We start from the raw sequence: 286,919 nt of genomic DNA, 5'->3' as shown, positions 1-286,919 counted from the left end.
AAACTGTTGCATGCTGTGCAAAGGATTTTTATATTGTTATATTAATCCTAAATTAATTTTAATAGTTTTATTAGATTTACTTAGGTATCTGCTTTGTTTGCTTCATTGGATTACTCATTATGAGGGCTAGATTTCCCTCAAACGTGGCTATATGCACGTTGCTATAGCTACCCTGGTTCTGGCTATTTTTTCCATAAAGCCAGAGTTCTGAACAGCCTTCCTGTTCTAGCATCTGAAATGGTTCATCCATAGTTTTGTATTCATGTGTATCTTGCATTTAAGACCACAGAAGCTTCTGTTTCATTCTCCTCTGGTGAAACAGTAAAGACCTTTATCTGAGGACAATTAAGCTTCACCTAGGTACAGGAGGGAACAAAAGGTTTTTGAAGAACACCTTTGAAATTAAGAATTTACAAAACGCACAGTGAGGAAAGTGTGGAGAAGGAGAGATAAAAGCCCTCCTCTGCAAGAAATAACTAGCAGGAAACTAAAGAGGAGAGACCAAAAACTAAAATGCAGCAGAGATCCATCCTGGAGATGGAGAAAACATGTAAAACTTTCTAGTGTGTGCTCTTCTGCTGATGGAGGACATCACTGGAAATTGCTTCGTAGCAGGGCCAGGGGAGAAGTCTGACCTGAGGCTCAGTTTCTCCATGCAAAGTCTCACAGGAAAGAGTACTTTTGAGAACAAATACCATCTGTGTAGAGTGCTCCAGAAGCACAGTGCTGTCAAAAGCAGTGCAGGCACAAACAACCTTCTGACACTTGTGCTCAGGTGAGACTTTAAGAGTGGAGGGATATGCAGGCAGGTGGGTGAAGTCAGATGTGAGAAAGATGTTTTGTTGTGCAGACAGGGCAGATGAAATTTTACTGCCTTGGCAACTACCATATACCCTATCTGACAAAAATTACATCTAAGCAATCCTTCTTACATGGTTCCTGATGTTGCTTCACCTAGGAGCAAACACAGTTTATAGCTCAGAGATTCTTATGCAATGTTCATACCAACAGGCTGACTGAGAAATAGTGTAGAGTTGGTGGCACGAATGCAGAGCATGAGGTCAGGGGGTGCACCAGAGTTTCCCTATTTGTGCTTGACAAGCTGTGTAGACATAGCCTAGAATTATCACCATCCTCTACTCCATTGACATCTCTGGTATTTCCTCCAAGCCCTGCAACTGGCAGCACTGGATTCTTATTTTACCTGGCATCTGTTGTTTCCTTCAGACCAAATGGTAGCCAGTGTGTCTCATACACTTTAATATCATATTAACAAAGTCCCAAAATATGTTCGAACACTGGGAATGTGGTTTCCTAAGGTTACACATTGTCAACTATTTTAAAGTGCAATTCAAGGTTTTTGAGTGAGGTAAACAAAATAGGGGAGAGAAATTTCTACCCAAGTGGGAGCGTTTAGCTTTTAGTCTGCCTGAAAATCCTTAAAGTTGGTTCAAAAAATAGGGAAGACATGGCTGGTTCTGTGAGGCGTCACTACGTCCTTGCACTGACTGATTGCCTCACCTCAACCAGCCCCAAGTGTTTGGACTGAATAACTGTCATTTAACCTCGATTTCACATTTCATTGGATGCCAAGTCCAAAGGCTTTTATTATTCAATAGTTCATCGAAGCAGAAGGGCGCGACTCTTTGCAGAAACTGAGATTTCATGCTTGATGAGTATCAAGCTACTCCTTTATCACATATTGAATTACTTTATGATTCCTAACAGCACAGGATAGACTGTCCAGGATGTACAGTAAAACCTTGCCATTCATCAGCAAATACTATAAATGTGACCTTATGTTCCTCGAATGAGCTGTAGATGCAGTTCACAATTCCCTGACCCCAGCTGTCGCCTATTTCGCCTCTCCTGAGACCTCTCCCGGCTCCCTAAGGGCACCTTTTCCAAGAAGTAGTCAGGTCCCTTCACTTCTTTCTTGGTGTAATGAACTAATGTCTCCTTACTTCAATCTGCAGGCCATACATTCATGCCAGCTGAGCACGATGCCCTTTAGATGCTGTGGGACCTCCTCTGAAATTAAATGCGTGCTTTGGGGGTGCATAATTCAAGCAGCCCTTCTCTGGTGAACTGAACCCTGGTTTCACTTCAGGCTCAGCTCCTCTGCATGCCAGTTTTTGCAAGTGAGAATTTCCTCTCTTCCCTGCTCCAGGAATCAGGCGCTGAGCAGATTGCTGTCTTTCGACTGCTCTCCTCTAATCTTTGGCAAACAACCCTGTTGCTGGGCTGAGGAGCACAGACTGAGGAGTCACCTTGAGACTGTAAATGTGTTTAAGGGGATGCTGCTTAATTAGAACACTGTTTTGATCTTTCCTGCACCTTTTTTTAGCCACCACTCATGATCTAATGTTAATCATTTAGATAAGGATAGTCTGCAACACAGACTCACTGAAGTTGTATGATATGCAGCTAAGTAATACATATTAAAGCTCAAACTTCGTGCTAAGAAGCTAATGATCCAGTTATCTACGTCAAGGACACCTTGACCTGGTAACCTGAACAGAGACAGCTTCCCTTTTACTGTGGGCAGATGCAAAGGGCTGTGCTTGTGTGATGGTGACTAATAACTTTAAAGCAGTGTTTTGCCCAGAGATTTCTATTTTTCCCTCATCTCCTGCAGCACAATCTTGGTTATTTCCCACTGCTCTATCAGTCAAATGCCTTCTGGATATCAAGATTCAAAGTATCCAGAATGTGCATAAAAAGTCAGTGTCCCAACAAAATGCAGCAGAGACTAACCTCTGTAATCGCTTCTATACAGAGGCATCAACATGTTCGAAAATCAAAGGTAAGAAGGAAGGGGTGCATTTCCCAGCCACTGATGACCTTTTGTCATGAGAGCTATTGCCTTCCCTTCTTTGCCCATGATAATTTCATGTTTGCTGCTCTCCCACTTTCATCCTTCACTGGCATCATTTTCTTTGAAACCAGTTGATCTTGCTGTTACTCTTTTTTTTTTTTTTTAATTTTTCTTGTACACACAGTCTTCTAGTACAGAGAAACTTACCTCTCTTTTATGTTCATGAGAGAATTTTTGAATAAGAAAGGATTAAAAAGCTTGACCTTCCATTTCTCCACCTCCATGGATTTTAATCTGTTTATACTCGTGGTCTGTCCAGCACAATATATCTGCTATCTGCTGACTTTGCTCATCTGGGTCTTTGCTTTGTAATCTGTATTTTGAGAACTAGCATTTTGCCACTATCAAGAAACTATGCTTAAGTAGGGAAATATGACTTATTTTGAACTCCAACAGTATGAGATATTCATCACTAAATCATGCAGGAGTAAATTTTTTTACCTGAAGTTTTAGAAACAAAGAAAGATATTCTTCATATTTTCTTGAAGTAGCCCATTCTGCAATTCAATGAATGGCACCAAAATAGCAGAGTAATAACATTAAATTACACTGGGATACCCTAAACTCCCAGCACATTTGTTTAATCAGAAGTAAATGTTGTAACTACAGAAAATTTTTAACAATGTGTTATGACTACAGCATGTCTTATAATACGTTATTAAACACAATAAAGAAAGTAATATAAAAACATCTGTTCTAAGGAACAGTGGTATTTTAATGCAAATATCTTTCTATATTACCAGGCTGCTACAGATAATAAAAACTGTACTAAATATGACTGAATTATCTAATGTTTTATCTCATTATTTTCAAATTTGGCTTGGGCATCTTTCAGTTTTCAACTACTGACTGCTCAGCATGGTATTTAAGTTACCCAAAGACATATTATATAATTTATTTATATAATTGGTTCCAGCAATATGCTGAGTGTTGTTTGAAGCACAGTGATAAAAACAGCTCTCACTGCAAATTATTTACAATCTAGAGAGAGAGGCATGGTCCAATTCCCTCACAGTTTAAAAACTCAGGACACAAACATCCTTTCAAAATGTGAAGGATCCCAATATTTTCCAGAAATTTCCTTCAATAGTAGCAAGCTGACTGTGCACGTTTTGCTCAAAGTGCTCTCTGTTGTGGCTGGCAGTGTTACACGGGGTTACCTTCCACTCTGTCTAGAATCCTCAGGCATCCTCAGCCTGTTGCTGATGGGCTCCAGATCTGGACAAAAGTGATTTTGGTTGTGATTTCACTTGTTTCCAGTTCTCACACCTTGGAGTGCTGGAGTTTGCCAGCTCAGGTAAAAGACAAGGGACTTTCTCTGCTCCTTACACCAGTGAGGAAAAACCTGGTAAATCATAAAGGGAAGGATTGGTCCCTGCCCCGGGAAAGGAGTCTTCTGTTAAGCACTGTGAATCACATTAAATGCAGTAATATGATGGTTGTTAATTAAATCATCATATAAAAAGGGGTTGCTTTAGCAATTTACTTGCATCAGGCATTTCTAAAATATATGCTGTCCCACCCAGATTTTTCATGAGCTGTGATCTCAGGACATGTCTCTATTCCCAGCTGTGCAAGGGAGATAGCATTTGTCATGCAGTGAATCAGGAGCAGATGAGACAGAGCTGATTCCTGCAAGGCAGCTTAAACAGGTTACAGCACCTCACACTGCACATAAGCAAGCCTAACCAGAAGCAGAGCTTTGCACAAAGCAAAGCTTCAGGATTGCTGGCTTTTTTTTTACATGACAAGTATCATCCAGCACTCACCAACTCTCTCTCTCTCTGCACCATGTTTAATTTATTGAATCATTTCATTTATCACACACACAGGGGTGCTTTAAAGCTTGAAATGTATTGCGTTGCTAAGGAATGCCTGCTCAAAGAGGGTGAACTGTCCTGCCATTACTGTCATTACTACAGTTGTTAAATAGAAGTTTTTCAGAGTTTTAATTGTTCTCTTAGTCATTGCATCATATCTTGTTTGTGTTAGGGCAAAATGTTTTACAGGCTGGTCACAGTTCCAAAAAGTGACAGAAATTAATCACCTGCTGTCTCATTGTGGTCCAGGGATGCTGACTCAAAGGAAAACAAACCCCAAATCACCTTTCCCTCAACAGAGGTGGCTGCTGAACTGTACAGCTCTGATTCCCCATATGCCGGTGGGAGAGGTGGACTTGGCACCCCGGCATTCCTAAGAAAAGACATACACAACTTAGACATACACAAAAGATAAACACACAATCCCTGCATATGCCCATTGTCCTCTGCCCACCAGGGAGTGGGGGTGCAATGGAAAGAAGAACCAAAAAGAAGCCTGGTTTTCTTGAGGGCACTGCCCAAGAGCTGAAGATAAGACCATATTGGTTTTAGATGGTAGCTTTCCAGGGGGCGTCGGCATGGCTTTTATCTGGCCAACTGCCTCAAAATGAGTCGCTCTAAATCAGTCGCCTGGAATCCAGGCAATGTAAACCTTTCCTGTCCCCAGCACATGCCAGCATTCACAGCTGCTGAGATGTGGGCATACTCCTGCATCCCAAAAATAAATCATGACCATAGCCGATATACCCAGCCCTACGCCTGAGGCTGCAACTGTCCTAGAGGCCAGCTGTGGAAAATGGAAGGCACTTGGATGATTAGGAAGTGCTGGCTATAGAAGGTAAGAGAACATGACAAAACGCTTTTCATAACTTGTGAGGAGCCAGAGAGACAAGAGATACAAAGCTAAGACAGGGCAAGGTCTGAGGTGGACAGAATGAAATGGCTTTAGAGGGCAGAAAGCACTGACGCATTGATTTATCTCAAAGCCATTGCCCGTGTCTTCTCTGGGTGGCTTTGACGGGACTATGCTGAAGTACACCACTCAGAAGCTCTGACCCATGGGGTCAGGTGGAAAGAGAGCTTATGTGTGATAATTTCTTAGTCCTTAAGAGAGCCGAGAGAAGAATGGGAGAGTGGCACCCTGCTGAAGCCAGGCAAAGGGCCAGATAAGATCCTCACTGGAGGGTCCCATCACCTCTAATATGGTGAACTTTGATTGCTGAGTCACTGGATCTTAGGAAAAATTAAGACCTGATGAACAGCAATGTCAGATTGACACCACTCAAACTATGAACTGATTTGTAACTTGAAGAATACTTCAACTGCAGGAAAAATAAATCTTGCCCAAAGCTCAGCATTCAGCCTTTTCTGCCCTTTGATCCCAAGAGATGAGATGATTGCCAGACTCCCATTTTATGCTGGTAAAGGGTGAGGCTGCTGAGCACCTTGCAGAGACAGATCCTGGAGCTATTTATGAGGAGCGTTTGCATGCAGTGACGATTTTAACCATTAGCTGAAAGAACGGTGCAGTCTGCCAAAGTCCCAAATGCATCAGCTAAAAGTGATAGTAAAAGGAGATTATTTGATGCTGTTGACTGTGTTTAAATTCTCGGTTCTCCAACAGAAAAGAAACCTGAAAAAAATAAAGTGTATAAAAAAAATTTTATCCTACAAGAATAGCCTAGACACCTTTTGTGAAAGACAAATGGTTTAATTATAAACTGATGCTGCTCATTCTTCTATCATTGCTACTGTGATTTTTGGAGCTGCAGTTTGTGGCTATTCTTTTTAATTTTCATTTTGGGTGGAAGACAGCTCTGTTTTGAGAGGAAACAGGAAAGAAATGAGGCCAGGATATTTAAGAGAAGACATCACACAGCAACTTCCCTCTTCCTATCAGTCATGAAATAATTAATAGCTCCACAATACTCAGCATTCACCTTTCAGAGCTGGGAGAGTTACACAGACAAGACCACAGGAAACTCCATCTCCCTATAAAGTAAAGAAAATCACAGGACAGACTTCAAAATGCTGACACAGGCAGTAACTTGCTGCTCATAAAAAAAAAGACATGGTCAAAATGTCGGATAGAGAACATCGAAGGCGTAATTAGTCAGATTACGAATTTCCTGAAATCTAAAGGCAGTGCCTGTTGATGTGCCCCCTTTCACATGTGTCCTTTTGTCTGACTTCTCCCAAGCCCATTATCAAACCACACAGAGTATGTGGTTGTTTTTTCCCCCCATACCTAGCCTGAATAATGAGCAATCAGTAAAAACTTCCTGAGAAGATAACACAAACCTGCATTTTCAAATGGCATAAAAACAATTAAGCATAACTGGGGATCCTGAGAGAAGAATTTAAGTTCACTGCATATATTTGATCCCATCGTTTAAAACATGACTTTTAACTGCAGAAGTAAAGTTTAAAATATTTTCAAGTGGGAAGCTACACATCCTAATATTCCATGTACCAAAGACCTGTGTCACTTAAGATGTAATGTTCAGACTTGCTGATATATTTGGGAATCAAATTTAGACCAGGAAAAATTGAGCCATTCAAAATAACAGCAGAGGGTGCTGAGACCTGGCTGCCTTCTCCACCGAGATAATCATCCTCAAGGATTCCTCAAAATAATAAGAAAATTACCCTGAGAAGGAAAGTTCTGGCAGAGCCATTGCCATTTTACCATCCCCTGATAAAGGACTGGTTGGCGCTCAGCCATGTTGCCTGTACTAGTGTGACTAAGTCAGTCTCCACATCCATAGTTTGTCTTTTTCTGCAGGCCTCATTTCAGATAGAACCAAGTGAACTTGCTGAAGTCTGGCTACTCATTTGGGTTTTTGTTGGAATGTTAAGAGTCTTAGACTTATCATGACCATCATCATAACAGGAAGATAGAAACCTACTTGGTGAAAGAAAGGATGACCACAAAAAAAGGCTGGCCTCTTGTACCTCTGGGTTTGCTTGGAGGATGCACAGCTTCTCCTGCTGATCTCACAAACAGGGCTTGTAATGAGGTTTCTCCGTGAGGGACTCATTCACTTACACATCTTAGCACCTGAGGGAAACAAGTCAGGCTGAACAGCTCTGTCTGACATGGAGGCAGAAACAAGAGGGTCCCATGGTGAGTGTATGACGTTCCATCTGGGCTGAAATGCACACAATAGGGAGGGCATGCTGTGAGTCTTATGTTTACATGTGACACAAGATCATATCACCATAAACTATGATGGCTTTTTTTTTATAGCTCTGACAGATATAGATATGAGCACCCAGGACAACAAGGGTAATTGAGTTTCTCTGCATTTGTATGTCATAGATGTTCAGCTCCAAAATGCCCGAAGATTATTCATTTTCTCTTAGACCATCTGCAAAATCCTAGAAAAAAGGCAAAAACCTTTGGGTTAAAATCTAAAATGAAAGCTCATATTCTGCAAGAGGCAGAACAAAGAAGACCCTGATCATGGGGTTGAATTTCTAGCACAGATGCTCCTTTTGGCTTCATTTCCGGAGGCTTTGAGTGCACCATGCAATTAGGCAAACTCTTACCCAACATATCCCAGCACTAGAGCTCTACTGACTTGTGTCAGATGCAGATGATGCTCTGACCCTGCAGTGCAGCAGCCTCCTTCACACTGAACAAAACTGCACACAACCTTTTTTTTCTCCCTGGTGTACTTTTAGGAAAGATAAATTTTGAAGTGGGAAAAAGTAAATAACACTATTTCATTCTCGCTCTAGATCTGGTAGCCACCCTTTGCTTATTTGCTAAGCAGCTGAAGTCCCATAGATAGTTTCTGAGACACAGAAGATGGTAGCTGATCACAGCAAACTGGATTGGCAGGCAGCTTGGGAGATGTTGTCCGTTCTTAAACTGGGACAACACTGGAGAATAGGAGAATACAGTAGACATTCTATTTCCCTTAGCAATAATCTCCTTCTCACATAGGGGCAAAACTATTCAGTCCTTCAGCATTCATCATTTATCCAGTCAGGAAACATATTATTGCCTCATAAAATGGGGCACCTGTCTCATTTTCCGTTAAATATTAACAGCAGCACTATAGAAATGAACTGTAATAGTGTTATTATAGTAATGCTCTGGGTAAATCTTATTAAAGTGTACTGTGGATGTCAACAAACAGCAAGAAAGTAAGAAAAATATATGAAAAAATGCAGATTGATGTGATTTAGACACCACAGCATCCTTTTGGCACAGGTAACAGTACCGAGTACTTCTTCATCCTTCAGTGCTGCACTATAGAACTGGTAACGCTTATCACTTGTGAAGTATCTTTGTTATCAGTAGATAGCAAAGCCTTTGCTCGGGACTGCAAATGGCCTTTGCAGGGTGCTTCTGTAGCAGAGGAAAGCCAGGTACAACCACCTGGAGCCAGTTGCATGAGCTGCAAGACAAGCACTGCAGAAACAGGGCTGGCACCCTGATGCTGCTCCCTGGCACCCTCTCTTATCCACTTAGCGGTGCTTGCTATATAAGGGACAGTCTGCCATGTTTACTAGCAACTTACATCCCACACAATCTCCTTAGCTCTGCTGCCTGGCTCCTGACCTTTGTGGGCAGAGTACACCAAACCAGGGCTCTGAGAACCCTGCTTAAAAAAGTCACGTACTTCACTCTTCCCCGCTTCAGCCCAGGCAGGAAGCTGCAGTACAGAAATACCACACCAAAGGCTGTTCCTGCTGCTTTCCAAGCCTGACTTCCCATTCCTGTTCCCTGTGGACAAGCGTCCTGAAGCCTCCGGGTTGTGCTGGGAGTCTCCAGGCTTTCTTGGGGGCATTCCTGTTGGTCCCAGGTTTAGCTGAGCTGGGAAATCTGCAAGAATGGCTTTTGTCCTGCCGCTGCTGTATTCGTGCTTCCCAGCCCTGCTGAAACAAAAGTGGCACAGGGAACATTTTCGGTGTTGCAGATGCATAAGATTTTCCTGGAACGAGTAAAAAGGTCAGATTTGACTCCCATCACAACTCCTGTGCTTTTCTAGCTCGTGGGCCTGTTCTGAGACTCAGCCACTTCATGCTCAAAAGCCAACCACTGCCTTTTTGCCCAGGTTTAGTCCTTTGTACAGCAATTTATTTAAAACACTCAAGCAAATAAATGGTTTATCATACTTTTGGGGACCCAAATCGGTAACTAGTGCTGTAGACATGAAAGGCAGAAAACCAATGAAGACTCATTTTTGATGTTTCTTCATGTTTTCCAAAATTCCCAAAAGCAAAGTTTTCAGATTAAATCATCCTTAATGTGCTTTGTTCTCACCAGTGGTATCCAAATGATGTGGCCTGGAACATAGTAAAGATGGAGCTGGGAAACTGAGATTTTGATTAAAATTTGTAAGGTCATAAGCCAGAAAAAAATTACGAATTAGGCCAATTATTAGCAATAGAATCTTAGCTATACAGTACCTCCACACATTCTCTGAGTGTTATTTTGAAAAAAAAAAAAAAAGGAAGGAAGGAAGGAAGGAAGGAAGGAAGGAAGGAAGGAAGGAAGGAAGGAAGGAAGGAAGGAAAGAAAGAGCGAGCTTATTTTTAGAAATAATTCAGAAATGTATATAAGTTATATTTGTCACATGAATGAGTTAGTCTGTGATAAATTCAGACTTTGTCATATCATACATCTACCATACAGGCCTTGAGACAGCCAAGAAAAATTGTGGTGGGTAAGTTCTGAATAGACAAAAGCTGCAGTAGGTTTTCCATACATTCTAACAATCCTTAAATGGAAGGAATATGAGAAAGAACATGTACCTGTCTAGTGTCTAATTTTTGCCTTGATTAAATTTATACCTGGGTATGGTCCCAGACAGTTTGTGGGAATAGACAGGAAAGAGGGACTTCCACTGTTGGAAAGTTTTGTACCAGTTTTGTAGAGATTTGGAGGGGGAAGTTAACAAGGCTTGGTGTCTGAAGCTGATCAGGGACTTGTTTGACTCAGTTCCAGGACAGACTCTCAGGGATTATTACAATTATAGGGACCTGATAAACACTGCTTTGGACTATCCCAGGAGCCAGGTGAATGATGACAAGAAGATTTACAAATGTAAGTGTGAATAAATTACCTTACAGCTGCTTATAGTGCAACAGTTTTTGTTATCTGAGCTGTTTGTAGCGTCACGGTATTTGTTCCTTTAAAATATCTATCTGATCTGAAATTGCAAGAGGTGGTTGGTTTGCTGGCTTTTGTTTCCTCTTTTTTTTTTCCTAACTGCTCTTCAACGTTATTCTGTTAAACATTTTCAGCCATCTAGTCCAGGTGCTACAGTTATGCAGTATAGCACAGCATGATAAAAAGCCAGAGCAAACAACTTGCAAAATAACTACAGGCAGACATACCACTTACCCAAACCAGCCAGCAAATTTTTTCAACAAATGATATTTACAGGCAAAAGTAGGAAGGATTTCATGACTGGTGAGCAGTCCAGAGAAAAGACAGAATGTCACAGAAATGTATGCAATGCTGGCTTCAGTGATCTTCAATGATACTTTTCTTCCAATGTATGTTATTTATACACTATTTATTGAACTTGGTTTTAAAGTAGAACAAGAACCCATCAAGTACATTCTTTACCCCTATCGAATTTATATTCTGTCACTAAAAAATATTATTAATGGATACAACAGTGTTTTAGATCATAAAGTTCAATTCTGGATTAATAAAGAGCATGTATCAATACTATTTTATACTGGAATAAACAAATTTTAAAGGATTTTCTTTCTATACAAGACCAGTGTTACATTTAATGCCACAAAGACCTCACACACTTGTCAAAAATGAACTTTAATTTCTGAAAAAGCTGTTGCTTAGAAAATTATTTATACATAGTTAGAAAGACAAAAAAGGGAGGCTATGGAGCTGAGTTCTGTGTAACGGCTCTGAGACTGAAAAATGTAAACAAATAGAAAAATAGAAGCAATAATACAGCTCAGTTGTGTCTAATGGCAGATAATGTTGGTGATAAGTACTGTAATATGTTCTGCCTTCTTATCTGGAAAGACCACAAATAATGACTAACTACTGATAAAAATAACAATTCCCTTTGCAGACTCTCTTTTTCCTCTCCAAATCTATGTGGACTCTGTGAACAAGAGCCCTGTGATGGTGATGACTTCTGAGTAACTTATGTGTTGTCTTGGAATAAATTTTTAATTTATGACTGTGTTGATTACCCTGGCTGCAGGGGAAAAAGCTTGAAGCTCCCAAACCCCCACCTCCTCTGCTTTTTCATCCTCCGATGTTTTATTTTCCCAGCAGTCCAGCTGTACTCTCCTCATACTGTGTGTATTGTTGGGATTATCTTCAGCCATGTGAACTATAAACATGGCTCACTGCAGCCCAGCTAACAGAGTGGCAAAGGGCCAAGAAGGAAAATCATCTTCTTCATCTGAGAGTCATCTGGAAAATGGACCCAGAGAGGGTCTTTCCCTCAGTCTGCTGGAAGTTCTCTGACACCACAACGACAAAGAAAAGCCCACAAAATAAGAGAGGTGTTATTGTTTCTAGGTGATGGAATACTCCTAGGTAATCATCAGGACCACAAGGATTTTGGTTCTAGATGGATTTTTTTCTTTTTTAAGCTATGAGGGAAGAAAGACTTGTCCCCATTTCCCACCAGAGTCAGGTATGTTGTCCAACAACACATTTTCAGAGATGAAAAAGCAAAACTCGAGGTACTCATTTTCCAACATTTTCCAATCATTATGAATTTAGGGAGCACAACTCCTCTGCATCTCAGGTCCATCACTTGTAAACAGAGAAAGTAAATCTGCACACTCATTTGTAATGTGTCCTTGTAGCTATAATGTCCAGTGTCAAGCTTACTGCTACAGAGAAGCATTTTATTTTACTGAAGTCTACCTGGGATAAGGATAAAAACAACAAAGGTTTGAAATCACTTAACACCTCTGGTGGAAAACTAATTCTTTTTAAAATTATTGTGTAGTAGAGGACAAAGTGGAAATTAAGAACATAGAGAGCTCTCTGTATCTGTGCCTGTGGTGGTACTGATATAACAAGGCGTACCAGGGCTAGTCCTTAATTAAAAGAGAATAGTTGTCTGATTAATGGGCAGCACCAGATGGTATCAAAGGAGCTGCCTTTTTTAGCTTTACTTATCCATTCTTCAAAAATGCTTATTTCAGGCTGTGATGAAATTTTTTTCCATAGGGCATCACCTATAAATTTATGTTCCCTCCGCAAATTCCTCAAGTGCCTTGGAAGCAGCGTTCAGAATAAAGCAGCTTATCAATCTTATTGGGAGTTGTCATTAATGCTCAAGCCATATTTTCACTTCCTAACATCAAATGCACTTTCTATTTTGGTGAAGGAGAAAGGAGGACTTCAGCCCTGGCTACTGATGTGCTGTGCAGCCACACTGATGCTGGAGACAGCAGTGCCAGAGCATGTGTGGAAGCCCTGTCTTCAGCAACCCTCAGCACGCATCTAAACTTTAGATTAAAGGTCAAACTGTGCTTCTGCCTTTTTCTTGACTCAGAAAGCCAATATCCTCAGGCAGGCAAGCCATTTTGTTGTATTTCATCAGTTAGAGGAAAGCAGCTGTACTGCTTAGCATAATTAACGAGGAGGTCAGACAGTAATGCTTTGTATACAGTAGTGTTATATGCAGCACTAAGGCAAGTAATTACCCATAAAAACAGTATCTTGTAAAAAGAGTGGGGAAAATCCCCCTCCCCTGAAAAGAAAAAATGGGAGCACAGTACTTCCTTTTAGTCACCACTAAAAACATTTCCCCTTCAGGTTCTTCAAGGCCAGAAAATCATTTACCAAAATATTCAGGAAGTAATCCACAGCATTACTGTTTATTGAAAATTTGCAACTGACTGTTGCAAATATACATGAAAAATATCCATGTAAAAGGAAGGCAGTTGCACACCAGGCTGTATTTACTACCCCACCTGGTGTATCCAAAGGTAGTTTTAAAGATATTACAAGATGAAATTCCCAATAGTTTCCTGTAAGTTCCATTGCAGACAACTTTTGTTCAGGTTTTTGACTACAAAATAATATATTTCTACAGGCAGGTGGGATAAAAGCCCCCAGTATATGCTCACTCATGAAAAAAATATTTCCTTCCCAACCAAGCCTCACGCAGGAGGCACATTTTCAGAAATACTGAGCAGGCTGACTCATTCTTCAGGAAACAGAGAGTACTGGAGGAAATGGCAGGGTGAATGGCATCCCTCTTAAGCTAAGATTTTATAGAATAGAATAGAATAGAATAGAATAGAATAGAATAGAATAGAATAGAATAGAACAGACTATTCGGAAGGGATCTGCAGCACCCATCCAGTCCAATTGCCTGACCAATCCAGGGCTGACCAAGTTAAAGCTCATTGTTAAGGGCCCTGTCCAAACAATTCTAAAACACTGACAGGCTTTGAACATCAACCACCTCTCTAGGAAGCCTGTTCCAGTGTTTGACTACTCTCTCAGTAAAGAAATGTTTCCTGATGTCCAGACTGAATGTTCCCTGGTGGAGCTTTGAACAGTTATCTAATTTGGGTTTGATCTTTTCTGACAGAAATGCGGACTGGATTTTGAAGAACCCAAAGGTGGTCAACGTGAGGATTCATGAACAGCCATCTGATTCATTCCACTGAGGAGATGATATTCAGGTCCAGTGAAAGGCATCTGGCTCTGCCCAGAGCATCTTCTCTTTTTACAACTTTTTACAACAGATGATAACACAAAGTGTTTCTCACATGTTCCTTTGCTTAAGAAAGCTCTTTCAGTCCTTGCTGTAAATATGACACCTGGAGAGTGTGCTGCCAGACTTTCTCACGCTGACTGTGTACAAAGATACCCAACAGGACTGGAGGATGCCAGGATCACAATATATATTACAGAAGTTACAGCAAGTGCTCAAACCCTCAGTATGGGGCTTTATTCTGTGCCAACACTGTGGACCAATGCCAGGCAGCACCTTACTCCATTTACAAGTATCACTAATTTTGGTGAGGATGTACAGTACAATATAGATCAGTGCAGCTGACCTGAAAAGATCTGGTCCTGTATAAAAATTTTAGGACCCTATGTGAGAAGGTACATTAACCTATGAATTCCTCTGGAATCTTCTATTTTATACATTTTGTTTGAGCTTATCAAATAGTGCTACTTGAACATGCACCATGCTGTCTAAAAGTAATCTATTCCTGTCTAGTCTATTGGGGAGGTCACCCAGGCTCATCGACTATAGAGGCAATTTAGGCAATAATTTTGAATTAGATGCCTAATGTTTGGGTGGCCAAAGCTGGTATATGCATATGTATATATATATAAATATATAAATATATATATATATATATGTATGTGTAGGTATACATATATATTTCTAGTGGTTTTATTTATATATACATATATATATATATATATGTCTCATATTACGTAAGTATTAACGAACTTATATTATATAAATCTTATATACATATGTTTCAGCATTTACTGAAATCCATATAACAAGCCATTTTCCCTGTAGCTTATTACTGCAAATACAACATACCTGGCAAAACTTTTAACACACATTTAATGGCGTTCCACATTTTTTTTCCTGACTCTTCTTTTGATCTGAAGAAAGTTCCCTGGTAACTAGAATTAAAAGAAGAAATAAAGGGTAACTGGTGCTAACTGGCTTTGCAAAGGGCTGCAGAGACCTTAAGCATGTTTCCCAGGCAGGGCAGTCACTGTCTCCCACTCCCCAGTGTGGGGAAGGTGGCACTTTAACCTCTGTTACGCAGACTTCTGCTCACCATGGCTGGGACATCAGCTCCAAGGGAAAGAGCATCTGGGAGTAAACACTCTTGTCGTGATGTGCTCTGTGAATATTTTACCTCAGAAACATTTTCACGTCATGATGGCTTTGTCATGTCAGTGATTGCTTTGGGCACTGTAGAATCAAGCTGGAACCTGGGTTGTGGGGTATTTTTGCTGTTGGAGACTGGAATATTAGGCAAAATCCTCAGGCACGTTTTTCAGTGCACTGAAGAGACATGTTAATATTTCAACCTAAGACACAAAGTTAATAATATCCTAGTGGCTGGCTCTTGGACTCCCTCCTCACAGAGACAAATGCTACCCACACATTCCTTTGCCCGACACACAGACAGTCATAACTTGGCGATTAGCATGGTTCCAAGGTCTGCTGAGATAAATCACAGAAAAGCACTGCATTGCTTTATATAGACTAATATCCTGAACCAAGTTAGGAATGCAAAGAAAGCTGTAGGAAAGGATGTTTCTAATGAAAAGTTCTCTGTCAAAGATAACAGTAAGGAGCACGAGTGACAGATAGCACCAGCAAAATATGCAACATAGGAGAACCAGGGAGGAATCTGGAGCCCAAACAGTCAAAGATATAAAGGCAGTTTATAAATTCTCAGCTGATTCTGCCATCTCTGAGACGTGACTAATATGGAGACAATGACAGTATGTGGATGTCTCAGGGAGAAATAAAATGGTGCTGGGAAGGGAAGCAGTGTTTGTAATTTCTAAACTGAAAAATAGTAGTGTCTGTTTCCTTTTTTTTTAATTAAGAATCATTATCATAGGGACATTGCAGATTTTAAGAAGAAAATACTCTCCTGGGAATGGTAAAAATTGGTGTTATATGTGAGCAGCGTCCCTACAAAAAGAGCACAACTAACACATAGCAGAAAAGGAAAAATCGGGGCATTCCTTTGTCCCTTGCAGAATATCTGAACTCATGAAAAGGATAGTTAACTGTCCTTAAGTGTAGAATAAAACAGGGTTGTATCTTGGCTTGTCTGCAATAATGCAAGGGTAACAAAAAGAGGGAAATAAAAGGTCTCATTTTATACAAAGGTTGCATCCATATTTTGCATGCATCCATACTGACTCGAGATGTTTTCTACTAGATTTTCCCTTCTCAGAAGCAAGGACATATAAAATATTGCCTGTAGATTTATTCTGGTTGCTGCTTCTTTGATTGTAAAGCTGAAATAATGTACCCTCCAAACCCACTAATATTTCTATTGTGACCAGACTTGTCCAGAGTTTTACAATCCTAATTAGTTTCACAGTTGTCTTGTTGTTTTCCTGTACTCTCCCTCTGTCTGCTCATCACCATCTGCTGTTGTCCACGGTAAGATCTTAAAGGAAGTACCATCTCTTTGTTCTGCCTCTATACAGCACTTCATAGAAATAGCTCATTATGGGAATCCAAGGCTGAAATTCCTAAACACCATGGCAATAAATGTAGTGTACAGAAAGAATAATGAGTCACAGAAACAGTAGAGAAATGCCCAACTCCTGGCTTTTGGGTAGTTTCTCCTGCTTTTTGACTCTGTCTTTTGTTCCTGTGCCATTTCTGCTCAGCCCATTACTAGAATTGCTAGAAGGAGTTAGATGAGCACACAGAGCTTGGTCACAATGCAGCCTTCATTTGGGAAAAAAAGGCAATGATGGATGTGGGAACAGGAAAAGTGAACATCAGAACAAATCCTCTTTCAAACTCACACATATGCAAATAAGGAAACATCACCTCTGTCAGTACCTGTACTTCAGACTGTCTGCTTGAGGCTTTTGTTCTGTTTTTATCAAGCTAGAAATATTTAAATGGAGACACATTAGGTGCTAGTCTGTCCCAACAGGGAATGTATGTGGATGTGATCAGTGACAGTGTACTAAAATGCAGTATTAGCTCTAAGGATCAGCTCCCCTCATTCTTCAGCAGATCTTTCTCTCGCCAAGATCAGTCAGTAGCTGGGCATAATATTCAATGTATGCTTCCTTCTTACTGCGCTTCTGTCCCCTATTTCTCACAAGATCTTTATGTTTGTTATTTGTACGTACTAAGAACAGAAGATCTGGTTCATTCAGTAACTGAAAGAACTGATGACATAGGAACAACAAAACATAAATATAATTTCATCTGGTAAGGTATGGGTGGCCAGAACTGGGACCTCTGCAAATGAACTCTATTATAAATTCTTGGGGTTTAGGGGTCAGGGGGTTGCTTAGATATGTGATGAAGGATATGGAAGATCTGAATGAAATGGGTATTTTTCACTATTACTTAATAGAAAAGGGTAACATTGCTGAGGCAGGTTAGTTCACAGGCCTTGCTTGGATGGAATGTGAAATGTGATCAAATTGACTCCAAAATCTGAGGTTTGTGGCTATTAGAAATACAGGAGTTTGGGAGGCAGTCTATTGAACCTCACTGAATGGGTTTTGGCACTTGAACAAGTCAACATCAAATGATTAAATATTCAGGAGGACTGGTCTTTCAGAATTCCTGAAGAGACATTCATTTTTATAGATTTTCATTTTACATTGTGGTCTGTGGTATTCAGTTACTCATAAAAATCTTCTAAGTAAAATTGCATTTTCAAATAAGGCTGAACTTGTTATTTGTGAAGGTTTATTAATACTTAATCAATTGTTACAAAGTTCATCAAGTCAGTATGTTGCTTATTCCCACAGTTCATGACCAATTTTAGCATTCTCTCATAAAGTACTTATACCGCACATTTATAGGACCATCATGTCAAGCCTGTAACATTATTTTAACCCTGTAAAATTTATAAATGCATCATTACTATAAAATATAAACTTGCTGAGTATTTATTTTTAATGTTTAGCACATCCACTTTTTAAATGAATGTCCAGACTTGTGCTATAGTTTTAAAATTATATGACCACTTACGTAAGCTACAGCCCTGTTCTAAAGAACTGGATGTCTCTGCAACACATGCAGCCTGTCTAAGCCTAGGAAATTGCTGGGAGATGAGCAAATGCTAAGGTCACACTAGTTAGTTATTTAAGGTGACTTTAAAAGACTGAAATGACTACTCAAAAGATGACAGTGTTCCCAGGGAAGCCCCTAGCAGGGGTAACACAGCAACCCATTGTGCAGGGCAGCAATTAGGAGTGCCAGTGCTGACTGGAATCCTGGGATTCATTGTTCTTACTGATTTTCAGGTCATTCCACCCAATGGGCAGATGCTGGGGAAGTCATAATAGAGATTACCAGTTTGGGGATGCCACTTCAGCAGAGGACCGTGGGGTAGTGTGGGATTTTCACTTGTCTGGACTCTGCTAGAGGAAATAACTGCTTTCAAGAGGAAAAGCTAACTACAGTGAACACAAGAATTTGGTGTTTGGGGAGATAATTGCCATGTGCCTCTGGCACCTTCAGGGAGCCATTCGGGCTCACATTCCTTTCTCTCCTAACACCCTGTGATCACTGGGGTAAAGACCATCATTACCTGTTCCCTGCAGAAGTGCTCCCAGGAGGTACTGCCAGTTGCACCTAAAGCCTGTGGACACTTGAAAAACTTCAGAGCAGCAGTAAATGGCCCAGAAAATGCTTGCAAGCAGTTTGGCAAGCCAGCTTCAGGCACATTCCCGGGAGCTGAACACTTTCGGTACCGTCCTGTCTGTGCTGGCCATTCTCAAAGGTCAGCACGGGGCTCCCGGCAGGGTGTGAGAAAGGAGGAATTAGAAGTGAAAGGCCTCCAAGTTCTGCCACGGAAAGACCGGTCGGTAAAAATGATCTTTCTCATGAAGTAGGGCCCCAGTGCAAGAGAGGTCAGCGTACCCTATTGACATGCTCCTCAGGGAGCTGGTTTTGTTGAGCAATATCAGCACATTCAGACCATCTTCCTCCACCTGAGATGTTTCTCTCTTCCCCTTCCTTCTGTCTTGGACCAGACCAAATTAGGGGCACCTGTGTGTTCTCCTTTCCTTCCTTTGTCTTATTTTTTCAGCCCATTTGAGCTGCCATGAGGTTTTCCTGGCAGCAGCACAATGACCATTGCAAATGGGGTCAGGGCAAGGTGCATTTATGCAGGGGAACACCCTGGGGGCTGCCTTAGTCTTAGCCTTCACCCTGCAACAGGCTCCTCACTGGGTAAGGCAACCAGGATAGCAGGGTCTGCCCCCACTGCTGAGGGATTACTCATGTAGATCATGGGAATAAAGCAGGCAGATGGCGTGGAGGCAGTGCTCAGGAGCATAGTGACCTGAATGAAACCCAGGAGTAGTGGCACACAGTTACCCTAAGTGGGTCTCCAAGTGTGGAGAAGGCACGTGAGAGTCAATAAGGGGACGAACAAGCTGGGGGGCACTGAGAAGGGAGATTCCTGTGGCTGCCTGAGGCAATACAAAGACTTCAGCTGAAAGATGGAAGACTTACACTAGAAAAAGGGCGCGAAAAGTTGGAAAAGGTCAAAAAAGGGCAAAAAGAAAGGCTGGAAGGCTTTGCCTTATAGTAAATGACATAAGGATGCTGATCTAACCACTTAACAGTGAATGTAAGCAATTGTTAGCACAATTTACTGCAGAACATGGTCAAACCTAAATCACCTGAAGCCTTTAAATCAAACTAGCTATGAAAAAGTACAAGGCAGATGAAAAAGACTTGAAACCATAAAACAACAAAATGATGTCCCATGCCCTGAGTGTTGGGTAATCCAAAGATGTTCATACTGGCATCTCAGAGGCTAAACATGCTCTATATCTTCATTATGAGCAACATATCATTCTTAGCTAAACTAATACCTGCGAGCTGAGCAAATTCCTTATGCTTGTAAGAAAACATCTCTAATTTCAAGCCAAAACTTATTTTTTGTGCCTATGTTTTGCAAAATTTTTCACTTGCTGTACAATAGGTCATGAGGAGACAGGAAAATTTGTGATCATGATCTTATATGGGTGTATAACTCTGCAGTGGTAAAGTATTTACTTGTAGCAGATGGAATGAATATGGGAGAACATCTAATGTGGTAATTGACGCTAAAACCTAAGGCATTAATTAAATGTGTGTTCTACTTAAGGAGTTGAATAAATGATGAGTGACAATTAAAAATGATGTCTTTATAATTATTCCAATTCCTATTTATGAAAGTGGAGTGTGACTGCATATTAAAATATGATTGAAGGTTTGATGACTCCCTATTCTTTCACAGTTAAAACGTTTGCAATTATTTCTCCCTCGGATTAGAGCAATGCATAGTGATGTAAAGTAAAACAGCGTAGGCTTGATTCTCCAGTCACTTAACACAGGTTTTATATTGGCATATGGTGACTCCCTTAAGCAGAGCACTCCTCAGTTAGGGTGATTTGAATGGACGATTAAGCTCAGTATGCTAAATACTGCAAATTCAATATGAACATCTGGGGATGCATTTAAGGGTCAATGATTCATTTTTTAAAATAATATTTGGTTAGGTTTGGAAAGTCTGCTGCCACTGTAAGAGTGGAGATTTGTCCTTCCTGATGAAGCAGTGGGAAAAATCCCTTTCCTTCACAGGGCACAAGATTAGCCTATTCATAGAAGTCAGGGTCCTTTCCCTCAATCTGCATGTGTCTAACATATCTCTTTGAAAAGACTTAATTAGTATAGCAGATTTAAACTTTGCCAAGGGGCTGCATATCACTGCCTTTGGATTACGTTCACTAGAAGTCATAATTGGTTGCAGTACCAAGAGATGTTCTGAACCCAGTTCTCATACACTTCCACAATGACTCTCTAAGATTTCAGACAGTGGAAAACTCCCTTCTCTCACCAAGTTTTCAAAACTCCTCACAATCGCAGCCAGAGTTGTTTGGGTTTTTTCCTTGCCTATTATGTAGCCATTAACAGCCTTCATTTTCATTTATTCTTCAGAAGTTGTACTGCAAATATTTTTATTCAGGAACAGAAGTTTGATTTCATATTACACCCAAGAATTACAAGGTAGAAAAGATGAGTCGTTCCTTTATTCGAATTTTATTTTTCTTTATTTCTATTGTGCATATTCTTTTGCCTTTCTTTCACCCTCTGTAGTTGTTGTGGATATGCTGTGGAACCAGCGGTTCATATCTTTGAGAAGGCAATAAGCTCAAGGCTACCTGGCAATGCTGTTGATTATTTTCACTGCAGCTCTGAAAAGAAAGAAACCAAAATGTGTGTGTATGTGTACATATATCTACAGTTTTATTTACACACTAAAGATAAACATTCACTGAAGCTTTAAACCCAAAGCCAATCTTGAGAAGCTGGTTTTTGCACTGCAGTCTTTCCTAGCACCCAAGGCAAAGGACTCTACCCTTGTCTGCAGAGCAGCAGCATCCTTGCAGCCTCTTCACTTGCGTCTCTCTGGAGTGGACAGAAGGGCGGCCAAAAGCCTGCTTCATCTCTCTGCTTTTCATCCTCTGGTAGTATTACCAAGCCTCTCTTTTCAGCCTCCATGGCTCACTTCTCTTCTCCTATTTATATTTCCTCAGCATTTTGCAATAAAACTGCTACCATCTCCCACCTTGAGCCTCTTTGCTGCTGCCCCACTCTGATAGGCACCCGTCTGCTCCTGAGTGCTGCTGCTATACACCCTCCCTGCCTGCCCCAAGTCTTACACCCTGCACAGCTCTCCTTACTCTTTCCAGCTGCTATACAAGCATTTCTACATTTTCATTTTGTGTTTCTGTCTGGAAAACTTCTTCTCCTTCCCAGTCCATTAGCAGGTCTCAGACATCTCTTTCTTTTGTGTTGATTCCCCCACTTGCCTGGTGCATTGCAATACATTAGGTCTCTGTTTACCTCGCTCAATTAGCTTTTATTCTGCTCTGAATTGGATTTTAGCCACCCGTAATTTGTGAGTATTTAGAATTAGATATATTTTGTAAGCCATTTGAAAAACAAGGATATCAAGCTTCCAGATGGCATAAAATACTGACTTCTGGATTTAGTACTTCTCAAGATAGAACCTGTTAAAATCATGCCTGACTGGAAGGGTGGAAAAAAAGCAAGAGGGCAGTCCAAGTACTGTGCTTCTGGGTTTTGTTTTTCCTCTTTTTGTTTTCTTTCCAAGAGGGCCTGTTCCAAGGAGACAGTTACATGGAAATAGGCAGAGAAGATCAGGCCAATCAGTTCCAGTATGCATAAGATGCATCTAAGACATGGTCAGGATGTGCACAAAAAACTAACCAGAAGCTCAGAGATTTCTTCCTCCTCTTCATGTTAAACAAGATGAAACAAGATGGTGGAAGTGCTGACATTGTAATTGGCCATACTAGTTTTATTCATATCATAATATAAATTTACCATTATAATCTTATTAAAAATAAACAGCTGCATAATTTGGGATTTATTTTTGTTCAATATATGTTAATGCTATGAATTAGACGTAAATCACAAAATAAGGGTTTTTTTAAGATCAGCTCTTCATAGCTCATTCAACCCTTAAAAAAAACCACTTTGCTTTTTGCTGGTGCCACTACATTTTGATCTTTCTTCATTTCTAGATTCCATTTTACTTTATAAAGCTACTGCTCATCACCTTATCTCCCCTGCAAAGCTCCCCAGACCTTTAATCTGTTTAGTCCACGTGTAATGGACTTTCTCCTTTTTTAATAGGTGGAATTAAAATATTCTCACTTTCTTTCTCTGGGAATCTAGATCCCCATTGCAGCTTTCTCTTGATGTGAACACTTTCCATGTGCTGCTCTCTAAAATGTCTTTGCCCCAAAGCAAAGGCCTCAGTATCATGCCTGGCTTTCCTTCAGCAGAACACAACTAATGAAACAATGTGTAAAAGAAAAATCAAAGTGGTAAGTTCCTACCTAGGGAGGGGAAAAATACTTCTATCACATATGGAAGACATCCAGAGGAAGTCAGGGTATGCTAAGTATCAAAGAGAGTAATGCTGCAGGATTTTGGACACTGCAGAGAGTAAACGCCAGAAGTCCATCCCCTGGCTGACCACAATATGACTGTGCATGGAGGAGAGAAAGCCACCGACTGGCAATCCCACTGAGCAGATGTCCTACAAGAGAAAGTCTTTTATCTCATCACCTACTGCGTCAAAAACTCCTCTGACGGCTCAACACTGAATGACCATGAGAAGAATCTCAATTACACTAATGCCCATGTTTCCTTCACAGTTAGGCCTGCCCAGGAACTATGATATACCAGGCTACATTCAGTCCCTTCCCAGAAGCCCCATACTATTCTACATGAGCCATCCAACCCCAGAAGCACGTGCTTCAGCACAGCTGGCAAAACAAGGCATACACACGGCGGTCTTTCATTCAGCGATCCTGTTTTACAATGTTGACAGAGGAATGTCTCCATGTTCATTTGCCAGTCTGCTGTCAGTATTGTGGTATTTATATTACAGATGCATTTACATAATATTTATGTATTGGTGCTGCTTTCACTAACCGGCTTTCCCACCCAGCAGTTGGCAGTGAGGCTGGCACCCGGCAATCGCAGATTTAAATGATACTGTTATGCTCTTTGAGGCAACAGGTACATACAGTTTTGGTGGATGCAAAGGCCAGGCAATAAGGTAGGCATCTGCTAGTTAAGCCTATTTATCGATGCAGACATACTAGGCTAAGGGAATCTTAAGAAGTTTAAAAATGCATAACGCCTGATGGCAAGTCAGAGGATCACTAACGTTGAGTAGAGCATTATCCCTTCCAAAAATTAGACGTGCTGACAAATTACTGCTCTAAACTAATAGCAGTGTTGAAGACCTCCCTGCTAACACTATCAGATAAATACATCTACAATCTCTGCTTCCCACATTTGACACTTCTTAAGGGCTTGCCTACACAACAAAGTTGTTCTTACATTGATTTTTAAAAATGTCATTTGGTTTATAAGTGATTTAGATTAACATAGTTTAAATAGATTCTTTCGAAAAACATGTGTTTATATAAAACTTTGGATGTATGCATGAATAAAAATTCTACAGAAAACAACACCATCCAGCTTCTGACTTGGACAGAAATTGGATTGCTGCACAATTTCCATTCTTGGACGCAGATGAAGGTCTGCGCTTTGTTTTGGGTTTTTTTTAAATAAATGAAAATGTCTCTAGGCATTTTAAATTAATGCTAATTTTTAAAAAATGATATATATGTGTGTGTGTATATACATATATAGGTTTATATACACACATATATATAGATATATTCTACTTCTGTTGACATAGCTAATGCTTTTATTAGATGTCTTTATCTGCTTAGAGACACTTTCACTGAATAAAATGAAGAGAAGTGCTATCGGAGACACTAATATAATCCTAGTATTTCTAGACCGAAGTGCTTTCCTCTGTGAATACAGAATGTTTAACAATTCCTTATCACTGATATGGTTGTAACTGATGTGACATATCCGTTCTCTGTTGTCCATCTGCTTTCTACCACCAACGTTAAATCAGAATTGACACAAGTGGGATTTCTCCTGTTCTGTGATGTAGAAAGAATAGCCAGTCATGGTTTGTATAAATTACTTCATAGTCACAGTTATATACAATACAGTTTCCTAATGAGGCCAATTCCCTAGGCAACAGCCCAAATCTGTAAATGTCTAAGCACAGAAATACAGCCAGCAGGATGTCTAATTCAGTTGAACTCAATGGAGATGATTTGGTACTCATAATCACCTCACCTCCATGAGCTGTATGCCTGTTTTAAGCAACGTATTGAGAAAGAAAAAAGTATTCAAATACTCATTCTTCAGGGAATTTGTTTAAAACCTCCTTATTTGCCCTGAGTATTTTACTGTCCATGTTTTGAAAAATTGTTTCTCTCCTGAAATTCAAAACAACCTTCAAGAAAAACAACTAAGAAATTAAACTGAAGAAGCCTTACGAATATTTAATACAATGCCTTGTGTTATGAGTAACCAAAGAAGTCTGCTTTCGACCATTTTATGGTTCCTGAAATAAAAAGAAGTATCAGTCTTTCAGATCACGTCATGAGCTGATTTACTTTTCCTTTGGCTTGTCTCTTCATCATTCCACCTCTTCTCTCCCACATCTCTATTCATCTGTGTGAAAAGGTTTCCATTATAAATCAGTAGGATATTTTGTCTTGTCAGTCCTTTCAGACAACATCTTATGCACTTTTGCATGTGCAGCAACAGATGCATGTACTGTACCTTGAACAAAGTGAGGCCTAATTTACTTCTACAAGAAGACCAAACAGCAGTGAGATAACTACACGAGGATGATTCAGCTTGCTGCGTGTCTGGGGCACCACAAATTTTGGCTATGTCCTGACAATACTCATAAGTCTGAAACGCACCATTCATTGGACCTGATAATTGCTGATGTAAGTCACCACAGCATTACTGGGAAACCTCTGTGAAATGGCCCCAAGATAGAAGGAAAATAGGCTTCGAAGTTATCCCTGTACCACTGCCTCCCAGCCATGCCAAGTGCTGCTCGGCCCGTCCTTGTCCAGGAATGGGTGCCGCAGCACCTTTGCAAGGGCAATAAAAAGAGCAATCAATTTTTACTCCTCCTAAAGGACAATGCAAAGCATACATGCCTCAAACCCGAGCTTGAAAATAGACAGTGAGAAGGTTTTACTAGGTCATAAATGTGTGATTCATTACAACCTGTGTTACGCGATAGGACAGAGCTCACCTATGTGTTGGTTGCACTTTCGTTCCCTGTGAACCCACAGCAGGTAATATTAACCTGCTAGACATGAAAACAAAAAGAAGCTTGAGGAACTTGCAGGTACATTGCTCCCTATCTGTCAGAAAACTGCCTAGGGAAATGAGGTCAGCTATCTACTCAGAAACGTTCATGCTTGAACACGAGGGAGCCTAGATTTATTTCTCTAAATTGCAGGGGGTTTGGCCTTCCTTAAAGTGAAAGTGAAGGAAAATTCCTTGTGCACTTTTATCAAGATAGGGTCAGAAGCTTTACAAAGCACAAGGATATATGAAGCAGAGGGACTTGCTATTTGAGCTGAATGATAAAATTACTTTTAAGTGTATGCAGTGTTTATTTGTGTAGTGGTAAATGAAGGACTAAAATACGGACCTGTTTGGGTTTGCCTGAACTATCCTTCCACTGCCTGTCATTTAGCTTTGACTATCCTACTGCCAAGACCATGATCCAGTGGAGACACATTATCTGATACAAATGTATGTTATCAGGAATAAAAGGAAATTACTTTTCTTTAGCTGTATAGAGGGACTGGTAAGGATTTATGCTCATAGTATGATCTTGAATCTCAAATTGTGAACATTTTCTTTGCTGTTCAAGTAGATTTGAACTGCCACTTAGTAGGGGAGGAAATTCTCCTAGATCTGACTGGTGTCTCTGCTGTACTGTCAGTTTGCACATGAACTCCTTTTAGCTAATTGTGAGCAAGGGATAAAAATAAATAGCTATCGAAAGAAAGCCTCTACAATTATGTCTCTTTGGAACCAGAATATCCTGGACCTGTTCTCTCCTATGCAACATGTGAAAAAAGCCCTCTAATTTTCTCCCCTTTCTAACTCCTATAAAGATAGGAAGGAAGAAAATCTGTTCTTTTATATAAAATTAATAGGGGAGGTTAGGGAGAGTTCTCCAGCAGATACAAATGGAAGAGGCTTTTGAGGGAAAGCCCTTCCACCTTAAAGGCCTCTAGCAGGAAGATCCTAAAAATTGCAACAGAATCTAGATGACTAACTACTGAGGTTGTTTGAGGACTTAGCCACAACACAAATATGTAAAGACTGCAAGGTCTAAGAACTAATCATCACACAAGGAAGAAACAGTTTTTTGTTTTCCCTGTTTAGCTTTTATGGGTCGTCTGTCACTGAACTGTGAACAAGTCTGGGAAAGCTGGGACTCTTCCATCTCTCATATTTAAAGTCATGGTGTCCAGCTCTGGATTTTGGTGGAGAATGAAGCATTTCATTGTGGGGCAACTCACTGATGGCTGGAAGACATTAGAGTTGTTGACATCTGTAAAGTATTTCAGAAGTTATGAGGATATATAGTGATGAGCAACACAGAGGCCACATCAGACCGGAGCTTCATAGCCACCCAGGAGTTGCGTAATTGAGGAAGAAACGTGGATTCTTTCCAGAGGATGTCAAATCAAGTCCATCTGTACCAAAGCAAGACTGAAAAATGTGCATTGTATTCAAGCATCAATTCAAGCAAAAGCTCAGTCAGAATTTCCCTTTTACACCTCTGTCTGATGTGTAGTTCTGCCTGTACTCTGATAGGCTCCTTTACACTTCTGTAGCATACATTTCTCATTGTTATCTTTAACAAGGACAGATTTAAATCCACATATCAAATTCCACTTTCCTTCTGCTAATTCTTTTACTGTTGCATTTGCATTTCTCCCTCTTTTTTCTTTGTTGCCTTTCCTAGGGAGGTGGGAGAGCTAATTAATTAATACTCTTATTATTGGGAGGTAGGAAAGTGTAGCTGAAAAGCAGGAGCGTGACAAGTACTTAGCAGAGGTATTGTAGGGTCTGGGTGGGAAATGCCACTCCATCAGAAGTCTGGGACCTCATAGGTTTCGGGCAACAATGGTTTTATCTTCGGGTCCTGCTGTTGCATCCACTGTAGGGATTCCCCACTGGATGTCTGGTCCCTCACGGCTGACGACAGAGTGATTCTCTATTGTGGGTTTGCAGGAGCCTGTGCTGTTTTGCAGCATAAGGGAATGTTTTTTGTATGCCAAGCTGCTACCCTTCATACTGTATTTTGATTGCATCTCACTTCTTTTCTGCCCCTGCCCCATTCACCGAAGTGGTGATTGCAAAGTTGCCATTGTAGATTTCCTGGCTTGCGTCCGTGTACGTAAGGTGTAAATTCCCAGCAAACAGGGCTGCCATAAATTTAGCCACGTCTGATGAACACATTGATGAGCCTGGGTAACCAAGACTGAGGAAACCAGTGAAGGAGCCTGGAAGAGCATACAGGAACCAGTGTTGGAAAAGTGTCACTTAGGATGTCAGGCTTTGATTGAACAGCAAATTAGGATTTCTATATTACTATAGCAAATAGTTTCCACCTCTCCCACCATGGTTCTTTTATTTTTGTTAAGGTTTTTCTTTGCCACGGATCCACTTTCTCACATAAAAGCCATCAACTAGAAATTAAATTCCCTTTTCTCTTCAAAGAGAAGAGACAGACAGCCCACCCATTCTGGGGGGGAAAGGGGGTTACAACCAGAGATTTTCCTCTCTTACTAAAGTTTTTTCCTTTACACACTGTCATGCAGGACCTGCACAAACAAGGAGAACTGTCTAGCTAACAAGTAAAGACACTAAAACTTAAAATATCAAGAGAGCTGTCAAACACATTGAGTAAGTGGGGAGGAGTAGAAATTTTCTTCTAATCTCTTTCAGCTATTGTAAACACATCTCACTTGCAGCAGCACATCTTATCAACAGATGTTGGTTCTTGTTTTTAATTGCTGCTGTCACTTTAGCTTCTAGCAGTTCCTGCTGCTACAGCTCAGTTGTACAAAAGGACACTTCTCCTCTAACCTCTTTTTGCTCTGCTATCCTGCCCTCTGTGTGTGTGTGTGTGTGTGTGTGTGGGGTGGGTGCACTTTCTTCACAGCTTCACTTTCCGACTGCCATGCTTGCACTACAGTGTCGGTGTGTGGAGGTTGGCGCTGTAATCCCTCTGTGCTCAGTGTGTACCACCAATTCAAAGAATGAAAAGTGTTCTCTCCCATCTGGTCCCAGTCCTGGGAAGCTGCAGGAAAACTGTATGGCAGGTGCTGCTTAAAGAAAGCTCTTCTCATGCTCAGACAGGATACCCTTTTTATCCTGCATAAAAAGTGGCAAAGTATTTTTCTCCACATAATCCTCTCAATTCCTGTCTATTTGCTGCTATTCTCTTCCTACCCCCACCACTGCCTTTTCTTTCTCCCATGGGACTGGCAGAATCTCAGAGGAAATAAGTAAAGCTTTCCTAATATAGAAGCTCATCTTCTCTGAAAACACTTCTCATTCTGTTAATGGAGTTCTGGAAATGTTTCAGTTCTCTCCCTACACGAATACTTTATTCTTTTCCTCTGATAGCTGTCCAAGCACAAGTGTCATCAGTTTTCCTAGCTTTATTAGCTCATTTTGCAAAGGAATGCTCAGGCAGTCTAACAAAATAATAATAAAAAATTGGCTGGAGAGTTTTATAGCAACGTACTCTCCTTAAAAAAATAAATATGCATCTGGAGACATCTTTCTGAGACCATTTCTTTACAGGGGTTTTACACTTCACAAATATATGTGCTCTACATAAAAATTTCAATGAAAGATAACACAGGTTAGCAGATTTACATATGTTCCTTCCCCCTTCCTCTCTTGCCCTGATATATGTCTGGCCCAGGGCCCTTCTTCCAGAGAAGACATGGACAACTATGATATCTGTGCTCAATATTTGCAAATCCACTTGTAAAATTTTATATAACAAAAGCATGAAATGCCTGCAAATCCTCTGCGTAGAAGGGAGTGCTTTTTCTGTGCCTCCCTCCCCCACAGTTGCACTAGTTCTGGGGAGAAGCATGGGAAGTGCAGAGCAGCAGACATGGAAACGCTCTTATTCTTCAACGAGAGTAGGGTTTTCCACCAGGGAGAAGGTGTGGCTTAATACCAGGGACAGGTGGATTCGCTGTGCCCAACGCTGTTCTTACAGGCTGCAGCAGAGAGGGAAGGAAGCTCAGGTACCCTCTTGCCCCCTCAAAACCCCAGCATGAAGATGGGGGTGGGGCAGGGTGAGCAGGGAGCCTTCCATTCTCAAAATAGAAATTGTGGGGAGCAAGGACATGCTAAGCATGAATGCATGTAAGGGTGGGAAGTTGGTGGGAAGTCAGTGGGAGGAGGAAGAGTTCTTCAGAATGGTGGCATCTGAGGAGACTATGGCTGAATGCAGAAGTATGGGCAGCACATAGGAGAGAAATGCCTGCAGTTGCCCTGGGAGAGAACTACTTAACGCAGAGAGTATGAAGCAGGCTCAGTAAGTACCTGCTTAAAATACTCCACCTGTATTTTGGAGACATTCATTAACACAGGCTACCTTCCTTGTGCTTTCCTCTAGCTGCCCAGGGTTGTGCTTTCTTGCCTACCCTTTTCCAGACACAGCAGGTGCAGAAATAGGAACTGTCTGAGATAAGCACCACACAAGACATGGGAAACTGCTGGCAGGCAGTGCCCTGTCTTAATGGCTTGTCCCAAATGCACAGGATGGGGGGTAGGGGGATAGTTGTCTGGGATGGGCTTTCATTTCACACAACCTCATCCAGAGAAGACTAATGGGTGTCCCAGTCAGAAACAGCTCCAGACCAGCACATGCAAAATTTCCAGGCAGGTTGCAACATCTGGTCTGTCTGGTACCCTTTCTATTTGCGGCCCATGAGGATGCCAGCAGGGCAGTTCCTTATCTGTGATCCACCCAAAGATAAAAGTGAGGGCAAGAAAAAGAAACTGGATACCTTCTAGAGTAACTTGGTTGCACGAAGTGTAGTTTGGGAAATGAACTGGTCTTGATGAAGGATGGCTGTGCTGTTATCATCATTTGGAGTGCAGATTTGGTGATAGCTATGTGCACAGAGTGCAGAGACAGGAAAAAACCTGAGCCAAAAAAGTGTGTTCTCCAGCAGGAACACAGAATTAAGGTGCTACTTTTATGCTGCATTTTTATTAGTGGTATCTCAAAAATATCACTTTCAGCATGCCTTTTTCACTTCTCCCACAGAAGCATGAAAATTAACATCAGCTAACAAAATTTTCTATTACTCTGGAGGAAATGTTGTTGAGAGCTGTTTGTACATTATTTTTCTCTCTTTTTTTTTTTTTACTTTATCAAGGTCCAGTCATAATTAAATGCCTGATTATTTTCATTTTTTAAAAATCAATGCATTATTTAATTTTTTTCCCCCTCCCAGAGCTTAAGACACACAGAGACACACCTGAACAAGCAAAACACAAGACCCTTCATGCAGAGTCATTTCCCATCAAATTTCACACTGGGCATGATATGCCAGCTCAGATAGAATTCAGAAGTGAAAGCCACATGGTCCCAGCACACATCTCCCAGGCACAGGCAGCAAGCTTGCCCCGTGGATGGCTGGAGAACATCTTCACCAGTTGGATTCTGCAATGTATGAGAGAATAGCTGTGCTGCTCATGGAGGTGAGGTGAGGTCACATTTGGGGGTTAAAATTCATTATTCCCTACCCGTCCTTTATTCCAAGGGAAAGGTGTTTGAGCTCACATCTTCTTTTGGCAGTTGCTGTGCCACCTGGAGTGGTCAGAAAGGTCCTGTTTCCACCATCTTTCACCTTATCTCTTGGTGTCAGCACCATTCCTTCCAAACCAAATGGGCTAAGGAGATATCACGACCGCACGTCCAGGAACACACACTTCCTCAGTGCATAGGAGGAGAAATCCTAAGCTTTCTGCAGCCCTTTTCCTGCGTACCAAAATCCCAGGGCATCACACCTACCTGTCTTTACCCGTTCCATGGCTGCAGAGGAGTGACAACTAGGTTTATTTCCCCCAGGCTGAAGTTCTACCACTTACAGGTAGCTTGTGCAATCCAGCAGATGAGTTAACTCTACCCCAAACAGGAACCTAAACAGGGTGAAGGTCAATTCCTGTGAAAATATCCTATGCTGCTGCTTGGTCATTCGTTCAAATTACTCAAGGTCAGCTTTTATTTAATTTTGCTTTCTTCCACGATTTTTTCCTTCCAATATTAAAAAAAAAAAAAAAGCAATTGGATAACTAAGCATATGTAGCTTGTTTTCTTGGATTGTTTCTCAGCTTTTTCCTAAATTGTCACTGCCCCTTTGGACTTCAGCAGTGGGATAGCTGCCAGGTTTCCACAGAGATGCAAACAAATTCTATGCAATAAAATATCATCTCTACATAATTTAAGCCCCAAATGTACATGGTGACAGTTTTATGTTTGAGTAATATGAAAATCCGAGATATTGGATGTGAGTATAATTTAGTATCGAGAGCTGCAAATATTTCTGTGCCCTGGAATCCAGTTAAAATGCACCATTGCACATGCCATGTTTTGGTGGTGAAGTATTGCTTGCCTCTGATTGCTGCAGGGTAAGAACTTTATTTTCCTAACCCATGATTTAGTGCTTTCCACCCCCTGTAAAGTGTAACTAACAATGTCCTCTATGTGAGCTCTGGTAGCTGAGGAGATAGGGAGAGATGGCTGCAGCAGGGAAAGGGAAAGGGAAAGGGAAAGGGAAAGGGAAAGGGAAAGGGAAAGGGAAAGGGAAAAGGAAAGGGGGAGAAAAGGGCAAAAAAAAGGAACATCTGCAATGGGTTAAAAAACTTTCACAACTTGCCTTCTTAAAGAACTGAAAGCTGAATATTGGGCCAAAACCCCACTTAGATGGTGGCAGTGGAACTCCACTGATTTTGAAGGAGCTGAGCCAGTCTAAACCAGCTGAGAAGCTGGTCTACAGTTTCGCATTTAGTGCCCAAAGTGGATGAAGCAGGGGAGGTTTGAAACTGTACTCCTCACGTAGCACAGAGGGGCCTGCGGGAATAATGTTTGCTTTGGCATGCAGGTGGGTTAGTGTAGACCCAGCAGGTCTTGCAGTGAAAGGCTCCTTTCTGCTCTGAGTGATGGGCACTTCCATAAAGACAGCAAATTCATCCAGAGATATGCCTTAACCCACATCCTTCTTTAATTTCTAAGTCCTTGCGCAGTGCAGACCTCAAGGTGAATCTGTGTGGATGCTCTTGCCCGTGTTTTCATCCTCTGTTTCTCTGCATGGCACAGATCTTGTGGTGTTTTCCCTGGACACCTATTCCAGACTCCCTCTTTAGTACAGCAGCAGTTGGAGTCTGTGTCAGGACCTGATAAACTCTAATGGTTTTGAAATGCCTCTTTCTACAGCTGTGGGTCTCAGTTAGAGAAAAGGAGCTGCTACATTTGCTCCATCTTCCCTTTGCCATATAGAAAGCCCCTAAGAGGAATTCTGTGCTAAGATTTTCCCATTTCTGGCATGATTTCTGAAATTTTCTTCCTTCTTATCCTCTTCTTTTTTCCCAGGATGCTTGCTCCGGCTCTGTCTCGTTAGAAAGATTATCTTCTCACAGCATGTGAAATTAAGAAGTAGCTGTGAGGAAAAAGTGGAGATAGATAAGAGGTTCCTCTCATCACAGGCAGCCTGGTGCAAAATGTTTCCACAGTGCAGGAAGGTCTGAATGAAGCAGGGATGAACAGAGCTAACATCCACCCCATGAAGGCCACCTTCTTTCCAAGAGATGAGTAACAAAGCAGAAGACAGGTGGACAGGGAATAGTGCCTGATTTCTTTTATGATATAATAATCAGAGGATATCAAAAAAGAACAGCAGGCAACAGGTTTAAAATAGACAGAGATACCACATTATGCAACTTATAGCAAGTAGCTCCTCAGTTTAATCACAGGATTTTGTGAAGACTTAAAAATTGTATGGGTGCAAAATCTGATTGGCAAATACATTAAATTAAAAGAAGATAGCTCTCATGCAGGGAATCCCTGAGGCACAAAACATTAAGAACAGGGAACTACTGAAGGAAATACCACTTTGTGTTTGATATGCTGCTATATTCTCCCACGTGCATCTACGTATTGGCCATCCCTCCAGGCAGGGCACCGGGCTGATGACCTTGGTCTGACCCAGTACCACCACTGTTATGTTCACAGGCCCAACTGGTCAGGAGCTGAGTGCCACCAGTTCTGAAGCACCGCTCTCTTCAAGAACTTTGAAAATAATAGGCTAGATCAACTTTCTATCAAGACCAAATGCTACCAAAGAATTGGTAATTCCAGATACTCTGTCCGGGAATTCTGAAGATATTTTCCTTCCAAGTAGAGGAAAATCAATGCCCCTGACAGATACTGACTGCTCGTATCTCTAAAAATTCATCTAGCTGATGCATATCTAGCCTTCATACCTGAGTCAATGGTAAGATGGATATTCCACCAGTCCCAGAGAGATACATCAGTCATTCTTTCTTCACATCCTCTGGTCTCACTGTGTGCTGATATTCCTCACCTGACTGCAGCCATGGAAATGCACCTCAGGTGAGAAAAAGAAGGCATTTTTGAAAACCAGCGCTGAATGTGTTTTGTGTGGCAAAACTCCAGAGACATCTTTTCCCCCTTAGCAATTTAGAAGGGTGGTGGTGCTGTGGACAAAGAACATACACATGCCATGTTCAGGAATGGATGCCAACCCCTGAATGACTGCACTGTTTACTTCTGATGCCACATTATCTTTCTTCCAACATTATTTCAACTGACACCAGAAATCCTGACCCAGAATATGTGTCTGTTTTCTTGTGGGGGTATCTGCAGTACCATGGGTTTGTTACAAGCTGGTAACTGGTAGTCCTGTAACAGCTGAGATTTGGTGGTATATTATATGTGGCAACTTGAGCAAGATGCTGGGCTCTCAGATATAAATGCTTTATCACCAAAGGAGGTCTTGATTTGGATAAGCTCTTATGTCACAGCACACCACACCGCAATACTGACATTTTGCTGTTGAGGCTTCTCAGGATCTTAGGTACGAGTGAGTAATATTTACCATTTGAAAGCCATGTTAGTAGCATGTCCATTTTTCAATAGATGGGAAAAGCTTCACAGTTCTGCCTTCCAAGTATCTAGGATTTCTTTTTAAGAAATACGAAGCAGACGCCACAGTTTAATAATCACAGTTTCTTCTAAATCATAGAATATATGTCATGATGTCAAGTCTCCTTGTCAGGAATTATCGGAAACATTTCACTGCTATCTGTCTGGAATAAATGTCTCCTTCTCTGAGTGCCCTGGTGTCAGCTAACGGGTATATTAATATTGAGCATGGGATCTTACTAATTCCCTGCTGAATGAGGACTTACAGCCTGAGACCATTTAGCAGTGGAACAGATCAATCATCACAACAAACTGATTATAAGCATTTCTAGGAAAATATAACAGCATATGCAAATTCTAGATTCTGTCACCCTTCCTCACATCAAATCCTACCTCAGCAAACACCTCCTGCTTTCCAGAGCTACTCCAAGAGCAGGATTCCTCAGTGAAACAGCAGTAGGGTATTTACAAATAGGAGACCAACGATGTGTTTCTTCCATTCCCCAAATTCTCTTGCTTCAGCTGCCTGAACTGGACACATAACACAAAACAGAGGACATATTAGTCCTGGTTCAAAATTGTGTGATAACTGAACTATGAGATGGTGCTTTAGGATTTCTGGGGGACCTACCTGGTAGTTCCTGAAGCAAATGAGGACAAGGAAGGAAAACCATTTTCTTTCGATGGATTATATGTGATTGATTTCAGTGGGATTGTCAGAGATTCACTTCACACTACTTGTAAATTCACACTACTTCATGAAGAAACATCAGACTCTTAAGAAAAATGTATGCCTGAGTTAACATGCTTAATTAGTGGGTGTCAGTTCAATGTTGAGGCCTCTTTAATTTAACTACGTATTTGCTCCCCTCATCCTTTTTTTCCTATTTATTACTGTTTGTCACATACCCTTTCAAGAAGATGATATCAGGTTCTAGGACCTTATTCAACTTGATGTAGACATCTATACAGCTGGCTAACCTGGTAATGTGGTCATTGCTCAATCAGACCTGACATTAAACCTTCAGAAATAATCTGACCAGACTTATCTTGCTAAATATTTAATTTCTCCACTATAAATTATACACCTAGCTGTCACAGTAATTTCTGGAAATTTCGTAACTACAGCTAACCCGGCGAGCTTTGATGCTGTATATAAAAGAATTGGGGCCTACCTCTGAGAATGAAGTACTTAAGAAGACAGATGAAGATATTTTACAGATAAACTCTCAAGTGTCAGGAAGATGTCCTAATGTACAGTTTGTTATGCAAATTAATTTACCCCATTCTGGGATTTCAGTAATTCTTCTGATCTTGCTAAGTGTGAAGTGTGAGACTGCCACTTAAATTCTTCTGTACAAATTCAGAATTTGGTTTGTTTTTGTTCTCATTCAAGTTTTGCTCCTCTGTAACTATTGGAAAAAAAGTGCTGGAATGTGGTTTCAGCATGAGGATTGTTAGATTGAGCGACTAGATGGGTCTAAAGGTGAAAAGATTTTGAATACTTACCTTCTTTTTGCATGAAATCCATCCAATCTCTTTAAATTTGGTCAATTATAGATCTAATCTCATTTCCACTTACACTAACTGGAGTTTTATCCACTGCTTCAGTTGGCAGAATCCTCTACTGCAGTAAGAAGTACTGTAGCCAAGATTGTATCAGAGTTCCCATTTCAAGTTGATCTTGAAATCTTTTCTTTTTAATAGTGTCTCTAACATCATGATGTGATATACCAAAGACCTGACTCCCTGCAGGTAATGAAAGCTTCAAGGAGTTTTATTTGGAGGGAGAAATGAGACACGACTTGAAGAGTAGCTGTCAAAGAAAATAGGAATTTAACTCTGGGATGAAGGTAGATTTAATTGGGAGACATGAGGGAAGAGGAAGGCATGAGAAAAGAGAGAGGGCATCTGTGTATATTATGAAACAAAAAAATATGTTTATAGGCCAACACTGCTGTGAGAGACGGAGGATAATGAAGAAGTCAGCATTACCTTAATCCTCCTGGTCTTTTCTTAAATAAATCATCATTTCATATGGCGAGTCTCACTTTCTTCATACCCGTTTCCATCACAGAGATTTAACAAATTGTTTGTCTTGAAATGTGCCAAAGAACATGCTAAATCCATGAGTAAAACTATGAGACACCAGTCTTCTGCTTACTTCAATCTAGATATCCTTTAGTTTTTAAATTTTAACCTTGCTGTAGTTGCCTACATGGTATTGGTTTCTGGAAGAGCCTGGAGTTGTGAACATCACAAGATGTACTAAGCTAAATTCTGTTTTCCTCAGGTGTGTTTTATTTCACTCAGATTTGCAGCTATCTCAAGGTAGTATCTCCAAAATGTTTAAAAGACAAGCAGAAAGCATGTATACTAGATCGATATCCTATAGCTATCTTACCCTTTGAGCTTTTCTTTCCACCTGAGTTCACATCCTTTCTCTTGTTCATTTCTTTATGAATGTGTGAAAACCCAAAGAAGGGCAGCAGAAAAGTGCCTGTGGTAGTTCTGTGGCACCTCTTCTGTTTGATCTCCTCATGGCTGGTCACTCATCACAACTGCTCACACTGCACCACACATCTGTCCTTCAGCCCCTTCTTGTCCCAGTCTACTGTTTTTCCCAATGGCAGAATGCCTTCTTCTCCACAGACCATCTCTTCCACCTTTCCAGCTCATTCTGGCTCCATTCCTTTTTTTTCCGATGTAGTTTTGCGGCTTGACAAGGCACATGTTATTTCCCCTAGAAACACAAATTGATGGGTATGGTCTACCACGTGTTTACGTTGACTTTAGAGATTTTTGGATGTAATTCTCTCCCTCAAAAATATGGACTGTAAAGCAATATGTTATTTCTTCCTTGTTGGTTCTAGAGTGTTCCATGTAATACTGCAAACTCAGTCCTCGCCTTGCACGCAGCATTCCGAAAGTTGCTGAATGTTGCTTCTGTGCTGTACATTTATTGACTGAAACATTTGAGTTGTTGCTTTTCACACTGGTAATTTTAGAGCGCAGATGCTTAGCATGTTTACTCACATACCAAGGCTCACATTTAATGAGCAAAATGTCAAGTATATTGTTATCCACCATAAAAACTGTGAAAAATATCCTTGCCATCTGCAGTGTGCCTTCTGCTTCAGCCTAAAAGACTTTTACAAGCAACTACATGAAATTAGCATTAAAGTCAATATTTATAAATGGAACCACCTCTAAAGGGCCGGATCTTCTCCCCTCCCACACCCCCTGTTCCTCTGGGATCTAATGAGCTGGGGAGGCTGGGTGCAGGAAGGGAGCCGAGTTGCGCCTGGCTCCTGGTTGCAGTCAGCCAGAATAATCTCCTTGCACTGAGGAAGAAGCAGAAAGAGAAGAGTAGTACTAACGGCATTGACAGCATCCGAGGGCTAGATCCTGCGCTGGTGTCAGTTGGTGTAATGTCACTGTCCTTGCTGAAGTGCCGCAGCGAGCATAAATCAGCATGGTTTGGGTGACTGACACAGCAGCGTATTTGATCTGTGCTACCTGAGGATGGACTCTGTAATAACACTCATGGAATAGACGGTGGGTAGCAGAGCTGAAACTGGGATTTGATAGACTGCCATCAGAAAAAACCAGCCTCCTCCAAGAAAATGTTTGCTAATACTCCACCAAATACAGAAAAATATTGGCCATTTGTTCTGGCTTTTTATGGTGCTGAGGACAATGAAGATCTTGTCTGTTGCTAAAGTCTGTAGATCGTACTTCAAGAATAATAAAATGAACAATTACTAGTAAAGGATAACTGCTCCTGGGCCTTCTCTGGGCAGCCTATATGAACTTTTAATTTTGCTCTTGCAAAATCTTCAATCCAACCACGATTAGTGTGTTGCAGAACTGAGATCAAAGCACATTTTGAAAAATGTTGCTGTCCACTGCTGTCGTCCCAACACCCATAAGCAGCTGAAATTCCAGCCAGATCTTTATGGGGCAGAGCTGATGAACTAAAGCCAGAACATGCTCCCTCAGATGGGTGACCAAGTTAACTTTTGCCATTTGTTCCAGCTATTCTGCCAAGACGCCCACATACCGTCGGCTCAACCAAGCTCACGTGAACCACAACCTAGCACAGACATCATGAAAGCTGGTCACTCCCACAACTGGACACTAATGAAACAGAGAAAGGTAGAATCATCATATAATCCATGCCACCTTGCCTTTTTCCTTGTACACATGTTAAACAAGAGGCTCAGGAAGAAAATTGCTGCGGTGATTAGCAAACACAGCATAAATATTTATCCAGAAAATTCCACATCAAATATATTTAAAAATTTTTATTTACAGCTCTTTAGATGTAAATATATTTCCTTAATTGGACTTTAAGAGGGAACTTGCATGTTCCCTTAGTGTATTTCTAATATAATCATTGCTTGGGCAATTAGGCCACTCACTAAGCCATAAATCTTTATCTTTCACACCAGTGAGTCATAAATAAGGACTGAGTCACAAATAGGCCAGACAGACAAATGGTGTCAGGAAGGAAATAAGATTGGCTGTGAATATATTTAGGTTGGAAATTAGAAGATGGCTGCAGACTACCTGAGCAATGCAATTCTGATATAGTTTTCTAATTAGGAAGAACTGAGCTAAGAGAAGTAACTAAAATTGCTTTATCATTTAGCTTCGTAAGCTCATGAAAGGGATTGTACACCAACTAGGAGAATTTCTTAAGACTGAATTTGATGATAGAAATCCTCAAGTACTCAGAGTCTTCGCCTGCCATGACTACCTGCAATTAGAGGGTTAGTGGCCTGCTTACCCAAGTCATCCCAGCCAGTCCTGTTGTTACCAGTAGTCCTTAGGACTCATATGCAGCAGGGACAGATTGGACAGATATAACTATGCCAGTGTCATCATACAGTCAAGGTTCTGTGCAATACAGACTCTAGTGTTCACACTGTGAGTGTGAAGCTGTGTTGCTGTGTCTGTTGCAAAATCCTCCTGTTAGAGAAAGTGAGAACACCTTGACTTCCTATGATTGTATTCAAGGACAAGTTCAGTTATGGGGTATTCCATGATGGGGTGCACCTAGTAAAACGGAGATCAACTAATAGCTCTATAAGCTAATTAAATGTTTTCCAATGTTTGACCAGTGCAATGACTTTCTGTCATGCAATCAGAGTTCCTGGGAACTCTTGTAATACAAATAATGGGATTTATGGTGTTGGCTTACCTTTACTGGCTTCTGTATTTCTCAAGGAGAAAGGGAGACTGGGATTTTTGCTATTCATGGAAGACAATTTACTTACTTCCTTTGTGTAAATAGCACTGAATATGCTGGTGCAGCAAATAACATAGACTGGAAGGATGTCTGTATGTGAATGCTATCTACTAAATGAAAAGAGTCCTTTGTCTGTCACAGCATGGATTTAACTGTGCCTTCCAGTTCCACATCAGCTCTGTTCTGCACCAGCAGACTTATCTTTAAATGTGATCCTTGCTTTGCTATGACACATTATGACTCAAAAATATTGTTCTTTTAATCAGTCTCTAGAGCATGGATACACATGCCATAACATATTGGCCACATCAAGTCTTTTTACCATTTGTATAAAGGGCACAGTCTTCTCCCTCTTGTTCCCTTTCCTGCATGCCCTTTGGTCTCTGTCCTATCATATGATACAGGCACTGGTGTTTCCCAGAGATATTCATGCTTAGTTAGGCAGCAGGAGTTCATATGACATGATGTTGAAATTATATAGCCATGTATGATTCCCATGTGATACTGGGTGCCTGCATTTTGCTATAATGAGGGCCACGTTCTCCTGTGCACCTGAGTGAAAGGACCCTTCCACTGCAGATACAAAGGCTATCTGACCACAAGGTTCAGTATGGGTATTGTACAGAACCCCAGAATGAGCTAAGTTGGAAAAGAGCTCTGAGATCATCGAGTCCAACCTATGGCCTAACACCACTGTGTCAACTAGACCATGATACCAAATGCCACATCCAGTCTTTCCTTAAATACCTCCAGGGACAGTGACTCCACCACCTCCCTGGGCAGTTCCTTCTAATGTCTAATCACCCTTTCTATGAAGAAATTCCTCCTAATGTCCAACCTGAACCTTAGGGTCAGTTGCTGCTTGCTTTCTGAAAACTTACCATCAGGTAATGTTTCACTGTCCTGGAGAAATACTTCTATTTCCTGCTGTTTCTTAACATTTGGTCTATCCTCACATGACAATAGAATGATGCCCTACCTCATTGCCTCAAAGTATGGGAAGGTGAGTTGACAAAAAAATATACAGACCTCAACATACCTCCCTTCAGTATCCCAGAAATAAAGACAAATTAAAATATTAGTGTGTAAGCAATCAAAAGAAAAAGTGACTTTTAACTATACAACATGCTGCAAAGTTTAGAGATGAAGAAATCAAGTCTGACTCCAACTCGCACTTTGACCTCACTGGAACCAGAACTGGATCCTAGTTTATAATGCAGCCTGTTTTCTTGAAAAGTAGCTTGGCAGGGTGTGAGTGTCAGCACTGAAATACACCCAGAGCAATACACTAATTAAATTCTATAAAGCAAAACACCTTTTTATAAAAGTAGCTTGCTCTTTGCAACACTACAAAATTTTCTAAACTGCTAGTAGAAAAATGGAATCTGACTCTTCAGAAATTTGTATTTTTTGTCTCCTATGTAGTTTGCCACTGGTTCAGCTTTCTTTTTCTCCTTTGCTAACTTACATGGTGAAGATCATTATAAAGTATCTATGTTATGAAAAAGTCTACTTTTGAGTACCCATGAGAAACCACCCTTCCATAAGCATGAAATAAAATCCTTATGAGGAGAAACCCCACTTCAAATCATGCCAAAGTTTCACATCTACCTAAGTGTTACTGAAAACTTTGCAAACCATGCCATGTATTCCACAATCATTCAACGTACATCTGAAGATAATGTTTGGCTGATACAAGTTTTTCTAGCTTCACTTGCATAGAGAGTTTAGACCCAGTAAAGATCTGCTGTTTGGGATACGCACTGTAATTTACAGCCAAGTTGTTTGCTGTGTGCCCAATGTTGTTCGTGCTTGAGGGTTTTGTTTTTGACCTCACTACATATTAGAATAAGTTCTGAGAAGTATGCAAGCTTTCTCCCTCTCTCAAGATAACTTATTTATACCATCCCCCAACATTTGGGCTGAAATTCTTCACATTTCAATATCATTACTGTATTGGTTACTATATCAGTGCAAGAAGTAGGAAAATCTTTCTGCTTCTTCCATTTAAAAAATGTCTCTGTCATTATCCAGGTTTGCTCAGCCCTGACTAGGGAAACATACTGATGCCTATTTATGGAGAGTTTCACCATCTCAGCAGGTTCCCTGGATCCAGCTGTGCTGCAAGGTATAACAACTAGCAGGTATTCACATTCAGAAATTCAGTTCCACTTTAAACAAGTGCTTAATTTGTACAAGAGATGCTTTTTATGGGCAAGTTGTTTCAGGAGTAGCTGAATACTCCCCATGGGCTCACAGGGAGAGTCTACAAAGCACAGCCCAGAACTGAGCTGCTCTGAGTCCTGGTCCTGCTACCTGCTTTCCTGTGGGGCTTGGGAAAGTCTCCTTTTTCCAATGGCTTTGTCTCTGCCTCTAATTAGCATCCCTTAATTTCATGTGCTTGATGTTTGGGTGCCACGCTTGTGGCAGAATGCTGGGGTTTTAGAGATGCTGATTCTTCTTCAGATGGAGAATGGAATCTCTTGGAAAACTGTGGGCATAGGAATGCTGCAAACCTGGCCTGCATCAGTTTCCCCATGTGCTAAAGCAGAAAAATCCTACTAACTCTGCTACCAGGGCACTATAAAATTACGTTCATTACTGTTTGTAAAAGGCATCAGGTATCTGAGATCAATACTGCCATTGAAGTACAAAGTAATAGTGCTTCTCGAGGAGGAAGAGGATTGCCTTTTGAGCTGCCATCTGCTCCTGGCCTGACTCCAATTGCTTCCTAGTGAGTAAAATGAAGGCAATTTTTTAGAATCAATTTTGTATCACATTTTCACAATATGACATATGTAGCTCTAGGTCTTAAAGAGGGAGGAACAATCCACCAGCAGTCTGCCTCCCACTGTAGAAGCAAATGATCTAAATTAGAGCATAGTAATTAGGCAGATTCATTGATTTGCTGTAAATATCCTAGCTCTATCGTCACTCCATTGTGGTTCACAGAATGAAGTTTGTTTGGTTGTTTCTTAATATGGCATTTTCTACATTATCTCATCCCTGAGGCATGGATGAAATAATGGTCTGCTCAAACGCTTGCCAGACAATAACTAGGATAAGATGATCATCAAATCTTTGGGAGGAGGAGGGAGAACCTACAAAGCAATCAATGTAAGACCAGAAATGTCATCTGTCATCTTAGAACAAGGGCTGTTTGGAACAGAACCCACGCCCTTGAGGTGGGCACATGGTCACAGAGGAGCCACATTCCTGCTTCAAGGGAGCCTCAGTGCTGGAGTCCCAGTCCAGCTGAGGCCTTTTTGCCGTGCAGCAGCCTGGCTAAATCTTCACGGAGTAGTTAGTGTGTGTTAAAAAGGCTCTTGGTCAAGGAGAAAGAACTGATCTTATGTGGTGAGTGCAACTGTTCTGAAAGTCTTTTCTGCAAAGATATTCTCTGTTCACTTTCACTAAATATTTTGAGGTCCAATTAGCATATGAGATTAGACAGATGTGCACCTTTACATGAGTAAGTTTAGAAAAACAGAATAAATCAGAGCTAAACCTTAGGCTATTGGTGACAAGCTTGTTTGTCCCAAACTTCCAGCTAGAGGTGGTGAGAACTTCCTGAGGAGCACTAGTGGATTTCCTCTCAGCTGCTGTAGAGACTCCCTGAGACTTCTCACTGCCTGTGGACGTAGAGTGCTGCTGAAGATGAAGTGTCTGGACTACTGTGTTGTACCACATCTTTGTTTTCCTATTTCACATCTGCTAAAGCATCAGAGGAAAACAGTCAGGGTAATTTGACCTTAGTAACTTTAATTACACAATTTGATAGCAAAATGAAGAATCCTCAAAAATTTCCTTCTCAAGAAAGTTACAAATTGCTCTAAGAATATATGCAGACTATTTGTATACATCTGACAATCATGGAAAAGAGGTCCTTTGATAAAGAACAGCCATCACAGTTTTGAGAGGCGAGGAATCATAGAATCAATGTTGGAATGACCACCAAGAAATCTTCATTTTGTCAGAATAGCAATCACAGGACAGTCCTTTCTGTTGAAAGACTGCTCTCTTATCAAAGGATGTATATCACTTTGTGTATATCATATAATTTGTCCTCCAAGTTTTTCCCTTTAATAAAGATATGCTAAATGCCTACTTCTGGCCAGACAGTATGAAGTGCAAGTCCCATCAGTCTCCTTGGATGACTATTTTTCCAAACAAAAGGAAATAATTTAAACCAGAGAACGACTCCTTACTCCTTTAGTATAGCTAAATAAATAGACAAGACTTGTAAAAAATAGACTTTTAAATCACTGTGGACACAACTTCTATTTTAACACAAGTTCTCAACACTCTCTTTAAGCAGCCAATCCACTGCTTGCTGTGGATGGAGCAAGGGAATCTTCTCCTACCAGATAGTTTCTAAGAAAGTTTTGGCTTAATTGGGTAAGAAGAGTTAGTGAGAGATTAAAACTTTGTGACAAGGGATTAATTTCAATTATAATGCAGTGTACATTGGTTTTGGTTTGGCAATTTTTTTAGTGGTTCTTGCACCAAGAAAGCAAAATATGACTTCCTTTGGAAACAGCAGTTCAAACACAAAGCATGTAGTTCAGACTTGAACTGACTATTAGACATCTGCATTTTGCTTATTTAAAGTCACAGGATGGGAATGCTCTCAAAACTCCATACCAGCTGCTCTGGAGAATGGCTTGAGACATGACCTGGCTGCTATGGAGAGTGTTGGTGCCTACAGCACATGGGGAGAACCTGCCTGAAACACATCTCAGCTCTGCATCCATACCCTGAAAGCCAACAAAAGGCACAGACTCCTTGCAAGGCTGTGTTGTACAGAGGTGCGTTTTAATTTAGAGGGTGCTGGGATCTGCACACAGCTCAGTGCACTCACTGAGCAAAGATCTGTTTTGTTTCCAGTACAGCTGGATTGCTGTGCCTCTTCTCTCAGCTTGGTAAAACCTACTTCTATGTAATCTATTTTTGTTTACACCATTTAAATGTTTCTGGTTTTCAGATGGCAGTAGCCTGATGATCCTGCTTCAGCTGTTGTGAAAATATGCTCTAAAAGCTACAGCCTGCAGGCAAGTTATGGCATTGAAGATTTTCTCTTTGTCTTTATTATTTTAATTACCCCTCCCTCAGGAACCAAGAAAATACTTGAGACAAAATCACAGTCACGCTAAGCTCCCTAAGAGTTTTGCCACTGACTGCAGTGTGGCTGGATTTCATTTTGAGTCACAATTCTTGTTGCCTTCTCTCCTTATCTGTGGCAAAGCTGTGAATGAGCACTACATTTTGAATAAATCCTGATTTCTCATGTCATAAATGAGAATATAAAGTATAGTTTGAACTGAATCTCCTCCTATTGCAGTATAATTTTGAATTTTTCTTCTAGTGTTATTTGGCATCCTAGTTGAAAACTTATTATGCATCAGGAAAGTAGCTGACTTTGATTTGGGGAAAGTAAATTCTTTTAAGGTGTCATTTCATTTAACACCTTTGATGTCCAAAAGTACCTATTTTCTTCATCACTTCATTGGAACTGAGAGAATACAGCAATTTATAATTCTTAGTGTTGAATCAGTCTATGTGTTAATTGTGGAGCTAGCAGTGGGAACAGATGTGTTTTTGTAGAAGGGTGGGCTGAATGTATTCATCTTTTTAATGTAGTTTCTGTTTGAATGATCAGTATCGCTTAAAATTCCCCTCTCCTCTACACCACCTTGTGTAACTGCTCTATTTTGTACAGTCCAGGAAGAACACATCTCTCTCACTGGAGCTTAGGACTCCATCTCAAATTACAAAATGTCTCTGACTATTCAGCCTTTTGAAAAAGCTGCAAATAGAGATATAACTTACCTAGCAACAAAAAGTAGATCTCCACAATGTGGTCTATGAACACAGTGAGTTTATTCAGTTATGGTCATGCCATAGCTTTTCTTTTTCTGTCGCTAGTCTTTAGACATAGACTACAGAAAAGGTCTTTTCTATACTCAACTGATATTAGGAAATCCTCTTGATAACAACTGGGCAGAAGATGAAGTCTCTAAACATCTAAAACTAATGTATTTGATGAAGTTCTTGCTGAATCAGTTAAAAACCAGAATCGAGTGAATACTTGGTAGAAAACATGTAAAGTTTTGAAAATTTCAGTCTTTTCAGTCTTTTGGTGAATACTGAAAATCAATTTGTATCCTTTAGCTCATAGAGCTATATTTAGTGAGTCTTTTTACAAACGTTAGGTTTTTTTCTTAGTGCTTTCATTTCCCCTTTCAGCTTACAATCTCCACCATATATTGAGTGATAGAATAAACACAATGGAAAAGAAGTATGTAGACAGAAAGGAAGGAAAATGTTTTCCCCCCTTCCATCTTGATGTTAAAAAGACTTATTTTTTTTCTGGACAGCTTTTAAAAATATTTTAAGCCTTTGCTTCATTTATAGTAAAAGAAACAGAAATAATTTTGAGTTGGTTTTGTTCCAGATTAAGCTTTATTAAAATTCTACTGTGTTAGAAGACTTCCTGTCTATTTAAGGTGAAAAGCTTTGTCCATGACAAAAGAAACTTATTATCATTTCAAAGGTTGGTCAGCACTTTTGCCTATATACCTACTAGGCAATAATGACCAAGTTGACCCTTTTTAGATCGCTGGATTCTTTTATCAGTGCATTCTACTAGTTAAAGATCATGCTTAATGCCGACTTTCATATAATGCTTTCATGAAAGTTCCTTTGAGAGTGAAAGCAGTGGCCAGATTCTGATCTCTCCTCTTCAGATCTTCTGCTACTGGATTTTCATTTCCTAAATCAACGTAATAGAAAAGAAAATTATGCCTGTTCTCAGTATATATATGAAATATAATAATGTTTCTAAAGAAAACTTCATATCTACTAGACAGTTTTCATTAGTCTATTTAATAAAACTTTTAAATGACCTTTTTCTCTCTTGGAACTAACTGAATTGTAGAGCTTAGTGTCCTTTGGCTAAGTTCCAAAATGAAAAGTCACCCTGCAGAGTTCAAGTCTTTGCAGAAAGAAAACCAAGTCCACAGTATTCGAACTCCAACAGCCATTTATTATTAGGTATTGAGTCTTAAATGTAGTGCTGAATAGGCAGAGAATGCCTATATTCTGCTTATATTTTGGACCTGGCTTTGAACCCTTAACACATGAGACACTTACGTTAATGCAAGTCTCTGAGGAGTACAGATGGCAAAAAAGAGTATTTTCTGGGCTTTCTGGATATCTTGAGGAAGTACATTAGAGAATAAACTGATACCCTAAGTCCAAGTGTACCACAGGCTCTGAGCTTGGAAGCTGCAGAGCAGCAAGACCCTCTCCATCTAGGAGGGGACTGCATGTTCTGTCCTCTTCACCCCCAGTGGCCTGGATACCCTTGAGCACAGCCAGGCAGTCTCATTAGTTCTTCCATCTTCTTCTTCTGTCATGGGTCAGAGGAATTTATCTTCTCTAGCCCAAACCTTAACCACTACAAAGAAGAAGAAAACAGGGAGCTGGGACAAACTTCTCCTGGGCACAAAGTCCTGAAGGCATCAAGGCTTTTGCACCAATGTTTGCCTTTACTTTTTAGACTGTCCTTGAGCAGGAATAATGTTTACATAGTCAGAGTACATTATTGCCAACATTATTTCTTGTGTGCTTTTTCTTGCAGAAAATGACAATCTTTTATTCTTAGAGAAAATATCAGCATTTTAGGTTGTTATTTTCATGGTACAGCATCGTGTAGGGTGTTACCAGAGATAAGTTATTTAAGGGAAAAGATAAGCAGGTACTTCACTGCCACTGAAAAGATGCATTGCTACTTCTCCACTTAACCATTTTAGTGGTGCTATTTTGGATAAAAAACCTTATGACAGTACAGTTTTGTCTTGAATGATACAGCTGTAGTCTAGGAAACTAAACATATCTTTCCTGGTGTTTTTATTTGTCAGATGAGTATTTTCAATACTCATGTGTATCTATTTTTTTTAACCCACCACAAAATGAAAAATATTATACTAATAAGACTTGAGCAGCCATTTATTTTTGTATGTATTAGAAAGAAATTTAAGTATAGACACATGCTTAGTAATAATTCAATTGAACATTTTATCATTGTCAAAGGCATCTTTAGAGGAATCCATCAACTCTTCTGATTTCCATACAAGTCAATTTACTGTCTTCAAAATGTAATGTTAATGGCACTCAGTGTACACACTGTAATCCTTTAAAATAATGTACATGGCAAACGGATATGTTCTCATGCATTAATAATTTAAAAGTTAATTTTAGGTACTTACTCAATATGATTAACTGATGGATCAGCAGTCTTATATATGAGAAACAGTGAGCACACTCAAAGGAAGAGCAAACTGGAAGGCAGCCAGGTGGCTGCCTGCGTGATGCTTCCAAAATACCTGAGCTTTATCCCTCCAGTTTCCCTCCAGCGGTGGATGCAGAGCACCACAGTCATAAAGGTGGTCTGGTTTTAAGACAAAGCGTGTAAATTGCCTTAGAGGTTGAGGTAGCAGGACTTTTGGGGAAGAAGGGGATGTTTTGGAAGGCGGGAATCCCTGCAATGCAATCCTGCTGGTGGCTGGCTGGCTCTGCAGCACCAGACCAGTTATATAACTTCTCTCCTTTCACTTCTTGCTTTTTGAGGACAGGCTGTAATGCAGGGCTGTAAATTGATATTCTAGGGTGGAAATACTACAGATGACAAAGTATAACTGTTGCATTGCACAGCTAAGGAATGTGCCGGGGGCAAATAACATTCAACAGTGTGTAGAAGAGGCGTGTGTCAAAGTCCTTGGCCGTGCCCACAGCAGCGGGTTCTGCGAAAGCAGCAAGAATTGGACACCTATTGCCCAAACCCTGGTCAAATCATACAGGTACATGTACGGCTGCAAAAAAGATGGAGATTCTCTCTTCACAGGGAGACATAGGGAGCAGGCAAGCAGCAACAGGTACAAGTTGCACAAAGAGAGGTTTCATCTTAATTTTGATTCACTGAAAAAAAAGAAATTGTTTTACAGTTAGAACAATTACCCACTGGAAAATCATCCCCAGGGATGGGGTGGAGTCCCCACAACTGGAGGCATTCAAGATCTGATTGGACAGGGTGACAACCTCATCCCTTTCCCATAAAAAGTTGGACCAGGTGATTTTTGGAGTTCCCTTCCAATCTGGGCTGGATCTTCATGTGCAGAAAGTTTCTTAGATAAGCATGTGGGACTGTGATGCCAGCAATGCTAGTCCATCCACCTGGGGTCTAGCAGGGAGTAGGTGCCTCCTTGCCTCTGGAGTAATCCCAAGCAGGAATCTGGTACCACCTGCATTCGCTTTTTCACTAAATAATCTGGACAGGAGACAGGTTCTCCTTTGGTAAGGCACCAGCACTCTGAGGCTGGACCCACAAAACGCAAGGTCAGGGTGGATAGCGGCTCACAGCAAGTCAGGGCAGACCAGCCCGGGGGTAGGAAGAGAGGGCTGAACGGGGCTGAGAAGTGACGGCCCACAAAGCAAGGTCCCTATGGACTGGGTCAGGACAGGACAGGACGGGAGGCAGCGGTGCTGACAGACTGAAGAGCAGCGCTCAGCCACTGCATCAAGTGGAGACGGCCGAGGGAAGCGCAGTGCCGAGGAGAGGCCGGGGGGCTGGTGGCGAGAGCAGGGTGAGCAGCGAGCAGGCAGCAGAGTGGCATGTGTGTTCAAGAGGCTGAGGTGACACACACAAGGAAGCTGGAGAGATTATTTGAGGACTTGTACAGGGAGAGCGAGTGGTGAGAACAGAGAGAGACCAGAGCATGGCTGGAAACACGGGGACAGGAGGGGCGGGCTGATAAGAAAAACATTCCTTTAAATACAGTAAAGAAGAGCCACGGAAAAAGAAAGAGCAAGAGCAGAGAAGGTATCCTGTTACATTTCAAAATATATTCAGCTCGGCCGCTTAGCCACAATACTCCCATTAGTGTACATGCATCTGTCTTAGGAGGAGAAGCCCAGAGATTTCTCTCACTTCTCTTTGGGCTCAATTTCCTTTTCCAGGGCTGACCACTTTCTTATGAGAAGTGTTTTTGCGTCTAGCGAAGTGAATTTTCCTCTCTTCACGGAGTGTGACAGCTCTTGTTGGAAGTCTGTAAGCTTTAAACAGTAGCTCTTAGGGAAGCGTGCAGCTTCGCTTCCCTTAAAAGAGCTTGTCCACAGTCCGAGTTATTTGCAAGGTACTTGCAGATAGGATGGCTCGGAGCTACCGGGGTGAGATACCAAAGGTCCCAATGCACACAAGTTCGCAGCAGCCGTCTGTAGGAGTGCTAGTGGCAGCCTGAGGATCCCGGGAGAGCAGGGCGCTTGGCAGTACGGAGGAGCTCTAAACAGCCCACTGTTGGCCCACGCCGGGAGCCTGCTCCGTGCTGTCTGGAGAGCAGGAAGGGGAGCTAGGGCACTTTCCCTGCGCAGTTTCGCGGGGAAAAATGTGAAAACAGGACCGATAAGGTTAAAGAAAAAAATCCAAGGACAAATGCCTCGCGTGTGCAGATGCTCTGTTGGTTTTATTTTAAAGAAAAAACAGCCCTTCCCAAGACAAGCACGCGCCGGTGCTACCTGCGGGTGAACTTTTGTTAGAGGGCAGGAGACCCGCCACAGCTCAGAGATCTGCCGCCTCCAGCCCCGCTCGCCCCGGGACGCGGGAGGGCGGGCAGAGGCACCGCGCCCGCAGCGCCCGCGGCCGCCTGCACTGCCGGCCACCCCCCGCCCTCGGCGAGGCGCGGGCCGGGGCTGCGGCTGCGTGCGGCGGGGGCGGGAGCGGGGCGGGGCCGAGGCGGGAGCGGGGCGGGGCCGCCGGGAGTCAGCTGGGCGCGAGGGGAGAGCGCGGCGGGCGCCGTTAGCACCGGAGCCGGCGGCAGCAGCGCGGACAGGCGGGCAGAAGTTTTCTCCGCAGATCCGTCCCGCAGCCCGGGGACGCCTTGCAGAGGCGCGAACGTCCCCGTTCGTGTTGGGTGTGTTTTGCCTGTTTTTTCTTTTTTTTTTAAAACTTGTTTAATTGCCTTTTTTTTTTTTTTAATATATATTTGATTTTTAATTTAATTTTTTTCAGTTTAATTTTTTTCTTTTGTTATTGTTGGTTTTGAGGCGCGTGGCTCCGAGAGCTCGCTCTCCCCCGCCCACGCCCCACTCCGCCCCGCCGCCCGGAGGATCCCCCTCCCCGCCCGCGCTCCTGTCCCCGCCACCGCCGCGCACGACCCTTCCCCCGACCCCCTGCGCCCGCCCCAAACTTGGCGGGTGCGTGGCGCCCGGCGGGGACGGTGCCGCCCGCCCGCCCGCCCAGCAGGTAAGGGGCCGGGGGACGGCGCGGGGTGCGCAGGGGGGCGGCGGCTGCTGCTGCCTCTGGGGAGCTGCAGCGGGGGGAGGCCGGGCCGGGGTGGGTGAGGGCTCGCCGGCTCCTCGGTGGCGGAGGCCGGTGGGAGGAGGAGGAGGAGAGCAAACTTCCTTTTCCTGGGGCCGCCGGCGAGCCCCCCCCAGTGCCCGCGGGGAGCGCCCCCCGCGCACCGCCCGCCGCCCGGCGCGGAGCCCCCGGGGTCGGACGGCGTTCGGCCCGCGGCCGCGGGGCTCCGGGGATCGGCCCTTTTCCCCGTCTCGGGGCTTCCTTGCCGCGTTTTGTTTGCTCGCCTGCTGCGCGCCTCGCCCCGGCGGTGCCGGGCTTTCCCGTCGCCCCGCGCTGGAGGAGAGCGAAGACCTGCCCCGCCAGCTGCTGGTGGTGCTGCTGCCGCCCAAACTCCCCGGTGTTCCCCGCGCTGCGTTCATCGTTGCGGGAGAGCTGGCGGATGGGTAGTTCGCAGAAATGCCACCCCGGAGTGCTGCCACCTTCCTGCTCATCCGCGGCGGGGATGTGCGGCGGCAGCCGGGCGGCCGTGTGCCCGCGAAGAGCGGCCCTGCCGCGCCCCCGCCGTGCCGAGAGCCTGTGGATAGCCCGGGAGACCCTCCCTGGGGGAAGTGCGGGGCTTCTCCTGCCGCAGCTCCCCGCCGGGGAGAGCCGCGCACGCATGGCTCTCATTGTATAACTGTGGTACTGCAAACCGGGGCTGAAACCGTGGCATCTTTATAAGAACAGTTTGCAGTTAATTGGTTTGGCAGATGAACTCCTGCACAATCCTCTTGCCCGCTTCTGTTGCTTAAGTGCCAGCGCCCCCTCCCACCCGTTTCCCCCTTTTCCCCGCTTTCCTTTGAAGCGTCACATAACTCTGTATTGCCAGCAGGATGGAAAGTGCTGATTCAGCAGCCAGGAGCCCCACTCCATCTGAAGTGGTGGTCTGCCTGAAATACTCCCATTTGTTGAAATGGGAACATGTGTTGCTGGTATGTCAAAGCAGCATTGATCAGGTTTTCTAAAACAGACCCAAAGAAGGTGGTTTGCTTTTCCCTTCACTAAGGCAGAATGAATTTGGGTTTGGGGTGAAGCAAGAGAGGGCAGGATAGAAGGGATGTGAGCGTCTGCCACCTTAAGTTGTGCTTCTAAGGGACAGCTGAAATTGTTTTGCCTTGTAAAGGTGCTTATGTGTTTTAACGGAGATGTTGCGGGATGCGTAGCAAGGATGCATTAATACTCCAGCTCCATCTATTCCTGTGTTTTGAGGCTAGTAGTTGTACTTACAGCTCTAGAAAAGGTACAGAGAAGGGCAACAAGGCTAATCCTGGGATTAAAGGGAGTGAGTTATGAGGACAGGTTAAAAAAAACCACCACAAACACATGGAGATTAGAACACCTGCTTGGAAAAGGGGAAATACGCTTGAAACTTTAAATGAGAGCTCTGACTGTGCTTGACGATTGTTTTGGGGCTGAGGCAGGGTGCAGGAGGTAAGCAGGATGCTCTTCCCATGCTGTTAGTCTTCCTGCAGGGCTTAACCTCTCAGTGCAGCATAAGAAGGAGAGCTACTCCAGAGCCATATTCCTCTGGCTACCTTTGTACGGGTATATGTTAATATCAGAGCTGCTTGGGTTTTCTTTCTCCAACACCGGACTCTTGTTAGAATCCTGCACAGTGTAGAGCAAACAGCAGAGCCTGAAGAGTGCTCTTTGGTAGCCTTACTGCGAACAGTAAACGGATAGAGCAGCAGACCCTGATGCTTGCCTCCGGTGATCATTTTACCATGTTAGTCTGATCTATTTTCTTCACGTGGAGGTTATTTGTTTTTAAAGTAGGTCTTGTTTGCCCTGGCTACATATTAAAGATCTTGTGGTGCTTCCATGGTTTTCCTTTGTTTTGTTAATCAAACTATCCTCTCTCCTAACACTGTGTGAGTTGGCTTTTATCCTCACATACAGCCACACCTGGATTTCAGTAGCTCATTCCTGTGTTTTTTACTACGTAGTCCAAAAGTATTGCCTAAATGCAAAATGGATCTCTGCATCTCAGTTCTGCTGAAGTGTATAGTGTGCACTCTGTGAATAAAACAAGTGTTTGCAGCCCTCTGTCTTGCGAGAGCTTAAATGACTCCAGCAAGAATTGTCACAAAGATTTTTTAGAAATCTTTGGTCATGTTCTCATCTGTGCTTTGGATGTAAATGGGCAAAAAGTATCTGGATCTTTCTGGCAAAGGTATCCTTCCAAGGCAGGGAGTTCCCAGCTGGCAGAGGAGAGGCATAGCTGGGTCATGCACTGCTTCTGCCAGCAGCACCAGAGTGTTGCGCTGGGAATTTATTTTCTGACAGCCCCAAACTAGCAGATGTCCCTCTAGACTATGAGGCACTGTCAGCTTCCCTGGGCGTGCGTAGCAGTGGCAGCAGGCAAACTGAGGGGTTCCCGGGTAGTGTCACTCTGGGTGGGAACCTGCTGTCGCTCCCTTTTGCTATGCCTCTCTACGTGTGGTTAGGGAGGTGACCGTGCTATATGAGGCCAGATTTCTAGGTATAACTTCTGCTTAGACCAGCTCAGATCTGTCTTGGGAAGTGTGTGTGTATGTTTGTGTGTGAAATGCACTCAGGTGCTTCTTCAGACCACTGAAATGGGGGGTGGGGGAGTAGCTGGAGGGGCACCTTTTGATGTCCAGTGGTATGCATTTTTAGGATGCATTTAAGTATTTGCTCAATTAAAAATTCCACTGGTTGCAGAAAACACTGTGGTGAAACCCACTACTATTTTCTGCTGGCCTTTTTATTCTAAACCTCTGTGTGAACTTTATTAATGGGGTCAGGGGAAAAGCTTTTCTTCGCTTTAAGCCAACATTTTTGTCCAAACTAAGACTAAGGAAGCCTGCTTTTCTTTGGATTTATCTCAGCTATGAGAACGTTGATGCCAGTTCATAGTGCAGTGTTTCTTAAGTGTGCCCACCTGGCCCAGTGTTTTCACAAACAAGGAAGATAACTCCTGAGACCTCTGCCTCTGTCAGGCTTGCATGCAGCTTGCCAACTGGCTTGGCTACAGTGTGATTGCATAAGCCTCCTTCTGTAGGAAAGCAGGCTAAGAAGTTGGGATTGTTTTTCTTGGAAACTGGACCTGCTCCTGGCCATGTCCAAAATACACCAGTTGCAACTGTTCACCCAGGGAAATCTAGGAATGGAGATCCTTTACCAAAAAGTTGAAACCCCACAATCTTTTTTAGGAATTACAAGGAACGAGGTTACCAAGGAACCCTTTATTGTCATTGAGCTTTATTTACAGGTCTGCTGTCCTTGCACTGCCTGCTGGTCAGGAGAGCATGTTGCAGTCTAAACTTGGATGTGGCAAAGTAGTCTTGATTCCCTTTTTCTCCCAAACCAGTGGTTGTTTTGAAACATAATGTTATGAAGTAAACAGATGTCACCTCACTGACTTCTCTTTCTTTATACATGTTGAACTGTGCACTTCTGAACTAGTGCTGTGCCAGGTCTTTCCTATTCTCATGCCATCTGTTGAATTGGACAGCAGTTCTCCCTTTAGCTCAATATGGCTCCTCTGTCTCATTGTGGATTTGGAGAGTACTATCCTAGAAAGCCAGATTCCACTATGGGTGCATCATTAAAGAAAACTGTTGATCAGTATGAGGCATCCTGTCTACAAACAGTCTCTTAATGTCTTCAGTGATGAAACAACCGAAATAGCCTGACTTTATAAGATTTGGTTGGATGTATTTGACATTCCCTTTTCTTACATGCTTTATTTCCCTGGATACCATCTTGTCAGCAGGTACCTGGTGTAGAGAGACAGACACTACATTTTTCGTACAGGTACATTCATCTGAAAATGGTGGTGTTTATGGTTTCTAGCAGCTTTTGGACTTCAGATGTACATAGGAGCACTGAATCAGTGCCAAGGTATCCTGAAACTCTTTAAAAAAAGAGATTCACATTCACACTAATATGCATCCATTGACTGAAAACTTCTTTCCCTCCTTGCCTTCCTAGGGTCCTTCATAAGTCGTAGATGGACCAGTTCATGCAGAGCAGATGGACATGGGTCTCAGGACTCAAGGCATTGCAAGTTCATCCCCTGCTTTAGAGTAGTGCCCTTGTGAACAGTTCTGTTTTTCCTGGTCTCTGTAACAGAAAAGACCAGAGATTTCTGATTGATGGTGAGGAGTCACTCACAAAAGTAGGAGATTTTGAGCGCTGGGTGAGTCACCTTCTGTTAGAAGGTGGCAACAGCTTTATGGCTGCTGCTTGGGTTTTTACAGGCAAGCAACCTGTAGTGGCATTGACCAGAGACTCAGGTGTAGATTGAACAAAAGATATAGTCAGGACGAATTAAGGATGTGTTCTTCGAAGCCCAACACTAATGCTCGTTTACAAGTCAAGAGAGCTTTTAATGAAATCTGCTAATTGCATCCCAGTTAGTTAACCCATGGGGAATGCAGATTACCACTCCTGAATGGGTGCAGCAAAAGCTGTCTGTCATGAAGATCAGTTGTTTTAAAGTGGATGATCTTTTTAGCAGAGTAGGACACCTTCTTCAGTATCATGGATTATACAACATGTAAGTACTGCTGTAAATTAGTGTGAGGGACCTTCTTCCTGAATCCTTTCAGAAATCTTTGGTAAGTTGTTATATCCCTGGGTATCAAATGATAACTTTGGAGAGAGTAAAATGGTTGAGGAAAATGTGTAGTTCTCTGACATATGATATGAAGTAAAATTACAGGTTATATCAAGCTTGTAGATTGCCAAACTAGATCTAGAATAATCTAGGTGCATGGCATGAAAGTCTACCTGATTGACACTGAGAGAGGTGAAATGTGTCTTTCCTGGAAATCTTTGCAGCTTTCAAGACTGCTGTCTTTGAGTTTATGCTGTTTCAGGTATGATGGGATAAGGCATATTTGCTGGAATAGTTTGACCTGTTGGAGAAAGGATCAGCAGTGAGAAACTCCCCCTTTACCACATGATGATGGAACAGACTGTTTATTCTTCCCTTAAGTAATAACTGGGGAGAGGGTGAGTGGGGTTGCAAGTCTTAATTATACTGTGCAGTGTATTTATGAAAAAGCTTTGGGACGATGGGGATAGTCACAGTCCTTGGATGTGGAGGTGGTGAGTGCCCCAGACAAACTTACTGGGAGCACCACTACCATCTCTGCATTCTCTTCTTGTGCGCAGATGCTGTAGAATATTTGGGAAAGAAATACGGTGCCTTATTTCTGTTGTATTCTTTTGCTGGACTCCAGGGGAAGACTGCAAGAGGTTTTCCCATTATCTTACCCTCCTGCTGTTGAGCTGTCATCCTTAGGCCGACAGCAACAAGTTGAGCAGCTATGTTTATCTTAGTGCTCAACAATTGCATTAATGATTGCAATATTAACCATTGGACGGTTTTGTTGCTCTAGCTGTAATATTCAAACAATGCATTTCTTAGTGAGTCTGTTTTAGCTTTTTTGGAGGCCAAACCCAAGGACCATGGGGACGTTCCAAAAAAGACAGTTTTGCACAGACAGGGCATGATGAATGGGGTAATTGTAAACATATGTTTGGTTAAACCACAAGCAAATCAACCTCTCATTCTTCCCAGCCTCCATCAATGCCAGCTTCTACTAGCTCACAACAGGACAAAAATAGGAAATTACTTTCCTGGCAGACAAACCATAGAGGAAATACCATACCATCCTGTTGGAATAAGCCTATAGCCCAGTAGGAAGGAGCTCTCCTGCTGAGCAGGAGTGGGGATTTCTACATTTGTTCACACAGTAAACATCGGAGTGTGGTCCTTGCACTCCCTTGATGCTCTTGCTGCAGAATTTTGTGTCAGCAGAGAAATCTGAGAAACTGAGCGTCCGCAATCAAGCTGAGCCTATGGTTGCTGAAGGCAGCTAAGAAAGGGTGGATAATACTCCACGAGACCAGTATCATTCTTCCATTATGCATCCCTGGTGAGAAAATCAATAAGCAGGAAGAATCTGTAAGTCTGTAGACTCTTTTCATGGTAGAGATTAGCATGTGATGAACACTTAGAAACTTCTTTCAGTGCTCAGCGTCCAAATTCTGCTTTATTGATGACTTGATTGAGTGGCTATAGCTCTGTCCAAACTTACGTTGTTAGTTTGTAGCATGAACTAAGTTTTCATGAGTTACTTTTTTTACTTTGCTTGACTTTATTTCTAGGTCATCTTCAGGTGTTAATTTAAATTTTGAAACTATGAGGAAGGGAATCCGTAAAATGTCACTCAGATCTTTCACTGCTGATGTTGCTGTTAGTGAATGATCTGTGGTTCTGTGATTCTGATTTGACACTTAAATGTAGTTTTGGTCGGGGAGTTGCAACTGGGCTCTGTGTGCATGCTTCATATATTTGTAGATATCAAAACTAACTGGCAGCAAGGATTTGAATCCTTTACTAGAGAAAAAACTGCTAGAAAAATTTTCCCAGATAGTGATTCTAATGGAGGATAGTAGGACAAGAAAGTTGTATATTAGAAAGGATTAGAGCAGGAGTTTTCAAGTCTGAAATAAAAATGGGGTGGTGATTTTATTTTTTTCCTCCCTGCTTTCTTCTTTTCTTCTTTTCCGTGATGTTCATCTCTGTCAAACTACTAGGTATGGATTCAGATAGGAGAATGTTCTCTCTCCTTAAATGGGAATTGAGAGAGGGGGTGAGAAGGACTGGGGGAAGGTAAAATCTGTAGGTTGGTCTTGCTTAGTGTACTGTTAAAGCTCTGAGCATCCTTGGAAAGGAATGAGGAGCTTTTATTATATCAAAGCACAAGTGTGGAATTAAACTTCAAGGAGTTGGAAAAGCTAAAAATTCAGAAGGCACAAGACAGAAATATCACAAGCTTTCTTAAAAGGCCTGCTTCCCCTTCTGGCTCGAATGTATTAAAGTCCATTTAGGAGAATGTTAAGGGAGAAATATGTATTGCAAGGCTATCGATTCTTTCTGAATTAATGTCTTGTGGGGGATCATTCTTTGTTCTAATAGCTACTCCTGCTGACATCACCCGAGATGTCAGGGGATTATGTCAGAATTCAAGCCTTGATATTGTGCAGAACAATGGCTCAAGTGCTGGCAGATGCTTTCTTGATGGCTCAGGTTGCTTTTGTTTATCCTGTCCATCTCTAACTGTGATGTTCCAGTTACTGTACATGGTCACAGCAAGAGATGTAGTAAACAATATCCAAGAGAAGCGTATCTGTGCAGCATGATTGTGAGGACAAAATGCTTCTTGCCTCTGCATCTTATGCTAGAGGCAGATTTGCCATAATCTACATGCAGAACGCATGCATTTTTAACACTTTATGAAAAAGCTCACCAGCTGTAACATTGTCATCTTTTGTTTTGTTCTGTTATTTGTTGTATTATTTTGTTTGTCATTCCAGGAATTCTGAAGTCCGAAAAGTTGAGGCCAAAAGGGGGTGGGTTTTGTGGTGGAGGCTTTTTTTCCCCCTGGTCTGTTGGTTGGTTTGTTGTTGTTTGTTGGTTTGCTTTTTTTCCCTCCCTGGCTGTTGGGCACCTAGTTTTAGTTTTTAAATGATGATTATAATGAAGGCCCTTGTGGTTTAACCTGCCAGGCAGCTAAGTGCTGCACAGTTGTTCACTCACTTTCCTCCACATCACTGGGACAGTGAGGAGAATTGGAAAGAAGGCAAAACTAGTGGCTTGAGATAAAGACAGTGTAGTAGAACAGAAAAGGAAGGTAAAATAATAACTAAAAAAGAGTATACAAGCAAGTGGTAAACAGTGTAATTGCTCAGCACCTGCTGATTGATGCCCACCCGGTCTCCAAGCAACAGGCCACTGCCTCCCAGCCAACTCTCCCCAGTTTTTTTGTTCAGCATGATGCCATATAGTATGGAATATTCCTTTGGCCAGTTTGGGTCAGCTGTCCCGGCTGTATCCCTTCCCAGCCTGTTGTTCACCCCAAGCCTCCTCACTGGTGGGGTGAGAAGCTGAAGAGCTGTTGACTTGGTGCGAGCACTGCACAGCAATGACTACAACATCAGTGTGTTATCAGTATTATTCTCATCCTAAATCCAAAACACAGTGCTGTACCAGCTTCTAGAAAGAAAATAATTGCACCTCAGTTGAAACCAGGACAACCCTGTGAGGGGAAAGCAATCAAAATAGCCCTTTACGATGCTCTAGAAATGACTAGACTGGAATGTCACAGTCTATACTGACTTTCATGAACTGATTCTTTTGATGCACTTTACTGGTAGGCTATTATAACATTACACATAGTCATCACATTTAGCAGTTGAAAGGGTTTCCAAGAGGCATTGGGTTTACTTTCCAAAAGGCTTCAGGAGAACTGAGCAGTGGGACTGAGATGAGCTGTAGGAGTGGAGAGCAAATGCTGTTCAAGTTGCTGACATCTCTAATGTGTACTCAGACTTATTTCACATTCGGCATGCATTTTTTTGTTCTAGAGCTGATGCTAAAAAAGGTCAGGAAAAATCTCTGTGGAGCTCCTTGCTAGCAGAGGTGGATTACACTGTTAACACACGGGAAGCCAGAGGAGCATTGCAAAGGCTGCTGCAGCTGCTGCAGTTTAAGTGTGTGGTAACAGTTGTAACACCTGGTTGAGTTGTTGGAAAACTTTCCTCCTCAGTGGTCTTTGAAAAACAGTATTGATACCAGCCTTCAGTAGAAGAATGGCATTGCAAGATGTCTTGCTAATCTTAACCTTAACTAATTTTGGTAAATGTGTAATTTGTCTTCATTTACTTGTTAATGGTTCAACTCTTCTTCCCAGGAGCAGAAGTAGTTCTCACAGGTGTTTGGAAAATGGATTATTTTAAAAAATTCAGTGAAAGAGTTCTGTGCTGTAACAGCCTGACTTCGTTTTGCATGTGTTCATCTCTGAGAACTTCTTGGGTCCCTCATGTCCAACAGTCCAGCTCTTCCTTAACAAGATTTATTCCCCAGGGGTCTCATTTAAGTTCATGTGAGCTAAGGTGACATATCTGTGGGTGATGTGAAGTTGCCTTCCAGCTCAATTTGACAGTGCTCAACTGTGGTAGAGTTTCAGGGAGACAGCACACCTGCAGCTGTCAGAGAGGCAGATCACTTTTACCTCTTTGAGTGTTGAAATACTAATTTTTTGTGTGTGTCTACAATTTGAAGAGGTGAAGAAACTTCTCCCCTAGAAGAGAGGCAGATCTTCATTTCTCAAGGGATGTGGGCCATGTTAAGAGCTCACTGTTACCAAAAGATGATGATGTTTTTGTTGGAGTGTTTGGGTGTCTTACCTTGGGCCAGCTTGGTGGTTTGCTACGTGTGTGCATGGCTGACACTCTAACCGGGTAGAAAAGCTATACTGTGTACTTGTTTTTCCTGAGGTTGGTTTTCTTCTGGGTTAAAGGATAGGATCAGTTCTTGGAAGCATGTGGTGGGGCAGCTGAGGTGAGGTGCCCTTCCAGGGAAAGGAAGAGGAACAAGAAAGAGAAGAATAGGTCCCATCTCTTTTCAGTGGCAGCAAACTGCTGGGCCAGCTTGGCAACCCAGCAAATTTTTTTTTTTTCTTTGTGCATTTCAACAGATCTTATGGTGCTACACAAGCAAGCAAGCTAAAGACTAGACCTGGCTTTGTAGAGGGTTTCCAGAGCCTGCTTGTGTTTGCAAGCTTTACCTGTTGAAGGGAGTTTTCTGCAATGTGTGGGGGTTAACCTTGTGTTTGATCTCTTTGCTGCCCTGGAATGTGGATGAAAGCGATGTTCGCCTTAATTTAACTTATTTTTTTGATAAAATGGACCTGTGTTGCTGGGCTGTTTTCTTAAAATGAATATGAAATATGTCAGTGCTAGGTGGGGTTTTTTATTGAGCAACTCAGCTGTAACAAAAATGTTACTATTGCTGTTGTACGTTTAAAGAAGATAAAAATATCACCTTCACAGTTTCAGAAGATTATGTAAGGTATGTGTAGCTGTATCTTATTATATGATCGTCATAAAACAGAGCAACTGAGGAAGTAACTGGTAATAAATCCATCATTATTCATATTACGAGAAATAGCAAGCATAATAGCTGTTCAAACACCAGAGATTTGGTTGACTTGCTCTGAAACGCAGTGGTAAAACATACTTGTTTCAGACCAGTTACCAGCTGAAATGTTTTTTTTTCCTGGAATGTCTCATCTGTTCCCAGTCTCAGAATCCTAGAACTGCCTGTGAGCTGGTTTAGCCGTTCTGCTCTGATCAAGAAGGATTTCTGTAGCCAAAGTCAAATAAAGGCATTTGAGGTGAGTGCTCTGGAGTCTGATAGGAAGTGGTCTTGATGGCTGTGGGGCAGATCTTGCCCGTGAACTCCTGTGACTCTTGAGGGGCTGCCTTAGAGCTGCAATTTCTCATCCCTGCTAAGGCTGGCCTGCTTTAGCCTGAAAAAAAACCAACCAACCAACCAATAACCCTGCAGACTGAAAACCAAAATAAGTTCTTCAGTAATTATTATTCTTGTCTGTGGTAAATGTGGAATGATTTTGGGAGCAAGGTGACATGTCATGGATTTTCTTCATTTTACCAGAGTTTGGGAAGGCCTGGAGTTCAGGTTCTTGGGTTCAGGATTGCACAGCAGTGGCTGGGGTTTCTCTTCAGAAACATTTCTGAGTAGTGTTTTCCATAATTTTAGCACAAAAATGATTGAGTTTTGACTAGCTTAGTCTTTCTGGCTGGATACCAATTCCATTATATTGTGGACTCTTAGATGGATGGAGGAAGGGATCTTTTCTCAGCCTTTATTACAGGGGCTTGCCTCATCTAGAAACAGTTTCTGTCTCTTGCAAGGTCATTTGGAGAATGACAAAATGTGTATTAAATGTTCTCCCCATGCCCTGTGTTTTACTTTGAGCATTCTCTATCAGCTGCTGAATGAACTTCAGGTTTTATAACAAATGCTACTCATAATGCTTCAGTTGCTTTGCGTAGCTGTGTTAGATTTTGGGGCTGTTGAGGTGAAGGAAGTAATGAACGAGCAGTAATTTCATGGGCACACTAATGTGGTTGCATACAAATAGCAAGTTTGTTCCTCTTCTCAGGATATCTGGCCAACTTGTATGCTTTCCTTCAGCCATGTCACATCTGTACTGACTTTGGCAGTGGTTCAGAGAAGACTCATCCAGCCAGAGAAGCATTCATGGGATGAGTACTTTTTAAAATTAATTGTTTTATTTATTTTTTTTTAAAGTGTGTGGGGACTGAAGCTTTCTTCCTGTGTGCAACTGCGGCTTGTCTAAAGTCAGTGTTTGACTACAGATCAAGCGGTGTGGTCAGAGTGAATTTTTGCCTAAACCTGTGTTAGAGCCATAAATTGTTGCGTTGTGTGGGCAATGATCTTCCAGTACCTGGTCTTAGTCACCTCTTCCTGCCAATATCCTCTACTTCTGCAGCTGTAACTGTGAAACCAAGCAAGGAAGTGTGTGTATTGTGTGAGGAGCTCAAGAACTCTTTAAATTCTGACTTACCATTTTGAAAGCCTGGAGGTTTCTGAGGTGGAACACATATATGTATAGCCCTTGTTTGGTTTCTGAGAGAGGTGTATCTCCTCTGCAGTTCAATGCATGCTACATCCAACACTTCTTTGCAATCCCTGAGACGTTAGGATGAAGCGTTTCAGCAACGTGGTGTATGCAGGGCTGGTTTGTGTTGAAGTTCTGAGTGGGGCTGGGGGCTGCTGGGCTTGGTGGTAGTGTGGAAGCTTTGCAGGGCTGTGGCTGTGTGTGGAGCTGAGAGGCTTGGAGCAGGGAGCTTCGGGTTAAGTCTTTGTATGGTCTTCTGGGATCCTTTTAAAAGTAGTGCTGTAACGGGGTAACTCAGGATACCTGATACCTTAGCCTCAAGTGAGGTCCCCAGAAAACCAAGGGACTGCAAGGTTTTAATAAAAGTGATTTTCACCCAAGGTGCTGTCTCTGAAATCCATTAGCAGTTTAAAATTAACCAAATATTCTGGGTAGCTTAAATTAATTTTTATGACTTTCTGCCACTTTTATTAGATGAGTCTCTTTACAACCTTGTTGCTTTAAGTGCAGCCTGGATCGTGAATGTTTTATTTAATCAATGGAGATGATTTTGTAGCATGGCAGTAATCTTCCTAAAGATTTGCCTGGTCAATGAAGAAGTAACAGCATTTGTAAAAACTAAAGCAGAGTAGCTTTATCCTGAAGTAGCTGTATCCTAACACTGACCTAACCTATAAAGCTTTGAATTATCATGTCATCTTCCACTGGGAAACACCACAAGATCTCCTGCCCTTTTGCATCCTGTAAGAAAGAATCGAGCCATCTCATTATTAGGGAGGAAAAGCTGAATACAGACTAGAGATGTAAAATTTATCTAAGAATATAAATGAAGGCCAACTAAAAATGGTTGGATCTTTTTTTTATTGTGATACATACCAAAAAAGAAATATTAGAAACCATTTCAGTCTGGTTTTCAGCATTTGATTAACAGTTTGTAAGTGACCTCTCTGCTCATATGTGTGTTTTGTAGCATTGGGAGGGGAGAGGGAAAGCTGCCTTAAAAGGAGAGAGTTTAGGAGCCATGCTGAGAACCTAGAAGAGGAGGCACAAAGAAGGGCAGTATTGATACAACTCAACTTTTTCATCCTCTTGATCTTTTGGAGTTTCCCTTCTCATAGTGCATCCACTTCTTAGCAGTGTGAGAGGAGAAGGAATCAAATTGACTTCCACAGTCATATGTGTCTTTCTAGTGTGATATGGAGAAAAGGCAAAGTAGGCTGCACCCCCACCCTCCTCTGGTGAAGATGATGTGATGGGTGGGGGAATGTCTTAACTCACAGCATGGCTAAATCATGGCTCTGAAAAAGATTACTGATATGATTGTCTTTTTGGAGTAATGCTAACACTTTCTTGGAGCTGCTGTGAGGCATCTGTATGAGAGAAGCCTGCAGGTTTTGGTGGATGTGTTTTGCCTGTGTGATGGTTGTATCACTCTGTTTGCTCCCACGTCCCAGCTCGTGGAAGTTAAATTCTCTCAGAGATGATGGCGTCTCCAAAGGTGGAGGAAGTGTTAGGAAAAAAATGGGGAGAGAAGGAGTATTTATACCACAGTGCATAGTAAACATCCTGCTTGTGATACAGGTAGCTAAGTCATGTCTAAAACTTGGCCTGGCTTCTGTCCTGGTCTAAACCACAAGTGTTACTTTTGAGTGGATGTTTATGTGCTGGGTGTCTTGTGGCCTGGTGGCCGTTTGGACAGCCAGGGATTCCAGGGATAACCACATGGTGAGGCACCTGAGCAAAAGTGCTTCTGCTGAATGCAAACAGTGGCACAGTGGAACTCCATGAAATGGCAGTGTGTGCTTACCTTTCTTGACTTAAAGTGTTTACACCGATTGATTTTATTTTTTAAAATAATTTTATTTTTCCTTCTTCTATTTTCCAGCCCTGTCACTCTTTAGGAGTGACTTGTGCTTTGCCTTTGTGGACTGTCAGCCTCATGCTCCAAGATCCCAGTATCTGCAGTTGTAAATGTGCAAAGTGGAGAGCAGAGGGTCATTCCTGATGGAGAGGGATGGGCACTGCCACTAATCCTGTAAATCCACAGTGGGTCCCTCCCATGCACAGAAACCTGATCTTAACTCCTACATCTTCCTTTGCTGTGATATTTACATATAATTCCTTCTTCTTAAAACGAGAGGGAGTTGGATCTAGTCAGATTTGAGGAAAACTGCATGAGCTAGCCTTATGAATATTTATCTCTGCATCAGCATCTTACTCAGGGATACTCAAGAAAAGATGACAAATGACTGTCTTTTTGACATGCACAGTATAAAGCAAATGCAATTTCAAAGCCTCCCTTAAGCCTCTGTGGCATGCTTAAATATCTTCCAGTTGCATGGTTAAAGGCTGAAATAGGTCTTGTACCCAGGAGTGCTGGATTTGGGAGATTTGTGAAATGCCTATCCCCAGCTACTTCCATTGATGCAAATGGTGGAGGTCGAAGTGGTGTATGTGGAGAGGGGCTGGAGAGAGAAAATTGGCTGAATAAGATGATAGTGCTTGCAGTTATGTCTAATCAGAGTTCATTTCCTGTAGATATTCCCAGAGGTTTTGCATAGTGAGAACAAATGCAAATGCAGTTTGGAATACACTGGTGCTCACGGTCCATGAGCTAAAAAAAAAAAAATTGAAGGGATTGAGGTTTTGTTGGTTACCCTTGCCACCCCCAAACTTCCAGATATGCTTGCTACTGAGTAAGTGTTAGTGCCAAGCTGCAGAGTGATAGGATTGCATCTTTCAGTACTGACTGAGTTAGCTGTCCTGGGGTAGCCATGTATAGATTATTATCTTCCACCCTCTTCTGCAAGAAGAAATTTCTCTGTTCCATGTATTCTTCAAAAACCTGATGGGCAGTGGAACCATAAGATTTTGATCCACAGCTTGTAGATTGAGGCTAAGCATTAAAAAATGCACATAGACATTACAGTCAAAGTGGTGTTTCTGCTATTTGTCCTCCAGAATAAGACTGAACAGTAAAATTCGTAGGGCTTGAGGGTATGGCCCACGTGCCTCTCTCCTGTCAGGTTCTGGTTTGTTTGTAGTGTTAGGACATAGCTGGATCCGTGTATCAACAGAGGCAAGTGCCTGTGTTAGACTTTAAAAGATACTTTAACACCTAAGGTTTTAACTTGGTTGGGATTTTCTTTTTTTTCTTTTTTTTTTGGGTCATTTGAGCCCTGAAGGTTACAGTGGGTATGCAGCTTGTTGGTATTCTCATTTTGGGTACTGTGCTTTGAAGAAAGAGAGGAGACAATGAGTCTGTTAAGCTTATTTTTCTTGTAGCACAGTGCTGGATCTGGAGAGGAGACTTTACACAGGTCAACTAGTCAAGGAAAAGCTGGAGTTGTAGGTGTGTTTCTGACGGCAGCTTGGTGGCAGCGGTTGGGAAAACTGCTTATTCCTCACAGATCTTGGCTGTCGACTCTCTGGGGTTTTTTTGCCCCTTTATCAGTTTTGACTTGGTGCTTCTCTTTTATCTTTTCCCTATGCCCTCACTCCACCCAGTACAGTAATGTTTTCCTAAATCTTTGCTTTTTAAAACCTTTCTGTTTCTTCTCAAAGTTGTGGGCATGGAGAACATAGTATTCCCTCTTTTCTTTGCAGCATGCTTTCATAGATTTGAAAGATTTCATCATGACCCTTACTTTTGCTTCTTTTGGCTGAGCTCCAGTTAATTCTGTTTTTTCTTTTTTCCTCTCAGATGTCATGTTTTTCTAATTCTGTGATGTTCCTATTGCTTTTGCTTGGATTCTTTCCAGTTGATCTTTTCCGAAATTTGCTGAAGATCGGGTGCAGCTTTGTGCTGGAAGCTTTATCAGCCACAAGTAGAGCAGAACTGTTGCTTCATGATTCTCACATATGTTCCTCTATACATTCCTCTATGGTATTTGCCTCTTTCTCAACAAAGAATTTTCTAGTTTCTAAAACTTGCTTTGAATTAAGTCTTCCAGCAAGCTGACTGCTTAAAGTTAGCAGCTTCCCCAAGTTTAATGAGTGTCATTTTCTCCTTCATTATCTAGATCATTAGAGTTAGAATAGTGTGGGACCAGGGCAGATCTCTGCAAAGGTTATTCAGTATGTCAGGCTATTTTGTGAGTATTTCAGGTTTTTTTGACGTTCCAAGCAGATACAAGTCAGTGCAGTTGCCCAGTCACTTTCAAATCTGCCATAAGATGACTGTTTGCATTGATAACAGTATGACAAAGTTTTCTTGTCTTTTGGTAAGAATGCAGTTTGAATCTTTTGATGTGGTTTCACTAATGTCAAGATTCAGATTCAGTGTCTGCTGCTTCTGTGTTCCTAAAATACATTATTCTGACGTAGCAGGATGTTGAGTTGGTTTGACTTGGCTTATACATGAACAACCAGTTTTTGTTGAGTTTAATCTTCTATTTTCTTTTTGGCCCTAGAAATGGGTTTAATGGCAAACGTGTGAATTAAGCAACAAGTATCATTCTTAATGTTTTTCTTTCCACTCCTTTCCCCTCCCACTTCTGTAGGAAATCACTGTTTGCCATTCTCCAGCCTCTGCTACCTTCTCAATCCACTATGAACTTTCAAAAATGACTGCTAATGATGTGAAGCATTAAAAAAACAAAATCCAAACTGTTCAATTCATTACTGAGTTTCATGAAAACCAGCTAATTTGAGAGAAAGCTGATTCATCTCTTTATTTTTTCTTCTCTCTCCTATCATCACTAGTAATAGTTTGAGTTTGTTGTTGTTGGGGGCTTTTTCTTGTTGTGGTTCTTTTGTTTTTTAGTGGGTTTTTTTTTGGTTGGTTGGTTTTTGTGGGTTTTTTGGTGTTTTTTTCTTTTGTTTTGGGTCTTTTTTTGAGGTTTTTTTTTTTTTTTTTTTTTGGGGGGGGTTTTTTGTTTTGGTTTTTGTTTTGGTCTTGTTACCTGTAGCTTTTTTGAGAAGGTGTTGAGTTAGCTGACCTTTCCCTTAATTATTATTTTATTGCTGTGGAATTGCAGAATGAGTTTTTGATCTGTCTTGTTTCACTTTCACTTATTTTGATATTGCAATAATTGTCTGCAGGCTGTTGCTCTTTTAGTGGAGTGCAGATGGATGGACTTTGCTTGACCTCTCTACCTAACGAGGCAGACAGACTAACTGTTGCTTGCTTTTTGTCTTGTGTGGGCAACCGTAAAACTTAAATATCTTGGGTCTGAGGATTAACTAAAATCTGGAGATGAGAGAGAATGAACACTCAGTGGCAGAAGGCTCTCTTCAAATACAAAGCAAATTCTTTCATCCAGAATGAATATACTGAAATGGTTAAAGGGCAAATGCCAACAGGCTGAATTTTTGCCTCAGCTTTTTTGTCAGACTTGGGTTTGAGAACAACATTTAGTTTGTGCTCCTGGTCAGCCCAGCCGTAATTCAGAAGCCATGAAACGTTTTATATATGTTGCTTCTGCTACTGTCTGAGATTAGAATAATTGAAAATAGAAAGTACTGAAATATACTGATGAACCCAAAATGACTAGATAATGATATGATAAACTACAGGCTTAGTCTTGTGTCACCACCAGATCTAGAAGCGTGTTGGATAAGGGGATGTTGACAGAGTGGAGAGAGTGAACAATGCTAATGCTGTTCACAAAATAAGAACCCTTCTGAAAAGGAACGTACAGTTTCAAGAACAGATGGTCTAGTGGTAATAGAGACTAACAAATTTTTGTTGGCTGGCAGCCGTCTTTCAGGTTAGGATTTTGTCTTTAAAGCTCTTTCATAGAGTTGACTTCCTTGCTGCAAAGTACTTGATAAAAGGACAGAGTAAATTCCTCCTGGGAACTTGTTCTTCCTGGTCTAACAAAAACGAGATTACAGTGGAAACACAAGGTGAGGGACAGTCAGCTCACGGTGACAGGTAGGCTTTGTTGAAGCAGCCTATGGATATTTTGGATTTTGTTCTGCTCCCTGCACTTCAGAATTAGCATGCTGCAGGACGGTTGTCACCCCTGTGATGGAAGGTGGGAAGACTGACTTGGGAGCATGCACAGGTCTTGCTTTGATCAATTTCTTCTGCAGAAGAAGCATATTGTTTGTGAGACAGAGCTTACATAATCCTCCTTCTGTGGTGTGTGTAAACATATTTAACACAGGCCTTTTGTTTCTTGACTAGTTTAAATTTAATAGTGTATGTGCAGTGTGGAAGGGGACAGAAGAGGGGTGAGTTAGAATGCATTTTGGATTTATCCTCTCCTCCAGTAGCCCAGAACTTGTATGGACTCAAACCAAGCAAAATGGAGATTTAATAATCCCATTCTTATCTTCTATCTGTGCCCTAAAAGCAAACTGACTGTCTCTAACTAATCAGTGGTATTGCAATCCTCAGTCTTCCTTTGCTGGGTTTATTCTCTTGTTGCATAGTAGCTGGGAGAAAGGCTTTAAATGCAGAATTAGCATATAAGCCTGTGCCATTTTTGGCTGGCTGTTAATGTTTAAAGTCTTTAAAGTTGCCCACTAAAGACAAGGCAGAAGAACAAACGTCGTCCTGGGTATGTGGCATGTGTGTTCTTGTTTAATATCGGAATTTGTGGTATGGCCAGGGATGCTTGCCAGCTTTGGCAGTACAGGGCACAGTTCAGACACTTAAGTACTGTACTAAAAATAACAGGACTATTTTAGACTGGGACCCAATTAGGGAGAGAATAACTTGTTGCTCTGCAATCAGTAATCTGAAGTAGCAGGCAGGCTGCAATGCGCACGTAAACTTGGCTGTTTTGCTTGTGGAGTTGCCAGTTTTGACACTGCTTCCTCGCTGTTTTCCTTAGATGCTTTTCCAGAGGTTAAAAAAACCCTCAAAAAACCCCCAAATACCCTTCCTCTTAAGGCAGACTTTATGTGCTTTAGTTCACATTTTGATATTGCAGTGTTTAATAGCATTACAGCTCCTAATCTGCCAGTGTTGGTGTGTGAAATTCCTAGAAGGCAGGGAGCGGGAGGTGAGGAGCGGTGCTCTCCCTGACACAGCGAGTGAGCTTCACTCTGCCCCACAGAAGGGCAGCAAGGGTGAATCTGGGCAGTCAAGGAGCAGAGGGGCTCTTTGAACACAGTTGCTTTTCCCTTGGTTTGCCTCCTGGGAATGGAGAAGCAGGGAGTATGGTTCCCGAAATTTGTTGCTGCTGCTACTTAGTTTTCTGTGTCAAGAAATACAGTGAAAATGACTTGCACATTTAACCTCCTGAAACAAAGCATTACTTTACACTTCACTAGTTTCTCTCTGACGGTTTTATTTTTGGTGATGCTGCTGGCTGCCACCTTCTATTAGACCGCTTGGATTTCAGTGAAGCAAGTTAGAGGAATCTGAATTTCTCAGTGTACAGTGTGTGTGGGGCGATGGGGAAGGGACAAGCATGCTCCAGCATCCAAATCCCCTGGTCTTGGAGGGCTTTCAGGTGATTGGCTGCATCTGATCACAGTTTTCTGCCACTGCTCAGAGTGGGGTTGTGGATGAGGGAATGCTTTATGGAGCCTTACGCAAACGCTGCATTGGATAGACTTGAGCTGATGCTCGAGATGAAAGCAAAATGCACCTAAAATTTCTGTTTTTGTAGATGTCTTTCTAGCATGCTATTTTGAGAACATGAAAAAGCCAGGATCTTTCTGGTGTTGTGACTCTCATGCTGTTTTGAAAGTAGCTCTACATTTTTTTTCAAAATAAAAAGCTGATAAGAGGTGTTCAAGGCTTTTTTCAGCTGTGGTCTCTTAGCAGCTTTCAATATGGTGTTGGCCTTAAGTTGTGATTTTGGGAGGACTTAATCAGGTTTCCTTAATCATGCAGAAATCATGTACTTTAAAACCTTAGATTTCAATTTGCTCTTGTCCTGGCCTGAAATGAAAAGGAGGGGTCTTCCTAGATGCCCATTATGAAAACAGCACCTTTGTATTCAGTGCTAAAACGTATTGCATCATGGATGTAGTAGACTCCCAGGGAAACAGTGGGAGAGGCACTTTGGCAAAGCGGATCACGTTGTGTGTTGCGGAGAGCCAGCATTTAGGCATGTGCTTGTCAACTTGCGGGCTACATGTATTCTACCTTCTGCATACTGCAGCAGCCTGCAGGACTTGCTGTTTAAAGTAAATGTTACATGGAGGATGCCTAGCAACTGTAGTTTTTAGGTCTGTGCCAAATAGTTAAAGGTGCAAATCTGTTAGATTGGTGCAGTGTTTTCTGGAGGATGCAGTGTGGCAGTGCTGAGGTGGTGCTTCGGCACCGCGGTGATGTAGCTGTTCCTCCAGCTCTCCTTCACCACCATCCCCATTAGGTTAATGTCTAGTGCCCACAGTTCTCAGCCAGGAATATTAATTAAAAAAGAAAAATGTTGGTTTGAATTGCAGTTGCTTAGGTAGAAAGACTGCAAGGAGTTTTTCTCTGCTTTTAGACCCTTCTGCTTCATGGTGAGCTGTGCTGCAGTTATCTGGAGTGTGCACATCTATTACTATCATTGCTATCCCTTACGAGCTGTCTCCAGTGCTTGCCTATATTATTATTATTTTAACACCTTCATTAATCCAGTCACCCCTCGGAAAAGATTTTCATGTTTCCTATTGATTTCAGATTTTCTGAATTTTTCTTTTGAGGGGGAATGCTTATTCTCTGGGCACTTTTTCCATATCCTCTATAACTGACTTGATGTCTGCCTTCTTTTCCCTCAGCTGTCTCTTTTCTGTGCCAAATGATCCAGGACTGTTAGTTTCTGCTCTAGGAATTCCTCTTCTCTGTACTCTTTCTAATTCTGTTTTACCCTTTCAATGTCATAACAGCCCACAGTTTTCAAGAAGTGGGTGTGCCCTGGATTTAATGACTTGTCATGATTCTGCTTTGCTTGTGGCAGTTCCTTGATTCTTAATACTGTATTTCCTTGTGAGGTATTGTCTGTTTTCTTTTCCTCCCCTCCCTTTCTCCTCCAAGATGATACTTCAAACAAGACTTCAGACTCCTGACACTTACTTCAGTGGTACACACAGGCAGGGTTATTTTTCTAGCACATTGGCTTGAGTTTGTGAAAATTAAATCAGAGTTGCCCTTTTGGCTACCCATTTGCCTGTGATCATGAGATCGTTCTGCTGTGCTTTGCATGAAGCTCCAGCTCTGACTGAACACACCATACTGCTGGCAAACCTCATGTCACCTCCCTGGTTGTCACATTTGAGAGAGCTTAAGGATGTGTTGAAAAGAATGGCCACTATGGTAATTCTGAAGACTCCTTGTATGGAAAAAAGCTCCATGTTTTCCTACCATTAACTGTTATCCTTTGGCTCGATATTAAGGGAGGAACCACTCCTGCAAGGTGCAGCAGCTCAGGTCCTTTTAAGAGTCACTAGGGTTAATACTGAGTATTGTGTCTCATTTATACAGTGTCATAATAAACCTTGGGTAGATTTGAGTAATAACTTCTGCAGAAGGTGTACTGACTCTTGCTCATGCTACCTAACTGATTATTCATGTCTGTGTTACCTAGTTTTAGCTAGTTCTTTCAGAAAAGAAGTTTTTTCCTGATTTTTAAGTTCCCTGGATTTACCTTGAACTCATTTCTAAAAACTGACATAACTTAGCATCTTTCATGCTATGTCCAAGTCCCTTTAGGTATGACAGGGTATGTATAGCAATTAACAGCTTGGTAGTTTGATGTTTTCCTTTAGAAATCTTAACTGAATTCCTTCCATTGTGCAATTTATAACAACGTTTTAATGCTGCTCTTAAAATGTGATCTGAGTGGTTATTTAGTATACATGGTGCCTGGTTGGCTTCTTTATTTTGACTTTTTTTAATGAATAAATGTAGTATCTCTTAAGGAACTAAAACCAAAACAGTCCTTAACTTTTCTTTCTGTCACGAGTCCTTGAAGGTGTTTGCAGTTAAGGTGAGTTTTGACGTGAGAGGTGGGCGAAAGACTTGATTTCCTGTATGTTGCAGCAGAGCTGGTAGCTGATGCCATTTTAGTCTGGTTTTGGGTTAAATCTTGTGCACCAAGTTCACTCCAGGCATTTACTTGAAGGCAACTGTAAACATGAAATTGATCTTCACTCTCCTGAGTTCTGGGCCTCCTGCCTTAGGTTGTAGGGCATGCCTGTTACAGCATCAGTACATCCTGTGTTGCATTTCTGAACTTGTGTCCCTCCTCTGCCTTGCCTGGTCTCAAATTACTGGGACAGCAAGTTAACATCTTCGAGTACACTTGGCAGAACAAAGTCAGAGGAATGTACTTCTTGGTTAGAAAACTTAAATCTCCAAGTTCTGCAGCAAAAAGATGGATATAAAATTTCCACACCTGAGTAAGAAGTCAGGCAAGCTTCCCACTAGCAGAGGAAAAGACTTGGGAAGCTCTCATGTATCTTTTGCAATGTTTCTAGCACATAATTAAATGCTGCTTTTTTGTCCAGTCTGAGAGCTTGTTTATGAAACCTAATATTGCCCTATGAAACTCAACACTCTGCTTCTTAATACTACAGCTTTAGTGATGCTCAATGAGGTGGACGGGGTCCTTTGTGTATCAGCTGTTTCAGGCGTCGTGAAGGCTAAATGCAGCACTTCCTTAGTTGGCACTTGGAAGCTTCACCCGTTCCCGGGGAGGGGGAAGAAATGTCAGTGTCAAGGCTCAACCCTGTAGCAGATGCATCCCTCAAAAAAATAAATAAAACAGCTGAGTCATTCGTTCATTCTTTTTCTTCCATGCTGCTGGCCAATCCCAGTACCCTTGTATTTCACACTGGAGGGAGAAGGCAGACAATACTGTCTTTTATTATTCATACCCTGCAGCTCACTATCTTCTTCACAAAATACGGGCGGCGTCTGTCTGTCTCCACTTCATGGGAAAGATTAACAACAATTAAGGTCAGCAATTAAGGTTGTGAAAACCTTTGAATAACTGCAACATCTGTTCTTATACTAGAATAAATAAAATAAAGCTGGAGCTCTAATTGCCAACAGAGTACTTGCTCATATCTGTTTTGTAATTGTGGGCTTGTGAAATTCATGTTGTTAACTGGTCCCTCGATGGCCAGCATCACTGGTCAGCAGTCAGTGCAAACTGGCCCACTTTAGCCAAGAGCCACATGCTGAAAGTGAGGGTGCAGGATGAGAAGTGGGAATTGTGTGTAAAATGTGAGGCACTGTGGCAGTGGGGGTCAGATGGTTCCTGAGGTGGCTGTGGGATGTTGTCAGCCCCTTACCTTGATCCCCTAAACTTCCCAGTCCATTTCAGTGTCAAATAAAACTGTTTTTCCTAAACTGCTCTTGACTCTGACTGGTTTTACTCTTACTTTGAGACAGAATAGGGTTGTTGAGGGGAGGGTTACCATTTATCAGCTGACTGATGTTTTTTCCATAAACTCAAATTTGATGGCAAGAGAGCACCTGAGTGCTCTGAGAAGGACATTTCTAGGAGTGGTTATTTGCAGTGCTGCCTCAGTGCCTGACTTGTATCAGAAAAAAAAAATTACACATTAAAGAAAGAGAATTTTCTGAACTTCAGTTAAGACCATTCACTCACGTAATGCCATTTTGGTATAAAAGAATGTTCCTTGAATGGAACATTGAATGTCTGATAAGTGGAATTAGAGTATTCCGAGTGGAAGGTACCTATAGTTATCATTCAGTCCAACTGTCTGACCATTTCAGGGCTGACCAAAGGTCAAAGTATGTTGTTAAGGGCATTGTCCAAGGGCTTCTTAAATACTGACAGGCTTGGGACATTGACCGCCTCTCTAGGAAGCCACTTCCAGTGTTTGACTACCCTCTTGGTAGTGTTTCTGTGTATCTAGTCTGAACCTCCCCTGACTCAGCTGTGAACCATTCCCACACATCTGTCACTGGATGTCAGGGAGGAGGTTTCTGGTAGCGAATTACTTAATTTTGTCTGACTGTACGGGGTGATTTCTTAACTTGTCTGCAGAGCAAATGATCAGCAGTGTTGTACTTTCCATCCAGAGAATGAAAACTTCAGTGCTGCTCAAGTGCCAGGAGCTGGAGCCTAGTCCTTCTTGGCACATGTGGCCTCCACAGAAGGAGCTGTTTGCGTTCCGACTTGGCGCAAAAGCAGAGGGATTCTGCGCTTTCCAGTTGTCTTTTTTGGTGTGTTTAAAAGTGGATCTCATTAGAGATTTAAGTCTTAAAAGGTTTAACCTGCCTAAGACAGAGATCTGTATAAAGACTTAGGGATCTATCATCACAGTCTGGTAGAAAACCAGCCCTATCTTCCTGTCCCTTAGATCATGGGAGCAGTTCAGGTGCTTGTTTCCTGGTGTGCTTAATATTTCTCCCTCCCCATGCATTGGTAGTGGGTTTCTATAATCCTGCATTTCTTTACTTGAGCTGCAATATCTTTTCTGACCAAGTGCTGCTACTTGCTGTCATGGGAAAAGTTGTATCTGTGTCATTCCTGCGGCTTGCTTGTCCCACTGACACTGACTGGGGTGCTGCATTAGGCAATGTGTTGTTGCACTTCTGCAGGGTCAGAGTATGAGGGTATGCCTGTAGCTTAGGAGACAACACTAGGAAGTTCTGCAGCTGGGAACAGTGGCTATCATCACCTGCCACAGAGAGAAGAGCACTTCTGTATGGAGCAGCCTTCTCAAACCTGACTCTTGGGAGGCATCCAGCTTCAATGAACTTCTGTTTCTGTCTTGTGTTTTGGAGAGAAGCTTTTTGGTTTTGTATAATGAGGAGGTTGTCATTTAGTTAAATGGGAGAGTCCTCATGAAAATTGTGCTGCTCATTTTGGGCTATTGACTTATACGAGTTATTTGACTGGAAAAGATGCGTAGGCAAAGATGTTGCAGGAAACAAATGTGATAGTTTCCAAGCCATAGCGTAATTTATCTAAGACCAATAATGCCATAAAGAGGAGGCAATATCGGGCATTGGTGGCAAATTCTGTGGTACTGCTGTCCATTTGAAGGAGATGGGGAATATTACTCGCTAGTGATTGCTGAGATCTGTAAGCATCAGAGCATTAGGTGAAGGGAATTTTCTCTTTCTTCCAGTGGTAGAAAGTAGCATGAAAGCCTGTGGGAGGTATTTGTGTAAAACAGGCAGTTGTGTGAAGCCATCTCTTCATGCAGAGCTGGTTTTTAATAAAATAGAACTGCTAATTAGTGAGGCTGAAATGAAAATCGAGACTTTTCTGGTGCATCTGTCAAATTGATTGTATTAATGATGAGCAAATGCTTTTATAGATCAAAATACAAAGTAGCAAGAAACCATTTTTGAATTGTTATTTCATCAATTAACAGCAGCAATTAGAAATTCAAATTTTTGATATTCACAGAGGCTTTTGCAAGAGAGCTCATCTGCTCCTTTGATAAATGTTTTGTTTTATTACACTGCAGTGTGTTTTGAAGGGGGAGAACTTTTTGGAAGAGCAAAGTGTGAACAAAATTTCTGCCTCAAACCGCAAAAGAAATTCAGGGAAGAGAACTGAGACTTTATTTTTCATTTTTCATGAGGTTGACTGAGTTCTGCCGGGTCATCTTGCATTCTATGTTGCTGCTAAAGAATCTCTTCATCTGTTTATAGAGTTCACACTCACATGTAAGTGCGTGTGTGTAATATATGTGTATAATATATGTATTATAAAGACACACACACTGAGTGAAATTAAACCCTTAAAGCTACTGGGAGAAACTGAAGTTTTGTCAGGATTGACTTCTGCAGTACAGAGACCAAAAGTCTGGGGATAGTGCGTGACTGGTCTGGCATAATTGTCAGTCTTTTCCAGAGGTGCTAAGAGTTTGAAGTTCAGGTGCTGTACATTGGGGAGGGATTCCTCTGGCTGGTTTTGTGTCTCCAGATTATGGATGGCTACATCTGAACCAGTTTTCTAAATTCCTGTTGTTGTCAATGGAAAGAACCAGGTGCTCCAGTAGTGTGCTTCATTGAATTGTATAGGGTGCAAGTGGCTTCTTGAGCTCAGCTCAGGCAAGCCCCAGCTTTCTCTGACATCCAGATAGCTGCTGTGGAATGAGATGGACTGCACATAAGGATAGCCTGTTTCTCCTCCCTGATATGGCAGTGCAGGCGTGTACACTTCTCCTGTACACATACCACCACCAGGGGTGTGTGACTGCCTTCATATCCAGTAATAGTGTTGTGGTCAGCTCCATGCGCAGCCTGGATGTTGGTTTGCTTCTGTGGGCAAACTCCAGGCCTATAAAACGATGTTGTGTCTGGGGATACTTATGCTCTGTCCTCTCTCTCCCTCCTTTCCACTGCTGCTAGTACCAGTTGGACAACCTTGGAGGTGGGAGAATGCAGATGAGACCTGTGTGTGGGTTCCAGGCTTGGAGTGTTTTGTGGGTTAAAGCACATCGGTACACAGGGAAGGCACTACATCTGGAGCCTGCACCCTTGGAGAACAAGTGTTCCCCTTTGGTAGCTCCGGAGTCTGAAGGTTAACTAGGGATGTTCCTTGTTTAACTCATATCTAGTTAACCTTCAGTGCTGGGGATATTCAACACTTCATACCTCTGTTAAACAGCCTCATAAGGCCTGAAACAACAGATTTCCTTCATGGCACCCTGCAAGTCCAGGGAAGTAGCTCTTAATGTAGGTGGCTTGGCAAAATATTCTAGTCATTTGGCCTACTACCCAGCCTTCGATATGTAATCTTTTGGTACTGCCAAAATACCATTCTAATTAAGTTGACATAGTCTATGAAGCCTGGGTGGTATTACTTCAGTTTTCTTCCCTGTGCTTTCCAACACTGCGTTTTGAAAGGGTTGGTGGAAGCTGTGACACTTGCAACCTCACCACAGCCTTCATTAAGTTGGGATTTTGGTCACCTCGTGACCTTCAGAATCAAAGCAAGAGTATTCTCTTCCTTCGTCTCTGCAGGTACAGGTTAATAGCAATAAATAAGTGTTCAGTAATGCACATGAAACATGTGATCAGTTGGCCAGATTTCAGCTTTGTTGAACATTAGCCCTTCTACAAAATATTAACCTGTTATGTAGGTTTGTTTTCTGTTTTGTTTACACTTATTTGAAAAAGCTATGCCCTGTTTGTCCCAGGGTGGTATATTTGCAAGTAGGTCAGCATACTTGCTTTTGAGATGTCAGCTTGAAACTGTTTTTCAAGGGCTAAAAGACATAAGAGGGTAAGAAAGACTTTTGCATTGCTGATATCCTTTATTTATTTATTTATAGAAATTCTTAGCCTGTATTCAAGAATAGAGCACCAGTAACATTTTAGTTGTGTTCTGAAAGCTGGCACTGATTGCCTGCTGCTAACCATAAGCCACCCGTGGATTTGAAGCTTGTGTGTTGCATAATGCCAGGAAATGCATTTGAGATTACAAAATGGTCTCTTTGCTCTAAGAAGAGATTGCTGTGATTCGTTAGTGAGGCAGCGTTAAAGTACACGTGGGGTATCTGTGACATCAGTATCTCAAAAAGCAGGTTTTTTGCAGCTGAGCGAGCTTTGCCCTGCTTTGCTTCATTGCATGGGAGTGAATGAGTGCAGTCTCCAAACTGGGTACAGTTTTTTTATGTTCCAGTCAATCAAGGGTGTATGCATTGCTTTAATTTGTGTGTTATCCCTTGCACTTTTTTATTGTAGCCCTCTTGAAGAGACAGGACTTTCTGTTCATCTCAAGGGCCAGCACAGTATTTGTTGGAGTTGCCTCCTTGCTCTCTTTGCAACTAGCAGCAGAGTTGGTCATTGCCTGCTTGCTTGGGGTTGGTGTAGTCCTGGGCTCTCCTGGCTCTGTTATCACTTAAAAGTCATTCTGTGGTAACCCTTACCCTGCTGTGCATGAGAGTTAAAAGGGGCTTGCTTTTTTATTTTTGCTACTTGCTACTGTTACTTACTACGGTGTCTTTGTCAGAATTGTTTCAACAGTTGAATTCTTTAGAATAAATCATGTTTGGGAATAGTTACCATGAAATTATTTGGAGGGTGAATTAACATGCTGTTGATGGCTGGGGAATGCATTTCTGCTCACAGAATGTGATTTTTTTTTTTAGAGGCTGAGCAGAAAGTCTTTTTTTGAGTGTTCCAACCATACAAATGAGGTATACTGAGAATAACCTGCTGACTTAAGTGTACCTCTTATGGTATCTCAGAAAGATACCATCTCAGTGAGTAGCTTGCAGTTTGAATTGAAATGTCTAAACTTGCCTTCTAGCTTCAACCATTTATATGGGATGAGACTATTTAAATAAACCAGTGCTTATTCATGAACATAAATCATAGATAACTGTAGAAGCCTCTGTCAATTGATTTTCTTCAAAAACATGGACTTGATGTCTAAATAAAAGCTTCTGATAATCCTAGTTAATAACTCTTCCAAAAAAAAAATCTTGTACCAAGGGAACAGTGATACATGTACAATTACTGTGTTAACTATCAGTATTAAACCCTGTAAATTGTCTAAGTAAAAACCCTAATGTCTGATGTCATTGGTCCACAATAATGAAGTTTTAAATCCAGGAAAAGAATTTTAACCCACCTGAAAACCCTGGAGAGCAGGAGAGACCCTAAGGAGGGATGTGAATGTTATTGATAAATATGTGCTTGTAGCTTCTGTGCACAAGTGTGAGTGTTGGTTTTGAAGTCAGCCTTATGGTCAGCCCTCTGTAGCCAGTATGGTGCAACAAAAACTAGCAAGTTCTTCTTCAAGCTACAGAGTCCCCTGCATAAAGATCCAAGTAAAGAAAAATAGGCTGTGAAGAATTGTAATGATTGATGAATGCATCATTTGGATGAAATGAAATGGCTTAAAATGCTTGAAAAACTGATCAGTAGGTCATGTGATCGGAGATTGCCTTTTGTTCTTTGTTTTTCTTTTTATTTTTCAATATCTATGTCTTTTGCATCAGACAGGAGAGGAAAAAAGGTTTCTGCCTGCTTTGGAATATTCTCCAAAATGAAGGAGTGTTGTAGAGAAATAAGGGAACATAACCTGGGAACAGGGCATCCTTGCTGCAGATTGCTACTCTATGAATTTAAAAGTCTCTCTATCAAACCATTGTATATGTATTTCAACTATTATCTCTCCTAACTTTTGTCAGGAGTCTGTAAAAGTAAGAGCTGAGGAGTGCATGCTACCATCTTATCACCTTAGTAAAGGCTAGTTGAGTCTGGTAGATTTTCCAATGGATGTTTATGGATAGGCATGTAGATTAAACTATGGTTTCAGACAGAATCTGTAATGATCTGACTTTCTTAAAAAAAAAGCACTGTGCGAGGCTGATGAACTCACTTCAAATTGTTTAGAAAAATGTCTTGTGTGTAGTTTAGTCTCTGGGCTGGGGGGTCTAGAGCCCTTGGCTTTCAAATCCCACTGCAGAGCAGGGGGCAGGACCATTCACACCAGTTGCAGGTTGGAAACACAAAGGCTCATTAGAGTGTTGAATGCAAAAAGCAATGTTTGGGTAAGTAGGCAACAAAAGCAGACTTCAGCTGAGTTGGGGCCACAAGGTGAACGTGCCTGTGAGAAAAACTTCATATTTTATTTAGAGATCTATCCAAATGTTTAACTTCTGTGAGATGCCTGGAATGCAGTAATTCTCACGGATGTGCAGTAGGAAAGGTTTGCCAGCTCCTAATGGCAGTAAACAAAGAAAATGGAAGTTCACAGGTTGCCTTGGCCAATGTAATAGTTTACTGCCACTAGAGAGGGGTGATCCTGTTTCCTTCCCTTCTTGCTCATGGTCTCCTGCCGTTCACATTGTGCCAGCTGAACTGCCTGTCAGATCTAAGTTTATTGCATTTGCTTCCTTAGCAGAACACTAACCCAGCAAAACAAATGCGTTAATTAACACAAGCTGAACTCATTAAGGACCATACATGACACAAAAGGGGGAGAAGGAGGGGGTGCCATGAAGCTTCTGGGAGGAAGTGGGGGAAGAAGGCAGAACAAGGGCTGATGAAGAGAGTGGGATGTCTGTCCTGTTCTTGGCAGTAACAAGCTATTAAATCATCTTGACTGTTGTATAACTTCACTCTAAGTCTTCAGGTTGGATAATAAAAGCTTAAAATAACACAAGGAAATAATTATTTAGACTGCTTCCCAAAATTATAAAATTTTGGATTCTGTTTTATGAGAAATGTGACTAGATTGGAGTGGGGAAGAAAGGCAAGACAGTGACAACACAGTGAATAGAGACAGTGTTTTTTCAGTTCTCTGGAGGCAAAGGATGTAGTGAGGAACTGTATATGCAAAATTAGAGACCATTAGTCATGGCATTGTCAGATGAAGTTAACTTTCGGCTGCCTCCCTGTGCATCTCATGTCCCAGTCATGCATCCTTGTACCTGCTCTACCTCTGCATATGGCTTGCTGATGGGTTTTGTCTCCTCTATATGATGTAGTTTTTTATTTCAGTTTCTGTCTAATTAACATTTCACTTAGACTTGGGTAAAAGTCTGTTTAGTTGCCAAAGTTCCTGCTTCAAAGCTATGGATTTGAAGCTATTAGGAGACAGAAGAGGATTTTCAGTGATCAAGGAAAACAGTAAACTGCAGAGTTTTGTAAGTATTTCTGAAGTTTGTTATAGGTTTGGGATTTGTTGTTCGGTTTTTTGATTTTGTTTGGTGGCTTGTTCTGGTTGGTGGTTCGTTTTTTTTTTTGTTGGTTGGTTGATTTTTTGTTGGTGTTGTTGGGCTAAATACTGTTTTTCTCCCAGGACTTTATCTTTGCTGTCAGTGAAACTGTTCTGTCAGGAGGTGAACATGAATTCATGGGCTATGAGTCTTGAGCCCTTTCAAAATTTTAGGCCAATTCAGGAAACCAAAAAATGCTGAACTGCATAGATTTTATTTAATTTTATTTGGCAAGGCTCGAAGTGGGATGGCATCAGCTCTTCTGTGCTTCTTCTGAAGTATGTATCTGTTTTGGCTTTCAAAAGCCTGTATTGCCGTTGCCAAGATTCTTCACTTTCTGGCAAAAGTACTATGGCAAATGGCTTCCTTTACAAGGTGTAATATTTAGACTAACAGCTTTGCAATTAAGAATGGCAAAAGAGAATTATATTCCCTTTTTTTATAAGACCAGATTTTTTAGTAGGGTTTCGTGGGAGTGTTTGGACGTAACTGAAGTGCTTTTGATTGATGATTTATATTTTGAACAGTGCTTTTCATTTTAGTGCGCAACACTCCCTTGAAATTTTAGCTAGAACAATGCTTTGTTTTCAAAGATGTTCAAAGTATTCCTCTAGTTAGGCATTTGCTCCATATCATAGACTTGCAAATGCCTTTTGGGTACATATGTGTAACAAAATGCATGTGAAGATACCAACTCGTGCAAGGGAAATGGGGAGAAATTGGGAAAGCTGCAGCTATTCTTAAATATTGCCTGCTGCTAATCTCAGTAGGCCATCAGGGTGTTGACGATCATGTCATTAAGTCTTTTGTGGTTGCAGGGTGATTCCATTCCGGAGTGTTTGGGGAGATGTTTCGGAAGAAAAAACTTGTTTGAAGGGAAAGTGGCCGAGTATTGTTTTTCAGCATGGGCAAAATGAAGACTTAGGGTGTGAGGAGAGACATTCAGAGCTGGGGAGAGAAGCAAGTGTGTGTTTGAATTGAGTAAGCGAAGAACGTGGTCAGTAACACGTTTGAGGTGATGAATCCAGACCTGCTTGCTAAGTGATCCCTTGGGGAGGGAGAAGGGCGTTCTCAGTGTTGCAAATTGACACAGTCTCCACCTGAAGCTATGTCTAAAAGAGGGCAAGATGCTTTACAAATCCTTGCGTGTACTGATTGCTGAAGCTATGGTGAAACCTGATGGCAAACTTGTGAGCTGCCAAGGATGCTTTAGTCTTCTTGGTCCAGCCAGCTAAGGAATCTGATGGCACTTTTTCAGCCCACATAGTCATTCAGGCTTCATTTTTGTGAGAAGCTGTGTGGGTCTTGCATGCAAAAGCACATCTGGGTCCCGCAGTTTCAGTGCAGCTGGGGACATTGCTAGCTGTCAGGTCTTTCAACTACAGAAAATTCATTGGCATGCCTCATGCTGCTTGTATCCAACTTTATTTCCATTGTAACTATGGCAATAGGAGTAGACTGGTAAGGAAGTGTCGGAGTATGGGTACTCATGCCTGTGTTGCAGAGGGTTGCTCGGTGTGTCCATGTAACTGCTGCGTCTTGTAAACCTGTTTCAGTGATACAGATACATACATACATACATATATATATATATATATATGTACATGTTTGCAGAAAAAACCAGAACACTTTCCTAGATGATATGAAGTAGTGGGGAGCCTACGGCCAGGAGAACAGTTGAAGTCTTGGAGACTGCTCCTTGTGTAGGCTGAGGAGAGGGTGTTTTTCTCCCTGGGTCTTCAAGATGTTAAATTTTAAGACCAGTAGACTTAACCCACACAGTCCTGAAGGAAACTTAGGGGAGAATATTGGATTGATTCAGTTTTAAGACTTTGTTCTAGTTTCTTAGGAAAATCCAGGTTTGGTCTGCTAAGCCTCATTCTGCATTGTGGGGAGAAATGGAATAGTGATACTTAGTGTCTGAGAGAATAAAAGGCATACATAAAAATGAGGGAAAGATTTCTAACTTGTATGTAAAACCTGAGATCTTAGATAAAGGTCTTCAGGTCAAAATTAAGGCTATGTTGAAGCTTGCTCACCTTCCCTCTTTCACAGTAGTTCAGTTGTAGAAAGCAGAACATTATGAAGAAAAATGTTGAAATACTTAAAAGGGTATAGCATTCAACAAATTTGTTAAGTCACCTTTCATAAAAGAGCATAAATCCAGTTTTCAAGAGCTCTGGAGCTTGTCTTGCAACTCTGCCAGGTTAAAATCCTTTTTTTTTTTTTTTTTTCCTTCCTCCTGTTCCTAACTAATCTGCAAGCAATTGCGTTTTAAAAATTATTTTTCTCTGGAATTTAAAGACTTTGACAGATGGCACATGTAGAACCTGGAAAACTTCCTGAATTGGCAGAGTGACCATACCCCTGCCATTTTCCTACCACAGTATCCGTAGGTGCGTAGGCTGTGTCTGCTTCCAGAGTGCTGGGCGAGATACTGTTTCCTCTGCTGGGAATGTGCAGAGAACAAGAGATAAATCAGAAAAACATACCTGGCAATGGGCAGAATTTGCAGTTAACCAACAACTTAATCTGCTGGTTAGTTAAATAATTTGATTGTGACTTAAACAACCCATTCAGAGCAGTGACAGTCTCCAGGGTGCATACCTGCAGTGTTTTCCATGCAGGATTGATCGCAATCTTTTGGATGGTGTGAGTTCATTTAACACTTTTTAGAGACTGAGACATCAAAGCTGTGCCTTACAGTAGTCCATTCTTTATTCTAGAGAATGTCATACCAAAAATTAGTCTCATGACCTTTGAAACTTGGTTTATCATGACTGTCCTTTCAGGGCCTCTGTCCAAGGCAGAGCTCTGAAGCCAATAAAAGCAGATGAAATCGCTTGGTTCCGAATGTGCACAGGCTGTCTCGCTCAATGTTGCATGACAGTTATTCTCTCAGCTGAACGTCCCGAGTTTTGTAACCGTGATCGACTACATAGCTGGTTGTCTGTTTACAATCCTTTGGAATTTCCCTCCCCCATGTAAGGCATTTTAGGAGAAGGGCAGTAACTTGGCACTTGAATACTACTTTGCGATTTGTGCTGTGTAAATTGTGTGGCAAGAACATGTATATCTGTATGCAGCTACAGTCTCTGAAGAGAAGTGACATGCTAAAAATCATATTTAAAGACAACAGCACAGGAAAAATTGATCTATTTTTTCTTTTTAAGTCCTAATATTTATCTACTGAACATGTGAATTGGTGTAGAGTTCTGTCCCTATGAAATTTATTACTTGTTGGTGTGGCACAAAGGACCTTAGACCAAAGGTGAGCAAAGGCTTTTTGTATTCCTGGGGTAGGACTAGGGTGATAAACTGTTTTTAGACAGACAAAAGAGATGAGATCTTAAATCAGTGTTAATATGTGACTGACCAGGAATGATATCATCTAGAGATTATTGCTTTCCTCTGTTTCTGCAGTGTTAACAAATGAATACTCAAGAATGTAGCAGTGAAGCAAATGGTTCTTGATAAATTATGCAGTCTTGACTCCAACTATTGTTTGAGGTAATTTATGATCTTCCATTGGTGTAATGGGGCTGTGGCGTAAACTGCAGCACACCCTAGAGTAGACAAATTGGTCTGGTATTGTTTAGGAACATATTTAATCTATCTTGCTGTAAGTGAATTGGAGCCTTTTGCTGAAACATCAAAAGCCCGGTGTGTTGATACTCAGTCCTAAATAACCTACCATTAAATTTGCAGCAGTTGTGCCTTTTCTTGATGGCTAAATACTGAGGTGGTAATAAACAAAACTGTTGCCGTGTAAAGCTCAATTCTTTTCCCTTATTCCCTTTATGTAAACTTTAGTCTTGGTGGGTTTAGAGGCCAATAATACAGTTCTCTTTATTCTTAAAGCATTTTACCAACTTCATAACAGCTACTCCAGTGGCTTGCTTAATTTCTCTGTAGATGTGCTTACAAAAAAGAAAAGAAAATGCTACTCCCCCAAGTGAAAAGGTTTTAAAGAGCTTTTCTTAAATCTGTGCTTAATTCTCCCGGAACAAACTGGGTGATTAAGGTGGAATCTTCAGATCAATCTTAAAAACTGACTGCAAACTTTTAGGTGTGGAGAAGTAGTTAGATAGCTGTAGACCACTGTTTATATGTTTAGCAATAGTGCAAGTTGACTAACGTGCCTACAGTTAGATGTTTGGTGTTGCCTACCCCACTTTGGATCCTGTAAGATTTTGGGTTTAATTTTTTTTTCCATTTACTTACCTAGAATGAACAACTGGATTTATGCATATTTGGTTAAATGGATTTTCAGACTTGCTGTTGCCAAAACCAGTTTCCTCCTGAGGTAATTGGCTGTATGAATTGATCACAGAAAACAGCAGAAGCCCAGTAACTACTTCCTGGAAAGTTCCCAGGAGTTTGCCTGCTTTACTGATAGAGGAGGAGGCTACCATACCTCAGCCAAACTCATCCTGGGACCAGGTAAAATAAAGCTTCCTTGATGAGCGCATGGTTTGTGGACCATAGGCTGGAAGTCCTCTGGGAACACTTTGTCCAAGATGTTTTTTAACCCTTGTCCCTGACTTAACTGTCCCATAAATTTTGGTGGCAGCTTTGGTTTGATGATAGTTCATGCTTACCAGAGAGCAGTGGGTAGCCTGTTTAAAACTTGGGCTTTTGTTTTGAGTACATAATCAATAATTAATAGTGAACGGGAGACACAACACAGGAGCTCGCTTGTGGTAGAAGTAAAAGTTCTGACTGTGCTTTGCAGCCTGCTTTCTCTTCCCCCAGTCATGCTTTTTTCATCTACTTGGAGGTGGTATCACTTGTCTTACACTGCAGGGATGTCTTCACCACTGGTTGGAAGAAATGCTGGAGCAGAAAATAGTGCTTTATTTATTTATTGTGGTTTATTTTTGTTTCCTTTAGGAGGCAGTTATAATAACTTTCTTGACATTGTCTTGCCTTTTTATTTTTAGTTCTTTAGCCATATGTTCCTCTAAATGTTTGCAGATTTCTTTTCAAGCTCTATCTGATCACAAAGTTGATGCTTTAAAGAAACACAACTCACCTTGCAAAGTTGCTGCTAATAATCACTCAGAAGAGCAAGTGCACGACTTGAATTAATTTGTATGTGACACTGATATATTGTGTGAGAATAAAACCATGAGAGAAAAGGCAGGCAGGAAAGGGTAAAGGTTAGAAGTTGTGTAGCCAGGCATTGAAGGCTAATGCTGCATAATGATCTTGGTGATCTTGTGGGTCTTTTCCAACTCAAATGATGCTGTGATAAGTGACAGTCATCTTAATTAACTCGCAGATTTCAGTGTTTTCTTTCCACAATTGAAAACATAGCCTCAGGTGGTGAGAGCCAGTTTTCAAATGGCTAGGGTTTTGCTGTGAAGGGAGGCTTTCATTTTTGCCTGAACAGTGGGAATAAAGTAGAAGCCACATGTCCTGAGAATAGTTATGTTGGGCTTTGAAATGAAATACCAAATTGAACGTGTTTGCTAGGCTACAGGCAGCAAATGTGCACAGTTTCTGCTTCAAGTTGATGCAAATCCTCATCACCTCATCTTGATCTTCTTGGTCTTCCTCCTCCAACTGTTTTCAATAATAAGTTGATGAAATGTCTTCAGTATGGTTTCTGACAGTTTGTTTGTACTCTGCAGGTCCTGGGAAGCAGTAGATGTAATTTGAAGAAAATTTGAAGGAACAAATGGCTTTAGCTGGCTGCCCAGACTCCTTTTTACATCTTCCTTATCGGATAGTAAGTTGTGAAACTGCATGTTCGTGTCAGCTTGTAGCATCATATTGCTGTGTGCCGGTGATTGGTGGTGCATTCAAACTTTTCATCAAACTGCTAATAGCTGTCTGGCAATTCTCTGGGTTTTGCTAACATTTGGAAACAGAGCCTCTGTTACCATCCTGTATTCAAGTTCTGCTGCTGAAAAAAATTGGGTTATTAATATATATGGATTAAGATTTGAAATTTGCCTTAAAAATAGCCATTTCCTATTTGGGAGAAGGCAAAGAAAAGGTGGCAAGCTACAATACCAGCGAAGTGCCTTGCATCAAAATGTATCAGTTTGCTGAATGCTATATTTGTAGGAACAAAGGCAGAGATTTTTACACTTGGTTAGATCCTATGCTTTTTGAGTCATTGTGCTGTATCTAAGCAGCCAATATGGCATATTACAAAGAGTATATTTTAAAAAACCCTCAGCTAAATTCAAAGATACTTGACAAAAATGCATGTGAAAGTTCTCTTTTTTCCCCTGGGCAGTTTTAATTGGCATAATGCTTGCTTTGTATTTTCTATGAAACTGCAAATTGCTAGTTTGGATATAATCTTTTCTTTGCACTTTTTATCATCTGTTTTCATAATATGATTACCACACAGAGGATTCAGTTATGATTTTGGACCCTGTAGATACACAAATAATTAAACAGTGTCATGTGACATTAAAACCTTTTCCCTCTGTCCCAAGAGAGACATTGCTAGTAGTGATTACTACAGTCATGCTACTCATTTGGAAGACAAGCAAAAAACCAGACCAAAACAACAACAAAATTTCCAAAAAATCTCTTTAGGATTTATACATGTTGTGTAATATGTCAGCTTACAATTTTTTCTTCCCCAACAGGAAACCTCAAATTAGTTAAAAGTCTAATGTTAGTATATGCTGAGTTGTCAGCTGAATGTACCTGAATGCTTCTCTGGATAACAGGAAAAAACATAAGAGTTCTTTTATAGCTTCTTTTGCAGCTATAAAAATAGACTGGACTTTGAGAAATTGAATGTTCTGAAAACCTGTTACTATACTTGGATCTATGATTTTAAAGGAATATGTGAATAGATGTGCCTGGACTTCATAATTTGGATGCACTGTGAAATTATGCTTCCAATTCCAATAAATTTGGAGCATCATTTGAGTCATGATGCAAAGCTGAGGGAAAGGAGAGCTATGTAAGAGAAACTTGACATTCTAGGCAGTCGTTTTTGGGCTGCAAGTGTCAATCTTTCCTGTGAAAATAGTGCCTTTAGTGGTTCATAGGAAGTAAGAATGTGAATTTTCATTGGTACTTCCCTTGCTCTGACGAACCTGGTAGATAACCTGCTTTAGTCTGGGGCAGTCAGCAGACTGGAAGTGTCAGAGCAACATGGGGTGACTTAAGATGGTGGGAAAGCCACTCAGTTATTTTTGGTCTAAGCTTACTGTGTATTAACTACCCTAAGTGCTTATAACCAGTTTGAAGACTAACTGTGGAAGCCCATTCACAACTACTGTGCCTTCTGTCAGAACTGAAGTTTGCATTAAAAAAACCCTGAACATCTGTTTTTCCACCCCTACTAAATCTGACTTAGGAGCTTTCATCAACTTGTCTTTCAAATTTGGCTGCAGTGAAAGCATTTTGTTGGTAAAGGGCTGAAAGAAGGTTAAACTAAATTTGCTCTAGATTAGAGTGTAAAGAAGTATTCTCTTTTTTCAGCACATTTTCTTACTTAATATGAATGAAAGGCTATGAAGGCCACTGCTCCAGAGATCCCAAGGTTGGGACCTTAATGCTGTAAATTCAGTATTAGAATAAATTGACACATTGGAGGTTGGGATTATATTCAAGGCAAGAAAAATGAGAACCTGGATAAGTGAGTATGCACTACAGAATGTGCTTTAGGATGTCTTGCTGCCAGTCCACCTTTTCTCAGGTTTTTTATGTTTTTGGAGAGATGGGCAAAGTATAGATCTCTGACTTTGTTACTGAGTTCTTTGTTTGCTAGGTTTGCTTCTTTCAGAATCTTTCAGGTCTTGTTTAAGAGTCTTTTTCTTCTTTTTCTTTAAATTTCTCAGGAGTTAGCACATGAACCGGTCACACTGAGTGCATTCTCCTAGAAACAATCTCTAGGTCTGTAAAAAAAAAAAAAAAAAAAAAAAAAAAAATCAATACTATCTTTCAGTGGCTTTCAGGAGTCATTTCCAAATTCTTGAACTCGTCAATAAAAATCCGGCAGTGAGAATTGGCAGTGTTTGTCTTCTGTTCCTGGAAATTCAGAACATAGTCCCAGAATTTCTCAGAAAAAACGGGATGATTTACTGTGTTTCCCTTCTTTTGCAATCTGTAGTCACAACAGTATTTATGTGCAGTGACTTGAACTCTTGGGGAATATTTAGTTCTTTAACCCTTTGCATTAATTGTACAAGTCTCAGTGACATAAATAACAAAAAGATGGGGTGTTTTTCTCGGTTTATAAAGATAAAATTTTGGGCATCTGGGAATGTTCTGTTTATCTTCCACTTTCTGCCTTCTGTTTGTTTTCTCATGACCAAGATGCAGGTATGACTTCAATAATAAGTAATATATTTTGGTTTTAGTGAGCTGAATTCTTATTTGAGAAAGGACTTGTAACTTGGTACAAAATGGACTACAAGCACTTGGCCACAAAGTAGGGAGAAGATGGAAGTTGCTTTTTCTTCGATTCTTTGGAGATGTTTCTTGCCAGTTGTGGTAAGAAAGATGCCAGGCCAAGGTGGTGCTGGTCACTCCTCTCCTCAGCTGAGCGGGGGGAGAAAATATCATAAAAGGCTTATGGGATGAGATAAAGGCAGGGAGAAGCGCTCACCAGGTACCGTCACAGGCAAAACAGACTTTACTAGGGGAAATTAGTTTGATTTATTACCAATCAAATCAGAATAGGGTAATGAGAAAGCTAAATCTTAAAACCAGATTCCCCCAACTCTGTCCTTCTTCCCAGTTTCAACTTCACTCCCGATTTGCTCCCTCTCCTCCCCTCCAGTGATGCCGGGGAATGGGGAATGGAGATTGCCGTCAGTTGTCTCTGACGATCTTTCCTCCTCAGGGGGAGGACTCCTCATACTCTTCCTTTGCTCCAGCATGGCCCCTTCCCAGGGAGACAGATCTCCATGAACTTGTCCAGTGTGGGTCCTTCCCACATGAGCATAGTCCCTCCCACGGGGTGAAGTCCTTCTGGAACAGGCAGCTGTGCCTTGGGAGGGTTACAAGGCAGAAACAGGGCCAGCAAACCTGCTCCAGTGTGAGCTCCTCTCTCCGTGGGTGCACAGGTCCCACCAGGAGCCTGCTCCAGTGTGGGCTTCCCACAGTGTCACAGCCTCATTTTTGTATCTACATGCTCCGGCATAGAGCCCTGGATGGGCTGCAGGTGGATCTCTGTGGGACTCCATGGTCCCTGCAGGGACACAGCTGCTTCACCATGGTCATCACCATGTGCTGCAGGAGAATCTCACCTCCAGCTCCTGGAGCACCTCCTCCCTCTCCTTCACCGACCCTGGTTTCTGCAGAGCTATTTCTCTCACATATTCCCACTCCTCTCTTCATCTGCTATTTGTCGTGGTTTAGGAATGATGCTCCCTGATTTAGTTCTCCCACTGAGCCTCTCCAAACCCCACTGTCCCTAGGTCACTTGGGGGTGACCAGAGAGGAGAATTTTAGGCACAAAGGCAAAGATAACAGATTAAAATAAGAACAATGTACTGCAAACAGCTATGAGATAAGAAAAGGAACAGTAACAGCAACAATATTGACAACAAAAGTATTTCTTAGAGAGTGATTTCACACGCAAAATGCTCCTGGAACCTGACTAGTACCAGGCTTGCTCATCAGGAAGGAACCCCTTCTCCTCAGACTCCCCTTTTTTTCCACCCCTGGCAATAAGGTGAGGTGGCATAGAATAACTTCAGTGTCCTCGCCATGCTGCCTCCCAGCTACTACAAAAATTAACCCAGTCTTGGTCAGAACCAGGACATAATTGAACAGAGGTGATTTTTTTTTTCCTCACAGAAGCCACCCCTGTTCCTCCCCCCACTTCCAAAGCCTTCACATGCAAACCCAATACATGATTTTCAAGATTCAAAATAAACAGTAGCTTAATTTACTCTTGTAAGGCTTAAATGTACAAGGATTCTGCTTGCATAAAATTAGTCCCAGGGTTTGGGTTTTTCATGCTAAGAGGACAGTATGGAAGGACCGGAGTGCACAAGCAGGCTTTCAAAGTCCTTGGGCGTAGCTGAGTGAAAAACCACCAGATGCATTATTACATTGCATCATTCTTCTACATATTGCATAAAGAAAAGCTGAAATGTTGCTACTGCCAATGCAGAAAGTCATCAGATTTGTGAAATATGGTGTCAGTCAACGGATCTTTTATTGACGATACTCTTGTTTTAACAGTTTACATGTATGTGGTGTAGAGGGTTGACGGACTGGAGCAGACACAAAGCACAAAGCAGCGTGAACATTAGTGAATGTTTTTACAAGACATGTTGCCTCCAATATGAAGTTATGAAATCTGTCTCCCTGAGTGGAGACTGCAAATGTTTTTTACAGATAGAGTTGATGCTGCTTGTTAGTTTTCATTGAAGACCAACTGAAGCTAGATTTCTAGCCTCTATTTTTCCTGGAAAAAAATCTGTTTAAAAAATTGTCCCAAAGCAAGTTGTTTTCATTAACATTGAAATAAAAGTGTGGGGCTTACTTCCTAAAGATGCCACTGGAAGTGTACTTGCCAGCACTATGGTGTATCATCAGAATACTTAAATGAAGCAAAATAACATCAAAGAAATTTGTATCTTACACTAAGCTTATATGCAATTGATTACAGTTTCCCTTCTTACAAGAAATGCTCATCAATTTTGTTTTTTGTTTTTTGCTGTACCAGTTTACCTTTCTACATTTCCAATCGCAGGCATGTACCTTTTTGCACTTCTGCTTTTGTATTCTAATTTATAGAAGTTGGTTGGCAAAACATGAAGTCTTTTTTCGAAGGTGAATGTGAGCAAGAAATTTCAAGTGGCTCAGTCCACATTTTTCAATTATATGAATTTTTTCAACCCATCAAGAAAAAAGACTCAAAGCACTCTAGTTGTCAATCATATTATTTGCTACTTGCATTACTACTAACACTGGTTAGTAAACAACACAGATGTTGCAAATCAAGTGAAGAAATAAAGTAAAGAAGTTTAATTTTGCATCTTCCTGTTAATGATTTCATGCTTAAACACTAGACTGAACCTGTTGTTAAATGCAAACAGTCTCTTGGTTTACCTCTGGTTTTCATACATGTTTAAGCCTACAGTTTGCTACTTTTATACTTGAGAGAAAGCTGAGAGGGGATGGGATGTTAGGAATATATATAAATATATAAATACCTGAAATGTTGCAAAGAGAATGGAGCCCAGGCTCTTTTCCCTGGTGACCAGAGCCAATGGACACAATCTGAAACACAGGAGATTCCCTCTAAATATTGGGTAGCGCTCTTTCACTGTGAGGGTGACTGAGCACTGGCAGAGGTTGCCTAGGAGAGGTGGTGAAATCTCCACCCTTGGGGGTAGTCCAAAGCCATCCACACAGAGTCTCAGGCAACTGGCTGTAGGTGGCCCTGAGCAGGGGATTGGAGCAGGTGACAGCCAGAGATCTCTTCCAACCCCAATCATTCAGTGATACTGTGAAAATCAAAAGCAGTGGGTCTCTTTAGGTTCTGACTTCTATGCAACTTTTAATATGATAATTTCAGACTGAAAAAATACCCACATTGATAAGAACAGACTATTTTCTGTTCTCTCACAAAGCTTCTGAAGCAATGGTAACAATCAGTTTAGCAGACTATAGCACCAAAAAAATTCCTGTATATTTTTTAATGAGTTGGATCTTTTCCAAATGAGTAAATATTTAACAAGCTGTTTACCAACTGGTTATTTGGAGACTTACCGGTATGAGTTTTTTCATGTTGGTAACAGCTCTAGTTTAACAGAATAGAGTTGATGTACCAGTCCTAACACAGCTTCACACTTCAAACACCTGCATAAATATAAGACAATAGAAACCTAAAATACAAAGGAATGGAAGCATTGTTTTTAAAATTGCATTTGTTATAGCCAACTGGAATTATGTTAGTGATAGTTTGGAGGGGTGTGCTTTTAATGAACCTTCCTCCTACAGATGTTCTGTGCTCTACATATGAGTAAACAGTAACCAGCGGAGAAGATTATTTTGTTTTTTTAAGAGGAAGATAATATTGCTGTGTATTTGGAGCTGTCAGTTTTCAAGAAAGCACTGTGGCTTGGATAATTTTTAATGTTGTTGTCCATGCCAGTTGGCTCAGAGAGGTCTTTTCTATCCTTGGAAAAGACCAATGATATAATGCTGCCTTATATTTAAGTATTTCCAAGAAATGTATCTAGATACAGGCCTTGTGCAAAGTTATGCCCAGTATTTTCTTGCCTTACATAGTCTAAAGAGAATGTGTTTGATCAAAGGAAGGACAATATTTCATAAGCACTTATTTAAATTTTTTTTTTAAGTTAAAATTGGAGGGAGGAAAGAACTCTTCCAAACTACCACCCCAAATCCTGTGATTCTGCATCAAGCTGTTCATGTGATCAGATCTGAGAGGAGAATTTTCCTGTTCCTAAAAAGAAACTGAGGGTACAATTTCCAAACTTTATGTGATGCCTCAGAGATCTCCATTTCTACACCTGCAGACTTTCTACTCCAAACTGAAGGTGCTGATTCAAAGAAGAAGGGAGAGCCCGAACTCACTGTGGCCTTGGTGTAGTGAAGGTGCCGCTTACTTGGTAAAGCCTAGGGGTAAATATATCAAGTCCACCTAGCACTAGCTATGACTGAAAACAGTCTTTACCTGCTCTTTTTCCATCCCCTAAGAATTTTTCTTTCAGTTCCTAATGTAATGTAATCTGAAATGGTCTTTCTAAAAAGTTATTCCTAGGTTCCCACAAAACCATGCCTCTTTTCGAGGTGTATCCCTTATTCCTAGTGTTGCAGGTATGTTCCTGTCGTGGAGAGGTGGGATGGAGCAAGGACTTTGTTCTTGTATGGCTGACTTTGCTTTTTCGGGATGGAATTTTACCAAATTGATCAGCTTTCGGGAATCCTTCATGAACAAAGGGCCAGATTATTGGTATTAATGGCCTTTTATGCTAGATAGTATTGATATTTTAATCTGAGGCATTAAGATACAGTGTTTTTATTTCTGGTTTTGAAAGAACAGTGAGCAATCAAAGGTAGAACACAAACTCCCAGCAAAGCTCTCAGGCTTTACTGCTATTTTAAGATAGCTTTGGCCTGTGTGCTGGTACAACCAGTGTGCATATTTGAAATTCTAGCCTCTACAATGAAAAGGCAAGCCCTCGGAAACAGCCAGTGGTTCTGGAGCATGCTGGTCCTTTGCAAGCTGAATGTTAAACAATGACTTAAGACTCTACTACACACTGGCTGTAGCTCTTGATGTCTTACACACTGGCTCCATTTTTTGACATAACTTTGGCAAGTGGGGGAACCTGGCAGTCCTTCATGCTGGAGGCCTTAGCTCTAATAAAGTGCTTTAGTTATTAGCACAAGTAAATAGTTGTCCATTTGTGCTTCATTAATGCATATTAGTCATACAGTAAATACTGTCATGCTGGCAAGTTCCCCAGAAGAGTGAATACTTCTGCACAGTTCAGGAGGGGGTTTCTGACAAAGTGGTGTTGGCACCTTTCTTGAAGAAGTTCTTGAAGCTATTAGTGTAGGAGAGTGACAGGCTGTTATTTCAGCTCACGTGAGTTTTGTAGAATTGATACTTCAGTGGAGGCAAAGAGGTATCTTTGACTAATATTACACTGTTGCAGTAGGTTCTTCTCAAATATTCAGTTGACTTTTCTACAGCCTTTAGCTATATTGAGGCAGGTTGCTTTGGGCTGTGGGGAGTACAAATGAGGTGCCTACTCTTCTAATGAAAATAGATGTTCCAAAAATCCCATATGATTGTCCAGCATTGTAAAATTTCAACTATATGTTTGAAGAAACCTAGTATGTGCAGCTAGATGAAATCAGAATCTTTGGTTTCTTGAGAGATAAGACCCTTAGTACAAATGGTATAAATTGCAAACGAGTATGACTTGTTCTTTGGAACAGCCAGTGTAGATTTACCAGTTGCTTGTTTTTGTCCTTTGCGTTCCTGGCAGTGACTTCCAGGGGGACTTGCTCCTTACTCTTGCCAACTTGTCAAGGCTGACCAGCTTCTGGTTCTTCATATTGTCATCCTCACCTGTTTTGAAGAGGAATGTGTTTTCTGCCTCTGCAGTCACCAGAATCATCCTCTGATTAGTGACTTACTCTTTTGAAGATAATAGGGAGTAGCCTTGCAGTGGTATTGGCGAGCTTCCTTAGCACCTTCTAACGCATCCTATCTTCTCCTATTTAGCTTGTCTGATCCATAACTTTGCTGTGAGTAATAGTTCAATCCTCCAGATGCTGACACTGTGCTCAAAGAACTGGGAGACATGAGGAGGAACTAGGGAAAACTGAGGCAAAAAAGTCATTGGTCTTTTGCATCATTAGCTGCTGGGTCCTGTGCACAATTGAGAATGAAGTAAACTAATATTAGCCATCCTTTTGTCCTTACTTGCCTGTATACCAATTCCTTGTTTTTTCTTGGCATCCTTTGCTTGCTCTAACTCTTCAGCATGTGTACAATCTCCATATTCTTTCTGTGTAACCTCCTCCTGCTTCAACCTTCTTTGTGTTTCAGCATTTAAGCTGAGGCAGGAGTTGCCTGTCCATTCAGCTTGCTTTCTGCCATTCCCCTGTGACTTTCTGCATGCCACAGTGGGCCATTTTTGAGGTTTGAGGAGGCTGTCCTGCAAGATCAGATTGTTGCCCTGTACACCTTGGTTATTCAGAGAAGTCTGCCATGGGAACCTTGCACGCAGATCCTTGAATAGGCCAAAAATCTGCTTTCCCACAGTCCAAGACTGTACTTCTGCTGCTAGTCTTGCTCTCTTTGCTTACTCATTACTGTCATCTTTGCATCATCTCCACTGCCGTCAACCTCTTCCTCGCCAACTGGCTCTTCTTTGTCCACCAGCTGGCTTTGCCAGCTTGTTGGTCAAGCAGGAAAATGCTTCCCCAGTTGGCTCACTGATCACTTGTGATGTGAAGTTATCTTCAACCCACTCCAGAAATCTCTGTAATGTTCAGTGCTGCCTGCAGCTGGAATGGCACTGTTTGCTCGTGAGTGGGTCAGAAATGTGATTTAGCTGATTTGTGTCCAGTTTCTCCCCATCCCATGCACCTGGCTGCAAAAATGGATTTGTTTGGTTGGAGCAAGACAGGTATTCTGAACATTAATCTTCTTAAAGATGGTGGGTGCCTCTTTTGGGAAGAAGTATTGCGGTGAAAAATGAGGGACTTGGCAGCGTGACAGAAGCAAAGGAGAACCTAGAGGTGCTAGATAATTGTTCAGGTGCTTCCTGTCCCAGCACTGTCCTTTGTGGCTTCCCAGACAGGCTTTTGGTACTCAGTCTCCTGTCATGGCACTCTCCTGGCTTCCCTGTTGTTTACTCTCTCTCACAAGGCTTACATCCAAGTGGACCATCTCCTGTGCTGCTTTCTCTGAGGACCTACTGCCAGCTGTATCTCCCCAGGACCGCCCTTGGGGCGATGTAGGGTAGCTCCCCCTTACTGAGTGGCTTATGAGCTTCCACCCTCATGATGCTGCTGTCCTTTGGTCATGACTGCCCCTGACTCTGAGTCATTTGGTGGGGAGGCAGGAGAGTCCTGGCGACATGTTCCCCTTTTCTTTCCACTGTGGGCCCATTGTAGAAGAGGTGCTATCCATGTGCCAGGAGAGCAAGGAGGCAGCACAGGTCAGGGAGGGAGGGCTGACAAAAGCCTTCAAATGCATGAACTGTCTTATTGGTTGTAAAGAGTTCGTGCCTAGCCTGGCAAGGCTCACATCTCCCTTTCCTGCCTGTGGGTTTTCTACCTCTTCCATCTCTCTGGCAGACACCTGGACTCCCAGGATTTCTTTGAGTGGTTATGTTCAGGCTGATGGAGAGTAGTGCATGGATGAGCTTGGGAGAAGATGTTCTGGCCGTCCTGGAAGGAGATCATGGGCTCTTTCTGGAACACATCTTGGCAATGATGATGTCAGGTGACAGTTAACTGTGGCTAGTATTTGTGGCTAGTCCACTTCCATGGCCTTTCTTTCCTAGTCACCCTCTACAGGCTCTGGGTCTCCTGCCACCTGCTTGAGAGAAGCCCTTTTATCCTGCACATCCTTCTGTGTGCTCCTACCCTGTTCCCCCTCTGCATATCCTCCTTCTTCCAGAGCTCTTTCTTCTTGGCCACACCACCATGACCTCTTGGAAAGATTTCTGCAGAAGGTAACTCCAGGATCATATGTAACACATGTTACATACATACATAAATAATCCATTTATTAAAGCAACTTAGCATGTTTACTCACCCATACATGCCCTCTCAAGTTAGGTGAATTTTTTTTCCTTTTCAAATTCAGGACAGACTCAAGGAATTTTTCAACCCAAATATAAATGCCAATATTTGAGGTAGTCACCTCAAGTGTTTCGCAGCTGGAAGTGTTTGTAGAGCCTGTTTTCTAAGGTGTATGTGAATTAAGCCTTCAGAGGGCCTGTTTTTCTGCTTCTGGCCATACAGAAGTATAAGGCAGTGTGTTGCAAATTTGATGGAAAAAATTCCTTTCTCTGTGTTTGCTGGTGAAATTTCTGCATGAAATATATTTTTTTTGCCATGGCCTGAGGAAAAGGTCTAACTGAAGTGTGCTAAAGATGTTCTGAACAAGGCATCTCTTGCAATCTTGTTTTTTCTGGAGTCCTCTATGTCCTCAGAATTATGACAAGCTGCTGGCTGTTGAACATGAACTGCCTGTATGGTTAAGTCATAAACCATAACTGCTATGCTGGATGAGAGCAAGTTGGAAAAATAGTTTTCTGACAATGTATCTTTTAGAGTATGACTTGCCCTAAAGATTAAAATAAACCCAAACCCACAAGACCAGAAACTTCTCATCCATTGACTGTCCCAGTAGCATCTTTTGAAACAGGGATATTGACACAGTAGCATGTATTATTATGACGTAAGATTATACACATGCTGTCAGCATTGTGGTGTGCTAATGAGCTTCTAGGTAATCTGTCACAGCTAATTTTCTTGTTTTAGCTAAATAAGTAGTCTTCTGTTTATCTGTATCCAGAAGGTGGCCCATTCCTCTCATCCACAGCTTGCTTCTGAAGCCTAGTTCAAAGTTTTCCCTGTTCTCCTTCTCATCCTACGATTCCTTTTTTTTTTTTTTTGTCGTTAATCTCAGCAGGAATCTTTTCCACTACCTTTATTTCATAGACCTGCATTTGTGGGTTAGAAAGAATAGCTCAAAACTAGAGGAAGCAGTACAATAGATACTGGTTGTGCTGTAAAATATACCACCTTGAATTAATCACCATTCAGCTGAAGCGTGGTAGCTGCTCGTGTGCAAACTGCCAGCCCCTTGAACTGCAAGGTAAACAAGTTACTTCCCCTACCTAGTCTTCAGCAGTGGTTTCACAGAAGAGAAAGAAAAGCCACTTCAATACTGATTGAACAGCAGCTCATCCAATTGCATCCCATCTTTTCTTGGAGCAAACAGTAGAAATCCATTTGCCGAGATGTTCTCGCGGTTGATGGCAGTAGTGTTTCAGTGTTGCTAAAGCCAGCATGATCAAACATTCCACATGTGGATTTATTACAACTGTGGGATTTCTTGAACTTTTCTTCTGGCTGACCAGTTTTGCAATCTCCCTTCAAATCTCTCCTTGTTTGGAGACCCTTTACCTGGGCAGGTCTTGTTCTGAGGTGGTTTTCTTGTTTTGTTTCATGTGCTGCCTTGGCACTGTTTGGCACACCAGACCTTCCTCCAGTAGCATACTGGAAGTTATGAAACTCTTTTGATCTGTTGAGGCTTTAATGTAGCCTCAGAGGCTTTGTGTGGAATTAAAGCAGCTGCTGCTAACCACGTAGAAGCACCTCAGTGTATGTTCTGATGTGCTGTGGATAACTGCCTTGGATGTGTCCAGTAGGTATTGAAAGAAGTGGGGAGGAGCTGTATTAAATAAGTGGTCACTTGACACACTTACACTGTGAACAACTTTAAAACAGAGCAAAACAAAAAGAAAACCTTCCAAGCATGAAGAGGTGATTGACGTGCTTGCTTTTAGTGTGCCAGCTTCTGCAAAAACTGAAGATTTATACTTTGTATTGTGTTTTCCTGGGACAGCATGCAATTTTACATGTAATTTGTTACTATTTAAATGCAAATTGCTGATCTTTTGTAAATTTTCTTCCTTCAGAGAATGTTAAGTCAATAAAGATTTTCTGATAAAGCCACCTTCTTAATGCAGGATAACTGGTAGAGCTACTTGCAATTAACTCCCTTTCCTCAAGGAGAGGAAAACATGGCAGCTGCCACCTTGAGATGGATAGATACAAATATGTATTTTTATTGATACTGGAACAAGTGTAACAATGAAGCATATCTCATATGGTACCTAGATTTTTGAAAATTAGACAGAGATAGGTAAACTAGGCCAAGCACTGAGAGAAGTTCTCAGGCTAAAAAGTACCTTTGAGGTGCTTGGATTTTACTACAGTCAAACTTAGTTACTTCTTTTTCTAAGGACAATGAAGATCAAGAAAATCAGAATCATTTACGTTGGAAAAGACCTCTAAGATCATTGAATTCAACCTATGACAGATCACCACCCTGTCAACTAGACTATGGCATTAAGCTCCCTATCCAGTTGTGAACACCTCCAGGGATGGTGATTCCATCACCTTCTTGTGCAGTTGGTCCCAATGTTTAACAGTCCTTTTCATGAAGAAACTCCTCTTGAATTCAGGTCCAACCTGAATCTCCTCTGGTGCAGCTTGATGCTGTGTACTCCCATCCTGTCGCTGGTTGTCTGGGAAAAAGGGCCGACCCCCACCTGGCTACAGCATCCTTTCAGGTAGTTGTGGAGAGTGATAAGGTCCCCCTGAGCCTCCTTTTCTCCAGGCCAAACAACCTCAGCTCCCTCAGCCACTCATCATAGGACTCATTCTCTGGACCCTTCACGGTTCTGTTGCCCTTCTCTGGACTTGCTCCAGCACCTCAGTGTCTTTCTTGTAGCGAGGACCCCAGAACTGGACACAGAGATTCAAAGCGTGGCTTCACCAGTGGCTGAGTACAGGGTGACCATCACTGCCCTGGCACTGCTGGCCTATTTTTGGTACAACCACGATGCCCTTGGCCTTCTTGGCCACCTGGGCATGCGCTGGCTCAAGTTCAGCTGCTGTTGACCAGTGCCTCCAGGTTTTTTTTTCTGGAAAACTTTCCAGACACTCTTCCCCAGCCTGGAGTGTTGTATGGGGTTATTGTGACCCAAGTACAGGAGCTGGCGCTTGGACTTGTTGAACCTCATATAACTGTCCCTTCGATCCAGATCCCTCTGCAGAGTCTTCCTGCCCTCCAGCAGATCAGGACTCCCACCCAACTTAGTGTTGCCCATGAACTCCCTGAGGGCGCCCGTGATACCCTCATCCAGATCATCACTAAAGATACTGAAGAGGACTGGGCCCAATATTGAGCCCTGCAAGTTTCTTTCATTTTGAGAAATGGGAATGAGACAGTGATGCACCAAAATAGTCAGGATGGCTCCTGTTGTTAGTCTTATCTTAATTTTTGTTTTCTTTCCAGCTGTTATGAATTGACAATTTCTATGTAGGTATTTCTGTCATGCAGACTGCAGCATCATTTATATTAGAATTTTTGTCTAACCATTGTGTGCTAACACTTGGGGGTGACAACTTTATGAAGTCTAATAGATCGTCACTGTGAGGATTTTTCTTTTTTTCAGGAAAACTGAGAACATCGCTGTGAAAGGCACAGTTATGTATGTGACTTCCTTAAAGCTGCACAGTTTAAGTGAGATTCATACATGATTAAGGAAAGAAATGCAGACATTCAGGCATCATGTTCTGTTGGTAAACATGTGGGGTTTGGTTTATTTTTTTTTTTTTTCTATTCTAAAGGCTTGCAAAGTAATCTGTTTCTGCAGTGTAAGCAGTACAAAAGAACTATTTATTTTTAAGTACCCGTATATTGCAGACTGTTTCTTAGACTCCAACATTTTTTTTCATAAATTACATTACTGATTTGCTCTGACTGTAACCCTGACATTTGATTAGGGGAGAGCACAGCAGTCTGTTCCAATACAAGATCTGATGCTGGGTGATTAATCATGAATAATTATTGTGCCTTAGGGGGCTATGATTTCTGTGGGGTTTAAGTAGGGTATAGAGCAATCAACTGAAGTGTAAAAACATTTACCTCATATCTGAGATTCTGAAATGTCTTTTTTTTTGGGTAAGGCTTGCTGATGTGGAGATGTGTAAAGAGTTAATTCTGTATCTAATTGAGAGCAAGTCACCTGGACTACAAATCCCCTTGTCTGAAGTGAGCAATGAGTTCTGGGGCAGATGGGACCATGTAACAGGAGAATGGATCTTTATCTGAGCAGGAAGGTGTGTGGTCCAGGTAATTAGGATCACAGGTGTGCTCAGATGGGACAGACACTTCTAGTTAACTATGTATCTAGTGCCAAAGAACACTGTTGGGAAGGAGGGGAGGGACACCAAGCACACCCTAAATTTCAGCAATTGAGCAAATTGGCTAGAACGTAGAGTCATGAGGTCCACATTGCTGATAGTTGAAGCAAGGAAGGATAGTAAGGTAGTCTTGTATGAATTTGTTCAACATGACACCTAGCATTGGTCAGATTTTCAGTTTGAAGACCTGAAGAGCAATTTCATTAGTAGGTGAGAGTTACTTTGCTTGCTGACTTCCAGTAAATTTTAATGGTCTGTGTGGGCACAGTGGCTCCTGTCCCACAGGAGGTTTATAATTTTGTAACTTCCATTGAGGCATGTAAAGAACCATCTTCACTTGTTGGCCTGTTCAGATTCTCAGTTTGAAGCTGAATCCTCACAAAGACAAAAGGGGGGATAGCACTATTGCCTGTAAGAGAGCAGACCCACATTCAGTTGGTATAAATTCTTTTGTATTTCATGCTACTTCCATTCCTTTGTTAAAAGTTTCATCTGTCTGGATGTCTAGAGCTTCCTAGCTAAAAGCTTACATTAATGTAATTTACATGTAATTTAGGTTATCTGGCTGTGGGTGCCACTTCCCAAAGCATACAGATTTTAATATAAATTCCTGAAGAGAATGCACTTGTATGGAAATAGCGGTTCCTTCAACCCGGTGGCGTCTTCCCTTCTGTCCTCCCTCCCCTGGCCTGAGACACACAAATGTGTTGCTGCAGTGCCAGATCCGGAGTCCATCAGCTCATCCTTTCAAGCACTGAGCCTTCCAAGGTTATTTCAGGGCATCATTAGCCTGTGCTGGGACAGACTGTCCAAGACATTTTGCGGAACGTCTCCTGTCCATGTGGTGGAAGGATGCTGTCAAAACCTGACTCCCAAAGCCGGTGTTCTTGGAAGCAGCTGGCCAGCAGTGCTGCTATAACCAAAGCTGTAGTAGGTTTGATGCCAAGTAGAACAGATGAGCTACCTTGTATTTCACAGGTCTGAGCATGGGGAGGCCAGTGTGTTGGAAAGGATTAAATATCCCGTACCTTCTTTCTGTGTTACAGCTTCCCCCAAAAGAATTTATGGAGGGTTTTTTTTGGTTTGTGGTTGGTTTTTGTTTTTTGGTTTTTTTTTTTTTAAATACAAGCTAAAAGGAAATAATTTTGAAGATGCTTTCTCAGATTGGACAGGTGTGTTAGCAAGTGTGTGACATGCTGAATTTTTCCATTGCACCCGGGTACAGATATTAATTCCCATTATGTTTCTTTTTGTCCTTCTGATGAAGAAGGAATATAGTCTGACCATGCACTTCAGAAACTTGGATAAAACATGAAAAGTGACCCTGGTAAGGATTCTTGAATAGGCTAAAGGTTTTATGAGCAGCAACACATTGTTGTGGGTTGCATTACTCCCTTAGATTGCGAGAGCACCATCTGACATAGTAGTTAAATCGTATGGATTTGTGCTTTTGGCTCCATTTAAGTAGTGTAGTCTGTTAAGTGTCAGTTCTTTGATACAAGATCTCACTGAAAAGCCTATTTAAAAAGAAGAGGAATATGACATACTGCTTTAGGTTATACCTTCTCATGGTAACAAAACTCAATTTTTAAATTACCGTGGATAATTACGGTTCACTCTCACAAAACCCAGCTTTTTCAGGGACTTTAATGCTTGAGTCAGTATTGACCAAAACCAAAGAGCTTAGAACATGCAGCAAAGGATGTAGCTTTGAACATATAACTTTGTCAGTGGCAGTCCCTTGCCAGTGAAAGTGACTTGCTCTGGAGGTAAGGTTAACTTACAATTAAATACAAGCTAAAGATACTTTACCAGGTTCTGTGGGCACCAGCAGAAGAAACAAAATTTCCATGTAAGCATGCGACTTTTCTACTGTGATGAATTTCCTAATATAAACTTCATTTATTCAGTGGTGTTTTGTTCGACATGAAAAGAAACATAGTTTATTTTAAAAACATAAGTAAAAGGATGCTTTATCAGTAAGCAAATGCTTCATTTTTCTAAGTACTTTATAGGTGAACACACCTCTAAGGAGTGATTGCTGTCGCTGAGCACTTTGTGCACTTGTTTCTTTTCTGTATTTCAAGACTTTATTTAAGCTGTAAACTATGTAAACTGTCTCTAGCAGCCACAGTGGTTTCAGTCTCTTTAAAAATAGAACAAAACTTTTAGCATTTCTAAGCCTGTTGGTTGGATTCCCTCCTTGCTAACTGATTAAAAGACAGCAACCATGATGCCCAGAATTTTCTTCTACCATAATAAATGGCAGTTTGGCCCGAAAAGTGCACACTGTGGAATATACTATCCAATTTCCCTGTGCAGAGTATGGGGAGACAGCTCAATTCTTGCAGAAGTGATTGGTTCCTACTAAGAGAGGACTGTATCTAATGAGAGAGTTCTTGCCAAACTTTGGGTTCAGGAGTGCTGAAAGCCCTGTTAATGCCAGTTTTGCAAAAATCAGGCTAGAGAAGCTGAGTCTGTAATGTTAGCCTGTATGCATGCTGTAAAAGTGCATTGCTGCAGCTGTCAGCTAAAATGGTGTGCTCACTCCTGCCTTGCTGGAGAAAAGCCTTTTAGGAGTAAACTGCTGCTACCAGATACTGATGGAGCTTGCTAGTTGTGGTCCAGCTCTTGACAGACTACATTAATTAATTAATTAATTAATTAATTTCCTGGATGCCAAAGAGACACTGGGAGTCGGGGCAGGGGTGACAGGAAGAAGCTGGCTGGTAGATGACAGCGGTTTTTGGTTTGCCTTGATATCAGTTGCAATGCAGGTAGTGATAAGTCACATAACTAGACTCCTAAAAATAAATCTGAAGCACCTTCAGAAAAATAACTTTCTGGCTCAGCTATAGCAGTGGCTTCTATAACTGTGTCAGGCCACAGCTTTTAGGAAGAAACACTTCACTGGCTTGGGGCATGCACACTATGGGGTTTCAGTGTTGACAACAGGGTCCAAACCCCCAATTTTTTTCAGACTTCAAGGATTTCTGATCAGTGGGTTGTTGAAGCCCAGAGAGGGTCGGGAGAGAAGTTCCTCCAAGGTCAGACTGACAAGCCTTTCTGCCTTCCCCTGTATCATGGGACGTAATATAATTCCTGTGATTCATTTAACAAATTCTCTGCCACTGCAGAGACATGGACCACGGGCGCAGATCTGTCTTGTCTGTCAGCCTCATTTTCCTTCTCTCTTTGCTAGTTCCCGGTCTGTTGTAGCTATCATATACGTTGTGTGGTGGGCTGGTAAGTCTCCTGAGGGTTGTAGGAACGTGTGGATCACAACAGGTCTGTGTGCCCTGCCAGGTTATTGAATGTTTTCAGTGATTTGTGGCAGTGAGGATCGGAGGTGCTGTGGTGTGTCGGGAGGAATGTGCTGCTGCCTTTGCTGCTCCTGTAATCCTGAGCTGGCTTGTTTGCTCTTGGTCTCTAGGGTTATTGCTCTCTGTCTTGACAGCCAGTACTGTAAAATCAGAAGGATTCCTGCAGTTAGTGGCTTTGCTACTTCAGGAGAGAGAGCCCAACTTTTGACAAAGCTAAGTGGCTTTATTTTAAGCTCTTGTTTGTACAAGCTCTCTTAGCAATGGGAATGCTAAAATTCTAGGTTCACAGTTACTCTGTTGACTTACTGAGCCTTTCACTTGGCTCTTACCTAGTCAAATGGCTATAGTTAAGAGGCAGGAAACCAGGTTACAGGTCTTTAATTATGTAATATGTGGGTTGTCTGAGAATGCGCTTTAAAGTTTTTTGCCTAGTGTGCAAAGCTTGTGTTTTCTTTATTTGTATGACATGTTAAGCACTCTGGCAGAAAACAGTAAAACATACACGCTGTGTTTGAGTAAACTTGAAATCGTTTGCAAAGCAGTGACTTTGGACAAATCCAAGAGCCTTGCACTTCCCTCAGGACTCTTACTTGGGACAAATTTCCTCAAACTCTGGAGTGCCAGCTTGCTGAAAATATGTTGTACTAAACAGCTGTCTGGTAGGGGACTGTGCTGCTGTATTTCTAGGAAAGGAGCATCACATGAATTACTAACTGATCTGGACTGCGGAGTTTGGATTAGAACTTGAACGCTGGTCTGGATCCTTCAGTCGGATTTGTTCTTGTAATAGCCTGTGTGTTTGCCTTCACAGGGCTAAGAGTAAAATTGAGTGAGCAGAAACTCTGGATGGCTGTAGATACCAGTAAGCTGTAGGAAAGTTTACTTAGATGACTAGCTGGCTACTCGGCACTTAGCATAATTGATTATCCTCCTCCTATTATCCTCCTCCTACACTTGATGCTTGAAGTAAACCAAAGCTGCAAAATCATGGTATAAAGAATCAGCGTAGCTTAAAAAGCAGTGCAGGAAGCTACTTTACATAAATGCAAACAGTCTTTTGTTTGGAAAGTGAGGAATCTTACGAAGCATCCTCAGAAGAAATGATGTCTAATCTGTTCATTGACTAAGGAAACTCCAGGGGCATATTAAGAATGACAGTACCGGGTCAGATAAAGAAATGTTTGTCTATCTGTGTCCTTCATCTAAGAGCAACTAGTTGCAGATATAAAGAGAGTGTAATTTCTCAAAGTATCCCCTTTCTGCTCCTGAAGCCTGGAGCTGTGTCCACTTTTCCACAGACCCTGGTGTTCACCTCTTCAGTGAATTTGTGTAATTGTTTTTTTTTCTGGGAACCACTTACGCTTGAGCACTCTGCAATAGCTTCCTCGGTCTGTGGTAATATAAGGTACTTTATTTTGCTGTGCACAAGTTGCCTGAACAGAGTAAAGCTGTGGTGGTTCAAATAATGACTTCGCTAATTTTCTATTTATGCTCAGCTGGTTTTAAGACCTGTACCTTGGTGTGATGAAGGAGTACCGCCAGGTTGGCAGGGAGCTCCTGCTTGGCAGGAGTGCCCTCTCTGCAAACTGAGGCATATCTGCCTTGATAATCTCCTAAATTGCGGTGAGACCCATCAGCACGTCTGACTTTGCTTTCTGTTGTGCTGGACGGTGTACAAACATCAGAAGTATGTCATGATCTTAATTTGTTGCTGTGGGCCTGCTGGCATGAGTACGCGTGGCTCTTGCTCAATTGAACCTTTTGTTCAGGGGCACGGCACTGTGGGTTTGCAGACAGCTACAGTAAATCCAAAAACAGGGGCTGTTGTCTTGGTGGTCTGGACATCCTCAGTCTGGCCGTGCTCCCAGGTCCTTCCGAGAAGCTGTGCTGCCACTTGTAGCCTTTCTTCATCTCGTAAACTTCCAGTGACTACTGAAATTAGAAGAAGCAGAAGCCTTCAGGGGATTTCCAGACCTCTCCAGAAAGCTGCTCTGTCTCTGCTAATGCTAGACTCCTTTCTTCGCAAAGAATGAGGGAGAAGGGAAGTATAAATGATACTTCATTATTTGTGCTTTCAAATCTGCCTCCTCCCTTCTCTATTTGCCTGTGAGATTACCCTGAATGACTGACTAGATAACCTTTGCTGAAAAAACTAGGATGAGAGAAGCAGCAGTAGAGTAGTAGCAACACACTGGTCTGTCTAATAATGCTATCTCATACTCCCCTGAGCTAAAGTGCAGGTGGGAACAGTGGCACTTGGAGCCAAAGAGGTGATTAAAGAGCACCTGTGCAGACAGCAGAGCTGCTGTAGTATATGTCTGGCTGATTCTCTGATTAAAAGATGAGATTTAGTATTTTCTTAGATAACTGAAATGCTTATTGTGCTAGCACAAACAGCAGCAAACATTGTATGTCATAGTTGAAGGAGTGCAACTTGAAAGGCTGGGTTATAGATTGAAAAATAAATCTAGATTGTCCTGGTTACTGATACGTAGAGATAACACTGTCTATGAGTGGACTTTGGCTCTTAAGGCGATGCAAGCATGTCGCATTTTGTGTCGTGCAACATGGGTTTGCAAAAGGACACTGTAATCTGACCTGTAATGATGGTGTGTTTGGCTTTATGAAATGCTAATGCTTTAAAGGACCCTGCTTCAAGTCCTTCTAGCACTCTTGCTAGTCACTCAATTAAATCATCCTTGGTTGCGGATGCTGACTGACAGAGAAAACAGCACATGCAAAAAGTCAGTGAGGGCTAATGCTCAGCTAGCTTCTAAAAATACTACGATAGCTGGATGGTACAGTAAGTTAGGTAACATGCTTTAATTTCATATTGAGACCATTTATTGGAGGACGAGGGAGAGCTGGGGATTAAACCATGAAGCAAACAAATTACTTACTTGGAGGCTGCTTTCAGCTGCAGCACGGGGATGGTGATGGACCAAAGCAGGTGCCCACCTTGCTGAAGGCCATGGCCTCAGCCCCGAGCTGGGGCCCGACAATAAGGCTGCTGGCATGGAGCAATTATATAACTTTATTTCCTGCCCCCCTCCCCTCTCTTCTTTTACCCTTGTTCCAGTGTGTGATCTCCACTGCAGCTGGCCAAGTGCCAGTGTTTGTCTGTGCACAACGGACACAAACAGATTCTGGAGGGTCATGTGAAACTACCCCTGGCTCTTTAAACCTCACCGCCCTTACCTTTTCCCCTCCACTGCCTGCATTGCTGTAACAGGTGTGGCTTTGTTTATGCACGGCCTGTCGCTTTGCTTTAGCACCTGGGTTTTGCTGGCCCGCAGTGTCCGGAGGAAACCTTTGCCTCCCTGTTTTGCTCAAGCTGCAGGAGAACTCTCTGGATCTTGTGGGCAGGTGTTTGCACTGAACAAAGCAGGCAGGGGCATCAGCTTTATACGGGCAGCACCAGCAGTCATTAGTCACTGTAACCTCTGCTTCTGAAAACTTTGATCTGCCTTACCATGGCTTTGGCTCAACTTTGTGAGTAAGGCCTGTGGTTCTCAGCATCTTCTGGTACAGATGTAAGGTGATTCCAGAGAGGGCGTATCCTATTCCTGTAGATTTTTGGCAATTGCTAGTTAAAAAAAAAGAAAAGTCTGGTTTAATTGAAGAGTTACGGGCCTGGAGCCCAGTGAAAGCCTGAAATAAGGTCTCTCAGTTAAGTGTTTGTGTGTTACTGCTGTGGGAAACCCAAATGTAAAATGATGCATCTTGGCCCCATTTCACCTTTGTTACTACATAGTACTTCATGAATCCTGCCTTCCAGAAGGGACTTGTATATGTTGGGGCAACTGACAACACATTTAGGTGTGTGACAAATAACTTATAACTGGTTTTCTTGTTCCAACTTTTATTTCTCTTGGGATGCCCTGTTGCTCTTCCCAGCTAAGAGGCAATACGTCACTGCATCCATGTGTTAGACATTGGGACTTCTTCCTGGGAAGTGGAACTAATGCTGCTAAAATGCATCTATGGGGTTTTAGCTACCCCATAAAAATTGGTCATGTTGAATTTCATGAAGGGAAATGCACAGAGAAAAGCTCTGGGCTGGGGAGGGACATTCTGCTGAGTTCTCCATGCCTGTGATGCTTACCTCTTAGCCTTTGTACTGAGAGAAGTCAGCTTCAGCTTTTAAGTTTTGACTGAAACTTTTCCTAGATAAGCATCTCCTCCTGCTGTTGCCCCTGGCACCTTGGAAAAATCACAACTGAACTTTCTGGGGAACAGACACATAATTTTGTATGTCCTTTCTGCAGTTGCCTTGTGCTGCAAGTCCCAGATTTTCTGCCCCAAATTTAAAGTGGAGATGATGTGGGCCAGGTCAGTGATGGCGGTGTGGTGTCCCAAAGAAAATGAGATAAATACAGTGAGAATGACTAGTGCTCCAAAAGTGAAAATAATGTTAGAATGTGATACCCTGTAGTTGCGAGGGATTTGATGAAAACAGGAGCTCCTGAGTTGCTTGTTCCTACTGAGTGTTCAGTTAGCTCCAGTGAAAGAGCCAGCAAATACTGCTGTGTTTCAAGAAAGTAAGAACAAAGGCAGTTGTGCTGATGGAAGGTCTGATGTGGTTTGGGGTTTTTTTTGATTCCTGAGAAGCAATAACAAAAACTCATGAGATAAGCGAGATGTGGTGCATGAAATAACAGCCAGTGTTGTGAAAACCAGTGCAAAGAATGTAAAGAGCTATAAGGGGAGATAGCCAGTATGGAGGCAGAAGTTTGAGTGGTCCCAGTTGTATCTGGCATAGATAGATAGATGCCATTTGTATCTTATCATACAGTGTTTACTCATAAAAACCTTTCTTAGTCATACCACTGTTGTCAGTTTCTGTCTTATAAATGCCTTTGGGCTCCTGAACTGATGCCTGATGGTGACGACACTCAAGAGCAGTGCTTGAGTGCTTGATTCAAAGCTCAAGCATTTGCTGAGACAGTCTCTGATGAAGAGATACTGGTATAACTATATACAGTTCTAGTCCCCAAACACTACATCCATTATGTTTTTGAGCATTAGCTTATATTTTTTCAATGCTGGGCTGAGGGCTCATGGTTGCGCATAGTTGAATTGCCGCTCGCTGTGTGTGTTACTGCTCTGCCTTAATTACAATGTCATTTGCTGTGAAGGTGGTTCCTGTGTTTTAACATAAAAGCAGGTCATGCCACTGTGTATTTAGCCCACATTTTGGGCAGAGTAGGGTCATGTATATAGTCACGTATATCGCTGCAGCAGTTTATGCTTGGTGATATATCAGTGCAGTCGACTTTATGCGCTTTTCCACACCCACCCTTAACTGGTATATGCAAAGGTATGCCACTTTTTTAAAACCATGTACCTGCTCTAAGTCTCCTTATACTTCTAGAATGTGTCTTATCTTACTTTTCCTATTTTCTTGTTTGTATTTCAATTTTCCTGCTTTCTCCTAGTTGTCTTCTTTGGCAAGATCTGTGAGAAACCCTGGTATTTTAGACTTAGCCAAATTCAGTTTGTGTTAAAACTTCATGAAACTTGATCTTGTGAGAGTTCCAGTATGAAAAAAACAACAGGTTGGCATCCAGAGCCATGGATGTTTATCTAAACTGAACTTCTGATTTCTCTTGAGGTTTAGTAGTTCACTACTGAATCTGTTTCAGTCCAGTTAATTAGTTACAAAGCCCTAAGCCACAGACTTGGAATTAAAGAAAACAAAGCCCCAAGCCTCTGCATAATTTGATGCAAGAAGAAACTTTTGTTAAACTAGGAAGTGCATTTACATTTCACTGTTTCTCAGTTTGAAATGCAAACTGGTGTACAGATGAGCCAACAGCACAGTCATTGATTCTGGATCCATGCCACGCGTATTAATGTGGCAGCCTAGTGTCCCCCTGTGATCTGCTCCCCCACCTTCTCTGACATTGGTTTCTCCTTTCAGAGGCATGGCAGGGCTCTTCTGTTTTGTCTTGGTGGTTTGACTCCGTGTAATGTAGCTTGCAGGGAGTACAGAATGCCTGGTTTTGGTAAGATATTCTACTCTTCTGTTTTTAGGACAATGTAGATCAGACTTCAGCTCATGGTCGGCGGGATCTGGTGGAACCGGGTTTCCAAGAACCGTCTAACCGCATCTCCCTGAACCACCAAGGTAAGGAATAGCGCGTGGAAGTCCAGGCTTCTTGGGGGAATGCAGACATGGTTTTGCCTCCATGTTGCCATTTCTCCTTCTCATTGGGGGGAAAAAAAAGTGTTCTGGATGGTTGGAGAAGGAGAGCTGAAGAAATCGGTTTTTGTCACAACTGTCCTGGGAGCTGTGAGTGAAGACGATGAAGGACTTGTATGCATCTCAAACCTTGTAGCCCAAGATAGGATTACTAGCCTGGGTGACAGTGATATTCTCCTATTTTTAGGAGTGGGGAGGAGGGAAGTACTGACATTGCATTCAACATTTATAATGTTAAGGTTGCATTTTAAAAAAATCTTTGACTGCCATAAGAATGGCTCTGGCTCAATGTCTGCAGTAGGAGAAGAAAAAAAAAAAACATGTTTACTTGCTTTTCATGAGAGAAGTCAGCTCATTTGGGAAAAGATAGCCCTGAACTAGATGTTGTAATGTGGGTGTAATAGTTTAGCTTCTGTTATTCAACAGGACTGTTCATAAAAAGCTAAAACAAATCTTAAAACTCTGTCTTCCCTGATTTCTGTCTGTTCAGAGACCTAAAAGACAACAGTTACTATTATTATTTCTTTAAGTTTGAAATAATTGATAATTGATAATAGTGCTTTCTTAAGCACTGAACCCTCTTATCCTAAGAACCTAAGGGTTCCTGATGGTTTAATTTGAAGCCAAGTCCTTGAAGGTCATCTTCAAATGTTGTTTCATCAGTGCAACAACTAATAGTAATGCAGACAGAACAAGACTATTGAAACAAAAAAGTTTACAAGCACATTATTAAAATATTTGCCAAACGTGACATGTTTAACTTGTCCTTTAAAAATCCAGCTTTTTTTAATTTGTCAAGGGCAGCAAGACTTAAATTTCATGACTTGTAGATTATCAAGACAATTAAAGTTTCATAAACAAGTCCCAGAATGTAAGGAGGATTGTATTTTAACTTGCTCCCCTTTCCATGCTCCAAGTTTTCTGGTGTTTTTAAAGCTTTGCTTTCAATTGAAAAGAGAAGGCAACAGGCTGCAATGTAATCCAGTCTAAAACTTGCAGTAGCAGAGGCAATGTTTTGTGTCATGTTTGCACGCATAGAACACATTTTATAAGTTCAATTTTTCATTTGTTTTAGAATTAATAATGGTTGTTATATTACTTTCACCTATCTTAGGATGTGCAAATTTTGGAACAGATTTATGCAGACTTCTGAAGCTATTTGTAAATATCCCCCTTTAATCAAGGGATTTTTTGGGGTGGGGGGGGAAGACATCCTGTGTGGTCTGGGTTCGTGTGCTACAGTGCATGCGGCTGCTGCTTTTGAAGTCTGAACATCTATAGAAGAAATAGGTAATACTGTGTTTTGATGGCAGAACAGCAGCTTTGCAGCCTGACATTTTCCCACTTCCTTTTCAGATCTTTCTTTTCCCCTATCCATATTGTTGTACAGCAAAAGGATCCATACGGAGTCACCTGACATGTGGCTCTTTCTCAGACACTTTGAGACAAATGTCTGTATGTGGTGGTCCAAATTAATTTAGGAAACAGAGGAGGTACTGGCAGTTCAATGCCTGCTTCTCAAGCAAGACGCAGTTAATGTTTTTCCCCAATACTTTTTGAAGTAAAGATCACTTATGCATCCACAATTTGTTTGGGATTTTTCTTCTATATCAGCTGACTGGCAGCAATCAAATCCAGTATTTCTAACATCTTTTTGATTTTGTTGCCGAAGTAAGTACATAGTACAGTATTAATCTTGACGCTGTTATGTTAGTGGTGTGGATTAAGAACTGAAACCCAAGTGCCCAAAGGTGGCCTTTAATGCTGAGCTGGGCTGTAGGACTTCTGCCTTTTTGCAGTGTTGGAGGGAAGCAAGGTACCTGCTGCTTTGGTACTGTCTTGGAAGTGGAAGCAGCCATAGGTGTGATGTTACGTCATGTCTTATGTGTTTGTTCTGTCCAAGTAGGAGCATCTACACTCTTTTCATAGCATATGAAATAAATACTCTTGTCCAAGAACTTGAAAGTACAAGTATTTTTAGAGCTGGCATATATTGTAGGATTCCAGATTAATGAATAGTACATAGAAAAATACAGCACAAAGAGCTTCAGCTCAGAGAATTGTGACATAGTCTGAACTAGCTCTCATGCAGTCATATTATTCACATCATACATAGGAAGATTAGATTATTGACATGAAATGGATTTTTATGTTCTGTGGCCTGGCCAGTGTTTGCTTTGGTTGTTCTTACTCTTCCACTAAACTTAATTATCCATTACTTTCTATTAAAGCCTTGCTGGCACTGACACTGGTTTAAAACTTAGAAGAATAAACCTATATCCAGAAACAACTTGCAGAACCACTGCAAATGAATGTTTGGTGTTATGCTTTGATCATGTTGATGATAAAGGTGTTTGCAACAGACTATGGCAATTTTTGCTTCCAGTTATATGCAACATTACTTGCTGAATTAAGCACATACCTAATAGGAGGCCTAAAGCTTCCTGTGATTGGCGTGAGCAGAAATTGTGGAAGGATTAGAATTGGCTAAAATAATTCCTGTGTTAGGTGTTCTCTGCCTTTTTCTCTTTAGCGTATTGTGCGTTAAGTGCTTTGAGCAGCCGTAGTTGTTACGTTGTTTTCTGTGTGCACTTGCAGTTCACACCTGACCACATTGCTCAGTGAGCGCAGCAGATTTGCCAGTTTCTGTTGAACATTAACTTGTGGTCCTCTGCTTTTCACTGGGAGGGCTTTTGGTACAAGCACCTGCAATTCTGAACCAAGACTGCTTTCCACAGCCTATAAAAATGGTGATTAGCTTCTTCCCAGGCATCTGAATCCCTTTAACACAAACTGGAAAAAGCATTCAAGTGGAGACTGAGATAGCCCTGCCAACTGTCCCCGCGTGAATAAGCCCTTTCTTGTGAAGGGTATTTCAAGTACGTGTTTCCTGCTGAATCACTGTTTTTACACAAGCAGATGCTTTATAACTCTTCAGCTTCTTCTTTCAAAAGAATGTCTTGTAAAGATTGGGGAGCAGAAGATACTTCTGTAATGTGAGGAGTCTTTAGAATAGGAAGGTTTCATGTGAAACTAATGTGCAAAATTGAGTGCAGATGGAATAGTGTTTTTTCCTAGAAATAGTTTAATAACTGCTTATGTGTAGGTATGCTAATAGGCTTGCTTACTTTAACAGTAAGTGTTTTTGTATCTAAGCCATTATTTAGTACTCACTTTTCAATGATTCTTCTAATTGGGCAACTTTTGTAAAGGTAGTAAATGCAAAGAGAGGGGACTATGATTTCTTTCCTATATTCCCCATTAGCAAATGTAATAGGAAAGAACAAGCTGTCTAGCTGAACAATACTAATATCCACTAATGCAAAGGAACAGATATGCTTCAGATACCTAAAAGTTAGAGAAAGTTAAGAACAGCCTGCTAGGATTTGGCATTTAATAACCAGCAAGTCTAAGTATTTCTGGAACAGTCTTTCCAGAAGCTGTGGCAAAGCCTCTAGGCTTGGAGAAGAAAAATATTTCTAAACTATGTGGCTTTTCTGAAGAGGAAAAGGTAGTAGGTGAAGAAACAAGCAAAACAATTATTCACCATCTTCAAAAAAACCAAGAGGAAGTGAGAGCATGCTTAGGAGGTGACGACAAGTATTGGTTTTTTAAAAATTTTTTTCCTTCTCACTTTGCAAAAGATTCAGCAGTCACAAATGTTTAAAATTTTGCAATGACAGATTTTCTGCAGTGTGTAGCCTATAGTATTTGTACTCTGTCCATCAGTGAGAGGCAGAGCTGGGGACCATAGTAGTGATTTTAGTTCTGATCCTTGCATTCACACAGGGATGCCATTTAAAGGTCTTCCAAAGAGGTGATAAACTCCAGCATTTGTTCTCCCTTGTCCCTTCCCAAAGGGTGCTGCTGGTTCTCCTCTCTCTCCAAGTACCCTGGCAGTGCAGCCCTCTGTTCCTCTAGGCTGCTCTGTGATGCTGCTGTGTAATGCTGCCAAATCTAACCTTGAGTGTGTCTCATTAGCAAGACAAAGCTATCATATAGATTTCCCTGTGCTACCGTGGAAGAGCTTTGCTATATGAATTATGATGGCAAAATACACTATGCTACAGAAAAGTGTAAGCCCAACAGAATTTGTTGGCTCTTGGACTTTGGGGGGTTCAACCTGCCTGCCATGCCACTGCTGTTTCTCTTCTTGCTCTGTACTTCTGGGATCTTCTTTGCTGATGCATATTTTGGAGCTCATTTTTTCTGTTTGTTTTTCTAGCAGGCAGCAAATACTGCCAACTCCAGTCCCAGATGTGAAGTTTATGGGTAATACTTTTTATTGGTACTTGACATGTACTTTTTGAGATTGGGTAGCTACTTCTTATTCAGAATTTTAAAGCCAGGCATAAATAAGGCACATTTTGTCACCTTGCCTTTAGTGGAAGTATTAGACACACAGTTCTGGCACTTTCTGTATGTATGTACTTGTGGAATGATTGTCAGTTTCTGTACAAATGTGTTTTGCCATGGGTCTGTGATGAAAGATTTATCTTCCTTTTATTAGTGCACTCACATGAAGGCTTCCTTTCCCAAGGTGCTCTCAGCTCTTGTTGGACGTGATGCTTTTTGTCACTGCAGTTTGCAGACAGAGCTGAGCTGAACCTTACGGCACCTCTGGCTCCGTAGCCAGGTGGCTCCAGCAGCAGAAAGGAAATGGTGATGACAGCCGTTTTAGCCAACAGCTGTCCTTTGCCAACAGCCTTTGGTCTTTCTTGGTTGGTTGTGGTAGGAAGCCTTGCCTGTAGTGAGACGATGAACCTGCTTTGGTTGCGGATTGGGTGGGCATTAAGATTTCCTGCCTGTGTGTACAGACCACTTGGCTCCCAGTGAAACTGGAGGGATCCGGGGCATCTGCCAGCTTGCACCATACTGCAGCCGGCTCTTGAGGTGGATGCTGTCCTGTACCTCGCTGGCTAGTCACTAAAATATTAATTTTTATAGAGACATGGTGGAAACTTCCCTTCTAGCACACTGGAACAGTCCTGGGTCCAAACAATACAAGCCCATGTACATACAGTCAGACTTTTGAATAAGCATGGGTGTAGGTGAAGTATTACAATGCCTAAGATTTAGCCCAGAAAAATAATACTGTGTAGCACTCTTTTTCTCCACCATTGTTGTTATTACTTGATTTGAATATATTTTCTTTTGTATTTGCCTGAGGATAGGCATGAGAAGTTGAGGTGATGTTGTTATTCATTCTGTAGCTAAGGAGGAGTGTGTTTAGTAACAGCCGGTGCTGCTTCTGAAATGCCTCAGTTGTGTGATCTGACTGGGATGAGTTGGTTATCTGGTGTATCAGAACTGACCCATGTTTTTTGCAGAATCCAGCTGGTACTGAACTGAAAGTGTAGAATGAAAAACAAACATTGTTTGTATTTCGGAGACAATACTGCCAGACATTCATGAATTCTCGTGCTTTGTATAAATGTTGTTGTCATTGTCCAGCCTTAGAAAAAAACCACCATTAGTGCCAAAATGATTTACACTGACTAATCTTACGCAGAGAGCGGAGGCCCTGCTTCCTGCCTAGCTCATTACAGTACCTTTGTCTTCTTTTGGAGAATGCTTCCATTTATATTTGGTGATGAATCTTGTTAGCACAGCTACTAGGAGGGCACCCATAATAGCTGTGTAGAAGTTTAACTTCCCTCATTAGATTAGTTTCCAAACCCTTGGGCTGACAGAACTCTGAAAAAAAAAAGTTATGAAAAGAGAAGACAGAGTAGATTGGTGTTTAGTACAGATTGTTTCAGAGATTTGCAGTGAGCTATGGAACACAGATGAACTGAACTGTATGAGTTTAGCTGGAAGACTCTGTACATAATATAGTGAAGATTGAGTGAAAACAGTGAAATGAGAAGAAACAGACCAAAAATTATTTAAAATGTTGCATATTCAAAGAAAAGCATTTTTAGGTAGCTGATGTATTTTCTTTCATTTTTATTGTATCTTTTAATTTTATTTTTTATTTTATTTTTCATATATCAACTTTTTAGTATCAGCTTGCAAATCTTTGGTTTTGGACATATATAAAATTAAATGTGTTCAGCTGAAGCCACCTGATATGAATAAAAAAGCACTGTAGTATCTCATAGTTGACAAGCATGGTATTTTAAGCCTGTTTATAATCTCAGGATTCAGTGTATCAGTCTTTTGAATTTCTCTGACAAAGTAGGATTCAATGCAGGGAAGGAGCCCACTGTCTTGTTTAGGGTTTGCCTTGGGGCCTTTATTCACTGGAAGTTTTACAAATTGAGATGTAGAAAAAATGAAGAATTTTAAGTAAGCCAAACCAAGAAGTACTACAATATTAAAAATTAATTTTAAGCCTGGTTTTTTGGTTTTTTTTCCCCTGTGGAATGGTAAAGCTATTACCAGATGTGCAATGACCTTTTTGCTGTGCTGAAGGGGAAGATGGCTGCTGGGGCAGAGCAGTTGCATTGGAAAAGCCAGTGGAGCTGGACTGGGAAATAGGGTTCCTTGTTCCAGACAGTCCATGGCACACCATACTCATCCCTCAGGGACTGAGGCTGTATGGGTGTATGACATCTGAAAGAGTGCTTTGGGGTTTTTTATACTGCAGATAGGTGTTCCTCCACCTTCTCTTTCAAGATTTGTATTTGCAGTTACCATGGCACAGAGGGGAGTAGATTCACAAAGTGTGAATTGAGGGTAGTTAGAAGCTCCTTTCTTGTTATTGTTAAATTCTTGTCTAAGGCTTTGGGAGAGGAAGGTGTAGATTGGGCATCTGGGTGATGAGCTTTTCTTGCTTCTTTACAGATCCATCTCAGAAAAAGAGGGCATTTACCTCCCTCACCCTGTGCATTACCTCCTTGAAAACAAGTTAGCTTAGTGCTAGCATAAGCCTACAGCGGTGGCTCTTTAAGAAACTCATCACAAATCAAATAGGGTGAGACTGCAAAATCAATTGTAAAATCAAATGTCCTTTTTAATTCACTTTTGTCTTTAATATTAAAGTATGTGCATTTCCTGCTGCCGCTGAAGCAGAGCAAATCTATCTGTTCTTTTTACATCCCTTGGCTGGGTAACGCAAGAGGCAGCATGGGACACCCTCTCTCTTTGCTGGTGGGTGCGCACTCGGGGGCATCCCGTGGAGAACTTCCTCTCTCTGCTGCAGCTATTGCACAAGGGTGGCTCAGGGGAGCGGCACGATTCGGGGCGAGGGGCTGGGGTGCTGGGGCTGGGTGCCTAAACACACTGGTCTGTTGGGAGGGAGTGTCCGCTCCGTTCGCAGGAGGCTGACGCTCACATCACGTTTCCATCCATGAGGCGATGGCACGGGCAGCACAAACACTTCTGTGCCGCTGCTGCCGCTCCAGCTGTGTTGGGTCACCCGTGCCCTTGCTGAGCGGGCACTGTGTGTGGGCTGCCTGGTGCCACAGCCTGGCTGGTGACTCCTCGGGAGGGAGAGCACCTTGCACGGGCTGAGAGAGGGCTCCTGGAGGGAAGCAGCCTGCAGGCCCTTCATGGGAAGGATGTTATTCCAGGCATTCTGTTTATCGGCCTTGAGCTCGTGGGTCTGACGCTTCTGTTTGAAATGGTGTGCTTGGGGAAATTCATGTATCTGAGGGAAACCAGTGATTCAATATCTACCTCCTGATGAGGTGTTTCTCCCCATGTACCGGACCTGAGCTCATTTCTTGTATGTTTGTCTCATGTTTTTTGTGAGGGGAAAAAAAAGTCTATTATCCCATGGATGGTGCACTCCCTCCTCTGTAAGTGTATTTGCTTAGCAAATTGCACCATTCCATTGCTAAAGCAGCCAAATGTGATAGATTTCACTATTTTTTAAACCATTTTATATTCTTATTTATACTATCCAACAGGTATTGGGGCACTTCTGGTCTCAGGTCTTCCTCTGCCTCCTAGGCAGCTTATTTCTTCCATTTGAGTTAGTGGTCCAAAATTGAGCTTAGTGATCTGAAATATTCTCTCCTAGTTTAATCAATGCAAGTTAACTGTAAAATCTTGGGACCAGCTCAAATGTTCTCTGGCATAACTGTATTGCTTCTATGTTTTCTTTCGTAATCTGACTAAATTTCTACTGTCAATATGTTAGAGCAAAAGGATGGAAATTCATAATATCAACACAGGCTCTTTTGATAGCTTCTGGATGACATTTTTAACGTGGCTGAGTTGAATTCTTGCCTGTGCCACTACACCCTCTTCCTTCACGTTCTTGGGTTTTGCATATTCCCTGTTAGGGGGAATGTTTTAAGTATATTTAGCTTTATGTAAGAAGCTTTTGAACCTTTCAGTGAAGGTGTTACAGGCAAATGTCAAAACATGGCTTTGGGCACTTAAAATAATCTCAGTACTAATGAGCTTCCCAGCTAAGAAAGTTGATTTATTATGTAGCCTGGCTTTTAATCATGCCGTAACAATGGCAGTTGTTCAGTAAAAACAGTGTCTCTGCAACATCAGAATATTAACTTTGGATTCTGACACCTTAACCAAAATCAAATTCTATGTTTCAAAGGCAGTTTGACGTGTAAAGGGGAAGGGTGTATTTAGAGATGGAAACAATCCATACTCACTGCAGCTGTACTGTCTGTTATATATTTCAAAAATAATCTTTTAAGAAGGATCTCTAATTTTTGAGATAAAAATACAATGTCACTATGCAAGGTCAGCTTTAATGGAGAGAGAACTGACTTTCAGTATCTGATTACATGGAAAGCTCTAGGGCTTTAATCTGGTTTCATGACTGTGTCTTCAAGTCCGAAATAAATCTATTCTGCTTATTCGGACTTTTAAGAGTATCATCTGTTAGAAACTGATTGCCATTTATCTGCAGCACATGGAATGTTTGAAATCACTGTGACTGTTCAGGGCAGGCTATTTTATTTTTTAAATCTCTCAGTTTTGGTAAAAGCAGACAGATTTCTCGAGAGCACAGTGTTAACTGTGTCTCTGTGCTTTCTGAAGGTAATAGGGGGAAAATAGACCCCGTTTTCTATGAAATGGATTTCCGAGAGTGTGGTAGCAGTGGTGTGGTGAGGTAGGGGCAGATGTAATGTCAGAAACTGCTCCCTGAATTGAGATTGGCTAGACTTCATCCTTGCAAGAAACCTTTCAACAGCCTACATTTAACAATTTTGGAATCAGATTTTTTTTTTTTTTCAAAATGAAATGCATTTAACCAGATAAAGTCCTGATTTACTCCCACCCCTGTTTAAAGCACACTGAATTGATTTTTGTTCTGTCTCTGACCAGCCATGCACCTTTGATCTCTCTTGTGATGCAGGTAATTTTTAATAGCTGACACAGTGCAGCCCTCTTGTCCACAAACAGTTCTGAGAGACGTGTCTGAGAGACATTTTGGATTTTTGTTTTCCCCTGACCTTCAAAGTTATATTTTTGGTCTCTGTCAAAGTAGTGAGAGGATGGAAAGCAGGCAGTACAGCTCTTAGTTTCCTTCCATTGTTTGTCCTAATAAGTGTCCTAACCTTTGGTTTCTGTCTCTTCTTTCCAGTGCCTCAGGTGAAGAAAAGTATAAGTTAATTTACTTTTTTGTGAGCTTCATTTTTAAAGCAGAGCTTTTATCATCTTAGAAATGAATAGAGAACTTCACTTTGCTTCTCTTTTAAAAACTAAAAATTATTAAATGAAAAAATAACCAAGCAATGTCTATCTCTGTAACATGTCCAGGGGTAAGAAATAGAACAAGGGTGAGGTAAGACTTGTTTGCAATAGTGAAATGGGGCATATTTCTGATACCACAGTACTCCTGGCAAAGGCTTCTGTTGCTTTAGGGTTCCTTATGAATCAACCGCTTCGTGCTCCTCCTTTTCACTTGTTAGTTGGTCTTAATTAGAGGAAGAATTATAAATGCTAAACAAAAGTTGGCCTTGTGCTTAAAAATTGAATGGATTTTAAAAGTGGGCTGGCAGTATTGTAGCAAATTTAGGTTAAACAGTCTGAAGAAGTATAGAATTAGTTTAAGGTTTCAGTATCCTTTTCTGCATATTAAAATAAATTTCAGGAGCAAACGTACTAGAAAAATGGGACTGTCACATAAACACATAACACATTGTACAGCTGGCAGGAAAATGCCCAGTTCAAGTTACAGCTTAAACATGATCTTTCTTAGAAACATCTTTTCTAATCTGTGTATAAAATAAAGACTGGTTCTGCCAGATGACTGGGAAGTTGAGGACTGCAGATTTTAAGAGTTTTCCAGCATGGGACACATATCTGTTTTAGCTGAGACAAATAAATTACACTGGAATGCATTCATGGTCTGTATCAGCAAGTGTACCTTAACTTAGTTATGTCAAAAAGAACATACACTGTGGTATATCAAAAAAAAAAAAGGATGTCACTAAAAATACTTTGCTAATAAATTTCTGGGGTTTTGGGTGAATGTGAAAGTAGGCTTTCTTAGTGGCAGAGTTATGTTTATTTAAGTCTCAACATGATTTTTTTTCTATGTTTAAAAAATGATTAAAGATTCATGAATGAAGTCAGACTTCAGATAGCAAGAAGAGTGTAAAATGGCACAGGCTTTGATTACAGGAACTTTCTGGTTCATTCTGTAAGCTCTGCATCTTTGAGGAGTATCCTGCCTGTATTTACAGTCAGTCCTTGCTAAAAGAATGTGATTGACCTTGGGCTGGCTGGCAGCTTTATAGGTAGCAGTGGGATGGGGGGATGGTTATTTTTCACTCCTTTTGGAAGTCGCATGGAGTAACAATCGTCCATAGCCTGCACTGTGGGGTTGTGCGGACTCTTAGGCACAGATGGGAACGAGTGGCTGCAAACTGTAGCAGTTAATGATGGCAGCAGCAGACCTGGCTCCCGTGTGGTGGTAGCTAACCAGCTATGACTCAGGCATCCATCCGCTGCCCAGAGTAACTGGACTGCAGAATTCATGGCAGGATGATGACAAGTCTGTGTTTCTTTACATGAGAATGCAGAAGCAGCCATGGGCTCTCCACTCCACAGCCCACAACCCCCTCTGTGTAGAAGCTGGAAACACTTGTTGGGCTTGGCCACTGTGCCTGTGTGGGGCAGGGCAAAGAGTTAGAAGCACTCGTTCAACGAATCAGCTCCTACATGGGATGAAACAAATCACTATAGATGTCTATGTACATTTTCCCCATCAGCAAAATGAGAATATTGCTATTGCAGAACTTCTGTCAAATGTGTGGTTGAGATCTGCTTAGTAGTGTGGGTGCTCTTTTTGAAGGTGAAGTCTCACTTCAGCTTTGTTCATGGTACTAAGTCAAGAGCTAGTTCTGAAGAGATGAAGTCAAGACTGAAATGCGAACATATGTGAGATGGTGTCCTAATACATTGGGTAAACCACAGGGTATTACTTTGGTATGACAGGTAGCCTTTCTGTAAATTGACTTGTTTGTATGCAGCCTATGACATGGAAGTGATGAGAGATGAGGCAGCCTCTAAGTACTACAAATGTGCTTTGATTGATGGTGCATAATTCTTGACTCACAGTAGGGAGGAGGTCAGTGAATTGAGCTGAAGGGTACTTGAAGCTTTGTGCATGTGGGGGTTGAAATTAAAGTTGGGAGCAGTGACCAGACTTGCCAGATGACATTGGAACATTTACTGAAAAGAAAAAAAAAGCAATTAATGTGGGATAAAGAGATAAGTTAAAAACACTTGAGGCATAAAGCATAGTGAAAAGCCATGGAGTTTCTTTAAGATGGTTTTAGTATGTAGCTGAAATGAAACTATTGAAAGAGATCTAATTTGTTTTCATTCCTGTAGGAGCCAAAATGTCTACTAATACAGTATTTATGTTTGTGGTAATATCTTTCTACCATTGTGTATCTCTATAAACTTTCTGTTTAATAAAATGACTAAACAAAGCAAAACAAAAAACCTCTCAACCCTTCCTCCGTATGGCAGTAGCGCAGAGCTTTGTGGGCCAGGATACATGTCTCCTGCTGTGTTATGCTGGTGAAGTACAAAACAGAGAGATCTCTTTCTGAAGAGCAAGTTTAGAGATGAATCTGGCAGACTGTTGGCTCCAAGGCAAACTGAGAGGATCAGAGAAATTTGCTGAAGGCATGTCTGGGGTGAATGCCTCCTTTCTTACAGCGAGGGTGTTTGAGCAAGAAGACTTGGTGATCTCCGTGCTGATGACTTTGCCCTGAAAAGAGATGTTCTCAGACCATTTGCTTTCCCCAGGGTCTGGTGTCTCCCAGGGGTTTGGTGGTACAGCTGCACTGGCACACTTCCTAATGCACTTGTAATAGCAAAAAACCACTTTCTCTGAAGGAAGTTTATTCTGGTTTGACAAGTGAAATGAAATGCAGCAATAAAAGCATTCTTAGACACTTATACTGGGCTAGAAATACAGCTATTTTAACAGGAAAAACAGTAGAAATGTGGAGTCATTTCTATTTAACTGGTTGTTTGCAACCTTTCCTTGTATTGCAAGAAAATGTGCAGAACCTATACAAAATGCATTTTATTGAAAGCTTGTGGGAAGGCAGAGTCTTCTAGTGCATCCTCAGTTTTAAGGGGCCAACAGACAGACTTGCTAATGAGGGCAGAATTGGGGGGTGTTGTTGACAGAGTGGACACTAGAGAGGTTAATAGAGTAGCAAAGAACATAAGTAGCTCTCAGTGAAATGGTACCCTACTGTGGTGAAAGAGGAAGACAGTAAGAATGTGAAATCCGTTTGAGTAACTTATAAAAGAAAGTGTTGCTCTTCAGCAAGATAACTCTTAAAATTAGTTCACTGCAAGTTGAAAGGAAGCCCACGTGGACTGTCCACTTTGGAGGACTGTTGGAGATGGAGGAAACTTTGAAGTGGTTTCTAGTGCTTTACGTGGTGCAGAAGCTCTTAGTGCAGGTCTTTCCTGTTCTGAGACCGTATGTTAGTGTTTTATTCATTTTATGGTTAGAGTTAAGTACATTCAGGTGCATAAACACATCAGAAAAGAGAAAGAACCTTCATTTATTTTTTACTACTAAAGATTAAAAATATTTTTAGGTAACTATACATTCTGATGTTATGCTGCAGCTGCCTTGGCTTGTGCTTTAAGTTGTAAATTTGTCAAATAAGGAAACAAAGTCTGTGCTTGTTTGTTTGTTTTTCTAGTCAGATGGTCTTCAGGTCCATCTAAGAGAAGATTAAGGAACATCAGTGAAAATATGTTGTCATACCAAAGAAAATGCTTTTGAATTTTTTAAAGGGGAGTGACATAGCAAAAGATAATATTGTAGTCTTGCATTATTTATGGTGCCTGTAGCTTTGAAAAAAATCGTGTGATGTTAAAGTTGTCCCAAAATGAACTGGAATAGTACATTTCTGTAACTCTGATTTCTTACTTTGTCTATAAAGTAGGTATAACAAGCTTGAGACTTGTTTTAAGCTCACGTAATAAGAGGAGGGGAGAAAACCCCTCAAATTCCATAGCTCAATAAAATAAGGAAAATCTGTAGAAAAACAACTCTGTTGTAATTTGCTGTCAGTTCTGCACTAAAATCTTTTACCACAGCACAGCATTGTAGCAATAAGCTTCAGTCATCACTGTCTTTCAGCTTACCTGAGATAAGCAGCGCAGTATTTATTTCTGCCTTTATGTAAACATTATGCCGCAAGTGGTTCATGACAGCACTTCAGCAAGCTGTGTCATGTGAGGATACTTGAGAAATGCATCAAAGGAGCTGACATTCTTGCATTGAGGTTGAAAAAGGTTGCAGCACTTTTCTTAAAGCCAAGAAGCTTCAAGGGGAAGATCAATCTGAATTTGTTACATTTTCTAAGTCTCTTTGTGCCTATTAAAAAGGACAAGATTCTGTCAAGATAGCTGCATTTTCAGCTAAAAAAAAAGCCAGATTTAAATGGGGCAAACCAGCTAAACAAAAAAAACCCCTTTCAAAATATAGCATGAGATGTAGCTAAATTTGGAGTTCTTAACAGCAAGCAGCTGCTTAAGTAATTAAAGTATATAAGGTGCTACTGACCAAAGCAATTAGTATGTAGTTTCATTAATGGTGTTAGGATTGCAGTAACAATATTTAAGTCTTTCTGTCCAAATCAAATTGCAGGCAATTTGTGCCATGTCCAAGATGAGGTTGGGAGCAGTGTGGTGTTCGAGTGTTCTACAGCACCACTGTCTGAGTGGATCTGTAACTGCGCGGGAGCGTCTTGTACTGCCTGTGCCTTGTTAACCCTCCTAATTAACATACCTTGCTCGAGAATTTACATGTGCATGCACTTCTAAATTTTTTCAAGCTAGGATGGTAATAAGTTTATATCTAAAACAAGGCTTCATGAGTACTGCTAATTTTTTTGTTTATCTTTGCAATAATTTGTGAGCTTGCTGTTGTTCAAGAACAAAAGGAATTACTGTTTTTGTGTATGTTTTGTGGTTTGTCCTTAAGTGGTTGAAAAATCTTGGAGAGCTCAGGCATAGTAGAGTCTTCCAGGTCCCTCTGAGATCTGAAGTACTGCAGATGATGGGTTTTTAAGTTGCAAGGTCTGCAACTCACAGACAAGTGGGTGATGAGCACAGTGACTACAGCTAGGTAGCTTCTAGGCTCCAGAATAACCATAAGTATTCTTCAGAAGATGACAATGAGTTTTAGAGCCTAGGTAGAAAAAGTACTCATCGGAGACAGAATGTGGAATATACTAAAGTCCTAATACAGGTCACCTCTGAGGCAAGGGCAGCATCACTGATGAGTCGTTCGGTTGGGGAACCCAAGCTGGGAAAGCTTGCTGCTGGGACACCTGTGGGTAATACTCCCGTGGTGGCTAACCTGGAGGTGCTGACTTTGTTAAAAAGCCGCTGAGAGAAGTCCTTCAGAGCCTTCGGGCTTTACAGCAACACTTCTGGCCTACCTTGAGCTCTGTCCTGTTGACGCATTGCCTCTTTCTAGGTCTAAGGCTTTCTAGGTCTGTAAATACGTGGGCGTGCTTTTGGCGGAGCAAACCAGTCTTCTCTGCTTTTCTGGGCTGTATTTCAGATGTGAAACAGAGTGAGGTGAGCAGGTTGTCTCACCTCTTGAGAACACTGACCCTGTGTCCACAGGTTTTTTGGGGTGTCTCTCCTAAGAGGAGTGGTGGGAGTGAGTTAAAGCAGCGCAGTGCAGGACATTGGCGCCTTGCAAGCTCATTTGAGCATGCTGGTGACATCCTTGTCATGTGAGGTAAAGGAAGTGGAGACAGCCTCATAGGAAGCGATGGTCTGTTAACAGAGTACCCTTGAGGGAAAATATCTTGTGTCCTGCTTCCAGCCTTGTTCTGTGGGTGTGCAAGGAGGTGAGTCTAGGCAGGGGATTGGGCTCCATGAACACCGACGCGATGGAGAAGAGCAGCAGGCTGGTTTCCCAAAATCACGGGGTATGCCCTGCGTACCTGAACCAGGAATGCACACAGCTTGTGAAATCAGCCACATGGATCTCAGAAGGAAAACAGGCCTAAATGGACAAGTTTGTTTTGATTCACACTGAGCTGCGATGAGTCTTCTGCATAGCACACCTGCAGCTTTTGCCTGAGTGAGCCTGATCTTGACTGATTTTCACCAGCGCAGCTTATCTCTGGGATTTAAATCGTGAAGGACCAGGCTTTGCCTAGCTGAAAAAAAAAAGAAACTGGATTTGGTGAGTTCAGAAGAAACATTAACACATTTCTGGATTTCTTAGGCCTAAATACAGTTAGGCTGACGTTATTGATTTTCAGTGAAGTTTTGAATGGTAAATGTAGATTACTTGTTCTTTTGTATTGTTGCTGGTCTCAGGGTTGTTGTTGGTGGCGTATTCCTTGATTGGGGTTGGGGTTTTTTTAGTTGTTATTTTATGCTAAAAAAAACCAAAACAGGTTGACTAACGGGAGTTCTTGGAACCAATGTAGTCATGGTAGAGGGAGGTATCACAGAGCTTTTATAAATGACTGTTTTCCTCCTGAGCGGAGTGGGGCACAGACACCTTCAGCGATGGCTCCACACCGCCATTTGGGATGAGACTGCAGCAATATGCTTTGCCATCTGGGGATCCGTGCGGCAGGACTGTGGCGTTCCCTTCTCACGCAGTGGAGGTTCACGCTTCGTTACAGCAGTAATTCCTCACAAATTATCCACCCTTTGCTGGCAAGGCCAGGGGAGATCTCCTTGTTCTGCACCCCTAAGGACGAGCTTTTTCAGAAGCAACTGCTCGGGTTGCCTGAAAGGAGAGCCTAAAATAGATGCCTGATTCAGGGACAGCGTATCTGTGTGTAGATGAAATTAAATGCATGCCCCAAAATGCTGCTCCTTTAGTAGGGCAAAGAAATGTGGGCAAAGCTTCTATCGAGGTGCTGCCTAGGCAATAAGAGGACATCTGGATGGCAGCTGCCTTCATCTCTGAAATGGAGCTAAGGTAGGCAGGCTTGCTCATCATTATTTGTCAGGCACTGGGTTTAAAAGTCAAGTCAGAGGCAATTTCTAACGTTCTACAAGTAGATTCATTTTAATCCCCAACAGGCTCTTAAAGGAGGCTTTTTTTATGCAGTGTTGCAATTCCAAACAACTCTCTCCCAGTTTAGTCTCTTGTAGATAATTTACCAAAATGACAATTGTAGTTAATACTAAACTATTAAAGCAACTGATAAAAAGAAACCAAAATTACCCTGGCATTTAAGCATTTTACTTTTTCATATGACTTTGGTCCTGTTAAGTCTGACAAGAAGTACCTTAAATAAGAAATATTCCTGTTGTCTGCTTTGTAAGTCCATTGGTCATAGCTAGGTAACTATTATATGCTGAAGATGCAATATTTAATTAACTTGGAGGAATAGCTGATTCATTAATTTCTGTGTGCAACTTTTGGAACTTATATTACATCCTCAAACGTGCTTTCTAAGCCAGCAACAAACCTGTTTGAAGCAAAATTTAAAACTCATGGTTTAACCTTAGTAGGAGCAAAGGTTAGCTCAGGTATCAGGTGATGAGGGACACGCCTAATTTAATAATAATAATAACAATAATAGTAGTAATGCTTCAATGCCAGCTCTGCAGACCCATCACTTCCCGAAGAGAAATGCTAATGGACTTTCTGGTTTCATCCAGACACTTTTTACTTGAAAGCTTTGTTGAAGTTGTTGAGGAGTGGCTTTGAAATGGAACCCCCTATGCAAGAAGCCTGGGGTTTGCAGGCTGCTGGGCAGGGACTTCCCCAGGTAGTCGGGCGCTGCTGTCTTGGAGCAGCCGCCGGCACTGGTGCTGGAGCAGGCAGGGCATTGCGGGCTTTGGCTGCAGCTCCGGCAGCACGTTAGGAGGTTACGCACGATGTTTCCCGGAGCAGGGATAAAGCTTGGGCTTTCTTGGCACGATGGGAGGGACTAATCCCTGCAGTGGTACTTATATTGATTTGTAAGGATTGTTCAGCTGGGATTACTCAACTGGGTATTATGGTATTTAATCAGGGAGGGAGAACATAGGTTCCCTAAAGTAAAGCAAGAGATGCTTTGACTGTTTTTAACTTTGCCTTTAATAGCTTTAAATTTGCAAGACACATGTAGCTCTTCTCATCTATGTCAATTTTCCTTTTAAACTGTGACTTGTGTAGTAGTGTTATTTGTCTGTATTTGGTTTGCACCTTCTCTTTTTTTCTTCTTTTTCTCTGGCACGGACAATAAGAAGAAAATATCCAAGTAAAAGTTTAGAGAAGCACTCTGAGTAGAAATCTGTATATGGGAAATGGTAGAATAAATTAGAAAAATAAATAATTTTTATGCATGTAAACATAAGAAAAAAATTAATTATTAGATATTTTAAAGCCTTTTGTTCTGTTTCTAATGTAGGACCACGTAATCTTAATAAAAATGCAACTAAACCTGATCTTTTCTGTGTCAAATTGCAGCTCTTACTGATGCATGATATCTTCTTAAAGCCATTCTCTCATAAATATGACTATATATATAGTCATACACAGTCTAATATAATATGCAGTCATGCATTTGCCATGTGGTCAGCTGACAGTATTTCAATTCACCTCTTCATTGCCACCTGACGTTGTGCTTCCTGAGCTCTGACTTGTAAGTTCCTTATGGCTCAGTAGGTTAACATGGGCTTGCCTGTTGTCTGAAAAGCTCCAGTGGATTTTCTGTTTGTTTTGTATGGGCTGCATGGGCCAGGAGCCCTTCTGCTGCCCAGGTGTTCCCCCACCCCTGTCCTCTGGAAGGACAAGTGACAGTCTATGATCATCATTTCGGGATGTACTGACAGGGCTTGCTTTCTCAGTTTTGCTGTTGAGGTAACGCATTGAGAGTGAGGCATCGGGTTAATCTCACCAGGAAGGTAAGACTTGAATGGAGAATCCCTGGGTCAGCTGATGTCTGTGTCTCCTGTTCACTCCTTCTTTTCTTTTTTGTCCTGATTTAAGGGTGGGCCACAATAAGGCTATAGGTTCATGACTGCCCCTCACACAGTTATGACTTCATCTTTAGCTTTCCTTCTGTTCACATCTCCTTTTGGGCTGGGAAAATCCATCTGACCTATGCACCCTATGATGTGTTGCTTCCTTTGCCAATGTAACCGCTCTGTCCTTAAGGATTTTTTGAGGATTAGTCTACTCCAGCCCCAGGTTTGGCCTCTGAAAGAATATGCCATTCTGCCTTCTATGGTGCTGCTTCTGTCTGGGTAACTGAGGCTGGTTTGGGTTTTCCTTGTCCTGATAAACTCAAACAAAGAAATGCTTTCTTTTTAAAGGTCTTTATCAGTCTTTTTTTTAAATTAATGAACTAAAAGCAGGTGACATGACAGAATGGTACAGGAAAACCACTGAACCTCATGTTCATGGAAGAAAACTGCAGATGTTACCAGTTACTTGAAAATTAATCTTTTCACTGGATTTTGTAATCTGTGCAAGAACTATGGTTTCCCAGAGGTCTACTTAATCTGGTATTCTGCTTTAAGTGATGCATTTACTCAGTATTTACCATAGAGCAGTGGTTATACAGGCATTGGCCTGCAAAGAGGGTTTTGAAAGGTCACCAGCTGATTGCTGTCATCAGCGATAGCTGGACGAGGGTGTGCTCCCCCAACAGGAGGTGGGCAGTCCCATTGTGCAGTCACACAGGATCATCTGGTGTCCTGTTTGACTTTGGGTTCAAACTTTGACCTGATGTTTTTTTTAGGAAGGAAGGTATTCTTTCTTTTCCCCCACCCCACTCCCGCCAAAGCTGCAAATTTCCTTTGAGAAAACAGGTATCAGGAATTCTGTTTTCTAAATGGTCTGTGTGAGTCTGGAAAAGGGACTGACCATGACTTACATATTTTAGACTGGCCATGACTTACATATTTTAATCGTATCTCCTATAGTTGGAATGTGCATAATCAGAATTCTAGATGGTTTAGATGTTCTCCTTGGATTTCAAGCCCTTCTCTCATACTGGTGCCATTAGTGCTTCAACACTTGTGTGTGCCGTACAGTCAAGCAAGAGTTCAGCAGTGGCGATGGTGATACCCCCTACATCAATTGTCTGTTGAGGCAACCAACATCCATCCACTCCACAAAGGGACCAACCTGACTCTACGATCCTTGGGTTTGAAATGGGAGCATGTACATTGGGAGGTCCTTGTGAATGTTGTCTGTGAATAGTTGCAGCATCATCAAAGGGCAAAACCATTAAAATCTCCATCAGAGACATGCTTTGCCTTAGTTTGTCCCCGTAATTAAACAAATAATCCCTCCTTGTCCACCCTCCCATTCCCCAAATGCCTAGCTTTCATCTTCTCTGCTCTTTAGGATGTCAAGTGTTAAGTATGTGAACTGGATGAGAACTGAATTTTTCATTTGTTAACTTTCTATCTTTTTCTGTCAGAATTCCTAAAACTCAATTTATGCACTAATCCACGTGTACAACTTCGTTCCTTCCTGCTGTAGGGCACCTATAGCCAGTTGCTCCTGTTACTCATTGAAGCTTTGGGTTTTTTTATGAGCACCTTTCATATGTAGCTTATTCCTATAGTTGTTACCTAGCAACATTAATTTTGTTCAATTTAGTTTGCCTTCTATTTCAAGAAATCTATCAGGTGTGTTTTAAGAACGTGTCTGGAGTCCAACCATGAGCCTTTAGAAAAGAGGTGTGAAATAATAAAGAGAATTCTCTCCAGCACCTATAATTAATGTACGTATACTTGGTGTTAGCCATCACAGCCTTACTGGCAGAAATGGCAATAGATGTGTGTGGCATTTAAAAATTACCTGGAGAATACTGGAGCAGTTACAAGTTTGCTGTTGATTTCTCTGTGTGCTGTTTCAGTGTGCTCAAAGAGCACAGGTGCCTATCTCAATTTCATGCTCTTTTACCAAGGAGCATCTCTGTTTCTTGCCCTTCTCTCCACGGCATGGTCCATTTAGCATTTTGCAAGCTGCACATGCACTGATGTGACATTTTGTAGGCCAGCAACCATAGTTACAGTGCAAAATAGAGCATTTCACTTAAGCTGAAGAACATTACAATGCAATAAAGGAAAGGAGTCTTCAGTGCAGAAGCCCATAAGGAGACTCACAGGGTATATAAAGTTTTGGAGTTCAGGCTTGTAATTTTTAATTCAAACTGTGGCCACTGTGGAGATGGTGATGCCTCTAGGACACAAAGTTGTCTTTGTGTCTTCTGCTTTCACTTGAAATGAACAAAAAAAACCCCTCTAAGCTTCTAATGTTCAACTGAGGCAGTCTTGATATTTTTATAATTGTGTCTGACAGCCTTCTCTGATCTGGAGAGCAGTGTGAAAGCGTAGGGTTTGCAAATGTTTTTTTTATATTGCCTTTTGTTTCTTGCACAAAACTTCCCATCCATATGGAGCTTTCAAGAAATCAGGAGGGGAGAGATTGCATAGAATTGGAGCGGCTATTGGGAATGGAGGGCGTCATTCAGCTGTAGCATCACTGTAGAGGACACTGGGGTTTTAAAAAAATTTTAAGAGATCTGCTTATTTTCATCTACCTTCTGTTGCATGTGTCTCTCAGAGGTGTGGAAGCTGCCAAGTACTAAATACATGCATCCATAGGGGGCTGTGGATACCAGTTGTACAAAAATTGCAGATCAACTGGTGCCTGTGGCATGAGTGGAAGCTGAAACCAGAGTACGGAGGGATATGAGACATTTGTGTAAACATAGCGAGTGTAGTGACATGCTCAGAGGGAGAAAGCAATAGAGCAGTGTGAGTGTTACCTAGAATGGACTTCTTTTTGCATCTTTACAACTGTGTGTGGTCAGTAATAGTATGCTTTCAAAAAGTTGTAGTCATTGAGATTTCTGACAAGTCTTTTGAAAATGGCATTTGGCCATGGTACTGGAGGGATGTGCTGCAGTCCTCCTGTGCAAGGGGTCCCCTTAATATGAGGGGTCGTCTTATAAAAGGAGTTTGTATACAGATCTCGCTGTGGTAATCCTTACCTGCATTTTTGATCATAAGACATGAGATTTCCACAGTGCCAAAACCCTTGCAAAACATAATTGCATCACCAGTGTGAATCAGAATAACTTACATGCGGTTTTGGAGGATTTGAAACAGGATGTTGAGGTAGATACCACAAGTATTTTATGTCTTTTTTTTTCCTTGTCCAAATCTGGTTAAGTTCTTCTGTTCATTTTACTATAAATGTATTTTCCTTGTGTCACCTGTGATTTACATAGTGTTTCACTGCATCATCAATGCAGGATGGTAGGGTATATGCAACTGTGTGTTCCTTTTCTTGCACTGTTTCCATCCGTCTCCTTGAGGGTTAATTCATGTGTGCTGGAGGGACTACTAACCACTTGGATGCCATCCTCTACTCAGCTAACTTCAATAAATCTTATATTAGTTATATCTTAGCTTTTTTGTTTTGTCAAGATGGCTCTTGAATGTGCTGCTCTGAAACTCATTTTGGGGAACTGATTGCTCATGTTAGCTTGTCAAATAGGAATAGGAGATCAATCAACAGCTGCCTTACTGTATCAAACCTTTGTTTATATATGTGCTGTTAGGCTTCATATAGTATCAGACTTAATTCCATGGTGACAAAAAAGTGCTATAATCTTTTTATAAATCTTCTACTGAATTCTTAGTAGCTCTTGCATCAATTATCTCTCAGACCTGATGCGAGGGATAATGCTGGGTGATTAAATTCAAAAATGAGTAAATGAGAAGGAAATTATTTATTTTTTAAACCAAAAAGTTTTTACAAGCCTCTTAAATCACAACTAATTTAGGTCCTGTGATGTTTTTCATAGTGTTCCCACATACGAACCATATGTAAAAGGAAAGGGTATTTGCTGAACTGTCATTTAGAGACATGAAATGCATCCTGGTCTGTAGTCCAAAGCTGAGATTCTTTCCATGTTCATCTTTTTTCAGTAAATAGAATTTCTGCAATGCAATGAGCCCTTTGACAGCTGTGAAAATACCTGCTTTCTTTGGGAGGCTGGCACAGAAGATGAGCAGGGATCATTTCAGCTTTATGTTGCTTCAGAATAAGTGGGATCCTGCTTAGTCTTGTTAGCTGAGCTTAGCATGTCAAGGCCAACAACTACCAAAATAAGTAAATAAATGAGGATCTAGGGGATTGAGAAGGGCTAGAAGCAGAAAGGCAAGTGGGACATGGTTATGCACAGATTAAAGTTTGCTTAGGCCTAATTTAGGGGTTATCATCCCTCCTATGTTATGCTCAAAAACATTAAAAATGTATTCAAGGTGCTTTGTTCTAGTGGAACGTGATAGCTTAGCTCACTAGTTTAGTACAGTTTTGTAACAAAGTTTTCCTCTTTCCTTGAACTGAACTTTTAAATCTTTTCTTGTAATTGAAATCATGATTTCCTTTACCAAACATATTACTTGCAACATCCAGTGGAGCTGGTTTCTGAACAAAGCCAAAGTTTAACAAGTTGTGGGCAAAGAAACAAAGTGAAGTTCAGACAACTGCCAGTGTGTGCACTTTGGTTCTTGTTTGGGAAAGAACACTGCTCGCAGAAGAGTCTACAAATCTGCCAGTACCCTGTCCACCACCAGAAGTATGTCAGAGCTAGGTTTTGCAAGTGTTCTCCTTTAAAAATGTCAGTCAAAAGCTAAGGGCTGTTTGCATGTTTGTGCATTAAAGTGATAAGCAGCCTCTGTGCTGTTCAGTTGAAGTGCAAGAATAGACCTTGAATGTCCACTTTCATACTCCTTGATCTTATGGCAGAATTCAATACAGATTAAGGAAAATACCCTTTTGTATCCCTGGAAGTGCATGTATGCAAGATGGTTGGGGAGCTAGAGGCTCCTCAGCTACCGGCAACTCTGCCTGCTAGATTCTTTCAGATTAGTTACAAAATTTGTGTGTGCATACTTAGAGGACCAGCATGGTGCTGTGCTGACTCAAAGTCCAGCAAAATTTGCGAATTTTGCTGTTAACCAGCTAGCCTTCTCAAAGTCAGCTTTGTCAACATTTTTTTTTCTGATTAGGATTGTCTTGATGGAGGCTGGATCTCACTGGTTGGTAGAGAAAGATACTTTGAAGGATCGCACTATATATGAAATACCCTTCTGAGCAGTGTACCTGCAGATGGCTGGAACAGTTAGAAATCCTGTGGAGGGCTTATTTGACTTTAATTAAGCTCTGTGGAGAGCCATCACAGTAACATAGTGGATTACTTGGCAGGCTGAGACATCTGCTGGCACTTCCGAGGTGTAGGCTACAGCAGCGAGGTTTCCTATTGCATCATGCTGAAATCTCCAAAACATAATGGTATTTAGTAGTAAATGCCATTGTATAGAGATGAAACTGTATGAAATTCAAGATTGCAGGCTTTGTCTTCAAAAAGCTTAAGGATCTTAGGAATCTTTTGCTCCTGCAAGAGGTTTATGGCAAGACTGAGGGTTACTATTAACAGTGCTGCACCTGCAGAGAAAAGGAGCTGACAGAGGAGTGAAGCCAGATTCTGGACTTCAGTGCAGCATATTATTAGGAGAACTCTTTATGCACCTTGCCAGTGCCTGCCCTGTTAGAAATTGAGTTTAGGTGTGTAATTGATATACTTAAAAGCCTGCTAATGGTAATTCAATGCTTTCAACTATGTACTTGTTTTGCTTAGTGTTTTGCATTAAGTGCCTCATTTTATGCATATTAGGGTACATAGGACACCTTTGCAACTATTTGATTATTCAGGGATAGCTTGAGATGACTCTTAATCATTCCTCCTGTGTTACAATCACCTAAAAACTTAATGATCTTGCACGCTAATAGCTTTGTCTAAATTGTTAATAAATTAGCACCCTCAGGGACCAAGCCATATGGACTTCCACTGAATATATGCCTCAACTTTCTTCCCTTTCTGCTTTTCACCATGCTAAACAATTGCTGTTAGTTGCTGTAATTGACTCCCTGACTCTGTGGTCAGGGTCTGTCCTTTATGTCTTCTACATCCACCCCCTAAGCTTTTACTTGACAGCCATCTGACACCCTACAGCTCAGTCTTCTAGTACTTTAGATTAATGATAAAATTTAAAAGCCTTGTAATTTGGCCTCTCCCTCTTTATACTCCTACTCCTGTGGTTCCCTTGTGATTGCTCAAGAAGTGTTTTCGATACGTCCTCTCCAAATAGGATAAGAATCTGGAGGATGGAATGAAATTTAAATTGCAGCTCTGTCTCAAGATCACTAAAAATAGCAGGAAAATTATTGTAGACTTTGTCCAAGCAAAGCAAAGCTTAGATTGTTGAAAATGCATGAACTAGCTGACATACAGAGGAGATGGTGTAGCCTAGTGAAGGTGAGTCTTAGCAGTAGTGTATTAGCTGTTAAATACAAAAATGAAGGGAACTTACCGTAAAGAAATGAAAGGAAGAAACCTGTTTGTGGGGTGATGTGGGTTTTTTTTCTTTCTTTTTTTTTTTGACACGTGTTCAAACCTTGAAATCCTCTTGAGTACATTTTAAGTGAAGGTTAAGTGGCTGTTGCTTTATAGTAAGGAGCCTACTGACTTTCAGAGAGAAACATGGTATTTCAGGTCACTAAACAGAGCTCAGGTGTAGGGGCATGACCAGCACCTGTTTAATTCTGAGCAGATCTTTTGTTCACCCAACGCCAAGAACTGAGGTCATCAGCATCCCAATGCAATTGCCACGTGAATGCCATGTTCAGATCTCATTATGGTTATCAAGGCACATTGTTGGTGGACAGAAATTGAGTGATGCTGTTTTAGATTATATCCTCAAGAAACATGATATTTGTACAAAATCATTTATGGTATCTAAAAAAAAATAGTGCAGTTGGTTGCAAGCTGGATAACTGCTTCTGATGGTTCATTTACCTAGAAAACATGGCAAAAGAATGGATATTGGAAAATAGTGTGTTTAAGCTGCATAGCACTGTGTGTTTGCCAGCTCTATCACTTTGCTCTACTTTCCATCCCTGTCATGAAGAGTTTTGTGAGACAGAAAGTTTGCAGGCAGCAATGGTATATTTTGCCAGGCCAGTCGATACAGATGGAAAATAAGGGCACATTTTTGGCTGCACAAAGCTCTGTTTGGTCAGGAGTAGCTGTTCAGGCAGTGGCTGTGCTGTAACCAGAGGCAGATATCGATGTGTGTGTTCATCAGCCCACTGAACTCCTGATAGGGAGTGATGTAACTTGTGGCTAGGGAGTAATTACAGTGCTCTGCAAGAGGAGTTCAGAGCGTGGTTAGTGCAAAGGGCTCGCAGAGTTCTCTTGTCTTGCAAAGTATTTATGATTGTTAAGGAGGAATGACTGAGCACAAGTTACTTATTTACAGTGAGGTAAGGTGGCATATATAGCAAGGTTGGTGCCCTTTTTAGGGACTGCTGTTCCTTCAGCCAGCCACACCACGTCCCTGGTTGATTTACTTTGTACTCTTCAAGGTAGAGGTCTATCACACTGCAAGAGCAAGGATACAAATAGATCTTTTTATATTAAAGTCCTTGGACTGCCCTTCAAAATACCATATCACAAAAATATGGTAGGATTTTTAGCAACATATAATGATCACTTGTATAATGATGTCTTCCAGCACGGCAGCACTGTCTTAGGTTTTTTTCCTTCTAAATTATTTGGGCTTGCAAAGTGTTTATTACAGTGTTGGGACATCTGAACTTGATACACTGACAAGGCAAACTGAAGTATTTGTAAGTGATATGCTTTGGAAATGGGTGTCAGTTTATCAGTAAGTGAAGTGCTGCTTCACATTAACATTGCCATTATTAAAAATCCCACCAAATTCTGGTTCAATGCAGACATACACACATATATAAAGTAAATACTGTAACATTTATTCCGTGTCCATAGCTTTTCACCAAGGAAGACGAAATAAATGTCCATTGCTGGCTCTTACTAGCTGTGGTTTTCTGCTCTGAAATAAATAAATAATTTCTGCAATAATAATTTGCACTGTAAAAACAGAGTTAAATAATGTGATAATTTTACTGAAACTTAGTCTTTGCTCTTGCCACATTTCCTTTGCCTGGGACTTCCAGGTGTGTTACACTGCCTTTATTTTGTCTTTCAGATGACGATGTGGACCTGGAAGCTTTGGTGAATGACATGAATTCCTCGTTTGAAAGTTTATACTCTACGTGCAGCATGCAGTCGGAAACCACTCCGCTCCTCCAGAATGGTCAGCTGAACCGCAGCCAGCTGCCAGCCTCGGGGTCCAGCACCCTGCAGCCCACGTCCCCGAGGCAGAAGGTGCAGCGCTCGCAGCCAGTGCGCATCATGGCAGTCAGGTAGGGACAAGGCACTCGCCTCCTTTTCCGTACGGTGTCATGAGCTGGCTTCAAAAGATCTACATTTTCAAATAGGAGATGCACTTTGGTAAGGAACTTAGTAGTGTCAGACTAGACTTTTGCATAGAAAAATGTACTAAGTAGGTGAAGGACATAATATTTCCCCGTATTATCTCTTTTAGTCGAGGTTTGATGTATCTGCAGTAGCTGATTTGTAGAAGTGTATCATTGATAGCAAGTGGCAGAAACTATATCCATATTTGGATTTTTTTCCAAACTGTCAAAACCAGTGCTCTCAAATCTGGTGTCTACTGACAGCTTATAGGTTTTATTAAACATTAGAGATTGTGTAGGTAGATGAGGGTGCACTCAGCTGCTTTTGATATACAGAAAGTACCTCTCTCTTTGTGGAGGTTTCCTGAATGGTTTAAGACCAACAAAAAAAAGGAGTACATCTTAGTTATATGTGTTCTTCCCAGAGCACTTTCAGCTCTCTCACTTGAGTGCGCTAAATCATTACCAAAAAAAAAGAATTGTTGAAGTTGTCTCCGTGTTGTAAGGCTCAGGACTGGAATTCAGGCTTCAAGTGGAAAACTCCTGATGGTGATGGGAGAGTATGTAGGTGATGTAGAGGTTCTTAAAACCTTTTTAGGCAGCAAAAGGAAAGGACCTCCTGTCAGCATGAGTAGGTAAATAATTTCTTTCCTGCTAGTTAACAATGTCTTCTCTAAAATAAGTGAAAAGTAATAATATAAGAAAAATCCCAGATGCGGAAGGGGTGGCTTTTAATTCTTTACACTGATGTATTACCTATAGAAATGGTATACTTAAGACAGGCAGCTTTTCTATTTAAATGGGAAGTATGCAGTGCAACGAAGCTGATAATGCCATCAGTTCTACAGGTGTTTCATAGTTCACCTCGAATAGGGCTGTACTAGAAAATGTACTCTCTGGAGTACTATAGCTGTTGATGTTTTGTAAATATCTCAGTCAAAACACTTAAATTATTTTTGGTACTTAAAAACTTAGCAACTCTTATTTTGAGAACACTCTGCCTTTCTGAAATCTGTGCTTCCATGCACACAAGAGCATCCTGAGTTTATCATCAAAGAAGATAATGGTGAAACTTCTTTTCACAGTTATCTGGACCCATCTTGTTTGCCACCAGAACAGAGTGATTGACTGTGGTCTCCTAGGAGCATAAAGGTTTATGTGTGTATCAGTTATGAAGTCAATGATGCACTGGCAGCAGTACAGGTGCAGCAGAGCACAGCACAGAGAATTCCCAGCTTCGGGAAACCACACCTTTCTAATTGTAGTGAGTCTGTGGTTCCACTTACAGTGGAGGTCAGTCAAAAACTTGCAGTACAGTGCACTATTGCACAGATATGACATGTCTACTGATCTGAAGAAATCTTATACTGTCCTCTTACCGTGTTCTGTAGGGAACTGCACACATGGGGACCACAAAAAAAAAAAAAAAAAAAATGAAGCAGGTCAAGTAGTTGTTGGCATAGTTCATAGTTATGGGTGGAACCTGTTATTTATTGCACCCCCCCAGATCTGTAAGACTCATTCATGGAACGCCAAGGCAAGTAAATTGCAGGACAAAGTTACCTGTGGAGCAGATTTCACAGCTGGTAAATTTTGTCATCCCCCAGGTTCTGGTAGAGGCAAAGACAGTGAGAGTACCCAGAGTGGGACGTACTGCCGGGGGGCTGTCTTCCAGGCAGCTCTGTTAAGGAGGCTCTGCTTGTTGAAGGTGTGCAGAAAAATGAGAGCAAACTGAGTTTTTAATGATTTGCCTTCCAAATCCAAGAGTTAGTTGATTTGGAAACTTTGGTCATTGCCACTAGATGGTGCCTTCTGCTTAGGCATTGAAGGGCAGCTTGCTGCAGTCAGCTGGTGCATCTTCAGTGGTGATGCCCTGGCATCAGGGAAACCAAAAGCTATCTGTGCGGTCATGAATAGGTCTTACAGCTTTTCTGGTAGGTTTTGGTTTTTCTTTTGTTGGTGTGGGCAGTGCAGGTGTATTATAAACTGGAACTTGAAACTCTGTTGTCTGTAGACTCATGAGTCGTATTTTGGCAGACGCAAACTCGTCTGAACAGTAACTGTACAATGGGTGTGAGGTGGGAGGGTGTAATTCCAGCTTATTGCTGAGGCCGCGTCTTTGCATTTTCATTTCTCCAGGAAATGCCGAGTTGCTTGGAGATAGAATCTGGTATTATAATGAGGTGACAATATTGGTTTAAGTCTCAGCTTAGAGAACTTTACAGTGGGGTACACATTTGTTTTCAAATCCACCTGGAATTTGGCTCTGAGTGACTGCCATTGTTTTCTCCTCTTTCACATTGGTTTGGAAGAGCTTTACTGACTTTCTGGCATACAGAGCTTAAGCTTGTAATCTAGTGCTTACAACAGTGAGTGCAGATAGATATTTCTGTTTATTTTATTTGCACAGTTACCTCAGTTACTCACCCAAGTAATCAAATTATGAGCAACAAAACAAGGAAAGATGCCTGACTGGTCATTTTTCACATGCAATTACCTACTTTGTGCTAGCAGTTGCTGTAACTGTATAGTAGTTGCCTAGAAAAAGAGTGGGTTTGATTCCTTGTCTTTAGTGTCATTATCAAAATGCTGGGGCAGGAGATCCAGGTCTAGTGATGCCAGTTTGCTCCTCTTAATGCGTAGTGCTTCTGTGTTTATAGGCGTCTTCAAGAAGAAGAACAGCAATTCAGAACATCATCTTTGCCGGCCATCCCAAATCCCTTCCCAGAACTTTGTAGCCCTGCGAGCTCTCCAGTGCTGGCCCCTGGATCTTTACCTCAGAGTCAACCTGCTAGTAAGCATGTGAGTATGGGATGAAGCTTTGGGTCATCCATTCGCGTGCAAACCAGCAGCAGACTACTTCATTTTGAAGGCAGAAAGAAAGCTTCCAGATAAGTAAAAACTCTTGTAGACTTTGTCCGTGAGTAGGGCAGCACTGGCCGAGAGAGTATCTTCAAATAGGCTTCAGACTTTTTTAAAAGGTTTGTAAGAAAGAGGTGTAAAAATGAAGTAAGCCTCTTTCAGATAAATGCATGTTGTGAATGAAGCAGTAATGCTTAATATCCTTCAGATTTTGTTATTCCACATAAAGACTTACTAATTCAGAAGTCAAGTTAAGTAGAGTTGGATGAGGATCTGTGCCTTTTATACTGCACATTCTAGGTGCCACAAAAACGCTGAGCAGCTGAGTTCTTTAGAGACATGGTGGTGCTTTATTTGCTGTTTTTCATGAAGTTGTTCAAGAAGCAAAGGTGTTGTTAGAGCTTGTAACTAGGTACAGCTCTAGGTAACGGGATTTAAGAGGAGGGTTAAGCTGGTGGAGTCATTGTCTGTGTTCTTGGCAGCTAAGATAGGACAGACTGAGTTCTCATGTGGTGCAGAGCAGTAACCTCAGTGACACGGCAGATTTTCTTCTCTGTCCTACTCCACTCTATAAGAAACAATCATCTTGTTTTGTATCATTCCTCAAGCACACTTGAAGACTAAAGCTGGGCTCAAAAACCTTTTTTTTGTAAACTGTGCTGACTTGCATGGGAATGAAAAGATGGGTTACTGTAACTGACTGTTGGCTTACAACAATTCTGTTCTTGAGTACCCAAAAATATTGAGAAGTTTTGTGTCACTGCTCAATTAGTTTGTAATTAGCTCCTACATCCTCTCTGAGAGATAAAGGGCTTGGGTGGGCCCATTCAGCTATAAGCAGTAGACCCAAATGTGTGCCCTTGCATGTTCTGTGTTGTGTTACAGTGCCATAAACAGCTGCCTGCTTTCCTGAAAGACACAGTGCATCTCCACTGGTTTTACTGTATTTCTTACACAGGCAAGACAGACAGGTAACCAAATAATGCCCTGGGAAAAAATTGAGCCATCCTGTTGGGAATTTAGCACAGGGCCCTGTCAGAGACCCAGGTACTGGCTAAGCAGAGAGGCTGTTTTGCCAAGGCAGTGTTGATGTGACTCTGGGGAGATAAAACCAGGGGCAATTTTGCCTCCTGGCACTTGCCAGCAGGACAGCAGCATAGCTGTCTTTCTGAAACAAACTTTAGTTTCTGATGAGCCTGTGTTTACCTCTTCAAATATTCCCTGGGTTCAGGGTTTCTTTGCCTTTTAGCTCTATGTTTTACTAAAATTAACCAAGCCACCTTAAACTTAGCTCTGTAAAACCTTAAGGAGCCCTAAATGATCTGTGAGTCAATTTTTGATGGAATTTAGAAACTTGGGGTTTAACAGCAGATGAATATAAAAATAACCAGTCTTTTAATGGACGTAAGAAGATGTCTAAAAAGGCAGAATAGAAGATCTTTTCCCAAATTTTACCTTACAATTTAAAAAAAAAAAAATTCTACCTTACTTTAAAATGAAAAATTTTGACAAATGTTTTGAAAGCCTAAAATGAAATTGTTTTTATTGTATAGAAATGCTTGCTGCTGAGTTTTTTAATCAAAGACAATCCATTATAGTGGCAAAACCTTTTAGGGTACAAGCTGAGGGGGTAAAGCATGTTGGGCAATAGGAGTTTGTTTTGTAGATGAAAATACACTGTTCATTTCAGCATATCAATTCATTGGAGGCAGTTGAGAAACACTGGCTTGGGGTGAGGGAAGGACAGGAAAGTGTTCTTTTCCTCTCCAACAAAGTATTTTCTCCTCTTTAATGAAGGATTAGAGGAACAGAACTGAAAAAAAACCTTCTAGTTTTAAAGTATTACTGGGCAAAAGTAAAAGAGAGTAGGTTTGGTTTCTTCATGAAGGAAGAAAACTACCTCAATTTTAAACATGGAGTGTCGTTGGATAACAAAATAATCTCTCTGTTCAGCCTCCACATAATTTTTGTTTAACCCAATTTTAGTTCCCTTCACTGGAGTCTGCTAAATATCATGAGTAAAAAAAATTAGTAACTTAAGAAATGTTATACATCTTTCCAACTTCAACCCATAAAAAAATGTAGATTTTGGGAATTTGAGTAAATTATTTTAGGACATGCTCTGGCTGAGATAAATGTCTGTCTATACGATACAAACTGCTGATTAATAAAACGAGTGATGAGCTTAGTTAAAGGACTGCAATAGCAAGCTTTAATACCTGGCAGTTAATGAAAATAGTGTGCTTTAAGACAAATATAAATACAATGTTAAATGCTAACCGAGGTAAAACACCAAGGTGCCTAATTTCAGGTTCTCTGCTTGCAAATTGTAAACAAAGATTTAAATTGGATATGGGAATGAGCCATTCTGATTACATGGGATATCTGAGGTGTTAGTGAATTCCTTTGGTGCTTCTTGAGCATTTACAGGTAAATAAGCAAATAGCAGTTCTAGCCAGCAGTGCTGCAGCTCTGGTCACACAGGGCATCACGGCACACGCATGGTGTGGAGGAAGTGTTGCCTTTGGTCAGCTCGTATTTGTGGCGCTTGACAGGGTCTCAGGGTAATGTAGCCTTTGGGGATTTCAGAAAGAAGTGAGTATTTTGTTTGCTGACCATGTGAAACAGTGGAGGGGTCACTGGCAAGCTGGAGTGTCTGATGCCTTCATAAGAAAGGAAATGTTAGTATTATTCCTCCGGGAACGCCTCAGTGTTATTTTTTAATAATTGTAAAATACAACTCTGCAATGATAAAACCTAGTAGTGGTTATGCAAGAGGAATTTAAAGATCCAGTCTTGTTAAACATAGAAAAGTCTCATGTCATATTGCCAAGCCTTGGGCCTAAAGAAATGCCAGCTCTATTCAAGTTTTAGTAAAAGTTTTACTTTTCCCCCATAGGAAATGTACATTGTTCCCCATAGGAAAAGGATGCAGGTGTGAATGAAAGAGTGAGTACAGGAGCTTTCCGGTCAGAAAGCTTGAATTATATCTGTGGCTGAAATAATGGATATTGTCTTTTCTCATAGGCAAAGTTTGATTCTGTAGCTGGAGCCTGAGATACAGTTTTCTTGTTGCTTCTGAGTCTCTTCCCTATTTTTTTCATGCAGTTGCCACTGCTTTTTTTAACAAGCAGTTCACAGCATTGCTTTATGCGCTGCTCTGCATTTGTTTCATACTCTTGGCTCAGCAAAGAAAGGTAAAAACAGTAAAACAGTGAAAAATAACTGTAATAAACCTTTCTTACTTTTTTGTGGTGGGTTCTTTTTTTCTGTCTTCTTATGGTGATGAATCTTTATTTTACTCAGAAAAGTGCAATAATTTCATTTTTTAAAAAAAATAATTTTACAAGATCTGTTGGGTAATGGTACTAATTTCACCACAGCAGGAAGCAGTATACACCTCTAACTCTGCTGCCAGTCAGGCACTGAATACTGCTTTTAAAGCTGATGGCTGCAGCAGCGTACTGCAGCTGCTCCCCAGAAGACAGAGAACAGTGAGAAATAACAGGTCTGCAGTACTAGCACAAAACTAAAATTGTGTGTAGGCAAATGGGATAGTCATTTAATGGGAGAAGCAATCTGGAAGGTAAAACTGGAGTGTTAGGCTTATTGAAATAATTTCAGATTTGTTATGGGTTGGGTTTTTTTTAACATTGGGTAATCTTTGCTTTAGAAAACGAACCTAATCTTGTGGGTTACTTGTGAGTCACTTGTGGGTCTTGTGGGTAATTTTTTTCTGAGCACACGTAGGTTGAGAAACTGGCACATAATTTAGTAGTAAAAGATTTAGAAGAGAAGTAACTGTGAACCTTTAGGTTACATTTCAAAGGCTATCCTGCACTGAACTACCTCCACAGTGGCAGCATCTGTGCTAATATGGTTGTGTGACCAAAGAAACCTGGTGATAGACATTCCAAAATTATTTGTAATTAAAGAGATGCATGCCTCTTTGGGGTTCAACGCTATGATCCTTTATCACAGGTCTGCAGGTGGAAATGGCCCACTTTGAGCTTAGTTTTACAGTGAAGAATGTTAGATGCTGACCTGTTGATAGTGAACAGCAGTAAAAATTGGCAGAGATCAAGTTTTAGTAATGTAGCCAACCAGCTGGTGAGCACCTGGATGAAAAGCACCAGCTGGTTGTGCTGTTGAGTCAGTAGCTCCTTTAACTGCTGGTGTGATGAGTGAGACAGTGCACATGTCTTGTGCTTGGAGAAAGCATGACCCTTGAAGGGGAAGCTGACAAAGAGCTCTTAAGTCCTTGAGCTGAGAGCAGCATTGTCTGTGAGCTTGGACAGGAGGCTGACAGGAGAGGAGCTCCCTGATCAGTACGTCCCAAACATTCCCCTCTTCATCATGTGCCTCATTGTCCTCTAAGTATCACCCATCTGCTCCTCACCACAGAGCCCAGAATTCCAGCACACCTCTGAGAGTGCTCCCACTTTCCGTGCTTAGGGAGGGCAGGAAAAGGCAGGAGCAGGAAGGACATGGTCTGGGTGACACCCAGTGGCATTGCAAGACCACTTGATATCTGTCTCCCTTTTCCTGCATTTTTGTGTGCAAGGGTCATGCACACCTGCAAACACAAGATCACCCCATGTCTGAGGGGGGACAGTGGTTGCAGGCCAGAAGGGACAGCTGAAAGTTTTTATAACATTGTTTACTTAACAGGATAAATATGTTTGTCTACGAAAAATGGAAGCCAGAAAATTACACCAAACCGAGACCAAACATTTGTCCAAAAGATTGCTAAAAACATCAGACAGCTACCTTACTGCCAATTGAAGTCCATCTTTGTGTTGCTGGTATAAACTAAGAACTAGTTGGTAACTTAGGTTATAATTTCTGGTTGTGTACAAATATTTTGGAAAAAGCATGCAATAATTACATGTAGGTCACTGCAATGCCACAGGATATTAGGCTTAAGTATCTTGTGTGAGTCAATGAAGCTTTCAACTGTAAAAATAGGGCAAATTTCTCACATCCCCCCTCTATACAGCCCAGGCAAGCTTCCAAAAAGCAGTTTGATGTACCCAAATTATTTACTCTTTTCTAGCAAATTAAATTCACAAATGGGTATGAATTAATGTCATTCTTTTTTCCAGATTTAGTTACCCTTCAAGGGAACTTGTGTAAACAGACTTTTTAGTTTTTGTTGTTCTAATTACATGTTATGATGCACATTTTTTTTATTTTTCTTCCCATAAAACTTTTATATTGGCTCTTTTGAAGATGAGGATGTTGATTTTCTAAAGAGAAGCTGTATAAAAATATGAACTTCTGTATAATGCAGGCATTATGTACTAAGTCAGATTTTGCAATGTGTGACAGCAAATCTTGTACTTGATCCTTCAGTGGAACAATCTTTAGCAAGAAGACATTTTGAAAATAAATACTGACATCTGAGTGAGTCAACAGGGTATTACTTTCTCTAAACAGGCCAAATCTATAGCTGGATATAATCTGGTCATTTCCTTAGGTCCAAGTCCAGGCACTCCCTTTGGCCCAACTTTAAAACAAGGGTTTTTGTGAGTATCTGCCATGACACATCATGTTGTTTCTCTCAAATCTTTATTTGAAGCAAGGCTCTTACACTAAGTAAATCATACATAAATTGCTCTGCAGCATGTTTAACTCAGACGCTTTTTTTGAAGGCAGTTGCAATTGTGTTTGGAAAAAATAGGGAAAGAGCGGGCCTCTGCTGCAGGGCTGTGATCTAACTGCATAAAAGCAGGCCTTTGGGTGCCCCTCTCTTGTTTGGAGAAATAACACTTCTCTGAACTAAACGAGCTAAATTTGATGGGCAGTGTAGGAAAGATGTTGCATTACTTGCCATCTTATCTCCTCTCTCATGAAAACATGTTGTCCTGTTTCTCCTGAAGAAACCAGGGTGGGGGGTGAGTTCACATCATTCTGAAAGTCTCATTTTCTCATTGCTGAAGAAGAGAGTGATGAATATCTGAGGACAAATGAGTCTTCTGCACTAAGCTAAGGAGCGGCAGCCCTCGGTGCTGTTAGTGCTGGTCACCCGGTGGGTCTGCAGGCTCTCCAGCTGGAGCCCTGCACGTGGCCTGCTGAGGACTGGGATCAGCACCGAGGTAAAGCTGCTGTTTCTCCTTCCTCACGCCTCTTACAGCAAGAAGCTTTGTGGTAGAAAGAAATGAATCTCTTTGTTCTTGCTTTTGGAAAGTGCCAGAACAGTAGTTACAGTCCCAACATGAATTACTGGAAATATGAAGGGCATCTCATGCTCAAACCCAAGACTGTGTTATTTGTTGGGATTTTTTTGTTTCTACTGACACAAACCTGGCCCAGCTCCCAGGAGCGTTTTGGCTCCCTACCCGGAAGCGGTGCAGGAGCGTGCTGGGAGGAGGGCTGCGTGGTCAGGACCAGCGGGGGAACACACTGTCCAGCTGACGCTGGTCTGGCTCACAGGGCAGGATGGAACCGACCTGACCCAAGCTTGCCTTGCTCCATGTGTGCTGGTACCCCCACTGGGTCTCCAGCCACACAGAAATGCTTGCAGTTGATTTAAAAAGCTGTTGCACAGTAATAGTACTGAGCAGCCTGTAGTATTTGCTGCAGTAACTGCATTAGCGTGTTCACTCTACATTTTGGTGTGTGCATCTTAATTACGTGTGCCCTTGCACATTTTGTTGCACAATGTTACTCTTGCTATGTTTTATTAATGGCAGAGTAAGAATATAACTTAGCTGTTCTATGCTTTGATCAGGAATTGACAGAGCTGAGGAGCGATCAGGCTGAGAATGCAGTGAAAAATGGGAAAGCATAACATGAGAGGAATTCTAATTCTCTCTGTGCCTAGTGAGGCAGGCAGGAATGGGTTTGGATGTAAACATAAGTGCAGTAGGGAATTAAAAAGAACCCAGAACTATATTGAGTAACTGTAATTATACCATAAACGAATGGTTGAGGTGAATCAGAGATGTCATAACTTTAGGCTGATAGCCTTTAAGGAGTCATTCAACAAAGTAGGAATAGCTGCACTGAATCTGTGTGACCTCTGTGCTGTCTGGACTCGAGGTGTGAGTTCAGGTCAATTTTAGACATTTTGGATAGAAGCGTTTTTGGACCTCTGCTACCCTAGTGGGGCAGGTGAAAGAAAACACCCAAGTCGTAATTAAGAGGCTCTGCTGTGTATCCTATGTGAACTTGTGGCACCAGGTTGTTGCCAGCAGCTGGTAGGTGAGCTGACCACGAGGTCCTTCCTGAGGTGAGCTGTGCTGGCACCTGCGGCTGAGCTGCTGGTGATCCCTGGTGGATGCTGTGGCTGTATGGAGTGCAGGACTGGGAAGACACCCTAGCACCAAGATGCTTGCTGGCATCTACTTCTGGAGATGGAAGGCAAAGCCAGTGTTTAGTTTGTTCCTTTCCAACCCATAAGCACAGTCATTGCTTAAGTATGAGGAGTGATGCTGTTCATTCACAGCAGGTAAAAGGCTTCTTTGGACTTGTTTTAATGTCCTGGACAGTGACCTGTGCCCACAATTAAAGTGGAAATCTGTTTGAAATGTCCATCTTCACTTAGGTGGTGTTTGTGTGTGGATGCATGGGGAAGAAGGAATTTGGAAGTTGGTTCATTGTCTTGGTAGTGGAATGCTCTTGCATTGTGCCAGAGCTTGCAGATACAGTTTTGTTCCATTTCTTAACAGGGGGAGATGTTAGTTGGAATTTAATAGCATTTTTGTATTGGAAGAATACCGCTGAGTTAATTAAATCATTGTGGGATGAGTTTCAGTTCTCTTTGCTCTTGATTTATAGTCTCCTATTGCTATCAAATTCTTATTATATTATTCTTCCTCCTAATAGGAGTGCAGAATTACTGTACTAAAAAGTGATTTTGTTTAATTAATGTAAGTACCTTCACTCTTTGCTGCAGCCTGGCTATAATCTGAACATCATTTACAAAATTTACATAAGAGTGAGTTTAGTCTGGACTTGCAGAAGCACAAGCCATCAATGGTTCATAGAAGCTGCATGTCGTGTTTCTCCATTGGCATTAGGATTGCTTGTTCTCTCCAGCGGTAGACCCTGCTGCTGCTGGGGTTACTGGAGCTGGTTTTGCCTGCTGCATTTCAGGAAGCAACAGAATTGGAAATACCATTGTGCTTCATGCCTGGAGTGTTTGGGTTTTTCTGGTGTTGCTGAGGGAGAAATGAATAGCGCTCAGAAACAAAATGGATTGACTATCAGCTGGAAGTCGGGATCCAAGATCCCATGTTGAGCATGGGATGTTTCTGGGGAACGTGAATAAAGCAACTTTGTCACAGCAGACTTACTTCCAGTGAGATTTCATTAACAGTAAAGAAAACACTGTTCTCTAAGTTTTTAGGGGAGAAGGGGATGAAAGTGGGAGAGACCTTTAAAAGCTGCTTCTGTGTCTTACCAAACAGGTGCCACTTTGTAGCACCCAGATCTTTTCAGCCACCCCGTTCATCTGCCTAGATCTGTCTGGCCAGAGTGAGGAACTGCTCTGTTTTTTGGGGTTATTTAGAGATGGACTATGAGGACACTGCTTCACCCTGCACACACACAAAGTTTACGGTGTGCACTGTCCATCCAGACATTTCATAGGAGCATTATCTCCTGCTCTGTGCCACATGCCTGCCAGATGTCCTGCGCTGCTGCAGGAGGCATTGGGCTCGCTGGATCGCGCTCAGGAGCTGCAGAGGAAGCAGCTCTGATTGCTGGGACTGATGTCTGTGCCCGACTCACTGGGGAAGGCTGGCTGCCTCACCGTGTGCTGACCGTGCTCGTGTTCCTCCTCTCGCCTTTTATGTTCATCTTTAAAAATCGTATTTCCCTATCATCCTTGCCAGAATAGGTAGTAAGAATAGGAAAAAGCCATTCATAAGGAACAAACATTACTTAAAAAAAACTGCAGAGAAAAAAGGGGTGCAAAACATTAATGAAAAGAGTATTCTAAGCTAAATAACAGTGTCTGCACAGTAAAACACCTGGATTTAATTTTACAGACAAGTTGCCCTCAGGCTGCGGTGAGTCATTTGTGAGCACGTCCTCATCTGCAAACTTTAAGAGCAGCTAATTACTCTGAAGTAACTTGCTTGTCACATTGTTGCCGGTTGCACTTATTTTTCCTTTTGGTTGCTAAAACCCACTGAAAGCAAGACAACCACAGTGTCTCTAGAGCTTGTAAGTAGCTTTACAGATGTTTTCCGCAATTCCCTTTCACCAAGTACTCGGTTCTGTTGAACAATCTGTAGATGGGATCTTTGATAAGCATCAGGTATCAAGTACACAGTTTTAGCATTGAAAAATGCCTGTTGTGCTTCAATTTATGGATGCTTTTTACTAAGTTGTCACAAACTCCAGAGTAGTGTTACGTTAAATGTTTGAAGCATATATATACACTCACACACACACACACACACACACACATATATATATATGTGATTGTGTGTAGGTGAAAATCAAAAGATTGCTTGCAGTACTGTCACACACCTTATAATGGATTTATGGGACAGTTTGAAAAGAAATAGACAATAAATATATAAGGATCATTCTCCTCTTCATGAGGCAAAGAAAAGAAAGCTAATGTTACAGAAATAACATCATCTAGTCATGCAGGTAAAACCTTGTATTTGATATTCTCCATGTGTTTTTCTGTGTTATATGCCTGTTTGTTCTATGTATTTTTTTCCATGGCTGACCTTTTGTCCTGGGGTGATGTTATGAAGCCGCTTTATTCCTGAACCATCCGCTCAATGCCCAAGGATTCTGTGCCTTTGTGCTGGTTTGGGCAAGTTTGGAAATATATCCTCTGAGAGAGGATATACAACCAGCCCTCCCCCACCAGGTTCGGGACAAAATAAATTTTCCTTGAAGGAAAGTGAATAAAACCTCTTTATTTAACAAACACACAGAAAAAGAATAATAATGCTAAATAAGAAAACCTCTTGCTCTGCTGAGAAAAACCTGGGAAAATTTCAGAGTCCTTCCATAGGTAGCCTCTCTCCTCCTCCTTGGAGCTGGGACAGGGTGGGCCCTCCTCCAGGGCCTCCACCTCGATGGAAAAAGTCCTGATGTGTTCTGATGTTGAAAACAGTCCAGAAGAGAAAAAGGGAAAAAAAATCGAAGTCCCAGGAAAACAAAAGTTCAACTCTCTGTCTCTCTCTGGAGAAAAAGTAGCCGAAAGCTGGCTGGGAAGCAAGCAGTGCTTCCTCCCACTCCTCTCTCTCGCTGCAGCAGAACGCAGAGAGGTTTTATCTGTGTCCTTGAAAACAAACTGCAAATTGCTTTGAGAGTTCTCTCAGTTTTTTTTTTCTCCCCTCCCCTCAGGCTCAGTTTAAAGGCATAGAAAGGCACAAAGTTAATTTCTGGGCATAGAACAGTGATAATGGGATACATCATAAAGTCACCCCAAGACAGCCTTTAAGAGGGACCGGGGGCGGGGCCAGAGCCACGGACAGGAGGGGGCAGTTGAGCGGTTCAGCCCAAGGGCTCCAGGGTCTGGGCAGGGCTCGGGAGGGAGTGTGCTGGGAGCGCTGTGCTGCTTTTTGGGTTTCTTTTGTGTTCCAGATAGCTGGGAAAAGGTTCTGGTGGGGTTCTTTTTCTTGTTCTTTTTTCCCTTTCCTTCCCCTTACCTCACTGCCTCCCTTCCCTCCTCGCCAGTCCAGGGAGCCTGTGGGGTGGCCCCAGCTGGTGCAAGCCCGGGGGTCTGTTCCCTCTCTGGGCATTTGTTGTATTTTGAGTTTTGTTTTTTTTATCCTGTTCTACCCTGTTTTGTTCCTATGTTAATAAACAGTTTGGTTTCTTTTTCCCACTTCCACTCCTTGTGACCCATTTGTCTCATTGATGGAGGAAAAGGGAGGAACGCTCATTCCAGGGTGGTTCCTCCTGAAGTTTTGTCTCAAAAACCAAGACACGTTTGAACTTTTTTCTTTAACAAACTAGCTTGTTAAAGCTTTGTAAAGCTCATCCAAGTGAGGCTGAGCCCTGCCTCTTGTGTTACAGCTTTGTCAAATGAGCATCCTCTAAAAGGCAGACTCAAATAATGTTTTGCTGAAAAATTGCTATGCTTGAGCTAATGTCATTCCATTTCTAGCATTTAAAAGGTCCTAAGTGTATTTGAGAACACTTATTTCTTTTTTTCTCTTTATGAGCGGTGCTGAGACTGGGTTTTACTCCTGAACATGGATCCAGTCAGTGCTTTGGGTGAAAGTTTTGGTTTTGCTTTTTGTTTTTCTTTGAGCATACTTACCCACCATGATTTGCATCCTAGTGTATTGGGGCCTTTGGTTGTTTTTTTGGTGTTGGGTTGTTGGGTTTGTTTTTGTTTTGCCTGCACAGTTGGAAAAGGTAATCTTAATCCTGGGCTTTTCATCTTCTGCAGAGAGAGGCTGTCATTCCAAGGGAAGTGAAGTGCTTATCAGCTGTGAGCCCACAAGAGCACCACATTCAGTCACAGGGATAAAGATTGTCTATTTCTAACCATTTGTACAATGTAACACATTTTTTAGTATTTTCTAGGATATTAGTAAGAAGGGGAAAATCAGGAGGCTCCCAGCTATATTTGTGCAAATGTACCTTCAGTGTAATTTCCCGTTGCTCCCAGTGAACATTCAGTTCTGCGTTACACTGCATGCAAGTTACAAATGAGCATTTGCTTACAGGCTAATTAAGCATAGCTTAGAGCAGTACTTAATTGCAACACTTCAAGTAATACAGAGGAACTTCAAGCCAATCTGGCTAACAAGAAATTAACTTTGTGCTCTGCCCAAGGTTGTGCTAGCTGCTGTGTCTAAGGTTTCATTGTGTCTTGCCCTCTGTGTCCATGGAATAGCACTTGGATGATCTTCAGAGGTCACAGAAAAACCTTTTAGGATTTCAGTTCTTTGCAGGAAATCCTGCAAGAAGTGAGACAGAGCATGATGGAATCTTTCAGGGAGTAGAGAAATTGCCTGTGCAGCAGGTGCTGGCTTTGGGTGTCTCCAGCAGTTCATCCATCGATGTCCAAATGGCTTTGAGGTGAAAGACTTGCTTCGACAGCACATAATCATTAAAATGAAAGAGCTGAATGAACTTCATAGGAAGCTTTCTATATGTTACCTTTATCCCTCAAATAAATAAATAATCTAGTAGCTCTGAAGATGGTGAAATAACTTTTACAGCACTGTAAACATGGTCACATCAACTTCTCTGCTTTGCCTGTTTCCCAAGCCCTCCAACATGCAGCTGTAAAGCTGTGATGTTTAACTTGTCTATCAAAATCCTCAAGCATGATGTGCATGCAAAGGGCTTGTTTCATCCCCATGCCAGGGGCCTGGAAGTACTAATAGCCCTCCATTCAAATACTAGCCATTAAGAAAGGGGAGACCCTAATAAAATTTCCAGCGAAAATTATATAAAAAACATGTACAGTGTCAGACATGATTCGTAATGACTGCATTTTTGAGTTTGGAGCAGTCTCTGCTTTCTGCATAATTGAGTTCATCTCTACTACAGCTGTGTCTTTTCTGCACATATTAGGTGCAACTTAGTGGCAATATCTAGGTATGAGGACTGATGGATTGTAGGGAAATTAGTTAAATATCTTCATTTTTTAATTTTAAAATATGTAAATGTAGAGAAGTAGAAAGTAATTTTTTCCTCCTAAATTATGTCACAATATTTATATAAAATTTCAAACCAGTAAGGTCTCACTGAGTGCAAGAAATACATTAGAAATGTTTGAAGAGAAGGTATTTAAAGTTTGATTGGATAGTAGCTCAGATTGCTTGGCTTAGACTTGCAGTCAATGCACAACTCTGACCCTGGTTTGGAAGGACTTCTTCCATGATTTTTTGTACAAACCCAATTGTGTTGGTGCAAAACTTTTGCAACGCAAGTTTTCTTAGAGTCACTTAATAGATCTTTTGAATGGTTGTTGAAGAGTATTTCTTTGTGCTGGGCAATTCTGCTTTTTCACTACAACCATAATAAAGTATTTTTGGAGGACGTATTTGATTTTGCATAACATGGTTACAAATTAGGTTTGTATGCTGTAGCTGAGCTACCAGTATCTGGAATTAAATACCTGTATTGATTATCGATTCCATATTGAATTATAAAGGGTATTCATTACTGTCAGACAAACTTGGAGATCTTTACTACAACAAAGAAGTAGTAGGAGTGGCCGTGCTTTTGATATTATTTGATGTGTATGTTTTTTTCTGCTGGAAAGTGGCATGTAGACTAATGAACATATCCAGCATAGTTGTTTTCCCACCTACAGGGAGCCCTTTTTTGAATCTCAGCTTGGGAGAAGTGGAGATAAAAAACTTTAACTTCAAAGGAAGATACTGGGATTTCTTGGTGAAGGTAATCTTCACATTTTTGTGTCCAACTTCATATCATGAGTGGTCAAATCAGCAGTTGGCTCAAACTCAGTACAAAAGTTTCATAAAAGCTCTGTAAGAGAGTTGTGTTTAATCACCCTTAGGCTGCCAGATCCCTGCTGTCAGATCCCTGCTGTCAGATGCAGACATGGTAGTCCCAGCCTTTTACTGTCCTTCTGTTCACAGACCTCTTCAGGTGGCTGCTTGCTTCCTGTCAAAAACAACTTAACAGCAAGTGCTATTTTGGGAAGTTGTTGCATTCCGTATTTTGCTTAATGAGCCTTATGGTCTGGCCAAGGGACCTTCATGTGTGCTCTATTCCTCCTCACCTTGTATTTGGGTTGCTTGTCTCCAGTTAATGGTGAGATAGGGAAGAACCTGTCAAGTGCTTTCATGCTGTCCTAGGGTAGCAAAGCTATAAAAGATGATAAATTGCACAAAGCGCCTCTTCCTCCTTCTGTTGAGCGCAGTGGGAACCTGAATGACAGTGAAGAGGAGATGTGCTTTGACTGAGGTGGCTAGTGACAGCTGAGGTGACTGCCACCTCTGTGTAGTTCAGGTGGAATGCAAACCAGGTAGTGATCTGTGATCATGAAGATCCTTTCCTTCCCCTAAGTTACCGAGCGATTTTACTGGGACTGAATCGGGCCTTGTTTGACTGTGTGCCTGAACGGCCAATGTCTTCTTCAGTTCTCAGACATTTGAGGTAGCCTTTTCAGTAGAGGACTATAGATAAGATTTAGGGAGGGAATACAGACTCTCATAGACAGATAGTTTTAGCCATTGGCACTTGATACACAGTAGTGATTCCAATTCTTGAGAAAAAAAAAATTAGTAACAAATGGGAATCTGGGCTGGGGGAATATCTCTTCTTCAAGAGCCAGTAAGACCACAGGGGAGGGCAATAGCCAATAAGAGGGTTGTGGAACTGGACTGCCATTTCAGAAAGTAACTTACCTCTGATTTTCTTTCTGATTTTGTACTAGGGAAAGCTACCCTTAGCTCTTGTTTTGTTTAGAAAACCAAATGCAACAAACTCGAGTTGGTTTGTGAAGAAGGAAGGAGGATTAATTTCCCCAATTGATCATCTTTGTAATGGACAATCAAAGTCATTAAGATCTCTTTCTGATGTTTTAGCTAACTAAAAAAGCTGAATTTGTCATCTCAAGATGCTTTCCATGTTGAACCCCAGAATGAGGCTACCTGGTAATTTGCCTAATCCAGTCTGTACACATGGAAAATAATGGTCTCTGCAGAGAGGATTAAAACATTTGGTCTAATGAGGCACTGTCTGTGGAAGGGAAGTGTGCTATATCATGCTCAAAGAGGATGTACCTTTTCACTTATTCTTTAAACAGGGTTTTCATGGCATAGCTGAAGAAAGTTCATGCACCAGCTATTTTGTTACACTTTGAAAAGTGAAATTCATCGGGTGCACAGGTTGGCAAAGCCTCAGTTAATGTGAGCCAAGCAAACTTGGGTTGTTTTGTGTACAGATGGGTTCACCGAAAGAAGAACTTGCAGAACTCTGGAAACAAATTCACAAACCCACTTATTTCTTACAAGTTACACTTTGGGTCTGATCACTATCTGTTATGTTGAAGAGTGTATAAGCAACAGTTGAACCAAAAATAGTTTCAGTACTGAAGATTTTTTGTTAATCCTCTGCAAGTAGCCAAAATGTTTTACTTTTACCATGTGTAATCTCGTGCAGGAAGATGGGGGGATTGTGGAAGAAGCAAGTGTTGTGACACTCTTCTATGCTGTAGAAAAGGCTAGATAGATTTTTCTCCAGTAAGAAACCATCAGTCACCATCCAAAGCCACCAACCTTCTGAAGCTTGAAAAGGCAATAAAGTTTTTCTTATGTGTAGAATTGTCTCTACATGAATGGAGAGTGGTAACTAGTGAGATTTGCTGAAGTTGGCAGATTTGGTTTGACACAGTTAGAAGTGAAGTAATAATTAATAGCTAATATTAATCATTATTGCCAGTTATTAATACAATATGTTTTTAAAAGACACTTCAAAATAAATTAATTTTCTCATGTACAACCATGTATTTAGCCTATGAAATTCTACATGGCAATTGAATGGAAGAATTAGATACTGAAATTTGAAATGTATAGGAGATATTTAAGTGTTTCTAGTTTACATAAATACAAGCCTGCAATAAGCATAGAGACTAAGGGAAGCAGTTCTTTAGTATTCAGATTCATATCAAACCCAAGCTACTGTTTGGGGCAGGAAGGGAAGGGAGAAACACTGTTTGCATTCAAATGTATTTATTCAGGTTTTGTCTAGAAGGGACTATTAAATTATTATGTTGCTCAGGACCCTAAGATCTTGAGAAGTTTACATGTCCTCTGTTACATGTTGATCTAAGTTGTACTTTTGCCCTTTAAGCCTAGCTTTCTTAAACTTGTACTTAGGTAGCTGGGTCTGTGAGCCAAGTGCACAACATTTAAAAAAATGTTTTATTTTTAAAGGGAATGGAATTTTGCACTCATGGAAATAGAAACTTCAGAATAAGAAAGATGTCCAAAGGTTGATCTACCTTCTGCCAGTCAATCTGGGGGGAAAAATGAGCTTGGGAATAGGCATTTTCCTTTAATAAACCTGACATCAGTGCCTTTATATTCTCTGTCATTTTCTCTGTGGTTCAGTTCAAGAAGGTTTCAATGACCCAGATTTTTCTCAGCATAATCCTAAAGAAGATCCATGATATAGATACAGAGCCATCAAAATCCTTTGAGAAAAAAATTATCATTTGTGCCAGGACAGAGATAAAGTTACTGGTATCTCTGCATGGTGGATTTCTTTAACCTCGTGACAATAATTTAGGGAGGGGAGAAAGGGGCAGAAGGAAGCATGCTTGTAGGTAATGAGTTTTATCTATAGCACATAAAAATACAGTCAGCTCCCTTGTCATTGCCTTTCTGAGTCTTGGAAATGGTTGGTTTCTCTATGATCAGCTACAGTAGAAAGGCCACTGTTAAAAGATTTCCCACTTAATATCATGCAGAATTGTTTTCTAGGGAGTGTCTCTTCTCTTAAAAGATTTGCCCAATGTTTGGTCTTTTCCTCTGAGGAGTTTTTTCATACCCATTTGCCTACACTAAACAAAGAAACTAGGCACGTGAGCTATTTGAATATAATTGTCTTTTTGATGCAGGTAATTATTTTAAATGATTAATGGGATCCTCATGAAAATTGTTGCATAAACTTTTCAATTAGAGAGAAGGCTCTTTGATTGCATTTGTGTAAAATATTTAATTGGGTGGACAGCACAGAATACATACGTTAGGAAATTATCTCAGATTACCTGCTTTTAGGGGGATGCCTATAGGGAGGAGAAAGCTTTGCTTCCAATCAACTTCAAAGATAAGATAGCTTAATTGGAAGCTGACTGTGCCTTGACAGCTTCAGAGCAGCAGTGACTTCCATGTAAAATAATCTGAAGCAGATGCTGAATGAAGAAGTATCATTTTCTTTCGTGCAGGCTTTGGCATCAGATCTCTAGCATTATGTTATCTAGTTCTATATGAGGAAGCATTTTTTTATCGTGACATTGATTTTGGCACACTACTTCACTCAGTGCCATGGTTTAGTTGAGGTGGTGTTAGGGCATGGGTTGGACTCGGTGATCTTGAAAGTCTCTTCCAACCTGGTGATTCTGTGTGATTCTTTGTGATTTATACCTCCACTGTTAAGTTCATCAGCCTTTGACAAACAGACTGTAACACTAACTTAAAAGGAATTTTTGAACCACTTTGGCTTGGCTTGGGAAAATAGTGATGAAGAATCCTACGAAAAGACCTATTTAGGGTTCCTGAAGTATGATCAAACTAGAACTTTTTTATGCTTTTAGTTAATGTCATGGTGGTTACATAACTTTTCACTATCTGTATAAGAGATTAGAGGCTAGAGAACTGGGCTGCAAGAAAGCTCATGGAGTTTAACAAGGGCAAGTGTAAAGTCCTGCACCTTTGGAGGAGCAACCTCAGGCACCACTACATGTTGGGAGTCACCCAGCTGGAAAACAGCTTGGCAAAGAAAGACCTGGGGATCCTGGTGGACTCCCAAGTTGAATGTGAACCAACAATATGCCCTTGCTGCCAAGAAGGCTGATGATAGCCTGGGCTGCCAAAGGCAAAGCATCGCCCGTGGGTTAAGGGAGGTTTATTCAGCACTGGTGAGGCCACGTGTTGAGTACTGGGTCCAGTTCTGGCCTCCCCAGCACAAGAGAGACAGGGACATACTGGAGAATATCCAACAAAGGCCTAGAGAGGTGATTAAAGGACCGGAGCATCTGTGCTGTGAGGAAAGGCAGACAGAGCTAGGACTGTTCAGCCTGGAGAAGAGAAAGCTCAGGAGCATCTTCTGAATGTGTATAATTACCTTGAGGGAGGGTGCCAAGAGGAAAGACCCAGGCTCTTTCCAGTGGTGCCCGGTGGTAGGACCAGAGGTAATGGGCACAAATGGCAATACAGGATGTTCCCTCAGAGTATGAGGCAATACAGGATGTTCCCTCAGAGTATGAGGCAACACTTTTAACTGTGAGGGTGACTGCCTGCTCTCAGTCACAGCCCAGGAGGTTGAGAATCTCTGTTCTTGGAGATACTCCAAGGTACCTGGACGCTGTCCCGGAAAAAGGGCTCTAGGTGACCCTGCTTGAGTTACAGGGTGGATCAGATGACCTCCAGATATCCCTTCCATCCCTTAACCTCATATGAGCCTTTTCTTCTTCTTAAACTTTTATAATGAAAAGAAAAAACCCAAACCAAAGAACGGTTAAAGGTGTGTTGATCTTGAAACATTTCGTCTCAGTGTTATGTCTTTAATAATAAAGTTTGGAGTTATGAGGGTAAAGCTCCCTATTAATTCATTTATAACTACGAGTTTCTAAGAGTAATGTTTGTGCTTGCCTGGCATGTGCCAGCATTACCAACACAATCCACTTGAATATCTTGTAAGAATTCTATTAAAATTTACTTTAGGGGAGGGATTTCTATGTTGAACGTTGGGATCTTATTTGATTATGAATAGTACTGAAACTGAGCAATGGCAATCAAAGTACACCTAAATATCTGTTCTATGTCATATATCAGTAAAAATAGAAGAGCCAGTCGTCTGATTTATAAATGATGAGAACCTGGACTAGAGCATTTAGAAGATGATCTGTTCTCATGGGAAGTCCTCAGCCTTGGAGGCACTAAAAATAACATCACTCAAATGCTTATCCAACTAGTCACAAGGGATAGAATGAAAGATTACCAGTTGGCAAAGATGATGGAAAACATGTAAGGGCTGTGAAAAGAGGTTTATATGGTTCCGTGCAGCTTTGCACTGAAATCTGTTTGATAAGCGGCAGTGGAATACTGATAACGATGTGCCTGCAAAGGAGAAAGATGTGTAGTACGATGGGAAGGACTGGGTGGGGAGGGTGTCTTGGTGTCAGGGTAAGAGGAGCTGCTCTGGAATAGGTGTTGGTACAAAGCAGTGCTCACATCTCTGCACTGCAACCTGCAGCAGGAGGTGCAGAGAGCTGACATACTAACCTTCAGGAATGGGCTGAAGAGAGGAGCTGCAAGAGAGGAAGGATGGAGTAGTTTGTGATACTTCAAATCAGGCCACTGAGAACTGGGGAGAACATGAGAGAAGAGAGGAGAGGCTATTACTGTTCGTCTGCTATGTGGCCACAGGTCCTTTAAAGCAACTTGTGTGTATGCCTGGTGAATGTCTTTACTCATTGTAGCTTTAGCAAAGTAACCTTCTTTTTAAAAGTTGGCATAAATGCTGCAGACTTCAATCCATATAATACAATCTATAATGAGCTAACTACTTCACTTTTGAGCCACTGCTGCTCCAGGAATTAATGCCTGGAAACCTCAGTACATGTAGATGATAGGGAAAAGCTGGAGGACATTGTTGTGAGTAGGATTGTATAGAGGACCATTTAGTTGCCTTTGTTTCTCAGCTTTTGGTAAAAACTGGTTGATTCCTTTCAGTTCATAATAGGCTGAATACTAAGCTGTTTCTATAATGTCATGGATTGCTTGTTCGGCATCTTTTTAATTAGTGACATTTCATTTAGTCCAAATTAAATATGCCAGATGTAGCTGATTTAGTGGCTAACAATGATGAGTGAGGGGAGGGAGAGCTAACATATAGCCGTCTGTTCTCAGGGAAGTTTTTTTTTTATTATTTTTTTTATTTCCAGTTCCACAGGAGAAGTTGGAGTGGTAACCATGGCAGCAGGGAATTTGTCCCTGTAAGCTAAGCAAAGGGTTGGGTTGTGTGGGGTTTTTTTGTGTTTGTTTTTTTGTTTGTGGTGCCCCTACTTAGAGGAAGGGGTATGCAAAGTGGTCTCGAGCAAGCCCTGGAGAGGGGACTTGGAAATAGATAAGTTAGAGATGCTTGCTGTGGACTTAAACTCAAGAGTTGATCTTCCTGTAGTGTGCACGGATGGATGGGTGCAGCAGTGAAGCAGAGTAGTGAGAGATGTGAAAAATTTCTTGGTACCTTGGATCTCTACATTAGGTGTTTTGGGGTGGGGTAGTTAGACACTGTATGCTAATAAACTCCTTGCATTGTTGGTTTTGGATTTATGCCAATATTTTTCTCACTTTTTTTCCACTGAAAATGAAAAATTCTTAGCAGGTTGGAAGAGAGTGAGATTTGCATGGGGCTAGCTGCATTCAAGAAAGAATATCCAGCTTAATTGTGGTGCCATAATCCTAGATCTTACATCAGCCCTGGAAACTTTTGCTATATCACACCACTGTTCTCCTCTGATACTTAAATCTACCAAAAATTAAACAGCAGAGCAGTGTCATGGAACAGTTTTCTTCCCATTAAAGAAATTGCTGAAAATGAGAATTTCACATGCTTTGGGGAGAGGATAACATAAGCTCTCTTCTTCCACTGACATAACTTTTCCTGGGTAAAGATCTGCAGGGGGTTAATTCTGGCCACACAATTGATGCTTACACAGTTGCACAGAAATACCCCCCCGCCACCACCCCCCGCCCAATGTGAGCAGCTCTCTTAAAAGCATTTACTATGTGCATGTGACAAACTGTCCCATAAAACATCCTGGACGTTGCAGGCAGCAACAATTAGCTGATACTCGCTGCTTGGAATCGCCGCCTTCCAGAGCTGGTAGCTTGGGAGACGGGAAGTTGAGCAATATTGCTGCACACTGTACAGCGTGGAGGCAGCTGACAGCCGGGCATTAGGGATGCTCTGCCATGCCACTGTGGTTAAGCCTGTCACCCTCTCCTTACAAAGCACCCTGCTGCTGCTATCAGAGCAGTATGAACTCAGCCCCTTTGGAAAAACTGATTGGGGGTTGCGCCTGATGCTGTCAGAGTGCGGGAATTTTGTGTTTCCAAGATGTGCTTGAGCTTTTGGGATTTTCAGCACATGGAAGCCATTGTGATGTAGATTTCATAGGGTGTTTATACTTTAAATGGTCATCAGTCCTTGAGTGTCTGTAGGTTACAGCTGGTTTTCATTAGGAGTCTTTCTCCATGTTTTGCCCTTTTTTTTCCAGTAGCTTCCATTATCTTTTTCACTGCCCTAAGTTGTTCTCATCTTCATATTCTCACACTTACGTTGGTTGTAGCCCTTGTGTTTTGTCTCCATGTGATGTACCATACTTGATTCTTCTCTGATCTATGCATGTTGAATTCATAGAGGTTTTTCTTAAAGTTTCTTTTGTTTTGCTTTCCAGCCCCCCCTCTCTCCTGGCATCTTTGGTGTAACTTCCTGGTCTGGGATGTCATTGCTTCATCAGGATGTGTGTGTGTGTGTGAGGAATAAAGGAACTCTTGTGAAGATAGATAATTGATTTAATTCATTCTAGCCTTCAGGGATGCAGAGAAAACCTTAGGAACTCTGCACTTGCAAGCACTGGGGAACAGATTTACAAGTCCTTAAATCCTTGGCTTTTTCACTCCTTGTGATTACTTTTTTGGGTTGGAGAAACACACAGGAGTGGGAAGAGGGTCTATCTTTGTCTTCCCCTGTATTGCATTCTAAGTTTGTAATTTCTGTCCAGCCCTACATCTTAATGCTTGCTTAGATTCCTCTGCTACCAGACTAGGTAAATTGGATTTCATTTGTTCACGACAAATTTCATAACTACTCATTCTTAAAATAATGTGTTTGTTTTGTTGTGTCTGGACATTCCAAATATAGTTTATTTGGCATTGTCGCCTATTGTTGGGCTGCTGTTTTTGTTCTATTTTATTTCTGTTACTACATCAACCTAAGGTCCCATTTTATCACATAAGAGACAGTCACCGCCCCCAAGGTTTTCCCATGCTTTAAAAATGCATCTATCTTCAAATACTAATCCTCAGTCTCCAAAGACATCTTTGAAAGCAGTCCCTGGTGCCTTTCCTAATAATATGTGGCTGGACGGGCACATGCAAATAAGAGTGCTGGAGCCAGGTCTAGGTGTGCCTGCAGCCCTTAAAGGTGTTCCTGCAGAGGTCTGCTCTGCAACCTCTCTGCTCCTCTCTCCCCAGAAAAGCGTGCAAGGGAAGGGGGGTTTTGTGGACTACCCATGCAGAAGTTCTACTGGAATAATCGTAAATCAAAGTGAGAAGCCAATTGCACGTTGCCGAACCCTGTGCTGAAATGGCTTTTTGGCTCGTAGGGTGGCCTGGACCCTAGATGACAAGGGCCTCAGCTGCAGTTGTCACAGTGTCCTAGTGGGAAAGAAGGAGCCATCCAAGTCTTGGGGACCTGTACCATTTTCCTAAATCTTATGAGAAGTTGCTCCCTGGAGCCTTGTTGCACCCTCTGCCAAGCTTCAAATTAATGTGGTTCTTGTGGTTGGAGCAAGGAAGATGTGGTAATAATTCCTTTTCTACAGAGTAATTTATAATGGCAGAGCAATTTAAAATACTCAGTAACTAGCTTGGTTACTTAAGGATTTAATCAAGAAATTATTATGGTTTTCCTTTGTATTACCCTTTCTAGGGTTGTTAGTGATTTAAATTGTTTGCAAGAACTTTTGTACTAAACCTTTCTCTTGGAGCAAATTCAGACAATAAATAATGCATTCTGTAAGCACAGCTGAGGAAAATTGCAAACTATCTAGGGATAAATTGCACAATAAAATATATGAAAGATAAAGGTTAATGCCAGCAACATAATTTAATGCCTTTCATTACATAATCAAAGGAGTGTAACAGTGTCTGTAACTGTCTTTTTTAATGTATGTAAAGGATCTTGAAACCAGAAAGGATTTTTGCATAAAAAGCAATTGCTGTTAGGAGGAGCTGTGTGGAGAGAAGGAAGCACGTTTACAGACTTACAGTCAAAACTAACAGAAAACGCTGGAACAGTCTGGACCCCCAAATCCAGGACTGAGTGAGCTGGTTGTTGCTGCACTCCCTTCCTGCTGGTGTGGACTGTCAAAGCCTATACAAATTGCTTCCCAAGCTTTCACTCTTCCAGTGTTCTGCAAATACCCTGAAGCTTCAGCAAAATTCATAAAGGCCTATTATTACTCTTAGAAGGATTGAAAATTAGTCTTTCTCCTTTCTTTTACCTAAAAATGGGAGGCAAATGAGGAATTGAGTGGGAAGATGTGAAAATGTCAAAACAGGTCAAATGATCTATCTGAACATCTGAACCTTAAACCAAAGTGGGAAAGAGTTGAAACAGCTTTTGGGAATACTGTCACAAAATTGATGTGTTGTCTGTATGTAGGTATGTATCACTTAAAACTGCATTCTGCTATTTATTTTTAAAATATGGAAATTACAGGGTAGCAACTTACAGTTTCCAAACCTTCAGCCTCTAAGTATGTGCACACACATTGGAATAAATCTTTTGTTTGTGCAGGCAGTGGTTCTGTCTTGAAAATGTGCTCTGCACAGTCTTTCCTTTGGAGGATATTGCACAGTTGTATGTAAATAGCTGAGATTTTTGCAGATGCTTCGATGCAGTTGCTATACAATACTGAACCTATACAGAGAGCAATACTTTTAGATTTAAGAAATACTTCAAGTTTTGAGAAGATACAAGCAGATAATTCAGTGCCTGCATAACAAATAACCATTTTCACATGCAGTTTTGAATTAGAGGAGGAAAAGCTTTGGCTTGTTACTACAATATTTCTATTTTAAACTTCAATAGTACCCAAAATGTTCTCATTGTATATGTTCCTGTAAATGTGCTTAGTATACATGCCGCATAACACACTTTGCTTATTTCTTTAAGCTCAAATGTCAACAGTTGCAGTGTGTAATTGTGCTGGTTTTGACTGGGGTAGAGTTAATTTTCTTCTTAGTTGCTGGTATGGGGCCATGTTTTGGATTTGTGATGAAAACAGTGTTGATAATTCCAGAGATGTTTTAGTCACTGCTAAGCAGTGCTTACACACAGGCAAGGTCTTTTCTGGTCCTCATCCCACCCCTCCAGCAAGGAGGGGAGGGGAACACAAGAAGCTCGAGGGGACACAGTTGGGACAGCTGACCCCAACTACTAACCCAGGGGAAATCCTGCACCATTTGGTGTCTTGCTTGGCATATGAAGCTGGGGGAAGAAGAAGGACAAGGCAAGGGGGAAAATGTTTGAAGTGATGGTGTTAATCTTCCCAAATCACCGTTACTCATGATAGGCTTTCCTGGGGATGACTGAACACCTCCCTGCCCATGGAAAGTGGGGAATGAGTTTCATGTTTTGCTTTGCTCACATACATGGCTTTTGCTTTCCTAATTAAACTGGCTTTGTCTCAACCCATCAGTTTTCTAACTTGATTCCCTCCAATTCTCTCCCCCATCTCACTGGGGGCAGTAAGTGAGCATCTGTGTGGGGCTGAGCTTCTGGCTGGGGTTAAACCACGATGGAAATAGTGCAGAGAGACATGTTTGCTTGATTAATCACCACAGTGGCATGAATTCAGCCAACATAGCTTACGGCATCCAGCTTAAGTCCAGAGTCAGGAGCCTTTGTCATGTGCTTTAGATGTTAAGTTGCTCCATCTCTCTCCCTTACTTCCAGAAAGAATGTAACTCTCCAAAAGTACTGGGTGCATGTGTGATTGGATGTCCATACATGATGGCTTCAGAAGAGCTAACCCTCCAAATACCAATGCCGACTTGAACCTGGCACTAGTCCTGCCCTGCCCTTCTCTGCCCACACCGCTGTGACTCCCAAAACCTCTCTTGCTAGTACAACCCTCATGCAATTTATGACTTCAGTATTGGTTTTGGTGACCACTGAATATAAGATGATACTGTGATTACCTTTCAGGTCAGGTTATTTCTCTGACCCTTGGGAATGGGTTTAAAATTCAATGCCCAGTGAAGGAGGACGAAGTGAGGGTTTTGAAACATGGCCAACTAAAGTGAGGGGTTGTGGGGTTTGTTTTTTTTTTTTTTTTTTTTTTGAGGTTGCTGTTCTGAATATGAAAGTCAAAGACTTAAGATCTTGATCGTACAACAGTTGTTCTCCTTTGTTGTTCATAGGCTTTTAAATGTGTACCTAAATATAGTATATGCCAGAGGAGAGAGTTAATGTTGCTATGAGAACCTTAACCTCAGCATTTCCAAGGGTTTTATGTGTATATGTAGGAGAAAAAAAAGCAATGATCAAATAACTCACAGGTTTTTTTCTTGTATAAGGAAGTACGATCTGATGCCTTGTGTATAAGTGATCTTAGCCACGATGTATTGCTGTTACCGCTGCTGTTTGTCTGAAGGGCTATTTTCCTGCATGAGCAGTGCAACAGAGAAGGCAAAAAGAGCCATAGGGTTGACCTATATATTTATTTCATTGCAGCAGTTGAAATTCCCATGCCTTATAAAACTGCCTTAATGCTGCTGGGCAAGTACAGGGGGACTGGCTGGTGCTCCAGCATGTAGATGTGGTTGACTGAGTTGCTTGCCTGTCAGGTGTGCACTGAGCATGCTTAGAGGCCTTTCTTTTTCAAAGGTTTGTAACTTTAGGAAGCAAAACCTTCCTTTATTTGTTGCTTTTTCAACTAGGCAAATAGCAGTTTAAGGGTAGCCTCCAGGCAGAGCTTGAGTCTTCAGCAGCTTTGAGTTGACTGATCCTAATTGAAAGCTTCCCCATTCCTCCAGTGACTCTGACTCTGCGCTTGTGAGCTGATAAGCTTTGATTATAGAAAGCTTTTGGAAAAAAGATCTCATCAAAACAGGGTTCCAGTGAAAACAGCAAGTACCTGCCTGGTACATAGGTGTCTTCTGCAATAAATAGCTGCTTTTGCTTGCACAAGGTACATGCTTACATTTCAGTTCCATTTTCCTTCTATTTACCTCACCAATTGTATGATTCTCATGGCTGAACAGTCTTGATGAGTGAAATTGGGGGATGGAAGTCAGAACTTGCTGGACTGATTTTCAGTTTGTGCAGATCATAGTAATGACTCTTCAGTGTATTTTAATGGCTTTCTGTGAAGTCTCTGATCTTCATCTCTTTCCAAGGGAGAAACTCTTGTTGAACTGGTGCACTGAAACCTTTTAACCTTGTATCTGTTAGATTTCAGTCAGAGGGCCTTCTGATAACTGGTGCTCTCTTCTTACGTGTGGAGTCATAACCCAGGATAACAAAGGTTGGTTTGCACTGATATAAATTACACCGTATAATTTCAGGCTGTAGAATCTAAATGTAGATCTGTTTGCCACTGAAGATTTTCAGCATAACATCATTTAACAGAGTGAAATTCTGTGATGATTGTGTATAGTCATAGGTTTTGTTTCGAAGAAAAAGGAAAGAAATAGCACAAAAAGTGGAGAAGAAATGATGTGACCATCACATGACTGTTTTGGTTTTCTGGTTTTTGTTGGTTTTTTTTTTCCCTCCACATTCCTAAAATATTTGTATTACTTGATACACAAAAAATACTGCAGTGAGGTTGAGGAACTCAGGCTGGAAGATGAAACAGACATGAAGATACTCAAGATATGTGACCCATTATATGAAACCACTGAAGTGATGAATATTAATGTTCTTTTAAATTTTTAATTTTTTAAGTCTTTTTGTCTTTCAAGAAAAGAAAAAGAAAAGAAAAGAAAAGCTTGGGGGAAGACTTCTTCCCAGAACAATGGTGCAGTCTGTTATCTGCTCCTTTGCACTGTAAAGCACTGAATGTTCAGCCAATATAGTGCTCTGGTTGGCTTAGCATTCTTAACCTTAATTTTGAATAGAAGGTGCCTTGTGCTGCTGACGTAATTAGGGCCTTTTGTAAATCACTGTTGCAGGCAGTCTGCTGTTGCATTTCACTGCATTTCTCAGAGAGATGCAGGGCAAAAGTGTCAGACTAACTTTTTGAACCTCTCATCAGGCTAAGTGTTTTCATTATTGGAGTATTTTATTCAAATGAATCCTGCTTCATTTTCCTTTATAGACAATAAGCCCCAATTCAATTTTGGAAGTGAAACACTCCAAACACCAAGTTTCTGCTGGAAGAAGTTTGAATAGGGAGCCCTTAATATCTTAAAGTGGGAGGTGCTTCCTTAAAAAAAAAAAAAAAAAAAGACACGAAATGTGAGAGAGTTGGATTTGACCAACTGACTTTAAATTCAGTCCCCTCTGTGATACAGGAGTACTGTTATTGGCATCTTTTGTCACAGAAACTGTCAGAAAGTTGGAGGTGAAGCTTTGTCATCAAGATGGTTTCGTATTTGTGGTTATACGTCATAACTCTGCAGCGGTGTGTGGGGACATAAAATCCCCTTACCTTCCATGTAAGCCTCTTGGGGACTGTTGCACTCTTGCCTCTGCAGAGGCACAGGGTTTCATCTCACTTCTGCCTCTCTCCCATCCCCCGGGGCAGGGTTCAGCTCAGGCCATTACAACCCCTCCTGATGCAGTGTTTTATATCTGTGATGTCAGTGGTGATACGTGGCCTTGCACTGCCCTTGATGGCAAACACAGCACTATTAATAGTCAGTGAAGTTAACTTGCTCATCGCTGCCCACCCACTGCGCTCCAGTCCCTGAGCTTTAAAGGCACTGTTAACACCCCAAGGGCTGACTGGTCCCACGAAGGAACATATCCATGTTTGTAACGCAACTCCCACAGTGGCTGTGGTGTTGGGATAGTGGGTGCTGCCTAGAGGGCCTGGCTCTCCGGAGGAGGGAACATGGCATTACAGTAATCGCACACCAAACAGCAGTGTTGGGTATCCAGGAGTCTAAGATGCTGTGGTGCTTCAGGGGGGCTGGCATCGGCATCAGCTCAGACTCTGGGCAAAGGAGGGGGAGGGTGGGACACGTACCCATGACCCCTTTACTTCATACCGAGAAAGCACAGCATGAATGACCATAAAAGACAGCTGCAGCTTTCTTCCAGTGGCCACACGGCATTAAGGCTTTCCATGCTTGGGAACAGAGAAAAGTGTGGTGGTTGTCTTACAGTTCTCTCTTTTCCACCTGCACGGGCTGGAGAGGCACCCTCAGCAGAACAGCTTTGCCCCTCTTCTGGGACTTGGCACTGGCGATGATCGAGTGCAGTCTGTCCTGTATCACTGCCATGTTCCCAGCAGGAAAGGAAAAGGGGGATCTGTCCTCCAGGTGTTGCAAAAGCGGCGATTGCTGTGGCGCATTCCTGATTAGGGCTCCCCGGTGAAAGCTGAGGCAGGGAGCAGAGGGCTGTGCTTCTCGTGATTAATGAATGAATGATGTCACCAGGTTGGTTCCCGAGGCAGGAAATCCATCCAAAATAGTTTAGTTTCAATACAGAAAGTGCAGTTATATGCACAGAGTAAGCTGAAAGTAGAAAGGAATTCTTTAATCACCAACTTTACGGTTTCGTCACTGCTTTCCAATCTATCGCTATACTACAAAAAGTAGAAGAAAAAAAAATATCAAGCGGGTGTTAGTCCCTCCCATTCCCCACTAAAACGAACAAAGTAACTACTTTCCGTCTTGTTGCATACTGGCTTTTCGGTGTGCTTGCCCATGCTGGGAGGGAACACGAGAGCTACGCTCCCCACTCGCACGCTGCGGTGCGATGTCCGCGGGGTGTCTCGAGCATCCCTCCACTCGTGTCCCCCCGTCCCACGGGCGCGCTGCCGAGTGGCGGAGCGGGCCGGGACCGCTGCGGGTGTGATGCGGGGCTCTGCTGCGACACGGGGCTAGTGACACAACAGAGACTTGCCCGCAGGACAGAAAACGGGGCACCCCCACGCCCAACAAATTCCTGCGTGTGTGAGGATGCCTCTGGCGTGGCTAAGCGTTGGCAGGAGTGCAGCCGTTCCATTGCACAGCACGCATGCCTTCCCCAGAGCAACCGGGATTCCCCCTCCTCTCCTCTCCAGAGCCCGCTTCCGAAAGAGCTGGCTCATCCCTGCTGTCAGATGAAGCCGTTTCCTGAACGCGCGGGTTTGAGTCACTTGGGCTGGATGAGGCTTTAACTCCTCCCTCACTGGGCTCGAATTTGTGCGTAGCCGGGGCACCGGGGAGCGGGGGGGTGGGGGCGGCGCCGGCCATGCTCGCTCGCCCCCGGCCCGGTGGCACCGCCGGGGCCCGGCGTGGAGCCGGAGCCGGGCGCGGGTCGGGCCGGGCGGGGAGCGGCGGCGGAGAAGTTCAAGTGCCCAAGTTGCAGGCGATGACATCAGCGCGGGCAGGCCGGGCTGCGGGCGGGATCGGCACCGGCGCCGGGGCAGCAGCACACGCGTGCCGGGCCCCCCACACCCCGCCCCGCGGCCGCCCCAGGGGTCTCAAGTGCCCCAAGGTCGTCATAAAAAACCACATTTCCTTTGTAATTCCTTCTTTTTTTGGGGAGGGGGGGGTGGGGGAGGCGGGAATAATTTGGAAGTCTGATAGTGTGTGGGAAATGATTACATCAGTCGGAGGGAGGGCTAGGATTGGTCTGCACAGTGTGGTTTGATTCACTACCGCAAAGATTGCGTGTAACCCTTTGAGTGGAGCTCTGGCAGAGTTGTTTCCCTCCCCAGAAACAGTCCCCATAGCAGGGGCTACGTGACAGGTAGGGTACGGCCCCCCCTGACGCCGCCGGCACCGCGGGCGCCCAGCCGCAGGCTGCAGAGGGTCGGCGGAGGCAGAGAACTAACTCTCAAGAGGCAATCCCCATTTAAAATGCCATCTTGTTCTTCCGACTGCTGCCTTTTACGTGCCGTTGAGGTAAGATTTTCCATATCAAATTACCCTCGAGGTTTTTGTTAGACTCTCCTTCTCTCACTAGGATGCGGAGCGTTTTAAACACAGTTGATTTAAATCTGGGACCTGCACGTTCGCCCGGAGAAATAATTCTGCGGCAAGTGTCTCTCGCTTGAGCAGAACAATGCAAAGAGGAAAGCATCTGTATAATTCAGGAGGTGGGGAGAAGGTTCCTGACTTGCTCTCTCATCCCCATTGATATTTAGGATGTGCAGCGTGTGCACATTTGGTTTCAAACTACTTTCAAGCTAGGATCAAAAGAGAAGTCAGGGCAGGGAGAGAAATGTGTGGACTGTGCTAGGTAATTGATTTGCCGGCAAACTGCAAGTGGGACTTCCCCACATGAAACAATCAAAAGTTAGTGGGGAACAAGAGAGCCATTTTTAATCTTTGGGGTCTTGGCCTGCTCCCCTGTGAATGTTCAGAGGCCTCCAATGGGATCACAATGAAAATTGTGTGTTTGACTGGATGTGATTTCTCTCGCCCACTGTTGCCAAAGTACTCTCTCGACATTGTTTCACGTTTGCTTACCTTACACAGCTTTATACAGAACCTGCTCTCTCACTTTTCCTGTGTACGTGGTCATATTAACCCTGCTGAATCTTTGTTTAGTGCAGGGAGGTGTTGGGGAGGGGGGAGGGGAAATAGGTCTAGGGGGCATCGAGAGAAAGTGTTATAAAGTGAATCATCCATTTCATTTGTCCTGGCTGCCAAGGTGCTTGGAACCCTCACACCAAGAGGATGATGCTTTTCTACAGTAGCTGTGTGGTTTGCCTATGTTCAGAGCTGTTGATCTGTAAGTGTACCCTTTATGTTGCAGGATGTAAAAGTCTTTAGTGAAGATGGAACAAGCAAAGTGGTCGAGATTCTAGCAGACATGACAGCCAGGGACCTCTGTCAGCTGCTCGTTTACAAAAGTCATTGTGTGGATGATAACAGCTGGACTCTAGTGGAGCATCACCCTCACCTAGGATTAGGTAGGGAATGGTCAAAGGGGTGGCATGGTTACCTGGGAACATAAAATATGTGTGATTCATATAAATGTGCTTCCAGACGGAACGTTTTCTTTTCCACTGCTTTTATTTGTACAATTAGCTGAAGTCACATACGTGTTTTCTGTGTATTACAATTTGATGTGTTAAGCGTTTTAAGCCATTTAAAGTCCTTCCGTTATTTCCCATTCCGATTTTTTATTCTGTAAAAAAAGAAGAATTGTCTAATCTTCACGCTAGCGCTCTGTTGCTGCCTTGCTGTGTCTGAAGCTATTGCAAATAAACAGCTTAGGCAAATTAAGCTTGATCCTTAGAGTACGGTCCTATGAAACAGCTCAGCTCATCACCAGCTGGGAGACCTGGGTGAAGAGACTCAGCCTTACATACCTACAGTAATGCTTATGAAAGCTAGACATGCTGAGGTGGGGGAGGGGGTTGGCCAAACTTGACTTCAGGCAGGGAAAAAATGGTGGCACCACCCGCAAATCCATGGGCAATTTCTGGACCAGCGGTGGTATCTGCTCTCCAGGCAGCAGCTCCTCCACCTGATTGAAATTAAGGTGTCATGGTTACAGTTTCAAGAAGGCAGCAAGAGGAAGAACCGTGGGGAATTAAATAACACCGTGAATTGGTTTAATTACAGTACCTGAAAGGATCTCATGTTATTGAGTCTTGCTTTTCCTGTTACTTTGTGGCACTGATTAGTTGCAGGGTTCTGCTGTGCAGCTTGCAACAGCGTATCGCTCAGATAATGCTATCTATAATTCTCCATAGCATGCCATAACGCTTTAGAAAGTGTAGCATTTGGAGTATTAGTCGATATACTTCACGGGGAACGTTTTTTCTAGAAAAGAGAGGAAGACAAATCATAAGCTGCAATCGCCAGCACTGGAATTGTGAATACTATCTGTAGCTAACAGAGGGGGTTTTATGTCTAAAAATGTAATTCAGAACCCTTACGAATAAAAAAAGGAAATTATTTGCTGGAATTGTGATGCCCTAAACCAATACTGTTAAACACTAACAAATTCATTGCTCTGCAGACTAACACTTGCAAAAACCCCAAACACATAGGATATCCTGATTATTGAATGGTTTTATTATCTCTCCTAATGTAGAAATATATGAAAAAATTAAGATGAAACACTCACTGGTCTATGTCTGTGATATACTTTCAGTTCTGAGGACATAGGATGAGGTGAATAATTAAGGTATAAATTACAGAATCTTTATCTCCGTGGCTTAATATGCCACATGCACTTCTGAAAACCTTTACAAATTTTCAGTTTTATCAATGCTCATTAAACTACTAGGCTCTTTTTTTCTATAGTCTCTTTCCCATCATTGCTGATTACCAAGGTATTGTGTAAACAGAAGCCTTCTCCTTTGTAACCAACATCCTTCTCCTGCCAGATTCATTCAATGATGCCACAATTCAGTGTTTGTGACATCACAATAGCTTCCATGGTGACTAATTGTGCTGTCAAACTCTGGTGTGTGACATCTCTGAATGAATCGGGCAGGAGGCTGATTAGGAAATCAAAAGCTTCTGTTTACACACAAATAACTTGGTAATTAACAATGATGGGAAAAGAGCAAGATACTTATCGGGCTGCATTTATATACATGGGGACCTGCCTGCCTTGGACCTCTGTTTCAAACTGAAGCACAAAGCGATCCCCCAGAGAAGTGGGGTGTGTAGGATGGGGCTTCAGCAGCCACCAAACTTCCTTCCACAAGGGCTGCTCCAGGGCTGTCCCCTGTAGGCAATGCAGTAGATCTGTGAGAGAAGTAATGCAACCTTTGGGGGTGTAAAGACAACAAAGAAAAAATATTTAAAGAATCAAAAAAATGTAATTATACAGATTTCACATATTTGAAAGGATGAGAACAGAAAAGGGAATAAATGAGTTCATTTAACAGGAGACAAAATCATCCAGTTTCTTGAATCTGGGGTCTAAAGTATACACTGCGACATATTCAATAAACTTCAAATATCAACTTTCATGCTTCCACCAGTTTTGGATGCAGTTTGAATTTTTTTATTATTTGGCTGCTTATTTCTAGCTTCTCTGTAGCTTAAATGCTTTCCTGTATTTTGGAGACTGTCAGATCAATGTAGTAATCTGTCTGCAACCTGGGTGAAGTTATCATCAGGTGTCTGATGTCCCATATTTGTTCCTCTAGATATAAGATTGCTAGTATAAGTATGAAACAATGGTGAATAAATACTTAGTGTGAAAAGAAATATGGTTTAAGAGCAGTCAGAATTCTGTGTTTCCAGAAGACATTATTTCTTATATAATACATCCTTGCTGACTTAATGCTGTAGGTGGTAGTCTTGAAGCCCACCAAAAGAGAGGAATTCCTTCATTTAGTTTGCTTTTTTTTTTCCCTCCCCATATTTTGCCTAATAGTACTTTCCAAAAGAGCTGGGTTCCAGAAACAGTTCATTGTATTACTATTGGGCAGACTGAGGACAAGATCAAATTTTTGAAGCCAGCTGCATATTTATCATTGCATTGGTCTTTGAGGTCCCACTTTGTAAGGAACCCTCACCTCACTGTTCACAAGCATAGCCAAGTTAATTCCAAATAACATGTGTGCTTGCACATAACTTTAATCAGCTATTTGACTGCACAAAGTATTTGTGTTCTCACTGTAGGCAGTGGTGGGACAATTTGCCATCAGACTTTCTGGATTTGACATTTGAAAGTGGTTCCTGCTGCACCATACCACTAATATCTAAAGCACGTTGTGGTCGATATTTAGGCAGTCTATGAAATTTGAATCAGTCCCATTATTTCATTTGCTACTGTAAGTATACCTAACCTGTTCATAAAATGTGGTATTCTCCCTGTGTTCTATTCCATGCTTAACTATCATCCATTTAGGATGGGGACAGAGATCTCTGTATTGGACATTAGCACAAATAATAATGGTGAAGACATTCACATGATAGTATGTGTCTGGACACTGAAAGCATCCCTCCCTACCTACACGCTTCATTTTTCCAGCTCCAGAAATGACTGTACATCTTACTTAAATACAGTTGAAGCAGGAAAGAACGTAGCAGGGCTCTGAAATATGGGAGGGTTAGAAGAAAGCATTGCTGCAGTTTTGTACATAGATTTTCTTGTTTACGTGCATTGACTTCCCTTAATACGAGTGAATTAAAAGTGGAACAGATAAACACAGTGCTTGCTAAAATGCAAAGGCAGGGTGGGCTATTTCATACAGGGGTCCACCTGTCATTTGTAGTGATTCTCTAATTGGGAATTTTGGGCCATGCCCTGTGAGTTGTTCCTGATGGAATCCAGCTCCTTTTCCCACCTTGTATCACTGCTACAGTTCTGTAGAAGTTCTGATAATACAGATTAACTTGGGCGGGGTGGGGGGAAAGTTTGTTCCAGGAAGTCTGTAGAGGAGACTGAGTGGGGCCTATCAGATAAACTGAAAGGACACATTTCTGGTCACTTCAACAGCAATGCCACTTGAAGACAGACTGACCTATTGAACTGAACAGGCTGACATCTGTGCTTCTAGTGTTGTAGCAGGAAGCTCAAAGCAGGGCTGAGGCTGAGTTTCTCATGTGTCAAGTTCATCCCATTTGTACCAACCAAGTGCAAATTACCAAGGACTTCCCAAGTGTACAACTTCCATGAAGTAATAGCAAACTGACCAGGACTAGCTTCCTTTTTTTACATGCACGTGCTGTGAAATGCTGCACCTTTTTTCCAAGGTGGCTTTGACCATCAAAATGAAAATATAAACATTAAATCAGTGGGAGTATCACCACAGAATCTCAAAAGGGTCTTGATGTAGTAACAGAATACATCTAGGTCAGTTGTCTAAAGCACCTAAGAAACAGACACCGAGTATATTTACAGAAACTAAACATTGAAATACAAAACCAATTGACAAATGTTCATCTATACTTGATTTCCTCAGAACAAACAGTTTGTCCTTGACAAGCAATGTTCAGTGTGTTAGGAAAGCGAAGACCACAACTTTGGGTGGTGGCAGAAGCAGACAGTAACAGGACATGTGGTCTTTCGGGGTTCATACTGCGATGAAGTTTCATACCAATGTAATTAGATGTATTTTGGAGGAAGCATAATTTAAAAAATAGGCCCTTCACCCTATGTGTCCTCATCACAATGTGGAGGAGATTTGACTTCACCAGTTGCTTAAAAACCATGATAATAGCAACAGATCAGCAATACCTGAAACTTTATCTGCAAAGCCCCTAGATAATGTGTAAGTTTAGGTGATGAATGCTGAGGTGGTGCAAAATGTCCTTTATTAACAGTCACCCGCAGCAGTATTGTTGTGGACGTTAGTCAAAGAACTACCCCTTCAAAATGGTGTTATGCCTGATGCACTAAGAAACAGCTCTTTATTTGAGAGCAGCCCACTATGGAAGTTTTTCAATGTTAACCCCTTTGAAAATGCAATCTATAGCAAGGCTGGACATTGCAAATGCACAGTAAATGCTGAAGTTGTCAATGAGCTGGTGATGACTGACAACCTAAGTGCAGGTGAAAAAGGTGATAGATGATGGGATCATTCCATCATAGGTTAAATTTTCAATAAAAGAACATCACATAATCTGCTGAGTTTAGTAATTCAAGTGATATTTCAGAGCTTGCTCTTTTTGAGGTGCCATTGACTGCTTGCTTTCTCCTGAAAACACCCCAAGAGAACTTGGGTGGCACCCTGGCATTTCTTACCGTAGAAATACAAGGATTGCAGAAACATAAAGTGGGGAAGGGACTCCCCAAACTTCTTTGGTCAGCAAGTCACAAGCCTTTTGTTTAAAGTTATGTTTTTAATTTTGTATTATGTAAGTCATGAAAGCACTGACTAGTTAAAACTTTTAAAAAATACCTAAATATTTTCTCAGAAAGTTCTGAAGACTTGTCAAGATAATGAGTTCATTAAGTAGTGCACACTTAGCCAGTTGCCTGCTTTCGAGTTACTGCTTTCAGTGAATTGGGTTTGTTAAGCTATCTGTTCATGCTTTGATGTCCCATTCTTTTGACCAGAGAAGTGGTGGTTATGGGGAGTTACCTTGTAACCAAATCTAGAGCAGAAAATTGCCCTGTCATGTGTACAAAACATTTGTCTCTGTCAGTATTCCTGTAAAGTAGATCCTGTGACCTCTTTCATAATAAACCCCATTGTCTAGCATCTACAATGAAGGCCTGAAGTTCACCTTGAAATGAACTGGTTTTATAGAGTGCAATCAAATACAACACTGTATTTCAGTAATAGTTCAAGACCTAACAGTGGCCTTTCTGTAACTTTTTTCCCCCTTAAACCTGTCCACCTTTCCAGTTCTACAGTATACAACCAGTGCCAAAAGCAGAGGTTTGTCTGTATTATTGTAGCTACTGTACACAAAAAAAAAAATCTATTCCTGTCTCAAAAGTCTGTGCTTATGAAGCCTTGATGTAAGAATTTCTTGAAGAACACTGCCTTATAATGTTAAACTTTGTAATACATTACAAAGTAAGGTATTGCCTCATGGCAGTATGGTTTGAAAATTATAATGTGTTTTGCTAATTTCTTAAAAGGTAATGGAATGACACTGGGTTGTTTTACTTCTGTTCTTAGTTGGTCTCATTCCTTCTGTTGGTTGGCTGTGTGTTAACATCATATTCTTTTTCCACAGAGAGGTGCTTGGAAGATCATGAGCTCATAGTTCAAGTTGAGTCCACTATGGGAAGTGAAAGTAAATTTTTGTTCAGGAAGAATTACGCAAAATACGAATTTTTCAAAAATCCCATGGTGAGTCTCATTACTTAGTTGTTTACACCACAGAGGGGTGGATTGCAATAACATTGCTGGGCACTGTTATGTCTTAAACATCTATTATTAAAAAAAATAGGCAACCAACTAACAGAATTCTTTCCAAAGAAATTTTAACCAATGTTTAAATTCCTTGTACTCTCCTCCCAGCCTAAAAACCTCAAGTGTTTTCAAGTTACCAAATATACTGGTTTCAAAATGTCTGTAGTTATGTTGGAGAGTGACCAAGACAGGGAAATCTTTATAGGTTTAAGAAAAACAACCAGAAATACAATTTACTCGTTATCTTCTAAGTTACTTGATTCGAAGCAAATTAATCACATAACATGCAGTATCCAAATCTTTTAATTTCTGGCAGTAATAATTAATAAAACACCAAAACCCATCTGGGTAACCCCTAAAGCGCTTACTTCATACAAGGAATGTCCAGTTTATCGTTACGTATATTGAACATTGTTTCACCTGTGGCTGTGCTTTACTGGCGTGGTCTGCCTTCTTTACTGACCATAGTAGCTTGCCCTCTCTATGTCCTCATGTATAGCCATGCTTGATAGGTATAGGCCATAGCTATACCTATTCCTGGATTTGTAAGATCTTCAAACATTGTTATTTTAAACTGGTTACAGTGTAACTGCTTATCTGGGGATGATTTTTCACATTTTATCTAAACAATTATGTTGGAGCAGACTGTTGGCATGAAGCAATGTCAGCTGGTGTAACCCACTGAGATAGCTGAGGAAGGGTAATCCAGAGGTGGTTAGGTAAGAACAGATTTTGGGTCAGTCAGGCATTCGTGGTGCGAGAAGAAAAAAAGATGCACGAGGTCACATTTGAACTCACTGCTGAAGTAACTGCAGGTGACAAATTCATTCCTTTCCTCATAGATGCAAGTGCACAGTTGCTGCATCCTTGCACGTGTGCTCACATGTACATTTGTCATCTGCTGGTGCTTGTTTCAGTCTGTGCCTTGACTTACTCTGTGAAACATTTCTGTACATGGAGTGTTCCTAGTTTTTCACTTCTGTTGATCTCACCATCTGATAACCTATGAACATCTGAGCGTTGTACAGAAGTTTGGGTATCAGAGGAGCTAGCACATTGGTTTCATGTGGTATATTTTAATTAATAACAGAGCATGGGAGTAAAACCCAGAATGCTTGACATTCGGTCCCAGGCTCCTGCAATCACAGAATAAATCATTCTTGTGGTGTAAGAATGCGAAGGCTCCCTATCCGTTGCATTAGCTGTTGCCATATGGCACTGTTTCTACTCAAGAGAGGCTGGTAAATGTTAGTTTTCATAACTCATTGTGCAACTTACCTGGCAGAAGGGTGATTCCTCTTCAGCCCTTCTCTTTATGCCCTAAAGACTGAAATTTATATTGCTTGAAGAGTGACAAATGTTCTAAACTGGAAATGTTTTTGTTGTGATTCATCTTGTTATAATCAGTCATTGTTTTATTTCAGGCATTTCTGTATGTCTCCATGCTTCAAATAATGTTTAAAAACCTCAAGAATGATTTCATGTCATTGCTGTGTATAGTAAATTCAGTGTACCAAATTATACAGGAATTTTGAAACAGCAGATGAAAGGGGAACTGGAGGAATAAATCTGAAGTCAAGTCATTGATGCAATAAGCAAGGAGTCGCTGCATACTCAACTTGCAGGACTATTCATCCTTTCCTTCCCAAGAAAGTAGAGGCTGTTAGAAATCCCCAAAAGCCCTCAGTAGAAGAGGAAGTGATGGGAAAATGCACTTACGAAATGCTGCATATCAGATATTTTAAAAACCCACAATCTGTCTGCATGGGCATCTGGTGAGCAGAAGGAAGGGAAGAACTGCACTTGAAAAGCCCTAGTATTACTTTCTGTGTCAGGGGATTTCCAATTTGATTTAATAGTGATAGTTCCAAAAAAATAATGACTGAAGAAAATGTCACTAGTTCTCTGTAAGAGTGTTCAAATATAATGTGACTTCCAATTGTCTTCTTTTTGTGTCTAGAATTTCTTTCCAGAACAAATGGTTGCCTGGTGCCAGCAAACGAATGGCAGTATCCCACAGTCACAACTTTTGCAGGTACTGTAAATTATCTGTATGGACAAAGAAAATTTTGGAACTGGAGGGGAGGGGTTGAGAGGGAGGAAGGGAGGAAGGGAGGGAGGGAATTCGAAGGTCTGGAAAATAGTCGGTCAGAGAAAGACCAGTGTAGTGAGTTAGCATATGGGGCTAATGTTGAAAATATCTAACAAAGATCTTGCCCAGTGGCATTGAGGTGTAAATTGTAAACACAAAGTATTCATAGCTATGGTCATACATATTTGTTCCATTAATACTCAACTTACTCTGTGGATATCTGGTTTAGCCACCTAATGTTACTCCCAAACAGTCTTGGCAGATACATTTCTAGAAAAACAAATATACCTTTTATAAAAGGCAGAACAGAAGTACTCTTCTATACTCCACATCACAGCACAGGAGAAAGTGTAAAAATGCAAGTGGATATTAGAAGATGAGTTTGAGATGATGAGAGGTTTTGCTTTTGCTTTTTGTGTCCTATGTTTGTGCCTGGCAAGAATTAACAATAAGGACCAACTTCCCCATGATTCAGCCAACTAGAAGCTCTTTTGTGTAGAAAAATAATGCCCTAAGAAGTAAATGCAAGTAGAAATTTGTACACAGTATTTGCAAAGTAATCCCATTTAAAGCTCCCCCAGTTAAATTGCAGGGGTGTGTTCCTTATGCATATGTGGTGGTAGAGTTGTGCAATCTACGTGGTGGTGGCACGTGTGCTGCATTTATGCTGAAGTTCTGCTGTCACTGTACAGTTTCTTGCTTGCTCATAAAGGAACCGTGGTGGTGGCACAGTTGGTTGGCCTTCAAGGATGATGCTGAAGGGTGGGCTACTTCTCTGATCAGTAACTGTTTCACTTAAATCTCTCAATTTTAGCACTCTAATCTAAGCCCCATAGTGTAAATAATTTTCACTTGTTTTCTTAAACTGTGGACATTCAACTCTGGAGCCAAATTAAAACACAGTTATTAAAAGAGTACTGTACTAAGAACATAAGACCATGATGCCTGGAAGACAGTGCCATGAATAACAGGCAAATTATAAAGCAGAAGCACAAATAGATGAAGAATATATATGTACAAATAGCTGATTTTGGCTTGATTTCTGTCATTTTGCATGTTTGCAAGTATGCACTGACTTTCTGTTTAAAGATGACAAGTTTCTACTAACTTTTAAACCAGTGCACTCATTTTGTCCCTTAACTCTATCAAAGTCCACTGAATTTTAGTTCCACATTCACTGACAAAATTTAAAACATTAGCATCCACTTTCATCTGGGAAACAAGCAAACAAAAAAATCAAGCCAATTTCTGGAATTATAAATGAAAGTCATGTGCAATGAGGTTGTAATCAGGAACCAAAACTGGCATGGACTGGCATTGCAACAGACTGGTAGGGAGAGAGGTCTTCATACCTTGGACCCATTTTCCCAGTAGTTTAAGTGGAGAATTGAATTTGCTTGTTAATACAAGCAGCAGGACTCCCCAAAAGAGCAAGATGTTCTTGAAGATGGAAAAGTTTTGAGGGTAACTCAAGTGGTAGCAAAAGGAAAACCTTACAACCTCATGAGGTATGAGAGTTTGCTTCTGGGCGGGCTCAGAAAGGTACAGTCCTGGAGAAGCATAAGTCATGGGGGTTAACACAAGAGGGTGGGGGAAAGAGGGTGAGTATATTCTCTCTAGTTCATTGTTTAACCACAAAAAATTATCTTCGTTAAAGTATATCTTTTAAGTACGTCTTTTCTTTTAAAAAACACACAACCATTTTTCAGAATTTCAGTGGCAGTTGTAATTTATTGAAGGTAAACCTCCTGCAGCCTTGTCGTCATTAACCATGTTGCGTGTGAGGCCACTTGAAACACTGAGCAATTCTGCTGGTTTTAATGACACACATAAGAGGGAAGAATATTAAATACCATCTCATGATATCATACACTGCAATAAGAGCTAGTATTTTTAGTCATGACAATAGCATTAAAACCACTGAGATCTGTTTTTCCTAGTCTCAACCTGGCTCAGACATGCAGAAAAGCTTGCCATCTTAGTTTACCTTTGTTTTAGCTGACTAGACAAAAAGAATCTATTCTCCTTTTGGTCTTTCCCTTTCACAGCTGAGAAGTGAATTCATAGTACAAATAGAAAGAAAATTGATGGTTCTTTCCCATTGTGTTAGATGAGATGAGGAGGAGGACTGGAAAAAAATAGGGTTTAATGCAAGTAAGAATTTTGACACAGGGCACTGGTTTTGGTTTTGTTTCCTGTGGGCATTGTCCGCCAAATAAGACCAAAACACAACTTTGAAGAATTGCAGATACATCTGGACCAACAAGATTCCTGCAGTTTTCTTCATACTTGTCGAATTTATTAATTTGGCATTTAACTTACTGATCAAGCCCTCTGTCATTTAAAAATCCGGCCTGTTGTAATAAGGGAGCAATCCATCAGTTCTCCTACATAATTAATGCTTCCTTCCTGTGATACATCAACAATTATTCTGTATGTAGTCCTTCTACTTACGTCAAGAACATAAATGCTTCTGAATCTTGAAGTCTGGTATAACTGCTGGCACTTACTTGACTGCTCTACATGTCATTCTCAGTTAAATACTGTGTGGTCTTTTATACCTCCTGTCCTGGGAAAACTTGAAATCCTGAAATAGGCTCTTCCCTTTCAAAAACTTTAGGATAAAGATGGAGATTTTGGCCAATGTTTCCAGTTAGACAATTTGCCAGAATTACTGTGACACGGTATTATTTTAAGAATTAATAAGCTTACTTTCTCTCCCTTCAGGCCAAGTGCAAGATGAATGGGGATAAAGAGAAGCGATACCTTTTTTGAGATTTAAATCTTGATGCAGAGAATAGGAAGGTGTCACTTGCAGGAGGAGATGGCCAGGTAGATGCAATGGGAGGAGCAGGAATATCTATTTCGGTTGTAAATCAGATTAAACATCTAGGTCAGTTAAAGCCTAGTGTGAAACTGCACCTCAAGTCAGCATAGTGATTTGCCATTTTCTTCTCTGTTCTGCAAATACAGTGACAATTTTATAATTCATCCATAGGACACAATGTTCATCTACATTTTCCTCTCCAACAGAACTTTTTAAACTCCAGTAGCTGCCCTGAAATTCAAGGTTTCTTGCATGTGAAAGAGCTGGGTAGGAAATCATGGAAGAAACTGTTTATGTGTTTGAGGAGATCAGGACTTTATTGTTCTACAAAAGGAACTTCAAAGGTAAGATTAAAAAAGAAGTTGCACAGTAGTAGCATGTGAAAGCATGTTCTGCTTTTACAGTGGGTATTTTTTGCTGTTTTTTAAAAATTTCCACACAGTGTTCCCTTTTTTTATTCCATAGAAAAGGATAAGTAAGGCACGATCAAATGACAGTCAAGCCCTGGGCTCTCAATGCATGAACACAGCCACAGAGTTTCAATATAAAATAAAAACAAACCAGCTAGGCAACATCATTGGGGCCACTAAAGTTGTGCTAAGCTTCAGATTTCTCTGAAGCAATGTAATAGGCCAGGCCATTTTTAATGTGATGTGTTTGCACAAGTATTTTGTGAGCTTCTTGTACCAAGCACCTTCAGCTGGTAGGCTGATATTTAGGGGGTGTGTGCCATGTCCACTCGAGGGCTGCCTGGGAGAGGAGCAGCGCTCGTGCACTGCCCTCTGTTGGAAGCTGGGCTTGAGAGACTGCAGAGCTTGCACAACATCTTCCAAAATCTTTCACTTACCTGTGCTAAATCATGTTATTTCCCCAGGAGCCAAGACATTTGCAATTGTTGGCTGACCTAGAAGACAGCAATATCTTCTCATTGATAGCAGGCAAGAAGTTGTACAATGCCCCTGCAGAGTATGGATTTTGTATAAAGGTAAACCTTCTCACTGAATTCTTTCAAAGTTCCAGACTGTGTTGGTAGCTCAGAGTCACCCCAACCCCCAGCTAAATGGGATTTGTATGTAAAACTCTGCAAGCCTTTTCTGTCATGAGGACTTGATCTTTAACATCTTTCATTTGGCAGGCATGTCCTGTGAATCTTGTCATCATTTTATGTGACACTTTTAACACTTTATCTGGTGCTCCTTTGGTTTGGGAAATTTTTGTTCAAGAGCAGCTCAGTGCTGAAGCATGGTGTGCTTGTGAGGTGGCCTTGGTTCACCTCACAGATGAAAGCTTTTCCAAGTTCTCTAATTGAATAGAAAAGTTTCTGTGGACAGCAAGCACCAAAACTATATCGCAGCAAGCTCTGATGGGGTGCAATTTTACCATTATTGTGGGCCAGAGGTTCGTCTTTAAATAAAGAGGAAGACTGTCTTGGAAAAATGAATATAACAATAACCAGTTGCCTTTGAAGATTTTTAAAACTGTTGTGCTGAAAGATTCATTTGGAAAGTATTTCAATGCTTTGAAAAGTGTAATTTTCTGAGAAGAAAATAAAGCTGGGAGCTGGTTTTATGACAGTAGTGAAGCAGTTTCCTTCCTAGCAGCCATTGCAGAGCTAGAAAACAAGGGTTTGCATCAAAGAGACTGGCTGCAGGACAGAGCCTGAACTGATGGAAGCAAACTTTCAGTTACCTTCTGTTATGGAAACTTTCATCCTTCATCTCAAATGGGAGTTTATAAAACTTCTCACAGATTTGAAAAAAAAAAAAAGATAACAAAACCCAAACCACCAAAAAACCCCCTTCAACTACCACAACCAGCAAAACTAAGTGCCCAGGTCTGGTTTTGAGTTCTCAGCATGGCTTGAGTACCTTGTTCCTATAAACTGCTAGAACTGCACATTATTTCAAATCATCGAATCATAGAATATCCTGAGTTGGAGGGGACCTACAAGGATCAATGAGCCCAGCTTCTGAAAGTCAGGAGGCACCAACATTTTATCTTGTTGGACCCAGCTGAGAAAGTGGTTTCTTTCAAAGCATGCTCAGCCTCTCCTGAGCTTTAAATTCAGTGTGGTGGGAGCTTTTTCTGGCTAATTCTTTAGACTTGTACTGCACCTTCCTTTTACCCTGCAGTAAGCTTACAGTGTTGTTGGTTTTCTAATGAATATATCTGACTTCCCTCTACTACTTTAAAGCCAAACAGAGTGAGAAATGAAACTAAGGAACTGCGGTTGTTGTGTGCTGAAGATGAGCAAAGCAGGACATGCTGGATGACTGCGTTTCGACTCCTCAAGGTATTTAATCTCTTCTAGTTTTGCAAAACTACACCTATAGTTAAGTGGCATTTGTTATTTTGTTAATGAGAAATTACCTGTATGTTCTTCATTATCATCTGCTCCAAAACAGTATGGATAAGAGAAAAATGCCAAGCAGACCTGTCCCACCTAAGAATTTAAGCACAGGACAGAGATCTATTCCTTCCACATATGAATGAAGTATAATTTTAGTTTTGGATCCAAATTTGAGATACGTGAATGAATTTAAAAACCTGCTTAACAAGGTATTTTCAAGTTATCATAAAGCTAATGTTTTCATAATGGTAAGTGGTTCTCTTAGCCAGAACAGAATGCCTTTTGCAATTTTTGTGTTTTTTTTCATTTTTTCTGGAAGTTCTATTAGAAGTAACAAAGATAAGTAACCTTATGTCTGGGTGAAAGTTACTCATATCTAAGAGCAAACAATGAAATTTCTTGATAATGTGATAGGAGGCTTCACTGCTTTTTGAAACAAAATCAGGATGGAGAGAACTGAGGAGAAAGCTGACTATTTTGTGCCCTTTGAACCAGAGAACGTCCTGATCTTCATAGGAAAATGTACATAAATTCTGGTTTGGTTCTAAGTCTTTTTCTGAATGTTCTGCCTTGAAAACTGCTGTGTTCTTCTGTACCTTACTATGTCCTACGTACAGAAAAAAAACAAGTTTGTTTTTAAGACACACCAAAAGATGATTAAAGGTGTACAGTCAGTGAAAATTAAGGCTGTGCCCCAAGGCTGTGTTCATAACCCTCCTTTTTATTCACCATCTCATTTAGCTTTCCATAGTCCTGTATTACCCTGTATAAACCATTTCAGTTAGAACATTCAGTAATCAATGTTGCTATACTTCAGCACTGTGCCTCTAGGGAAGGCACTGAGTAGGTGTTTTTCCTACCATCCTAGCTACTAGTGTTGCTAAAATTTATCATGTTCAACCAAGAGCATGACTGGAATTCAATCACCTTATTTTTTTAAGGATGAGAAAAGTACCAAGTGATATTTCCTGGTGAAATTTATTGAAAGAGCTAGTGAATTAGAAAGGTTCTTATTTTTTATCTTTATGGAAACCGGGTTTGGGTGTCTTGCACAGATATTTTTTAAGTTCTAGGAGGTAAAAAGAAGGGAATTAATGTGTCTGTTCTGACTTCAACTGAAAGCTTGTGTTCTACAAGGCAAACATAGTGGTAGCTGAGAGTGGCAGAAATTACCTGTGTATATCACTCAAGCATGTATTTTTTTAAATAAAACTTGTGCATATTTACTCTTTGATTGCTACCTGCCAATCACTATTACTCAATGCAAATGGCTTTGGGACAGCTTCTGATCAGGAAAATAATAAACTGGTGGCACCTTGCTCCAGTATAAGTGGTATTATGAAATCACTATAGTTTTTTTCCCTAGGGCATATATTTGAATAATGATGTCCTTGTGTTTCTGTTGGCAGTATGGAATGCTATTGTACCAGAATTATAGAATTCCTCAGCAGCGAAAAGCCATGCTTCCACACTTTTCCACTCCAGTAGTAAGTAATGAACTTTACTCACTGATGTATAATGTTGGAAAAGATATATTTGCTTTTGCATTTTAAAAGTGGAAAATTTTACGCTAAGAAATGTAAATTCAGCATTGTGTAGCAAATCAATGTAAAGTTCATGTTTTGCATGAGTACAGTTCCCGTGGTTGGCTCTCCATTATCTTAGGCTTACATGATCCACATGATTGAAAAATCTTGGCTACGTCATGCTCTTTGAGATGTACGGTACAGAGACATCTGGCTGTCTCTGCAGAAGCCAGCTTAGGTCTGGCAAAACTAACACGTAAATTTCCTAAAATATGTTGGGCCAAGAGCTGACTGTTACCTACCTAAAAGGGAAGATCCTATATTTGGATCCCAACTGGTCCTGAGAATTACTGGAATATTGTAATAGGGCAAGTGGGCAACTTGAGCAAACAGATTTTATTCTGAGCTTTTGAATCGTCTCCCTCCCCTACAGTTGAAAAAGAAAAACCATCTCTTTTTGTCTCTGAATCTTTTGAAAGGGGAAAAAATAAGATGTATTTTCTGTGCTTTTGAAGGAGGACTTTGGACAGTCTTCTGAAACCAAAACAGTTTGAAATGAAACTCTCAAGCTGGTTTTTTCTTTCCCTGTTTTTTGAAACAAGTGAAAATTCCTTTTCAGAGAAGTGTATCTGAAAACTCACTAGTAGCAATGGATTTTTCGGGGCAAATAGGAAGAGTTATTGAAAATCCTGCTGAAGCACAGAGTGCTGCCTTGGAAGAAGGACATGCTTGGAGGGTAGCTATCTTCTCTTCTTTTCTATTTTTGCGATCAGTAAGTGTCTGTTGAGAGCCAAAACACAGAGTGTGCTATGATGTTAGTGCGGTGCTGGTCACAGTATAGCTTAGCTCCAACCTGAAGCAATCACACTGCAAGCATGCAGATCTGAAAGTCAATATCCATCTTTAGCAAAACTGTCACATTCACAACAACCTTCTACCACTGCTTCTCTGTCCCCCTAGTGTCCAGAGGAAAGTTGAGGGGGAAAGCAGACCCACCAGAACTTTACTGCCAGTTTGCAAAACCAGTCTCTGAGGAGGAATATGTCAAATTAAATGCTTCCCCACATGGAAGAGGCTGGGGCTCTGACTAATGGCTTGCTCCCAGTAAGTTTAATTGCAGAATATACAAGAGGCAGGACCTCTTGCAATGAAAACTGATGTAACTTGTTTATAGTGTCTTGTGGACAGACAGCTGCAGTACAAGTTTTCCCACATGCTCGTCTTTTAGGGAAAAGGAGTCATTACTGAAGCATTAGCTGGTGCTTTATGTACGGGAGGGAAATACTGCTTGATTTACTGAGTGCCTGGTGTTTTGCCTGAGCAGAAACATATCAGACTTTTCTTTTTTTCTGTCCTTTTTTTTCCTTTTTTTTTTTTCTTTTAAGATACTGAGCTTTCATCATTAACATCTGGCTTGTGTTTTAAGCCAACTGAAATGAGCTGCTGCTTGTAGATTAGCCCCCTTCAAAGTTGCATTTCTTTTTCTCATCCTTGCATTAAATCTGCCCAGCCCCCAGTTTCCTGTAAATTAAATCTGTATTGCATGTGCACTAATTCTCTTCTCCTGAGGCGTTAGTGTGGATTTAACGGTAATTCATTTTCTCTATAGAAACGTAGCACAAGAATGAACATCTTGGGTAGCCAAAGTCCACTCCATCCTTCCACACTGAGTACAGGTAAATTCTGATGGTTTGTAACCATAGTATCAGAGGCCTCTGTGGGTAAAGAAAAGGTACATTTCATACAGAGTGCAGCCATGTAGAAGGAATGCCTTGACGTCACGTACGATCTTAATCAGTAGCTTCTGTGTCATTTAACATCCTTACCCATATGAACACCGTAGAAGGAACTTGTTTTCCTTTGATGGCCCACTCAAGCTTCTCTTTAGGACTAGTCTTTTGAAACCCAGATTTTGTAAAAACAGACACTCCATAAATGTTTCCATTTAAAAGAATCCAGCAGTTAATTCGCTGTTTTGGACAAGAAAAGTCTATGAGTGATCTTTTAATCTTTAAAGAGTAGAAATGAGAGTTTTCAAAACAGAATTCATTCCATAATAACTGAAAAATGTAAAATATGCAGGTCCTGAACATTTCTTTGAAATTGTAAGTTTAATAAAACAACAGGAAATTTCATATTAATATCCTAGACTTCTTGGAAGAAACACAGCTATTCTCTTTTGCTATTCTGTTAACAGAATTTTAAAATACCATTTGAAAAACAAAACAATAAAGATAAAAGTATTTGGGGGTAACTCGACTCTTGAAAGCACCATCTGAAGTGCTTTTCTTTATTTGAGAGTTAGAGAGACTTACTTCTAACTTGTTCACTCACACGTTGTGTTCTAAGAATTTTTAGTCCCAACATTTTCAAGAAGCTATGAGAAGGCAATATTCTAAGAGACTTCTCTTGTTTACCTGATTGTATATCTGCAAATCAGCAAATACATGGAGATAATGCCTCTCTACTTGGTATATTAAGTAGATGCATTTTTTTATATTTATTCTTTTATTATGTAGGTTGATGGAAGATACTTTATATTCTGTAAGAGAACTATACCCACTTTTAAAATGTTTAAATAATTAGTATGTGGAATAAATGGTTGCATGTGTAACTGTTTTTAACCGTCCTCTCCCTCTTTTTCCTCTCTTCTCCAGTTATTCATAGGACACAGCACTGGTTTCATGGCAGAATCTCTAGAGAAGAATCTCACAGGATTATTAAGCAACAAGGGCTTGTAGATGGGTAGGTATTCTTGTTGCTCAGTATTTATGATCTGAGAGTCTAATCTTTACAGATGAGAGCACAGCTTCTGCTGTAATGGTTTACAGGTTTCTGAGCACTTCTGAGTAACCTGATTGCCGAGTAGCCCCGTTATAACCTATGCCTGGCTTCCAAAAAGTCAGAGTGTGTGTTTGTAGGAGTGGGTCCTAACTTTTAATTTGAAAAGTAAAATCTTAGGAATACACTTAAATGTCCTTCTTTTTTTCCAACAGAAGCAATCAAGTTTTCGTCAGTGTTAGAACTTGAAAATAGTTAATTCTTGTAATCTGCACTGAGGGCATATTTTTCAAGCAAAGCTGTACCTAACCATTTGCCTACAAATTTATAATCAGCCATCCATGCTCTTTTGCATGAATCAGGGCAGCTAATGGTGCTGGCTCACTATTTATTTCTGTTCTAGAGCAAAGAAATTGAAGTACCTGTTCCAGCACTCTCTAAAATGTCTGTAGTTGAGATTTAAGTATCTCCTAAGCATCTGTTTTCCTTATTTATATGCAGTTATAGTTACTGAAGGGAAGTTGCATTCAGCAATGTTTATTTGCAGGATGGGAAAGGCATGGTTGCCTTTGGTTCACTATCCTCACTGCTCTCAGGGTTAAGGTAGAAACATCCATGTTGGCTTCACAGGAGACAGTGAAATTCAAACCTTTCTTCATCGTTTTCTGATTCAAAGCAACACTAATCTTTCTGAAGACTAAAATACATTAGGGAAGTAAAAATTGCATGTATATATTCATCAAGCAGTGTTTGCTTATTTTTGGGGCAGTCTTGTCTAGGCTAAGGCAATTGGGTTTAGCTTAGCAGGTCCAACAGAGAAGAAAAGCTAAGAAAGCAAAGGAGCACTGCTGACTTTTTGGGTTTCTGGTTTTCTCATACCACATATCATTATAATCTTGGGCTCATTTTGACTCGCTGCCTTAGGAATCCAGTGGTCCATCCTTCTTGAGGTCTTCATAAATGTGTTCATGTGTTTGAGGCTGTGTTAAATTTGTGCCTGATCAGCTTACTTACTGTGGAAGGTGAAAATTGGTTAGTTTGGCCATAGTAAGGTCCATCAGCAGTGACAAAAGAACCATGTTACCTATGTGCTCTGAGATCTAAGGATCCTGATTTTCAGGGTGGAAAACTCCTGCCTACGTTTTCCTGCTCTGTGTGTTCTTGAACAAAAGGAGGCAGAAAGTTAAGTTTCCTGATGGTTCGTGGAAGAGGCTCAACAATGTATACAAGCAACTGATGCTGCTATCTTTGATATGTCTTGAAGCTCCTGTTGAGGGTGCATCTATCTTTGTAGTCACTATTTGCGTGGTAGCTGGTTGCTTGCCAGAGGTTGAGTAAACAGTTGCAGCATCAGTTGTGCAAAGCTTTGCTTTGTGCCACCAGCTTACGATACCATGCATTATCTGAAACAGCTAGATAAAAAAATAATTGAGATATCTGCATGAACTGCAGTAACCACAGGGCAGGTAAGGTCTTTCTCCCTCACATGGATCCTAATTTATAAATGCTTTTGTCCCTTTTCCACACATCTGGTCTTCCCAGGATTATAAAGGAATGTTCAAATACCATGCATGGCTTCTGAGGGTGGCAAGACATGCCTGTCCCTGACTACTGAACTGACCCTGGTTATGATGGTGCATTTTTGTGGTACTGACATTTCTCAATCAGTTCTGAGGAGCTGGAGTAAATTCTTTGGGTTCTTAAGACTACAAGCAGTTCTTGCAACTGCGCCTTGGGAAAGTGTGTTCCTGGCTTAGTGGTCAGCAATTAAGAGGCCTACCCCAGTCCTGTGCTCAGCCATCTCACAAACCCACTGATTAGTGTTATAAGCCTTGTGCCAAAAGTACATTCTTGTTTCCTGTGGCGTGGAGAGGATCTGCTTCCTTAGTTCATAAATGTTAAGGGGAGGAAACACGGGGTTTCTTATCTAGCTCTCTTCCTCCTTTTCCCAGTATGGATGTTAAATAAAGTCCATTTGGGGTAGGACTTCAGTTTTGTGGGTTAACTTAAAAGTGACAGCTACATAGTGTATGATGTTGGTAGCTAACAGCTAATGTACACCTAAAGTACATTTTTTTCCGTGATGCTGAGGGAAAAATACCATGAGTGTTCTAGAGGAAACATCAGTGTGTGTTTTCCCCATCTTGATGATGTGGAAGCTACATAACTGGGAAATAATTTTTAAAAAGTATTGAGCTGTTACTGTGCAACTGCAGCCATTTAACCTACACATAATTTTGCTGACACTGGATTTTTGTGAACTGATGCAAGATATCGTAGAGTGGGAACAGATTCCCATATATTACTTTGCCATCTACAGAACTTCAGGTTTTCTCTAGAATTAAATGATAACATTTTCTTCATGAGAGCATGTATCATTAATGGAAAGCTGAGTTAGAGGGAACCTTAAAAAAAGCCTCATAGGTACATTCTTAGGGGAAGAATTACCGTCATGTATGTTGCACCTCTTGTTTCTTCATCTGTTAATGTTGCATAGCTGTGGTAAAGTAACTGAAAGCAAATTGCCAGTTATGGAATCACCTCTTAAAGCAACTAAAGAAGAGTTTGGCAGTGGCACAGAATTACTTAGTAGTTCTGATTATTTAAGAACAAAAAATAGGAGTATTCAATTTGTTCTTAAAAATGTTCTCTCCTAGATTATTTCTTCTCCGGGACAGCCAAAGCAATCCAAAGGCATTTGTACTTACGTTATGCCATCATCAAAAAATAAAGCATTTTCAAATCTTGCCGGTAAGTAGATTATTTTTGATACTGATAACACAACCCGAAATTTTAAACCATGAAGCTTTTGCCAACTTCTGAGGAGACCTCTTATTAATTACTGATGTAACTAACAAGGATGTTTCCATTAGCAAGTATGTAAGCAGATAATCTTTAGAATTGTCAAATGTCTGATTAAAATTATTGATTAACATTGCTGGAAAACTTAGTGTAAGTCACCACATCATACAAGTCCGTGTAATGCATGGAACTTGTTCTCTGTGACTGACAGCAACAACAGCAGCTGTTGTCTCCCATGTCACTTAAACAAACATAGAGTAACTTTGGGAAACTTTAAAAAGTTTTATTCTGGAGGTTATCCAATAATGTTGCGCTTCAAATAATGTTACACTGAGAATTTGGAAAACAATTTGATTTTTATCTTGATCAAAAGAAGCATGAAAAAATTTAAGATTTTGTAGACCTTTTTATTATTGTTCCAAATCCTCCTCCCTTGTTTAGCCTACCAATTTTACAAACAGCTACCAAATCCTTTTGGGGTACTTTTGTTTTATCTAATGAATGCCAGTGCTGTCTGTACAACTTTCAATTACTCCGCCCACAAGCTTTCACTTTCATAAGCAAAACGTTACAAGTTGTGTTAAGGTATGTTTTTTCTAGCGCTGTGCGTGGTTTCACAAAGAACTGCAGGCACTGGGTTGCTTGGGCAACCAAGTGCCAACCAAGTGGCCATCATTTATTTATGTCACACACTGGTGGTACTCTCTAAGTTTTTCCGTGCTTGTATGTCTTCATGAGCAGCCTAACTTGATGTTTTGTTTTCCTAGTGTGAAGATGATGGACAGATATTTTTCAGTCTGGATGATGGGAACACCAAATTCAGTGATCTAATCCAGCTTGTTGAATTCTATCAACTAAACAAAGGAGTCTTGCCCTGCAAACTCAAACACCACTGCATCCGAGTGGCCTTATGACCTTAAATCTGACTCTCACTGAAGACTGGATTTGATAGAAGAGTAATTGTAAGAGAACGTTGACACTGGGGAATTGGCAGATTCGTAAGTTGGTTAAAAAAGATAAATATTATGCACCTTGGGACTCTGAAAGGGATGGATTCGACAGGTGCCAACAGACCAAGATTGCTGGTTTGTCTAACACCTAAGAGTGATTGCTGCTGAGTGTCCCAGCATCCCAAAAATGGGGGGAGGGTCTGTAAAACAATGAGTAAATTTAAAACAAAACTGGAAACTATCTTGGCTGGGCCACTTAACAGGAACAAGTGTGAAGAGAAATCTTTGAAAAGAACTCTTGCCCTGGAATAATCTTGACAATTAAGACTAGTGTGTTTACTTTTTGTATTGATCACTTTTTTTGCACTCCTACTTATTTTCGGATATTGTATGCAGCCTATATTAGGAGCTGATGTGGCTTTTAAAATTCATGCAGGAGTTGGGTATTAATCTGCACCCTAAAATGTATGGAATGCTTCAGCCTAAAAGGATCTAGAAGAAAATCAAGAAGTGTGTGTGTGTGTGTGTGTGTGCGCGCGCGCGTCTCAGTACTTTCCTGAGAGAGACCTGAGGTTCAAAGATCTGCAGATGTCTTTGAAGAAGCAATGAGGATACAATTCTAAAAGAACATACCACCAATATACGTACTCTTAAAACTGTTGACTTGTAGCATTATGGCTGTAGTATGTTGATGGCATATTAGTGGCATCCAGTCATGCAGAAACTGTATTAGATTCTATGCACAAATTTTTATTATTGGAGTGGTGGTTTGTTTTTTACAGCCTTTTGACTGTTTTCCTGAGGAAACTTACTGTTACTAAATAGAGTAGGACTGAATGACTACACTTGTATTTGAAACCACCATTTTTTGTGAGAAGATTCTTCTGCAGGTAGTCTTAGTATGACAAAATAAAAAAAAAAAATTAAAAACCAGTGTTTTTAGCTTTATAGCTCCTTGAATTTTCAGACTGTTTCAAAGAGCTCTTTCGATATAGTAAAGCTACAGTGACACAAAGCTCTCCTGGGGATAGGGCATAAGAAGAACTGTACCCCTTCTGCTTTTTGTAGGGCCATGGAAGTTTACATGGTGAGAAGGAACATTCTGGGAATAGAAACAGATTTGATTGTGAAGTAGCTGCTGGCAATATCATCCATCGAGGTAACTGGTGATCCCTGTGTCATGTGTGCTACTGCACGCCAGTACCCGTGGCAGACAAGCATGTATCTTGCTCTGGTGCTGGTTTGTCATCAGAACTACTTTATTGTTAATGTTTAAATGAATTATTTCATGTTTACACAATAACTCTTTCTGATGATAAATCAGTATTAAAGTCAGACAAGTCCCACCTTGATCCTGCAATTGCAACCAACCATTCCTTCAGCAACTGTTTGAACTGAAATAACTTCCCAGTGCTTGGTGCCATTAGCCACAGTGAGAAGTATTCCACCCTGGGAACTTGCAGAGTGTAGTGCAGAATGGAGCATTTGTAAAATGGTAAATTATTTACACAGGCTAGTTAATCCTTAATATTTGCCACTGGGTTTGAAATCCTAGCCATCTGAAAGGGTAAAGAAGGAAAACCAATCCTACACTTTAAGGTCTTCATGTAGTGTTAAGAATAGCTTAAGACAAACCATAACCTGCCTGAGTCGTCCATATCAGCTTAAACTATGTCAATGGTATAGAAACACTGTATTTTAGTTTACAGAACACATTTAGTATTGTTTTTCATTTAATGTCTAGATACTAAAAATGAAGAATTGATTTTGTTTTTAGTAGAAGCCTTTTTTGTTTTGTTTTGTTTTGCTTTTTTTAATTGTACATAGTGAAATGAGTGTTCCTGCTTTCTAGACAATGTATTTTTAAACCTTGAAATTGAGCTAACTTAAGTCTGACTTCACTTTGCATGCTTCTATTTGGCCCCTATTAGGAGAAAAAAGATACTTGTATTGACTACATTACCAGTTTAATAAGACCATTTATGCTGTAGTTTTAAGTTTTTCTGTTTACATAGCTTAGTGACAACCATGCATTTTTCCCAGTAGGCGGATAGTATTTGCAGTGTTTCATATTTATAAAAAAAAAACCTTGCATCTTATTTAAATTGAGAATAAAAGTTTGACTATGAACCATGATTTTTGTATGTAGATGGTTGACTTAGTATTTTGTACTCTTCCCAGCTAAAGTGAGCTGTTTTGAGAAAGTGACCACCTTCAAAGTGGCAACAATCTTACTTAAGCAGATCACTGCTTTGTCTTCTTTCTGCTGGAAAACAGTCAATACCACCTTAGTTTTCCAACAGATTCAGCTGGCTGCCAGCTCAGAATACCAAGGACTGAAGGACATTTGACTCTTATTTTTGTATTTAAATGACATGAATGTAAAGGGGATGCTCAGGGTTGTTTTGGAGCCTGTTGAATTTTTATCTTTTTGCCTGTGATTTTATTTTCTAAATAAATACTTCATGTAGCAATCTTGAATATGTTGAGAAGGAAAATGCCAAACCATTTTGGTAATGAGGTTACTAGTTAAGTTATGTTACAATAGGTGTTAAAGTACAAAAAACTTTTTATTTGTTAATTAATCTTGAAGAAACACGTGCCTCAGTTTAGATGTTTTGTCTTATCTTTTCTGCACTAAATACCTGACAGTTTGACCAATCAATGCACCTTTCCAGTGGCAAGACTTGCTTATCGTAAATTATATTGTCACAATGCAAGATTTAGTGACTGTAAAATGGAATAAAGTTTAAAGTTTCAGGGAATGCAAAAGGTATTAACTTAAGAGACAAAACCTTTATTCAATATGCTTTGCTTCATACTGTAAATAGCTTTTTGGCTTGTGAACCTAATTGTAATCTTTCAGGTATTTTTGTACAAATAAGGGACTGATATTCTGTTTCTTGTAATTAGAAATAAACGTTAATACAATGCTATTCATTTTATATTGGAATGAATGTCGTCTTTTGGATATATCAGTACACTGTGTATCTCTTGCCTTAATTCAGGTTAATTGGGTGGGTCATGTTAAACAGCTTTTAAGAAGCGTGACAAGGAAGCACAATCCCCAAGATACCTTTATCCTGGCTGTTCTGTCTTAAGATTCGTATTAGGATAGACTGCATTTTATTTAGAAAAGAACTTGTTCACCCCTTTTGTTTGAGGAAAATTACTGGGGATATTCTGCTATGAAATCTACGGTATTCATTTGGGATGGCTACTAGAACCATATCAGACCAATGTACCATGACCATCTTTAGGGTCATAAAGTTATAACTCATGGAAAATGCACACTCTGCATAAAACACTTCATTGGCCTGATAGCTGTTGGATCAGAAAACTTTTCAACAGTACTTCCAAAAAGCAATTATTTACCCCTGTAATCCTTGTATGGCATTAAAAAAAGGCAACATGGTAAGAAGATCTCAGTACGCCTCCCCAGTGCCGTGCTGTCTGCATGTTTGTCCAAACTGCCCACCTCTGCGGCAGATGCAAAATACCTGTGAAATCTGGCCCTAGGCATTAGCAGTGGCTACTTGGGCTATCAGAACATCACCAGTACAAAATCAGTCTGGGCCAGAAGTGGGTCTGTGGCACAGATTTCAATTACTTGCCTGATAGGTTTGTGCTTCTTCTACATTAGTTGCAGAACAACAGACATGATCAGACACCTGATCCCACATAAAGCACTCTGGCATGAAGTTCACCTGGCAAAACAGCTTAAATGCATTTGGACCTATAAGTAAATTCTTATCAGGCTCATGTTTTACAGCACGTGGCTGCAGGACTTTCATCCTGATACAAAGAACACTTAAATTGACTTCAATGCTAAATTGTTGCTTCAGCCTGTACCTGCAAAACCAGATGAGAAAAACATCACCAGATGAGCCATTTCTCTTCAAGTTGAACTTTAGATGACTTTTGGTCTTTGTTATTGCTAATTTAGTAATGCTTTAATCTGGTTTGACAATGTCCAGTCTGTAGATTGCGTTGTGTCTTGGACATTGTTTGTCTGACATCCTGGAAACTTCAGTAACAATGTCAGCAGCTGGACAAAAGATCTTCCTCTGAAATATCCATGTTGCCTTGATTTGGGTTGCTTCTGCATCCTAAATCTTATGTCTTCCTTCCTTAACTTGAAGCACAATTTAATTAGTATTTGAAAACCCAACATAACCATAGCTATGTCCAAGAACTATATGATTTTCATTAGATATTGCGATTAGTCACATCTGAGACTTGAAAATGAATTAGTTTATGTAACACTCGCATTGCAAACCCTTAGCCCAAAGACAATTCTGCTCTAATTGCTTGTCATTTTGCACACATACCATCCCTTGGCTGCAAGACTCTGGTGCCACAATTGGGGAATAGGAAGGTGAAATTACAAACAGCTGCTAGCCCTGAGCCAAAATACACCCTGGGTTTATGGGCCCTGAAGCTCAGCTCAGCTGTGCTTAGAGGTACAACTTCTTAGAGCTCAAAAGAGAGACAGGGAGGGAAGTGGAAGGGAGAAAAAAATTACTCTTGGGCATTATTGTCCACGGGATGGTTTGGGTGTGACTAGGAACACAGTGAAGACAGTGCTGTGATGCCCTGAGTGCTGCTCACCACTCCCTAAGAGTCAGTTTCCCCTCCTCTTCCCTCAAACTTGTGAAGACACTTCTACATAAAGACTTCCATTTTATTTGCCTTTTGAAACACATTCTCCAGAGGTGTGAGGACCGGCATCTTGTGTTACCAAGGAGAGAAACAGCAGTGGAATTCGTGTTCTCTACAACGTGCCCATTTCCAAAACAGCCTGTCCAACTGCCATTAGAGGAAAAGGAAGGTGGAAGTATGGTAGTATGGTTCTGCCAAAACCAATGATGGTTAAAGCAACTGGCTAAGCACAGCCCTGAATACAATACATATATCATCATACAATATCATCACTCCACAAAGAATCCTAGATACATCCTATTTTTAAAAAATTAATTATTTACACCTTTTCGTTATTTGATTTCCTCCATAATACTTCTCTTTGCTGCTAAATTTGTGCATGGCAATAATGTGCTCTGTGTGACTCTTACCACCTTCTAGTTTTCAGGTTGCTCTCAGATTCAAAAACAAATATAGAAACGAGGCAAGCTGTGAGGATTATTCCTGAAAAATGACTCCACGATACATCCAGTCATGGAAGAATGTAAATTGATAATTATAGAATTGGTGGATAGAAGACTTATTTTGGGTTTTTTTCACTAGACAGTAAGGTTTGTGAAAACAGCTGACTAAACAAGGGTGAAAGTCATTGAAAGCTCACAAAGTTTGCCTCAAAATACTTACAATCAATTGCCAGAACAAGCATTTGACCTGCTCTAGAAAACAGAGTGCTTCAGAGAAGAGCACGTACCTAGGAAGGAATTGCATCCTCTCCTTAAAAATATAAGAGAGCAGGAACTCCTATGACAGCAGAAAAGGAGACTTAGGATGCAATAGAAATGGAAGAGCAAACATGAGGGTCAATCAAATATATAATAAAACAGTTCAGTGAGGTAGGAGAATAAATTTATAGATAAACATAGGCAGCTAAGCAGAACACAAAACACTTAATGATGAGATTTTTCGATGCATAAGTCACCTGAAGTATGCAGAGGACCAATTCAGGAAAACCAGAAATATTTCTTCATAAACTGCTCATGCAATCTCTTGCATTGTCCACCACAAAATGTAGCACGTGGCAAAAGTTCACACAGGTTCACAAAGGGCTTCTATCACATCATGATAGACAAAACTCAGCTGATGGATAACTACAAAAATACCATCTTCTTCTCTGAAAGTCCATTGGTGACATGTCACTAAGTGCCAGGAGCAGTCTCCAAGGGAAAAATCATTACTTGACAGCACATATATAAGTACATCTTCCCTACATGTCCACTACTAAGACAAGGGCTATAGATACTTTTTATCCGACCCAGTAATGTGCCTGCATGAGGGCTGGCTCATACAGAAGCAACTGAAGGTAGCACTTAAGAGCTGAGGAACGACCAAGAAAACCTGCTCTACAGTCTCCCTTTGACTGAATTAAGGCTGCCCTTAACGAAACAGCCATGTAAGTATTGAGTTTGCTTCCTACCACCCTACCAAGTTATGCCTCCATGGTCTGCAACAGCTGTCCTGTCCTCGTTTGCCTTCCCCTACTCCAGCCTGCCACTGGGAGGGTTTGCTGAGGGTGTGGGGACTGCCACAGCAGAGTTGAGTCCAACAGGCTCTGAAGTTGTTCAAGAGTAGTGTCTGGCTTCATTCAGCCTCAAAACTGGGTCCTAAGTGACAGGGACTAAGCTGAGCTTTTGAGGTGTCCTCTAAAATGAGCTCTAAACAAAGAATAGGCGCTACTCCCTCTCAAGTCAGAAATGGGTATCCTAAAAGTTGCGTATAAATGGGTATCTCTGGGCATTTTTGTTCAGCGGTGCACAGGCACATGTTGTGAAGGGTTCTCCTGGGTGAAATGCCGCTTTTCCTACACCATTGACATCTGAGGAACAGAAAGGGTCATGCACCTGCTGAAGGCAGGTGATTTTTCTCACTCAAAGTTATGGTGCAGCTGGAGGGAGAGTGCTGTGCTGGAAGGGCAGGCCAGGTGTGGGGGGCACATGAGGAACTGTCGAGGCTCTCCCCAGCCATCCACTGCTGCTCAGGCAGGAAGAGAATGAGAGGAGCAAATCACAGAATTGTTAGGGTTGGAAGGGATCTCTGGAGATCATCCAGTCCAACCTGCCTGCCATGGCACAGTCACCTAGATCAGGTTACACAGCAACGTGCCCAGTTGAGTTTTGAATGTCTCCAGACAGGGAGATTCCATGACCTCTCTTTCCACCCTCAGTGTAAAGAAGTTCTTCTTCATGTTGAGGTGGAACTTGTGTTTTAGTTTATGGCCATTGCTTCTCATCCTGTCTCTGGGCACCACTGAAAAGTCTGGCACCATCCTCTTAGCACCCCCCTCTGAAGACATTTATATGCATTGATGAGATCAGATGCTGGTGCCCAGCCTGGTTCCATGCCGGTCCTGAGGATCCTGCTGCCGGAGGATCTCCCAGCAGCAGCCCTCAGAATGCGGCTGGGCTCTGTCCTGCCCCAGTGAGGGCTCACCCGGGCTGGCCCCAGGCAGCTGCTGCCCTGCGAGGGCCCGGGGACCGCCTCTAACAAACAGGAGCTGGTGACAATGGAACCCCATTTTGCTGATTTCCCGTCTCCGATTCTGACAAGTCTAAATCTTGGAGTAAGTCGCATCAGCGCGGGCCAGCTGACATAAAGGCCGGGCTGTGCCCGGTCCCGCATCTGGGACAGGCCGTGTTGGCGAGGCCGGAGGCCCGCGGGCACGCCCGGCTCCCGTTCCCTGCCCGGGCCGGCAGAAGGCGCGGCACACGGGCCTGCCCTACACGTGGGAGCGCGGGGTTTTCCATTGGTTGGGGTTCCTCTGTCTTAGGGCGGCACCCTGGGCCTCGTCTCCTGTGAAACCGCTGTAAAGCAGCTCTAAGCGCAGGCGGGATGCCCCCCTGGTGCAAAGAGCAGCGGTGGCACACGGCTGGCAGCGGCGGCACACGGCTGGCAGCGGCGCCCGCCCCGTCCCCGCCACGGGGAGCGTGTCCCGGTCCGGGGACATGAGGGTTTTCCCCGCCCCGGCAGCGCCCCCGAGGCACCGGCAGGCGGGAGCCGCCGGGCAGCCGCTGCCCCGGCAGCTCTGGCTCTGGGGTTTCGCAAATTGTCCCACTCGCTTCCTCGTGTGACCCGCCAGACATCGCCGTGGCGTGGATATCCTCGTCGGCTTAACCCCGGCAGAGGCAGCATCTGCCGGGGCTGCTGGCTCGCTTCATCTCAGTCTCGTTGGATTTTTCACTTAAGGCTCTGAATAAGTGAGAAATCCCACGTCCCTCCCGTCCCAATGGCTGCGAATTGCGGCTGAATGAGCCCACAGGTTTTCTGGTTTCCCCGTGTTGAGAAAGAGCAGCTGATAAAGCTGACATAGGGCCACGCCTGGTTAATGGTTAACGAAGGAGTGCAGGGTGAGCTCAGTACCCGTGAAGACTCGATAGTTGCTGGAAAAGCCTTAGAAATTTCTTGATATTAAAATTCCTTAGCCACTTCTGGTGACTTCTTTGTCACAGGGAGACTGTGAACTACAGGGAACTGTAGGGAACTAAAGAAAATACGTGTTTGCAAGATACCTGGAAAAGGAGTGAGGTCCCCCAAAAGGTAAGGATTAATTCGGTAATGTCTCTGCACTTTCACCAAATAGTCTGATCCAATAAATCCACATAATTTGTAAAGTATTAAGCTCGTCAGTGTTTAGAAGTGCAGCATAATAAACTAAGTGTAAATATTTTAATTGACATGTGCTTAAGCCAGTTTTGGTGAAATAGTCAAGAGTTCATGGAGTATTTTGAAATCAAAGCTTTGCAATTCGCTACATTTTTAAGAGAACCCCTTCTTAACTGCTTCTAAAAATTGGCTTGAGGGTACTGCTGCTAAAGGGAAGCAGTCTGGAGGGATGGCAGTACCTCTAAATGATGGTGTACGGTGCAGTCTTGGAGCTGGATCCCAGCTGACAAGGTAATTTTAGTAATCTATTCATATTTGGTCAGAAAAGAAGTTCTTATTTGTTTGAAAATTTTGTGCTCCTAGTCCTTGAGCTTGGTTTCATTGTAAAAGTGTCATATGAGGTGTATCCTCTTGTAGAGATCCTGTTTATGGCACAGGGGCTCGAGTGATCCTCGTATGTTGACACTGCAATTTTATGTGGGGATAAATGTGAATCAGCAAAAATTTTTACAGTGCTGCTGGGATTCAAAGAGCAAGAAGATGCTGAAATTGGAAAAGGAAAGGTGAAATAAAATGACAATCATCATTTACATTAAAGAAATATACTTTTCATGTCAATGGTAAATAAAAGGGGGGAAAAAAGATACTCTAATGAAAGTTCAGTGAAAAAACAGGTTTTCAGTATGACTGTGATACATGCTGAAAGGTTTCTTTTGGGCGAGTGACACCTCAAGGAAGAGCATCCTGGAATTCTGATATTCAAAGTGTGCATCCCCCACCAGCAACACAAAGTGAGGAAACTGGAATTTCTTGCTGAAATTGCTAAAGCTTGTTTAAAGTTGTACGAGAGTTTCTTTGAATGGTCAATTGATACAGATCCATGGGAAATTTCTGTGCTGCATTATAGTATATTTCTTACTCTGTTCCTTCCATTATGCTGTGTCCAGTTCTGGGCCCCTCAGTTCAGGAAGGACATTGGGATGCTCAAATGCATCCAGAGGAGGGCGACAAGGCTGCTGAAGGGCTTGGAACACAAGCCCTGTGAGGAACAGTTGAGGGAGCTGGGGTTGCTTAGCCTGGAGAAAAGGAGCCTCAGGGGAGACCTTTCCACTCTCTACAACTGCCTGAAAGGTGGTTGCAGCCAGGTGGGGGTCGGTCTCTTCTCCCAGGCAACCACTGACAGAACAAGAGGACATCGTCTTAAGCTGCACCAGGGGAAGTTCAGGTTAGACATCAGGAAAAAATTCTTCACTGAAAGAGTGATTGGGCACTGGAATCATCTGCCCAGGGAGGTGGTGGAATCACTGTCCCTGGATGTGTTTAAAAAAAGACTGGACGTGGCACTCAGTGCTATGGTTTAGTTGATGAGGAGGTGTTAGGTCATGGGTTGGACTTGATGATCTCAAAGTTCTTTTCCAGCCTAATTCATTCTGTGATTCTGTGAAGAACTGTTCATCTCATTCTTCTGAGGCACAGAAAATGGTATATTTTTTCAATCGCAGATAATATATTGTGTAATCAGAAAAATACATGGCCAACACTATTTTGTCATTGGTAAATAAAAAAAAAAAAATTAGTCCAACCTATGCAACAAACTCAATTTACTTCCAGCATATCCTAATCACAATCCTGTTATTTATCTCAACCAAGTCTGTTGCCTCTGCATGTCCACAATCCTCCAGTGTTCCTCTGATGAGTGTCTCTGCATTTATCCAGTGTTTGTGCTGATAACATTTTTTTCTCCTAGCAGTGGTATCTTTCCTGTAGAAAATGTTTGGAATGAAACAACTATTTTGTTGTACATTTTTCACCTTCTTTCTTGATCCTGTGCAGATTGTATCTCTATCTATTTAAAACCAAATGAATAAACAGAAGAAGAAATATAGTGATAAATACTCATTACTTGGAAGGTAAATTGGGATTTGAGTGTTAGGCTTTGTCAGAGAGCTGGCAAGAGCACTGTATGCTTAAAAGGTTGCTCTTAGAGTTTATGATTAAATAATACTATATCATTCCCCCTTCTCCCCCCCACTCCCTGCTTGTTTTTGAAAGGAACATTTGGTTTGAAAATTCAGGGAGAGTTTGCTAAGCTTTGTGAAGGTGTAAATAGAAATTAGTTTTATCTTTCCTGGTTGTATGTTTTCAGAGGAATTGGATGATTTACAAGAAGTCAAATGTAGTTTAATGTTATTATTCTTGTATTATGTCAGACATATTACTTTATTCCTGAATTTAGTTTTTACAGCTTCAAAGGCAGACAAATACTGTTCCTAAGAAGTTGATTACTGATATGAAGATTAATGGCAGCACAAGATTTTTTTTTTTCCATTTATTCTCCCTCAGTGAAGTGCCATGCTGTGAGTCTCAGTGTAGGAACACGGGATGACTTGAAGGTGAAGATGTGACTCCAGTTCTGTGTCACCTCTCAAACAGCCTCTATAGAGGATGTATCTCCCCATCTGTTAGGTGCAGCCTGTATTTGCAAGACTGGATATGTAGCAGAGAGGTTAGGAAGGTTTTGAAGTGTTTTGAACAAAGATAAGGTGGAAAGGTTTCAGTCACTGAAAGGAGTATAATGAGAGAGGACGTGAGACTCATCTGATCTTAATGCTGGAGGCAATTGAAGCCATAGTAGCAGCAACTGTGCATTCCAGTAGAAGCTGGAATATGTATAACCCTAAGTCAGGGTTATTATTAGCATTTCAGAGTTTCAAGCCAGTTGTGCCAAACTTGGGTTTGTGACATTCCTTATGCTTCAGAATTTTATTTTTTTTTTTTTTATATACCAAGTACCATCTACTGTCTGATTGCTAGGGCAACGTCAAGCACTGGTGTCAGCAATACTGTCATATCATTTGGAGTTCACTTTAAAAAAAGAAAGGGAATAATCTCTTCCTGCTCAGTAGACAGGATGTAAGTAACAGACTAAAACTGGTGGAAAAAGAGGTCCTAGAAAAAAAATGCACTGGAGTGTATTGTTTAGGAAGGCTATAAATTCAGCATCAGACTAATGCTTTTGCTGAGACAGTTATAACACCTCCCTATGTTTTGGCCTCACTTGCACTCAGTTATGCTGTTGACAAACTGTTTCATTTAAATGAATAAACCTCACAGTTTTTAGATTTTCTTTTCTCTGACAGTGCAGGTGCAGTTAACATGGCATAACAAGAGGGAGGCATCATTGCTGTAACTACTTAGTCATGCAAAAAAGCGAGATGGGAAATTACAGATATACTACATATGGTGCTTTCTGCTTTTAAAAACCATCTGAGTTCAGAAAAGTAGAAAGGATCCAGCTAATCGTAGAACCAGCTCTATGAATTTCAAGGCAAGTATACATCCAGACACATGGGACAAGCTGAAGACTGCTGAAATGCCAGCATGCTGGGAGAATGGCTGGCAGACACCTTTTCATCTCGGACAATACCCTAAAGGAAATGGCCTTTCACTGTGGCAGATTTTGTCCCTTTCTGTGCTGCTCCTTTAAAGGGAAGGAGAGAGAGTGAATGCAAAGGATTTCAGAGGAGGTGTCGTTTCTTTAACGGCATCCTGTGTGTGCATTATCTTGCAGAGACCTTTTCCTTTGTCTCTCACTCTGATTAGCACATGTCTTTGTGCAGTTTTAAAATGCTTGGACAGTTTTCCCTGAAGAAATACATGTCCCTTCCAGCAGTTTTAAATTGCTATTGATATGTTTGATATCCTTATACATCTGCAAACCCATCAGAATCTTGCTGAGTTCTTGACTGTAGTTCTTCCTGTGGTAATTATATTTTATGCAGTTTTAACCACACATAATGTGAAAAGGTGTTTCCTTCTGTCTGTTTTTAATGTGCTATCTTTAATTTCCCAGAGTAGTCCCTCTTGGGCTTTTAGAATTTGAAAAACAGAAAGAAGTTCTTTGTCTTCTCCCTGTATTCTTTTGTTCACTTATCCTTTCCTTGGTTTCCTTCATGTTGTTCAGTTTTCAAAGCTAACCCGGCCCACTCATTTGAATCTTCCCTAGAGGACAACATAAGTGCCTTTGAACAGAAATCTTCTCTTACACTTCAGGAGGGCACTGAAGTCTTTTTGAAAGTGAAAATCTGAGAGAATATTGAATATTCCAGAAATGTTCCAACAATTGATCAAAAATCACTAGAATATTTTTCCTATAATTCTCAGTCTTCTTCTTAGTGGATCCAAACTTCTTGCTATTCTTGATCATGCTGCTTATTAAACAGAGGTTTTCATCCAACAGTGCCACCACGATTGGTTAAAGGAAGTTTGACCCTTAAGACTTCTTAACCCTCTCTGCATCCTGTGTTACTTCAGATTATTTGTACTGAGCTTCCTGCAACTCTGTACTGACTATTCAAGATGTGACATTGGTAGCTCTCCTCCCCAGCTCCTGTGGCTGCATCTTTAATAGGAAAAAAGAAGAGGGGGGAGGGGAATGATGGGATAGTGGAATGATACCCTCTCACTGCAAGATTTTGTATCTCACAAATATAAAAACCCCCAGGTTGTGGCTTTCATATCTTTTAGGCAGCTGAAGTAGAGGACTCTGAGACCTCCTTGGCAGGAACTATGGTTAAGATGGGACATAGAAAGAATGGACCAGGAGGAATACTTGCTGCAGTGGTGGGTAGTGACAGGTCTGAGATGGAAGATGATGAGTAAGGCTGTATTCTAATAGAAGATAAACTAGCATCTAAGAGAATTTGTGGGAGAGAGAGAGAGGAATATTGTGTGTATCTCTCTTATGAGGATAGGCTGAGGGAGCTGGGCCTTTTCAGTCTTGAGAAGAGACAAGTGAGACGGGACCTCATTAATGCGTATAAATATCTGAAGGGAGGGTGTCGAGAGGGTGGATCCCGGTTCTTTTCAGTGGTGCCCAGCAACAGGACAAGAGGCAATGGGCAGAAACTGATGTACAGGAAGTTCCACCTGAACATGAGGAAGAACTTCTTTCCGGTGCACTGAGCACTGGAACAGGTTGCCCAGAGAAGTTGTGGAGTCTCCCTGACTGGAGATACTCAAGAACCATCTGGACACAATCCTGTGCCATGCGCTGTGGGATGATCCTGCTTGAGCAGGGAGGCTGGACCAGATGACTGCTGTGGTCCCTTCAACTTGACCCATTCAATGATTCTGTGGTCTGTTGCCCATGGTTATTGACACATACTGAAGATGTTCCATAAGATGATAATATTTGCTGCCCAAGTATAAAAGACCAGCTAATTTTACAGATTTCGCATTGCAAGTGGAAACACCCAGGGAACAAAATAATTAATTTTTGGAAAGAAATAAATTACGGCTAGAGAATATCTTTTTGAAACATCTCTCATGAAAAGTAGAAACTAGGAAGGTGTTACAGATGTCTTCATATTAAACAGTAAAAATTTAATAATTAAAAGCAGCTTAGCGATGATATTAATCTATGAGGAAAATCCCTTCATATCAATGAGTTTCCAAAATAATGTGTAAAAAAATTTACTATTACAATGTAAAATCAAAGAAAATACTTGATTTTGATAGCTTGAAAACCTCTGCCTGACTGCTTAACACTATTATTATTGAAGACCAATGATAAACTGGTGTATGAAGTCAAACTTCATAACAAATGTAGATACAGAACTATAATTGCCCAGAAATAGAAGTCCTGAGACCAAATACATTTTTTGGTATTTATTCACGTTAATTAACCAATTCAATTGATCAATTCAAAGTAACCTATTAAGCGATAGAAAGCATTTGTGAAGCTTTGTAAGCAATTACAGCATAAGCCTAGCTTTGAGGAATGTGAACACTCGAACAGAGAGCATTTTGCACCCCAGCTAGAGCACCAGTACAGGCGTCTCCAGGCAGTCACCAGCCAGCAGCAGGGCCCTGGCCTGAGCCAGCGGGCTAAACCAGCAACCTGTGACTGGATGCACACATTATGCTTACTGCTGTGGTCTTCCTTTTTTAATGCTTTTTTAGCATTTTAATCCTTTTTATTATGGCATAATCTCCTGTTTACTCACTATTCTTTTTCCTCCAAGGAAATTTATATTTAATGTTGGCATCTGTCCCTAGAATCCTTCTTTTGATCATCACAGTAGAATTTATTTAATTATTTAGCCATACGTTCCTTGTTTGTTGAGGCTAATGACATACAGCCTTTACTCAGGTGGGTATGTAAGTACATGCTTACGTATGTTAAGCTTCTCTTACAAGATCTTTTCAGACTCTCAGATGTCCTTTATTTGCTGGTTGCTAACATGACAGGTGCCTCATGCATTCTCTCTCCTGTGTTCTGTTGCCTTGCACATGCCAGGATTTTTTTCTTGGCACTGCTCACGGAGGCAACGACTTGTCTCCTCGTGTGCCTGCCCTGCCAGCTTTTAAACGGGCCCATATTGTGCCAATCTCTTTGGGTATCTGGAGACCAGGTACAAATATGTTCATTCCTGAGCAAGTATTGCAGGACCACATCCTGAGGCCTGCCACACCTGCCAGGATAAGGGCTTATTTTTGTGCTAGGCTGCTGAAAATGACATTTGTTACAATGAAAAGTTTAAGTTCAAAAAGTAAAGCCCAGAGCCTTGAAAATGTGTTTGGTGCTAGTGAAAGATAAGGCACAAAAAATAGAATGCATTATTATGATTGTATGTAAGTGTGAGGATTCTCTGTAGCTGCATCAGCAGCTCAGCTAGTTAGTTATAAGGCTGATCTCAAGAATATCTGCCCACGGCACACAACTGTTGTGTGAATTCATGCCCTGGGTTGTTCTTACGCCTACCTCTGCCTCCTCCTTTTCAAGGTTATTGATACATATTTCTATTGTACATCCTAATGAGTATGTTCCTGCCTTTGGGTGATTTCCATTCTAGCTCTATCCAAAAATCTGAGATGCAAACATGTTTTTTATCTGTTTAATTTTCTTTTTTCTAAAAAAAAAAAAATTTTTTTACCATTGCAGTAATTTGTTACCATGTTGACTGCTGTTCTGTTCAGCCCAGTAATTACTTAATTGTGTACTAGTCCTTAAATGACTTTAAGATTGAGTGGTGAACTACTCATTTGCTACTACTGTGGCTTTCTCACATGTTTCCTTTCAAGGTTAAAAAGAAAATAAGACAAAAAGTGCCTTCTTTGCCACAGCTTTTACTTTATTCTGAAGGTTCCTTTGGACAATGATTTTTTAAATTTTTCAAGAGCAGATTTCTTATGCTTTTTGAATATATGTTTCTTAAAAATACATCGTGCCCTTTTGGAGCAACAATTTTTGATGTAATCCATCTTTATGAATAGTCACTTTAAAGGCACATAAATTTGGGCAAAATTTCGTAGCTGGCAGAAGGAGTAAGATATTAAAGGTAGTATAGGGAAGCCAGTATTATTAATCTTACAAAATAAAAAATGCCATTACAGATTAGTAACTGTGTTAGTGTAATGCTATTACAGATTGGTGTGTTAGTGCCTAGTTCTCACCTGTTCTTATTTATCCTGCTCCTGATAATGGCTGTTAAAAAAACACTTTTTGGTTGCCATTTTGTTATTTAGAAAATCATCCCTAGTTTGAATGTTCCATTGGTTTTGAAACTTAAAATGATCATGATATTCTGCAGGTTCTTGTTTGTGCTGTTCTAATAGGAAAGGTATATAGACACATCTTTAATTTATCTTGCTTGTTTTGAGGATCAAGTTCCATCACAAGAACGAGGCTATGGAGGCTATTTGCTGCAAATGGCTTTTGAGTATTTGTTTTTAGTGTACGTATGTTTGGTACATAAATTGCAAAAAGAAGTTGTGTGAAGAAAGGTGTTTGCTGTTCTGAAGCTTTGAGTGTTATTACATCGTGTTGTTACAGCATAATTACAGTACATAGATTTTCACATCTAGTACAGCTGACCTTGCTGCCAGGTTCTGATTTGTCATCTCTTTGTGGTTGCTACTGCTCAGCACAACTCCATGTTAGAAGTAAATCCAGTACTTGTTTACAGGAGAGGATTAGGGGTTTTTTTTAAAAAATACAGTTCCTACAGACAACTGGTAGTTACTTTAGCAACAGAAGCCTCTGGTAAGTAGTGGAGATGTTTTGAAATCGTTGAGATGATGAATCAAAATTTATTGTAACCAAAGCAGGCTAAAGTATTCATTTGCTCAAGAAAAGTACCTGTTAAAGGAAACTGGAAGGAAAACAGAACAAACATAGACATAGAAGCACCATTCATTTTTTGGAAAAACAGCAGGAAGGTTATCTTTCCAACCAAATAGGAAATGTTATGAATGTGAATGGCTTATTCAATAGGTGTTTAGCAGGACAAACATAAAGAGAAATATGAAATAGGTAGTGCTAGATGATGGAGTGTAACTGAGCTGTAAGTACAGGAAGTCATGTCCCCTGCTGTAATTTGTACATCATTCCCTTCTTCACTTCTCAGTGCCTCTACACTCCCATTTCAATCCCAGGCACAATATTCAGCCCATTTTTCACAGAAGAAAAAAAATTGCTTTTAGATGCTTGATGAGGATGTGAACAGCTTTACTGTAAGAAAACCCACAGCTCCACCTATCTCTATTTCAAATTCAGCAGGCAGAACCGTAGCAAATGTTTTGAGTCTTAACACAGGTTCTGGATCCCTTATTCCCCAATCTTCTTCCACATGCTAGTTGAGGATGCTTCTGGTCACCTTGTCATCACAGTTTTACAGCTTGTCTTCCTGGATAGCAGCAGTAGCAGCCAGCAGAGCTGAAAGCTGCAGAGCTGAAGAGAACTGTATTGTCTTGAGCATCCAGAAATACTGCCAGGTTTTTTGTGACAGCTTGCTATTCTAGGATTGGTAGAAACCAACTCTTCTTTGTAAGTATCCATTGAATTTAGTGTAACACTATTTTTCATGGGGTTTTTTCAGTGAATGGGAAGTAAGGAGATCATGTAATTCATCCTTTGTTTAACATCGCTTTGAGTTATTTCCTTTATCTTAGCAGTGTTGCAGGATTGGAATGTGGTTGATGTGCATTGTACTCACAGCTGAACAATCTTGAGTTAGGCTTTATTTTTTTTATATAGTAAAAAAATTTCCACAATTATTCTTCTTGAAGACTACAGTCACATAAAATGTAGACTACTGACCTGGGTTGTATGAGTTTATTATTGTGGAAGATAAAGTAAATAAATCATAATTTTGATGAAAGATTAGTGTGATTTTACATGCTGAGCATACATATTAAGAAAGAAAATTAGCAACCAGTGTAAAATATTGACTGCTTTTAAATCATTCACAAGTCAGAGAATGTAGATACGTAGCAGTTTTCTACTTTTCGCTTTATGGGGCATCACTGATAGGTTTAGACTGGTATGTTGTTGAAAGAGAGAAACTGAAAATATCCCATAGAATTCAGCAGAAGCTATGGGCAGGTAAGTTATTGTGCTTCATTATATTTTGCAATGTATGTAACATAAAATGTGGTAGTGATTCTCCTTCCCTAAGCATACTTTCACACCATTCTGTGTTCTCTGAGCACTGAAAAACAGTGAAAAATGACATTTCTTGACTGCTTCCTGCTGACAAAAGTTAGCTTGGTGGGAGAGATGCCTCTTCAGACTATACAGATCAAAATAAATAAAAAGATAAATAAGAGAGAGAGTGCTTTTTTAAGAGTTGCCAGGAAGGAAAAAAACAGAAATCTGAAAATTTCTAAAACTTTCCTAGACTGTCTTTCAGAGAACTATGCAGAATATCAGACTGCTGTAAGAACAGTTTGCTTCTAGACTGGCACCGTCTGACCTCAGCACAGAGAGGTTCAAAATTTGTGCCTCGGACCAGAGACAAACACTGCCAGAGTTCTGACAGAGGGTGCTGCCACTTTAAACCTGGCCTAGATTTAGGCTGTTTGGATTCCAAATCCAGCTGGAGCCAAACATGGTAGCACAGAAAAATAAGCTGGAAGAGAACAACCCTTTCTAGCAAAATATTTTACGGAAAATTCCTCTCAGAACTTACCCAGAATTTCACAGCATATGGCAAAGACTTGCATCTGTACTTGAAAGCAAGAGCTTGAACTAAGGCCTCTGAGCACAAATGTAGTGAATACATTGGACTGTCCTTCTTATTTAACTGCCTGTCTCTGCCAGTAAATCCTGGCTAAATGAGAGCCTGTCTCTCCTAATGATAATGTGGAAGCTGTGATTATCAGAGGTGTGGAAGTAAAAAAGATCATAAGGAGAACAGATGGCAAGCAGTTCTGAGTGGGGAGATGGCTGGCTGCACTGTGGTGAAGCTACCTGCAGCAGCTTAAGCTATTATCTTTCCTGGCTCACTGTTTTCCCTCCTAGCTGGAGATGACTGCCTTTCTTACAGAGTTGGCAGGGTGGAGTGTGTGAACACTTGGTGGCTCTGTCACCTAATGTCACAGGGACAGGCAGATTCTTTTAGGGATCTTTGACAGAAGAGAATTTGCCACAGGGCTTTAGGTACAATTAGACCTTCATTACTACAATTAAACACTTAATTTTCAGCATAGTTTATTGTTATCTACAATTTTTAGGATTTAATGTAGTTTATTGTTGCACAGTTTTTATGAATTATACTTTCAGTTAAGCAAAATTTCTAGTAATGATTGTAGCTTTCTTACTATCGAGAGTCTTTATTTACCTACACTTTTAGTCACTTGGACCCTCTGCAGATCGTGTCAAATTCTCATTAATCAGTGCATGATACAATAATCATAATCTGGACTCAGACTTTACCTGGGAGAACATGATTCACTCAGTCTTCAGAGGAAGAAGACAGCAGTGGCTGTGTCCCAGACCACTGGGGGATCACAAGTTTTGCTGTCCAACATCAGGACTTGCAGCTGTTTGATTTTATAGGCAGTATCTCATATATGGTTACATTTTTGTGTTCCATAACAGATGTCACCACATCCTGGCAGCGGTCTTGCTTGGGCAAATATTTTCTCAATGATGACAGGGGATCTGGCTGTTCTGTCGTGGGGGTCATCACATCTTGGTGACAACTACAGTGTTGAAAAGGGGAAAAGAGAAGGAGGTGATGTGTGACCAGCACACTTACATGTTATGACTGTTTGTCTTAGGAAATGGCATTGGTTATGCTAACTATATTACCAGGAGTCAGGAGCAGGGTCACATGGCTACAAGAGAAAGCCTCATCTTAGTGTAAGTGCATCTTCCTGCACTCAAGCAGGTGGGCTGCGTACATATATCACTCCCAGCTCTGAGGCGAAGACAATAACCCAGAGCAGAAGGGAGCAAACATTACCTTACTCATGGCTTCAGCTGTGAATGTGTGTCCATGACCAGGGAGACTGGTGCATGTGGAAGATCCAGTTCCCACTCTCGTTTTGGGATATGTGTGTAGTGGTTAACCCTCACCGGATCCTAGCACCCACCAAAGCCTCTCTGTCACTCCCCTCTGCAGCTGGGCAGGGGAGAGAAAATATAACCAAGGGTTCCTGGGTTAAGGACTGGGACAGATCACTCATCAAATATCATCATGGGCAAAACAGGCTCTAATTGGGGATATTAACTGAATTCATTACTAAAAAAATCAGAGCAGAATAATGAGAAGTAAAATAAATCTTTAAAACACCTTCACTGCACCCCTCTTTCCTTCCCAAGCTCTACCTCCTCCTTCCCCAGTGGTGATGAGAGTCAGGGAATTGGGCCTATGGTCAGTTCATCACAGGTTGTTTCTCCCACTGCTCAGGGAGAGGAGTCCTTCCCCTGCTTCAGCGTAGGGTCCCTCGCACAGGACACAGTCCTCCATGACCTTCTCTAACGTGCTGTATTAAACATAAAGTCTCCTGAAGCTTTGCCTTGGTCTTTCTGGAAAGGTGCATGTGTTAGGACAGACTGAATGGGAGCCAGAGACACCTCTGCAGAAAGGCTGACAGGGAGGAGGGGCAAGAAGCACTACAGTACTTGCTGTAATCTCAGACAACTAGGCTCTTTGGGAGGAGACTCTAGTGATGTTCTCATCCTTTCAAGAATTATTCAAGTCTTATAGTGGTGGCAAATGCTCTTCCAAGTTTATTGCAAATAGGGCATGGTAGTGCATGGCCCTCATGACAGGGCATTAATCACACTCAGTGGCAAAATACCATCTCAACCAAGCATTTTGGTTGAGATATCTCTGTAAATAGTGTTCCAAACAAATCACTTGCTCAAGAACAAGCACTGCATTGTGTTCCCTCTGTATCTCAAGCCATCTTTGTTCCTCATGTCTCACCTGGGTCTGTCTTCTCATCCACACAGGGGGTTATTCCATTCATAAACTAACTGCTCCAACTTGCTTTTCTAACATGAAGTCTTCACAGCACATTTAGGGCCTCAATAGCAGTTCATCTATCAGCCACAGTGAAGTTCACAGTAGTCAGTGCTGGAGAACACTCTGTGAGCAATACATGGCTGGACGAGTGCCCTGGCAGTGCCTACGCCCCTAGGTAAGCACATAGCTCACAGCAGAAGCTATTCCTATCTCTGTATTGGAAGAGTCTGCCTACTGTGATTGCAGCCTGCTCTCACTGTCTCTGTGACTCTTCACAGCCTGTCAGTTTTTCTGTTGACACTTTTTCAGTTCATCACAACCTCTCTTTTCTGTAGGCTTGCTTCCATAAGAGTAATATGCTCAGGCTGCCTCGAACCAGCAAATGGTACATTAACTCCTCTGAAACTGTGTGTGTGAGTCTGTGTCCACTTCGTTAGCAGTTCCTTTTTCTCCTTCTTTGGTTTACCTTCACATGTTCACACAGCCAGCAATAGGAACTGAACAGGGAAAACAAGTCACACAAAAAATATTTATGAAAAAAGAGGATAGTTACTTTCCCAGTTTGTCAGCTCTGTCTCAGATTCATCTCCTGGCTAATCTATTGCAAAGTCTACTTATGTTCTGCAGGAGACTTAGGTTTTATCCTCATACGTTGCAAGTAATCCATCTATTTGTGTCTGAAGGCTTTATTTAATTCTTACTTTCTTCCAAAGGAAACACACCCTTTGTTTTAAATAGAAAATTGTTAGTTGCACATTTTAGCTAAAATATTCTCTTCTTTCTTGTCTCATCCTTATGCTTATGCAGATTTGGACCTTATTTATGGAACATAAAAGGACTTTTCATTCCATTCTCATTTTTTGTCTTTTTTTAGCTTCTTGTAAATAATTTTCTGTTATTAGTATTTTTACATTAATGGAAGAATATATGGGGGGAAGAAGAAAGACAAAGACAGGGTTCTACTACTGTTCTCTTTTTGAAGGAGCAACAGCAAGGAAAACTGGAAAAAATGCCTGCAGCCTCCAAATAACATCCTCAGACTACAGACACAGAGTAAACCAAATAAAACAAGCCAGTGTTTTTTCTTATGCATAGGCAACAGTGACTGTTCCTTTGATACCAAATGTGGAAAACAGGCACAAACATTGTGCTAGATCCCTAATTAATTGTTTCAAATTATTTTCTCAATATCTAAGATATTGAGTATATCTGAGTCCATTTAAAGCCCTTCACATTATAGCTCAGAACAGGTTTGGTCAAATAATGTTAGGCTCAGTGAACTACAGCACAAACACATCCTCAGATTTAGTACCTAGAGCCACACCATGAGGTTAGCTTGAGAAGAGTGTCAGGCCATGCAGGTGAGGGAAAAACAAAGTTGGAAGTAGAACCATCTAACCATAACTGGTCTAAAAGCCTGGGGACACTGCTTTTTCATTTCTAACCTGCACTGTCCAATGGAGGAAGAGGTGAAAGCTGTTAGGAAATGGGTACAAATGTTTAATCACCTCTGCTTTGATCCATGTCTTTGCACACGGACTGGCAGTGGGACTGCAGTGACTGATAACACATTGTCTGCTTCATTTTCTGGTGCTGTGCTGGAGCCTCCTGTTCAAACACAGCCTCTCTCCCACCTTGTTTGCAAACCAAAGAGTTCAGTAATGGTAATAAATTGGTGCCATTACTGCATGGGCACAGCATTGTTTGTATATCATCATCAGGGTGACTTCCAGATGCAAAAACATATTGAAGCTTGTCTCTTGTTAGCTGTGAAAAATAGGTCTGGTGGGTGCTTACCAACAAGCCCCAGCCTTTAAACCTTTTGGGATCATCTGTTATTTCTCACACACTGGTATCCTGAATTTTGGAACAGTTTGGCACTAAAGGTGGGATGTCTATTCCTCGTGTTTCAGCAGTAAAACAAGTTGTTCTCTGTGGCAGTGAGAGCAGTTTGAAGGGTCTGGAACAAATTCACAGGGCCCCATCAGATCTGACTTAGCCAGCACCTATGATAGAAAACTTAGTGATCTTCTTTTTGTCCACCACAGAAAGATTCTGCTAAACAAAGATTTGTGTATTGCTAACAGTTGATGATGCGGATTACGAAACTAGAATGAGCCAGAAGAATTTCTAGAATTGTAGGAGAGAACATGGAACATGCTTTTTAGAAGGGCATTTCATTCCCCTTTTCCAGCTTGCTTGTGTTACCTTCACACTTTGTTTCCTTTTTCTTCCTGAGAAATTAAAAAAAGAAATATCTTAATGGAAAACGTGACTACTGCCTCTTCACAGCAAGCTTTACAGGTACAGGAGAGAAATAAAAACACATCAGGTGACTGAGGTTGTATTTCAACACTGATTAAACCAACATTTTAATACTCCAGTCTTAATTGTAGTTTCCATTTTTAATTTCCGTTGAAAGTTATTTACCTTTTGCAAGCCATTTGGATGAAACACTGAAGTGAGATTTCAGTTATCTTTAAGTTTACTGGAGACAACTTCAATATTTGCATCTCTTATACCCTCACAACAAATTTTGAATTTTTAGCCTTTTCAGTCAAATTCAGGGTGAAAGAAAAAAATAGGAAAAGTCTCCAAACCACTTCTTTTCCTATGGGGGTCCAGGTTGTAACCCTGTGCTCTCAGGAGTTGATTTGAGGTGGAAAACGTCTCAAAGCCTGCTGCAACTGAATGGGATTTCTTGATGATTTTCAAGATTGCAGACTAATCATTACATCAGCCAACACATGCATTGGAAATGCGAGTCAGATCATAGAGTAACATCCTGGCACAACAAGTGCAATGACACCAGCAAGCTCACCTGGGGAGCTTAGGTCCTGTTCTTAATTTGAGTAGACTCTTCCAGAATTGTAGCAGAGTTGTCATTGGTCTTGTAACATTAGAAGAGCAAACACAGCCATGACAGTTTTAAAAAGCTGGGCCTTTTTCCTCCTTCACAAAAGGTTGGGTGTAATACTGCAGTGGACTGGAGACTGGTCTGAGAGCACTGACTGTCCCAGATCTGCCACACTACCTGGTTATAAGCTGTTGAGGACTATGAAATGCTGATAGTATTTTTTTTAGATTAACTTGAACGAAATAAAAATGACAGGCAGTGACCTGGATTCATCTGGGAAAGAGAACTCCCCATAAAACATGTAGAGTAGGAAAAAAAATGTTGAACACTTAGTATTGCTTTTAAGTGTGCATATGATTAAAGAGAGAAACAGGAAAAAGTTGGATAAAGCTTATCTGAGAATGAATTCCACAGCTATATACCTGCTCAGAGCTTGCAGTCACTTGAGTGGTACATCAGCCATATCCGTGTATCTTTCCTGGCAATAACATTTCACAGAAATGGATCAAAGCACTTGCTTTTACTTGCAGCAGCCTCAGCAGAAGTGTCCCGGAGTGTGCAGCACAGACGGGGAGCATGTGATCAGACACTCGGTGCTAACGAACTTGTGAATGGAGCTCCTGGAAGAAAACACACGGCACTGCACAGCTAACCCAGGCAAGGGCCGTTCCTCGGCCAGATCCAGCTGCCTTTTGGGGAGCTTTCTTTGCGAAGTACATTTTGGAGGAGCTGTGGGAGGAGGGGGAGATGCTGCTGCTGCACGTTCAGTGCAAAGCCCGTGGCTGTGATAGGCTGAAGGGACATGGATACTCTGCCTATATATACTGGCAACTGCATCCTCTCCGCTTTATAGCTGTCACTGAGGAGCAAAGAAAGACAGTGAGAAGGGCAGGGGAGAAGGAAAAACCTTATCAACTCGCTGTAAGTAACATCCTTTGTCCTTAAGGCTTTATGGTTATTAAATTCAAGTAGGTACATTTGGATTAATGCAACAATTGGTTATGGAGAGTGGAAGCTCAGTTAATAAACAGCCAGCTTGTGTTATTAGGGATAATAATAATAATAATAATAAAAAGCAGCATTATTTTTAATCTAAGTTTGCACAATGTAATGTGCATCTCTTGTTTTATGTTTGCTTGTTTTTACATCTGATGTATGTCAGCTGTGACTCTTTATATACATTTATGCAGAATCCCATGCATACAAAAGTTTGTATCTTGTCTTTCCAAGTACAGCAGTGCTTGCAATAACCAAGCAGAACTTGAGAAATTCTCTGCCAAATATTCTGAATAATAAAATTCCAAGATAAATTAAATGCATGACTTTTTAGGGTGAAGTTTTCCTCAGAAATAACCCTTTCCCATCACTGTAGTAAAACCTCAACAGGGAAAACTATGGAATTGGAGACTCTGTGCCAGTGACAGTAAATGAATACAGCCAGCAACTTCTGGAAAATGTAATTCTTTAAATAAAATGTAGGGACTGTAACTTGACTTGTGCAAAGGTAGAAGTACAGAGTAGATCCAGTTCCTTTTTACTTGTGCTGAAATCCTATGGCCCTTTTTCTGGCAATATCCTATTGCCAGCAGGGGAAGTTCAGCTTAACAGTGGCAACAGCTGCAAAAACCTTCAGTTGGGTTCAGTAGCAGGAAGTTCTCATGGCTTCAGTGGTGTCACTGAAGCACCATGAGCCCTTAAATGACATTTTGTTCTGCAACAATCAGTTGGCAGAACAGAAAATGCACTTGACTCATGTATTGGAAAGATACAAAGTTATTACTTCTTTTGAGCAAATGCAGCTATCAGTTTTAGGTGCTACTAATGTGTCTATGCATTCTTCCTGTCTGTGTTTAATAACAGAAGCTGCTAAAAGATTTTATTTTGTTAGCTGTTGTTTATTTTACTTTGATGAACTGGAGAAGAGGCAGACAAAATTTTAATGCATCAAATATACCATCTCTCCTCATTTGTTCTGCTTTTCCTCTTCTCCCTCTTTTTTCTCATTTTTCATATTTTTTTCTTTTTCTTTCTCATAACAAATTTCCTGGTAGCATTTAGATATATTTTAAATTTATATTTAATAAATATGAAAAAACCGACCCAGATTCTAAAATTATAGACAATACTTTTTAACAGAAATAATGAATAAGCTGAATGTTATCAACACAATATACCTATAAATAACTTTAATAATTACTGGTGTGTAAACTACTCATTTGTATGGTTCAGTTTCAGATACAGTAGAAAACTGCTTGCAAATGAACATATGCAATCTAAAGACTAGCAACTGGAATTTTTGGTAACTTCACTAAAATAAAATGCGGCTATATTCTAATTTCATTGCACTGAGGTAGAAGGAGTAGTTTAAAAAAAGCAACAAAAGATATGTCAACTTTAGATTGTGTAGTGTACTTGTCCTCTGACAAATTACAGCAAAATCAGACCAAGGAGTTCCTATATGAATGAATAAAAAAGATACACCAAAATAATTTAAGGTTTAACATGATTTTTCTTGGTTTCACCTGCAGTGTAGAGCAGAACTCAATCTTCTCCAGTAAAGTAGGATTTGATCTGAAGTATGCAATGGTGACAATAGTCATTGATTCTTGCTGGGAACAAAAATGCTCAGGCAGAATATATGCTTGGTAAAAGTGTATTTTATCAATCAGAGTGAGGCTGTCAATGAATTTGCATACAGACTGCTCACAGTGTGGTAGAGGTTGATAATTAGGCAGGGCACCTCCTGAGAAGCTGTGCTCTCCTCACCTGGGGTTCAGCTGGCAGATACTGAATATGCTGAAACTCATCCTCGGAGGTGTGGGATCTCTGAAAGCATTTCTCACTCTTTAGAGGCCTTCAAGATTATAGACCACTATTAAATACTTTAGAGAGAGGCTTAGTTTCTCTGAAATTTCCATTTAGTTTTGGAAACTTGGGTTGTATTATTTTGCAGTTTAAGTTCCTTTGAGTTAAGTGGATATTTTGAGTGCATGCAGACTATAACACTCATCCCTTCACAAAATACAGATTCTCTCAAACAGTGTTTTCATTTTAAACCCTAAGTCTTGAGTTGTCTGAAGTACTTTTCTTCTTAGAAAATCTCTATATTTTTAAAATATACTGGCGTAGAGGTAAGGTCTCTCCCTATGCATTGTGTTGTTGCATTGTACAGGAGTTGTATGTGCATGTAAGAGGTAGAGATATTCTGTACTGGTAGAGACGTGAAGTAATTTGCATTTTGATAGTACTCGCTGGTGAGCATTACAATTGTCTGCTGGAGATGGCTTCCATAGCAAGTAGTACTTTCAAGGAGATGAAGTGAGATCTATAGCGAAGAGTTCCGGAAGAGAATAAAAATAGGGATGAAAGTGTAAGTGGGTCTTGTCACTCACAGAAGAACAGATATAAAACAGGAGGTGAAAAGGATGACCACGGTGTTCCTGCAAGGAGTATGCCATCACAGTTCTTCTGTGAGATACATATATTACTGTAGGTATGGAATTTTCAGGGATGGACTTCTAGGAAAGAAGATGCATGAATAGAAAAAAATAGATTTTAAATTTCTTGGTATTGTCTTTGGAGGAAGGAAGAATTAAATACTTTACTTCATATTGGAGCAGATTGACATATTTCACTGGATCAAACTGAGTTGTAAGAATGTTAGAGGTTAAGTAAATACTAGTTCATATCAATTTATAACACTGCAACCACTGTAGCACATTTGGGATGGAAGGCTCAATCTTCTGTTCTTAATGCTTAAGCTTCCTGGTTCAGCTACTTCTTCCATGCAAAACAGTGGGTTTCCCCTGTAGTTTAATTCTTTACCTGAATTTTGCTATTGCAACAGTGATTTATGACATTCTTGGGAAAAAGTAAAGTTAGCCAATAACAAACAGGATCTCAGTGACTATACAAAATGTGTATTTTGTCAAATTTGAATTCCATAGCAATAGACTGAAATCACAGAATATGTATCTGATATTTAGATATAAAATTTATTTGCTTATCCTGATATCCAAAAAGAACTTTGTCCAAAGTTCAAATAATAAAAATGACAATAAATTATATCAGCATACTGTGTAGCACCAAGATGATGTAAATGTAATACGAATTTCTGGAAAAAAAAATTAGTTCGTGGAAAACTGGTCGCAAGCTATAAAAAATACCATCTGTGTTCTGGTAATATGATAAAGTAAATTCACTTTTTTCTGCATGTTTGGGAGCTGTTTTGAGCTTGCACACAATGTGATTTAATTTATGCCATTTGATTAGTATTTTAAGCGATCCACAGCACTTTTGATGTTAAGTGGTGCCCTATATTTGATTACTATGAAGTAAAGCTAGAGAGTAGTTTAGTGATGCTCTTACACAGTGACACTCTTACCTTTCTTGATGCTGTACTTAGCGTTCCCTGGAACCACAGATGTGGAACGAGATACTCAGCAGAACTGATCCGTGTGTGGAGGTCTGTAGGAATAACTAACACAGTGGTGAGCAACAGTGGTGCTGGAAACACCAGTCTTCATGTTCTGAGTCAGTTCAGTCTCAGGCATCTCCCACTAATTTGTCAGTTGTGTGTTAAATTCTTTTTTTCACAGCTTTCTTCTTTGAAACTAGAGGAAAAAAAATAACAGGTTACCTCATGCAAATTCCTTAGAGCATGCTATAGCAATGAACTCGTGAATGAAGTAGCATAAAAGAAAACACAATAGAATAAGTTAAGGGTTAAGTTAGAGATGCATTGAAAAAGAAGTGCAATAGTACAATATTTAGATTCTTCTGGCAAAAATATTTAAACCAAAGAACAGAGCCTTGGGGTGTAATTAGATTGCTGCCAGAGATGCATATTGATTGCTGCAGTTCATGCTGATTTCTTTAGAAAGATTATTAAAATTTTGAACAGTGAACAAAGATGTGTTAAGTGAAAATGCACATAAGATTTAGGGGGTATGGAAGAAACTGAATCATCCTGATTTTAGAGGAGTAGAAACAAAACTGCTCGCTTAAACACAACTTTTCAAAAAGGGTTCTGACACACAAAGCTGCTCACTGGAGACTGTAAGGACTGCAGTGACCACTGGTAATGTATCTCCAGCAACTTAGTAGCAAGATATGAGAGAGATCCTAATGCCCCTTGATGAAAGGCGTAGACACAGCCAAATAAACATTTACATTATGATTAAAGAGAATACTAAAACTCTAGTAAAATAGCAACAGGAACAGCCATTCTCTGGGGAGTCTAGAAGTCCCTACTGTGCAGATCCTTGCTCTCCCAAGTGTTTCATGACCTACAGCAGCATCTTGCCTTCTTAAGTAGCAGCAGCTGCTGCTCCACACAAATCCCAGATCCTCTATTTGTAGCAGCAGAGATGTCTCTAGGACAGTGCTTATTAACGATGTCTTTCTTTTGTGATGTTACAGTACTAATTTAAATGTAATAAAGCCCAGGAGTTTCTCTTTTCTCAAAATGGTGTCCTCAGTTATAAATCCTTACCACAAATACTTGATATCTGAAAAATTGTCTCCTAATTATCTAATATTCACATTGTGCTTAATATAATTATTTCCTTACAAAGTGAAGATCTAAAGGTATGTGAGCTAAGCACAGTAGTTCTTGACACCAGCAAGTCCTTTTTGCACTTGCCGATCTTCTTACTAGATCCCAAGGAACAGTATCCCTCAACCTGAGTTTGTAAAGATGCTGGGACACTTTTTAAGTACTCAGTGAATACAAAGTTTCAACTGTATATTAAATAAGTACTCAAAATGCACAGCTACACAGAGTAAAAAGGTTGGGTGGGCCAGGGTGGCAGGAGCAGACACCCTCGTATCACAAATTTGTGTTTGCAGAGCACTTTGCAGGTGAACTCCAGCTCATCTCAGCTGAGCCGCAGATCACCTTGGGTGTGCTCACACAATCTCCCTATCTCAAAGAACGCCTGGAGCTGCAGCCCAACATCTTGGAAACATGGACAGCCCCAGACAGAGACTCCTCAAATTCTCCTGCAAAATACAGTACAGATCAACTTGAAGTGAATTCTGTTTGAAACCTCTCAAAGAAACAAAGTTTTGTAGATGACACAGCATGTGCATTTACAGTGAAAGAGTAAAGAAGTTAAATCTTGAGGCTAGACAGGAGTCAACAAGCAGATAAAATGACAGGGCCGCACAGTGGATCACTGTGATAACTGTGATTGTTATAGTTTGTTATTACTGATTATAATAGAGACACACAGCAGGCTGTTGTCTTAGACCTCTTTATAAGGCAGGAGGGAGTTGATTATGTGCCACTTAACAGTGCCACATCCTTGTGTCAACCAGCAGCTGTAGGGATTAAATGTGTAATTTTGAATCTTCATCAATGTGCTTCTACTGTTCTTCTGTGCTACACTTACTGTCTATCTGTGTTAAGCTAACCTATATCATGGCCATATGAGTCTTCCTATAAATCATCTGAATAACAGGCTTAAAACTAGTAACATTTTCTTTCAAAAATGACTGTTTTTCCCTCTTTTCTAAAGTGTTTTTCTGAGAACAAGACCTAAGTGCTGATACCCATGGATGCTGCAGAATTCCGCAAGAGAGGGAAGGAGATGGTGGACTATGTTGCGGATTACCTGGAGAAGATAGAAAAACGACAGGTCTTCCCAGATGTGGAACCAGGATACCTAAGGCCCCTCATCACAGACTGTGCACCCCAGGATCCTGAGAGCTTTGAGGATGTCTTTAAAGACATTGAGAAGATCATTATGCCAGGGGTAAGAAAAATGGAACTGTAGTGCACTGTTCAGTACTGCATTTAGGTTTTCAAAGACCTTAAAGAAAGTGTGGGTTGAAGACTGTGCAGCTAGACTTTACCAAGATAAGGACCCACACTGATTAACTTTTAGAAGGCAGGAGTCAGCTTTACATGTTAAATATGATCTAACTAATGTTTTCTGTTCTTCCTAGAAATAATCAAATCATTCTTTTCCTTCATGCATAGCTTACTTTTGGAAATAACTCCCTTTCCTCCCTTGAACTGGTTAAGGCAAAAGTTCATAACTTTCAATTTCATGTGATATTTTTACTACTTTCATAGCACAGTAAATATTTTACAAAATAGTATTTTTATTAGTCTGCTGTGCCCAAACGGCTCCTTCAAGCTGATCTTTAAATGTTAACATTCTCTTAGGAGATTTCTTTTTATTACAGAGTTGACTGGAAAGGATTCTCCCTAATACTTACTCTGTTGACTTACTCTCCTAAATGTCAACTTCTTCTCGTAGCTTTTAAGGCAGACAGCCACTGCCTAAATACTAGTCCTTGAATAGATCACTACTGGGCAGACAATGCAGAACAAAGCATCTGGCATTTGTCCAGGCCTGAATCTTTCTTCTTCTTCCACTCATGGTACACCTTTTTTATTTTAAGTATATGCTTGTCTCCTAAAGCCTCTAAGTAGCTTGAAGAGGGCTGAATTATTAGTACATGTCAATGAGGAATCTCTCCTTTGGATCTCTGCAATAAACACTTTGGGTTTCTTCTCTAGATGCAGATAGGTGATATGATTGTGATGGGAGTGGACATCACAATCTGGAAATGTCTTTAGTCAGTGTAGTATAATACCAATTCCTTTTCATTGACCAATATAATTATTTGATATTCAATATGACTTTATCTTGTTTTCCTTGGAGCCAGCCCTGCTGTCCTTTAACAGGCAAAAGCTCCACTGAAGTCAATTGAAATCTCTGCACTCTTTTAAAAAGTTTGTGGATGACGTCTTAAATCCAAGAGAATTAAATCAATGCAGATTAGATAAGCGAATTATGTCCAACACATGCAAATATTTTAATTGCTGCTCATAGGTATAATTGCCTTTTCTTTTTCATTGGAGGAAAACAGTAATGTCTGTGAAGTAGAAGAGCAAACACTTTGAACACTAGCAAACTTTCAAACTTTCAATAAAATAATAATGGCTTAGAAAATAAGAGATGAATCATTTGAGAATAGAAAGCGAGACATTGAATTCTAATTATGTCATCAACATGTCATGTTCCCTCTTAACTAAATTGACTTTTTCTTGATATTTACGTGCCCTGCAAACAAATTTACTTTTACAATGTGAGGCATTCTGAAAAAAATATTCTATCCTAAATTTTTTCACTGGTGTGAAATGAGACAAAGAGCAGAATATAAATCCCAGTTCTTAGAGTAACTCTGATTCTACCTGTCTTGTTTATACTCAATTCTGAAGACTCACATGAGCACAGAATCACGAGGTTATAGTACAGTAGAGATTGGATGGTATCTCTGGAGGTCATTTAGTCCATCCCCACTGCTCAGTGCTGAGTCAGCTAGAGCAGGTTGTTCAGGACTATGTCCAATTGGTCATGAATGTCTCCAAGGATGAACTCTGCTGTCCTGTTCCAAGGTTGGATCATCCTCCCAGTAATAAAGCTTTTTCTCACATTCAAGTGGAATTTTCTGTATTTTGATTTGTGCACATTTCTTGATGTCTTCTCACTGGGTACTTCTGAGAAAAATCCAGCTTCATCTTCTATACACCCTCCCATGAGGTGTTTATGCACATTAACAAGATGCCCCCTGAGCTTCCTGCAGGCTGAACAACCCCAGCTCTTTCAGCAGCCTGTAATATGACAGATGCAGCAATTAATTATCTTCATGGTCTTTCACTGGAATCACTCCAGTATAATCATGTCTTTGTTCCTTGTACTGGAGAGCCCAGAACTGGATGTGGCATTCCAGATGTGGCCTTACCACTGCTGCATAGAAGGGAAGGATCACCTCTTTTGACCTTCTGGCAACAGTTTGTTACCATGGCCCAGGATGGTCTTGGGTCACACTGCTGCCAGGGCACACTGCTGTTCAGCTTGGCCACCAGGATCCCCAGGTCCATTTCTTCAGAGCAACACTGCTGAGGGTGCACTCTGTCTCATCACTGAGGTTTATAGTTAAGATCTTAAACAGTATTGGCCTTTCCCCTTCATTCTCCATCTGATCTAGCCTTGAACACTTCCAGGGATGGAGCACCCACAACCTCCTTGGGCAACTGTTCCAGTGCCTCACCACCCTCACAGTAAAGAATTTTTTTCAAATATATAATCTAAAGCTACTCTCAGTTTAAAACCATTCTGTCATGTCCTATCACTACATGCCCTTGAAATGAGTCTCTCTCCATCTTTCTTGTAGGCTCCCTTCAGGTACTGGAAGGCCACAGTTAGATCACCCCAAAGCCTTCTGTTTTCCAGGCTGAGAAATCCCATTTCTCTCAGCCTTTCTTCACAGGAGAGGTGCTCCATTCCTCTGATCATCTTGATGTTCTTCCTCTGGACTCGTTCTACAAGGTCCATGTCCTCCCTGTGCTGGGACCCCAGAGCTGGATGCAGCACTGCAGGTGGGGTCTCACCAGGGTGGAGCAGAGGGGCAGAATCTCCTCCCTTGCCCTGCTGCCCACGCTGCTTTGGATGCAGCCCAGGACACTGCCTTCACCAATTCTTTTCTGTTGGTAAATGTGCAGTCCCACACTATGGGAACATTTTCATCAGTTCTTCCACTTTTTCCCAGGCACTCCAGAACCCTCCTGGACTGATTGTGTCCTGCTGTGTTGTCTGCCCAGCAGATGTGAGGACTATGACTTGTGAACATGAGGTTTCTTCCAGCTGTCTGAATGGTGCACTCATGTGCTTCTTCTCATCAAGTGGTCTGTAGCAGACACGCACCCCCAAATGTTGCCCATCTTGAGACCTTCACCAGTCCTGACCCACAAGTTCTTGACTGGCTCATTGTCCATTCTCAGGCAGAGGCCAGTGCATTCCTGCTGTTCTCTTGCATAAAGGACCACTCCTCTGCCTCACCTTCCTGGTCTGACCTTTCTGAAGAGCCTGTCCTCATCTGCTGCAGCACTTCAGTCACGCGAGCAATCCCACAGCATATCTGTGATCCCAGCGAAATCACAGCCGTGTACTTGCACACAGCCTTCTGTTTCCTCCTGTTTGTTCCCCATGTGGTGTGCTTCAGAGAGGCACCCATTTGTCTTGATTTCCCAGAAAAGATGTGAGCCCCTCTGTCCTGCCCCTGCCCTAATGCTGCCCTCTCAGCACTTCCTTATTTATGTGGGTGCATTGGGGAACGGTCTGCTTTAGCCTTAGCTCCTTTTTGAGTTCTCTCATGTCCACGTTATGCTTCACCCTTTGCTTGCCAGCTTGGTCCATCTTCCTCCCTTGATTGTGGGTTTTTCTCCCCTTCCCGTATCATTCCTGGTTTAAAGGTCTCCTTACCAGGTTATCCAGCCAGTCTGCAAAGATATTTATGCCCTAATTGTTCAGGTTATATTTTCCCTTAATCTTCTTCCCATGTTTTTCCTGACAAGAATAATATTTAATTTAAAAGTACATCTAGTGTTTTTCATCTATAGCATTTTTCCACTGTTTCACCAGGGAATGTCTTATATCTGTTTTATAAATGAAGAACTTCAGAAAGGGCTTCTTCAGAAAGAATAAAGTATATGACATATCATAAACCCTTGTTTTGCCTGTAAGCTATTAGTGGCCCGTAAGTGATTCTTGTTTCATTCATGCTGACACCTTTACTGTGTTAGTTGTGTTCAGATATTTGCTCCGTATTGTATGACTAAAAATGTGAAAATGGTGTTCCTTCAGAAGATCAGGGATCAATTAATTGTGTGAAGCAATAATAATGCAGTATCTGTTGCTATCTTTACCCTGTAGGACAGAGTTCAAGCATTCATAAGTGTTGAAACTTCTTTATGAGGACTTATTGTGAAATGTAAGGTAAACCTTCAAAGGGTAGTCCACCAAATGATAATGACAATAATGGTGGTAAGTTCCTGATACTAACACAGAGGCAGAGGGAGTAACTGCAGAACTCTGATCTCCACAGCAGGTAGACAACATGGAAAAGACCTGTATGTAAAAATATCAATCAGAGTCGCCTTTCTCTCTTAGATTTGCTTTGTTCTCCTCCTTTTTTAGAGCTGAATATGATCAAATGTATGTGTAACCGCAAATAGCAGTACTAAAGATGCTAATTTTCCTCACATTGGATCCATTAATCTATGAAGCTTCAGCTGAAGCACCTATCCTTAGTGTGTGGTAAAGGAAGACTATTGCTTAGAGTAAGCAAGCCAGAGAAAGACATCCTTAGAAGAAATCTTGGAAATAAAATGTCTCTGAGAGGCACTAGAGTGGTAATTAGAGTGAACCCAAGACATTTGTGTATCATTATTTATCAGCAGAGGGCTGAAAAAACAGGCATCAATTATGTCGGGCTTTTTGCAATATCTGACTAAGTGCGTCTGTTCCAACATGGTGAAAAAAAAGAATTTTACAGCTGCTTCAAGGGACGGGGGAAGGGGAGGCAGGAGGAAGAAGTGCAGCTGCGCTTGCCCCAGGGCTTTTAGCTTTTTCGCTTTGTGTGAGTGGTGCAACTGGAATCTGCTGTGTTTCATCAAACAAATGGCTCCCAGCAAGCAGTCAGTTTAACTTGATTAACCCAAGATGAATGTCACAAGTCTTACAGATCACAGAGGATTAGAGCTGGGGAGATGAACAGTGGCAGCTCTGGCTCATTATGGACATCAGTGAAAGTCTGTGCATGTGGATCCTAGCAGGGACCATTGCTTCTTGAATATTTTATTGTTTTCCTGTGAAGCACCATGACCCATCTGGGGTTTTTTTTCTGACTTGTGAAGGGAAGGCATTTGCCACAAGTGCTCTAAAACTTTGTTACAGCAAAGAAAGATATCCTGACCCAATATGAGATACAGCTGAAAATGTTCACAGTGGCTTGTCTTTGGATAACTGATTTGACAGGTTTGAATCTAGTGACCAGTAAAAATGAAATCATGAACATACCAGATACAGGGCTAGTTTAGACAGTGGAAAATTGTAACGAATAGGAGATGTTTTCATGTGAAAGAGATGGGGGCATCTGAAATTGGTACACTGCATCAGGGAAAGTGATACCTAATTCACTCTGTGAAGAGTTGAGACAGTTTCCCCTTAACATGGACCACATCCCTTAAAGAAGAGCTGGTTGTTGGCATGAGGAAGGTTAGAAGAGGAAAGAAAGGGATTATTTGCAGCATGCAGAACAGTGTGGTACAGCAATCCATGAGATTGCTCCAGAACCAGAAATCTTACCACAGTCTGGGAGAGAGAGCAGTGTAAAAAGTAAAATTCATCAGAGGTGTGAATGTGGAACAACACAGCACAGAAACAGGCAAGAGAGAATGTATATTCTTACTGTCCTCCAGTTGTAACAGAAGAATTCCAGTATTTAAAAAAAAAGGAAACAAAATGGTGTAAGAAAAGGCTAGCCTTCAATAACTCAGCAGCCTCTTGATTTCCAGCCGTGAAAAAAATCTTAAATAGATTCTGCTGAATTCTTGCTTACAGCTCTAGAAGCATTTTTTCAAAAACTCGCCTTTTATCTTGAATGTGTAAGCAGTTTTTGCCAAACGTCTCACATACCCCATTATTTCCACTGAACATTACAGTGTGGCTGTACATTTCCTGCTTTTGAATTTTATTAGATTGGAGTTGTGGAGCACTATCAAGTATCTCACAGATCCTTAAGATTGCTTGGATGTTACATAAGACAATTCTAATGTTGCTTTGGCAAGACAATTGACTACCATTTATACATGTTGTTCTCTCATATTAGTACATACAAAGTGAAATTGTCTATAAATCACAACTTGTTAAAGGGAGATGAGAGTTTAATTTTGTACAGAAGGTATTGTATACTGGGATGGATTGTTTTTGTGAGTCGTGGGACTTTGTGGTGAGGAGCTGTTTGGCCAGATTCAGTGCCTGAGTATTAGCAAATAACACGAGAGTGTGGGTAAGAGTTCTGTGGACCTCTTCTGCACTGAAGACACTCTTCCTATGTCAGTTGCAGGACAGAGATGGAAAAACAAAATACCAGAGAGTCCCTGATGGTAGAGGCTTAAGAACAGTGTACTGCACAGCAGCTCAGGCTGCCATGGCCAACACAATCCTTGCCTTCTAGGAAGATAAATGGAGAACTCTGATTTTGGAGCTGTTTGGGGGTTGGGGTGACAACTTACTTATTTTTAATTTGAGTAAAAGATAGATAAAAAATCGTGAAAAAAACAAGGTAAGTTTTTCTAAAAAATGGGATCCTGTGTTACAGCCAGGTAGTCAAGAACTGCTGGCTTGTCACAACCTCTAACCTTTTTTTTGGTGACAATTTGTTTCTGCTTCCCTTATTAGTTAAAAATAGCTATTTTCCCCTTGTTACAGGTGACTCACTGGCACAGTCCGTACTTTTTTGCCTACTTCCCTGCAGCCTCTTCCTTCCCGGCTCTCCTTGCAGATATGTTGTGTGGTGGAATAGGATGTGTGGGCTTCTCTTGGGTGAGTTTACTCTGGTGTGTGGTAATGGCACTTCACCATGCCAAGATTTTAAGCATTTCAGTAACATTCTACAATGAAATTATTGATCAATAGCAATGAAGTCTCAGGAGTATTTTTGTAGGTAAATTTCTTTGATTAATTAAGGGTTTGTACATAGACACCCTGAATGATTCCAGGAATAAGTTTTGTTCTTGAAAAATCACCAACATTTAGAATTAGTGGTAGCAATCCAAACATACTGGTAATCCAGAAAGAAGTATAACTATTGTTTAGCACCCAGTGTTGTTATTTCTCTTTTCATCTGGATGAATGGAAAATTGTCTTTAAACCTCCACATTCATGTGAGGTATACTCTTCTCAGAAGAGGGTGGTATTTGATTTAAAAAAACATACGCAAGATGCAAATCCTGCTTTGACATTTGATCATCGTTGTTCTATGTAAGGGCTATTTTGACATTTTTTTAGTAAATGTTAGAAACTACATGCACAAAATGGTCTTCAGGTCCCTAACTTGGCTTGTGACGTTAGTCTGGTCTCTTCCTTTATAGTCAAAAGAAAGAAAGAAAGAATTATTCTTCCTCTGGTAGATCTGATTTCTCTTCACGGTCTAGTGAGATTATTCCCTCTGCCCTGTTTTTCAACACAGGCTTCAAGTCCAGCTTGCACTGAGCTGGAGACTGTCATGCTGGATTGGCTAGGGAAGATGGTTAATTTGCCTGAAGAGTTTTTAGCTGGGAAGGATGGCCAAGGCGGAGGAGTCATTCAGGTAAGAGGGGACATGAAAAAAGAATATGGATTGAGTTAGTGAATTCATGATTTTGTTAAGTCTTTATACTAAGACACTAATGAAAGAAATACTTTTTTTTTTTCTGCTGCCACATGGGTTCCTTTCAAATTTTCAGAAAGACTGATGGTCTGTGAGAATGTCTATAGGTGGGCAGGATCATTCATGAAAGTAATGCTTTTGTTTTTAGAGCAACCGATTTCTAAAACACTTCTCAGTGAAGAATTGCTAGTAGTTCAATTTAAAATTTAGGCTTAATATTCAAATCAGAATAATGTAGGATGGAGACTTTAATTTGTTATTCAGTGAATTGAGCTCATACTAACCAACAATATGCAGCAATGTTTCGTAGCTGAAGTTAGAAGTCTGCCTTTTACATGTGCAATTGTTTACTTCAGTTAGTTTCCACAGAACACTGGAGATAAACTTTGATAAATAGAAATAGCAGAATGTAGTAGAAAGTCTATCAATTTTTGCTAAAGAGATTGAAATTATTTCAAGTTTTTCTTACATAACAAAAGGAAATATCAGAATATTATAAGAAAATGAAGAGCTGCTTAAAATTTGAATCTAAGCAGTTCTATCAGTAGATGATACAATTTTGAGACTACATGGCATATCCAAACTGGAAGAAAACCCCAGACTTTGATATTGACTGCTTAATGAAACTTATAATGTCTGAACAGATAACCTGAACAATAATGAATATATCATTAATGGGCAATCTTGCATGCATAATAAAGCTGTATTGTTTGTCAACCATGGCTCCACTAGCACATGGTCATTCTGCAAATGCAGCTCTGGTCACAGTTATTAACCTATCTAAAATAGATCTCTACTATGAAGAAGATTGAAATTTAAATAATTGTTCTGTGCTCCTTTGATAATCTCTGGAGTCTGGTCATTGCAGGCCAGGGCACAATCCATTTTATCCTATGACAGGCTTCTAATATACATCTGAATTAGATGCTAGAACTGGGGGCTTCTTTCTTTGATCTCAGCTGCAAATGCCTACAGCATATTCCAGTGAATTCTTCCCAACATCTTCCCAGGCAAGAATGAATTTAACCCAAATGCTGTCATTGTCCTAGATGGAGCTGTACCTACACCAGTGTATTTCCAGTGTAGTTCTTTACTCATCTGCTTGCTCTGTTAGTATGTTTATCATTACGATTGCTAGGGAGGGCTTTATGTTCAAGAAATCAAGCTTCCCTCGTGCATCTTAGCAGCATCTATTTTGTACCAGTGAAAGCAAGCAATTATGCCTGATTGTTATCAGCAGGAAATGTTGCCCCTCCAGGCTGACAGTGCTGGATTGCCCATAATTTTCATCAGAAACCAGTCAGTTTCAGAATCGAAAATGGGCTCTGTGTTCCTGCTTACGATGCAGTCATTTGGGCTGCAGATCCTCTTGTCTTGCTCTTGAAACAATAATGATCCAAGCCAGAGAGCGTGAGGCAAAGACAGCGTGAGTGCGTGAAAGTGCCAGTCATTCTGTTTGTAAATGCCAAGTAATTATTGTGCTATTGGATAAAACTGAGCCTGTGAAAAATTGCCTCTTAATTACATTTGAAAGTCTATGTCAATATGAAGCACTTTGTTGTTGTGTGCAAGATGACACTTCAAAATGGCAAAAGATGAAAGAAAATTTCAGTTCAGAGCTCTGGTGGACATGAACATCAGCTCTTGCTGATATTTCTTCCGCCTCTTGAGCCTGCTTGCCATGGCAACCTTTGTTTGACTGTGGTAAAAGCAGAGGTATCATCATCCTTCACTTAATGCAGAATACAGCATTCAAGAGGAGAAAAAACAGCTTTCAAAAATAAGTGAGAAAGCAACTTTCTTCCTGAAGTTTGTATCCTGCTGTTCATTCTAGATAAATTGCTGGAAAGTGTACCTGCTTTGAATTTTAAAGAGTTTTCTTGCTCTGCAAAGAAAAAGTATTTTAGGGGTGAGACAAAAATATCTTTGGCCTGGCAAAGAACACTGCTGGTTTATCTTACTTGTCAGTTAGCCAAGTAGTTCAAGAACCAAGGCGGTTTTTTTCCTCAAAAATTTTTAGCAGAAGGCTTTGGTGCCAAGTGTATAGAAGAGCGTTGCAAACCAGGATCTGCAAGCAGTGTAAAAAGCTTCAGTGTAAAAAAGGTGACTCAGTATAAAAAAAGTCATTTACGGAAACTGAGGCAAGGGGAAAATGCCTGGGTCTATCGTGAGACATCCAAAAACATTTCCCTGTTTTGGATTCAGGTGCCTTTAGGCTGCATCCCAGCTGTATATCAGGAGGCAAAATTCAGCTGGGCAACAGGCCCTTTTCTTTTCATCCTTGTTTCTGTAAAAGGAAATTCATACAAGAACTGTTGTGTACATTGACTATGCACCAACATAGATGAAGACCCAGGATATCTTGTGGCACTCCTCAGAAAGACGAGGCTATTCTTCAGCCAAAGTCATTTGCCCACCCAGCCAGACTATCACCAGAATAGTGAGGCCTAAATTTCCAGATCCCAAATTAATGCCTTAATCTTTGAAATTTCTTACAGTCATTTTCTTCTATATATTAATGCCCATTTTTGTAACATGCGTATTCCATACATGTCCTGGAAATACACTAACAGTGTAAATAGTTATTTTATTTCAGCTATTTTGACTTTTTATACAGAAAAAGTAGGATGATTTCTCCATGTTCTGATATTCTTATGAGAGCTCTGTCCAGCTACAGACCATATACAGAATAACATTAAAGGAGGAGATTGCCAAATTATGTTTTCTGTTATTAATAAACCGAATTTCCTTCACCCCTTGCCTCCACATGGAAGTTCTACCTTACTTGACCAAAAGGAGTATTTGTATCCTTATTCCATACTGTATCTGTAATATTTCCCTCAGTTGCCATAATACTGTATGCAGCAACAGCAGCTATAAAAAATGCAAAAAAGTACACAAAACTGTCTCCAGTTTGTCTTTTTGCCCTGGGGTCTACATTCCTCAAATCTCACACCACCAGAAAGGCAGATAAAATATATTTATCATTGCCAATACATTCAGTGAATGTTTGGGGACTGTCCTTTTCCCTGTTTACTCCATTGATGAGGCTGTTGAATTTCAGTTGGATTGCCCTCATTCACTGTTGAGATGTTGACATGTGTAGAAGGCAGCTTGGTCTCATACGAATAGTTCAGCTAACTTCAGTATAGGAGAAGGTCTGAATTCACTGGGATCATTCTCACATATGAAATCTGTCAGATCAGGCCCACCTTCAGAGAAATAAAAATATTTCCCAAATACTGAAAAATTTGTTGTCATTCATAAATATACGCTGGTCTTCAACAGAGGGAAGAGAGAATTAGTTTGTTCACACTGGGGATATTTCTGAGACATAGATATTAATATAAGTGACTATTCATCGCACTGTTATGAGTCACATGATGTTTGATCAACTTTGAAAGTACCTAAAAACTTCATCTCGCATAGAGACACCCCAATACACTGAAATTTATAAGCATGTATTTACAAACTGCTACTTACAGTTTAAAAGAGCAGTTTAGGGCATGTTTCAGGTGCATGTTCTAGATGGAAACCGTATAAAGAATTTCTGGGAAGTTGTATTCTGTGAAATTTACTGATAAATTGATACAAAAATTTCTCCTTTCTGTTGTCACAGAGTATCCAAGACACATTTTAAACTGATGTTTTGTGAGTCAAAGTGCAATTTAGAAATAATGTGTGACCGTTCCTTTCATCTTTGTATTGATGAAGAAAACATACATAACTAATACTTTGAAGTGCAGTTAACTATATTGAATCATAGCAGTTTTGGTTTTTCAGTGTTTTTTTTTCCCTTTTAGCCACAATAATTTACTTGCCCAGGGTAATTCTAATATGAAAGAAGGCATATAATTAGGCATGTTGCTTGATAGAAGTGAGAGTTGGAATTCAGGTTCTGATGGAAGTTAAATGTGCAGAAATCAACAGTTACTCTGACATTGTTATGAGTTAACATCAGATTAGTGCCTGGTTTGAGAGTCTTTTCACATACATTTGAGTTTATTGATGCCTTTTCCTAGTCTTAAAATCAAGAGTCAAACATGGTTAGAGGGGAAATAATGATTTTACCTTGGTATTTATTTTAAGGATCCTTAGGTGCACTATGTCCAGGTCGAATGCACCGAAATGCACACCACAATACCCACCCCAAAAGATCGGATATAACCTTATAGGTTTTACTAATTAGCATATCTATCAAAGATTCCCCAATGAGAGGCTCGAGTGAGCCCCCCCTCCCCAAGGAACCTTCCCCTGGATGGTTCTATCTTAGTTTACAGAATGTGTGCTGGAGAGGACCTTGGGGTCTGGGGCACACTGATCCCTAGCTACGAAGCTTCTAAAATGTTTAGTCTCCTAGCTGAACAAACAAGAATGTAGGCAAAAAGCACTAGGAATACAGAAGTTGTAAAACGGTACAACAGGGGTGTAAAAGAAAAGGCAACAAATCATCATGGCATCACTGTGAGTCCAGCTTTCTAGCACTGATTGCAAGGCTGTTGCCTAAACTGAACAAGCACAGAGATTAAAGAGAACAGGCAAAGGCATCAAGGAGGAGACCAAGATTAAACAGAGATTCCTCCCTTGCTGTCAGACATATTTTTAAAAAAACTTGAGATTGCAGTTTCTCATCTGCAGTTTCTGTTAAGAACTTCACAATTCATGCAGAATAAATGCTGCTTTTCTTCTTCTGCAATGTTTTGATTTTGAATCTTCCCTCAATTTGTCCCACAGGGGAGTGCAAGCGAGGCCACCCTGATTGCACTGCTTGCTGCAAGAACAAAGACTATCAGACGGGTGCAGTCAGAACAGCCTGAGCTAACAGAAGCAGAGATCATGGGCAGGCTGGTGGCTTATGCTTCTGATCAGGTGAGTACCTCTCATTAACATGGAAACACAGTGTCTATACTTAATAATTACAGCCGTCTGAATAGGCAGGTGAATTTGGTATTAACTCTGGATTGGTGACTATTTGATTTTGGTTGTTTAAATCTTACTGTACATCATAAGTGTGTTCCACAGTGGTCCGTATTGGGATCAGTGTTGTTTATTATCTTCATTAATGACATAGACGAAGGGACTGAGTGCACCCTCAGCAAATTTGGAGATGACACTGAACTGAGTGGTGCAGTTTACACACCTGAGAATGGGATGCCATCTAGAGGGACCTGGACAAACTTGAAAATTGGGCCCATGGGAATCCCATGAGCTTTAATAAGACAAAGTGCAAGGTGCTGCACCTGGATCTGGGCAACCCCAGTACCAACATAGGCTGGGGGATGAACAAATCAGAGCAGCCCTGCCCAGAAGGACTTGGGGTTGCTGGGGGATGAGAGGCTGGACATGACCCAGCACTGTGCACTCACAGCCCAGAAAGCCAAACGTGTCCTGGGCTGCATCCAAAGCAGCGTGGGCAGCAGGGTGAGGGAGGGGATTCTGCCCCTCTGCTCTGCTCTGCTCTGGTGAGACCCCACCTGCAGTGCTGCATCCAGCTCTGGGGTCCCCAGCACAGGGAGAACATGGATCTGTTGGAGTGAGTCCAGAGGTGGGACATCAGGATGATCAGAGGATTAAGCACTTCTTCTATGAAGAAAGTCTGAGAGAATTAGGATTGTTCAGCCTGGAGAAGAGAAGGTTTTGGGCTGACCTAAAGCAGCGACCAAATTGTGACCTAAAGCAGCCTACAAGAAAGACATGGACTTTTTACAAGAGCATGTAGTGACAGGACAAGGGGGAATGATTTAAAACTGCTAGTAGGGTGATCATATTAAAGAAATTCTTTACTCTGAGAGTGGTGAGGCTCTGGAACAGATTGCCTACAGAAGTTGTGGATGTCCCACCCCTGGAGGTTTGCAAGACCAGGACGAATGAAGCTCTGCACAACCTTGTCTAGTGAAAGGTGTCCCTGCCCGTGACAGTGGGATTTGTACTAGGTGATCTGTAAGGTCCCTTCCAATCCAACCCAGGCCATTCTATGATTCTGTGATAAGTGAACTGGAATTTCATGTGTGCTATCATAATATAAAGGTCAAATATCCAGATGTCAGTGTTAAATATCTTTATGAAGAGCTTGCTTGAAATAAGTAAAGATATAATTAAATAAGGTAATGATTTCAGTTATTTTAGTAAGTCTAGGCCATCTTTTGTTACATCCAGTCTTCTACGTCCATCTGTGCACACAGCATTTTCCTCCTACAAGCTCATGTGCAAACAAACACACATACATCCTCCCCCTATATGCATGCATGGGTAAAGATGCATGTACACAGAAAAACCTAATGTGTGAATATAAAGAAAATTGGTCACAGTACTTGAAGAAACCAAAATATTGGGTTTTTTTTAAAAAAGGAAAACCTTTAAGATATCCATCTGTCAATCCAACTAAAAAAATCTTACAAGGAAACAGAAAACGTAATCCTTGATTTCTGACTGTGAGTGGTATTTAACAGACTGAGTTACACTAAATTCTCAGCAGGCCATGACTGTGAGGGGCTTTTAATGTTAATGAAAACAAATTCTGCTCATGTGAGTTCTGCTGCTGCTACATTTCTGACACAGTAATCCTACTGAAGGGCCATCCAAAGTTGTTTCTCTTAATATCTGTGACATTTTCTTACCTACATGTCAATGAGACAGAAAATAACCCCTCTCTTAGTACTTAATGTTTATTTTAAACTAATATCTGATATGCAGGGTAAAATGGCCAGGTTTCAGCCTTACTTTGATTTACTGCTAAGTGTATGTTAGAAAGTGTGGTAGAAGAAGTTAACACTACACTTGCTCTTTGCTGGTGGGAAGAGGGACTACACTTGCATGGTGAGAAGATTCAGGACAGGAAACTATGACAAAACATGACTGCTTTCAAGAGGCACAAAGGATATTTAGCCTTTTTTTTTTTGCTTGGGACCCTAAGGTCAATATTGCACAGACCACCAGTCCCAGAGCTCTGACCGACCCAGTGATGCACAAAACCTTTTACTTGCTTTGACTTTTTTGTCCCATATAAGAGACTGACCTGAAATGAGGACTGACAGGCCTTCCTGCCTACTGAAGGTTAGAGGATCTTATGTTTACAGAAGGATTTGCCTTAAGATACTGCTGACCTTTCCAAGCAGATTGTTGCCGAGCTCACTGTTCCTTCTGCGTTAAGAACAGACCTGTGTGACTCACAGGCAATAATCCACAAAAGAAAGTTAAACGTAAGCCATTCTGTGGGAGGGAAAACCATTCACTGATACAGCCCAGCAATGCAAGAATGCGTTTGGAAAGGAATCTTGCTACAGTTTTTGAGTCTTGATGAAGCTATTTAGGGGTTCTGACTGGCTAACAACCTCAGTGTATTATTATAGTTTGCTTATTTGCAATTGTAGTATAAATAAGTTCTAAAATACATTTTTCCATTGTACACTTGAATGAAGTATGGTACCGCTATGCAACACACCTTGTTTTCTGCTTAAAAAGTTATATTTCAAGTCTAGGCTTCCAAATTTTCTCAAGTTGGTGCCTAATTAGTTACCAAAGCACTTTAACAAGAGGCACTGCTGAGATAAAAATTTGTGGTACATCTGTCTTTAAAACACGTCATTCCAGGGATATGTGAAGTTGGAAGGCAAAAACTTGATCTAATCTAGTTGAAAAAAATTCTGGATTGTTATTTTTGTGATTGTATGCTAAATTAAAATAGAATTAATAAGCAGTCTTATAGGCACTGCCAAGAATCAACAAGGAGATTGTGAATGAGAATAGTCATGATATGAAAAAGTGAGGAATTTTCCTCTTTCAAATTAATGATGATTAATGAAATTGTAGAAGGTAGAAGGTAAAATAGCTTTTATGTTTGTTTGTTTAAATCATGCTTTAAAGGAGAGTATTTTGAGGCTAAATGTATCTTTCATTGTCAATGGAGTTTTTATTCGTGTTATTATTCTATTGTACTTCACAAATTTATAAGAATTTCTTAGTGATATCTTGTTTTTATTTACTGAGATGTGCTTTATTTTCTAAAACAGTATTATTTCAGGGGAATTCAAATGAAGGGGGTTGTAAATGAAATAACATATTGGGAATGATTCTTACTTGCCTAAAAAAGTGAATGAATGATCGAACCACAATTTAGTCAGTATGTAATCTGAAAAAAATGGACATGTAAGAAAATATCTGTCTGTACCATACTGTGACATATATAATTTTAGAGTTCAGCAAAACTGTACACCATAAAAATATGCTAGCAAGCACCTGAATCATTATCAGACAAGATGATTGTCTGCATGTCTTTTGATTGATTTAGAGTCAAATCCTGAAGCTCTACATCAATCCTACCACGTAAATTAAAGCTCTCTCTGAGGTTAATGGAACTCTTGTCTGAATGGTATCATGGCAATGGTCTCAAGGATATGTCAGGGTTGCTATTAGTTTATTTATTAGTGTGTATTTATGTATATACATGTATTTATGTATATTATATGTATATTTATGTATATGTATGTGTCCATCTACATATATGAAAGGTGGAGAAGTATGTATCTGTTACATATCATCAACAGTCCAAGGATCTCAAGTATGCCTTTACTTGAAAGGACTTAATTGTTTTCTTTGTAAATTCAGATGAACGTCTTACATTCCAGTAAAAGGTGTTGGTCTTAAAACTTGCCCATTTCCTTCTAGGCTCATTCATCTGTGGAAAGGGCTGCACTGATTGGCGCCGTGAAGATTAAAAATGTTCCTTCAGATGACACATTTAGTGTTTGTGGTTCAGCCCTGAAGAAAGTTCTGGATGAAGACAAAGCTGCTGGTCTTATACCATTCTTTGTGAGTACTGGATTTTAATTAATCAGTGGATTTAATGCTTCTGTTAAGACGCTTTTGACATGAATAGATGATCTCATCCCTAACAGAGGCACTGATAGGCAGCTGAGTTAGAATACTAGGAGAGGTTCCATGAGTGTTCTTCACATGCCTTTCTGTGCAGGAGGAGAAACTAATTGGAGCAGCTGGTTGCAATTCTCAGTAAAATTATGTTTGGGGTCAATTTTGTAGTTGTATGTAGTCCTGCAGTGTTATAATCTCCTAACCCCTGAATTCTGAACTGTTTGCCTTTATTTTTCAGGTTCCAACTTACAAATAAAACAAGTTTAAAGGCAATAAATTAAATGATGCTATCTCAAGCTCAAGTGTCTTCAAGAAACAATAGTTTCCCTTTGATACTACTTTAGCAAAGAAATGAACCTCCATAATATACCCCAAATATCATCGAGATCAGACATTGTCAGTCAGGTACTTGTATGTAACTAATCTCTAACAAGTGAGCTATAGGGAATGCAGCTGTGTCACCATTTCTTGTTATCTCTCCACTTCCTTTTCCAGAGATGCCTGCTTCCACAGCAGGACAGCAAAGGCAAATATAGTTATGTCTCAGTAGCTTAAGATCAAAATCCCCCAATTTTTGACGTAGAGCATTGTTAGATTAGATAAAATTCTAAAGTTTGGTTCTACCATGATAAGTACCTGATCAAAAAGAACATTTGCTTATTCATCAGATCTACTCCTCCTGCCAGTTCAGAACACCATGTTATTACTTCAAGTTAAAACAAGATTTTGCCATTTGGTTTTTTCCCATGAAGTAGGTAACTTCTATTGTGGTTTTGTACATCATCAGTAAAATTCTTTTTTCACTTCCAAGCATTATGCTCTACTAAACTTGATACAGACCATGGGGTGTATAGATCTATTAATGGGTATAATATGCTACAAAGAATATGTTTTTACTGGTCTCCACTGAACAAAAACTGAAGAGAAAAACCCCCACACAACTAATTTAGAAACTGAGAATTTCAGAAATGGGATTTTTTAAGAGACTGAAAAATAAGTCACTTTTTTTACCCACAAAAGTCATGTCTGACAATGGTTGTTTCTTTTCTTTAGTCTTCTAACATTTTGAAAAGGGATAATATGACTTAAATTTTCTATGAACTGTTTTCAGAAGAATTAGAAGATTAAGCTTGCTTATAGTCATGGATAAGTGCCAAATGGGCCAAAGAAGCTTAAATTTCACCAAGCTCTTTTGAAAATATAATCTTTTTACTCTTCTTGTTATTAACCTTTAGAGAATGTTTTTATGTAGTATGAGGATTACTAGAGTGAGAAGTGGTTTTCAAATGTGCAGAATGCTGCTAATTTCTAGGCTGCCTAGAAGCAGCAAGTCCTTAGAATGACCAAGCACATCCTGTCAATTGCTTTACAATATAACAAGATTCTGACTGAGAAATAAAACATCTCTAGGGATTCCAAAAAGAACTTTTTTCTGTGGGATGCACCTATTGAGGTGAAGAACATGCCACAAGGTGTGTTTTATTTCTCTGTGTTATGATCCCAGCTCATAATACCTTGCACAAGATCCTGTTTGTGTATCTCACTGTTAATTGTAAATAATTACAAGTACAGTACGATATCACATCTTCATGCAGTAACTATAAAGTTAATGTGTTTTTTCCTCAGCTTTTGTACATTAGCAAAAAAAATACAACTTGCCCCTCATAGATATTCATGCCTTATTAATTCTTCTATGCATAGCAAGAGGAAATAAAAAATTCTAATTTATTAGTTCAGTGACACCTTTACAAAAGGTGATTTACTGCTGTTTTTCTTCCTCTGTTTGTTTAGCTGTGCAAAACCGACTTTCAAAGACAGTAGAGGCTCTGCCTGAGTTAATACAGCCTGTATCAAGTCTTCCATTTATTTGTATACATAAAACATATCCGCTTAGATTAAACTCGAGCTCATTATCGGTATGGTTGGCCTCTTAACTCAAACGGTGTGTTAATTCTCTGTCATGCTGAGCAGCAGTCCATGCACTGTATTAGTGCTCCCTTTTCTTGCAGATTTCAAAAGCCTTTCCATTTCTTTTGTTCTTGAGTAATTTGGTGCTGTTGTATTTTGTTTTGGCGACAAAGATATGCACATTGCCAAGGAAACACCTTACAGCCACTTGATTCCTTGTCTCCCCATATTCACTGATCCTTCGCTAAAGGGAGTGATTCAACATCAAAGCAACAAGTTTGATGGAAGAAATTCTGCCTGAAGAGACTTGTGACAGCAGAGACATCATTCCTAATGAAGATGTCTTGTTTGCATCCAAGCTGTTACGGTCTCCCTTAGCAACAAGAAAAAGTTTTGTAAGGGATTAAAAAGAAAATACAAGTAAGTTGCAATGCCTTATAGGCATGTTTCTCCTCTTACACTTAATGAATAAATGAAGAATCATTATACTGAACTTGATAGCAGTGCTTTCCCTGTAGAGGTGAGTGGAGAATCAGGGTCAGGTTTGCTTGATGTGAAACAGGTTCTGTCATTACAGCAATCTGTTAATTAAAGGTTTGCTTTTCACATACATAGGATTTGGCAGTCAGCCTTTTTTGGGGAGAGGCATTGTCTTTAAAAGGAATCTTTGCATTCCTACTCACCGTAAATATCTTGTAGCACTATTAATGTGTCTATCATTTTGTTCAGTAAAAGCTGTTGCCACTAGGGTACCCAGATCTCTACTTTTATTTTCTTTCTTTTATTTCTAAGTTCAGACTTTTTAAAATTTGTCTCTTTCAAAATACTTCTGCAGAAACTGAAACAGAGATATTTTCATATGCTAAAGCAAGCAGACTGTGCAAACAAAGCGCTTAACCACGTCAGGTGTTGAGGCACTAAAGTTGCCATAATTTGCTGAGGAGCCATTTCCCAGCATGGATGATGTGCAGCCCTTCAGCTGGCCCCGAGTTCAGGGGGAGCTTTAAAGCACGTGCTGAAGTCATGTCCATTTCATTAATTGTAAACACACACTGGTGGTTGAGCCCATGTGTAAATGCCTCTCTCAGTTGTGCCCTATGCTACCAGCTTGAGACAGGCCTCTGTGCTGGCTGAAGGTTAGCTGGGATGCTCAGAAGTGAAGACCACTAAGTTAAGCACTTCTAAACTCATATAGAGTGCCCACTGCATTCAAGCTTAGTTTACCTGAATGTGTATAAGTGGCCTGTGAGCTTTGTGCTGTCTTTCATAAGTCAGCACTGATAGATTGCAGCTGGCATATGCAAGGTACAATATACTTCAACGACCTCAACCATATAAAGCTGCTACAACACAATTGCCTGCTGCCCAGCATGAAATCTCTCTGGTTCTAGATGGAATGACTCTTCTGAATGATGATCTGCAGGATATTAAGAAGCAGGCTGTTTGTATCCAGACTCACTCAGGAAACAATAAATCAGAATCAGACTGACAGAGGAGCCATCTTTTTAGTAGAAGTTAACACTTAGATCCTGACCACAGATTTCCATTTGGAAGAAGCATTCTTGAGACATGTACAGATGTCTGGGGTGATGTTTCTTAACCCCTGGTTTGTGAATGACTGCTGTTCTGTAAAATACTGAATGGTGGTTTAGAGAACTGTTGCAGTTTTCTTCAGGCCCCAGACATTCTCATGAGTGCAAGCTAGCAAGAACTGAATAGGAGAAAATAAAAACAGTAAGTGACCATTGAAAGTTCTGCCTCATTTTAGTTATTTGCAAATGAAAAGCTTTGTGGTGGAACCATGCAAAATGTGTCCACATCTTTTTCAAAAGCTGTAGGAGGTCTTCCCGTTGAAAAGATTAAGAGTAATTGCTCTCAGGAATCATAAAGATTCATGCATGTTTCCTGACATAGGTCTCCATTTCACGAAAGTAATACATGAGTTGACTGAGGCAAGCGTTTTAGCTGCTTTATATTCACAACCAAGGGCTGAGTCAAATTTGAAGTGCACAACCTGAAAAGGAAAAGGCCTGCAGGCTATACTGAGCCATCAGTCCCATTTCTGTGATGCAGCCTGTCCCCTGCCCTTTGCGCAAATGTGATTTTTCTGGTGTTACACAGGCTACAAATTGAGTTAGGTTGATTCTGTAGTACTGAGGCAGGGTGATGAGAGTCCTGACAAGAGCAGACACTGTCACTTTAAGTGGTTTCTGAGAATTAAAGCAAGTAGCTTTGAGGCTTAGACACCTGCAGAGAGGAAAACAAAATTATTTTAGAAATTGAGGTATACTTTACAGAATAAGACACTATTTAAACAAGTAAGCATATGTTTTAACTCATGTAATCTCTCACTGAAAAAACTCAGCCTTTATTAGTGCTTTCAAAAATAAGACAGGGTGTTTAAAACATAAGTGTAGCAATGAAAAATAAAATAATGTTTATATGCCCTTGGTAGTTGGTTTTTTTTGGTAAAAATTCTACCTGCATATTGCAAGTAAATTTCAATAGCTCATTTTCACCTAGTTATATTCTCTTTCTACTGTGAAACTTCAGCATTTATTTTGCCTCTTCTTTTGGGCCACTGGTCACACAGAAGAATACATTAAATGAGACATTAACAGAACGAAGGAAGAACTGTTCCAGTGTTTTAGGAGGAATCTGGGAGAAGAAGTTTCTCTGGGAAAAAGTCTTCCAAGCCAAATAGTGAACATATGCTACTAGTGAACAGGTTCCAGGTTGCAGATCTCTTGAGCATAAATTTGTTACAAATCTCTGTTGCAGAGCTGTGGCTCTTATCAAGACAGCAACATTTGTCTATCTATTCTGTCAACAATAATTCCAGCACCTTTGAGTTGCTCAAGTTCAGAACTTGTTTATATACCCTGAACTGCGAATCGTTTTGATGGGATTTGCATGTGTTAGGGTAGTATTGAGCCACACGATAAGCATGTGGAACATATAGAAACTATATAAAAAATAGCATTAGCACAATACTGTACTATATTATAGTACTTATCACTCAATTTTATATTAAAATTTGATTTTATGCATCTACTTCAATGGACTGTTACAGGCGCTTTGGAAAAAACCCACCCATAGTCAAAAATTCCACCAAGGGCAGGTAATGACTAACATCAGTTTTTTGCCCTATAATCTCTTCTTTTTGTTTATTGCTGCCTTTGCAGACAGCTTTTCTCATTTGGTAATTTTCTATGCTGTAACACTTTTTTTTTGTTTTTTGGCTCTACAGTTCTGTGCAACACTTGGAACCACCCCTTGCTGCTCCTTTGACAAATTGTTAGAACTGGGTCCTATTTGTAAGTCTTCACTGCTTCTTTCTAAAATTGCAGATACCAGTGTAAGCCATGCTGAGTCATTTCCAGGACATTATGCAGAGTCTGTGTCCAAATCCAATAAAGCAACTTATAGACGAGACCTTCAGTTATAGTTTTATTTCTAATATTAGGTCAAGCAGCAAATGTGCATTCTCAAACTGTTAAAAGAGTTAGGAGACATTGCCTCAAGGGTTTCTTTTCTGGGGGGGTATATTTTGGAACACTGTCAGTTAAGCATTACTGTAAGTGCCTCAGTTTGTAACATTTTTCTTCTAGCCCTTCTACCTGCAAGTGCATCTAGAGCAATGCTGGAAACTGGAGAAAAGTCGAACTCTTAATTCTGCTCTGCACCAAGTGTTTTGTTTCTGCGTGGTTCTAATAACTATAAAAAGTAGGGAAATATGCGCCAAAAATCCCCATGTATTCTTAATCCTTACTCTCCCCTCCCCAATTTCCTTCCTCTTTCAAGAAAATAGGACAAATGCCAGGGTGTTTAATACAGTGGTTGAGTCATGGACTCTTCCTAAGTGTTTCTGAGTTATGGTTTGTTGTGTCAAGCTTTGATCTGCAGCAGGGCTTGGTCAAAAGCACACGTTTGCTGGCTGATGTAAATGCTACCAAAGTGCACCATATCTCTTCAAGTGTTCATTTAGAACAGGAAAACCATAGATGTAAGCACCTGGAAGCAGCTTCATAGAAACACAGCTTGATTTGATGTCCTGTTAATTTACTCCAGTGAGGTTAAAAACTTTGGAGCTTATGTGGTGGTCACTTTTACACAGCTCTGTGAGGTCTCCTGCCCTTCAGCATAAGCCTCAGAGACTCAGTTTTACCCAATCTTTCTTTTTAAACAGGTTCCTAGTAGTCTGCTTAGCAGCTACAGATTCTTTTGCTGTTTGGGTTATTCCTATAGACCTGACCTAATAAAACAGTGACACCAATAAGTTTAGGCATAGCAAGTAATCGTTTTTCACCTCAGTCATCCCCTGCTTGTGCAGCAGAGCCCAGCAGAACCATGGCAGTGAAGTCAGAAGTCTCATGCTAGCTTTTCTGCTTAATTTTCTCCTTAGCATACATGAGCAGTAGTCCTGTGATATAAAGGCAGTGTCTGAAACCAAGTATATATAGAAAAATAGATAATCAGTTAAACTTTTAACATGTGTTCAAATAAACCTAAGTTGTGGATGCTGTGAATAGTATTTTATTAGCTTTTCCCAGAAATTCATGCAAAACCAAAATTTTGTTCACAAGAAGGCAAATTTCAGCATGAACTTGGTGCCCAACTGCAGATCGCAATGGATATACCTCTCTATGTGGAAATAACCATCAGAATTATTTGGTGACCAGTTTACAGATGTTATGTGGGCTTCAGCCATCAACTGGTAGACCAGAATTGTTACTGAGTGCATTAAAGCAGTGATCTCTAGTAGACTGTGAATACTAAATTACAGAGTATATGTGAGCTGTTCATATGCCAAAATATTTCTGTAGAAACCATTCAGTGATTAATCAAAAGTAGCACTTTCTTAGCATGTCAGTGCTTGCTTTTGCATAAATGTCTCTGTCCTTGAAATAAATAGTTTGCTGCACATAATTCAAAAGCATGTGCATGCACATTTATCAATATGTAAAAAACACTGTTTAGAAACATGTTTGTGATTCATGAGTTAGAAGTGGGGAGCACAGCTAATATTCTAGCTCCTTCTGTTAAAGTAGTTTTATTACCATAGATACGATAGCTAAATCTCTAGATACGTTTTTTTTTAAAGTGTATTTTATAATGGTTCTTAAATCAAAACCACAAAATAATTTATGTTGCTTAATTTTAGTAAGAGAAACCTAGAGATGATGATCCTTTTGGGTCCTTTCCAACGTAGGATATTCTATGGTTCTGTAACTTTGTTCCATTAGAAGTGGGAAGGAAAAAGAATACGTTATATATACATTTTTATATATTAATGAAAACCCAGATGGTGGAAACATTTAATCTCTTAATTTAATTTTAAATTGGGAAAATAATAGCATCAAAGAGAAATCTCTCAGGCACTTGGTTTCATGCAAATTAATTGGGCTTTTTAATCTGCTGTTTAATTTATTTCCTTCAATTATTTTTTTAGGTAATAAGGAAAATATATGGATGCATATTGATGCAGCCTATGCGGGGAGTGCTTTCATCTGCCCTGAATTCAGGCATCTTTTAAATGGAGTGGAGGTGAATGAGTGTTTTTTCTCTAGCAGCCTGCTGAAACCTTGCTCTTTCATAGAATTTGTGGGTTTCTTATGCACCCAAGATTAATGGCTCTTCCAGAATCTCCGAGTAAGCTGCACCTCGGTTTGCACTACAAATCCCTGTGTATTCTATTATGTTACTTAAATTTTTACTGGTTTATACTGGGAGTATGCAAGCACCTCTCTATAAGAAGTTTGTCATTCAGAATAGCAAGTAGTACTGAATCAACAAATAGAAAAGAGGAACTTTTTCCCAAACGTCGCTAAAGACATATTTGTGACATCCTAATTCTACATTACACAAAGAAAGAGGAAAAAAATAATAATTTTGACAAATTAATGAGCTCATTATGTCTGTTCTTTTTCTTACATCCTGAAAATCATATAGTATAGAGCCAGTAGCTGTATCTCAAACAGACAGGGTTTAATAACCAGGAGACCTAAATGAAATACTCCCCCAACAGCACTGCTGTTCCTTTTCCGCCGCCTTGCTGAGCTACTTGGCATTCAGTTGCTTAGATAAGAATACTTCAATTTCCTGCTGCTCCCCTCAGACAGTCAGATAAGTCCTTGTCTTCCATGTCAGTGGAGAAAATATTACTGTTTGGTAAAGCCAGAAGTTTAAACACAGCACTGATAGGCAGTGACTAATGAAGAAGAGGAGGGAAAACCCCCTCACAAATAAAACATTTCTTTCTGTCTCTTTCTTATCAGCAAATGAAGCTTGTTGTAATTTCCTGTGGGGGAATATTTTTAAAATTATTGTTATTGGTTCCTGAAGGAAATGAAACAGCATCCCTTGTCTGGGCTAGCATTTGTCATAAGAGTAAATATTTAACAACCATGAATAGGTTTCCTACCTTGCATAGTACAGGGTGATAGCTAGATGGATGTATAGATAGATAGATAGACAGATAATATTCTCTTATTAGAGCAATTATTAATTGTTTATAGGTGACAGGGAAGGTTATGAGAAGCAAATGAGAACAGAAAAGTGCTATATGGAATAGTCAGACCTTGATGCTGCCAGGTCCCCATCCCAGGCTTTTTAAGGCTGGTGACTTCTGCCTTTGTTAAAACAGAAAACATGGATGAAGCCTTTCCCACATGGGGTCCATCTTACCCACCCGCGTTTCTTCTGATGCCCCACCTAAACATATGTCAAGTAAAGTAGGCCAGGCACATGGTGTATAAATATGTATTGCGAGTGCTTACTCTTTGGTCATTTTTCTTTTGATTTAAATGAAACAATAATTTCTACTGAAAGAAAATACTCTGTCAGAAAAAAAAAAAAAAAGAAAAAAAAAATTCCTAGTCAGTTGTAATTTTTTGAAGGAATATGATGTGCAGATTCGGAATTACATATATAATTTATTGCTATATATCTGAATTTTGCATGTATTATTTTAATATTCTTGGAAATAGAAAGCTTAGGGAATTGTTATTGGAAAATGTGATATGAACCCCAGTGAATGTTTCTGAGTATGCAGATTTATTTATTTATTTTAGTTCACAATAAGATATATACTTTTCCGTATATACGTATCTAGAAAGTGTAATTGTAAACAAGTGCTCGTAATGTTGATAATACCACTAGCCTAACTGCATACCTAACGTGAATTCCACTCCCAAAATAAATGAAGATTGAACTACAGCAGTTTCTAAATAAGGTGACATCAGTATGAACATTTTAAAGACCCAGTTCAGGAACTGATTCATAGTTACACAGACAATTTGACAAAGTTGTATCATTAGCAAGTGGATCCTTTTCTCTTTCATAATTCTGTTTTTATTTATCTATTCTCAGTTTGCAGACTCATTTAACTTCAATCCTCACAAATGGCTCCTAGTGAATTTTGACTGCTCTGCTATGTGGTAAGTATTACAGTAAAGGGAAACATTACAAAAGACAAAACTGGGGTTATATTAGTCTTCCTTTCTAGCAGTAGACATTTAGTTACATTTCTCTATTGAAATGAGGAGAACTGGATAGCTTTAACTCTTATAAATCATTTACAGAATTCAAACTTTCATTTAATCCAAGGTTCAAAACCATGAAACTTAGAAATAGGCCTGAGCTCTGCATTATGTTCCAGAAAGAGAGAGAAGTCCCAAAAAGTCTGCAGATTTATACGTAATCCATTTTGGGGCTGTTTAAAATGTAAATAAAAAACCTTACTTTAAAGATATCAGTGCAATGAACAGCATGCTAAACAGGGCTTTTTTTTTTCTTCTCTTGCTTTTCCATAAAATTTCTTTTGGTTTGAGCTTTGATTCTTTTAAAAGCCTTTCTAAAAATGTTTTAAGATTTGGCTGATGAAAAGCAGCTGATTTCAAAAAGGACTATTTATGCAATTTTGTAGTGACTTTCAATTTTCCCAGATGACACCAGAGACAACATTTTGATATTAAAAGATGCCAAAATAGAAACTCACAGACATACTTTCAAACAAAGCAAAGTATCATGGCAGTAATAATAGCATGGGTTTGTTAAGAACATTCCATAGTAGATGATCCTATTTTGTCCCAAACTAAACGCTTACCAGCATCGCAACTAATGATACTTATTAGCAAAATAGCTATTCAACAAATGCAGACTATTTATCAAAATAAATGAAAATATTAATTTCAGTTATAATAGAAGGAAATTTGCAAAAGCAAAAAAAAAGAAGACTCCAAAACATCATCCAGAAATAGGTCACCTTATTTAAAAGAAGAATAAATGTAAGACAATGGTCCTTCAGTTGCTTTTGGTTAACCTTCATCCCTTTTAATTTCCCTGGCAAAGTAGACTTTTCAGGTTAGATATTATGGTTTTTACTTTAATATTTCAGCTGGTGCAGTCATTTCAAATCTTCCAATACATTATGTTTTTTTTCTTTTCCTTAGGGTAGATGGCTTACATTTTGACCTTAATTCATCAGTAGTGGCAGCACCCCACAGTGTGCTGTGTCTCTGTGTATAAGGAAGTAGGAAGATGATGAAACAAACTCCTTTGCTAGTTCCTCCCATCTTTTTCTTATCACTCAAAGACACTGTTAAAAACAGAGCCACTTGCAAATAAGACAATACACTATCATTCTCTTTGATGCTTGTAGAACAATTAGGAACCACTGTCTATTCCCTAACAGTTTAGTTTCTCATTAATTCTGCTTTCCCTGAAAACTCTGTGGAACTATGTTAAAGGCATTTTACCTGGTTTTCCAGTAAAACAAGGTATATGCAATCACACTGTGAGTTCCCATCTCAGATGATTTTAGGTTATTCCTAGTAAAGCTTAGACTTTAGACTTAGGAAAGTATTTGTCTGCATTTTGTTTCTTGTTGGTTTTTTTTTAGATAAACCATTGCATAAAATGCTTGTTTTCATAGGTAGGAAGATTCCAATACAAGGACTCTGAAGAGATCTTGCAACGTCTCCTTACTCAGAGTAAAAGTTTCACAACTAAAGCCACTCGGGCTTCAATTCAGCAAGGCATTTATGTATAGGGGTTATTCACTTAATACAGAATAAATGTACACTTAAACTCTTTGACTTAAAGCCAAGTCCATTGTCCAGCTAATTCTAAGACCCATGTCCAGAATTCACTTGTTTTACTGTTACACTCCCTGAGAAGGTGAAAAGTAACAATAAAGGATGATAAGAAAAAGTAACTGTGAAGGATACATAGTCCTCTTAGGATCCATGAAAAGTATTAAGCATGATACTATGGTAGTATGGAAAGAGTTCAGCAAACACTGAACACCATTTCAGAATCAAAGTAATCTGAGTTCCACTGATGGGCAGACTTCAAAATAACCCAGACTCCTCAGCACTTTCCCCAGTAAACATTCACATTTCTTTTTGCTGCAAATTGATTAAAATAATCTACCCGTTAGATCTGTAATGTAATTATTAAACTACTCAGTGCAATATGTGGCACTGATGTCATTTCAGATTTGGAGGCAATTTCATTATAAACCTTTTGTAAAATATTCTCAGACTTCCTGATGTACAGAAAAGAGCAGTCAATTTCCTATAAAAAGGAATTTAATACAGCCAGTCCAAGAAGGGTGTATTTTCTATATTCAAATATTACAGTCCTTTAGAGACTTTGTCTTGAAACTACAGTCAGTTTTGCCTGACTTGTTTAATTGATACCCTGGAATATTATAAAATAGGAAGAAGTATCTTCATTCAGAGGGAATAAAAATAATAATTTTGCAAAGTCTTGGTATTTTTGATTTTTATTACTCTTTTCAGGGTTTAAGTGTTAACTTTTGATTGGGAAGGGTGTTTCAGTAACTGAAAGAAGGTGCTTACAGGAAATACTTACCTGTAGATCATAGAACACAGAATAGTTTGGGTTGAAAGGGAACTTAAAGGTCATCTACTTCCAACCCCACTGCCATGGGCAGGGACACCTTCTAGTCGCCCAAGGTGCTCAAAGCCCCATCCAGCCTGGCCTTGGAAACTGCTTGAAATGAAATTGTATTTCACTTCCTGACTTCAACTGAAAAAATTTGAACGATCCACTTGAACACAAACAGAAGTGAAATTTTCCTGTTGTTTCATAATATGAGGTCACCTTTTTATCTGTCACTAAAAATGCACAAAATAGAGAGGCAGTTAAAAGCTGCAGATGTGCAATTCATCTAAGTCACTCCTCACAGATTTTCATCACTTTATTCACCAGGACTTTTGTTGTGCATTTTGTATTATGAGTACTTAATATGTGAATCTGTGCTACTTAAGCTAGGTCTTGGTCTATTAGCCTTAAAACAATTCTAGTTTACCAGTATCATTTGTGAAGTACATATTCACAGGATCACAGATTCTTTAGGGTTGGGAGGGACTTCTGGAGATCACTAGCCCTATGATTTTCATCTTGAGAGGTAGTCAAGGAACATCTTTCAGGCTGGTGGATGGGTACCTCAGAGTCCCTTAACAGGGAATTGCCCACTACAGTCACTCAGCATTTCTTTTTACAGTAACCACCATGTCCTCCTGGTGTACATTCTCCTTGTTTGCCTTGCTCACAGACATCAAAAACCTCTAAAGCATCATACCTGATTTTGGTCTGAATGTTGGAGGGTGGAGGTTGGAGCCCTGCTTTTGTCCAAGGTGTCTCAAGCTCAGAGTTATCTACTGTAGGTGTATGGTTCTGGAGCCACACATCTAGCTCTGTTTCAGTCCCTCTACTACCACACAGCCTATTATCTGTGTCTTGTAATGCAGCCACCTGCCACAACAGGTCATCCACACTTTGTGCAGGTCGCAGCCTTTTCTCCAGGAGAAGTATCTGCGCATCCATTGCAAGCTACCAGCTGTACTGATGTCTCCTTCCTTACCAGTTCTGCCTGATTGGCAGCATCAGACTTCTCACGGGCTGCCTCCGTAGACACACTGGGCTTGGCTCTGAGGTGGGTGCCCACCATTATGGCAGAGACCTGGAGCACTCAGCACTCTGGTGGGGACCTCCTGAGCACTTAGGACTTGCCTGAGGTGTGGACCTACTTGCAGAATGCAGCAGCACCCTTCCTGCGTGCCCTGCCTACGGAAACTTCCATGTCATTTTTGTGTCTTCTAAGCTAGATGTTCCTGCAGAATAGTCATCTGTTCCATTGTTTAATACAGCATCTTACAGGAGAAGAGATTAAGCTCTCACAAAACAGCTAAGCACATTGCTTGTAACTTGGATTAGCTGCATACAGAATGAGCTACTGAAACACGAATATAGCAAAGTAATCAAATATTTCAAATGAACTACAGTAGAGCAACTTAGAATTTGTTAAAAATATTTATCCTAATTAAACCTCTTTTCAGTTAATGTTTTCTTCCTTTTGTCCACAGGACATTTCTAGCAATAGTTAGGTTATTAATTGTTTTTATTTTATCTGAAAATCTGTTACTAGTGTCATGTGCATAAGTTTACTTATTTTCAGTTATGTACTTCCCATACCTGAAGGCAAATACTTGGCTCTTACCTTGGTACTTCCCTGACCATTAGGGAGAGGAAGGCTTTTTGTTTGTTTGAATAAGATGTTTTATGACCACAGTCTAAATGTGCATGAGAGTGGGAGTATGTACTGGCCTGTGCATTTATACATACACACTAAAATATTGGAAATTAGATTTTTACTTAGAAATTTACAATTCTATATTAAACCATTAAAACACAGAAAAAAGCTTTGGACTTTTGTCTTTTAGAGTATCCCTGTGCTGATATGATTTTTGCTTACTTTGTAATATATTTATAGGCATAATCTAATGATGTAACAGTCTTTCCCTATTTGATTTATGGTTTCTTCTTCTGCCTCTATAAACCCCAACATTTGTGGAGGTGAGTCAGTCTTACACAACATGAGGCATGAACCAGAAAAATCTTGTTGTTAATCACTGGCAAAACATAGCTTATTCTCCCTAAAAAGGACACACTGGCTTTTGAACCTCAGTCCAGTCACACCACCCCTAGCTGGCAATAGTAAGCTATGCTTCCCAGTGTAGCATTGTGCTGTAGAATGTCAGGAATTGTGTGTTGGATCCAGCTCATGGCAGGGTGGTACAAGAGGGGAGCCTGAGGCAGGACTGGGTGGCTGGTCCCTTCCGGTGGCTGCTGCTGCTGCTGCTTCCCCAGCAGCACGGAGAGACAGTGGCCAGCACCCCCCGCAGCCTCAGCGCGATCTGTGCGGTGTTTAGGAAGCAACAGCTCTTCCCACGCAGCTTTGTACTGCAGTAATTTCAAGACAACTTCTGTTGACTGCAAACATTAACATTGCTTCAGCTAGTCTCACATTCTGGTGTGAGTGTCTATCACCATAAAAAGATCCTCTATGTCTGTTTCTTGTCTGTTTTTAAATATGCAGTCGTGCAGTCATGCTGCCCATTCCTGCTGAGCCTTACACTTAACTACTTGTAAGTACAGTACTGATATGGCTGTGAAAAAGCACTGAAAATGGCACAGGCTGTGCTCAGGAAATATGCCAGTTTAAACACATTCAATTTTACTTCACTTCTTGTGGAAATTTAATCCCTTAAGTCTTTATTCTTAAATTTCTCAATTTGATTTCTTTCTTTTTTTATACAGGGTGAAAAAAAGATCAGATTTAATAGGTGCCTTTAAATTAGAACCTCTTTACCTGCAGCATCACCATCAGGAGTCTGGTAATTTTGTAATTAAATGAGATTATTGTTATTTTGTTTGTTCTCTGTTATGTAATGCAAAAAAAGGACTTAAGATGAAAACGCCAATCCTTAAACTACTCAAGTTGTTTAGGAGGCTGTTTCCATTTTCTGAGCACTCTAGGGAGCTAAGCTCATTAAAGTGCAAATACATGTCTAGTGAGATTTTAGTTAGTTGAAAGCAATAGAAGGAAAGTAATTTCATAAACCATTGTATTACTACTTTTGTATTGGGATTTCCCCAGTTTCAGACTTACCACTGATTGATTGCAGGAGTGTTGAGAAAATTCTTATGATCTTTTGGCTGTCAGATAAACGTATTATTGAGTGTTGTGTAACAAGCTCCTTAACCTGTCTTCCCCACCACATCTTTCTCCAGAATGATTTCAGGATCTGATTTGGTTTTAGAGTTCCTAAGCTCTGTGACTTTTTTTCTTAGTTATTCATGCAAGTTCTGATTCAAATTTTTCAGAAACCCATGTGAGGAGCAAACACTCCCTGAAACTACAAAGAAGGGGTGAACTGTGTTTGCTGTCTGTGCTCTGCTTTTGAGTGATAGCTTTCTGGGACATTATGCTGTAGCCCTCATGCTCTTACACTGGCTGTAGAGAAAGGCGGTAAGAGTGGACTATCTGTCTTGTACAAAATGCTCATGAAAGCTCTTCACAAAATGCTCACAAAGAACTTACAAATCTCAGGCTCTGTACAAAGCTCCTTAGTGGATTTGTGCTGGTCCTTGCACATACCTAGCAACTGCAGAGCGGTATTTGCCCTCCTGAAGCCCATTTTTACACATTTGTTTATTAACAGAGTAATTGTGAAGAAGGTCATAGCAGTGCAGTGTCAACATGTGGTGGATGTTCCATCATAACTTTCTCAAGAGGCTGAATCATCTGTAGAAGGTTTTACCATATGCTAAACTGCATCATTTTCATGGAATTGCTGGTGCTCATCTGTGTACTGAAGTGTATCCTGTTATGGCTATGAACTCACTGACATTTAAATTAATACCATCCAGAATTCCACTATTCACTAAAAAGCCCTAGGAAAAATGGATTCATGTGCCTTAATCATGAACTGGTATAAACCTTGCATTTTATTGTTTTCCTCCATTTCCAAGCAATGCAAACATAGAACAGTGCAGCAAACAGGAACATGTAGTAATTCTGGAGCTGAGGTTCACCCTCTAAAGGCTCTAATTGTTAAGAAAAGAATGTATACTTTTTTTTTCCTTTTTTACTGAAAAATAGAAGTTACAGCAAATACACTTAAGGCACTATCTTTTACTTAACATACATAAAAAATATTTCTCTTCAGGAGAAGAAAATCCAGCCTTAACTAAAATGAAAATATGTTCTTGGGACAACTGACAGTGCTGATACAAAAACTTTAGGTCTTACCTAGGTTAAATAACACTTGAAGAAAATCAAATCTTTCTTAAAAACAGGTGGTTTCAGTAAGGCCACCTAGTTGACCTGAAAACTTTATCACCCCAGTTGGATAAAGAGTATTTTAGCCTTCATCTTGCCTTCAGAAGGGTGATAGCATATTATGTGATCTAACACAATGATTTCAAAGAGATCAGCTGATTACTAGCAGTTTAGGAATGCTAATTTTTTTTCTATGCTCCATTCCCTTTCAATATCAATTCTCTGAAGAGTTGGACAACGCTTTTCAAATGCAAATGCCTCTGGTTAAACTTCCAACCCACACTTATGCCTTCAATTAAACACAGTCAAATTTGCTACACGAAGATGCTGCAGTACTCATTGATCCCTGTGTGATTTATGGAATGTCAGCACTCCTGGAAATATGACTTGTATGGAGGATCTTGAATTCTCCGCATTCTCAGGTCTCAGAATTCCTATCCTGGTTTACTAAGTAAATGAAGTAGTATTTCTGAATTCACTCATCTCTCACTCAAGAATTTAAATGAGCGGAAAAATATCTCTATCTGTGAGCAATTACTCTTAATAACCATATGGCAATTATATGTGTCCCCAAGGGGAGAGTCTTTATTTTGTCATTAATTATAATTTTATGTGATTTGCATCATCACACCAGGAAGATTATACTAGCTTGCCTGGCAACCCAGGATATAGGTCAAATCCTCATGGCAGTGTTAGAAGAATGCAGCTTTATACTCTATTGTGAACACCACATACACTCCCACAATGCAATTCCTCCTGGTTAAATACAGATGTAAGACTAAGGCTTGTAATCAAGGAATCAAGGACTAATCACTGATTACATTCTGCTTCACAGCTTGGGAAAGGCGTTGTTGTGGATCATTAGACACCAGCCCCTTACAGGAGCGTAGGATTATTTATCTGTCACCAGTTGCTTTACTCTCTTTGCTACCAGTCCTGCAGCTATCAAACAGAAATGGCTGCTACAATTGGCTGCAGAAGAATATGAATGTTATCAATTTACCTTGTTACCAAGCAGAGACAACCATATTCATTTCCTGAAGTTCAGGAACAGGTTAATCATTGTTGGTTGTTTTGTGGGTTTGGGGTTTTTTACCACCTGGAAACCAACATAGTAACAGGTTAAAGAACCCAATGGCCTTCTGTTACAGGGAAAGAAGGACCATGTTATTTCCTATGCTTTGGCTGTATAAATGAGAGGACATTGGCAAGAGAGCTTGTAACACAGGAAAAAGTCTTTTTTTTGTTCTTTCCTAGAAAACATAAAGGCTGAAAATTATGTAAATGCCATAGACTGGTCAAATTCAGAAGCTACAGTTCAACCTTCCAGTTGACAGTTCCAGGAGTACTTAGCATTTTCCCAAGGAATCCAAGTACATATTCTCCTATGAAGCTTATACTCCACTGCAGAGAAATAAAGCAGAATAAGGAGGCTAAGCAGATGCTTCCTAAAGAAGTGCTTTAAATATTACGTCAGTTTAATTTCTGTCACTGACTTACAGCAAGTAACTAACTATGTTCAAGTTTCCTTTACTGTGAAATCAGTTTAATTCCTTTATTTAAAAAAAAGGTAGGTGAATCCTGACACCATGTGCTTCTATAAAGGATAACTAATAATGCCCTCTGCTTGCCTCCCTGGACTGCTCTGTGGCTTAGTCCATCTGTGTTTGTAAGGGGCTTGCACTACATCAGAAGAAAAGCCATAAGAAATTGCAGAATACTATTCTCCAAGCAGGAACAGGTCAAATTCTGAGTGAATTTTTCCAGCCACGTATTAGACATGTTGAAGAATTAGCAACAAATATATGTATGAGTATAAAAGGTATTTAAAAGTGGATTATTTTTAGAAGTGTTACCAGTACAGTAGGGTAAAGGTGATGACATTTCATAGTAGAGCATGAGTTATGAAGTGAGTCTGGGGATCCTGCAAACTGTTTAAACCAAAATTAATAATAGTTGCTTCATCTACTGCTTGTTTTCCCTACAGGAAGAAAATAAACATAGTATTTATTCTGTCATCTCCATAGTATCTGCAGTATAACAGAAAGGAAAATAGTTTCTTCTGTGAACTGTTTGCTAGTGGTATATTCTGACTAGCTAAGGAATGAAGGTTATTAAAAGCACCTTCATTTAACATGCTGCCAAGTACCCAGCTAGATATTTAGTGGTCCTGGTGACACTGATGATGCTGAATTTTGTTGCAGATGTAAAGGACAGCTAAGATGCAGCTTTTTCAATAACATTAGAATGATTGAAGTCTTTGGCTGTTGTGATGATGATGCAATGTGAACATTTTTTCTTTAATTTCCAGGTCTTGTAACAGATTATCGGGTAAGTACAGTACCAATGTAATAATTATTACTATTACTTGTACAGACTGGTATTTTTAGGACTTTTATTTTTTCATTACTATCATAAACCTCCAAACTTTATGTTTCTTTTCAAGAAGGATGCAGCTTTCTAAATTTTTAACATTCCTTGAACAGAAATTTGGGGTTGTGTTTTTTGAAAAAAATATTGTTTAAAGGCAGAAATTGTCTTGCATGTGCAATATCTTTAGATTTAGGCAGTAGAAAGAAATTTCCTAAAGTTTTGGGTTTGGGTTTTATTTTCTTTAACATAGTGAATAACACAATTAGAAAAAAAATTTAAGGCATCTCTATTTTAATCTTTTACCATGGAAACACTGTTGTTTTGAAATGGAAAACATACCTGTCTTTGTAGATGCTAGCCCCACAACTTTAAACAAGCCAATGTACATGAGTTTCTCAGATACTTGTTTTTCTAAAGCCCTTGAGGAGAATTTAGGATCCACAAAGAAAATTTGGTTTGCCTCATGGCCCTTTCATTCTGACTCCAACTTCCTTTGCCAATTTTAATTTGAAAATTTTGAATATTAAATGGTATTAATAAACAGGGATTAATAAACCAGGAATAGATATTTCTATGCTTATTTGACCCACCTCTGGCAACTGCCCATAGGATGTGGAATGTGGTTCACTTCAAAACCATGGCAGAACATACTTTCTGCTGTTTCACTGCAATGGTGACTTCTGACATGGGCTCTTCTCTCTGGTTGCAGCACTGGCAAATCCCCCTGGGCAGGAGGTTCCGCTCCCTGAAGCTCTGGTTTGTGCTGAGGATGTACGGGGTCAAGGGGCTGCAGGAGCACATCCGCAAGGTGACTGGGAATTGCCTTCTTGGGTACCCTGTGGTGGGACGGCAAGGGAAAATGAGCTGGCCATCTATCTACTTTCCATGACTTCTGTACACATCAGAAAGCACAGGAAATAGTTTTAGGCAGCTCAGTTCAACAGGGGTGCTGCTCGTTTGCCCCATGTAAGGTCACAATTTCATATCATGGCAGGCTTAAAGGTGCCGTCTATTTTGTGCTTGTCTTCAGGAAAGAAAAGTCTAGGAATTTGGAATTTCTACAGTATGGTACTATAGTTCCCTCTCAAATTAAGCCAGAGCACATCCATGGTTTTGTTGTGGAAACACATGGATATTCATTTCTTCATTATATTATTGATGTGCATGCATTGATAACATGTTTAGATTATGATTAAGGGATACAGTGACTTATCTGGCATGTCTACCTCTGCTGTTGCTTTCTTTCCTGTTTAAAATACATTTAAAAAAAAATGTGTACAATTTACAGTTTGTTAATATTTTTATAAGTATTAAGTTCATTCTTGATGTAAAAAGGGGGTTTTTTTAATCACTAAAAAACATATGTGGCGCCAGTCTAAATTATATATATACTTCCTCTGTAGTGGCAAAGTCAAATTCAAGCATAGCTTTTATCTTTATGAAGTTCAGGATAACCTCTAGTGAGGGGAGATCCATGACTTGGCTCTAAATATTTACAAAAATATCCATTAACTAAGGGCCTAGCCTAGCATACCAAACTCCCTGCAGACACACATTCTTTCCAATTGTGGTACTAAACAGAAGAATTCCTAAGAAAGGCTTTTTCCACTCTTGTAAAATCACTGTAGAAGGAAGTATCTTTTCATTTGGAAAGGTTATGGGATAGACAGTACCCTCTTTGCTTCTTATTTTAATCACACTAAAGCTTTCAACTCTACAAATACCAAAACTAGATTTTTGTCTTTAATGAGGCTTTCAGAAATAAATTTTGGCAGCTGTGGCAATCCTGATGTTCTTGTATCAATCATCCTTGTATCAATCTGATACATATCCTTTTGATGAAAAATTGATTTGAGGTTTATTATCCCTTTATTAGTATTACCACTACCATTCCTAGTAGCATTTTCTCTCTGGTTAGATTTCTTGCGACTGCAATTATTGCAGTATGATGCTGTTTTTAAGTAGGGCTAAATCTCTCACTGGGAAAATAGAGGGTTGAAAGACTCATATCAACTGCATGGCCTTTTGTCAGGCTGGTTCCCACAGGTTGGTATTTACATTCAACAAATTCCCACTTTCCCTGTGTCCCAGGTATTTCCCGGACTGTCCAGGCAAAAGCTGCGTGTCTTCATAGAATCATAGCTGAGGACCAAGCTTTCATATTTTCTATCACAATACAGTTCAGGAAGGCTAAGCCAATGAATCTCTTCTTAAAGATACTGATTCCAAAGTAAGACCCTTGTATCTTTCCTCATTTGTAAAGGTAATTCAGACAGCTAAGATTTCCAAGGGCTTGTTGAAATGAGTGTGTTTGGTTTATATTTCATTAAGGACTAAATTGTTCTTCAGTATAAATATAAAAATAAGTTATGAAAGGGAAAGAGGGATAATTAAGTGAAGAATTTGGCTCACTGTATACATCTTCAAGCTGGAACCATTAAAGTAATTTCTCCTCATACCCCCTTGCCCACTCCCAGTGAATGCTGGTTCAGTGGGTTCCAAAGCATCTTTAAAAAAAAATGTAATTTGTATCTCCAGCAAGCCTCTGTTGAACTTAAATTTCAAGAAATAATTGTGTTTCATTTGCTCCCTGCTCTAGCAGAGTTTAAGGTATCTCTTATGACTTTTCAGCTATGTTGGTAAAATTATATCGCTAGCTGCAAAATAAAAATTAAAAATGTGTTTAATATCCTGTACTTTTTCCTCTCTTCTCAGGAATTATCATGAGCTACAGGTAGATTGTGATGACTTTTCTTTTGGTAGAGTAGTAATGAAGTATCTAAACCAGCCCAACATTGGTTTAAATTTTTAAACCTACAGACAACTTTCCAAATGAAAAATAATTTGGAATTTAGCTTCACTTGTTAACTGAACTTTAACACTGCTCATCCGCATGCCTGGCCGTGAGAAGCTGCTTTCTTTTAAACATGCTGTAGCATCTTGCAAGTAGCAGCTTTTATATTCCCATTGCTGGCCAAGGCAGTCCCAGGCAGTTCCTGGATGGTACTGTCTCCTGTGTACTTGGGACTTTTAGCTGGGTTTTAAGGGAAGCCTTGTAGGTGCCAGAAGTATTTCTGAAGCAGTATATTATGATTTGGAGATGCATTTGAGTGGGTGATAGAGTGGACATGTAGAATGAAAAGAGGCCCAGGAACAGTGGCAGAGGCAGGTGTTGCAACCTTCCAGTGGAGAGCAGAGGTGCTGGAGCTGGGGAAGCAGGAAGAAGCGCGCTCTCTCCCTCTCTCTCTCTCCCTCTCTCCCTGTCTCTCTCTCTCTCCCCCCCCAATCTCGTATTATTAAGGAGTTGCCCCGGGGAAAGGATAACAGAGTCGGGCAGAAGAGTAGAGGTTTGAAACAGTTCCTTAGGCTGGAATCTGGGGAAGGAGATGCCTATGTTTGCTCCTAAGTCATGGAAAACTCTAGGAAGATCTGTGCAGTGTTTATAGATTTCTAGTTTGGCTTCTTTTGTGCAGCCTGGTGTTACTTACAAAGGGATTTGAGATTTTCAATAGTGGTGAGCTTTCTGACATTATATAGATGGAAAAAACACTGTTTATCCTTAAGAAGCCACCCTATTTGTTGTGTGTTAGCAAGTTTCTGGGTGGAAGACCAAAGACATCTGTAACTATCTCTTCACAAACTTCTTTTCTTGAGGTGAACTGTCACTAAAATTTTATTAGTGTTTTTTAAGGAAAATATGTTTGTTGTGTTTGCAGCCTTAAGGTCTACATCAAAATGACTGGATAACCACTGCAACTTGGCATTTACTTGAGGATGGCATTTAGGAACTAAAATATTCCCAGGAGATGAGAATGTGTGACTTGGATTTAGATACAGGAATTTTTTTTGTTTTCCAAACATTCCGGTTATGCACTCTTTTCACACACAGCATGTCATATTAACCTATTGCAAAGTATAGGTTTTAAAGCAGTGGTAAAGGGGAGGATAGTCATCTTTGAAGGATGTGGGGAGAGACGAATACAAATTTTGGAGGTAAGTCCCAAAGCCACAGAGGAGATGTAAAAAGAGGGCAAAACCAACAACAACAACAGTCTTCTGGACTGATGTCAACCACTCAGAGTCCGTATAAATGTGAAATCCAAATGGCCCATTTGCAAACCGCTTGACCATCTATTTATTATTCCTTTGTTGGTTTAAGCCCTCTCAAAGAGCTCAAAAGTAGTTTGAGACATTTAGGAGTTAGTGTGTTTTTGTATGCAATCCCTATGAATATTCTGACTCAGCTGAATCCTCCTTAGGACCAGAAGTAATCAGTGTACTGAGGATAATGAATTCCATTAAAAATTAACAGTAGAGTCCAAGAAACTGGAACTGTAAAGAACAGCAATGCTAGAGATAGCATTAAAACTGGAGAGTGGCACGGTCCAAGTGGCTGTTAAGAAGACTCTTTTGACAGCATTTTCCTTCAGTGTAGTGGGATGCAGGCTAAGGCAGGCAAAGAGGTGAAATCTATAGGAGGAAAAGTACAAAGTGATCAAGACTAGGCCAGTATGTTTATCTGCATATACACAGTAGTGTACTCTGATGCTTCAGAGAAGCTCCCTGCAATCAAAAACTATTTTAGCTCTTGAAGACTTTGCCCAGAAATTAAAATTCAGCTTGAACATGTCAGTGCAGAAGCATTTATATTTATATTTATATTTATATTTATATTTATAATGATTTTTATTTTTATTTCTATTTATTCACAGTATATTTACAAGAATACAGATTTTTTAAAATAGAGACCACATTCTAGTGCCTTGCAAGTTTACTGCTCCTATTATTATGTAAGACATTTCCCTTTATCCAGAATAACCAATTTAATTAGATCCCTTGTTTCCTTTCTCACTGCAGAAAAGCAGTGGTTATTTGCCTGCGATAATAGTGACACATAAAAATTCCTTACAAGCCTCTTTTTCTCAATCAGGTAAATTTCACTGTAATGACTGGGGCTGTAATTCTGTTCCTATATACCAAGATATTTCAGGACACTAACACAGTCCATGTGATTCCACTTTGAGAACCCCACATGATGAAGGGATTGCCCAAATGGTATTTCTAGAAACAGTATGTGAGCTGGTTTGTGTATGTCCACATACACAATCATATAAATTAAATCATATGTTAAATCATATGACAACTCTAGATAAAATAATTTTGAAAAGTTAAATAATATTTGAATGCCAACTTTAGTTAATGGTGCTAGGGACACAGCTTGACACATATGTCAAAATCAAAAGTACTTGGAGATTCAAGATATCCATAGGTCAGGCTTGGTATGTACACATTCAGCAGAAAACTGAGAGCAGCCTGTCAGTCTTTTACTTCTCCTTCTTTCCTATCCTCAGTTTCGTGCCTGCAGTTTTCCAAACGGGACTTTATTTTCACAGTGTACCTGCTTGTCTTGAAAAGCTGAGGCACTAAAGTCACACGTGTCCTCCTGTGAGTTACTGCCATACTCATGTCCAGAGCGTGGGTACAGTTTTTGGACTTAAGAGAGGCACGTTTGATACCTAAATGCCCTGCAGTTTTACAGGGCTTGATCTTCCAGGCTTAATAATATTTAACTTTACTGTTGCAGCAATCTTTGTAAGAGCAATTCAGGATAATAGCTTATGGTTCAAAGGTGCAGGGCCATGGGTGACTGTACTTAGGCAAAGCTGTACACGTGAAACTCCAGTTAAATCACCACTTTCTCTCCTTCCAGTTCTGTAAAACCTAAAACGCTTGGTGCCCCCCAGTGTCTTTACCAATTATTGCTGGCTGTTAAGACTTGCTGTGGATATAAGTATTTGCATCCAGACATGAATGCAAAATACTTCTAGAATTTTGTTTTGTGACGTAACTAAAAATTTTCTATTTTCCCTTGCTTTTATTTCTTTCAAATTCCTGAAAAATCATTTAGTTCAAAAACTGGACGTAAGTACATGCTATAAAATGCATAGCTTGGGTCTGGAGTTTTCTTGTACAAAATTCTCACAGTAAGCCAAATCTTAAATGTTTGTTTTATTCAGTTCTTACCCAGACAAATTTGGATGAAATTTAGGTGGTGATTACATTCAGCTGGACAGTTGTGAAATTCTTATCTCATTGAACATGATTTGTTTTATGGATTTGATTTCCAAGACACGGTACATGCAGTGCAGAATTTTGCAGAGCTGTGTAAAAGACGTTTGGTTAAAGCTACAGAACGTGAGCACAGGAGGAGACAGTAAACAACCATTGCAACACCTGTGCCTATTTCACATATGTTTTTCATGCACTTATTATGCATACAAGTATCTGTATGTATGCAGATACTTCTGGTTGGATTTCACAGCTGTAAATTCATGCTCTTCATATTAGCAGAACATTCAAACGCCTTGGAAGGGATTGGACATTTTACTGGTCTCATTCCTGACTCAAAGAGCTTTCAGGCTAATTTTAGAGGGAGATGATAAATGGATGTAACAAACAGCAGAGCGGAAGTGGTAACAACAGGAAAACTAGCTGGTTGCATAGGGTACCAGTAAGCGCAATATGAAGGTTTGAAGCAATGTTTTGATTCAATCTAAACTATGTTTTTCTATTTTAAGAAATAAAAAACCATCTGAAAGCTATGATTAAGATTGCAAAATGTGTTGGCCTTTTTTCCTTCTTTTTTTTCCTTTTCTGTTATTTCTGTTTTGCCTTGGTTTTGTCCTTTCGGAAGAAGTTCCTCTGAGATGAAACATTCCACGTTTAACCCTGACCCAAAGTGATATGTTTCATTTTTGTTTAATAGCTGTCCTTGAATTTACAAAAAGTCAAAGTGCAAAAGCATGGGCTTAGTTGTTTTTTTTTTTTTGTAAAACTATTTGCAATCCTAAATATATAAAAGCTGAAGAACCTTTAAACATGATTTTTAGATGTTTCAGATAATTTTTGGTATAGACTGGCTGTTGCATGAAGACAAACTATAATTCAAATGGCTGGTTGCTGTTGCAGTCTTATCTTTTTTGTTTGGTTGGTTGGGGTTTTGGGTTTTTTTATGATAGTGAACACTAAGATAATGACAAAGCCAGTAAGAGGGGGACTGGATAAAGTACTGCAGGTACCTGATGAGGATATGGGTTGGTTTTTTGAAAATGCTTTTAAATTAATTTTCTACTTGGAAGAAAGCAAAGCAAAACATGGTGTGAGTGTGCAAGTATCACTGACTGATGTTAAGACTTCCCAGCTGGTTTTTACTATGTCTGTTGGTATTTTTCCTATTTATTTGAATTTTGGGTTCATCTGCTTCAAAATAATTGCTCTGGCTTGGTGCCCCCTGTAATTCATTTTTGCCTCGGTAACTTCTCAACAGGTTTGCTGAGATTTGCTATCCATTTTCCTGATAATACTGCCATCAACTTTCTTTTCAACTGAACCTGAGCACCCAGGTCAGAATAGTGAGCAAGTTCTCCCTTTCTTCACAGATTTCTCATATTAAGTGAGCTATTCTAAAAAAAAGTGTATCTTTCCAGCTTAATTTGCACTGAAACTGTGACCCTTTTTTCCCTGCATATCTGTCCATTTCCCCCTTTCCCTCTAATGACTTCTGGACTCTTCAGCCATTCCCAGCCAAAACTAGCAGTGGCATAAAAACTAAAGGAGAATTACCTAAAATTATTTACTCTTAATGTGGTATCATATCAAATTGTGCTGAAGTGTCTCAAGAAGTAGACCAGTACTGCCTTTGACAGACTGAGATACTAAGACAGCAATGGCTCCATATGGTCTCTGGAAGTCATAAACAGGATGGAAGTTAACACAAACAGATGGCAATATGTGAATATTATCACACATCAGCAGAAGGAACAGAGCAAAGGAATGGCAAATCATTCAGCACACCTTTTCTCTTGGTGAATCCAATGTATACAATATAGATACTCTCATTCTCTTCTCAGCATGTCAGGCTGTCGCATCAGTTTGAACGCTTAGTCCTTCAGGATGAAAGGTTTGAGATCTGTGCTGAGGTTGTCTTGGGACTGGTCTGTTTCCGGCTGAAGGTAAGGCAGCTAAGATCTCCTATTTCTGCTCTCATGGTTTCTAGCAACACCGTAACCTGCAACTGAATACAGTCTTTGTAGTTAATATACTTGATTATTTTTTAAGGAAACTAAAGGGAGTTCGTTTAGAACAAAGCAGATGAAAGAGAAAAGCTTAAGACAATCTTGTTAAAACTGAATCAAATGCTTAAGAGAAATTAAAGCATATTAAGGCATGGAAATATATAGTCAAGGCAAACAAATGTTGTAACCTGTCATCAAAATGACTGGTACATTCTATGCATGATGAGCTTTGATAAAGATGATTGTTTCAGTATATTTCCCTAGACTTCTGTGTATGATGAGTGCATATTACCTGTCTCTTGTCAAGTTAATTTCTTATGTGAATTTATTTTTCAATTTTATTAAAAAAATTACTGTCACAGATGAAAATTAGAGCACTAAACACTTTTTTATTGTTTTCTTTAAAGACTGCTTTTTTATCTATAAAATTCTGTGGTCAAACTGGGAAAATTGAAGCAAGATATGTTTAAACAGGTTATATGGGAGGCCAGATTCCCTGCTGCCCTTGGCTGTGGTCTGCTTTTTATTGCTGAACATGATCCTTTTGCCCTGTTTGGCCTTTTATTCCCCAAAATCTCTCAAAGTGCCAAGTTCATTGATGTAGAGACCTTGCCCAACAGAAACTAGAAAATACATTCTGCACTTGGAGCATAAAATCTGCAGTAGTTGGGAGAGCTCATTTGTTTTAATCAGACATTGAAAAGGGATCAGTGTCTTAGTTTAGGTAATGAACTCATTTTTTAGAGTAACTTTCAGCTAAAGCCTCTGTAAAGGACTGGATTGTGACACTGAATCTGACCACCAAGCAACAATAATAATAACTAGCACTAGTGTTTTCTAGTTATGATACTTATTTCTAGTTCACGATACCTAAATGAGCTTTTAGCTTTTCTGAAGGCTTCCAAGCACATCTTTTCTCCTTCTGGATAGTGTGTTATTATTAATTTTTAACAAATTCTTTTCCCAATCATTCAGTTGCCCCAGTTACCTGAGTTTGATGCAACTGGCTGAAGAAGCTAACAATTAAATACTAAAGTAAAGGTGAATTCATCTGGAATAGGAAAATGGTTTTTTTATAATTTATATTGTTTAAAATAAAATTGAAAAAGACCCTGTGTCTAGGGGATCTGACAGATTACAGAATGTAGAGTTTTTTCAGTAAGTGGAAACACAAATATAATGCCTTTCCTAAAAAGAACTTTTAAAAGATATTGAGGGATAGATTCTTTGGCTTTTATTGCTCAATAACAAAATGTTGGTTGCAGTCTGCTCTCTCACATGGAACTAGCAAACACTAGTTTTGCAGATCCAAAGGCAGCTGTTAGTCAGTGCTCTACATTTACTTTGAAGGAACAGTTCTGGTGAAATAGAGCATAGCAACACAGGAATTGTCACTTTTGATCAGACCAGTAGCTCATCCTCATCTGTTCTCCTGTCCCTCATGATTCAGAGGAAGAAATCTCATCTAAAGGGGAAGACAATTTTACAATAGGAGGTAAATATTGGACCTTTAGCTAAGAAACCTTTGGACAAGTTGTAGGATGAAGGCTTGATTCCACTGAAAAAACAGTGTAGAAAGAGCAGTGTTTTCATTTCTTGCCTACCTGATCCAAAAAGAGAAAAAGAAAACTAGCAAGCTTTCAAATTAAGAGATTTATAGGTATTTTAACAGCTTTATTTGCTTTTTATATCACTCCTTCAAAAATCTTTCTGTCATTTTTATAATTCATATTAAAATACATCTTAGAAGCAGGGTATTTGTAACTTTTATGTAGTTACAGTAGGACCAAGGATCAGGGGCCTTGAACAATATAATGCTGCACAGCTGTAAAAGTATGACTTTTTTTTTTCTTCCTTCCTTTGTGCTTGAGAAGCCCTTTTTTATTGTTTTGCTTAGCTGTAACTTTTAATTTTTTGCCTTTCACACTGTTGAGCAAATGGACTAATTACCTATGACTTTCATATTATAATTATTTCATCAAATATGTTATGCCAAAGGGTTAGTTTTAGGCCTCCTTGTCATGACTGCAGATGAATACAAGTCAAGCTAGTAATTTCTCCAAGGGGGTGTGAATGCTGTCTTATTGAAGCTCACAGACTCAATCAAAGCTGGCTTCTCAAAGCTCTGGGAGAGGATTAGTCACTACCAACTTCAATTTGACGTGACACCCGAGTGTCACAGCAGCCCTAAGGTGGAGCTGTGAGAGTAGAACAGAAGAAAGCTAAATGAATCTTTCTCCTTCCTCCCCTCACCCCTGCCAACTTAACATCATATACCTGCTTGCATTGCCTGAAAGCCAGTGCTGTGCATTTGATATTAAAGGCAAGGATTGTCATTTTAATAAGGCATTACCTTTGATAAGAAAGCAGGACATCATTGTCAGTGACTGACCAGGAATAGGTGGGGACTTGCAAAACACCAAAGCTGGCCCATTTTCTTAGGAGCAGTTCAGTTGCATAAATATCTCCTAGAAGAGTAAGGCTAAGCCATGAATTTCAGGACATCACACAAAATTCCTGACAACTTGTGCTAAGACAGAACAAGGTTTTGACTTGGGTTCAACTCTAATTCTTAATACGATCTAAAAACTTGAGAATGATACATTTATCCTTGCTGCCAATGGGAAACTGTCGGCCTTATGCTTTGGTTTTGTATGGAAAAGGCTAAGCAGGAAAGTCACAACTGCCCAGATTTGAGAGAAGGTGTTTTCTGATCAAGAAGTTTTCAAGAAGACCAATGCTGCCCCAGTAACACAACTGCTGCAGAACAGACGGATTTGGCCATTTGTGACTCTTTTTCCACAGTCCGTGCTCAGTAAGGGGACACTGCAGTAAAAGTGCAGATGCTCCCAGAATCTCTTGCAATTGTGTGTTACCACCAGTGTAATAGAGAGAGTAAAGGATGCACAATAGCTGAGATTCTTCCTCTGATGGATTCTGTGGTGGACAATTCTTATAGAACTTGAGGCAGATACTTTTTTAGGGTGTTGACTAATAACATGAAACCTACTTATGCCAGGGATACATTACCTTAAAAATTTTTTAATTAAGGGTAAGATTTCACATTCAAAAGACTCTCTCACAGCAGCCATGCTTAAGTGAAGACTGGAAGGTTTGTTTTAGGAAAGTTAGTACAGTTCACTGCAAAGCTTCCTCCCATGTTTGTTTGATTAGATCCAAGAAGAGTGTAATAACATGGATACAATAATGAATGCTTTTAACATAGCTCATGATCTTAGGTCACAAAAGGGCAGCTATCACAAATGCCCCAGTGTGAACACTGCTCCTAAAGCCAAGATAATCCATATATCTCTTTGTGGCTCAAAACTTCTCTCTTACATCATCATCTTTTTGATATCCTTTGACAGCAAAGGACTGAGAGATGAGAAAATGGTTGCTTGTTACTGGTGCTACTTGGGCTTGGCTGCTTGGTGGGATTTACATTTTCCAGGCTTGTTTCTGAAATTCATTGTCATATCCATTGAATTACAATGATTTCAGGGCTCAAATGAACTAAATGAGGCACTTCTTCAAAGCATAAATGATGCCAAGAAGATCCATCTGGTCCCGTGCCACCTGAGAGAGAAGTTTGTGCTACGTTTTGCTATTTGTTCCCGCACAGTGGAATCCACCCATGTCAAGTTTGCCTGGCAGCACATCTCACAGCTGGCAACTGATCTTCTGAAAACATGGGAGCAAAACCACCACCAGCAGTAACAGCAATGAAGTTAAGTGGAGATGAGGTAATTAACTGGCTTTCTCTGTGTTGCCAAGTTTTATTTTAGGTGCAGGTGGGAAAGTCAAACTATGAAGGAAAAAAATACAAAACCTGTTGTTATATAGCCCAGCTGCAGTAGCAAAATCCTTGCCAGCAAGTTGTGTTGTAACCTTAGTCATTCCTTCTCTGTACTGTAGTTTCATCCTGCTTGTTTCCAGATGCACATAGACAAGGAGACTTGAGCTGTCATTTCTTACCAGTTTGTAGCCAAGAGCATTTGTTCAACCAAGCAATGGAAATGGAAGGGTTGGTGCTCCCTCTGTTGTCCCCATTCACCTCTAGCATACCCCCTCCTTTCCTCACAGATGAAACTGAGAGGTGTTTTAGCCAATTAATTTAACATTACTATGAGTGCAGAAAGAATCCAAGTTGGGGAAGTTCAGTAACCTGTTCAGGTTTAAATATGTTAATATGTTATATTAATATCTGAATAGGCATGCACAAATGTAGCTGCCAGGATTTGGGGCACTATCATGTCACGACACACTTGCTGCAGTAATTTTGTAAATGAACAAAGGACAAAGGACTTCAAGACTTCCTTCACTGAATAGCCAGACCCAGGGGAATGAGAACTGACTGATTACTAATAATTCTTCTGGCAGTTTCTCTACTTTCCCCTAAATGGTTTGCTTGTAAAACACTCATTTTGTCCAATACCAGCAAATAGGTTATGCTGGCTATTGGTTTCCAGATTGATCATTCATAATGAGGTCCCTGAAAAGCTCCTCCTGAAGAGTCTCGTCAAAAGCCATGTGCTACCCGGTATTCTATATTTTTAATCAAGTTATTATCAGCAGTGATTACTTGAAAATAGTCTGTAAGATACGTTCTGTGAAACTGACTTGTGATTTGTTTTTATGGCTACCATTTTGATTACTTCATTGTGTAATAAATCTTTGACAAAATGTGCTAAGGAATATGATGTCTAAAATGTTAAGTTTCTCAAATTAGCTAACAAATGAGTAAACAAGTGACAATTAAAATAGAAAGTAAGAGAACTAACCCCCAAAATCTGCTGTGGTTCCTCCATCAGTGGTTTTCTTCCATTAACAGTGATGAATGGAACATGAAAATACTGGAAAACCTCTTTCAGAGAAAGTCAAATCGTATGTATTTGACACAAACCATTGATATGTCATCCTGTCGAAGGTGGGCACAGTAAAGAGCTAAAATGAAAGTTAGAGGTCAAAGTCAGAACCTTATCAATTCAAGAAGTACTTTTGCCATTTTAAAAGCAAATTCCAGACAGTTGTTTCTGTGTCAATAAGAACAACATAAATAGCTGCTCCAAGAAAAATAATATGTAGGATTAATTCCTACATTTGTATTTCAATCTTCCTTTTAATGCTCATATTATCTTCTAAAGCCTCTTGAGCAACTTGCACAATTATTCATCTTTCTTCCTTCATCCCTTTCAAATATACTTCCTATGGTTGGGAAGTTGCAAGTAGACCAGGGAACATGGATCAGGACAGTTAATTTGGCACATGGTCTGCTTCTACCTCTGTCTTTCCAGAAGACCTTAACAAATTTGAATGTGGACCAGGTAGATTTTTCTGGTGATTCCTAATCTCTCACTTCTGGGGTGCAAACTGGGAAGGATTACTATTTCCTTAAGGAACTGATTTCCCTGGTAACAGATGAAGAAAGGGATGACCAATGATTTTAGTAAAACACAGTAATATTTGAGCAGGTGACTGACACAAGACACTATTGTCAGTTGCAGAAATTTTGATAGCATCATTCTCTTTAGCAGAACCAATATGAAATCTAGCTTTTCTGTGGTAGCACAATGCAATAGACTGGTAGACTGAAGAGACTGAAAAATGCTGGCAAATTGTTCCCTTTCTCTGTTATCATTTTTTTTAAAACAACATTATTCAGATCTCATGACCTGGAAAACAATGTTCATCCGTAACACATATCTTCCACACTGATACAATTTTACAACTTTTACATTATGAAAATTCTAGAATCTTGGAGCCAGAGAAGAATTACACCTTCTCTGTGAGAGAGACCAGTATTTTGTATGTGAAATATATAAGCAGGTCTGTCTGGGGAAAAAAAAAAAAAGGGAGAGAGATCAGATTTGGATCAAAGCTATCACAGAGTAAATCCAAGGTAATTCCACTGAAATGAAATGGAGTTGCTTTGGGCTTAGGTGACTATAATTGAAATTAAAAAATCTGACTAATAAGTATTGGAAAAGAAAGGCGTAAGTTAAGGCACCACTAAACTGAACATAAGAAGATTCTGCTGGAAATCTGCTCCATGGAAACCAGAACACAGACAAATGATGTCCACCTGTGTGAGCCTCAAACTGCTGGAAAACTGGGATGCAGGAAGGATGCACATCCAAACCCAGAAGAGGTGAAATGTCCCCAACAGCCCAGAATTAGACATAGATCCCTTTAGACATTTGTGGGAAAATATTGCCAAAACTGACATTCAATTAAACCTTTTTCAGTATCTGGATATCAGTTTTAGAAGTGGCTGTTGTTCAGATAGCAAAACTCCTCTTGGCGAAGAATTTAAGATAAAGGCTAATTTAAAATATAGATGGAGTAAAACTTAATTTTTGTTTTCTTTTTTAAAGAAGTGATGTAAGTGAATCTTCTAATAAACAGCAGTGATGAGACCCATGGAATTACATTTCCCCATGGCTAGTCCAGTACAGAAACCTGAAGTTCACAGTTCTGGTTTTTTGGAAATTCTCAGATGATTCGAATATGTAACTAGTGAAGGCCTTCACAGTATTGAGTCTCTCATACCCTCTTTTCCCCATGTGATAATTCCTTCCTAGACTATTAACAAAAAAGGAAATCTGGGCTATGTAATCAACTCAAGAACAAGCACTGAAAGGAGCATTTCGAAAGAAGAACATAACTGGTGTTTCTGTTCTGTAGCTTTGCAATGTATCTGTAAGTGAGAAACACTGCATTTATTAATAGTTAATATGTTAACCTGGATTTATTGTGCCTTGTGTGCAAAAGCTAATACAGTCTGTGCCGATGAATACTGTTTGATATTAAAAATAATTACAGAATCCCAGAACTGTACTTTAGTAGAATATCCACATCTCAAGGAAGACTGTGGCTATTAGAGAAGGAGGGAAAACACCTGACTTTTCAGGAACCTAAATTTATTTTTTTTTAAACTAGCAGAGTACAGTACTTACATTCTTAATGACAGATTATAAATATATTTTATTGCTGATGGCAAAATATTGAAAATATATGTATTTATGAAAGTATTGGTAATATATTATACTCTGAACTCCATTATAATTATTAAATTTCCAATTTGTTCTTGCCTTTACATACAAAATTCTGCTCATGGCCATTTTGTTGTTGTTGTTGTGTTGTTGTCACCATATGTGATGAGTAGCACTCACATTGAAGTTGCCTTACACCAGCAGTCTAAACCGTGAGAGGTATAAACCTGAATTACTCAAAGACAGCAGCAAATGTGAAATAAAACTGAGAATCCTGAAAACTAGGGTGGTTGGTGTTGGGATAGTTAAATAACTGTCAATGGATAATATCTACATAGCATATGTAAAGTTTGTATGTTCTAAATGGAAAAATAATCAGAAATTCAATGCTCTAATTATAATTTGTGAGCTGTCGACTCCCTTTAAAATCTGTATCCAAAACCTACTGAAGAGACATACAGGTTTTAACTGGCAATATTAATAAATGGAAACAAAACTAAGACTATTGTCTCTTTCTACTTAACTAAGCTCTTCCCAACTCATTCATGCCAGATGCACGGTAAGAGGTCCAACTTCCCCACTCATATCAAGTCAGTGCCCTGATTTTCAGCACCGGGGACTTTTTTTCAATGTGTCCTTCAAATTACTTTGCAAATGGGAGTTTGCAAATTTTCCTGTAGGAAGTTTCCTTCTCAGCAACAGGAGTCTGAAAAATACCTGGCCATACCCAGGGCCAATGCTGACCCTTCTGCCAAGTTCTGCACAGTCCTGCAGCTGGATCTGCCACTGGAGCCAGCTGCCCAGCTTCGGCTTTGGTTTGCAGCTCCGGTGCCATCAGGTAGGACAGGGAAGGGGCCCATGGCATGAGCCCTGCCTGGCTGCAGCCTGTGTCCCCAAGGCTCCTTTGCTCCCTACCCCTGTGCAACCCCAGGGAAATCGGGCAAGCATGCCTTGGGAAAAATTTGATGGCAGCAGAGTCACAAACTATATAAATGTTAGCCCAGCTGGGCCTGAGATGATAGCCTGCATACCAGCACAGACAGTTTAATGTAATATGCTGTCTGTGCTAATGGTATAACAAGCCTGATGCGTAACAAAAACCTGACAGTAACTGCAGGAAAGGTTCCTCACGGGAAATGTTCACCCACACAGAAGTGTCTGTGTTAATATCAGAAGTGTAACTGCAGCTTAGAGTGCTAATTTGCATCTAGGTTGGTGCACTAATTTGAACGTGGGCTGGTGTCATACAGCTGAGGACTCCACCACCACATTCAGTTCATGGGATACATCCACCATCTTTTGCCCTGTAAAACAGTATGTTATTCATCTTGTCAGAGCGGTTCTCCCAAAAAGGCCTGTCCAGCAGCTGTTGTTTTCAGGAGTGTTAAGACAGCATCCCCTTCTGACACTGCCGTGGTGGCCCCACAGCCGCTGCCACAGGGGCAGAGATGAAACAGGTGGCCATGGTGGTCAAGTGCTTGTGTGCATAAGGGCCAGATACCCATCACTGGCTGCGAAGTCACCACCAGGAGAGCCGGGCTTTGTGCTTGGGCGATCATTCATGGAACTTGCCTCCTGTGGAGCCCGTCCTGCGCGGACGGCTGTTGCCAAGGACAGAGCCCAGGACGCCACTGGCCTGGCTGCCTGTGAGCAGAGCAAAGGGCATCCAGAGGGGCTTCTGGGTGAGAGGAGAGGAACAAACAGTGGGTAGCTGGGGGATGTTGATGGGAGGTGGCTGCCCTGCCATTCTGGGCTGCCAGACTCGAGTTTGACACAGGAAGAGCCACAGCAATTCTGCTCCTTCAGCCGCCGAACTGAAGGTAAAGGCTTCGTCTGCCTCACAAACTGCACATCTCCACGTTTCCATTTCCTACCGCTACTGAAAATGGCCTGGATAGGCAATGAGCACGGCAGAACCCCTTACACTCTCCAGCCTCTCCATTCTCGGCTGCTCTGACCTTCAGCTGAGGAGCCAAGCCTTTATAAGGAAAGTTATTCCGAAGCTTGTGAGCAGGGCTGGCAAGGCGCGGGAGCACCAGCACCAGGGAAGCGCCCGGGGCCGTCGGCTGGGTATTCGGCGGGGAACCCTGGAGGGAGCCGGGAAGGAGCCGGCAGGGAGCCGGCACGGAGCCGGGAAGGAGCCGGGAAGGAGGCGGGAAGGAGCCGGGAAGGAGCCGGGAAGGAGGCGGGAAGGAGGCGGGAAGGAGGCGGGAAGGAGGCGGGAAGGAGCCGGGAAGCAGGCGGGAAGGAGCCGGGAAGGAGCCGGGAAGGGGGCGGGAAGGAGCCGGGAAGGAGGCGGGAAGGAGGCGGGAAGGAGCCGGGAAGGAGCCGGGAAGGAGGCGGCAGGGCCGGAGGCACGCGCCGATCCGCGGAAGGCACGCGCGCGCCACGCCACGAGCTGCGGGTGGCGCGGGCCGGCCCCGCCTCCCAAGGCACGGACCCCGCGCCCATTGGACGGCGCGCGCCTCAGGCACAGCCAATAGGGAGCGCCCGTCCTGCCGCGCGCCGTCCCTCCCAGCGCCGCGGGTGACGTCAGCGCAGCGAGCCCGTCCCTCCCCCACTCGGGCCGCCCTCCCGGCCTCTGATTGGCTGCGCCTCCCGAGCCTTGCTATCCGATTGGCGGGCGGGGCGGGGCGGGGCCGGCTGCGGAGCGGGCGCGCGCGGTTCGCAGAAGCGGCGGCGGCCCGGTGGGTGCGGGGAGCGGGGAGCGGGAAGCGGGAGCGGGAGCGGCACGGCCGGGACTGGGGGGAGGGGAGAGGGAAGGGAGGGAAGAAAGGAGGGAGCGAGCGAGCGAGCGAGCTGCGGGACCTCCTCGGGGCTCTGGTCTCCGCTTCCCGGGGCCGTGAGAGGGGACCCGCCCGTCGCTCCTGAGCTGAGGGGCCGTGGCTGCCGGCTGGGTAGGGGCGGCGAGGGCTCAGCCGTGCCCGGGCAGCTCCCCGGCTGGATTCCTGGCCTGAGGGCAGTGAATGGGCGGGTGTGCTCGCGTACTTGCCCGTGGTTCCGTGGCTCGCAGGCAGGCGTGCCCTGTTGCTGGTGTGTGAAGGCAGCGGCACCAGCAGCAGCTCCCGCCCGCTCCGCACCTCTGTGCCAGAGATCCATTGGTGCCAGTGCCTGGATACGCCCCAGCTTCGGGCATGCACACGAAGTAGGGTATCCTCGTCTGGGAACAGTTCTGAACAGTTCTGCCTGAACGTGTGTGCATGTGGCTCTCTTGGAGAGAAGTTGTAAGGCTATGAGGACAGTTAATAGGTATTAGAATAGGGGGAGGTAATGTGATGCTAGACGATGCTTAAGATGTATATAAATAACTAAAGGGAGGGTGTCAAGAGGATGGAGCCAGGCTCTTGTTGGTGGTGCCGAGCAATAGGACAAGAGGCAGTGGGCAGAAACTGAGGCACAGGAAGTTGCACCTGAATACAAGGAAGAACTTCTTCACTGTGCAGGTGACCGAGCACTGGAACAGGTTTCCTAGAGGTTGTGGGGTCTCCCTGACTGGAGATACTCAAGAACCATCTGGACACAATCCTGTGCCATGTGCTGTGGGATGACCGTGCTTGAGCAGGGAGGCTGGACCAGATGACCACTGTGGTGCCTTCCAACCTGACCCATTTTGTGATTCTGTGAATAATCAAACTAAACAAATTTCAAACTGGTTACCACTGTTCACTTGTTATGACCTTCTCTCAGTGCTATGAAGGGGACCATTGAATCCTTAAGGAAGTGGTGGTGAACTTGAGATTTTGTGTTCTGAATGACCGAAGTATTTCTTCGGAGCAAATACCTGCTATTAAACTTTTCCTGAACTTAAGCTTTTATGTCGCTTAAGATATTTTTGGTTCAACAGTTACAAAAAAGTTATGTGCACAGTGATAGCTGTTTAGAGAAAAGAAGTAAAAAGCTGCAGCCTTTCTCTGTTCACCTGTCACTCAGCTATGGAGGGGTTATGATGTGAGTTTGTATCAGATTCTCTAGGTGCGAGTTAGACTTCTCACGGTGCAAAAGTTGGCAGTAACTTTTTAGAGAGAAAGCCTTGCTTTTGTGGTTTTGTTTTGTTTGTTTGAATTGGATTTGCTTGTAGAGGTGCCAGATTTGCAGGTAAAATGTATTTTGACTTTTCTAAACAGCTCTACAAATTTGGGCTGTAGTAAAAAAAAATATTCAAACCAAAATGATTTACGTCCTTGTTATTCATCATGTGTGTAACCATATAATCATATGAGCAATAATCACATTGTGCCCTCTGTTGTCTAATGCTGATGCCAGACTTTTTGCCAATAATTAGAGAGGACACCCCCAAATACCCTTCAGTTCTGTCTCCCCAGCCTTGTATGGACATTTCACCTGTACCTCCATCTGCATTCCTACATAGTCCGTACCTGATCCAGGAGATTGCAACTTGATTCATACTCTATTGGAAAGGGTGCAGAATATATGGACATGAAACTTTACAGAGAAAGAAAATACATCATGAACATGAGCGAATCATTTCAAGTCAAACAAAATACTCCTGAGCCAAATGTTATCCTTCCTATTTCTTAAAAAAACCCCAACACTAAAGGAGTTTAAATTCTGCTTTTTAAACATGCAAGAGCTTTTTTTCTCTAAAGTGTAAAATGGGGGCTTTTTAGAGCCTTCTAAATGGAATAAATAGTTTTGAACATTTGCTAGTAGTCTGTTACTATTTTATTAATCTGAAAGATTGCTACATTCAGGATTATTCATTCCATTTTTATCTCCCCTCGGAGAGTCTGCATACAATTTTACTTATTGGCTTGTTTCATTTTTATTACCATCACTGCAATAAATGAAATCATTCTGACAGTGGTGTATCCTCTGTCCCCCGTTACATTGTGCCGTAGTCTGTCAAATAAGAGTGAAAGCACTGGTGATTTCATTTAACAAGGCCAAGTTTTACTTGGCCATCTGTTACCATTCTTTGCAGTTCACTTACCTCCCCAGGAGACCTCTGGTTAGAAGCAAACTCTCTCTTTTTTTTTCCCCCCCACTTTTTTCTTCTTTTCTTTCTTTGAACAAGGAAGAAAAGAGAACCTCAGTCTAAATGCTTTTGCACCACAAAGCTGGTTGCTTTTTGAAAACAGTAAAGTGTCCAGACTGGCTAAGTAGCTTTCAAGACCTCCTGCTCTGTTTCTCTCAGTTAAAATAATGTAGGTTTTCCCATGTAAGTATTTAGGAAAGGGGGGAAGCAGACCGTGCAAATGGTGTGAGATGGCATTTTGTAACTGCAGGTATTTTCTGTCTGTTCCAGTGTCAGTGATGGAGGCCCCCACCCCCAGCGCAGTGCACCTGAGTGACTGGCAGCAAAGTTACTTTGCTGTCACCTCTGGCACCTGCACACCCAGGCAGAAGGCAGATGGATACCGTGCCAAGATCCTGCGCATTCAGTATGCATGGGCAAACTCCGAGATCTCCCAGGTCTGTGCTGCCAACCTGTTTAAGAAGTACGCAGAGAAATACTCTGCGATTATTGACTCTGGCAACGCAGAGACTGGCTTGAATAACTATGCAGAAAACATTTTGACTTTGGCAAAATGTCAGCAAAGTGACAGTGACAAGTGGCAATCTGCCTTGACAACAGATAATGTATTTGAGTTAAAGTGTGTGCAAGAGAGGATGCAGGCTGGCAAATTTTTCCAGAGCTCTCAGATGGCACCAACAGATGCCTATGTGCGAGCTGATAAAGGGGTCAGTGCCTCCCCTGCTCCAGCTCTTCCTAAACTTGATGTCTTCGGCAGTACCAGGGAGACTGAGCTCAGTGCTGGCTCAGCAAAATGTGCAAGTCAGGGACCAGATCTTCTTGAGCATCCCTCATCTTCAAAGTCCCTTCAAAGCAGTGTGCCTCCTGTGACCAAAACTTCAGACACGCTTCCTGCCGCTTCAGCCTCCTTAAGCAAACAGGTTCATCCAGGTTTCCAGGCAACTCCGCTCTTTGGAAGTAAAGAAGCCACTAATAGTAGTTCTTTGAAAATGTCAGGTAACTATTGTGGCGCACAAAATTTGTCTCTTTTCAACCAGTCAGCTGTACCTGCCTGGTCTGCAAATTCTGGGAAAAGAAAAGCATTCTATGGTCTGGCTGATGAAGGCAGCACAGCTGTTCCTAGCCTTGCTCCATGTCAGGCTTCCCTTTCTACAGAAACCAGTGGTTTTTCAGGGCAAAGAAACAGAAATGAAGAGAGCAGTGCTCCTGGGTTTAAAACTGCAAAGGAACAGCTGTGGGTGGATCAGCAAAAGAAATCTCAAAACCAGCGTGCACCAGTCTCATCATATGGAGGTGTGAAAAAATCCCTGGGTGCAGGCAGGTCTCGGGGTCCGTTCGGCAAGTTTGTGCCTCCGGTTCCGAAACAAGATGGAAGTGAAAATGGAGGAGCACAGTGTAAACCTCATGTAGGGGTATCAACAGGTCCATCGCTGCCTGTGGATGAACGGCTGAAAAACATTGAACCAAAGATGGTTGAACTCATCATGCATGAGATCATGGATCATGGGCCTCCGGTCAGCTGGGATGACATTGCTGGAGTTGAGTTTGCCAAAGCTACGATAAAAGAAATAGTGGTGTGGCCCATGCTGAGGCCAGACATCTTCACCGGCCTGCGTGGTCCTCCCAAAGGAATTCTTCTCTTTGGCCCCCCTGGGACTGGCAAGACCCTCATAGGCAAGTGCATTGCATGCCAGTCTGGAGCAACGTTTTTTAGCATCAGTGCCTCCTCTCTGACTTCCAAATGGGTGGGTGAGGGGGAGAAGATGGTCCGTGCGCTGTTCGCTGTGGCGCGGTGTCAGCAGCCAGCAGTGATTTTCATCGATGAGATCGATTCCCTGTTGTCCCAGCGTGGAGAGGGGGAGCATGAGTCGTCAAGGAGAATAAAAACTGAATTTCTGGTGCAGTTAGATGGGGCAACAACCTCCTCTGAAGATCGTATCCTCGTGGTTGGAGCAACAAATCGACCCCAGGAAATTGATGAAGCTGCCCGAAGGAGACTGGTGAAGAGACTGTACATCCCTCTCCCAGAAGCCTCTGCCAGGAAGCAGATTGTCACCCGGCTGATGGCAAAGGAGCGCTGCTCTCTAAATGAAGAGGAAATCGAACTCATAGTCCAGAAATCCGATGGGTTTTCTGGGGCAGACATGACACAGCTCTGTCGGGAAGCTTCTCTGGGCCCTATCCGCAGTCTGCAGTCCATGGACATTGCAACCATCACGCCGGACCAGGTACGGCCCATCTCTTTCCTGGACTTTGACAGTGCCCTGAGATCGGTGCGGCCCAGCGTGTCCCCCAAAGACCTGGAGCTCTATGAAACCTGGAACCAGACATTTGGCTGTGGTAGATGAGCTGCATCACAGCTGTTTCACAGGAACAGTTGAGGACCTCAGCACTGCCACATGTTAAACCCGTGGCAGTTCAGTGCATCTGCACTTTTTTTTTCTGTCTTGGAATTAAACTTTCTTATGTTATGCAGGCAGATGTCCAGGCTCTGGCTGAGGCTTTGCCAGCTGAAAAGATTATGAGGAGCTGCTGGTCATGATACGAGAAATTGCTGAACAGCAGTGGGAGCAAGAGGCTGATGGAATTTACAGATTGCTGGGAAAGATGGATCAATTTCACTGGTGTTTAAGGGGAAGGTGATCAAACCTCACAAATAATTGAAGGGAATATTTGGGGAATCTTGCAATGTCCACCAAGCTGTATCAGTAAGGGATTCAAGTAATAGCAGAAATACCGATTTTGGGTAGGGATATGGCAAAACTGAGACAGATGGGGAAGAGTAGTTAGAGGCAGTTTGGGAGGAGACAGTAGCAAAGGGAGGAGGGGTGGATGTGGGCTTGTATGGAAAAATGGAAGGGGGGAGAAAAGAGGAAGGTCTCTTGAGCATTGCTGTTGTCTGACAGCCTTGTGACTCATCACTGCAATCTATCCCAGCTTCTCATTAAAAACTTTTTCTGATGATTTTCTGCTTGACCTTGCTTTCTGTGCTGCATCAGCATGTGCGGCTGTGTTTTATTGGGAGGTCTGGACACCTGCAGCTGGAGAAGATGCTGTGGGGCTTTAGGATCGGGGACTAGCCATGGAGTAGCCAGTGTGGCCAACCAGGTGCTGTAGGGATCCAAAACTCAGTGCTAAACTAAAGGCTGGACAAGCTGGCAAGGAGGAAAACCAGCATCTGAAAAGAGCCTTGCCAGTGGCAGGATAAGGGGGCTCAGGGTCTGGGCATGGGCATTTGATGAACTTAAATCCCATGGGAGTGTCTGAAGGCTCTGTGAGTGAGATGTCCTTGTGAAACTGGAGAGTGTGGGGGTTGTGTCTCACGCTTGTGACCTTGGGTCCTGTGAGGCTGGAGCTGAGGGACAGGGTGGGGCTGTGGGTGGATGTGTGGGAGTGCGTTTGTGTGTGTGCGTGCTGGGAAAGACACTGCTCCCTCTCTGTCCTTGTCTCTGTGTGTGTGTGTGGTTTTGTATCCACTGGTTTGGATTAAGGGGCTCAGCCTTGCTCCCTGCTGGACCCCAAGCAGAAACGGCAGCAGCTGCATCCATCAGATTAAGATGGAAGATGCCTTACTCTGAGAGTGCTGGGCTCTAGCGGTCAGGAAGGAGAAATCCCGTGTCTCAACATCTCCTGGGTTCTACTGCTCCTTAAAAAATCCTCATGCAGCAGTGGTAAAATTGCTGGCTAGCTCATATTTGGCATTCATACCTAAGGTATGAAAGAATGCATGACCCTTTATTTACATAACCTGTCCTTGCCCACTGGCTGAACACAGCTGCCCCTGAAAGGAAAATAAGGAAAATAAATGGAAATCTTTCCTTTGGATTCCTTTGTTAGTATGGCAGAGCTGGCTGCTGTGCTGTCTGTGCTTCGTGTTCAGTTTCTCTAAAGAATGTTTTCTCATACTGGGGAAAAAGCAGAGCTTAAAAGCTGCTCTTCCTCAGATTTCTCTGGATGAATGCTGTTTAGCTAGCATTTTTAAAAGACATTTGGAAACTACAGGGCCCAGGAGACCACAGTGAGCCTTGAATTCAGAATAATTTGGAAGGCTTAGAATTTCTTAGATCTCATCCTGATTTAAACAAATGAGTCAGTTTTACTCGTTTTACTCGCTCATGTTTTTAGTAAAGTCCAGTATATATCAGAAATTGTTTTGCAGAGATGTAAAAATTCAGGTATGGGAATTTATCTTCATTTTTGAAATAGTGGGAGTAAAAGAATTAGATTATTTTGTAAGAATAAATGTGTGATGTGGTCCAAAACAACTGACTTTTGTGCCACTTGGGTAAAGATTATGAGATTAAGCCTGCTCGTACAAGTTCAGTATTGGAGAGCTATAAACACATACTAGGTAAGATTTTTTTCTCTCTCCAAACATTTCTTTAAAATCATTGCTCAGGAAAGTGAATGAAACCCCAGAGAATTTTAACTGTTTAGTAAAATCTAAGGGTTGCTCAAGGGTTAATAAATGCCTTACATATGATTAAATAATTGCCTTATTTATGGTGGACTTTACTCTGGTATGCCAAGGGGGCATTCTGTGGTCATCTGTGTATCTGAATAGTCACATTTTGATATAAATGCTCTACAAGGAGGGGCCAGTGAGTGATAAGAGAATAAAGCTCCTCCTCAGGTGGCAAGGACTGGGACAAAAGTTCTGTGCCTCATATTTGTCTCCTGCAAAGTGAAACTTGTCAAAGACATAAAAGTAGAACCACAGCACCAGACAAGGCTGTTCTTCCAATGAGGAAGTATACGCACAGCTTTTTACCGGCTAGGCTCGTAGTTCAATGCCTTAGAAAGCCTCAAGCAGCCTAGAGAGGTAGCACGGGCAATCCAGCATTTCAGTAGCTCTGAAAGCGGCAAAATGGTAGCTGCAAAGCTGACACAACCAGTGGAAGCAAAGAGGGAGAAATATAGTCTTCAGCTTGCCTAATTCCCGCAATTGGAAGCTTTCAAACGGAAACAGAAACACACAGATGTTTGCAGAAGGATTGCAAAGCCAAAGAGGGCGGGCCCCCTCTTGAGCCCTTCTTTTATTCGGAGAAGGGGAAAGGGGAGGACTGGGGGCGGACCCGGGGTGACCGGCCAATCAGACACTGCTAAAGAGTTTGAGTTACATTTGGTTTTGCCCGCGCTTGGAACAAAGGAGTTCAGAACACATGGCAGAGGCAAGTCCTGGCTTGTCTTGGGGAGGGGGAGGGGAAGCTCAGAACAGGCAGCAACATTCCTCCTACTTTTTAGGTTATTCATTACATTAATTACACGAACACGCCTTTTTTTTCTTCGGAAACACATAGAAACAGTGAAAGGGAACATTAGGTAAAGTTTATTCTGTTTTGGTAATGATGCAGGTAACACGACCATCTCTTCAGCCATGCAGCATCCTTTGGGCTTTGCTGCAGAGCTCAGAGCCAGCAGGACTTGCAGTGTCAGCCCAAGATGAGTTTCATAACCCTCTGTAACAGTGCCTCCACACAGTGATTCGACTGCCAGGAACATAATTTCGCAAAATACAGAAAATTGCACAGAAATAGGGCATGATTGTAATTTAAGGGAAATGGTGCAGATAAATCCACTCTAATGGATCTGTTTAGTGTATGCAGAAACCTATGTACTTCATTATTTATTCTTTTTGGCTGGCTGATCTTTGGAAGAAGAAATGCAGGACTCTCCTCTGGTTTTGTGGTTCAGCAGCGTTGGGTGCACAATCTCTCAGTTTCTTTTAAAGCTAAATAATTGCAGTCCTGAAAAAGTAAGGTCTTATTAATAAATGAGGCAATTCAGACTCTCAGTCCATCTTGAATTTGAGTTAGCTAAATTGTCTCAGAGCTGTATTGTATGAAGTCCCTGGGGGGATTTTCATTTACAGAAAACTGTGACAACACAAGTAGGGGAAAAAGCTGATGAGGCAGAAATGATCATCACCTGCTAATGGTAAGTGGATGGAAACCAGACTGGCCTCTTACGGGCATCACTAAGACTGTCCTTTTGACATAAGGCAATTTTCCTTCTAACAGAAATTATGGAACTTCTCACAAGCCAACGTGACATTGGAAAACAACCTACCAAACAAACGAGCATGGGCTGTCCCCTGGGCTGCAGTGCAGGCATCTGCTCTGTGGGTCTGCTGGGCCCAGCCGTGCCCACCCCAGGGAGGGCACCCCTGCAGCCCTCCCCGACTGAAACCTTCACACTTGCGCCCAGCACTGAACAATTCACATAAATGCAGGGCTTAGGGAAGAGGCAGACACAACATTCCCAAAGTCCCAATTTCTTAGCCTAGCTTTTTAATATTTTATTACCATTCGGTATCTTACCTGTAGAAAATCAGTCATGTAAGATGCTGTAGCTATAAGCAGCTGTAGTACTAATAGGTCTCTAGTACTTTTTTTTGTCCCATTAGGTGAGAAACTTCATAGAATCTTGGGTCATAGCTGTGAAGCCAAGATAGCATTATCACAGAGTTCTGGGTCTGGAAAGGACTCTAAGAAGTCCTCAAATTCCCACTTCATGTAAGGTGAATTATTTGTGATGCCTGATGCATGTTTTGCTTGGTTTCTTCTTTAAAAATGTTCAGTACTTATAAAAACCTTGGTCTCTTTTTGGACTTTATTCCCATACCACACTCATGGTCACACTCAGGACTTGATGTATTCAGTAGATGCTGCTATGCAAGCACAGAGTGGTAAATGTTTAGTGTTAGCCATTAATAAAGTGGCTTTCTTGCCTGGATTCTTCTTTAGCAAGATTGAAGGTTATTAAAATTCCGCAGTGCTTCATCTCTGTTACTGTGGTGCAAATGTTCTGTGCCTTATCCTGTCTGTATTGCTCACATCATGGACACAGGGAAAGGTTTAATTGTCCCCTGTGTAGCAGGTACCTGAAACAGTTGGGATCTGTTTTCATTTGGCATTACAATACCACTCTTTTTGGCATTACAATAAAACTCTTTTTAATAATACCCTGTTGTTTAGACTTCCAGTCATGTGTGTGTGCTCATATCTCTTCAGTGTTGAGGTACCCCAAATGACAGTGCTCAGCACTGATAAGGGACGAAACTGGAGCAGAGTAGGACTGTCCATGGGTGCAGGGTGGCAGATGGATGAACTTTTCAAAGTATTGTTCATTTGCAGCAAAGTTGTTCTGAAGTTGCTGTGTTCTCCCATCTTGCCCAGGCTGGTTTCAACATCAGCCTTATACAGCAGAGTCTCCCTCTTCCATCACTAATGGTCACCAAGGAATCCATCGTCAGTGCTGCAAGAAAGACCCAAGTGAAATCTCGGACATGCCTTGTTGTTTGGCTCTTACCGCACTTTGATTATGGCTTTACAACTAACTGGGCAGAGCTGTTACAACAATTGTATGATTTCTGTCTTCAGAAAATATCACACGAGAAAGACTCAGAGCAGGTGTGTCCTGTGTCCACATTCCCATATTGCCAAGGCACATAACCTGTTCCAGAGGAATATTAAGTTGTTTTCCTGTGGCAAAGATGGAGCAGTAAGCAAAAGGCAATATTGTTCTCTTCCAGAACCTGAGGGTCAAGGAAAGTGAATGAAAGCTGCAGGGATGCTGTAAAGACACCAGACCCTCTTTCTGGCTGGGGGAGAGATGATGCCTTGCTTCCTCACTGTAGGTCACTGGGGGAAAGGGGAACAACTGCCCTTTCTTCACCCAGGCATGACTGGAGTCGTTAGCTCGGCAGGGAAGGGGGGGAGCAGAAAAGGGGAACCTTCAGCTGTCCCAGCTCAGGCAGGGACAAGGCTGCTGTGGATGTGAATCTGTTGTAGCATCACAACCACGAGCTCCTGGGTGCCGCTGAGGTGGTCTCTCAGATTCCCAAACAACACCCTAAGCCCAGGAGAGCCCCTCCATTTGAGTTGGGTTGGTTTGTAGTGGTCAGGGGTAGGGTGGCATCTGGTGTTCTGTCGCACCTCCGATCTTATCACATCCTCCTTTGGCTACGACGCGTGCAGAGTAATCAAACACGGCCAGGCTGCTCTGAGGCTTTTCACCAAAGCCATGTGAGAAGAGCTCCCAGGGGCTCAGGCTTTCCCTAAACTGTGCTGATAGAAAATTCCAGTTTCAGATTAGTTTGCCTGGTTTTGGAATTGGCATACTTCCAGATTCCAGAATCAGAAATTCTCTCTGGGCTTTGTAAAATAGAAACACCTGAGCACCTAAAATTAAATGATGGCCAGCCTGCTAATGCATTGCTCTGAAAGACTGAACGATTGTGTGTTCACAGGGGAAAAAAATGCTGGCTTTTTTCTTTTCAGAAGTAGATCACAAAATTCTGGGCAGTGGCTTGTGAAAATTCCTACCCAATTCTTAGAGGTTTTGATGTACTATGGGTTAAAATGTAGTAAGAGATTAAATTGCCTAGGCTTCTGCTTTTAAATTTAGAATTTTTTTTATGATTTTCGATTACTGGCATTAGTAAACCTGTCTCTTTATGACTTTTTGCCTACAGCCAAAGGCAAGTGTGCCTCTGCCAGCTGGGACAGTTCCACCTAAACCTGTTGTGCAGAATCATTTTGAGTAATGAATGTCACCAGTCCCAATATTCCTCAGTGGTGGTTAAGACCTACAAGTCTTTTTTCTCCAAATGAGTAATTTTATTTTGTGACACTTGCAATTAGTGACTGCTTCTCCTTGCTGGTCTGATGTAACCAGTGAGATTTCTTACAAGAGTTGTTATGAAATGGCTCGTGCTCACATACTTAATTCAATATTCTGAAGAAGGAGAACTTATTTGACCTGTGGATTTTTTTTTTTTTTACCAAGTATGAAAAGAAAAAAGAAGAGGACTAAATATTGACATGGGGAGCTTGAT

The 286,919-nt window shown here is 41.0% G+C and overlaps 3 protein-coding genes and 1 long non-coding RNA gene across 12 annotated transcripts; 3 read left to right on the top strand and 1 right to left on the bottom strand.

Moving 5' to 3' along the window:
• Nucleotides 1-46,784: 46,784 nt before the first annotated feature.
• On the bottom strand, nucleotides 46,785-49,318 carry LOC125335334. Its single transcript, XR_007207419.1, has 3 exons — nucleotides 48,616-49,318; nucleotides 47,498-47,804; nucleotides 46,785-47,117 (listed from the first exon to the last, which is right to left on the bottom strand). It is a non-coding gene; the product is annotated as an uncharacterized LOC125335334 (long non-coding RNA).
• Nucleotides 49,319-51,172: 1,854 nt separating this feature from the next.
• On the top strand, nucleotides 51,173-196,014 carry GRB10 (growth factor receptor bound protein 10). Of its 2 annotated transcripts, none has more exons than XM_048312624.1 (17): nucleotides 51,173-51,312; nucleotides 87,421-87,518; nucleotides 111,583-111,676; nucleotides 138,236-138,452; nucleotides 141,167-141,308; nucleotides 171,714-171,870; nucleotides 177,563-177,678; nucleotides 179,702-179,776; nucleotides 182,867-183,004; nucleotides 183,535-183,645; nucleotides 184,855-184,953; nucleotides 186,420-186,497; nucleotides 187,156-187,272; nucleotides 188,146-188,212; nucleotides 189,194-189,281; nucleotides 191,975-192,068; nucleotides 192,887-196,014. In XM_048312624.1, exons 2-17 carry the CDS (start codon nucleotides 87,468-87,470, stop codon nucleotides 193,031-193,033), a joined length of 1,791 nt encoding a protein of 596 aa, XP_048168581.1. In that variant the 5' UTR covers nucleotides 51,173-51,312; nucleotides 87,421-87,467; the 3' UTR covers nucleotides 193,034-196,014. The 2 variants fall into 2 exon arrangements, with proteins under 2 accessions (XP_048168581.1, XP_048168591.1); XM_048312634.1 differs by lacking the exon at nucleotides 51,173-51,312 and adding an exon at nucleotides 51,537-51,644.
• A 5,111-nt stretch (nucleotides 196,015-201,125) lies between these two features.
• On the top strand, nucleotides 201,126-278,414 carry DDC (dopa decarboxylase). Of its 7 annotated transcripts, none has more exons than XM_048312564.1 (15): nucleotides 201,126-201,301; nucleotides 217,015-217,141; nucleotides 223,006-223,242; nucleotides 229,774-229,887; nucleotides 230,534-230,653; nucleotides 235,448-235,582; nucleotides 239,378-239,521; nucleotides 244,740-244,806; nucleotides 246,942-247,036; nucleotides 248,861-248,928; nucleotides 254,120-254,196; nucleotides 257,956-257,975; nucleotides 258,727-258,825; nucleotides 265,928-266,029; nucleotides 269,594-273,584. In XM_048312564.1, exons 3-15 carry the CDS (start codon nucleotides 223,042-223,044, stop codon nucleotides 269,807-269,809), a joined length of 1,458 nt encoding a protein of 485 aa, XP_048168521.1. In that variant the 5' UTR covers nucleotides 201,126-201,301; nucleotides 217,015-217,141; nucleotides 223,006-223,041; the 3' UTR covers nucleotides 269,810-273,584. The 7 variants fall into 7 exon arrangements, with proteins under 7 accessions (XP_048168521.1, XP_048168540.1, XP_048168531.1 ...); XM_048312574.1 differs by lacking the exon at nucleotides 201,126-201,301 and adding an exon at nucleotides 210,086-210,197; XM_048312602.1 differs by lacking the exons at nucleotides 201,126-201,301; nucleotides 217,015-217,141 and adding exons at nucleotides 217,293-217,405; nucleotides 278,351-278,414 and having other exon boundaries at nucleotides 269,594-269,835.
• FIGNL1 (fidgetin like 1) lies at nucleotides 269,756-281,044 on the top strand. Of its 2 annotated transcripts, none has more exons than XM_048312542.1 (2): nucleotides 269,756-269,835; nucleotides 278,351-281,044. In XM_048312542.1, the coding sequence occupies exon 2, from the start codon at nucleotides 278,359-278,361 to the stop codon at nucleotides 280,426-280,428; it is 2,070 nt and encodes a 689-aa protein (XP_048168499.1). In that variant the 5' UTR covers nucleotides 269,756-269,835; nucleotides 278,351-278,358; the 3' UTR covers nucleotides 280,429-281,044. The 2 variants fall into 2 exon arrangements, with proteins under 2 accessions (XP_048168499.1, XP_048168490.1); XM_048312533.1 differs by lacking the exon at nucleotides 269,756-269,835 and adding an exon at nucleotides 275,730-275,771.
• The last annotated feature ends 5,875 nt before the right edge of the window (nucleotides 281,045-286,919 follow it).

The sequence above is a fragment of the Corvus hawaiiensis genome, chromosome 1 (genome assembly GCF_020740725.1).
Source record: "Corvus hawaiiensis isolate bCorHaw1 chromosome 1, bCorHaw1.pri.cur, whole genome shotgun sequence".
NCBI lineage: Eukaryota > Metazoa > Chordata > Aves > Passeriformes > Corvidae > Corvus > Corvus hawaiiensis.
Note: the sequence above shows the minus strand (reverse complement) of the source record. Positions and strands in the feature narration are given on the sequence as shown.

Excerpts from the sequence above, each read along its gene's own strand:
- GRB10 (XM_048312624.1), top strand. The coding sequence starts at position 87,468 with ATGGCTTTAGCTGGCTGCCCAGACTCCTTTTTACATCTTCCTTATCGG. Across the intron at positions 184,954-186,419 it reads CTGCGTTTCGACTCCTCAAG|TATGGAATGCTATTGTACCA; the intron begins GTATTTAATCTC and ends TTCTGTTGGCAG. Across the intron at positions 188,213-189,193 it reads TCCTTCCACACTGAGTACAG|TTATTCATAGGACACAGCAC; the intron begins GTAAATTCTGAT and ends TCTCTTCTCCAG.
- DDC (XM_048312602.1), top strand. The coding sequence starts at position 223,042 with ATGGATGCTGCAGAATTCCGCAAGAGAGGGAAGGAGATGGTGGACTAT. Across the intron at positions 230,654-235,447 it reads AAGGCGGAGGAGTCATTCAG|GGGAGTGCAAGCGAGGCCAC; the intron begins GTAAGAGGGGAC and ends TTTGTCCCACAG. Across the intron at positions 266,030-269,593 it reads TGGTCTGTTTCCGGCTGAAG|GGCTCAAATGAACTAAATGA; the intron begins GTAAGGCAGCTA and ends CAATGATTTCAG.
- FIGNL1 (XM_048312542.1), top strand. The coding sequence starts at position 278,359 with ATGGAGGCCCCCACCCCCAGCGCAGTGCACCTGAGTGACTGGCAGCAA.